Raw genomic sequence first — 288,358 nt, 5'->3', positions numbered from 1 at the left:
CTTCACCAACAGCAGCAGAAAAAGAAAAACACCCTTGTTTCAATTTCCTGGAATTGATTTTTTTTTTTTCTTTTATTTATTTATTTATTTATTTTTTTAATTTTTATATTTTTTTTATTAATTGGACATAAATTTTTTTACAAGGTGTTGTGCAAAGAGGGTGCAGTTACATAGTAGGGCAGTGTGTACATTTCTTATGATATCTTACAACCTGTTTTTCTATCCCTTGTCTAGGTCAGGTTGACATATATGCAATATACAATGTATCAAGAACATATACAGTATTCACAGACTTGGTCTCTACTGTCTCTCCGTCTCCCTTTGTTAACAGTCATATATCAGGGAGATCATGCCCCTTTGTTTTCTGTGTTCTAGGCTTGTCTCACTCAACATTATTTGTTCGAGTTCCGACCATTTCCCTGCAAATAACAATATTTCACCATTCCTAATCGCTATGTAGTATTCCATTGTGTATAAGTACCATATTTTTTGGATCCATTCGTCTGTGGAGGGGCATCTGGGTTGTTTCCATATTTTAGCTATTGTGAATTGTGCCGCGATAAACATGGTAGTACAAATGCCTTTTTGATATCTTGGATTTTGCTGTTTAGGATAGATGCCTAGGAGTGGTATGGCTGGGTCATAGGGTAGGTCTATATTGAGCTTTTTGAGAAACCTCCATACTGTTCTCCAAAGTGGTTGTACTAATTTGCACTCCCACCAACAATGGAGAAGGGTTCCTCTTTCCCCACAGCCCCTCCAGCATTTGTTGTTCCTGGAATTGATTTTGATAAATATTATTTTATGTGTTCAGAGGCACAGAGGCATTGCACCTTTGCATTGTTCCCCTAAGAGTATCCTCTTTTAGTCTCACTGTGTATGAATGCCCAGAGTCCTATATAATTTATCATTTTCTCTCTTCCACATACTAGACTTGGCTTAATCTCACTTAACATGATTTTTTCTAGGTCCATCTATTTCTCTGCAAATAAACATATTATTCTATCTAGTGGCTGTATAAAATTTCATTGTGTATAAATACCACAGTTTTAAAAAATCCACTCATCTATTGTAGGGCATCTGAGCTGTTTCCATAGCTTGGCTAGTATAAATAGTGCAGCAATGAACATGGGTGTATAATTGTTTTTTTTGTGTTTTTTTTTTAACAGTATCCTGGCTTATGATGTTGGGGATAGATACCCAAGAGTCATATGGCTGGGTTGAGTTGTAGGGAAGAGCTGTGTGTTTTTTTTAGGAACCTCCAGGCTACTGTCCAAAGTGCTGGTACTGGTTTACATTCTCACTGACAATGCAGTAGGACTCCCTTTTCCTCACATCCACACCAGCATTTATTGTTTTTCGAATTCACAATATGGGCTAATCCAACTGGGTGAGATGGAATCTCAAAGTTGTTTTGATTTGTATTTCCTTTATGGCCAAAATTTCCTCATATGTTCCTTTGCTATTCTTATTTCTTCTTCTGAGAAATCTCTTTTTAGCTCTTTTGCCCATTTAGTGATTACAAATAACCATATGTTTCCATTAACTTCACTAAGGGAATATGTACAAATGAACTTAGTCCTTTTAGAAATGTTAACAATAACTTGAAATGTCTTATTATTATCTCTGCACATTCCTATAGAGATTTGGGATTTGTAACTACTATATGGTTTCTAAGGAATATTACCCAAATGTTTTGAGAACTTGGACTTGTGGTTCTCTTAAGCCCATAGGATTCCAAGATGTAAGAACGAACTTTGGCCTTATGCTTTTGCTTTCATTAGCAGCATTAGCCTGGACCCATAATTCCTATATTAGTCTACATTCGGCCTTATACAAAAGTGCTGGACTCTTATTATTAATATTAGGAAACCCAATAGAAACTAACATAGGAAAAAGAGAAACTTATTGATTCATATGATTGGAAAGGCAAGGTTGGCTTTAGGCATTACTTGAGTCCAAGCATTATTCATAAAACCTCTTTCTGTGAACTTCTAAGGCAGTTTCTTACCTTGCTTCGTGGATGGATGCAGCATCTCTAATTGCATCTTTCAGTCCAGTAGAGAGAGAGGCTTTCCCACAAGAATTTTATCAAGTCTCAGTCTGACTGAGAAATGTAGTTATCTTGTACAAGTGATTATGTAGAGGGAAATGAAGCACTGATTATGTAGGCTTAGGCCAATAAACTTAGGTCTAAAGTTCCATCCAAACTATATGGACTAAGAACTAGGTAAGACATTGTATAGAGACTACTTATTATCAAAGGACTACTCATTACCAAAGGAAAGAGAAAAAGAACAAAAGAAGGTAGGAAAAAAAAAAACAAAAGAAGGAGCTCAGTAGCAACTATCTAATTCATTTAATATGGACTGATTTCTTACACTCCAGGCACAGGACTAAGTATTCTCACAAAATATTCTCATGATATTTCACTGAGACAATTATTTCTCTCTCTGTTTTATGGTCAAGGAGATAATCTCAGAGAAGTTAAGTCACTGTCCAATTACATATCAGTCAGTGGTAATTTCTTGAAGCAAGATTCTAGGTGAAGTATTTCTGAATCCAAATACAGTTTATTTCACATCATTTCCTCCTTGATGTTTAAAAATACCCTCATGAATAGATGCAGAAAACACTGGAAAATGATTGTCTAAGTAAAATGATTGTCTTGCCTTATTTTGAAGATTGAAACATTCATCTGGATGTGTTTGTGAAATGATGAATTATATTATTTTAAGTGTATTTTTTGAATAGGCTTGTATGAGATGCATTCAATAAATATTTGTTGAATGCCTATTATGAGCCAAGTACTGCTGTATGAAGTGAGAATAAAACAGAACAAGTCCTTATCTCAAGAAGCTTATGTTCTACTGTAGCCAAAAGACGAAGATGTATAATAACAGTTTATCATGAGGATTCTGTTCAAATCAGATTATTTAGGGGCTCAAACTGTCATGAGCAGAATCATGAAATGTCTTTCATGGTTTTCCTGGTATTGACTGGTTAACACTCACTATTCACTGAGGGCCAGATCAGGGCCAGAAGCAAGATAACTAAATGGGGGAGATATCTGGAAACAAACTGTAGGAAAGCAAAGGGAAATGAACATTTCCTCAATTTTCTGGATTGTTTTCAAAAAGAGTTTCTCTCCACTTGCCCCCAATCACTGTCTTCTATCCATAAGCAGAATAGTAGATGCTAGACCAATGGTTCTTTGACTGGACTAGATATCTGTAGTTCCCCCTTCAGAGATCTAGGAGGGTTATCTATAAGACAAAATGCTTTTTCATCATTTGGACATTTGCTCTGATAGTGGATAAATCTCCTGTTTTAGACAATGATAAACATTGGCAGGAATATGGGGGAAAAGGAATCCTATTGCACTGTTGGTTGTAATGTAAACTAGTACCACTTTGGACAGCAGTCTGGAGGGTCTTCAAAAAATTTAACATAGGGGGCTGGGGATATGGCCTAGTGGCAAGAGCGCTTGCCTCATATACATGAGAGCCCTTGGTTCGATTCCCCAGCACCACATATACAGAAAATGGCTAGAAGTGGCACTGTGGCTCAAGTGGCAGAATGCTAGCCTTGAGCAAAAAGAAGCTAGGGACAATGCTCAGGCCCTGAGTCCAAGGCCCAGGACTGGCAAAAAAAAAAAAAAAAAAAAAAAAAAAAAAACACAAAAAACACACAAAACTTAACATAGAACTTTCTCTATTTTCTCAGCCATACCACTCTTGGGCTTCTATTCAGAACACCATAAGCCAGGATGGTAAAAATAAATGTAAAAACAACAACAACAACAACAAAAGCAACACATATACATCCATGTTCATTGCTGCACAATTCACAATAGCCAAGTTAGGGCAACAGCTAGATGCCCTACAGTGGATAAGTGGATTTAAAAAACCTGTGGTACTCATACACAATGGGATTTTACACTGTCATCAGAAAGAATAATATGTCATTTGCAGGGAAATTGATGTACCTAGAACAAATCATGTTAAGTGAGGTTAAGCCAAGTTCAGAGAGACAAACTTTTTTCTCATATGCAGAAGCTAGATCTAAAATACACCAGAACTCTAGGCATTCACACACAGTGAGACCAAAAGATATTCTTAGGGGAGCAACACAAAGGCACAATATCCTCTGTACCTCTGAATACTAAAATAAAGTTTATCAAAATGAATTCCAGGAAATGGACACAAGAAATTGTCCCTTTGTTTTTGTCTTCTTTTCTCTTTGTCTTGTTTGTTCATTTATCTGTCTTTGGGAAGGCAAGGGGGAAGGCACAGAAATGGAGGGACAAGGGGTGAGCAAATGCAGCAGCAGTACTCAGTAGACACTGTGTTGAAAATAAACTCTACAACTTGTGGGTGGGGACAGGAGAGAAAAATTGGGAGATAGTGAAGGAAGGGTGACAGTGTCCCAAAAGAACTGTGCTCTTTACCTGACTTAGGTAACTGTAACCTCTTTGTACATCACCCTTACAATAACAATTATAAGAACTCCTGTTTTAGAGTAAAACAACACAGAGACACCAAATGATGTCAAAAAAAGAAAAAGAACCCATTCAAAGCCATTTTTGATAAGACAATGAAAATTATTTTAAAACTCTTGGAAAAACATCTTTTTCAAAACTGTGGGTGATGAACAGTGCAGACATTAAGCACTTTTGCTCGTGTGACTGTAAGATGTTTCCTGATGAAAGCCCGTGTGAAAATAAATGAGTTGTGAGAACTGATCGAGCTACTTTGTGGGGGGGGTGGGGTGGGAGGGGCAGTCCTGGGGCTTGAATTTGGGGCTTGGGCATTGTCCCTGAGCTTTTTTTTTTTGCTGAAGGCTAGAGGTCTACCACTTGAGCCGCAATGTACTTTTTGGTCGTTAATTGGAGATAAGAGTCTCATGGACTTCCCTGCCCAAGATGGCTACAAACTATTACCCTCCTATCTCAGTTTCCTGAGTAGCTAGAACTACAGGAATGAGCCACTGTTGTCCACCTGAGCTGTTCTTTTTTGGAATATTACTTTTACTACTTAAAACAATTGGCAAACAATGCTTATTCAGAGTTGATATTTGGGAGACATCTTGAAAACTGCCAAAGTGATCTTTGAAAGTGAATTCAAGTAAAACAGCTGACCCTGTTGATTGCTAATACTAAAATCAAGCTCTCAAGTCAAAATTAGAAATTTGGAAAGCTTATATGAGCTGTTATGTGTTTGATGGTGACCAAATGTTTGAAGACCTTCAGTTGAGACTGTAAGTTCTATTAATGAATGCGATTTTTAAAAATATAATGAGTATGTCAACATTTGATAGGCCCACATAAGTCAGAGTTGGCAGTTTCTAAATAACCATTATATGATGGTACAAAATGATGCATGGCTAGAGATAAGGGCTAGAGTGTAACTCAGTACTAGAGCATTTCTCTGGCATTTCTAATCCCTGGGTTTGATCCCCAGCACAGAAAAATTAAAACAAACAAACAAATAACAAGAACAACAAAAAGGTAAAAGAGAAACCAAGGTCAAAGAGAAACCAATATATTTAAAGTGTGAAGGCTGGATAATTTGAAATGGATTCAGATCCTGTACTGAAATTAATGCCTAAGAAACATTATTAGTAAAGTAGAACCTTCACAGTTATACAAAATGTTAAAATAACCTCTTTTTCAACTACTTACCTATATGGAGTTGGAGTTTCTTATCTATTTCAGTAAATAAGCATATTATTGAAGCCAAGGTTATTTTTTTAAATTAAATTTTATTGACAAGGTGTTGTGCAAAGGGGGTACAGTTACATAATGAGGCAGTGAATACATTTCTTGTGATATCTTCTACCCTTGTTCTTCTTTCGAAGCCAAGGTTATTTATGAGAACTTAAGAACTTGTCTCTGTAAGACAGTCTCTTCACTATTTTTTCAGAGGAGAAATAGTTATTTTTAATCAAATATACCATATGTTAACATATAGGTATATTTTCAACATTTTATAGGTATAATTATCAATACTCTTATATCTAATACAACCTATATGCAAAAGTTCCCTTGTGCCATAAGTAATTTTTAAGGGAACATGAAACTTTGAAACTCTTCAAACTGAGAATTCTTGCTTTTAAGAGTTTCTTCTTTTTACACCAAGGGATAAAAAACTTGTTTGCCAAAGGCTAAAAAAATGTGTCTCAAGGTGTGGGGGGCACATCCCTGAATTGAAGCAGGTTTATTATGAGTTTAGGTCAACCTAGGCTACTTAGTAATGTCTCAAAAAAAACATATATCTCTGTTCTCTCCTTTTCTTGTGTAATGAACTGAAACAAAAAGTTCCCTAAACCAAACAGTTCACTGCAGACGTAAAAACTTATTAGGAAACCCTTCAACCAGGTGATAGGATTTATAGGCCTGCTCTTAGTATTAGAGCCTGGTTCTTAACAATTGAAACCTTGGGGAGGATGTTGTTTGAGAAGTAGACTGAGGTTTCTGGTCACGAGAGTAAGCCAAGAAAAATCTTTGATGTGTACTCCAGCAAATGACTGCTGTCCCTCTAGCTCTCACTTCTGTACTGTGTGAAAAGACCTTTTGACTTCAGACTTCCCAGCTATTGGTGTTAGCAGTCAGAGCCTTAAAAGTAGGAGACTCCTCTGATGTCCCTGAGGCAGGAGAGTGGGTAACTGTGGCTGAAGACTGTTTCTGGTGTAAAATCTGAGACTCTTCCCCACTGAAAAGGGTTTAAGTGTGTTAGGCTACCTACTTTAAAAACCTAACAAAGTGGTGGCTTTTTTTCAGTGTGGAGAGAATAACATTTTGGTTGGTTCATAGGATTTCTTAGGCTTGCCTAGGAGCTTTATGTGTTCTAAGTTTAAAGAAAAGGTTTAATTTTTTTTTAAGTTAAAACTTGCTTCTGCTTAAAAATTTTTACATTTTAAGTCAGGTTTAAATATAAAACAGGTAAAAATTAAAGGACAGCGTTGTTGTGGAAAAGTGGGGTCATTTTCCTCTTTGTGAGACTGAATGATGAAATTTCATCTTTAGGCTGTGAAGTCAAGTGAGTGGTCAATAGTTTGAAATACAATCGAGATAATGCCCAAGGAGTGTCCAGATTCCCAAAATTTATAAAATGGCATCATATTTCTCAAGACTTCTGGCACTGAGAGATAAAGATAAGCATTCTTCAAAACTGTCTATTTTCAAGTTAAGCTGATATTCTATCACTGTTTCTGAAATGATAAGTTGTAATTTTGAGGACACCATGGATGAGAGAGAAAAAATGACTACCACTAGTAACAGATGTGAAATTACATTAGATAAATATAATCATTAGTTTCAGTCTCACCCTGGTTAATTTGTTTGTGGAAATGTGCAACCCATTATTCATTAGATAATTTTTCACACATTGATTAGAAAGCCATGTCGAATTGTGACCCTGCACATTTGGGTTTACCTATCTTGCAATGAAGTAGACCGCTTACAATAGTGGAAATGGGGGACAAAATGTTTATCTCAAGCTGATTTTGTGCCAATAAATAAAGTAAATCAATAGCCAGTGAAGTGTGAACAACATTTCTCTGCTGTATAATATGGTTTTGGGGGCAATTTGACATGCTACAAGGGGAAACAAGGGTCTTGAACAGAAAGGTAATAAAAGCAAATCATGCTGGTAACTGTTATTGAAGTTCTATATTTTTCTATACTTGGGCAGCTTTAAGATGTGAAAAATAATGCACATAAAATTATAAAAATGTTGAGGCAACTCTCCCCCATATTTATAAACATTCTTTCTTATAGCTGAACTTGATTTTATTTGTCATGCACTCTATGCCTGTGACAAATCTTTTCTATTTTCTATTTGATCTAATTTAGTACACAAATCCAAATAACTTTAAAGTATTTAGAGCAAACAAAGCACAGACACCTTAAGTTTCACGTAAATTTTATTAGTGCTCCGTAAGCCTCATTTTCAAATTCAGGTAGCCACTTAGAGTAATCAGACGTCTCTCAAATTAAAAATATATCTATTTTCTGCCCTGAGAAAAGCTTCAGAGACAAGCCTTTATTTCCTAATCTCTCACCTTTCAATTTCAAGCCCTGATGAATCATAGAAGTCTGCCTTCTCTAAGTCCAGGAATCTCTTCTTATACACACAGGCACACCCACCTACTCCCCAACACCACACCACACACACACACACACACACACACACACACACACACACACACACACACACACATTTCTTGTCCATGGGAACCTCAGATTTTTGTCTTTTAAAATGAAGATGAAAGCATCACGTTTCCCCATATAATACAGCTTGCATTCTACTAATTAATGGTTTAATTAAAAACAGGATTCCCCCCCCTCTCCCCTCCAGAATCAGTAAAGAGCTGTGTTGAATTACCATAGGAAGGAGTTTAGGCTGTTTCGTTTCTAACAGGAGCCCTCTTGGTCTAAAATCAAAGCCAGGGAAACCTGCAGATTAAAAGGAGAAATGACTGCGGGTATCACAGAAACAGTGTTCTGATGCACAAGAATGTTATTTCCTAGTTAAATTCTGTAGCATTCAGGCTGACAATGTAGTGTACTTTATATTCAATGACTTTACTAATGTGAAGAATTCTGCAAATTATCTACCATCTGTCTCTATCTTAAGTTATATTGGGCACTATTATTTAGACAGGGCTTTACTCTCCTGTAGATTAACTTAAAATATAGATTTTTAGTGAATTTGTAGCATATAAATAATATAAAAGATCACATTATCTCTAATTTTCTGTTTGAATATATTAGTAGAAGTATAAATACTTATGTGATCTAATATAAGCCATGGGTGAGCTGTAATGAATGTCATATTGATATTTGTATGTGAATTTTAGGCCTTTCTCTGTCTTTGTCATGTATTTTTTCTGGTCTTGGAATCTAGTAAAGCTCTAAGTCCTTTCCATTGTTAATATTCCATGTGTATGTTTATACAAAATAGTATCATACTCTGTACCCGGATGAACAAACTTTATGACTCAGATAATAATCTACTTTTATAACTTGCTTTGTTTGCATTTATTATAAACATCTTACTATGTCCTTACTGTTCTTTCACATCATTTATAATGGCTGTGCCATATTCCATTATGTGATTTCACTATGATTGTTTTAATTACTTCTCTGTTGTTAGACACAGTCAGTTATAATCATATCTTCTTTATAGTGCTGCTCCTATAGTTTATTAAATGGTCTCCCTTTTTCTACTCTTGTCTCTTACAGCCTTTTATGGTCTATGTATTGAGATTCCCCTTTCATTTTTCCTTCTGTTTGCTTCTCTTCTCTCTCTCTCTCTCTCTCTCTCTCTCATTTTCTTCTATCTTCTCTCTTTTTCCCACCCTTTCTCTATTTCTGTCTCTGTTTCTGTCTCATATGATCATATACACCTTTGCCTTGCAAAGGCATGACTCCTCACAGTTCTAAACTGGCCTAAGAATAAAACTCAAAGCCAGTATGTGAACACAACTCCTCCTATTGCCAAGTCTCTAAGCTTATCTCTATCTCAGGGCTTTTGCTCTTGGTGTTTCCTTTGCTTGGGGCACTCATCTTTCAGATATTTGCATGGTTTGTTCTATTGCTTCCTTTAGGTCTCTATTTAAATTGTCTACCCACACCTGCACATCCATGTTTATCGCTGCACAATTCACAATAGCCAAAATATGGAAACAACCCAGATGCCCCACTACAGATGAATGGATCCAAAAAATGTGGTACCTGTACACAATGGAATACTACATAGCCATTAGAAATGATAGAATAATGGCATTCGCAGGGAAATGGTCAGACCTTGAACAAATAATGTTGAGCGAGACAAGCCTAGAGCACCGAGAACAAAGGCTCATGCGCTCCCTGATATGTGGTGGTTAGGGGGGTGGGGGAGAACAAACAGTAGAGATCATGTCTGTAAAATGACAAACTTCTTTTCAAATGGTATTTCCACATGTTTTGGTCAGTGACTTTACAGTATGTCTCTAAAACCAAACAATTGGGGCTGGGAATATGGCCTAGTGGCAAGAGTGCTTGCCTTGTATACATGAGGCCCTGGGTTCAATTCCCCAGCACCACATATACAGAAAATGGCCAGAAGTGGCGCTGTGGCTCAAGTGGCAGAGTGCTAGCCTTGAGCAAAAGGAAGCCAGGGACAGTGCTCAGGCCCTGAGTCCAAGCCCCAGGACTGGCCAAAATAAATAAATAAATAAAATAAAACCAAACAATTGCTAAATAAACAAAAAGGTCTAGGATAGACCTATCAGAGGATCACAATAGCTCAACAGCTATGTACATATGATTATATAAGATGAGGCTAAGCAAAATGAACTCCAAGAGATGGAAACAGGAGGATTTTATTGTTGTCGTTATGTTTAATGTACTAGGTGAATTTCCTTTGGCCTGTGGTCACTGTATATGATTTTGATACACTGGATATCATATAAATGCTTATCTGAACTAGGGAAGGGAAAGAATAATAAGGGAAGGTGTAACAAATAAGACAAGAAATGTACTCACTACCTTATTATATAACTGTAATCACCCTCAGTACATCACCTTGTCAATAAAATTTAATTTAAAAATAAATAAATAAAAAGAAAAAAATAAATTGTTCACCCAGAGTTTTTTGTTTGTTTTTGAATATCCTACTTAAAGTAGCACTCTCTACCTCATATTTTATATACTATTTATTTTGATCTCTGTCGTTTATTTAAACTGTCTGAGGATAGAGTTGCATCTATTTTTGTTCACTGCCAAACCTCTAACACCAAGAACTATGTCTGGCTCAATGAAGACACTTGGAAAATATTTGCTGAATGACTCAAGGCTTTGTTTAATATTTGTCTCATGAAAATGTCAACTGTTTTTGTTTGAAAAATACCATAAGTGGCATCTTCAAGTTCCTTAAGGCCTCAAGGAAATGAATTGAAAGGAAATAACAAAGACATAGCAAAAGTACCTTGAGAAAGAAATGAATAGTAATTTTGGAGTTGGAGAGAGGGGAATGAAGGGGTAGGATAAGTGTGGTAACAGGGGGTGATGTTCATGTAGTGGAAGCATGAGTAGGCAGAAATGACTGAGAAAATTATTAAAGAACAGGTGTATCTCCTATTTAAACTATGCTACAGTATAAACTTTTTCTTATGTCCCCATGTTATTATTTGAAAATGCCTCTCAATATTTATTTTTAGAAATCTAATTTCCAAGAGAATAGTGTTAGAAAGATGGCCTGTAACTGGTGATTAGGCTGGGAGCACTCTGTCATCATGAATGGATTAATATAATTTTTAAAGGAGTAGATTAGTTATCCAGAGAATGGGTTTGTTACCAAAGCAAAGTCAGTCTCCTTAGCTCACTTGCTCTTATCCTTCTGCCTTTGGTATGGAAAGTTGTCACCTGAAGCCTCTCACCAGATGCCATTTCCCTGGCTCTAGACTTCCTAGCCTCTAGAACTTTAAGAAATAACCTCTTTTCCTTACAGACTACTCAGTCTCTGCTATTTTGTTACAGCAGGATAAACGAGACTAATCTATTTTCTTAATCTTCCTCAGCATATACCTGCCTAATGGTGGTATGATATTAGGGGAAATCAAGAAAAGCCAGTCTGGGGCTGGGGATATAGCCTAGTGGCAAGAGTGCCTGCCTCGGATACACGAGGCCCTAGGTTCGATTCCCCAGCACCACATATACAGAAAACGGCCAGAAGCGGCGCTGTGGCTCAAGTGGCGGAGTGCTAGCCTTGAGCGGGAAGAAGCCAGGGACAGTGCTCAGGCCCTGAGTCCAAGGCCCAGGACTGGCCAAAAAAAAAAAAAAAAAAAAAAAAAGAAAAGCCAGTCTGATGTTTGAGGGAAAGCCCTGTTAATGACAGTGAGACTGAGAGTTAGCTGGGTGCCAGAAGTGGAGCTATAGCTCCGGTGGTAGAGCACTAGTGTTAGGCAAAAAAGCTCAAGGATAGTGCCCCAGCCCTAAGTTCATGCCCCAGGACACACACACACACACACACACACACACACACACACGAGAGAGAGAGAGAGAGAGAGAGAGAGAGAGAGAGAGAGACAGAGGGAGTGTTCAGCTGAAATAAGAAATTAAACCAAAGGATGAACAAATGCAGTCATTATAATCAATGTACATTATGTATAAATTGAACTACATAACTTGAAAATATGGGGAAGAATGGGGAAGAATGATGGAAGGGGTGACATAGTTCAAGATGCATTGTGCTCATAACCTGACTTATGGAATTATAACCTCCTTATAAAACTACTTAATAATAAAATAAAAAAGAAATGAAACCAAAAGTGTCTGGGAAACCACTGGACTGCTCAACTGAAAGAGGGAGAATTAAGAAGATCTTGCCTACTTCTAAACCCTGATATACACAGATGTAAAAATCTTTGAAGGAAGTTCTTTGTACAGTATCTAAGATTTATTTAGGTACATTTCTAAAACTAGAACTACTAGATCAAATCAGATTGCTTTTGTAAGATAGGTAGAAAACAAGTATTACAGTAATTGAGATCCCATAGATTTGGAAGAGAATGTAATATGATGCAGTTACTTGGAAAATAGGCAGTTCTTCAAAAGATTAAACATAAAGTTACCATATGAACTCAGCAATTCAACTCCAAGAAACATGCCCAAGATAATTAAAAACATATGTCTAAAGAGAAGTTGCATGCCAGTGTTCCTAGCAGCGTAAAGCAGTTGTTATGGACATTGGAATCTTATTTGACAAGGTTTTAAAATCCCCCTTTGCTACTTTCAAAATCTGTTCATAACACAAATCCTGTCATGTCTTGACTTTAGCTTTTTTTTTTTTTTGGTATTATGTCTATATGTGGATCTATATTGGAGTTCATTGTGCTTCTTGGGTATGTAGATAAAATTTTCAGTGAATCTGGGAAATTTTCAGTCATTGTTTCTTCTAATAACTTTTCTTTTCCTTGTCTTTCTTCACTCCTGTTACTCCCATTGTGTGCATGTTAATGAGCTTAATTGTGTCTGGCATTTCTCTGAGGCTGTATTCATTTTTCATTCTTTTTTCCATGTTTACTTGAATAATTGCTACTGATTTTTTTTTTCCAGTCCTGAGGCTTGAACTCAGGGCCTGGGCACTGTCCTTGAGCTCTTTTTGCTCAAGGCTAGCACTCTACCACTAGAGCCACAGTGCCACTTCTGGCTTTTTCTGTCTGTGATAGCGAGGAATCAAACTTGGCTTCGTGCATGCTAGGCAATTGCTACTGATTTATCTTCTCATTCACTATTTCTTTCTTCTACAAATTCAAATCTACAATATTTAAGAAATATAATTGTACTTTTTAATTTCAGAGTGTCCATTTGGCCTTTTAAAATGATTTGACCTCTTGGTTGATATTATGATGTTGATGAGACCTTCTATTTTTTTTCTCTTTACTTCTTTAATCATTCCTTCTTTCTCAAAAGTGGGCTGGAGGTGTGGCTCAAGTGACCAGACACAGTAAGTGTGAGACTCTGAGTTCAAACCTTAGTACTGGCCAAAAAAAGAAAAGAAAGTTCAAAATCTTGTTTTGTTAAATCTATCAGCAATTTTTGTTGCTTGCTTCTAATATATGGGCCTATTCCCTTAATTTTTCATGAAATATATTTTCTTATTAGAAAATGAATGCTTTAGATAATTTTAGGTACCGAGCTCCTAATTGTTTTTTGGTAGATCCTATGTTTCTTAATGAGTTATTGCCTATTACTTTTCCCCTTGCACAACACACACATATGCCATCCTTACGTTGCTAAGGCTCTGATGTTGCTCTTCAGTGAGTTCCAGTGTTGTCTGTGCTCATCAACATCCTGCAATGGTATTGGTATTGATAGGGTTCTCTTCCTCTCTTTCCATGTCCATCTCCAACAGTTAAACTCTGATAATTGCTGGCTGATTTTTTTGTTTTGTTTCCAGTAATTCCAAGGGTACATAAGTTGCTTTACAAACTTATCTAATTTTTAGTTGTGGCTCTATGAACGAATTGTTTCTGGGGTCAGTATTTGATATTTGTTGTCATCCTGAGAAAGCTGCTCTCAGCTATCGTTTTCTTTGTTTCTCTTTTGTAAATTAGCCACTTTTAAGCTAGTTTGTCTTTCTTAAGTTCTTGAATCTTCTCCCAGTTGTATTTTTCCTACAACTTCTATAGTTCTGGAGAATGCCCTAAGGTTTGAATCATGATCTGTTATAAATGTAGTCAGTTTATTGGGTAAGAGATTACACTTGATTCTCCCCTCAAGCAAAATCTCTGAACCAGTGCTCTGGGGCTGAGGTTGGGAACAGTGGGAAACTTCTGTCTGAACATCAACACTGCTTTAAGAGCTGGGGGCTCAGTGGTGAGAAACCAGTATTCTGAGGCCTTCTTGCCTTGTCATTCCTAGCATGTAACTTCATGTTTGTTTTCTTTAATCTCCTCAGGCCCATATGCAAAATCTTTCTAGATGCAAAAATTCTAAGTAATTAGGTAAATTATGGACAATTATTTAGAATCATCAAAATACTTTCTAAAATATTTAGATTAATTTATACTTCCTTTACCCACAATAGTTGTTTTAATGGAGCTTTTTTTTTCAATTCTGTTCAGTGTGAAATGAATGAATCTCTTTGTTGTATTTCTTGGAATCTTTTGCTACTAAGATTTGTCAATTTCTCTTATTTTATTGGTGATATGTGTTTTCTACTTTTCTTTTTTTTCTTTATTGTCAAAGTGATGTACAGAGGTGGTTACAGTTTCATACGTAAGGCAGTGAATACATTTTTTATCCAACTTGTTACCTCCTCCCTCATTTTTCCCCCGCCTCCCCATTTCCCTCTCCCCACATCAGTTGTACAGTTGGTTTACACCATATAGTTTTGTAAGTATTGCTGTTGCATTGGTTTGTCTCTTTATCCTTTCTCTTGATTTTGGTATTCCCTTTCCCTTCCCTAGTTCCAATACATGTATATACAATATCTAGGGTACTAAAATCAGTTACAGTGATATCAGGGGTAAAACCACAGGAAAGAAATATGAAAAAAAAGGGCACAGTTTCACTTGGGATGTTGAGAATAACAACAATGATATACCACTTGTTTCCATAATAAAATGTCCATTTATCTTTGTTCATTATCTACTGTAGTTTTGGGAGGTTCAAGAAAAAGAAGTCACCTGGTGTGGTGGTTCATGCCTACAATCCCAGCACTCAGGAAACTGAGTTTGTGAAGTATCTCAGTATATTTCAATACTGACCTATTAAAAAATATTTTATGCTCCCTGGAGCCATTTTTTGATGCTTCTAACTTCTCTGCTCCAAAAAACCCCTTCAGTACAACTTTCATATTTCTCACTTAGGTAATCAGTATGTAGTGATGCTATTGACCAAAATAGGGATTATAAGAGAAAGAGCAGAGGGTAATGTTTGAGGAAATAAATAGAACAACTTTGGACATATAGAGTTACATTAATTGTAGAGTATCCAGGTAGGTCTGCTCAATTAGAGTATGAAATGAGAGAAGGAAAGAGGCCTAACAACAGCACCTTGGAACATACCAATCCTGAAAGGATAGGAAGAGGAAAGGAGGCGGTAGAGACCTGAGAAAGGCATCTGGAGTGCACAGAAGGGGTAGGGGAGATTCAAGGAGGCAATAATGAACATACTGAATTGAGAGACCCAAGTCTGAATAAGAGAGAAGTTAGTTACTAGGTCAAGTAAGATTTGGCAGTGGGAAGTCAAAAATCTGATAGCCTGGGTCAGCATTTGAGACTAGAAACCAAATGATCACAATCAAGGCATAAACGAGATGTTAGGAAATGGAAAATGAGCATAAAGTATTTATTTTGAAGTATTTACTGCTAAATAAAACAATAAGAAGATCTGAAGGAAGTATTGGATTTGAGAGGGATAAAAAATGTAAGAGACTGTTCAGGTTTATATACAAGGCAAAGTAGCTAGAAAGAAAAGCCAGAAATTGAGGCTAGCAAAGCCAGGATTCTCAGGAGAACTGGAAGGAATGGGGCAAAACAAAGATAACGGACTTCTTATAGAAGAAAGAGGAGGATGTGTCTTGTCACATGGCAAAAAATTATGCAATGAAAGTCTTGTCGTGGGGCTGGCAATATGGCCTAGTGCCAAGAGTGCTTGCCTCGTATACATGAAGCCATGGGTTCGATTCCTCAGCACCACATATATAGAAAACGGCCAGAAGTGGCGCTGTGGCTCATGTGGTAGAGTGCTAGCCTTGAGCAAAAAAGAAGCCAGGAACAGTGCTTATGCCCTGAGTTCAAGGCCCAGGACTGGCAAAAGAAAGAGAGAGAGAGAGGCAGAGAGAGAGAGAGAGAGGAGAAAGAGAGAGAGAGAGAGAGAGGAAGGGAAGGAAGGAAGGAAGGAAGGAAGGAAGGAAGGAAGGAAGGAAGGAAGGAAGGAAGGAAGGAAGGAAGGAAGGAAGCCTTGTGAGGTATATGCGAAATGGAATGTTATCCGGGAAAGAACAGCAGTGTCTGTGGTGTCAGGAAGACTGCACCTAGGAGGTCCATTTAGACTTGGTACAACTGCCTGCCAGCGTAGCCTGAATCCTCACAGAACCACAGACATGAGCTTTGCTACCTCATGGTCCGTGGGATCAGGGGTTTTACAGACTATGTACTTTTTAGGCCCTTTTTTTCTCAACTGTGTTAAAAAATGATAAGTAGTGCAAAAATATGCTAGCCCTTTACTCTCTCCATGTTACCATATGCAAATCCCATGAGGCGACTCCCAGTTCACCAGCAAGGACAACCCAGAAATACAGAAGCAGCTTTCCCAAGGAAGCATTTCCCAATAGAGAAGTGCTTCCCGAATGTTTCAACTTGGTGATCCACTGAAAAGCAATGATAGTACGCTACCCTGGGCTGAACAAGCTGCTCTCAATTGGTATCAAGGGTTCCTGCCTGGCTCACTCAAGGCTCCAATAGCTTGGGTACAGCTGAGCACAGCTGTAACACACTTGATATCCCATGGTATTCTGATTGAGATGTCTACCCTAAGAGCTGTTCCTTGCTCTTAGGTCTTTTTCTGCTATGTAATAAAGGTCTTCCTTGATACCACTTGAATCTTTACTGAAATATTTAGTGTATAATACAGTAGGATATTTAAATAGTAACAGCAGATAGTTTACCATATCCTTAATAACTCCTTCATAAATCTTAAATAATTATCTATTTTCTAGGTTACTAAATTCTCTCACTGTGAAGGTCCTCCTTATTTCTCACTACAGCAAGTGCTGTAGCTGCTTCTTTTATTTTTTTCCTTTCAGAAACTACGAAGATATTTATGTTACGAGTTAGAGTGATATAATACTGAAAGAAAACATTCATTACATCAGATGGTATACTGTAATATACTTAATATACCATGAATAAAGTACTATGTAATAAGTCATTTGTATGTCTCAGAGGAAAAAAGTTATGTATATGAATGTTTAATTTCTTAAATGCATTTTAGGCCATTTTCCCGTGGATGGATGCTCTAGTGAAGTGTGATTTTTGTATTTAAAAATTTTCTTACATTCTATTGGGTTATAATTTTATGCTTAGTCTCTAGAAGTTAAGAGCTATGAACTGTATGTTCTTAGTGTTTAGAAAAAGTAGGAAGAACGTAGCCTTTCCCATTAAAATTGCAATAATAGACAAATATGAGTATATTCTTCAAGGAAGTATTGAGGTGTATGGGGAGTCCTGCTTTAAGACCTACTGTAGATCTATGTCGCTGTCTGTGAAAGAGAGGATAATTAGTGCCTGCTCTCTCTGTCATATCAGACTAAAGGTAATGGGGTGTAAGAAATGGTTCATTAGGCTCTCTCAAGTACTTTTACTGTGTCCATACTATTTATACCAGCAGGAAAAAATTTAGTCTTTGAAATCAAGTCAAAGCATTAGCCTTAGAGTCTTTACTATGAGAAATACATTGAATAATGATCCCGTAAAGCCAAAAGAAAAAATGTACATAAAGAAGCCTACACAGTGTGTATTTGCTTATATGTTACCCCCACTGAATATCTAAAACATCTGACCTTCTCCCTCCAGGCTGCCGGCTCCATACCTGATGTATCACCAGGAATTTGGGGAAAAGGAAGAGGTGAGATCAGAAACCAAGCTTACTAAATGGAATTTACTGCCCACATAGAATTGAATTGAACTCATTTGAAAAGGAACTCTTTTAGAATGACTTCTTATCTAGAATGGGTTAGGGAATAGGTAGGAAGAAGCAAGCACCAAGGGGACCATAGCTCTGTCTCGCTCAGAAAATTGCCTATGGTGGCAGACGTGAACATGGAGCCAATTAGGGGTGTGTAATGTCTTTATATAAACCTATTCAAATGCTGCTCAGAGAGGTATGGAGACAGTAGTACTAGAAAGGAGAGGGATAATTTGTTCGATGCTGTGTAGATCTCAGTGAGTTCTAATGAAAGTACCTTAAGTAAGCATCCTTACTTAGTCCTTTCCCCCTGTCTACAAAACTTCTGAGCCTTGGTATCAATGCTGGGCAGAAGATAGAAATTCTGTGCCTGAAAGCAGAACTGTTTCTTAGACTGTGGAAAGGAGGAAGATTGTGGGATAAGGTCTATCAGTTAGCTCCTTGGGATAAGCTGCATATTTGATTCTGCTACGAGTCCCTTCTGCAGAGATACATTTAAATCACTTGAAAATTCTGTACTGAGTGGGGGCTATGAATGTTCTGGCAATGTGCTGAAAAACTCATCCTTTTAAAGAGAATCTTGGGGCCGGGGATCTGGCTCAGCAGAAGAGCGCCTGCCTGACAAGCACAAGGCCCCGAGTTCGGTCCTCAGCTCTGGAAAACACAAACAAACTATACACTATAAAGAGAATCTTGCAGTAGATTAGAGCATACCCAGTACTTTGTGCTTGGTTTAGTCTCAAGTTCTCATTATTTTGTGAACTCCACACCTTGCAGGTGGCTAGGTAAAAGAAGTGAAACCAGCTCTGTACTAGTCAGAAAGGGGCTTTTGATGATAACATCTTTAAGGACAGAGAAGCACTCACATAGTGGCTCCGTGGCACAATGTGCAATTGAGATTTATAAATGTGCAATTTGATTTATAAATCAGAAGCAAGGGACTAGAGGGCCTAGGAACTACAGATACCCTGTTATGCATTACTTTAGGGGCCATGTGGATCTAATGGGAGATTCACAATGAAAAAAAAAATCAGAAACTAATAGTTACTGAAAAACTTAATTGCTAACTGATATTTTGGTCAAATAAACATCAAGCAACTAAAAAGGAATTGTTTAATGAAATTGGCTACTTTAAGAAACTGCCTAGGGCTAGGAATGTACCTCAGTGGTCTAGCATTTGTCTAGCATGCAGGAGGCCCTGGATTTGATCCCCAACACTGTAAATAAGCAACTCCTTCGCCACACAACTTTGCCTTGATACAAGTGTTTCTGAAACGAGAGACAGTAGGTTATGATAGAGGAGGAGATATTTCTTAGTAGGCAATTTTTTTTAATACTTGAATGATTGGCTACTGACTAATGCACACTGTCATTAAGTTTGGTCTTATCTGAATGGAGAGTGGAAAGGTGGGTGAATACAGTCATAATATTCAATGTACATATGTGAAAATGGCACCAGGTAACTTGAGGGGGTGTGTGGGGTTGGAACAGATGGAGGAGAAAGATGGAAGGGGTGATATTGGTCAAAATACACTGTATGCATAATCTGACATGTTGAATTAAAGCCCTTTTGTACAACTATCTAAAAATAATTACAATAAAAAAGCCAGATGCCAGTGGCTCACATCTGTAATCCTAGTTACTCAAGAGGTTGAGATCTGAGAATCACAGTTCAAAGCCAGCCTGGGCAGGAAAGTTTGTGAGAGTCTTATCTTCAATTAATCACCAAAAAAAAAAAAAAAAAAAAAAAGAAGCTAGAAGCAGAACTGTAGTTCTAGTAGTAGAGCAGTACTAGCCTTGAGCTGGAAAAGCTCAGGGGCAGCATCTAGCCCCAGGGTCCAAGCCCAGCACCAGCAAAATAATAATAATAATAATAATAATAATAAATAGAGAAGGAAAAGAAAGCAAGATGGGAGGAAGGAAATAAAGGAAGGAAGGAGAGGGAGAAAGAGAAAGAAGGAAGAAAGGAATGAACAAAGGAATGAAGGAAGAATCTCTCCTTCCTTCCTTCCTTCCTCCCTCCCTCCCTCCCTCCCTCCCTCCCTCCCTCCTTTCCCCCCCTCTCTTTCTTTCTTTCTTTTTCTGCCAGTACTGGGGCTTGGCTCAAGGCCTTATATTTACTTGCCTTTTCTGGCACTCTATCACTTGAATCACACCCCTAGCCCTGATTTTTGCTGGTCATTTTGAAGATGGTGTCTTGTGGACTTTTCCTCCCTGGCTGGCTTTAAACCACAATCTTCCACATCTCAGCCTCCTGGGTAGGTAATATTACAGGTATAGGCACTAGTGCCGTCTTGTCTTCATTTACTCTTTTTTTTTGGCCAGTCCTGGGCCTTGGACTCAGGGCCTGAGCACTGTCCCTGGCTTCTTCCCGCTTTGGGCTAGCACTCTGCCACTTGAGCCACAGCACCGCTTCTGGCCGTTTTCTGTATATGTGATGCTGGGGAATCTAACCTAGGGCCTCGTGTACTCTTGCCACTAGGCTATATCCCCAGCCTTCATTTACTCTTTTTTTTTTTTTTGCCAATCCTGGGGCTTGGACTCAGGGCCTGAGCACTGTCCCTGGCTTCTTCCCGCTCAAGGCTAGCACTCTGCCACTTGAGCCACAGCGCCACTTCTGGCCATTTTCTGTATATGTGGTGCTGGGGAATCGAACCCAGGGCCTCATGTATATGAGGCAGGCACTCTTGCCACTAGGCCATATCCCCAGCCCTCATTTACTCTTAACAAGCTAGAATATTAGGAAATGGTTAGGTACAAACTGCAACTGGAAAATGTCCATAATTACCTAATACTATTTATCAGATATTAGGAGTTTTAACTGGTTAGACATTCACCATATGAAATAAAATAAAAATCAACTTCTGTTAGCTCAGATAACTAGAGCAAACATAGGTGAAAAAAATTCAACAGTAGATTTAGAGTTAAAAAAATCTCTGGGCTGGGAATATGGCCTAGTGGCAAGAGCGCTTGTCTCGTATACATGAAGCCCTGGGTTCGATTCCCCAGCACCACATATATAGAAAATGGCCAGAAGTGGCGCTGTGGCTCAAGTGGCAGAGTGCTAGCCTTGAGCAAAAAGAAGCCAGGGACAGTGCTCAGGCCCTGAGTCCAAGGTCCAGGACTGGCCAAAAAAAAAAAAAAAAATCTCAACCTCAGCATTGGTATTTCCTGTGTCCTTCACTCATCTGTGAAATGGGTGGAATCATGTTAAAAAGTAGTACATGCTGTAATGGGAATGATTGTTCTAAAGTGCTATACACATAGTAATAGGAACAGGTGTTCTTTGAAAGACAGGTCTATAAAATGAACCTTCTCATCTACTTTCTTTCTTTCTTTTCTTTTTTTTTTCTTTTTTGGCCAGTCCTGGGCCTTGGACTCAGGGCCTGAGTACTGTCCCTGGCTTCTTCTTGCTCAAGGCTAGCACTCTGCCACTTGAGCCACAGCGCCACTTCTGGCCATTTTCTGTATATGTGGTGCTGGGGAATCAAACCCAGGGCCTCATGTATACGAGGCAAGCACTCTTGCCACTAGGCCATATCCCCAGCTCATCTACTTTCCAGCCTATCTTCCTTAACAGTTTTTCAAATTCTTTGGAGTTTCAACATCTATTTCATCCCAAATAACCTAAGCAATAAAACCTAGAGAAACTTAGTTTTTAGGCCTTCCATGATTGCTTGCAGATTGTGTGGTTCAGAAGCTTAACTTTCTTTTTAATCCAGGCACTAAGAATGGAAATATTAATGCACTTTCCTCCATTGGAGAAACCCTTTCTCCTTTTCCCTGAGAATTGGGATTTAAACACATTAACAGCAATTAGTACTTGAGCCAAGAATTCAGATTTTGAATAAAACTACAGTTGACATTTGCTCCTGGACGAGAGAGTGAAAAATGGTCCATAAAGTTTCTATTAACTTCAAAAGCAGCAACATCTGCTCCAATCCACAAAGCATCAGGGTCTACCAGGGAGGAAGAGTGCTCTCTGCAAACTAACAATCTAACCAGAGGATAGTCTTTGTAGCGTGACATCAGAGCATTCAATGAGAGACTCATTTGCAGCAAAACTTTAAAGCAAGATGTGAACCCAGCATTATGTTTGGGACTGGCTGTGGAAACAAGAATGTGGTAACTTGAAAAGATTTCTGCCAAGTGCATTTATTTCTGCAAATGTCATTCCAGCTTTTCTCCCTCTTTCTTTTTTTTTTTCTTCTTTCTCCCCTACCTTTCTCTCTTCCTGCTGACAACTTGTTTTTCTTTCTCATTTTTTTCATCTTCCTCTTCCATATGTCTTTTCCCTTTTTTTTTTGCCAGTCCCAGGGCTTGGACTCAGGGCCTGAGCACTGTCCCTGGCTTCTTTTTGCTCAAGGCTAGCACTCTACCTTTTGAACCACAGTACCACTTCCAGCTTTTTTTTCTGTTTATGTGGTGCTGAGGAATCGAACCCAGGGCTTCATGCATGCTCAGCAAGCACTTTACTGCCAAGCCATATTCGCAGCCCCTCTTTTTCCTTTTTTTTTTTTTTTTTGCTCTTCACCATGACTATTACGTAACTCAATGTAGGGGTTTTTAATCCTTTGATTCTATTATTGAGTTACTTAAGGTATTAACTAACATTAAAAAGACCCAACAATTTCCAAACAACGCTGTAGCTTTCTCAGTTACATAAGTTTTCCCCATAAATTCAGGGGAATTCCAGACCATTTTGCAATTAGTTAAGGATTATATTTCCTTATTTTTATTAATTTTATGTAAAGTGGGATTTATCAGTGGAGCATTCATTGACACTGACTTCAATTTATTCTGATGAAACTGACTGACATCTGTGTGTGCTGTTCATCAGTCATCATTTAAACCATTCTTAATTGCATTAAATGTAAATTAAGACATTCAATTTCAGCCATTATTTTTCATAAAACACTGTGAACTGAATTTTAGTGGGTCATAAGATCTTACATTCAAGATAAATAGGGTAAATTCAAAACTTACCATTGATGTTCATATTTCACCCTTTGTCGACTATTTCTTTTGTTGCTTACTAGATTGGAACAATTAATTTGCTCTCTAAAGGGATGGATGGCTAAGGAAGATGTAACTGGAGTTTTTTTAATGGCTTTATCATCTTTAGCACTTGTCTTTAAATAAGATTCTTTAACCCTTAATGGACTATATAACTAATGATAATTTAATTGATAAAGCTAAACTAAATTCTTTGATATGGAGCTCATACTTTAAAGTCTTTGGATTTCAAGAATTTAGGATTCTTAATGGTTTGGTTTAGATATGCAAATATGTCACCATTAACTATACTAAAATGTCAATACTGTAGTTTAGAATGCTAATGTGAAAATTAGCAACATCTGTGCTATATTACATATTATATGAAATAATATAGTAAGGTATAATTTTCCCCCTTCTTTCTTTGGTAAGTGCTGCTGTATTCAAAGAATTTATTCTAGTTTCCTTTGAAAGCACCTGTCTCTGACTCCTTCAGTTGTTTGCATCCAATAAGATCAATCATCATTTAGTCATGTAATGATTTGAGTGATAATTATTAATATTAAATAATTTTCATGATACATTTTAATAAGAATACACACCCGCCCATTGTTAATATTCACCTCTAAAGAAACATTCAAATGATAGATACCCTGAGAGGAATCAGACTCAAGTAAAAAAAATCACATGATTGCCAAGTTATTTTCAATACAATGAATATCTAATAGCTATGGCTGGTTGGATGTGGCTGGTGCCTCATGCTTGCTTATTTATTTATTAATTTATTTCCAGTACTGAAACTTGAACTCAGGGCTTTGTGCTTACTTACATGTCTTACTTGCTTACAGCTAAGATTCTAACACTTGAGCCATGTCTCCAGCCCTAATACTTATTTTTATCCAGGAATGAATGAGAATTGTTTAGTGGATAGACTTTTTCTTTTGCTAATTAATTATTTTATTTTTTAAATTTTGCAGTGCTGTTAATCATACCTATGCATGTGAGACAAGCACTGTATGCTGACATCCTAAATGACTGAACACCAAATTATTCTTTTTTTTTTTTTTTGGCCAGTCCTGGGCCTTGGACTCAGGGCCTGAGCACTGTCCCTGGCTTCTTCCTGCTCAAGGCTAGCACTCTGCCACTTGAGCCACAGCGCCGCTTCTGGCCGTTTTCTGTATATGTGGTGCTGGGGAATCGAACCTAGGGCCTCGTGTATCCGAGGCAGGCACTCTCGCCACTAGGCTATATCCCCAGCCCCTCCAAATTATTCTTAGAAGAAAAATTTCTTAAGATGTCATGTGCCCATTTGCTAGTCTTGTATTGCATTGTGCACAGACCTTGTAGGTCTATTTCAGAGAACATCTCTCTGCTACTTACCCGTCAATGGTGAAAGGTTTCCTTCAATAACAAACTAGCTTGAAGTTTGCCGTGTCATTACACCCCTTTGCTTTCCAGTTGAAAGTTGGTCAACAAAGAGAACTAAACTGTCACACTTGCCTTTGTTACTTCTGTAGTAAAAATTTTGTATGACTGTTATATACGACATTTACATTCCCATGTCAGTTCAACTGATGGAAAACGAAGCGTTGCAATAAGTCTGGAGATGGGTAGTGATGCAATCATCCTACCAGTTTCTTGCTATTAATATATGTCTCTTACTCGTTTTTAAAGATAGCATAAATGAGAGTGCTGAATATAAATGGCTTTTGTAAGTCATCCAGGTCAGTGAAGCATGTCATTGTTTGCAACTCGAGTTCCATGAGAGCTCTGGCTGGTTGATAGGCATACCATATATTTTTCTCATAAATGAAAAACACAAACAATATTCACAGCATTTAATGAATATTATAAAATAATAGAATATGAATTTCGATGGGATAAAACCTAATCACATATACTTACTAGTATGACCTTAGAGTGTCATCTTTAAATTATGTAAAGCCCATGTAGAAAGGTATTACATAATACATTTTTCAAGATGTAATATTAACAAACATTTTATTATGATTTATTTTTTGCCTTCTTAAAATATGAAGTAAGCTCTTTAATATTAGCATTGCTAATGATTTTAATGAGGCATTAAAATGTTGCAATATTGTAGGAACATTTTTCTTTCTTTCTTTTAATACTTTATTTCATTAATATTTCACAGGACTTTTAATTTTAAATTGATGAAAGAACCTGAAAGCATAATCTACAAAGTGTCAAAGAGCTTGAACAGTGGGCCAGAACCAGGGAAAGGCAAGACTAATCAGATTGCTAGCTCTGTATAACAGAAATGAAGACAAAATAATCCTACGTTCAGGGCTTTTCTGCTACTATGTTATGTGTGCTAGATTCCTAGGTGGGACTTTAGCATACATAACACAAAATACACCTCCACATTTAAGGATGAGAGAGCCAAATGCACAGAAGTGCTTTGTAAAAAGGATAGTCCATTGATCACATCTCTATTAGAGGTGGCAGAAGGCCTTGGGCATAGCTCTGTGGTAGAACACTTGCCTAGCATGCTGGTTCAATTTCCAGTAGTGGGGAGAAGGGAAGACACACACACACACACACACACACACACACACACACACAGAGAGAGAAGAGATGGGGAGAAAGGGAGAGAAGAGTGGAAGAGAAGAGAGAAAAGTGAAGGAGGAAAGGAGAGAGAAGGACTATTCTGATTGGATTTCCATAGTTTGAGTTTGAGTACATACTATTTAATAATGCTAGCATATTCTGCAGAATGTTTTCATGAGCATTACACTGTTTAATCCTCACAAACTCTCTTGTGAACTTTGTGATCTTTAGGAGAAGTGATTTTCTGTACTATTTGGATTATTACTGCAAAGCATATGCACCAGAGGAAATAGGGATGAGGGCTTTCATTGTCAGCTAGTAGAGTTCATAGAGTCCATAATCTCAGGGAGAATAGTTAGCTTTATCCCAGGCATTTGAGAAAATTTAAACAACAGATGAACCAAGGACTAAACAACCTTTGCAGCTGTATTGTGGAAATCCTGGCACAAAGGGAAACTGTTCTTGAATAAATTCTCCAATGTCACGGGCAAAAATAGCCCTTGTCATGGTTTGGCCTCAGCAGCTGTTTGTTCTGCCTCGATCAGAGCATGGCAGAATCATATTCTGGCTGGACAGAATTGCTGTTTTGTACATTTAATTATCTATAGGCCTGATTCTGCCCGTAAGCAGCCCTCTGCACCTTAAAGCTACATACATACCCTAAGCAAACATTCCTCTCTGTCTTCTCTCACTTTAAAGGAAATGGGAATGGATTTTTAAGATGGTCGTTAAGTCAGTGGAGCTGATTTAGACTTTACCTATTTGGGAGTTATGGACCCAGAGTTTAAATGATGTCTTGCTTAGGAGACCAAATATTTTCTTCATGCCTTGGGCACTAAGTTTTCTTTCTTTTTTAAAAGTATGGTTCATATGTTCTCCACCTCTGAGTGTGAGGTTGGGACAGGAGTAGGAGGAGAGAGGAAGGAAATGTGTGAGTACAGATTTTGGGGCCCAAACCTATTAATCTTTATTTTAAATAATAATCACAGGTGATTCAGAATAGCAGCAACTCTTGTCTTGGTTTTTTTTCTTGTTGTAGGGCCATCTGCAATACATTTACTTCAGTGCCTATTAGCTTGTAAAGGTCACCTTTTAAAATAGCCCTGTTCATGAGGACTGGGAATAGGGACATTCACTAACCCTGTAGTGTTGCTATGTGCATGAAGCAAGTAGTCTTTGAGGATCAAAGTGATGCTCCTGTTTCAACTCCAGCATCCGCGTCCATCTTGCAAATATGCACTCAGTAGCTGGTCATATTGGTCAAGGTGAGAAAATGGGTATCTCTTGTTTTGCAGTGGCTCAATAACATCTACTCAAGAACTCTAAAGATATAAAGAAAACTCTAAGAGATGAAATGCAAGCAGCCAGTTATACTGTTTGTTAGCTAATGTGATAAAATCTCCATTGAGGAGGAAACAGCTTAATATCTTGACTAAAATTAAATTTTGATATTATCTGTGGATTTCAATTATTGTTGCTATTCCCAAACTCCAAAACATGAAAAATCTAGACCTGCTTATTACTTGAACTACGATAGCCACTAGTAAGTGTGTGCAAGCCAATATTAGTATAAATAGAGCAGTGGATTCTGTCACTCTACCTCATTTGTTTTTAACATTTTAGTAGGGCTCAAATTTCCAGTGTCTGATTCTAGATATGATATCTGCTTCATGTCCTACCTACATTAGTTCTTTACTTAATCTTGCATCTTATTTTTTCCCATTGATATGATCTGATAGAAGTGTCTTATTGCATCTTATGGCGTGCCATTTAACTCTAGTGATTTCTGGTCCCCCTCTGATCATGCATACACCCTGATTACAGCAGTTCTGTATGTCAGGAGTGAAACAGAATCAGGGTGAAAACAAGTCACTTATTTCTGTAGGATAAAAAAATTTTGATGTCTATTCTACTTTCAGAAGCATATTCCTTTAACTCCTATTTCCCCCAAACTGCTAACTAAACATGCCCACACACATAAGCATACTTTCCAATGTATGTAATCAATAAATTCTTTCTTTTAAAAAATTGTAGCAGAAGCCTAGAAATATTGAAAAGGAAGTCATCTCATGAAATATGTACACTGGATCACTTTAACATCCTTCAAAATGGACTGTTTTGTTCAGAGGGAATTTTTATTTGCATACTTTGGTCCTAACATTGTGTTATCATTATAACTAATATGCATATACTAAGGATTGTTAAAAAAGGAATGTAGTGTCAAAATAAATAGAAGGAACAAACAAAGAATCTCCTGACCACTGGCATGTTCCACTATGCCCAGCTTGAGCAGATGCCTTCACATCAATAAACACATAAAGATTAGTAATAGAAAAATATTTTCTGAGTGCTAGGCAGATGAGCAGAATAGATAGCCCCTGAAGCCCCTTCTGAGATACTAATGTTTTATCACTCCATAGTGTTTGGTAAGAGCAAAGCTTTGTAAAAAATACCCAAGTTTAAATTTCAACTCCTCCACTTATAAACTATGTATACTTGTTATTTCACCTTTATGTGTTTTTTCTTCATTTGGAAAGTGAATTTATACTAAAACTTTTATAAAATTGTTATGAGAAATAAATGAGTTAATTTACAAATGTCAGCTATACAATAAGAAGTCAATGGAACTGAGGTCCCACTGATTCATGTCTATAATCCTAGCTACATTTGTGGCTATTCTTTAGAGTAGCTAGGGTATGGAGACTGTTAGAAGTTGGCAGAAGAATGTAAGCTTAATGTTCTTGGCAGTAGGAAACCAGTAGGCAAGTCTTCTATTATTGAGATGTTACAATGCTATTGGAATTTAAATAAATTTTATACATAGGAGTAAATAAAGGCATAGGATCAACTGAAACAATGGTTCCAAGTCTTAACTATGGATAAGAGCCCCCTTTGAGGGTTTCCATATTCAGAGTCCATAAGCCTGGGATGACCTGAGAATCTGTAGTCTGTGAAGTTCCTCAAGCCACTGTGAATCTGCGTGCAGAATTGGAGAAGCACTGAGCCTTTCCCATCCTTCTGGGCTTGAGGTCATGTGGCCATGACTAGCGTTATGGCAATGGTAGTGGAAAGCACTACTCATATTTGAATGCCATCAGAGACAAAGAAATTGGTGAGAGAGTGACTGTAGGGGATTAAAAGAGTTAAAAGATACTTCTAAGTTTCTACTTGGATAGAAGAAAAAGTAATTTGAGATGAATTGTGGGCCTTTGGGTTTAAAGAGATGGAAGTTCATTTAGTAACACATATCTCAGAGGAACCCAAAGATTGGAGAACAAATCAAAGGTCAGGACTAAAGACAAGGATTTGGGAAACACTAACATACAATTGAAGACATTGGGAGTGGATATGCTTGATAAGAGGACTAAATGAAGATAGAGAAAACAGTAGTGTTAAAAAGTAGAACATAATATGATACTGCCCATTGGACAATGAAAAGATTTCATCTACAAAGGAGAGAAGTTAGGTCATTTAGAATGTGAGACAATTGAAATACAGACTTTTGAAAGTTTTAAAAGTAATGAGCTCTTAACAGGCTGTTCTACACGGAGAATAGGAATTTATTGTGAAAGAAAGCAATGTGACTATTATTGCTATTACAGTTATGCAGTGGTTTAGGTGAAGTGGTAGAGTCTTGAAGTGAAAGAGTTGCAAGTATTAGAAACTGATAGGTGTCTTTTGGAGGATGGTTAAGGTGTTGCCTTTACATTTTACACATAGTCACATAATGAATTCACATTCAAGGGGACAAAAAGCAGTCGACTAGAAGTAGGAATTCTTGAATTCTTAGATTAAAAAAATTCATATAGCTGGGCACCTGTGACTCACACTTGTTATCGTAGCTATTCAGGAGGCTGAGATCTAAGGATCACAGTTTGAAATCAGCCTGAGCAGGAAAGTCCAAAAGACTCTTATCTCCAAACAACCACCCAAAGCCAGAAGTAGAGATGTGGCTCAAGTGGTAGAGTGCTAGCTAACAGCTCAGTGATAGTGCTCAGGCCTGGAGTTCAAGCCCTAGGACTGGCACAAAATAAAATAACAAAATCTGTGTACATTGTTATCATCCTCTTATTTCAATATCAAATAGTGAGTTTTAAATTTTTTGTTTTTAATGTTTAAAAACTGACACATAAAAATTGACTCTACCATGTAAATGTCCAGCCCTAAGTAGTTTTTTAAATTACTCAATCTTACCATGGGATGATTTCAAACACTTCTGAGAAATGAATGCTATTTATATTTTCTTTCCTAAATTATCTTTCAGTAGGTGTACAAAGGAGTTGCCATTTAACAAGACAGTTTATGAATGTCACTGTCACCCCTTTCAACATTCTCACTCATCCCTCCCTACCCACATCTTCTTTCACTTAATTGTGTAGGATATATATTGGATTCTTGACTCCATTCTCCCACTCTTCTCATCTTCATTTGTCTATGCCTTTCTCCTTGACCCTACCCCACTTCTTTCGAGTACCTACTTTCTGGTGTTTTACTTGGCTGAACTTTGCCTTTCTAAGTAATCACACAATTTGAGTTTTTCCTTGAAGCTACCATATTTTAGTTAATACATTTGTGTATACTTGCATACCACCCAACATATTTACTTACAAGTTTATAAGCTAAATCTACCTTTCACATATAAGGGCAATATGCACCCTTTGTTTCCCTGGGCCTGACTTACTTTACTTAACATAATTTCTCCAAGCTTTCCGTTACTTTACAAATGGTACAATATTATTATTTCTACTGGATTAGTAAAATTTCATTACATATATATAATGAATTATAGTTATAAAATGAAATATACACGTATCACATTTCCTTGATCCATTTGCTCATTAAGGAGTGTCTGGGCTGATTCCATGTCTTGGCTATGGTGAATAGTGCTACAATAAACATTATTGTGCTGGTTACTTTACTGTTTTCTTATTTGTAATCTTTTGGGTAAATGCCCAGGAGTGGAATTGCTGGGTCATAGGGTAGTATTATGTTTAATTATTACTCTGTGCTTAGATAAAGCGCAGCAAGGGTATTATATGTTGAAGAGATCTGAACAGAATATGGGAGGGAGTGTTTGGTTAAGCTCAGTGGTAGAGTTGTTTTGTAAGGATGAACATGTGGTTGTCTTGCTGATAGGAAACATATCCAGAGAGAAACCAGAAACTCCAAAGTGAGACTTATGAGCCTGAGTTGTGGTGATTAAAAAAGTAGACAGTCAACCAGAGAGAAATGATAATGATAAAATGGTAAAATGACCACAAATACGAATAACTCTAAAGTATCACCAATCTGAGACTGCGATGAAGCTGTAGGCATGTATTATCATTCATTTATTCACCAAATATATGTTGAGCATATATAATGTGTCAGGCACAGTGCTATGTAAGGCAATAGTTATAAATAGGAAATAGAGTGCTGGGGAGATATAGCTCAGTAGTAGTGTGCATGTTTTGCATGACCATGGTCTTGGGTTTGATCACAGAATTGCAAAAAAAAAGAAAAAAAAACAACCTCAAAAAACAAACAAAAAATGCAGTGCTTACTCCTAAGAAGTTTATAGTCTTACAGGGAAATAAGTAAAGGATGTCTATCATACAAATGAGGAGGAATAAGAACAAAAAATACATATCAGATATCGAGGTTGAAGAAGATGATTATTAAGAGAAGCAAGAACAGCTTCTGGAGGAGACTGTATTTGGACTTAGATTTGAGAGATTAGGATTCTGTCTCATAGTTGTACTAATAACATGTGGACTAGCCTCTTGGCACATGTTACTCTCACCTAAGCCAGAGTGAGTTAGAGGCAAATTTTATGTGTTTTTGTTTCCTTATTTCATGTCTGGGATGCCCTTCAGTAGTCAAGATGCCTTTCCGAGATGATATATAAGCTGAGTTGTTATATTTTTTCTTTAGATCCATCTCTTTCTATAACAATTATATCATTTTGTGTTTTCTTAGAAGGAAAAAGTCTGGACATAGGCAATTTTCTGTTGAAGAAATCATTAAGTAGCAGAATTTATTAACAAGTACAGTTGAACCAAAGGACATATCAACTAATTGTTAGTTCCCTGCCACCAAATGAAGATATATTATCAGTATTTGTGTTAAATATTCCATTTTAACACTGCAGATACATATTCATTAGCAGGCAAAATAACCTTAGAGTTTGCACTTTGCAAATGCTTGTTCTTTTCACCAAGTCTATGCAGGTTTTTCAACTTTGCTTTCCTTCTGCATGTAATCTCAGAGTCTGTCATTCACATGTAGAAAACTCACCTCTCTATTTAGCCCTGGTTGGTGAGAGATAGACATTTACAGGGCCCCTCTGCCCTTGAGCTGTTCCATTAGTGCATGGAAAGCACCTTGCAGCCTGTGACAAGCGCAGCAGATCGGCACTAAATCAAAAATCAGTGCCAGCCAGGGATCTAAGCCACCATGAAGGTCACAGCCATCAACTGCATGCCATCTCAATCCAAACAAAACACATTGGATACAGGGGGATTTTCACAACTCACAATAGGTGACAAACATTTCATGTTAGAGTAATCCATAGCAGTGAAACTGGAAACTGACCTTTTAAATACTTCTGCGTATTCAGTCAACTTTGAAAAAAACCTGGAGGTAATTTTTGTTAATATTTTAAAGTAAAGTAAAATCTCCATAGCATGCTGTTATTCTAGTAAGATTTGGTGGAAAAAAAAACACTACTTAAAAATGTGTTTTGGAAAACAAAATCATCAGAAACTTTATAGAAAAATAGTTTCATTTGACTTATTGCTTTGAAAAATGTGCCATTGATCTCACATGAATGAACACTTAAGGCTTAAACTGCCCAGTTTTGTTTACTCTGAGAATTTATGCTTTGCATTTATATAAAAGAAGAAATATTATGACTTACTCTGACCAATATAAGTTTACCTTCAGTAACCCAGTCTAGATGAAGTTATTGAATCAGAGTTTACATTCTATTGGGATTTTAGTACTATCCAAAAAAAGTTTTGAATAGTGTAAACATTATTTAAATGTCATAGTTCCTATTACTTTTCACCTGTAGCTCAGAAAAAAATTAAGAGAGAAGGAGCATTTCAGAATTAAATAATAAATTTTATACATACTTCATGGATTTCTTTTTATATCTTCTCAGATTTAATTGCCTATGAATAGGAAGTGTTGGATAGCTGAGCACACAACGCCCGATTTTTGTTTTTTACTATTTTAACTTGGAAAATGTCAGTATTTTACAAAATGAAGCATGTATATACAAAATTGTTTTCACTATTGAACTATGTGATCTGACCTAGTGTGTTCACCCTATTCTTGAGTGGCCAAGGAAAAAGCGTATTTCTTTTAACTTTGGTAAGATAACTAATAAGGGATATTTTCACATTATTCTTACTAAAATTAGCTTTTGTAAATGACATTCAATAGATACAGAGAACAGAGTAAAAATGAATTGCTCTTTACAATCCAGTTCAGAGTAACCAAGACAATTTTGAAAACACACGATTTGAGAAATAACTGCTTGGACCCCACTATTTCTATCACTGAGTAAATTCCTTGTTAGTTTACACTAGCTGCTGAGATTTCCTGACACTGTGAACCCCAGCCCAGCTGAAGTGTATGTAATGGAAGAATGCCATCTGCTGGTGAGCCATGACTAGGAAAATGAGAACAAACTACTCAATGAGGACTCAAAGTTTGTGGAACTCCCCCACCCCCTACCAAGAAATCTGCTTTCATTAAGCTGATGCATACCTTTGATATACATTATTCATTTTAAATTAACTTGATTACTAATTTCATGGAATCACTAGTCAGGAAAGGCTTGAAAGGAAATGGGCTCAAAGGGAGGGCTTTTTTCTTCCTTTTTGCCAATTTACAAAGTTTTTGTATTCATCATTCATCAGTAGTCAGCCATGAGTGTGTTCTATTTAAAAGCTCTGGCTTTTCACTTAATGCATCCCATCTGTTTCTGAAATAAATTGCAATAATCCGTGTTTAATTTTAATCAATGTATTACTAAATATGCAAATTATATTAAAAGCCGTGGTTTGAAAAGGCTTTCATTTGTAAATATGGTAGCTTAAAACAGGAAGCATATCTAAAAGCCATTTAGCTACAGTAGCCTAACTCTAACACTGTAGCTGATTTATAAAGCAGATCACAAGTTGATCTTTCTCCCACAAGGGGATATGTAAAACTGTTGCATATCAGATTTTGTTAACATCTGATGGGCTAGTGCTAACAGTGTAAGAGACATACTTCAGCAACCATGTCTTTTACATTTAAATTAAGGTAATCTTATTCCATTCTACATCTTTCTAATTTTTTTTACACAACCTAACATATGAATTTGCGTGATTGGTTTATGAATCACAGTTGAAGCAATTTGAGCAAGGCTTTCAATCAATCTTAAATTTTTAGTGTCTAATTTACTTGTGATTTACATAATTAATTGTGGAAGGGATCCTTTGGGAGTCTCCCTTTCTCCCTTTTTTTCCTTCCTACCTTGTGTTTCACATTTGGCCTAGTCAGGTTGGGAATGATACTGAAGTTCTCTCAGGCCTGCTAGATGACTTTGTTAGGAATGCAGAAATTACTGTGTTGGCATTATTCCCTCTGATCTGGCTGGATTAATGGATAAATTCTGAACATTAGGTTTGTTATCTACAAAACAATCCATTTAGCATGGCTGTCTTTTAATTGTGTATATAGTTCACGATGCAACAAACATGAAGGAGGATTTTGGAGTTCTTTTCTGAGTATGTAGGAATACCACATAAACTTATTTTTATACAGGACTGTTGTCTACTCATGGTTGTACCAGTGTGGTTACATTACCTAGAGTATAGTCTACTTAATGGTATGCTAAAGCAAAGTCTCAAGAGTTCTACCAGTCCATACACCATGATTTTTTTTTTAGCAATCAAGTCATATAAACTTATAATTAAACAAATTGTAATTAAAAACAGAAGTGGTAAATTTTGAACATTTACTACTAAGTAGTCAATGTTTACTTAGTAGTAAACTTAGTTGTAAACTTAGTAGTAAAAATTTACTTAGTAGTAAATGTTCAAAATTTACCACTTTGTAATTATTGCACTACATTTTAATGTTATTTATACTCAAGGGTATTTGCATCCATGTATTGAATCTGTGGGGTAAAAATGCTAAATAATAATGTGTTGTTGTACATGTCTCCCAACTCCACATTTATTAATACGAATTGGTGATTGGAAATTGGCTATGGCAATTCGTTTATACCAAATGAAATTGGCAAGTGCTACAGATCAGATTTGTTTCTCCTTTTGTGTAGCTGGCTGTGAACCCCCTACTCTCACACTACTGTTTTTCTCCATCGGTCATGTGGAACTACTCAGTGCACGTTCTCGCTTATATCCCAGGGCAATCTTGGGAAGAAACAACACCTATTGCAGATCCTCTTACAAAAAGTAAATTATGGATTTGGCTCCTTAGGAAAACAGACCACGATTTCATGGTAAACTTTCAAAAATTATTTTTTCTTACGAATGGGACAATGTCATTTTTTCTGATAGAGGCATAGAATTCCATTGTGTATATATGTACCACATTTTCTTGATCCACTCATCTACTGAGGGGCATCTGGGTTGGTTCCATATTTTAGCAATGATAAATTGTGTTGCAGTGAACATAGTTGTTCTGGTGGCTTTAGTGTGGTCTTGCTTGTAATCTTTTTGGTAGATGCCCAAAAGTGGGGCTACTGGGTCATAGGGGAGCTCTATGTTTGGCCTTCTGAGGAACCTCCATACTGCTTTCCAGAGTGGTTGAACAAGTTTACACTCCTACCAACAGTGTAGTAGGGTTCCCTTTTGGCCACATCCCCTCCAGCATTTGTTATTATTAGTTTTCCTGATAATGGATGTTCTTACTGGGTGAGGTGGGATCTCAGTGTTGTTTTGATTTGCATTTCTTGTTTTGTTTTGTTTTTGCCAGTACTGGGGCTTGAACTCAGGGCCTGAGCACTATCCCTGGCTTCTTTTTGCTCACAGCTAACACTCTACCACTTGAGTCATAGTGCCACTTCTAGCTTTTTCTATATATGTGGTGCTGAAGAATCGAACCCAGGGCTTCATGTATACAAGGCAAGCACTTCACTAGTAGGCCATATTACCAGCCCCTGATTTGCATTTCTTTTGTGGCCAGTGATGTAGAGCACTTCTTCATGTGTCTCTAGACCATTCTCATTTCTTCTTTAGACGAGATCGGGTGCGTTCAGGGTGGTATGGCCGTAGACTCGTTTCTTCTTCAATGAAGTCTCTTTTTAGGACTTTAGTCCATTTGTTGAGGGGGCAGTTGGTTCTTTGAGGATTTGTTTTGGAGGAGTTCTACATATATTTTAGATATGAGGCCTTTATTGTATGGCTGATAAAGATCTTCTCCCATAAAGGACTTGGAAAAAAATCATACTAAGTGAAGTGAGCCAGACCCAAAGAAACATGGCCTCTATGGTTTCCCTCATTGGAAATAATTAGTACACTTCTAGGATAGTCCTAGCAGAAGATCACAATAGCTATGTCCATACAAACACATAAGATGATGCTAAGTGAAATGAACTCCAAGTTATGGAAACAAGTGGTATATCGTTGTTATTTTCAGCATACATGTGAAATTATGCTTTTTCTTTTGTATTTCTTTCCCATGGTTTTACCCTTGATATCACTGTAACTGATTTCAGTAGCCTGGATACTGTGTATACATGTATTGGAACTTGGGAAGGGAAAGGGTATACCAAAATCGAGAGACAAAGGATAAAAAGACAAACCAATGCAACAGCAATACATACAAAACTATATGGTGTAAACCAACTGTGCAACTCATGGGGAGAGAGGGATATTAGGAGGGGGGAGGGGGAGAAATGAGGGAGGAGGTAACAAGTTGGATAAGAAATGTACTTACTGCCCTACATATGAAACCACAACCCTACTTTGACAATAAAGAAATGAAAAAAAACCCCAAAAAAATAGAAACTTGAATAAAGTTTATATATGGAAATCCAAATTATAAATGCCCCTTTTTATGAGAGTTGACCTAAGGGAGGAAGAATTCTTGAAGGCAGGAACAGATACAATAATTCTACTATAAATTCTATGATTTCTTAGTAATAAATATAAAAATGTTATTATATTTGGCTTTTGTTAGCAATTTGGGTATTAATTACTTCAGACTTTTGATGTATGATATATTGTATTAAAGAAGATAGAAACCTTGAGAAAAAATATTTTTTCCTCACTATAATGAATAATTTGGGAAACATAGAAAGCATTTTAATGGTTTTATTATTTCAAAAGGTGAGTTATAGTCATCAGTTATTGTACAGTTTGTGTCTTGTATATTAGTTTATCAGGTAGCTTGTTGCCAAGTTTAAGGAAGTTCTTTTTTTTTTTGGCCAGTCCTGGGCCTTGGACTCAGGGCCTGAGCACTGTCCCTGGCTTCCTTTTTGCTCAAGGCTAGCACTCTGCCACTTGAGCCACAGCGCCGCTTCTGGCCGTTTTCTGTATATGTGGTGCTGGGGAATCGAACCCAGGGCCTCATGTATACGAGGCAAGCTCTCTCGCCACTAGGCCATATCCCCAGCCCCAGTTTAAGGAATTTCTAAGATTAAAATATGCTTGAAAATTTGTGAAATGAATTCACTGCAACAAAACAAACAATAGAATCATACCAAAGATTATCTTTGTTAAAAATAAACATTTTCTGTGTAGCACGTTTGTTAATTATGCCCTAGGATGCTTAATAGTGTAAACAAATTAAAACCTTCAGCTTGTGATGCAATGCCACTTTTAAATTGGAGGCGACCTAGCATCTTCTAAGAGGGCTGATGAGGTAAAAATAAGTAGGGCTCGGTGGTCTGAGAACTCTGGGCCAGTGAGGCTATTTTGGCGAATGCCCCCATCTGCTCTGCTTCCACAGGCCCGTGGCTGCCAGATTCACAGGGAAAGGTGGGTTGACTGCTGTGTGTAGGACGTACATAAAAATTTTGTATTTTCGGGCTGGGAATATGGCCTGGTGGCAAGAGTGCTTGACTCGTATACATGAAAACAAATTTTTTTTTTTTGTATTTTCACTTTCTGTTCTTCAACTTATACTTATGGACAAGAAATAGCTCATAATCCACTAAAATTGTTACCACGGTCTTCTGTTAAATATGAAAATTCAAGATCTATGGTTTGCCCACATGAAGTTATTGTCAAGTTAAATATTTATTTGAAATGTGCTTAGTTCAAGAGTCATATTTTACTCCTGTTTAAAGAACATTTGAACTCCCTTGTGTGTCCATCTCTTCACTTCCCACTTTGAGAGTTATTTTATTTTATTTTATTTTTTTATTTTTTGGCCAGTCCTGGGGCTTGGACTCAAGGGCCTGAGCACTGTCCCTGGCTTCTTTTTGCTCAAGGCTAGCACTCTGCCACTTGAGCCACAGCGCCACTTCTGGCCATTTTCTGTATATGTGGTGCTGGGGAATCAAACCCAGGGCCTCATGTATATGAGGCAGTCACTCTTGCCACTAGGCCATATCCCCAGCCCTTGAGAGTTATTTTTAAAAGACCAATTTATAGTTATTATAAAGGTGATGTACAGAAGTGTTACAGTTAAGTCAGGTAAAGAGTACATTTCTTGGGTATTGCCCAAGAAATTGCCTAGAGATTTGGTCACATGTACACATATAGCTGTATTTGTGTATATATGCATATGTCAATTGGCATTATAGTGTATTCATGCATATATTTATGTGATGTAGCATATATATATCAATCAAATTAATGTATTAACATCAGCTTTTCAATAAACTCTATAGCCATCGAGAAATAAAGAGTACATTTCTTTCTGAGCAATGTTACCCTTTCCCTCTCACTAAAGAGAGCTATTGTAGTAATGGGGCTTTTAATTCACTTACTTTTACTCACTGTTTTACCTTATTTTCTTCTGAGAATATATTAATAAAGTATATTCCAAAGTGATTACACTAGCCTCTATTGGCCAGCAGTATGTGTGTGTATGTATAGTGGTTCACACACTTCATTGTGTCAGAATTTTTTATTTTTCCAAACTTACTTGAAATGCTATCGTGTTATCATCCTTCATTTTGTTTTGCTTTCTCTTTATGAAGTGATGGCTCAAGTCTTCTGTCCATTTTCTGTTACGTTGTGGATATTTCCTAATGATTTATAGTAGTTTTTTTTATCTATTATGAGTACAGTTTGGAGGGTTATTTATAGGATATGCTAAGTAGCTTCTCCCAGTATTTACCCTGTTGGTAGTTTCTTTTGATCAACAGGCATTCTTTAAGACAATATTAATTTTAATTCTTTATTGTTAGTACTATCTGTACAGTCTAGTAAACTGTTCAGTACCTTGAGATCATGCATGTATTTGTCAATATTGTCTTATAAATATTGTGTCTTTGCTTTTAATATCTAACATTTTAATCTGCAAGTAGGGTTTTGTTTCTATGTGTAAAAGGATTTCTAATGAAAAGTCAGACTCTTTTTTTTCTTTCTGATCCTGGGGCTTGTACTTAGGGCCTGAGCACTGTCCCTGAGCTGCTTTGTACACAAGGCTAGCATTCTACCACTTGAGCCACAGCGCCACTTTCTTTCTGAGTAGTGTATTGGCGATAAGAGTCTCACAGACTTTTCTGCCCAGACTGGCTTTAAACTGTGATCCTCAGATCGCCACCTCCTGAGCAGCTAGGATTATAGGCGTGAGCCACAGGTACTTGGCCAGACTCACTTTGTGATATTTGACTAATAAACGCCTTCAGACCCCATCCCTCCCCTCCCCGTTCCCTTTTGCCTAGACCCTGACAAAGTCAGCAAGAGAGTTGTGGTGCTCTTTCCCTTGATTCCAACAGGAAGTTCAGTCGCATGAGCTCCAAAACCACTCCTAGCCACAAAAACCATCAGTCACTTTCCTCCCTTGGCTTAAGTTATTTAGAACTGGCTTGGGAGCTTGTCCTGCTCTGCCCCCAAAGCCTCACTTTATGTAACGACTTTTTTTGTAGCTTCTTGTGTGTGTGTGTGTGTGTGTGTGTGTGTGTGTGTGTGTGTGTGTGTTACCACTGATTTTGGTATCTTAACCAATTTTGGGTTGAGAATTTGATCTCACACTTCATTGGAGGAACCACAAAATAAAGATCCCCACATCCTGGCAATTTTCTTGAATATAATTTTTTTTCTTGGTCAGCTGTGGGGCTTGACCTCAGGACTTGTCCTGTCCTTGATCCTCTTTGTGTTCAAGGCTAGCACTCTACCACTTGAGCCACAGTACCACTTCCAGTTTTATTTTGAGTGGTTAATTGTAGGTAATAGTCTCGTGGGGACTGTTCTGTCCAGGCTGAATTCAAACCTCAATCCTCAGATTTCAGCCTCTTGAGTAGCTAGGATTACAGGCATGAGCCGCTGATGCCCAGTTTGAATATGACTTTCTAAAAGTTTTATAGATTTTAATTTCCCTTTAAGTCTGTGATTCATTTTTTATACAAAATATGGAGTTTAGGTCTAGGCACTTTTTCTCCTTACAGACACACTATTGTTCCAGCATGATTTATCGAGATTGCTATATTTTCTCCATTGAATTGGTTTTACACTTCTGTTAAAAGTCAGTTTACTGTATTTGTGTGAGTTGATTTCTGGGCCACTCTGTTCTACATATTTGTATGTCTAATGCTCTTCCAATACCATGCTTTCTTTACTATTACAACATAGAAAGGCTTGCTATGGGTCATTTTTTCCACTTCTTTGTCAAGATTATCTTAGCTGCTTTGGGACATGTGTGTTTCATATAAAGTTTAGCAAAAGCTTGCCAAATTTTATGGGGAACACTTTATGGAGAGCACTAGTACTTTACTGTACAGAATCTTTCATTCTATGAACATGACAAATATTTTTACTTACATCTTCTTTGACTTTTTAAAATCAGAATTTTATGATCTTGTACATACCAAGTATATACATAAATGTAAATCATATTGTAGTTCATATTGGTTTATGGCTTAGCGAGAATTCATGCCTATAATTCTAGCTACTCAGGAGGCCTGCATTGGGAGAATTGTGTTGCAAGGACTCGGCGGAAAATTTGAGAGACTCCAACTCAACCAGTTAAAAGCTAGGCAGGACAGTTTGTGTTTGTCATCCTAGATATGAGAAAAGTATAAATAGGAAGATCTTGATCCAGGCTGACCTGGGCATAAATATGAGCTACTATTTTTTTTTAAGTCTTAAAGCAAATAGAGCTATAGGTGTGGCTCTACCTAGCAGTGTAAGGCTCTGTGTTCAAACCCCATATTCATACACACTGCTCTGTTTTTAAGTGTTCATTGCTGATTTTGTGCCTCTATTATTTAAATCATCAATGTATTTTGTATTTGTTTGGACAATTTCATTGTGTGATTTCAATTTGTCTTATGCGTTTTGTGTTTCATTCTGGTTCTCTTCTGTATTGCACATTTTTTCTTACTCAATTTTCCCCATTTTGTGCTCTATTATTATTTTGACAGGCATTCTAGAATTAGTTTTTGACTATAACTTACCAAAAGCTAACATTAATTAGTGTCTTTACTTCCCTTATTAAACATACAAAAATAGAGCATTTTAAACTCTTACCTAAAAGACACCACTCCATACCATTGTTTTAATGTAATATAAGCTTACAATTTTTGTTGAGCTCTACAAAACATTATAATTTTTATTTTATAATAATCACTGATTCAGTTTAATCACATCTACATTTGGGGAGAGGCAGTATGTCTTTAGCAGAAGCTGGGTGATATGGGGAAAATGAATCAAGCATCAAAGTACATTCATGAATTCTATGCATCCTGAGCATTCATTCACGTTTTCCTCAGTAGTGGTCAAGAGAAGAGACATATCAAATCTCAAATCCAGCCAGACCTGATCTTCAATTTGACACTGGCAGAGCAAGAAAATACTTTAGGGTTACTGAGTTATAATTATATCTATATGAGTCACACATCACTATAAATATAGCAAATGTGATTTTTTATCTGTGACATAAAAAGGGTCTTTTAGGTGGAGTTTCACTATAATTTTAACAGACTGGAGAAAGTTATGAGAGAGGCCTACTTTGTGTGTATTAGGGTGAGAAACCAGGAAGGATATCTGAAACAATCGTTGAAGTGTTCAAGAATATATTTAATCCAGGATCAGGATTGGGGAGGTGTGCCTGAAGTTAATGAAATATATAAGGTCCTTATAACTTAAGTACCAATTCAGAATGGGAGTTTATAAAAATCAAGAAAAATATGGTTGTTGAATCCAAATGTGGAATGCTGCTTTAGAGTGAAATAGAAATATTAAAAGTGGCTAGAATATGGGATGGGGATATAACTCATTGGTAGAGTTTTTGTTAAGCATACACAAGGTTCTAGGTTCAATCCCTAGCACTACAAAACAAAACAAAAATACCCTAGAATAACTAAAAAATATTTTTAGGTAAGTAATGCAATTCAGGTATTGATTATTAGATGATATTAAAAATAATTTTAAACTTTGTAGGCACAATCATATTATGGCAATATAAAGGTGTCCATATTTTGTAGTAATACTCAGAAGTATTTGGGGTTGAAATAAAACATGTCAGGAATTTTTTAAAAAATATTTTAATAGCAAAGAAAGATAAAAAAGAATGAGAAAAACAAAGGAGTGCCAAAATATTGAAACTATCAAATACAGTCCACATGTATTATGATAGTACTTTATATTGCTTTACTTCAGTTTAATTTTTGTTTTGATAGGTAAAATAATATCGTGTCATCTGCACAAAAACTATGACAATGAGTTAGTGCTGGAAAAGAGCTTAAAGAGATCTTTAGGTAAAAGTACTGTTGTCGGGCTGGGAATATGGCCTAGTGGCAAGAGTGCTTGCCTCCTACACATGAAGCTCTCGGTTCCATTCCCCAGCACCACATATATGGAAAACGGCCAGAAGGGGCGCTGTGGCTCAGGTGACAGAGTGCTAGCCTTGAGCGGGAAGAAGCCAGGGACAGTGCTCAGGCCCTGAGTCCAAGGCCCAGGACTGGCCAAAAAAAAAAAGTGCTGTTGTCATCTCTTGGAGTCCAGTCATTCTGGAATCAAGAAGAAGCTTGTTTAAAATACTGTCTTATGTAGTTGTATATACAAGATTTTTACATAGAAAGTAAAACTATATATCATATACACTGAAGTATATACTACCAAGATCATCAAACTGTATTTGAGTGGCAGATACCATAATCATTTATACGGGTGACTTTATTTTTAATTCACCTAATTTACTAAATAATCAGGTTGTGATTTAATTCCAAATATTCAGTCTTTATTCTTTGCAAATTTAATCTACCCGCTACTCTTATCAAATTACAACCAGCATAATTTATTAAGAGATTCAAAGAGAATTATATTTTTTAAGAAGTAATTGTTTAAGATTCAACTTGAAAATAGCCTCTTGTGAGGACTTGTACCAGTTAAATTTTTTCCCCCTTAAAACATTGACAGAAACTCTGTGCTGCATTAAACTTGGCCAATTAAAAAGATTTAAAAAGGGGGCTGGAGATATAGCCTAGTGGCAAGAGTGCCTGCCTCGGATACACGAGGCCCTAGGTTCAATTCCCCAGCACCACATATACAGAAAACGGCCAGAAGCGGCGCTGTGGCTCAAGTGGCAGAGTGCTAGCCTTGAGCGGGAAGAAGCCAGGGACAGTGCTCAGGCCCTGAGTCCAAGCCCCAGGACTGGCCAAAAAAAAAAAGATTTAAAAAATATTTTCTTTCTCAACTGGGCACCAGTGGCTCATGCCTGTAATCCTCGCTATTCAGGAGGCTGATGTGTAAGTGTCAAGATTTGGGCAGGAAAGTCTGTGATACGCTTATGCCCAATTACCAGAAAGCCAGAGGTGGAGCTGTGGCTCAAGTAGTAGAGTGCTGAATTTGAGCAAAGAAGCTTGGGAGACAGCACTCAGGCCCAGAGTTCAAGGCCCATGACTAGCACACACACACACACACACACTCACTATGTTCATTACTAAATGAGCTTATATTTTTATACCAAATGTAATGTCCGTTCCAAAATTACTTCAATTATAGGCATGCATTTAAAGTTTTTCATGAGTTTTGACTGGAATTGGTTTTTTAAAAATCTTTTATTCCTACTAATTAAAGGCACTGCCTCACCTACCATTTAGATACACCCTTTGTCATACTAGTGACTTTTATAGTAGTCAATACAATGCTATCTTTCGTTTCCTAAAATATATATAAACACAAGAAAACTATTTCGCCATTTTGTGTGTGTGTGTGTGTATGTGTGTGTGTGTGCAGCTAGGCTTCCCACAGTCATGGTTAATGTTCCTAAAACCCACCAAAATTTCTGTAAGTGTGGCAAGTTTCTCTGGGTGCCCAGGGTAAGTGTCTTTACAACAGGAAGCAGAGTAGCTGTGGTGATCAGACTAAGCCAATTTTCCAGAAAAAAGCTAAGACAACAAAGAAGATTGTGCTGAGACTTGAATGTGTTGAGTCTAACTGCAGATGGAACAGAATACTGACTATCAAGAGATGTGAGCAGGTGAACAAATGCAGCAGTGGTACTCAGCAGACACTACATTGAAAATGTAAAGTATACAACTGTGGGCAGGGACGGAGGGAGAGGGGCTGGGAGAGAGCAAAAGAAGAGGTGATCTTGCCCAAAAAGAAATGTACTCATTACCTAATTTATGAAATCGTGACCCCTTAATAATAACAATATAGCCTAGTGCTGGTGGCTCATGCCTATAATCCTATCTACTCAGGGCTGAGATATAAGAATCGCCGTTTGAAGCCAGCCTGAGCAGAAAAGTCCATGAGATGCTGCTTATCTCCAATAAACTACTCAGAAAAGGCCAGAAGTGACACTGTGGCTCACATGGTAGAGTGGTAGTCTTGAACACAAAGAGGCTTAAGGACAGTGCCCAGGCTCTGTGTTCAAGTCCCAGGACCGGCAAAAACAAACAAATAAATAAAATAGTAATAATAACAAAAATTTAAAAAGAGATGCAAGCATTTTGAACTTGGCAGAGATAAGAAGCGATAGGGCAAGTAATCCAGTTCTAAGCTCTAGCTCTTGTATGAAGACAGTGTAATCAAGAGCTCTAAGCTTAAATGTCTGTTACAGTATAATCACGAGGTCTAAGTTAAAACTTTTGTTATGAAAACAATAAAATCAGGAGATGAAATGAATAAACAAGGAAAAGTATATTTCAGTCCAAGCTCCCAGAATGTTATTCAGTTTCAGCCCTGGAATACCCACTGGAAAAAAAAAAAAAGGAAATAATTCTCAATATATCATTTCAATATGTCTTTTCCAGTACATAAAAATGTTGTGTTTTTAAGTAGGTAAAAGAAAAACATCTTGAAAATTTTAGGCCTTGAAATCACTTTTCCTTTTAAGCCACTTGGAGTGGAATTTCAAGAGGGCCACAGCCTCGCTGAGGAAAAGTGTGTAATTAGAGAACTAACAGTCAGTTGAGAAAGCCAGTGCAATTATCTCTCTTGCCCTTTTGGTGTAAGATCATTCTCTGATGGGGTTGCAGGCCCATTTTAAATGGATTGATCAAATAAAATTAGATTAGCTAAATTAGAAATCACAGCTATAACTCGACAAAGTATTTACTCTAATAAATGTGCATGGACAGTACCTTAGTGATCTCTTTAGAACCATGATTCCAGAATGATTGGACTCCAAGAGCTGACAACAGTACTTTTACCTAAAGATCTCTTTAAGCTCTTTTCCAGCACTAACTCATTGTCATAGTTTTTGTGCAGATGACACGATATTACTTTACCTATCAAAACAAAAATTAAACTGAAGTAAAGCAATATAAAGTACTATCATAATACATGTGGACTATATTTGATAGTTTTCAATATTTTGGCACTCCTTTGTTTTTCTGATTTTTTTTATCTTTTTTTTGTTCTGGATCTTAAGTTCCTATGATTTGTATGGATATTGGGAAGTACCAGACATACCTTCCCTTCATCCTTGCCTTCCCTCCACTAACAGTACTTACACCTGCTGTTTGAATAAGGGGATCAAAAGTATCGTTCACTTCTGTAAACATAGTGCTCTTGTTTTGAAAGTGAGAGAATCTGACTTAATTTACTTTTTGTTTCAGATGTCACAGTAAAAGTAGTAACAATTGCAAAGAAACTTTCTCATTCAGATTAGTTATTTGAGATTAAATTTATATTTTACATATACAAATTTCACATTTTGTTGTTTTGAAAGTTTTGGCTCATGAACAATTTTATATTATTAGGAAGATTCTTTATCTTATTTGAATAAAAACATTTCAAATTCATAGCAATTTCAAACTTAAGGAACTTATTAAAATAAAGAAATAGGAAAATAACATTTTTCATGTGGACATTTGTTATTGGGAGTAAAGAATTTCTTGTTAAAGTAGGTTGTGATCTGTGTCATATGAAAACAAGCAATTTAGGAAAAACAAGGCAATAATGCCACCTGGGGGCTTTTAGGAACATCACAGTTCACCAAAACTAATAATCCCACAGAGTAATACAGAATTAATCTCATTTGTACTTTAGAACAATAATTTTTACTTATTTTTCTCTTCATATTGATTGTAGTGAATAGGCAGAGGAATATAATTTAATATATTATCGTGTGTGTGCGTGCGTGTGTGTGTGTGTGTGTGTGTGTGTGTGTATACCATTCCTGTGGCTGTTCTGGGTGCTGTTCCTGAGCTTTTTTTGTTCAAGGCTAGTGTTCTACTACTTGAACCACAGCTCTACTTCTGGCTTTTTTGATGGCTAGTTGGAGATAAGAATCTTAGGGCCTTTCCTGTCCCAGCTGGCTTCAAACGTTTTTTGTTTTTTTTTTTTCTTTTTTTTCAGATCTCAATCTTGTGAATAGCTAGGATTACAGGCTTGAGCCACCTCAGCTCAACTTACCCTATTTTTTTTTTTTTACAATCCAAATTATAGAAATTTTGTTTCCTATAACAAATCATTTTACCTTTTAAGAGACAGGGAAGATACCTAAAATTTCATGGTAATTATGAGATGCAATAGGACCACAGAGTCAAACCAAAAAAGAACAAGCTTAAAAAGATGCATATGAATATGGATCTGTAGCTTTGAAAATGGTCCCTGCTCCCCCTCCTGTTTTCCCTGCTAACTTAAAAAACACAGAGTAGAGCTGGGAATATGGCCTAGTGGCAAGAGTGCTTGCCTCGTACACATGAAGCCCTGAGTTAGATTCCCCAGCACCACATATATAGAAAATGGCCAGAAGGGGCGCTGTGACTCAAGTGGCAGAGTACTAGCCTTGAGCAGAAAGAACCCAGGGACAGTGCTCAGGCCCTGAGTCCAAGCCCAGGAATGCCCCTCCCCCCCCCCAAAAAAAACCCCAGGGTAATCATACTGCAGAGCCATCTTAGGGAGATAGCACTTGAGAGGTGGGCATAATGCAATGCTCTCTTTTAAGGAGTTCATTTGCATTCAGTATTTAATAGTCTTCCCTGAATACCTGTTATTTGCTGAATATTATTAGAAAAAAGACTTTTGTGCTAGAAGGAAGTTAGTATATATAATACTCAAGATATAAATATATAGGGTCTGGCAGTGTGCATCAGTATTTTGTGATCGTTTGTTTTGCTCCATAACAAAATGTTACTTATTCTGGGAGGCATTTTGGCTGTCTTATTTTGTATCTTTCCCATTCGGATGTATTACTCTAAGCAGTATCATATTTATTTCTGCTAATTACTTATTAGCCTGATAGAAATATTCAGTGAGTATAAATAAATAAATAAATAAATTTATAAATCAATTTTTGGAATTTCCTAGTGGTCAAAATAGAATAAAACCATATTCCATAAAAGAAAAAAAAAACCTGAAAATAGGCCGTGATTAGAGATGTGGAAATGAAGGATTTGGCCTGTGATTTGCAGCCTGACTCTGTCACTAATTTGTACATATGTTCAGATACTAAGTGTAGTCAACCTGCTACTGCAGTGTTAAAAAGCAAGAATATATTTGAACCTGAGTTTGGTCTATATTTTCAGGTAACTGGTCACTGTAGCATCTGCTAGTTCCTTTAAAAATTTATGTTTGTATTATTTAAAGATGAAGATCTGTCAATTATCTGTAGATCATTTGAACTGAATGACAATTCCGCTGGCAGAAACTCTTAGTGGCTCCTTAATGTGCATTTATGTAGTCAGCAGTAGAGATGTTTAGCAATTGATGGCTCAGAATAGAGGCTGCATTTCCCAGTTCCCCTTGAAATAAAAGCAAGTTCTAGTTCTAAATGGAATATACATGGGGTGACTTCTGAAAAGCATTTTTTTGGTGCCGGTCTTGGAGCTTGAACTCAGGGCCTGAGCACTGTCCTTGTGCCACTTCTGACCTTTTCTGTTTATATGGTGCTGAGGAATTGAACCCATGTCTTCATGCATTCTAGGCAAGCACTGTACTGCAAAGCCACATTCCCAGCCCCTGAAAAACATTCTTAAAGAGACAAATTGCACACACTATTTGTCTCTTTCACCCCTTGTCTATCCTGCTGTCTGAATTAAGATACTACTATCTTAGACTGTAATAGAGAAACCACATAAATAAAGCTAAATGGGAAGAACTAGGTCCCTTGATACTGTGGAGTGTTAAACGGCCTAGACCACTTAAGTTAGCTTCTAGTATGACACTTTTACTCTAGATTTCTATAACTTGCAGCAGAATCTAACATTAATCCATACAATTACCATGGAGAGTTTGTTTCTTGGCTCTATATAACTAGTAAATATATTTCTAAGGCCAAGCATGCTGGTATTTACCTGTAATCCTAACATGAGGAGACAAGAGCAAGGGGATCAAGAGTTTGAAGCCAGCCTAGTCTACATAGTGAGTTTGAGTTTAGCCTAAGCTATATTCTACTTTTGTCTCAAAAGAAGAATATTAAAGTTTAAAAGTTTTACAATTAATTTCTATATAGTTTGTGTGTTATCTAATTTTTTATTTGTTTCTTTGTCAGTTGTGGGGCTTACACTCAGGGCCTGGATGCTTTCCCTGAGCCTCCTTGTTCTCAAAGCTAGTGATCTATCACTTCACTTGAGTCACAGCACCACTTAGTTTTTGAGTGGTTAATTGAAGAGATACGAGTCTCATGGGGTCTTTTTTGCCCATGCTGACTTCGAACCATGGTTCTCAGATCTCAGCCTCTTGAGTAACTAGGATTATAGGTGTGAGCCACTGGTATCCATCTATATCATGTTATTTTTTTTATTTTTTTCTGTTTTGCCCATCTTGGGGCTTGAACCCTGGGCCTGGGAACTGTCCCTGAACTTGTGCTCAAGATTGGCCATCTACCACGTAAACCAAGCACTTCTGGCTTTTTGTAGTTAATTGGAGATAAGAGTCTTTTGGATTTTCCTGCCTGAGTTGGCTTTGAACAGCCATCCTTAGATCTCAGCCTCCTGAATAGCTAGGATTACAGATATGAGCCACCAGTACCTAGTTTATCATATTAATTTTGTTCATCCTCTCCGATTAGAAGCATTATAAGACTTTTAGTAATGTACAGTTGATAGAAACATAAATAATAAACATGAGAACATCCCAAATGAGAACATCCCAAATGAGAGAATACATAAACAGGGAAGTTAAAGTTAAGAAATATTAGAAGGGTCAGAATCAGAAACTTGAAGCAGAAACTGAAGGCAAAACAATCAATAGCAAGCTCCCTTCCCATTAGGTATTAGTTACAAGGATTGGAGACAAGGGCTGTATGCATTGGTCTTTCCCTTAAGATGTTAAGAAGCTGCAAAGTCTTCCACTAATGGATAAAGAGGCAAAATCGCACACACTGTCCCTGTGTTTTGGGTGAGCTTTAGATCATATTTTCATGTTTCAGAATAATAAAGAGCACCCATTATAGCCACCCAGAATCATTGTCTAAGGGCCTGTCAAGTGAAATCTCCCAGCTCAGAAAGTATAAAGACAGTAAGGTGCCAGTGGCTCACACATGTAATCCTAGCTACTCCAGAGGCCAAGATCTGAGGATACAAGTTTGAAGCCAGCCTGGACAGGATAGTCTGTGAGACTCATCTCCAGGAAACCACCAGAAAATGGGAAGTGGCACTGTGGCTCAAGCTGGTAGAGTGCTAGCCCTGAGTTTAAAAGTAAGCTCAGGTACAGCACCCAGGCCCTGAGTTCAAGCCCCATGAGTAACAACAGCAACAATGAAAGAGAGAGAGACAGAGAGAGAGAGAGAGAGAGAGAGAGAGAGAGAGAGAGAGAGAGAGAGAGAGAGAGAGAGAGAGAGAGAGAGAGAAACGAGAACGGATGGATAATGGCCACCTAGAAAAACTAACATTTTGAGTCTTTATTCACATTTCCTATGTGGGAGCAGGAAGTATTTCTTCATTTTTCCATTTCTTTCTGCTTTAACATACCAAAATAAATTCTTGCTGAAAGTTCCACCTTTTTTTTTTTTTTTTTTTTTTTTTTTTTTTTGCCAGTCCTGGGCCTTGGACTCAGGGCCTGAGCACTGTCCCTGGCTTCTTTTTGCTCAAGGCTAGCACTCTGCCACTTGAGCCACAGCGCCACTTCTGGCCGTTTTCTGTATATGTGGTGCTGGGGAATCGAACCTAGGGCCTCGTGTATCCGAGGCTGGCACTCTTGCCACTAGGCCATATCCCCAGCCCTGAAAGTTCCACCTTTTGAGGTTCTTCTTTCAGTGACACACCTTGAAGTATTTTTCACATGTGGATCTCAAGTTCTTGTGCTTGTGTGTGGAAACTAGGGAAACCCGATCTGTAACTAAAATGCAAATTAAAACAAGTTATCTTTGATCTGTTAGTAGACTATGTTTTGTTTTGAGACAAGGTCTCACTATGTACCACAAACTGGCCTTGAACTCACTATGTAGCCCAAGCTGGCCTCAAACTCTTGATCCTTCTGCCTATCTATCTCGAGGTCAGGGGTCACAGGTAACTACCACCACAGCCAGCTTCTTAGCAATTTTTTAAGTGTTCATAACAAAGGAAACTGGCATTCCCTTCCATTGCTGTGGCAATATAAATTAGAAAATAATTTAGAAATGTGTATCAGGAGCCATGAGAATATATTTGACTTTTCATCTAGCAATCCATTTCTGGGAAATAGTTCTAAAGAAATAATTGTAACTATTGAAATGTTACATGTAAACAGATATTGAGCCCTTATTAATAATAGTGATAGGTTGGAAGCTGTCTAAATGTCCAGCATAGGGATTAGCAAATATATTGTAGTGCTATATGGCCATTGAAAATGAGGGATATCATTCTGATACTATCTAGAAGATTGGATTGTTTTCCTCTATACAACAAATAATTAAAAGGCAGGAAAGTATTTAAGTAAGTCTACTTGACAATGAAAGGAAAGCCCTAGAAGAAAGTATCAAGAGGAGTCCAACAGAGTCCTCTTGGGGAGTAGTTTGTGTAGTGCAGTGTTCCTCCCATATCTCCTCCTTTAGGTTTTGAATTGATTGCTTGATAGTCTGTATAGAGCCTGCCAAGCACCTTTCATTGATTGAGCAGATACCCAGAAGTGCTTGAGCAGAAGTCAGAGGCACTATAGGAACAAGAAACATCAGAATGGGACACGTGTTATCAACCAGGTATATGTCAGCCACTTTTCATTCCTATTTACCTCACATTTTCCCCCTTCTCATTCAGTTCATGTATTCAAACAATTTTTTGTTGATACACAGTGGCATCTCAATAAATATTTGTGAAATATTAGTGCCTACTATGTTCTAGGGTTTGTGGATGGACACGGTCTTGGTTACAATGGATCTATAGCCTTGTGGGAAAGACAAAGGATAAAATAACTACATTATGGTTAGTGCCATATAGTAAGCTCACTTATTCATGGATTGATTATATATGGTTTTGATCAAGCATGGTCTAAATAAATAAATATCCAAAGAAATTTCAGAAAGCAGACATTTCAATTCCTGGTGTTCATTACGCAGCTTAGTGGATGAGGACAAGTTCTGCGTCTGGCCCACATTGTCATCGGTTATGTTTAAATTGTGGTGTGATCTTCTGAGTATTCCTCTGCCTTTAATTTTGGAAAGTATGGCTCCTCTGAAGTAAATGGTACCTGAAAAGCAAGGTAAAAATTATAATCCTTTCAAGCCCAAAAGGGAACATAATGTGCTTAAGTAACAAGGTAAAAAACTTAAATTGCTTGAAAGGTAGCATGTCTTTTATGGAAGTTGGGTGACACTATGTGAAAGATGAATCAATTCACAGTATTTGAGGTAAAGAACATGAAATAAGATTTCGTTTTGGTGGGCATTATTAGTGAGTGTGCAATGGTAACTTTTGTGACAGTAATGTTTTCAAGTCCTGGATGCTCAGACCTTGTGTAGAGTATTAGTACAGTATAGATTTAGCGTACTGAACTCTGTGTGTCCTGAGAGTTCACAGCTTTTTTTCAGAGGCATCTCTTTGGAGCTATATACCCTCAGATACTAAGTGTCTGCTTTAAGGAAAGAAATATGGTTCTACAAAAGCACATAGCAAGAGAGCTTGGCCTAGACTGGGATATGAAGATTGGCACTGCTAGTTAAAAATGTAGCTTTTAACTAAGAATGGAGAAAAGCTTCTGAGGACTAGATATAAATGCCGAATATTGACATGGAAAACGCTTAGGTTATTGTAACTAGAAAGAGCACAAAAATGAATCTACAAGGTGATTGCGTGTAGAAGTAAGTAAACAGCAAAAAATAAAAAAGATTAGAAAATGTTAATCAAAATGCTAAGAATGATGTATAAGGTAGGATAATTTTAGGTGACCTTTGTTTGTATTTCCCAATTTTCTATAATGTGCTACAGTTACTTTTGTGAAAAATAATTTTAATTTTAAAGAACTGCATTGTACTTATAAACTGATTTGTTGAATGGTAACGCCTTTAGATAACTGTTTAAAGATAATAAAAGCATAACAATAAAATAACTGCTTTTCTATTAGAGAAACATAAAACCAAAGCATAATCCATTGACTCTTTAAGTGTAAGGAATAAAAAACTTGAAGATCTTAGAAAACACAAGAAGCAAAATAAACTGTTTCAGCAGTCATTGAAAGAGAAAATTCTGGACAGGCACAGTGGCCCATACTTGTAATCTCAGATCCAGAGGATGGAGGTTTGAGGCCAGCCCGAGTATAAATGTGAGGCCTTATCTGGAAAACAATGTCGAAAGGACTAGATATGTGGCTCAGATGGTAGAGTGCCTGTCTAGCGAGCTTATGGATCTAAGTTCGAACTTCAGTATCACAAAGAAAAGGATAAGGAAAGTCTTCTGTGGATCTACAGTGTAAAATCAAGTGAAAAGAAAATTATTTTGATTTTAATATTTTTAGATCTTCTGTAATTAAGAAAGCTAGAAAAATAAATTGTGTTTGTGAACATTTAAAAAGCAGGTTTAAAATATAATAATACTATATACAGAAATGATTAGCAATTAAAATTATTAGATTAATTGTATAAGGAGGTTTCATTGTGGTATTTCATACATACATATAATATACTTTGATCAAATTCACCCATCTATATAACTCTTTCTTAACCTTCCTTTCTCCTCTTCCTTCCTTTTAAACAATTTTGCTGAGTTTTATTATTTTCATACATGTCTATAACGTAACTGGTTACGTGTATCACTTATCACCAACTTCCCCCTCACTTGCAACAGTTCTACCCCCAAACAATCCTTCTTTTGCAATCCTGTCATATTAGATTAGTAGTTTGGAGGTATTTTTATTAAAATAGATTTAATACTTTATAAAGAAAAATGATCTCATAGCTTTTTGAAGGGTTGATTTTGAAAAAAGCTTGGATGACTTCTTCATGTCATCTTGGATAGAAGATACAAAATCACTTTTGTAGCTTGACTGAAGGCAGGGAGGAAGAAGACAACTAGATGAATGAGGGATAGTGATTTAGTTCCCAAGGAAACCCTGTGCTAATTGGGTGGTGGAGAACCATTTGGATCTGTGGCTATAGGGATGTATCCAGACAGTTGTGAACTTTTCCTGCTGCTATTTGCTAATCTTGAAAGAAGGAATGACAATGTAGATATTTTAAAGCATAAGAGCCAATTTAGTTATCTAGTGAATGCTGGCCACTAGTAACAATGAGACAGCAACTCCATGGAAGAATTCAACTTAAAAAAATTGTTATTGTAGAGTTGATATACAGAGGGGTTACAGTTACATGAATACATTTCTTTGTGACCTTATGTCTCCCCTTCCATCAATGTCCCCCAGTTTTAACCACCCATCCCCACCCACAAGTTCATTTTCCACATAGTATCTAGTGAGTACCTCTGTTGTATTTGTTCACCCTTGTTCTACCTTTTCTATGCCCTCTCCTGCCCTCCCAAATACAGACAAACCAACAAAAGAAAAAAAATAAGACAGCAACAATGGCAACTAAAAATATCTCTTGTTTCCTTCTTGGAGTACATCTCATAAAATATCATTTTATATGATCATTTTCACATAGCTATTGAGCCTTTGTCAACCACTCCTATGCATATGCATATTCTCCTTTGGCCTCAGTGTGTGAATGTCTAGAGTCCTATATATTTTTGTGTGTGTGTGTATTAAATCATTCAGTGTGTTTACTTGTATATTTATAGGCACATTCTAGTTACCACAAATGAGAGAAACCACACACAGGTCAAAACTTCCTAAGTGAAGATCCAAAATCACAACAAATCAAAGAAAGACTAGGTAAATTGGATTGCATCAAACTGAAGAGTGTCTGCATGGCACAGGACATAGCTAGGAAGATAAACAGAAAGCCCACAGAATGGGAGAAGATCTTTATTAGCTATGCCTCAGACAAGGACCTCATATCTAAAATATACTTAGAGCTCAAAAAATTACCCCCCCTTAAAAAAAAACCCTCAAAAACTCAACCCAATCAATAAATTGGCCAAAGGAGAAACTTCTCAGAGGAAGAAGTAAGAATGGCTAAGAGACACATGAAGAAGTGTTTAACATCTCTGGACATCAAAGAAATGCAAATCAAAGCAACATTGAGATTTCACCTCATTCAAGTTAGAATGGCAGTTATCAAGAAAACTAACAGTGGGGCTGGGAATATGGCCTAGTGGTAGAGTGCTTGCCTCGTATACATGAAGCACTGGGTTCGATTCCTCAGCACCACATATATAGAAAAAGCCGGAAGTGGTGCTGTGGCTCAAGTGGCAGAGTGCTGGCTAGCCTTGAGTGAAAAAGAAGCCAGGGACAGTGCTCAGGCCCTGAGTTCAAGCCCCAGGACTGGCAAAAAAACAAAACAAGCAAAAAAAAAGAAAACTAACAGTAACAAATGCTCATGGCCAAACGGGAACTCTATTACACTGTTGGTGGGAATATAAACTTGTTCAACCACTTTGGAAAACAGTATGGAGGTTCTTTAAAAGACTTAACATAGAGCTACTCCTATGACCCAGCAACCCCACTCCTGGGCATTTATCCAATAGAAAATAAACCAAACCACACTAAAGCTACCAGCATAACCATGTTCCTTATAACATTGTTTACCATAGTCAAGATATAGAATCACCCAGGTGCCTCTCAGTGGACAAAAGGATCAAGAAAATGTGATATATATACACAACAAAATTCTAATCATCTGTCAGAAAGAATAGTATCGTACTATTTTAAGGAAATGGAAAGGCTTGGAAAAAATTATATTAAATGAAGTAAACCAGAGCCAAAAAAATCCCCATAGAATCCAACTTTTCACTGGCAAGTGCCCCTTCTTACAGAGGGCTGCTCAGTAGGAAGACACTGGACTGTATGGGTTAGGTCCAAAAATCTACAAAATTTCATTAAGCAGGGAATAACAGAAGTCGAAAAGTTCAAGAATTGAAAAGAAAGTATGTCATGTCTCTCACCCTAAGTATATGGAGTTGGAATAAATCAATTTTCAAAATATGCTTGGTGTTTTAGATAGCATCTCTGAGACAAAGCAATAATTATTTAAATTCTGACTTCAGCTTTCAGTCAGGTAGGAAAGAAATCATAAGACTTCTTATTGTACTAGAAATTTTTCATTGCTCTTTAAGCATCTCTGAATCCTTAGCACTTGAAACAGGGCTTAGCATATAGTAAGAATGTATTATTTGAGTAATGGATAAAAATACATCTATGTAATATCATTAACTGTTATTTTCAGAAATTTAAAGAATCAAGCTAGCCTACTGGGGGCTGGCTCACTCCTGTAATCCTAGCTACTCAGGAGGCAGAGAAGCCAGCTCAGGCAGGAAAGTCTATGAGACTCTTATTTCCAATTAACCACTGAAGAAGCCAGAAGTGGAGCTGTGACAAGAGGTAGAGTGCCAGGCTTGAACAAAAACAAAACAAAAACCCAAGGGACAGTACCCAGGCCTTGAGTTCAAGCCCCAATTTTGGCATCAACAAAACAAAACAAAACAAAACAACAACAACAAAATCCCAGAACTTTAAACATAATTTTTCTATGAGGGAAGTTGAGATTCCCATCCATTTTATGGGAAGTTGAGATTCCCATCCATTTTATGTCTTCTGGTTGTCCTGTTCTCTTCCTGATTCCCTGTAAAATACACATACACATATACAGTATGTATTTAGAGACCATAACTTTTTCTTAATTTAGGAACACATTACAGTGATCTGAGGAATTTAATAATAATAAAAAAAAACTTGTGATGTCCAGGTTGCTCCCTCTGCTGGAACCAGGTGTCAGTATTGTTTAAAGTTCTCTTGTAAGAACTGCTGTACAGCAAGGTTGAAAAAATCACTATTCTAGATGAACAAGCAAACTAAGAAAATTATTAATCCAATCTTTCCTCATTTTATTTAGCTACAAGTATAATATTATTGTTTGTTATCTTTAGTTGCTAGCTTGAATTGCTTGATTAACTGCTTAAGTCCCTAAAGATGGTACAAGTGGAATCGGTGGTAAAGTAATACAATATAATATAATATAATATATATTACCTATTACTGATTTATGAGGTGTCTTAAATGTGCTCATCTGTAGTATTAATAATTAGGGTAGCTTCTGGGTAAAATCTAAGCTTAATATTTCTTGGTACCTAAATAGAGATTTAGTATCTTGGAAGTTTTATGTGCCAGAATTCTAAATAGGCATAGTGATAGTAACAAGAAAGCAATTATGCTCATCTATTCTTGCAACTTTCTAGCTGCTGACAGTGAACTAACCTAAGCTGACCTTTACTAATAGAACTGCAGATGTAATAGAATTGTGAAGGGATGTTTGAACAGCTTCCTATTGTTAAAGATTGCTCCGTGGGTAACATTGGGAAAAAATAAAACTTATTTGCCCGTGTTCACAGATTTAATGTGATACACTATTGACTGGCTGTGGTTGATTAATAAGTTATTAAATAAGAGCCTGAAACTAATTCAGACAATGGAATGTGTTCTGGTAAATTTCTGTCATCACCAATGCACTTATTACAAATTCTATAATTATGAATGAAAGCCATTAGAGATAGAACTCAATTTAAAATTCTGATGCATCCTGCTTAATTCCAGTAAGTATACAATAGGCACCTTAGTTGGAGTGCAAAATCCTTAGCTGAGCAATTCTTTGAATGAGAGCTCCCATATACTGGTGCAGTGGAGTGTGTTGGAAAGAGGTCAGCTGGAGAGAATGAACTGGTTGTGTTTGTTAGAGGGGGAAAGTAGAACAGAGCTTTAAATAAGGATTGTGATTGGGATGATCTTTCAATTCAGACTTCCAAAATTATGATGAGTAACAGTGTTTACTACAAATAGCCTAGTGGATGCATTGTTTTTTAAGAATATTCTAATTTAAAAACAGTAATGTGGAATAAAAAAAGTCCTCAGATCAAGTCCTGACTCCATTGCTTTTGTTACACAGTATAATCATGCTTAAGTTACTTCATGTCATGCAGACCCAGTTTCATCATCTGTAAAATGTACCTATTTCTTCTCCAACCTCATAAAGTGGTTATGAGGAAAAAATTCAGATGGTGGGAAGGGCTTAGAATGTGAAAATGTTAAGTATGTAGCAGACACTATTTATAGCCTATCCTACAGCCACTCGCTTGCTGGACAGAACCTTAACTTAATCAATCCCTCTACGCAAAACCTTGAGTAATCTGATTTTATCCTGGTAACACTAGTTCCAGAGCAGTGATTGGTTTAGGAGCAAGAAGGGGGACTTAATCCTGACCAATGAGATGTAAAAGAAAGTAAAGGGAAGGATTACTTTCATACACTGCCAGAGAATAACAAGATTCAACAATGTTACATTACTGATGAATATCTGAATTTTAAAAGCAGCTTTACGGAGAGATAAATCACATACCGTGCAGTCTACTCATTGAAAATACACGATTCACTGATTTTAAACATGCCTAGATGTATGTGCCACTGTTATTAATTTTAGATCCCTCGTCTACTTTTTGTCTTCATAAGTTTCTCTATTCCAGACTTTCATATAAATGGGTTACAGCATAGTCTTTTGGTATTGGCTTTTTTTTTTTTTTTTACTATCCCAACTCTCCTAGGAATGGAGCTCCTTGCTCCCCCTCTCACTGGCCTCCAGTTGGCAGCCATTGTCACCACCAGCGTTCCTGAGGGACACCTTCCCATATAGGACAGGAGAAGATGGAGGAAATCTGTGAAAAAGACCCTCTCTGAGCCCAGGTGATAAGCATTGCCTGGAACAACCAGAGACGTCTTCCACATCATCTTTCTGTATCCCCAGGTGTTTACTTTCAGAATAACTGCAAGGGGTTCAGGCTGGAGGGGGTGGGAGGGGGGCTACTGGAGGGAAAGAAAATGCTGACGTGATGGCGATGATACCAGGACCTCTGGTGCTCGTCCCAGTCACCCTTTTCCGAAATCTTAGAGCCGCACCATCTATCATTCTGTCTGAGCATTCTAGTTGGGTTGAACCACAGAGAAAAGGTAATTTGGGTTTAGTATATTTTACCTAGAATTGGACCCTCACTAAATGTTCTTATTTATTGTGGATACAAGTCCCTTCTTGGATGTATGATTTAAAAATGTTTTCCTTAAATCTAAGGCTTATTTTTATTATAATGCTGTTTTAAAACAAAGGCTAACTTTAAAATGTTTATTATGAAGTTGTGCAACTCCACAAGTCAGGTCATGAGTATAATGCATCTTCATCAAGTCACCCTTCCATTGTTCTGCCACATACACCCTCTCTTGTCCCTCCCCTCAAATTACATAGTTCACTTGCTCACCCTTCCTCTCCCTATTCACAACCCCCCCCCCTTGCCCTCTCCCCAAACATGTTTCCACTTCTTGGTATTCATTTTGATAAACAGTTATTAGTTCTTCAGAAGAAGTACACATTTGGACTTCTCCCCTAAGTATATCATCCTTTAGTTACTCCGTGTGTGTGTGTGTGTGTGTGTGTGTGTGTGTGTGTATACACATAGAATAGATCCTTGTATATATTTCATCATGCATGTTTGTATCACATGTGAGAGAAAATATGCACAGTTTATTGCCCTGAGCCTGACTTATTTCACTTAACATAATTTTTTCTAGGTGTATCCAAGTGTGTTTATCATATTCTGACTTGTAATACTCTAGGTAAATGCCCAAGGGTGGTATCTGTGGTTGTGTTAGTTTATATTCCCACCAACAGCATAATAGGGTTTCATTTTCTCCACATCCTTGACAGCGTTTGTTATTGTTCGAATTCTTTGTGAAACATCGATTATCTATAGATGTCTGTTTCTACTTGAGTGCTCTGTTCTGCTGCATTAATTTATTCTCTTTTCATTGGAGTAAAAAAGTAAAAAAAAAGTATTTATCATTGTCTCCACTCGTAAGTATACAATTCAATGGCACTAAATACATACATAATGTTGTGTGTCCACTACCATGATCTACATAGACATTTTTTTCAGAAGTCTTGATATAAACCTTGTAGTCATAAATAAGAACTCTCCATTTCCCCCCTACCCCAGTCCCTAGTTCCTCTATTCTACTTTCTGTCCCTTTACTTATTCTAAGAATTTCATATAAGTGGATCATACAATGGTGTTCTTCTGAATATGGCTTATTTCAGCTAGCATAGTATTTTCAAAGTCATCCATGTTTTAGTATAGATGAAAGTTTCATGTTTTATTGTTAAATATATATTCAATTAAATTCATATGCCACATTTTTTTATCCATTCATCTGTTGACTTGGGCTGTTTTCACTTTTGGCTATGGTAAATAATACTGCTGTCAAAATTGGTGCACAAATATCTGTGAGCCTGTTTTCATGTCTTTTGGATATACATATACTTATATGTATGTATATATTTGTATGTATATGTGTATTTCCTGCATTATATTTTCTGTCCGTGTGCATGCGTGTTATGGGGACTTGAACTCAGGGCCTTGTGCCTGCTAAGTAGGTTCTCTACCACGTCATCTATGCCCCTAACCATTTTTCTTTAGGGTATTTTTGAATAATGTCTTATGCCAGACTCAGACCCATGATCTTATATCTGTGGCCTCCCACATAGCTGGGATTACAGGCACACACTGCAACACTCAGTTCACTTGTTGAAATGAGAGTCTTGCTAAATTTTTGCATGGTCCTCTTCATCTCTGCTACCTAAGTAGCAAACATAAGCTACTGTGATTGACCTATACTAAACTTCTTAAAGAACTGTAAACTGCAGTTTACAGGGGCTGTTCCATTTTTTTACATATCTGCTAGCAGTGCACAATGATTCCAATATTTCCCATCCCCACCATCACTTGTTACTTAATAATTTTCTAAAATTCTAGTCATTAGATCCACAGTACAGTGGGATATGATAAATTATACAGGATTCTAGATACACACAGTGAGATCAAAACAGGATACCCACAGGAGAGAAACAGAAAGAAGCAATGCCTATGTGCCCTTTATATCTTTATAAAATTATATCTATATAGATACCAAAAAGAATCCTAAGATATGCAAATGAGAGCTCTCTCTTTAAAAAAAATTTATTTTTTTGATGATTCTGTCTTCTTTTCTTTATGTATGTTGTATTCACATGTATATCTTCAGGACAGTGGGGGGGGGAGGTTACAGAACTTAAGGGAAAATGGGTAAAAGAAGGGCAGCACTGGAGCTCACTGGACAGTGATGAAAGTGAACTACACCACTTATGGGTGGAGAGGGTAGGGAGGGACTAGCAGAGAGTGAGAGAACAGAAGACACTGTGTGAAAGGAAAAGTGCTCATTACCTGACTCATGTAACTGTAATCTCTCTGTATATCCCCTTCATAATAATAATAAAGTAAATGTAAAACACAAAACTGTTAATAAATAGGCCAATAGTTTAACTGGAAAAAAATCATAGCCACTTTAGTGTGTATGAATAGCAATCCTATTGTGGGATTTGATTTTTGATTTGCATTTCTCTCCATGTGCTTATTGCCACTTTGGAGAAATGTCCAGTTAAGTCCCTCTGTTAGAGGTAACAGAGTTTGAACTCAGAGCCTTGTGCTATGCTTGCTTGCTAAGCTGGTGCTTTACAACTTAGTCCATGTCTCTCTCCTGAGTTTTTGCTATTTTGGAAATGGAGTTTCTCAGACTTTTCTGCCTTGGTTGGCTTTAAACTGAGATGCTCTGGATCTTAGCTTGCTAAATAGCTTGGCTTAGAGGCAAGAGCCTCTAGGGTCATGTAACTTGGATGATAGATGTCTACCACTGCACTCAACTTTTTATTGTTTTAGATGGTGGTGCTCATAAACGTTTTGCTGAGGCTGGCCTTGAGCTACAATCTTTTTTATCTCAAACTCTTGAATAGGCTTTCAAGTGTAAGCCCCTGAATCTGGTTCATAGTTGTTTTTACATATCCTAATCCTTATATATCTGGCTCCCCAATGGAAGCAAAAAGCAAGGCATTAAAAGCACTGTTGCATTGAATTCCTTGGGTACTAAGGATTCAGATAATGGTGGTTAGTCTCTCTGTCAACCAGATTTCTTCTAGAGGCAAAAACTTTGAAGTAGACCCCAGAGTTCCAAAATAGTTTCTTCAGACAGTTTCTGCAAGTATGACTGTTTTCTAAGTGAAGAGATGAATATCCAGTGCTTTCTCTTCTCCAGCCTCTAGTGTAGTCTTTTGCAAAGGTCCTCTTAGATGTGTTAAGAGGAAGCTTTCAGCCCTGAACCAGTTCTTTGGACAGATCAGTAGAGTGTTCCCTAGGTCTGAGTTTTGTGACAAATCTGAGAATGTGGACAATCAGGATAAAATTTAGGTTATCTGGAAAACTGTTACCTCATTGACAGTAGTCCTTCCAGAACTGAAGTCCTGGGGCTCCTGGGTTCCATTTCACCAAAGCCAAGTCTCCCTTTTCCAGGGAGTCTACGTTTTGTCTGTTTTCAACTGCACGTAGTCTGAACTTTGGGTTAGCACCTAGAAGGCAACCTTCATTTGATCTTTGGCGAGTGTTCCCTTGCCAAGTACACTCAGCTGGGAATGTGGCCTAGTGATGTGCTTGCCTAGCATGCATGAAGCCCTGGGTTCAATTCCTCAGTAGCACGTAAACAGAAAAAGCTGGAAGTGGCGCTGTGGCTCAAGTGGTAGAGTGCTAGCCTTGAGCAAAAGAAGTTCAGGGACAGTGCCCAGGCCCTGAGTTCAAGCCCCAGAACTAGCCAAAAAAAAAAAAAAAAAGAATGAACCCAAAGATGAATCACAGGAAGCTTGTGCTGCTGGCCACTACTAATGTACCCGACAGTACAATGCATAGCTAACTGTCTAGGGCCCTCTCTCTCTTGTCTCCAGAGAATAGCAACGTTATGGGATTCCTTCTTGCCTTTCTAGTATGCCTGTTTGCAACACATACTTATTGAATTGATGCATTTGATGGGATATGTATGTAGGTTCCTACAGGAATGTACTGCTATGTGCCTCATTGGAACTTAACGTGTATATAAATTTGTTAGGAACTGTTATAAATGTTAAATTAAGTAGACTAGTGATTTTTCAAATCTTTATATTCTACTGAATCACATAATAAACTTTCTCCAACCCCTGACTCCTGTTCTCCAGCCACAGATACTGTTTCTGTAAGTCAGAGGTGGAAGCCAGGGACCAGTATTTTTTCAAAAATCTACCCAGGTAATTTTCATATACAGCCACGTTGTAGAAAGTAAGCTTAGTAACTAAAGTATTTGGGCTGGGGCTGCTCAGTGGTATAGCAGTGGCCAAGCATACACAAGGCTCTGGGTTCTGCCTCCAGCACTGCAATCAATCTGCTTAATGCCTGTAATCTTAGCTACTCAAGAGGATGAGATCTGAGGATCTTGGTTTGAAGCCAGCGCAGGCAGGAAAAGCGTGTGAGACCCTTAGCTCCAATTAACCACAAAAAAAACCCGAAGTGGGGTTGTGGCTCCAGTGGCAGAGTGCCAGCCCTGAGCAAAAAAGCTCAAACCCCAGGACTGGCGGGTGTGCGCGCACGCGCACACACAGAGAAATAAATTAAGAAAGTGTGTGAGGTGGTTTCAGTTTTTAGACAATATAGCATATAGCATATAGTCAAGAACTAGTTTGGCTAGGAGATTGGGTTCCAATTCCACTGCAGTCCCCTCCCGGCTGTTATCTATAGACAAATCATTGACTATTTCAAAGCCTGGTTTCTTCTCAAAAGTTTTTATTATTAAGTAGTTGTGCAAATAGGTAACAATCCCCTTAGTCGTGTTATGAGTCACCCCTTCCATCATCCCCCCCCCAAAGCTTCCGTTTATTTCCCTGTAAAATAGCACCTGCAGGGTTACCTTGAGGAGTTTTGTAGAGCCTCGGCACCCTAGTGTAATCGAAAATAAATGCAGGCCGCGTTGCTTTGGGTGTACGCATGCGCAGCTAGACTGGGCCAGACGCACGGGTCTCCGTCCCGCCGGCGGCCGCGCCGCGCTCGTCCACCAGGGGCCGCTCGGCCGCCCGCGCTCCGCGCCGCCGGGGGACGGCGCCCGCGCCTGCTCACTGGGGACGCGCGCCGCCGGCCTCCTCGAGCCCCGCCCTCGGCGCCGGGTCCCCAAACTAAGTCTCCGTGGCCGGGTACCCGGTGCTTTGGGAGCAAAACCCCTCCCCTTCGCGCCCCTGGCGGGTCTGGGGCAGCAAACACCAACGTCTCCATTGCGCTTCAGCCCCGGACCCGGCGAGACCTCGGGGCTGCCCGGATGTTGCGATGGCTGATCGGGGGAGGCCGCGAACCTCAGGGCCTGGCGGAGGTAGGCCCGCGCGGGCTGGCTCCGCGTCCGCGGGGCCGCGCGCGCCCGAGCGGCAGGGTGCGCGCCCGGCGGTCCGGGTCCCGCCGGGGCCGGGGCGGAGGCGGGGCCTGCGGGCGAGCACGCGCGTCGCGGCCGCGCTCCTCCCGAGCAGCCCTGCAGTGCCCGCGCCTTCCCCGCCGGAGCCGGGCGGGGGCCCGGCGGGGGCGCGGCGGGAGCGCGGCGACACCCCGCCGGGCTCCAGTCCTGCTGTGGCTGTGCTGAACTTGTGTCTGTGCCTGCTGGAACCTGCTGTGCCAGTCCCGGGGCTCGAACTCAGGGCCTGGGCGCTGTCCCTGGGATTTTGTGCTGCCCAAAGGGTAGCGCTCTACCACTTGAGCCACCGCTCCACTTCCGGACGTGGTTCATTAGAGTCTTTCCTGCCTGGGCAGGTGTCAAACCACGATCCTCTCAGATCGCAGCCTCCCGAGCCAGTAGCCAGGGGTCACAGGCCCGAGCCTCCCCGCCTCCCGGCGCCCCCGGCCCCTCTGGCCTCCCGGCCCCCCCTCCTGCCCCCCATGGCCCCCCATGGCCCCCCAGGCCCTCCCCTCCCGCCCAGACAGTCCAGTTTCAATTTGAAAAAGTAGCTGACTTAACGTGGACAAGGGAACCACCCTTGGTTTATTAGAGCTGGTGTCTCTTCCCTACATCAGCTGGTGTTTGCACAGGCGTATAAACGTGATTTTGGTGCCTTTTCAAGAAAAAGAATATAAATTATTTTTTAAAAGTACTTGTGTCAAAGTCAAGAGGCTTTTCTGTTTAACTGCTACGTTTGATTCCGTAATTGCACCTTATTTTGAATAATTGAATGGACAATGTAGTGACATTTACATTTGAAATAGGACTTTATTTCATATGCCACACAAAAAATGTACATTTAATTCCACTTCTCATGGAAAGTACTTGTTTTGATCGTGTAACGTAAAAAATAAGATTGTAAGTAATCTGACTTCTCAGTTCTAACTTCCTCATGTCTTTGCAGTTGAGGTTTGCTGCCTACTTAAAAAAAAATTCATTGCAGATAAAGTTGTGAAAGGGACTGCAGGTCATTGAATATATGATATATATTGGCAGTTTGGTACTAATTTGATTATTTGGTTAATATGACTTGACTACCCAATTCTGCCATTTCTGGCAAGATTTTCCTCTGAGAGAAGCAGATAATAATGTTTTCAGATTTTTCACTTTTTCTCATTTGAGATTCTGCTAGACAGACAGGGCTAAACACAGAATTACTGTTGTGGGAGGAATGTTTTCAGGAAACATTGACATGTATTAACTTACACATTTCATCATGTAAAACTTTTCTGTGTGTAACTACCTTGAATTTGTACATTGTTAAAAATCCATGATTTTCTGTCATTGTGCAATAACTTTGTATTCAGCCTTCTGGTGTAAGTAGTAGTTTTGGTGATAGGGAACCAACCATGTTCTAGTGACAGGGTCAGGGCATTTATGTGAATGGCAGTGATTGTGTGTTTCTGATTGGCATCTAGTGTGTAGAGACCCAGGGATACTGCTAAGTATCTTAAGATATAGAGTAGCTTTCAATTAGAAGAAGTTATTGGGTCCAAAAGGTCAGTAGAGTCAAACTTGAGAAACCCTGGGTAGAGGTTAAGAACAGAGTTTTGTTATGAAATAGTACTGGGTTTGACTCCACACATGGGGTAATTAAAGTATGTGTCATGTGTTTAGTTCATGCGTGACTTACGGGCTGCCAGATCATGCTCTATAAATGCTAGCAACTTTTTCTTTTCTCTTTTTTTTTCTATTGGTCCCGGGGCTTGAACTCAGGGCCTGGGCACTGACCCTGAGCTTTTTTTGCTTAAGACAAGCACCACTTGAACCACAGCTTGATTTCCAGCTTTTTTGGTGGTTAATTGGAGATAAGAGTCTCAAAGCTTTTCCTGCCCTGGCTGGCTTTAAACTTGATCCTCAGATCTCTGCCTTCAGAGTAGCTAGGATCATAGGTGTGATGGTGCCCAGCAGCAACTTAAAAAAAAAGAAAAAAGAAGAGTATTGTTATCCAGAGTTGAGTTGCAAGTCTGAAGGATTTTCTTTGTTCATTTAGCAAACCTGTATTGGGTGCCTGTATTGAGCAGTGCTAATCTGTATTTTATCCTTGGGTCTGCGTTTTGGTTTTCAACAAGTTTCTATTGAGGAATGATCGTTCCTCAATCATTGAGTTGGATCATCCCATTAATTTTTGCCGCACTTACTGAGATATACATAAAATAAAACTGACCATTTATATAAATTATTATGACCTGGAAATAACTAAAATTTGTGACATAAATTTGTGGTAAGAAAAATATAGAATGGCAATTATTTAGTTGATATGAAAGGAACTAGTACTTTCTATTAGGTTGTAATACCTTGTAGGTTTTTAAACATTTATGTTCTTAAGTCAGTACCATGCAGTTACAAATCATGTTCTTTCTTTCTGTCCTTTTTTTCCATTTCAAGAAATCTGCTTTTCAGACCATAGGTGAGGAACAAACCCAGAACCCCTATACTGAACTGCTTGTACTGAAAGGACATCATGACATTGTGCGATTTCTGGTACAGTTAGATGACTACAGGTAAGAAACTCTGGTTATCTAGTTTACCACTGTGTAGAAAAGAATTGTAGGGAATTTTATACTAAAACTAACTCTAAAAATCTGTTTTCTAAAAATTTCAACTCTGAAATCATTAGTAACTGGATAAACACAGCCAATTAAAACTGTACAAATTGAAATTGACATGTATTTTCATGAAATTATGTACTTGAGGGGCTGGGGATATAGCCTAGTGGCAAGAGTGCCTGCCTCGGATACACGAGGCCCTAGGTTCGATTCCCCAGCACCACATATACAGAAAACGGCCAGAAGCGGCGCTGTGGCTCAAGTGGCAGAGTGCTAGCCTTGAGCGGGAAGAAGCCAGGGACAGTGCTCAGGCCCTGAGTCCAAGGCCCAGGACTGGCCAAAAAAAAAAAGAAATTATGTATTTGAAATCTTTTTTACCTAATTTCAGAGTTCACATTGGTAACTTTGAGGTTACACTTAGTTTGTTTAAATTTTTGAGTTACCAGAAATACTCTTGTTAGAAGAAGCAAACAATTTTAAAATTTGGATAGGAACTATAACTGTATATCAAGATGAGCCTGAATTTGACAAGTAAATATGGTAAGTGCTTAGCTATCAGGTACCTAGTAGGAATGCACTATTTTTAGTGGAAGATAAAACGATTAATTTTTTTTTGTTATTGATGAAACTCCTTTAAAATGTACATTATTCTGTACTTCCTCGGTAGCATGTATGATGTGTTTAATGTTTGAAAATAGATATAAAAGTGTACAGCCCTAGAGCTGTAGGTAAGCTATTAATGATCTATCTATAAATGCTTTTAATTCAGCTACAATTACTTGAGAAATGGTGGAACTTCTTAACTTATACTTTCTCATCTAGATTAAGCTTCATGAAAGGTTGTTTTTTACATTTATCGTATGGTCTTAGTGGCTGGAGCAGTGCCCTATATGTAAGTAGGTGTTAATACATGGTTGCTACGTAAGTGATGACTCCCTGCCTATTAAGTACTGGTTACATCCTGTTCTGAATTCCAGCCCCTTCTGGAGTTGAGACCAGTTCTGCCACTGTCATCTCTAATTTTCTCCTGTCTTCTTTGCTGTTTTTCTTTTTGACTCCATGAGCAACTGCCATGATTATTCCTCTTCCTTTTGTTGTCTACTGACTTTGCCTTCTGTCTGCCTTTTTGTGTCTTTGGTGTTTTGTTTTGTATGTGGACTGAAATTCTGACTACATGGCGTTAGGTCAGCTCCACAGGACACGTTCTCCACATCACTCTCTTCGCCGTGAACGCTAGCCATATCTGTGTTCCCAGGCCGCCATGCTTCTCATTAGCAGGCCACAGGTTCCCATTGCCCCCTCAGGCTTAAAAATTCACTGTCAGGACTCATCAAACTCAGAAAAGCACTATACTTTCGATTATACTTTATTATAAAGGGTACAAGTGTACGCTATCCAAACTACAGGGTGTTAAACATATATAATGATCTTTAGACTATTTCTGATAGTATTTGTTTTTGTTCTACCTGTAAAAGATACTCAGTGTCTTTATATAAATGATTAAAGGTATAATTTATATTAATTTTCATATAAATAAACATTAAATTATGTAAATAAAGGTAGGGTTTTGTATAGCTATAATTTTCTTATTCTTTACCCTAGTAAATTTCTTTTTTAGAATTAATGATTTAATTTATTGTCAAAGTTATGTAAGAGGGATTACAGTTTCATATGTAAGGTAGTGAGTACATTTCTTTCCAACGTATTACTTCCTCTCTCATTTTTCTCCCACTTTCCCTCCTCCCCAACTCCCTCTCCCCCATGAGTTGTGCAGTTGGTTTAAGCATATTGTAAGTATTGCTGTTGCATTGGTTAGCCTTTTACCTTTTGTCTCTCCATTTTGATGTTCCCCTTCCCTTCCCTAGTTCTGCAATTCCCAGGGTACCAAAATCAGTTACATTGACATTAGGGATAAAACCATGGGGAAGGAAGACAAAAGAAAAAGTCATAATTTTACATGGTACATTGAAAATAACAATAATGATAAACCACTTATTTCCAGAACTTGGAGTTCATTTCGTTTAGTATCATCTTATGTGTTCATATGTACATAGCTATTGAGCTATTGTAATCTTCTGTTCCAACTATTGTAGGATGTGTACTAATTATTCCCAATGAGGGAAACCATAGAGTCAATGTTTCTTTGGGTCTGGCTCACTTTACTTAGTATGATTTTTTTCCAAGTCTTTCCATTTCCTTAATATGATTTATTATCGCTAAAATATGGAACCAACCCAAATGCCCCTCAGTAGATGAATGGATCAAGAACATGTGGTACATATACAAAATGGAATTCTATGCTTCTACCCTAGTAAATTTCTAGATTAAAAAATCCAAACGATTTTTTAAAAATCACTAATATGTAGTAGATAGGCCTTATTAAAATCATCTTGTCTAGGGGAGTTAAGTGATAAATACATGGTATACTTTCAGGATCCTGTCTTTACATTTTATATAGATTCCATTTATCAGAACATGTTCAAGCTTGGTTAGAATTTCGTAGAAGAATCAAAAGGCCACCTTGTAGAGTTGTGGTCATTGAATAAATGCTGGCATTTGATTGCATTTTCCCAAAGTGGTGCTTATACTTCAGTGATAGAGTAAATATTTTGTAACAGCACCCTGAACTTAGTAGTTTAATACAAAACAACTACTTAGGTGGTTATTCTGCAGATGGCAGTTTGAATTAGGCTCATCTGGGAAGTCTCTTTACATCTGTGCCAGGATCTAGTGCCATTTGGCAAAACTCATTGAGTATCTGTGGTCACCTGGCAGATTGGCTAGAGCTGGTTCTTAGAGGTGCAGCTGGGGTGACGGCCTTCTTCTTCTATGTGGTTTCCCCTTCACATAGTGAATGTGGAGCTCTAATATTGGCAGAAGGGCAAGTTTCAAAATAAGACTTTTCATGTCCACCTGTCCTGTGTTTCTTGCTTTTTCACTGGCCACAGAAATTCAGGAGCTGAGACAAACTCTTTGAGTAGATAAATACATGCTGTACCTTTTGATGGAGAAGCAAGTACGTTGAGTATAGGTATGGGGAATAGCTTGTGGCTGTGTTGGCCATCTACCACAGTGAATTTAAGTGTCTAGATGAAAAAACCCGCCCTTTGTCTTTTGCAGTACAGTGATGAAATAGCTTCATGGATCACAATCCAACACTGAAGTCAAAATTTACACCTAATTAAGTGCAGAATTTCTCAGTTGTATAAGTTTAGAACTTTCACTCTGTGTTTTGCTTTAAAATTTAAATTCTGTAGCAAAACCAGTGAAGACTAAGAGTCACTTTTTTTTTTTTTTTTTTTTTTTTTTTTTTGTCCGTCATGGGTCTTAAACTCGGCCTGGGTGTTGTCCCTGAGCTCTTTTGCTAAGGCTAGCACTCTACTACTTTGAACCACAGTGGCACTTCTGGTTTTCTGGTGGCTAATTGGAGATAAAGAGTCTCATGAACTTTTCTTGCCTGGGCTGGCTTTGAACCACGATCCTCAGATCTCATCCTCCTGAGTAGCTAGGATATAGGCATGAACCACCAGTGCCCAGTCAAGAGTCACTATTGTAAATAAGATATAAACTGTAGGAAAATCTATCAACTATTAACAAATATCTATTCTCTTGAGAATTAAAAGCTCAATATTTTCACTCTTAAAAATTTTAATTAACATGATAATTGTGCATATTGGTGGGATATTTTCATTTTTAATAAGTTTAGAATTATTTTTACCATTGTATATATACATTATTAGTGCATTGTTAGATTCCAGAAATACTTTTTATTTTTTGTAGGCATTACATTCTGGTTTTGGGGTGATTTTTTTTTTTGTCAGCTGTTGTAATCCAGGTTTCACGCTTCAGGTCTTTAGATAATATCATCTTATTGAAAATTTTGCAGAAGGATTTTCTTGTTTTCTTGGTAGCTCAGCTAAAATCAGTGAGTGGAAAATTTTCTCAGATTGGTTTTTGAAGATACCAAATAAATCCTGTATAACCTAACAGACAGCTGCCTTTTCTTTTCTTCTTTAGTATTTTTTGAACATGAAGTGAGGGTCATATTGATTGGGAGATCACTAAAGAAGGCTAAGCCTCAGCAAGAGCCTTCCAAAAAATGGACTGTGCTAAAATTGCATGTAATACTCTAGCATTTGACACATTAAACTAAACTGAGTTGATAACACATTTTAAGAATAGTTTTCTCTGTTGATCATTTGACCATTCCTTGCTTCTCCAGGAAACAGACAAGGTTATGTAGGAAGGTGATCATGACTGGAAAAGAATCAGATGACCCATGAAGTGCCAGATTCGAGAATGAAACGTGCTCTAGGTAGCTGTTGAAGCTGTGCCTTATCAAGGCAGCAACAAAACAAAATAGTTTGATGATCCACTAAACACAAAAAGTATGCTCTATCTTTAAGAAGCTATTCTTAAGCTAAGAATATTCTTCCTCTCACAGTAACATTCAGAGAACAGAGATCAAAAACCAAAATGGCTCTTTTCCTAACTCCTAGCCTATAAGGATGGGGGGTGGGGAGTTGTACTGCAATGTGAATTTGCAGGATTTATGTTAATATGGTAGAATTCTGGGTTTAAAATCTGTTAAATTTGTTTTTGTAACAATAAATTGTACATTCATAATGCTACAAGTAAAGGTTGACGTTTCATTAATGACATTAATTTTATTTTACCGAGCCCTGTAACATTTAAATGTTTGTTGTTATTTATTTAATCATTTAACATTTATTTAGGTTTTTAAACCTACCAGAGATAATCAAAGATTTGTTAGACTATTATAAAGATGAATAAATATGGTAAGTACTATTTTTTTATTCTAAACAGCATACTTTTCTTCATGTTGACATCTCTAAAATTTGGAAGATTATACGTGATGGTGTCTTTTAGTTATAATTGGCTGTATTCTTTTCCTTCGTGGTACATAAAATGGGAGTGTTTTACAACTGATGATTCCTTACATTTGTTGAGATATAGTACATTTCTAAATGATCATTCAGTATTGAGGTTTCAAGGTAGGATACACATGCTATTCATCTTGGCCTTTTCCTAACCCTAGCATGCAGTCTCACTAATCGATGTTATACTAATCAGCAAAGAAATGTTTTTCTCACTGTCTTATACTGAGGCTTAATTCTTTGGGTTCTATTAATGGAGACTGTTTTATAAAAAAGTATATAAATGTTATGGAAATATTGTCACCATTCTTCCTTTCATAGTTTAAGTCTTACTGACATTTAGTTGTTTTTTTTAAATAGTACATTATTTCTTCTACTGTTATTAGAGATTCTTGAGTTATACGTATATGTGTATGTACATAGTTATATAGTATGTGTAATTTTTTTTTTTTGGCCAGTCCTGGGGCTTGAACTCAGGGCCTGGGCACTGTCTCTGAGCTTGTTTTGCTTAAGGCCAGCATTCTACACGTGAGCCACAGCACCACTTCTGGCTTTTTCTGTTAATGTGGTATTGAGGAATTGAACCCAGGGCTTCATACATGCTAGGCAAGCAGTCTACCACTAAGTTACATTCCCAGCCCTTGAGTTATAATTTGGACTTGAAGATGGGTAGAGTATATCCGTGACTGATTAGGAAATTTTAAATAAGCTGTGCTAATTTATTTAATAAGCTGATCCAACTAGTTTTTTGTTATCCTTTGTAGTAGGATAGATAATTATAATCCATGAATTACCTCCTAACTTTTGTTAGGTATTTATGAGAAATGCTCTTATGTAACACAGTCATACTGGTTTGAATTTTTTTTTTTTGTCTGAACTGGGTATTGAACTCAGGGTCTTATAGCTTGTTGAACCACTTGAACCATTCCTTAGTCTGTTAGTTTGTCTTTAAAACTTAATGTTCCTTCTTTAGAGAAGGTAACAATAAATACTGATATGCCAAAATATAAAAGAAGTTGTGTGTGTGTAAGATATTTATGTGTATGTATGAATTGAAAGGTTGAATAAGCTAGCACCTTAGGTAATTGACCTCTGAGCAATAAAAAATTGGCTGTGATTTCATGCATTACCATTGAGCATTGTTGAGATTTAACTTTTGTTCACTACTTATTGAATTAGTTTGAGGTGAAATGCTGTGTGTCTCATTTTTAAACTCTCAACAGTTCAGTCATCTCTCATTGTGAACTCATCTCTCATTGTGAAAAATCAAACATGATAAAACAGTAATGAGAAGTTAAAAATCAGGGTTAGAAAAAAGTACTTTAAACCTGCAGTCTTCTAAATGGGAGAAAAGCAATTATAAGAGTTTGAAGAATCAATAGAGATTGATGTTTTATACCAAAGTATACTTAAGACCTTGAGTTCTACCCTCCCTTCCATTACTATTCAAATAGAAAAAGAAATCAATAGGCCTAGAAACATGTTATTAAAGATTTGCTTCTAGCCACTTTTGATACTCAAGACAGTGTCTAGTATTCAGGCTCAGAAAAATGTATGTACTAAAGCATTGAAAAGTATAATTTAAAATACTCATCTTTTTAATGTGCGTGCGCGCGCGTGCACACACACACACACACACACGCCAGTCTTAGGGCATGAACTCTCAGGGCCTACATGCTGTCTCTGAGCTTTTTTGCTTGAGGCTAACATGCTACCACTTGAGTCACAGCTCTGCTTTCAGCTTTTTGGTGATTAATTTGAGATAAGAATCTCATAGAAGCTCAGTGCAGGTGGCTCAGGCCTGTAATCCTAGCTATTCAACAAGCTGAGATCTGAGGATTGTGGTTTAAAGCCAGCCTGGGCAGGAAGGTCCCTGAGATTCTTTTTTTTGCCAGTCTTGGGGCTTGAACTCAGGGCCACTGTCCCTGGCTCCTTTTTGCTCAAGGGTCACACTCTACCACTTGGGCCACAGCGCCACTTCTGGCTTTTTCTGTATGTGTGGTGCTTCATGTATGCAAGGCAAGCACTCTATCACTAAGCCATGTTCCAAGCCCTACTGCAGTTCTTATCTCCAATAATTTACTCAGAAAACACTGGAAGTGGTGCTGTGGCTCAAGTGGTAGATCACTAGCCTTGAGCAAAAAGAGCTAGGGATAGTGTCCAGGCCCAAATTTCAAGCCCCAGGACCAGAGAGGAAAAAAAGAATCTTACGGCTATTTCTGCTGGGGCTGCCTTTGATCCTCAGATCTCAACCTCTGACTAGCTATGATTATAGACATGAGACATTGGTGTCCAGAAATATCCAGATTTTGTTGTTGTTGGTTGTAGGGTTTGAACTCAGGGCCTAGGCACTGTTCTTTGTGTTTAAGGCTAACTTTCTACCACTTGAGCCATAGTTCCACTTCTGATTTTCGAGTGGTTAGTTGGAGATAAGAGTCTCACAGGGATGTTTCTGCCTGGGCTGATTTTGAACCACAGTCCTCAGATCTCAGCCTCCTGAGTAGGATTTTGTGTTGTTTCTAGCTACTTAACTAAGAATTTTTGTTTGTTTTTGTCAGTTGTGGGGTTTGAAATCAGGGGTGAGCACTGTCCCTGGTTTCTTTTTACTCAAGGCTAGTACTCTACCACTTGAGCCACAGTGCCACTTCCGGCTTTTTCTATATATGTGGTGCTGAGGAATCAAACCCAGGGCTTCATGTATGGGATACAAGCACTTTACCATGAGGCCATATTCCCAGCCCCTTTTTCCCTCTTTCAACTTGTAATCTCCATTCTATCCAGGCACTCCTCCCGTGACCCCTTTCCTTCCAAAAGGAGGCCTGTAGGAGTCTAGTGGTGTGTCCTGTTGTCTAAACAGAGTAGGGGAGGCATCCACTTGGGAGATTCTACCCATCAAATCAGACATCATAGAATTGATTTTTTTGGTCCTGGGACTTGAACTCAGGGCCTGAGCACTGTCCCTATCTTCTTTTTGCTCAAGGCTAGCACTCTACCACTTGAGCCACAGCGCCCCTTCTGGCTTCTCTCTCTCTCTCTCTCTCTCTCTCTCTCTCTCTCTCTCTCTCTCTCTCTCTCTCTCTCTCTCTCTCTCTCTCTCTCTCTCTCTCTGGTGCTGAGGAATCAAACCCAGGGCTTCATGTATATGAGGTGAGCACTTTACCACTAGGCCATATTCCCAGCCCCTCACTTCCCATTTTCTGGAGGTTAACTGGAGATAAAAATCTCGTGGCCTATCCTGCCATAGCTGGCTTCCAGCAGTAGTCCTCAGATTTCAGCTTCCTGTATAGGTAGAATTACAGGTGTGAGCCACTGGCATGCAGTTTAACTAAGAACTCTTAAAGGTTCTTCCCATTAGAAAGAGAAGTAGGGCTAGACTTAAAATTACCAGTCTTTATCTGACTATATTTGACCAATTTACCATTTCTTGGGTAATCTTGTAGCTCTAACAGTAGGAAATCTAATAGAGTTTTGAAATGAGAACTGAGCATGGGACCTAGCTGCACCTGCTGAAGACAACAGGGGACTTTGAAACTGAAGATTAGACATTTGAACCTTTGTTTGGAGGATTAAGGAAAGTGTTATATGACTGAAGCCACGAGAGTTTGTGTCTCCTTCATGTAGGACTAAAATCCATGAGAATAGACGCTCTTATGGGAACAAAGTGATTTCTGTGTCCAAGTGTTTTAGTTTTCTGCATTTCCCCAGTAACACATTTCAGTAAAAAATGTTAAGACACCTAAAGCTAACTCAGATTGTGTGAAACTCAGTCTTGGAGAAACACCATACATTTTCTAAATACCATAGCTTTGAGTGGAATGTCAGTTATTAATGGCTATTAATTGTTAGGGGCCAGTTATGTGCAATCCATAGCTGGCTGTCTATAAAGCCACTTCTTTTTCTTTTATTTAAAAATTCCCCTTTCATTTGAATGGATTTGAAAGTGATATTAGGATAACAAATTTAAACCAATTCTCAATCATTAAAATTCACTTACTAACTTGTGTACTATATTATTAATAACCAGTTATTTGACATTCTTACAATTTGATTATTGCATACCACTGTGTTGGATTACTGCTTGATTTTATTTTTATGTAGTCACATGATGAGTAATCCTACTTGACAAATTATTTTCTTTCTTTTTTTTTCCTCTTGTTAGTCATGGGGCTTGAACTCTGGGCCTGGGCACTGGTCCCTGAGTTTTTCAGCTCCACGCTAGCTCTGTACCACTTGAGCCACAGCGCCACTTCTGTTTTTTGAGTAGTTAATTGGAGATAAGAGTCTCACTGACTTTCCTGCCTTGGCTGGCTTTAAACTGTGATCCTCAGATCTCAGCCTCCTGAGTAGCTAGGATTATAGGCGTGAGCCACCGATGCCTGGCTAAATTCTTTTCTTGACAGTATTTCTGTGAAGGATATTTTTACTCTACAGGATGTAGAATTTGTTCATGTATGTACAGAGAAGAGGAGATATAAGCTAGAACAAATTTCATTACAGCTCTTTTTTTTATGCCATGATACAGACTTCCACTTACTTTTTTGCATTTCAAGCAAAACTACCACCAACAAAACTACAAACCTTTCAAACCATGAACTCAACACATACCTGGACAGACTAAGTAGCCAAGATGAGCAAAGGAGAAATCTTGATTTTAATTAGTGTTAAAACATCTTTTGCAAAAAAGTAATATAAAGTATTAAACTAAGGACATGATTCCATTCCAGTGATCCCTGGACTGTCATTTCTATCAGTGAAGCTGCTTCTCAACTTGATTTTATTTAACTTGTTAGGCATCTCTTAAAATCTTAAGATTTTAATACAAGGAAGAGCTTTGAAGGCCCTCTGTGTACGTACATCCCTCTTTTTTGAGGGGTGTGTGTATTTGTGTATGTTGGTCCTGGGGCCTGGGTACTATCCTTGACCTTTTTTGTTTGAGACTAGCACTCTACCACTTAAGCCACAACTCCACTTTTGGCTTTTGGTGGTTACTTGGAGATAAGAGTCTCATGGACTTTCCTGCATGGGCTGGTTTTGAAACTTGATCCTCAGATTTCAGCCTCCTGAGTAATTAGGATTACAGGCTTGTACCACCAGTTCCTGGCTTAGCCCTCACTTTTATATTTCTGGTAGGCTATTCTTTGAAAATCTGTAAATATATTCTTTATCTTTGGTCCTTAATACTTAGCACAAAATTTAGAAGGTGTCTTAAAAGTGTTTGTTGTTAAAGAAACTAATATTCATTGGTGTTAGTCAAGATTCCACTAGTAAGAGTAGGTAGTTCTTAGTTAATTTTAGCAATTAAATGTCAAATGTGACTTTTTCTTGACCTTTCTTCTTTCATTAGATTTGCATCTGCTGGGGATGACGGAATGATAGTTGTGTGGAATGCCCAGGTGTGTATTGATTATATAATTAATATATTTTTAGAAATATATGTTGTTATTTGGCAAATACATGAAATTATTCAAGTGTACAACTAATACTTGAAAGAGCTACTCAGATAAATTAATTTAAAATGGTCACCAGTATTTCATAATAAAGAGGAAAAATTTCTTAAGTTTTTTTCCCCCTATGAAACATGCCATTTTTATGGGGAAAATGTAATCATGAATAAAATTTAAGTGGTCAACAACTATGCATTGACTTTCAAAATGAATAAAGTATTTGTTTTGAGAGGTGTAACTTTTTCTTTGGACATTGTATGTTAGCATAATGAGGTACAACATTCTTCCCATGTTTGACTTTAACAGTAGTATAACAAGAGGTTTTTCAAAAATGTTTAAGACTCCAACTTCCTTCAAGGCTTCTCTTTCCGAGTCTTTGTTTTTCAAATGATTCTCTTTTAATGCATTTTTCTTTATTTCCTTATTTTGGGCCACTGTCTGGTCTGACAGATCTTCATTTTCCAATGGCTTCGCCTTTCACTAAAGCAGTTCTTAGTATACCCTCCCATCCCACAAGCTATGCAAGCTCAAATTTCTCATACAAAATGCCACAATAGTTGCATATAACCTAAATATCTTTCTGTATGGTTTAAGCAACTTCTAGATTACATGTAATACCTAGTACAATGTAAATAATATATAAATAGTTGTTAAGTGTCTTGGGGAATAATAATAATAAGGAAAAAAATCCTGTACATGTTCAGTCCAAACTCCATTTTAAATTCTTTTTAAGTTTTATTTTGAGACATGCTCTTGGTATGCCGTACAGGCTGCCATTGAACTTATCCTCCTGCCTCAGCCACTCAAGTGCTAAGATTATAGGTATGTGTTACACACATCTAGCTTCAGACACAGTTTTGTGTGTGTGTGTGTGTGTGTGTGTGTGTGTGTGTGTGTGTGTGAGAGAGAGAGAGAGAGAGAGATACTGGAGCTTAAACTCAGAATCCCGTGCTTGCTAGGCAGACACTCTACTTGCTTGAGCAGTGCTTCAGCTGGCTTTTGCTGTAGTTGTTTTTCAGGTAGGATCTCATGGTTTTGCCCAGGGCTGGCTTCGACTATGCCTCATGGTGGGGATTGCGATGTGTGCCCTGCCATGCTCAGTTGATGGAATTGGGGGTCTTAGTAACTTTTGCTTCAAACCTCAATCTTCCCAATCTCTGTGTCGCAAGTAGCTGGGATTATAAGTGTAAACTATCTCTGACCAGATACAAATTTTAAAAAAATATTTTCAGTATGTGATTGGTTGAATCTGTGGATTCACAGAGAATCAATGGATGCACAGGCCATGTGTGCTTTCACCATACTTGTGAATTTGGAAATAGTTTCAGTTTCTAGTCTATTTTATTTTTTTATGTTGGAAAATAAATGAGAGAATGATGTTAAATAGACTTGGAGTAGAGACTAAGTGATTGGTCAGTTGGTTTACACACACATTGTTATTTTGTCTTATATTTTGCTACATGACTTATAACTGTTGAGAACTAAATACCAACATGTGGATATGAAGGGCCCTCTGTTTACATAATAATATTCTTGAAAACAGGAAAGAATATTCCTTTAAATTTTCTATAGAAATGTGTTAAAGTTAGCATTTATAATGAGAAAATAAAACTACTCATAATTATTCTTTCAGAACTTGTTTAGAGTGTGGTGGTCCTTAATGTTGTCAGTTAAGATTTTTTAAGTTGTGAGAGATGAGTTTATTAAGATTCATGTTGTTCTTTCAGACAGGTGAAAAACTTTTGGAGCTCAGTGGACACACTCAAAAAATAACAGCTGTGACTACATTTCCTTCCGTGGAGTCTTGTGAAGAAAAAAATCAACTCCTCTTGACAGCATCTGCTGATCGAACAGTGATTATATCCTTAAGTCTGGAAGAGTACGAAACAGCCACAGGGACCCAAGGGCCACTACGCACATTTTTAGTCTTTAAGCCTCTAAAGAATATATATGTCCATATATTCTTGCTGCCACAAAAGTGATTTTGTTCTAGTCTTCAGAACACAGTTCTTAAAAGTCTTAAGCACCTGAGAAGGATTAGAGTGGAAATAGGTTAAGTCTTGTCTTCATAGAGACCCTATGATGAAAGGTGTTCTTTCCAGAGTTTCTGTTCTATCATGTTGTATAAAATGGAGAAAATGGAAGGATGTAGGCTTAAAAATACATATTTTATTATCTATTTGCTTCCCAATTTAGAGAAACAAAGGCAGATTGGACTGGAGAAAAAATTGTCCCTCAAATAACAAAAGAAACTTTATGCCTTCAACCTATGAGAACTTTTAGATCATCTTAGCCTACAGAAAAATGGATTACTCTCTGCTTAGTATTTATTTAATATTAATATTCTTAATTAAAAATCAATTTTCAAAAAGGAGTTGCTTTTCTTTTCATATATTTTTAATGAAAATGATAGAACAGCAATCGCAAAATTTTATAAAATGATTGTGAACTATTCATGGTTGTATTTTCCATAGATTGACCCATTTAATCTTTAAAATAGTTCTTTGGAATATATATTTTCAGTCATTTACTGAGAAAGGAGATGTTCGCCAGCCTGGGAAAAACATTTGCTCCCATCTCAATCTCTGATGGCGGAATTCCTTTCATCCTAGCTCAGAGGGAATTGTAAATAGGAGGATTCGGTCTAGGCTAGCTCAGGCATGCATGTGTGTGCATGCGCATATACACACTTTACATGAGTTAATCATGTGGTTTCCAAATAGATTGTCTATAGGTGAGAACATTTCAAAATATTTAAATGAGGGTAAACCCTATATCCTTATAAAATATGCATGTGTATGGTGTCCTGTTTTGTGTGACATAAATAAGGGCATAACATTTGCTCGGATGTTTAGGCTAGAGTAGCCTTAGTACTACTGCTCTATTGAGGCAAACATTATTGTTTTAAATCAATAAAAATTAGGTAGATAAATTTATTTTTTGGATATGTCACAAATAAAATTTTGGAAGGGATATTTGACATATGTCATCATTAACTGCCGACTTTAGATATGTTTAATGAAAGGCATTTACCTTGGCCCTTTTAATATGGGCAGAATATTCTAGTGCATGACTAATGTGAGAGATGCAATAACATATTTGAGGGGCATAATATTAAAGGAGTAAGATGTTTCTTTTCAACTGCAATTAGTTGGTAAATAAGCATATGATTATAACTAGTCTGATCACCAATGATTTGTAGAATAGACCCTACAGGTCTACCTACTTAGAAGGTTGACTCTAGTTAAAAAAAAAAAAAATTCAAAATAGTGTTTTCATCTGTGGCTTCACAATCACAGGGGATCCAGGGCCCCAGTTTTAGAAGAGAAGACAGACAGTGTGTGCTGAGTTACAGAATTGGGACAGAGGCTCATCTGAGTTCTTACCCAGATCAGGATGTTTTAGAAGATTCTAAATTGTGTCATATTAGGAAATATATTAAGGATGAATAATTTAACAGCCCCCAAACCACTTACTAATTGCCAACAGTGGATGTTAGGAATACCCAGAGCTGGGAGTAGGGTGAGGTAAAATGAGATAAAAGGCAAATGAAAAGTGGAAGAAACACGTTTGAATGTTGGGGATATGAACGGTCATTGGAGAAAATGCCTTAGTAACCATTCAGAAGTGCCCTTTCCACAGACACCAGGTTCAGAGCATAGTTCGAGAAGATACTACATGTCAGCTCTGATAAGACTATATTTAGATTAGGAGTACAAGTCTGATTGCATTAGGAGTATCAGTAAATATGAACTAAAGTTCCCTTCCCCCCCCCACATCATAACAAATGGACATGAAAATCCTTTCTCTTTTTTAGACCATTCCTAAAATACAACAGTAGTGTTTCATGGCAGTTATTAAGATCACTATTACAGTATTGGTAATTAGGCGGGAAAGTTTAACTGTAAATACTAGTATAGAGTCATTTCCTTTGCTGAATAATTTTTTTAATTTGCTGTTTAAAAAATCTAGGATTCTTAGAAGTTTCTTTTACCCAAATGAATTATTATTATTATTTTTGTTATTAGTTGCGGTGCTTGAACTCAGGGCCTGGGCTCTGTCACTGAGTTCTTTTGCTCAAGACTAATGCTCTACCACTTGAGCTATAGCACCACTTCCAGTTTTCTGGTGATTAATTGGAGATAAAAGTCTCATGGACTTTTCTGCTTGGGTTGGTTCTGAACTGCAGTCCTCAGATCTCAGCCCTCCTAAGTAGCTAGGATTACAGGTATGAGCCACTAGTGCCCAAGCTACCCAAATGAATTCTAAATCTACTCTGCTTGGGTGTATACTATTAATTAACTTCTTTAATTAAGTACAAACACTCATTTTTTTAAAAATTATCAAGCAACAGAGCCTTAAGAGCTGACAGTATTCAGTACTGAGTACTTACACTTTTAAGTAGAGAGCACTTTTATGTGCTAGCAGTTTATTGTTTAGTGTGATAACACACATACATGTATATATGGAGATATATAGCTATATCACTTCATAATAATTAGCTACATTTAAAGAATGAGAGAATATAATAAAGCATCAGACATGATAACGTTAACTAGTTTGTTAAATTCCTTTCAATTTTATATATATATATATATATATATATATATCAGACATGTCGTAAAACATTTCTTTCCATAGGAAACATAAAACTTTGAAAACTGCCATGCTCCTTAAGTCAAACTAGACCTGGATAGGCTATGAGAGACTCAGTTATTTCCGAAACAGATAAAGCACTGTTAGTGTAATGTTTGAATCAAGATAACAAATATTAAGTCATGCCAAGCCCGCTGCAGGAGCTTTCAGGAAATAACTAACAGATGCAGCGGCTCAGCGTATACGTGCTCTGTGTTCATGCCTGTTATATTATGGTAGACTCTTGTGGAGAGTACAGCTATGACAGCTGTAGTATTAATGCCCACAGTACTGAGACCGTTCTGTTGGGGCTTCCCTTATGACTGAACAAGAAAATGTATCTCAAGCATATTTGTACTGGAAACTTATCCCAACAACTTGATGATTCACTATATGAATTCATTTTTTGTAGTAGAAGCACTATTTCATGTTTTATGTAAAGATTTGCTTTAATTTCTAACTAGCAATGTTATCTCATAATTAAGAACTTAATTTAGAAACTATTTCTTAACATATATTTAGGTGTGGGATTGTGACACTGGCCGACAGGTTCAGAGAGTGTCTTGCTTCCAGTCTACTGTAAAGGTAAACTACTAAACAAGCATGTTTTTTTGTTGTTGTTTTTTGGGTTTTGGGTTTTGTTTTTTGTTTGTTTATTTTTTGCCAGTCCTGGGGCTTGAACTCAGGGCCTGAGCACTGTCCCTGGCTTCTTTTTGCTCAAGGCTAGCAGTCTACCACTTGAGCCACAGCGCCACTTCTGGCTTTTTCTATATATGTGGTGCTGAGGAGTCAAACCCAGGGCTTCATGTATACAAGGCGAGCACTTTACCACTAGGCCATGTTCCCAGCCAAGCATGAGTTTTAATGGTATTTTTTTTTAACTAGTTTACATTGAGTATATAGGGGTTGATTTCATTGTTGTATCTTCACATTTGCAGTGTATTCCCATCAGTCTCACCCCCTCTGTCACTGTCCTTGCCTCCCCTCCCACCTTCAGTACTCTGTCTCCACATCAGAGCTAACTCTTTTCTCCATCAGCTGGAAAAATAGTCCCACCTTCAGCCTAGGCGAGACAGCCAGAACTTCCCCCTTTTCCTGTCAGTTCTGTCCTGCTGTTACCAGTGTTCTCTGGGTCCTTAGGCAACAAGAGGTCTACAAGGGAAGGAACTTTCTTTTTAAATATAATTTTATTGTTATTATTAAGGTGTTACACAGAGGGGTTACCATTTCATAAGTAGGTAGTGAGTGCATTTCTTTTTTTGACAGTGTTACCCCTTCCTTCACTTTACCCCAGTTTCCCCTTCTCAGCCCTGCCCACAAGTTACATAGGCTGTTTTCCACGTAGCATTTTCTGAATAGTGTGATTGCACTGTTCACCTTTCCTCCTTCCCTTTCTGCACAGCTCCTCTCCTCTGCCCCAAAAGAAACAAGAAACCAAGCAAAAACAAACACTAACAACAACAAAAACTCCATGCTTCCATTTCCTGGAGTTCAAATTCGATAAATAGTATTTTAAATGTTCTAAGAAGTTTGGGCTCCTCCCCTAAGGGTAATCCTCCTTTAGTCTGTGAATGCCTGCAGTCCCATATTAGATATCATGTCCAGTTATATTTTAAATCTAGCTTCCACAAATGAGAGAAAACATGCACTGATTGTCTCTGAGCTTGGCTTACCTCATTTAGCATGATTTGTTCTAGGTCTGTCCATTTCCCTGCAAATGACATCATCTTAATTTTTCCAGAGAATGGGTACAATTTCGTTGTGTGCATATACCATTTTATTGATCCACTCATCTACTGTTGGGCATCTTGGGGCTATTGTGACTAGTGCAGCTCTGAACATGGATGTGCAAGTGTCTTTACTGTATCCTGGCTTGTGATGTTTTGGATAGATGCCCATAGGAAGTTCTATGATTAGTGGAAGACACTTTGATACTATTAAATGCTAGTAATAAGTATAAATATTACTATTGGTAGAAGACTTCAGTTCTTGGACCTCCTACTTTCATGAGTTTACCGAACAGAATTATTGAAAAGAGGAGGTTATTAATTTGAAACAGAAAAGGTGAGGCTATATTTTCCATTTTACTTAAAAGAAGAATTTTTACCTCAAATCTTGGTGGCTTAAAGCAGTCAACATTTTCTCATAGCATTTGTGGTCAGGAATAAAGAGCATCTCAGCTGAGTGAGTCTGCTGAGAGTCTCATGAGGTTTTGTTATCATAAAGCTTGCCCTAGGTATGAGCGTCCCAGCCTCTTGAAGAGGCTCACCATGATTTCGTAAGCTGGTGGTGGTAGTTTTTTGTGGTGTGGGCTTTGTCCATGTAACTGCTATCACCCTAGAGCAAATCTTCCATGACTTAGTTTTACAGGTCATGCCCTATTCCTTCTGTCTGGTTCTAGGCATGAAACAGTATTCACTTTAGTAGAGCCATGTTCAAGAGGAAAAAGGAGCAATATTTTTGGAGGGATTTCAAAGAACTTGTGAACGTAATTTAAGAACCACTGAACAATAATGCTTGAATTTCTGAACTGATGTACATTTCAAATTAATTTTGCAGTGCTTAACTGTTCTTCAGAAACTAGATGTTTGGCTTTCTGGTGGGAGTGACTTGTGTGTATGGAACAGAAAATTAGATCTCCTATGTAAGACCAGCCACCTTTCTGATACAGGTAAAAACAAAACAAACAAAAAAACCAACCCCCCCCCCCAAAAAAAAAACAAGGCAAGGTCATTTGTGAGCCTGGTCAATGTACTGAAAAAGAAAAAAAATTAAAACCTTAGAAAGTCTCCATAGAGACTTCATGAATACAGGAGTCCATGCAGGGGATTGTGTTTTTCAGTTCTGAAGATAACAGGTGCCAAATTTAATTTGTATTGTTATCTTAAAATCACTTAGTGAACATTTTTTAGACAGAATATTTTTTGCATTTAGAACTGTCCGTCCCACACTGGCTGTCTTGTTTCCTTTACTGTCTCTTGCATTCTTCTTTCTTCTTCTATTCTTCTTTCTCTTCCTCAACAAGACAAGATTAAAAAAAAACCTACTGGTTTATAAACCCATGTGGAGGAGAAATTTAGAAATAAGTGAGTGGAATATTTTCCAAATGTATTCATATAAGTTGTATGGAAAAATTAACCTTAGTAAACATAAACTCGGCATCTGTCTTGTTTGTTTTTCTTGCTCACAGCTGGCATTCCCCCACTCAAACCACACCTCCAGTCTATCGTTTTTCTGGCTAATTGGAAATGGAGTCTTAGGGACTGGCTTTGGAACCGAATCCTGCAGGTTTCAGCCTCCCGAGTAGTTAGGATTATAGCTGCGAGTCCTTGTAAAAGGCCAGTAAGCAGTTAATTGTTATTATTATGATTTTTTGTTAACATATATTCTAATGTATTAACTCTTTTGTTCTTGCTGACAAAAGTGATGATTATAGCATATCTTAATAGAAGTTATGGTTAGCCTCAAACCATTTCATGATTCAGTTATACTCAGAATCCTATATTCAAAGCTGGTTACAGTCTCTGGTATCTGAGAGGCTGAGGCAGGAAGATCACTTGGGCCCAGGTGTTTTGAGGCCAGTAAGAGGACAACATAGGGAAATCCTTAAAAAAATAAAATATGGTAGAGCATGAAGTCTAAATATTTCAATAAGGAAATTTGTAAATTTATGTTAATTGACCATAAACATCCTATTTGAATTCACTTCCTTAGCTATCTCTGTTCATATAAGAATAACAAACTCAGTTTCCCCTATACTCTCAACAATATGCTTCAGATACCAGCTGAGTGTCCTGTTAGTCCATTCTGATACTGTTTACTGGAGGTAGCTTTCCATCCCACAGTGTTGAGAGCTTAGGCCCCAAGCTTGCCCCAGACCCACTTGTGCCACTCACAAGGCCATACTGGAGTTTTGGCCCTACGGGCTATAAATTGATCTTTCTCTCTCTCTCTCTCTCTCTCTCTCTCTCTCTCTCTCTCTCTCTCTCTCTCTCTCTCTCTCTCTCTCTCTCTCTTTCCTTTTTTTTAACTGGTCCGGGGGACTGTCCTTGAGCTTTTGTGCTCAAGACTAGTATTCTACTGTTTGAACCACAGTTCTACTTTCAGCTTTTCATGGTTAATTGGAGATAAGAGTCTCAATGACTTCCTGGCCAGGCTGGCTTCCAACCACGATCCTCAGATCTCAGCCTCCTGAGTAGCTAGGATTATAGACGTGAGCCACCCGCACCCAACTTGTAAATCAGGTTTCTATAACCTCTTTCTTGGGTTTGTTAGAAGGGATCACGGATCTCAGGGAAACCCATTTATGCATTTATTATGAAGGGTATCACAAAAATATAATGAAATATTGAGAGCAAGGCATGTAGGAAAGGGCATGGAGCACCCATACTGCGAGCCATCTTCTGGGAGCCTCCGTGGATTTGGTTGTGTGGAATTTCTCTAAGGTTGTCCTTTGTTTTAGTTTTTGGGTTCTTTTTTTTTGTTTCTTTTCACTGTTGTTGGTGTGGGCTTGAACTCAGGGCCTGGGTGCTATCCCTGAGCCTCTTCGTACTCAAGGCTAGCGCTCTACCACTTGAGCCACAGCACCACTCCTGGGTTTTGAGTGTTTAATTGGAGATAATCTCACTGGGACTTTTCTGCCCAGGGGATTACAGGTGTGAGCCACCAGTGCCCAGCTTTGTTTCTTTTTTAATGGAGAGTTTGTTACCTAGGCACAGTTGGATTAAATCACTGGTCTTAATAAGCAGCTTTCATCTTCTTTCTACTCTGAAGGTTGAGGACTGAGGCTGAAAGTCTCAACCTTCTAATGCTGCCTTGATTTTTCCAGTGCGTAGATGACCAGTTTCCTAGGGTCAACTAGCTACCAGTCATCTTTATTGTGATACAAAAAGACATCATCTTTGATGATTCAAAGATTTTAAGAGTTATGTACCCTCGGACAGGATGAAAACCAGATACCACGTTAGCTCATTTGGTACCAAATTAGTATGGTCAGGCTTTTTCCTCTCCAAGAGAGACCCCCCAATTTTCCATCTTTGAGCTAATGATCTTGTGATGGTTGATGGGATTATTAGAAGACATCCCTAGTAAATATCCAGGATGGCCAAACATACCATGTTACCACTTTGTAGACACTCAAAAGGCATTTCCTACCTTAATAGATTAATAATGCCTTCAAAAGGCCTCAGAAACCTATTGTAACTCTTTTCCCATATTTAAGGAAGCATGAATGTAGCAGGCTTCATGTGCCTTATTGTTACTACCCTTGTGATGAGAAATGGCTGTCAAAACTGAGAATATCATGCGAAAAAATGTTTTTCTTTGTTTTATGTGTTTACAAAGGGATCAGTGATTTGGTTGAAATACCTAGGAACTGTGTTGCAGCAGCAGTTGGCAAAGAACTGAGTAAGTATGCTTATTTTTCTGCAACATATTTGTATATATACATACATAAAAATACGTGAGATACACAAATATATGTAAATGTGGAAGTCAAGTGGAGAGTAACTAGAGGCTTTAGTATTTGGTAGTGGGTTTGGAGAGTCAATAAAGGGAGTGAGTTCTAAGGGAATTCAGACTTAGGATTTCAGTTTATCATTTCACGTACGTTACATGTTTGAAAGAAGTAGCTTAAATTAATATGAATAAGGTTCTATTTGGAAGTAGCATTTCTAATATGGTAGGAGTTTTTCACTTAATAAAATGCTTACTTTCTTGAGAGTAAATCATTTTACTTTTGAGCATTTAATAAAATATTGTCTTTAGTAATTTTTAGGTTAGTAGCACCCACAGAAGCATCGCTGGAATGGGATGTTATTGAAGTTAAGCGCCTCCTTGATCACCAGGATAATATTCTCTCATTGGTTAATGTCAATGGTAAGCTCGTGGTATACTTTTATATTATGTACACTTCCATTCTTGTTAACACAGCTTACTCTGAACTTCAGTCTTCTTTGGTTCCAGGAGTCTAGAATAGACTGTCATTAAAATAAGAGTTTATATTAGTTTTATTGTCTTTGACTCTAAGATTTTAACCAGCAAAGGTGAGCAGATGTCATATACTGGCAGGGCTAAGACTAGGCACCAGCATTGGGGATGGTGTAACTCTCCAGGTATCACTTGATAGCTGTGGAGTGATCCTGGGAGGCCGAAAATTGGCCTTTTAGCATTCTGGCTTTATTAGAAATGATTCTGGCTAGTTCCTCTTGTGGAGAAGATTGGAAATAGTTAAGCACTTTTGTCTTGTTGAGCATATTGTATAATATCATGTAATAGCATTTAAGGTGGAATGAGCTAGTTGTAATCATGATCAAAGACTCAAAAGAAAACAAAGTTCTAATGAAAACGGGTTATATCTGCCCTTCTTTGTGTTATTCACTCTGACTTGCCAGACTTCTTATTTGGCTCCATAAATAATTTTGGCATGTTATCTGTGACATCAGAAAGAAGGGTAGAATCACAAACCACAGGTCTCAGCATTGGGCCCTTTCACTTTCAAATAAGTGACACGTTCCATCATCAGAGTTCTTCTGAGTGATCTGTAAGCAAGTCAGATGAGAGGACTGCTCTAGTGGGGAATGTAAACAGGTCCTGTAACAACACTTAGATAGTGTAGAACGGGATCTGGTCAGCACCCTCTTATGGACGTGAGGCTTGGGATGGCTATTCTTAAGCAGTATTTTGTATGAACATGAGACAAAGACAGGAGAAACAGAGAATACCAAGTATAGTCTCCCTTTGTGTCTTTTTACTATTTGGTCACATTTTCAGATAGATCTCTGAGGAGTCAGTTCCAAAATTCTTCCCCCAAAGCCATCTTCTTATAAACTCAGCCATATATCGTTTGCAGTACCAGATGTGATAAAAATGACCATGGTTGGTCATACCCCCTTTGTCTCTGGGAGCTCTTTCCCTCTAGCTTGATGGCTTGAGATGGCAGCTGAGAAGACAAGTTCTTATGTGGGAAGCCATTTGAACCTCCTTGGTAGCACTGAGTCATGAGCCCCAAGCTTTTACAGCTGCTGAGAAAAGCATGACTGTGGTTGCCCATTACACTTGTCCTGCCTGCCTAGTTGTTTTGCTCTTGATGGTGCCATTGAGCCAGCATAGTTACTTAAATGAAGAAGATAGGATGGTCTCAAGATAGCCTTTACTTCATTCATGGACTTCCTTTTCCTGGGTGCTGTGTAATTAATTTCATAATGTGTGTGTATGTGTGTCTGATGCTGAGGAACAAATCTAACATGTACTAGACATGTGCTTCACTACTGAGCTATACCCTCAGTCCAAGACTTTGTATAACATGTTCTAAGAATATTTCTTGGCCAGGTTCTTCTCTGTCTCCGTCTCCCTCCCTCCTTCCCCCCCCCTCCCCTCCCTGAGGCTGATCTAGATAGAAACCCTGATCTTTCTGCCTCTGCATTTCCAGTGCTGGATTAGAAGTTTGTGCCATACTTGGCTATTCTGTCAGATTCTCAAAGGAAGAAAAATGGAAATCTAAAGAAAAAAAACATGTTCATGAAAGATGCAGAGAGCCAGGCATGGTGGTGCATACTTATATTTCCAGCTGCTTTGGAGTAGGAGATTGAGCGAATCATGGTTCAAGGCTATCCTGGGCAAAGTTAGCAAAACTTTAACAAATTAGGTGTGGTAGTCACATATGTAACCGTCTGTGCAGGAGGCATAGGTAGGAGGATTGAAATCTGAATCTGGCTCTAGGCAAAAAGCATGAGACCATACCTAAACCAAAGCAAAAACAGGTTGGGGCATGGCTCAAATGGTAGAGTCACCTGCCTAACAAGAATTAAGCTCTATGTTCAAACCCCACTACTGCCCCCACACACACCAAGAAAGGAAATTACCAAAAAGCCCACGGAACTGTATGCAGTCCATGACCATAGTTTATATTACAGAGAATAAATAAGGCTAAAACATACCTAGGAGTCATTCATGGCCAGGTAGCCTGACAGAATTTGAAAAACATTTGCTAACAGTCTAATCTTGTCAGTAATGCTACAGACGTAGACAGTCCCATTTTCTGCACTCCTGTCCTCCCCCATTCCCAGTGAAGGATGTGGGCAGGTACTGGTTCCTACACCGCAGCACAAGTGGCCATATAGCAAGCGTCATTAGCTTGAATTCCCACAATGTGGGGAATATATTCCAACCTTACTGAAAAAAAAAAAAAACCCTAAGTGCCCAGACAGGTTTTCTAAGTAGATATGATAGAAATAATCTTGGAACCTCTTCTGGAGAAAGGCACTGGGCGCATCTTTATTTCTGTTCTTGTTTTGTGCTGACAGTATGGTACGGTAATCACAAAGCATTATGTTTAGGAAGCGTAGATAGATGTCAGGTGAGATTTTTTTCTAAGTGGCTTGATACTTACAAGCTGACAATCCATCCACTAGTAAAGCACCATTGAGGTGTTTGGTGTGAAACATTTTGAATTACCTATCTGGGAATGTAAATAATTTACACAGTGTTAAATTAGATGAATGTCAGTACTTTGCCTTTAGTGAAAAAAATCTAAGCAGTATTGTTAGTACTGTGCTTCTGTTGCATTAAGGAATGATAGGCACTTGAAGGGCTAAGGCAGAGTAAGAAATTGTATGGTCTCAGTACTTAACTCTGTGTATGACTACACACCCAGAGTTGGAGTCAAGAGGAATCACTACTCTAGCATCTCTAATTCCTTTTCTGTTTGAGTAAAATTGGGAAGAGGAGGGATAAAGGTGGAAGAGAGCATGGAAAGATTATTACTGCTTTAAATTTGACAATACTGTATTGAAACTAGAAAGTTGTTTCTCTTCTGAGATCAGAAGTGTGCTTTCTTCACAAACTATGCTCTGTTAATAAAGTATAGAAAGAAAATGAATAATCTACCTTTTATGGTCTTGGAACCAAGACAAAAAAGTGTTTACACGAATGACTGTTAGTAATTCTTTATTTCTAAGAGACTGTTCATCTGGTTATTAGAGATTTCTGTCCTGCTGGTTTATTTGATAAATGGAATAATTAAGTCATAATTATCCATCTGTATAGACCTAAATTACAAGTCACTGCACATTTTAATATCATTAAATCAGAATAATACCAGTTACTTAACAATAGTAGAGATTCAAAGATAACATTTAAAAAATTAATACATTTATTATTTAGTTTGGGGTCCATAATCTTCATTTTACATGTGAGGAATCCAACATAAAGGTTGAGTGGTTTTTTTTGCAATCATGTGGCTAATAACAGAAATAAGAAATTGACTTTCTGGATTCAGATATTGGTCTGTGTCTTGCCTAAAATATGTATAAGAATTCTTTTTAAGAATCATATAATTTTTGGATTTTACTTTTACTTTGGTCAGATGACTGTGATCTGATTTCTTAATTTCTATATTCAAAACCTTTTGAATTAGGTATATAATTAAAGCCTAACATTAAAAAATAGTGTAATTCAGCAATATAATTCAAGAATGAAGTTTTATTTTCTAGATAAAATATAGTTTATTGTATCAAATTTAAATGTTACTTTATAATGGTAAATTCCTTTAAAAGAATATTTAAACTATGTTGTATACTTCCTACCCCCTCCAAGACATCAAAACATTGTAATCATTTATTAACTATGTCAATTTTGCCTTATTAAACATTGTGCCTTACTTTATTAAGTTTTGTTGAAATCCAGATCTATATTTCAGGAAAATAACAGTATTTTATTCTTAATGAATAAGAATTTACTCTTAAAAAATCTAAAATCCTCATAGTGTTTGTATTTGCCTATTATATCATTGCTTATCTGTTTATTAAACTTATTCAATACATGAATCCATAAAAATCGTATAATTTTTAATTGAGCAGCTGTACATTTTCTATTAAACATATAATGTAGAAAGGATCTTGCTAACTGCTAACCTGTTTAAAGGTTTTAGAAAATACTTTGCATAAGCTATACCAAAAAAAAGTATGAAACACAAAGAATTAAAACTAGCTGGGTGCTAGTGCCTCACACCTGTAATTCTAGCTATCCAGGAGGCTGAGATCTGAGGATGGTGGTTCAAAGCCAGCCAAGCAAGAAAAGTCCAAGAGACTCTAAACAAAAAAGCTCAGAGACAGTGCCCAGGCCCCGAGTTCAAGCCCTAGTACCAACACACACACACACACACAGAGTTAAAAATCATACCATGATCTGGTATTAAAGACTAGTCCATAAGGGTAGGTTCAGTGACTCACACCTATAACCTCAATTACACAATAGGTAGTTGGGAGGATCACAGTTTGAGGTCAGTCCAAAGAGTTCTCATCACAATAAATAATATAGGTGAGTGGTTCACACCTCTAGTCTCAGTTTTAAAGGAAGCATAGTTGGAAGGATTGTGGCTTGAGGCCAGTCTGGGCAAAACGTGAGAACCTGTTTGAAAAAAGAGCTGGGGAATGGCTTAACTCAGGGCATAATCCTGGCCAGCACCACCAAGAAAAAAAAAAGACTAATCCGTATCCTTTCGTGTGTTTCTCTGATGCAGTGTGTGTGTGTGTGTGTGTGTGTGTGTGTGTGTGTGTGTGTGTGTGTGTACACATAATGGCTTATTATAACAGTATGATATATACATACCAATATAAGCATATTTTTACAATGTAATTTTCAATGGCAGAAGTTTTGGATGTCTTCTTTATTCAGTCCCCAGTTAGATGTGTCAGATCTGTCTAGCAACCCTGTATATATGTCTTTTATGCATTTCCCCTTGTGGATCAGTATGTTTACTTTTTGTGGCTTTGGTGCATATTACCAAAATAATATTTGAAAAGATTAGACCAGTTTATACTAATGTACATGAAGTTATAGCAATATGTACAATGCCAACACCCCATACTTTGCCAGTATTGGTTATTTTATGTTTTATATAGTGTATCTGTGCATATAAGATTAAAAACCTATAAATTTCCCAGCTTGAAGTCAATAAATGGATGTCATTGTTTTTAGATTTATTAGAATACTCAAATTTATTCAGATATTTACTTACCACCTGTATTAGTTTTTATTATTCCTGTTCAGATCCTTTGCCCATTTTCCCTACACAGCTGGTTCAATTATCTCCTTTTTAGTGGTTTTTTCATACTTTATGTATCATGTATATAATCCTGATTTCATATCCACATTGCAGTGTAGCTTCAGCTTTTTATCATTTAAGTGTATGATTTTATTTGTCGAGTCTATGTCTACCGGATCTTTCTTCATCCTTACCCTGCTTCCCTTAGGGCCATTACCACTTCATAGTCAGCAATGAGTGAATTTTTCTTCATTTTCCTTAGTCCTTTAAGTGCTTTTTATGCTTTTATCTATTTGAGGCTTATTTTGGTATATGATCCCAGTAAGGCTCTTTTGTTTTTCATTCCCCTAAAACCTGACTAAATGTTATTGAATTAAGTGCAGTCATTGTCATGTAACTCAGCAAATAAGAGTCTGTTTCTGATCTCTTCAGGGTTTCATTAGTAGTTTTGTTTGGCTTGTCTAGATATCTCATTGTTCTGATTACTATGATTTTATAGAGCATCAGTGCTAGGCAGTCTACCCATTTTTACCTACAGCCTAGGAAAATGATAGTAATGAAGTGTATGTGAACTCTGCCTAGATGTGAGTTTTGTCACCGGCTCCCACGTTGGAGAGCTGATCATCTGGGATGTCCTAGACTGGACCGTGCAGGCCTATGAGCGCAACTTCTGGGACCCCTTCCCACAGCCGGACTCTCAGCAAGAGATCAGACTCTCTCAGAAACCACATGACGTTTCTATTCACCGTTTCACGTGTGATGAAGAGGTACAGCTTTTTCAACACATCCAATTTCTGAATTTTAAAATTTAATCCCATGATGGACCCAAAACAAGTGATTATTTCGGATGGTTTTAAAATAGTTTTACGTTATGTGGCGATTGTACCACTTAGATTGAAAAGGACTTTCATCGTTGCTCCTAATCTAGAAGCATGGAGGTAATTACATGGCCACAGATTTAGAAACTATTGAAATTTTGGGTTGGATTAAGTGATTCCACGGGAATTGGTTGTTTTAAGAAATACCAGTGAGACAGAATTTTCTGGAAGATTCTAGTAGAGTCCCTAAAGAGAGAAAGAAAATGGTAGAGAATGTTCTCTCAGTCTTCTGGCATCCTGGCCAAGATAAATTGGGTGAGAACCTTGATCCACATGCGTCCATAGGCCTTTGAAGCATTTGTGCTGTGAAATAGATTAATTCCAATAAATTGCTTAAACTGGGCTTCAGTCGGAACAACTCTCTTCTTTTAGCCTCAGAGACTCAGAATACTTATTTAAGGGGGAGTTACTTTTAAAAGTAAAATCACAAACAAATGTTCAGAACCTTTTAGGAGAGCAGATGGGAGAAGTTTTTTCTTTCAATTTCTTTTGTGCCTTTGTATTCTTTTTAAAAATTCTGTGCGCATGCTGTTGTTTTAAATAAAATTTTCAATAATTTTGTTTTGGAGGTAGGGAACATTTTTTTTTAAATCTTCTCTGTACCACTTTTCCAAAGCAAAAAGTAGAATTAAAACAAAAGGATAAGTATTGGATTTTAAAATGTTATTTATATTCAAAAATTGTTTCTATGTATCCCAACTTTATATTAAAAAATTAAATACGATAAAATTAAGACCTCAGAAAAAATATAAACTGGATTAATTAGACCCTTCAAAATTACAAGTATATTTAATTTTATGTCCCTTTTTACACTGGTAAAAATAATACTTAACGATTTTTCATTTTGTATTCCTTTTAGCTTTTAAATTTTTTATTGATCTTTATTAATTGATAGGAATTCTTGATAAAGCATTGCTCAGTTTCCCCTAATTTTCCTCCTTTTTTTTAACCTACAGGTTCTTTTTACCTCCCATTAATTATTATTGATTGATACTGTGTGTCTGTTGAGCAAATACTGCCCTCCAAGCTTTTTTATTTTTTTGAGTGATCCACTGCAGTGTTTTCTTTTTTACCTTTTATACTTTTGTAGATTTGTTTGTTTTACATTATCCTGAAGTAGCTGCACAGAGCGATTTCAATTTCAGCATGTCAGTTTGTGAGTACATTGCATTTTGGCCAGTGTCACCCTTTTTTTGTCCACTTTCCTAGAGCTCTTGTGTTTATATTTTCTTCATGACCTGTGTAGATCACTGAAATGGCATGAGGTTTATTGGCCTGAAGAGTAAGTTTCGGGGGTTATGTGTTGAGTACAAACCTCAGCACTTTAGATTTCAGCTGCTTTTTTTTTTTTTTAAAGCATATACTTTAAAAAAGCTGTTTTCTTTAGTGTGCTGGGTGCTGGTTTCTCAGCTTGCATTACTGTAAGTAGAGTATTAGTCCTGAGGGTCAAGGGGTTCATTCCAGGTTTCAGCTCTGGTAACCCTAGAGGCAGCTTTGGTTCAGCTAGTGTAGGTCTGAGTTAGTTTGTAGCCTTGGGCCTCTGGTTGAAAACAGGGAGGTAGTCTATATGGAATTTTTGAAAAGTCTGCCTCTCTGGGTACCTACTGAGCAAGAATGATTCCATGACGAGCACTATCCAGTCTAATAACTTAGAAAATAGTTATTGAAACTGGGTGGTGTGGGGAGAGTAAAGAGCAAGGGATTGGAGTAAAATGTGGGACTTAAATATTTTTTAAATTTAAACTTGCTCATCTGGAAAATGGCAATAATGCCTGCCTTTCTTACCTTGACAAGATGATATGAGGCTGAAGTGAGATGAGCTCTCAATTTCAAAATATTCCAATAGTTTTAGTAAAGACTCCTGCCTTCCTTCCTCCCTTCCTTCCTTTCCTTTCTATCCCTCCTTTCTCCTTCCTTCCTTCCAACTTCCTTTCCTTTTCCTTCCTTCCTTCCTTCCTTCCTTCCTTCCTTCCTTCCTTCCTTCCTTCCTTCCTTCCTTCCTTCTTTCCTTCCTTCTTGTTGTTTGTAACAGGGCTTGAACTCTGGGTCTGGGCACTATCACTGAGCTCTTCAGCTCAAGTTAACATTCTACCATTTTGAGCTACAGTGCTACTTCCAGTTTTCTAGTGGTTAATTGATAAGAGTCTCCTAGACTTTCCTGCCTGGGTTGGCTTTGAACCACAATCCTCAGATCTCAGCCTCCTGAGTTGATTGAATTACAAGTGTGAGCCACCAGCACCCAGCTAAGATGAATTTCTAATATCACATATGGAAGAGAGTTTTTGTGATACCTTCAGAGGATCTTAGGGTGATCTTCCCACCACAGCATATGCTTTAAAAAAATCATTTGTAGATCTTTTGATTGCTAAAGGTATATGAGGTGCAAGCAATATTGCCCACCTTTTCTAGGTAAAAGAAGCTAAGTGATTTCCCCAAGTGCATAGTGGTCCAGGCTATACCTCAGCAGCTTTTGCTACAAGTCTGGGCTGACAGTCACAGCTCTCTCCTTGAGCTGTCATACCTCAGTGAGAACAATGAACAGGAAGTAACGTACAAAGCTCCTCTGTATTAGTGTTGTTCCCCTCTGCTTTCTAAATATTCCCAGCTACATGGGAAAGTTGACAGAGAATGATGGAAGGAGTGACATTGATCAAGATATAGTGTACTCACACACTGATTTGCTGAATTGAAACTTTTTTGTACAACTACTTAACAAATATTTTTTCTTAAGAAAACAAAGGGGGAAAGAGCAGCAGTGTAGTTGTGGCTGAAGGCCAGGAACAGGGAAGATGACCTGGCTTTCCGATGTCATATATGCTGGAAATCCCTGATAAGGTGGTCATAAATACTGGTTTTATGCCCATTTCTGACCTTTTCCCCACAGAATGTATTTGCTGCAGTTGGAAGGGGTTTATATGTGTATAACCTTCACATGAAGCGTGTGATCGCCTACCAGAAAACTGCACATGACTCCAATGTCCTGCACATTGCCAAGCTTCCAAACAGGTACAGGTTCCGTGCTCTGCAGTAGGCGGAGCCAGGCTGCAGTCCCTGGGCTGCCAGTGCATTGGCTCCAGCGGCCAGGTTACCGGCTCTGGTGCGAGCTGCGCTTCTCTGGGGAATGGAGCCTGCCCTGGCTACCTCTAGCAGAGGAATTTGTCAGAGTACCTGACAAAATTACAGGAGCAAGACTCAACTGAATTACATTGAATTTCATTGTGAGGTGATTGAAGCTTTGGTATTTAACAGAGTAACAGTGTAGTAATTTCTCTCTTTATATTTTCATGGTTGTTGTGCGTTCATGATCAAAATCAAAGGGCAGGCTCATTGTTATGAAGTGAGAGTTTTCCTCTCAGGATAGAAGCGCTGCTGAGTTTCTAGAGATTAAATTATAGGAAAGGATTAGCCTCATTTTCTAGATGACATACTTTTTATTTTTTGTTAAGTTTTATTGAGCATTAATTCCTATGTGATACAATTAAATTTGTAAAGTACAGTTAGTACATCGACCAAGCTGTCTGACAGCAGCATGGTCTAAGTCCACAACATTGTCATCCCGTCATGGATAAGTGGAGACACGGTGTGGGGCTGGTAGAAGAATTTATCGAGACAGAAGAATAGGAGATGCAGAGGTTTGCTAGGACGCCGTGGGGCGAGGGAGAGCCACGGGGCGCTGGCCAGCCAGCGGCCACTACTCTGCTGCTGCTCCTGCTGCGTCAGTAGGGAGACAAGGACAGGTTGTGTGTAGGTAGCTGGAACTTCTGGATTGTACTGACTCGCCGTTTCTTTTTAGACCATGGTTCAGATCTTGAGGGTGTGGAAAAGGCTTTGGAGCTGTTTCCTTATCTGCCCTCCATCGGCTTCCTCATTCCACCTGACCTGATGTGCGTCAGAGGCTCACCTATATCCCCCCCCCCCCCCGCCACCTTGGTGTTTCTCAATCTCTGCCATGTCCTCTTAAGTGGGAACCTCCTCCAAGTCTAACCACCGAGGAACTACTCCTTAGTAGTTATTTCCAGTTGGTCTCTGCCCCTATCACGTGACAGCCACTCATCTGATCCGTGTCTCTGTGCATTTGACTATTCTCCACAGGGCCGAGTTACAGTGAGAGCCACCCTGAAAAGAGATGCATTAGAGGAGGGAAGAGGACTGCTCAGGGCGTTGTGAAAATGTAGTTCCTACTGTTTGCCTGTTATAATAAATGTATGGTGTTTGAGCTGATGTCGCAATGTAATGTGCGCCTTTCCTGAAGGGTGCTGTTAGTTGGCATTGAGAAGCCATAATACAATTGTGATTGTTATCGGCTCCTACCTGGAGCTGAATGAAAGCCTTTGAGGGCTCCGTTGATTTATTTCACCACAGTTATTAGCATTTGACCTTCCATGGCACACTCTGTCTTTGTGTCACTGATTTTCTGTTCTGACAGGCAGTTAATCTCATGCTCAGAAGATGGCAGTGTACGCATTTGGGAGTTACGAGAAAAACAGCAGCTCACAGCGGAACCTGTACCAACAGGTGTGTGTCTTTTGCCAGAAAGCATATATATCTGCCCTCTCCTTTGTGGCTCTCCCTCCTTCCTTCTCTTTTTCCCCATCTCTTCTTTGTCTTCCTCTCCCTCTCTTCCTTTTTGTTCCTCATATGATAGGCAAAAGAAAAATGATGATGTGAAACACAGGAATAATACAAGATTGCCCCAAATGATTATCAGATGTTTACAGGAAGCTGTGGTAGCTGGGATGGAGGATTCATGTCTTAATAGTGCCCCAGTGGAGAAGTGCTTCCTTATTTCAGTTCAAGTCAGCTGGGATTGTTTTAAGGGAAAACTTTATTTACAGCCATCTGAATTAGCAAATGGCCTCCTGAAGCAATGATTCATTTAGATTGTCTGCAAGCGTGACTGATACCCTGCACTGTTCCATCAGATACAAAACTACAGTGTGAATTCACCTGAAGCATGATCACTAACAGCAAACTTATGGAAAAACTCACTTTTCTTTGTGTGTTTGCATTATAATCTCATGAACTCTTGACTTTTAGGTATTCAGTTTGAAAAACAAAACTTTGATTTTATATTGAATTGGGAGCTATTAAATACATTTAAACATTCAGACGCTGGTTTATTCTGTTTTTGCCTTTTACTTTCCTTCCAGTGTCTGGGTTTTTTGTTTTTTGTCATTTAATATACTTTCACCAATAGGTGAGAAGGGACAATAAAAAGAGATGAACAAATCTGCTTAGTTCAGAAAAATGAAACTAAGTCAACATGTTTTAAAGAGCCGAGGGTACTATCTGGTAGCATCTGCTTAGCCCTTGACTAACTTGGAACCTGTTTGCATTTAAGTTCTCCATTTTGGGGGATTATGTTGCTATTGTCAGTAAAGAATATGGTAGTTTGGGAAATGTGGGAAATGACTGGGATGACCGTGTCTTTCTAGGCTTTTTTAATATGTGGGGATTTGGAAGAGTGAACAAACAAGCCAGCCAGCCTGTTAAAAAACAACAAGAGAATGCCACTTCCTGCTTGCTGGAGCTCATCGGAGATCTGATCGGACACTCATCCTCAGTGGAGGTAGGCTTGTCACAGGTGCGCAGGGCCACGCAGCCCTGCTTCTACATGCCGCTGCTCTTTGCACTCAGTTGGTTTAAACAAAGACAAAGACCTGTTTTCACATGTAGGTTTTTGTTGGATCTGAACATGGGATAATCCGATCCCATAGATTAGGGGTCTGGCAGGTAGCAACTTCCCTTACAGAGATAGGATGTGAGGAAACCTTCAGAATGGGCTTGCTCACCCTACCCTAAGAACAGTGCGAGGGATGCTGTGTGTGTGTGTGTGTGTGTGTGTGTGTGTGTGTGACAACAGTTGCAACACAGGGAGCAGGAAGCCTTGTGGTTATATACGGAGAGCTCAGACCTTAATGGAGTTTAAGTTCACTTCCCTTTGATGGATAATAACTTATTTGTCATTGTGCATTTCTGATAGTTAGAAATTATAAAATTTTAACTGTGGAAACCCAAAGACTTTAATGTTTCGAAGTGGTACTCGTGGAGGACGATGGATTAAGCGGCCCTAGGCAGTGAATGTCTTAGAGTGTCCTCTGTGCGTGCCCATCCCTTGTCATATGAAAGGGCTGTCACGTGACTGTTGCGCATCTCTCTATGCCCAGAATATATCCAAGAATCACTAGATACAGAACGCAATCTTCGTCCTCCTAGCCCTCAGGAAGGAGGCGGACCCACTGAGCTTGAGATAGACCCAGAGGAGTGGCACCCAATGGTCGGGAATAAGGAGATGTGAGACGTGCGATGAACCTTGAAGGCCGGGTTAGATTCCGTAGATCATCCTGCAGCCTTGTCATCACAAGCCCCCTCGCGTGGGTACTGTCTTCTCACCTCTGCTTTCCTTTCCCGAGTACAACAGCTTTTCTTTTGAGCTGTTTCGGCTTGGTGACTGGTGTGGTTTGGGGTCAGGAGCGTGGAATGTGCTAGACAAAGGCTGGACATGCGCACTGGTTCCTCGAGGAGACACTAGTCATAAAGGCTAGGGGGTGCTTTGCCCTCAGATTATCGATGTCCTTTAAGGCTTGCAAAGTTTGCAGTTTTCTTTTTCACTTTTTATTCATCCCTTGGTAGGATAGGGCTCCCAGGCCCTCCACGAGAGCCCCACAGCTTGGGCTTCAGTTTTTAAGGTAGTGGTTGACCACACACATTAGTTTTTAAATGGTGGAGGAGGCCTTTAAAACGGTATTTTTGTCCTAAGTCAGATTCTTAGGGATTTTCTTGAAAGTGTTAACACTAGTTTTGTTTGTTTGGTTTTTCCTCTTTAAGCAGTACTGGGGATCAGTACAGAGCATTGCACATGGAAGGTTCCACCACTGAGCTATATCTCCAGCTGGCATTGAAAAATTGTGTGTGTGTCCTGCAGCTTGAACTCAGGGCCTGATGCTCTCCCTGGCTTTCCTGCTCAGCACCCTAACACGTGGGCCAGAGCTCTCCTTCTGGAATTTGGTGGGAGATAAGAGTCTCATAGCCTTACCTGCCTGGTTGGCTTTGAACCAGGGTCCTTCGCTCTCAGTTCCTTGAGTAGTTAGGATTAACAGGTGTGAGCCACTGGCACCTAGCTTTACAATTTTTTTTAAGTGTCTGTGGCTTCATTGATAAAATCTAGGTGCTCTTAAAATGTAGGTTCTCTTGGGAGCTGTCTGCTGAATTTCTTCATTGAGACCATATTTTCATTGCTACTGTATGGCCCAACCTCTCTACCTGTGTACTGAAGTCTTAGCTTTCCGGTCTTTTGAGGTATTTTGCTCTTATATCTCCCCTCTTCACTCTGTTACCATCAGCAGGTCCCTGCCATGTTCCTGTGTCTTCAGGAGAGAACTCTAATCCTGTGTCTTGCTATCATCTGTTTCCCTACTTCAAAGACCTCAATTGTTTCCCTTGCTGGTACCAGTGCTTGAACTTAGAAGCTTACGCTTTGGCCTAGCTTGGCTTTTTCTGGCTGCCTATCCTAAGGCTTGACCTCAGGGCATAGCTTTTTCGCTCAAGGCTAGTGACTACAGGCTTTTACATTGAGGATCCCCCAAAAGTTTTCTGTATCAATGATGATGCTGGACTCACAACATTGTGTGTGTACTTTCATGCCCTCGAGCTGTGTGCTTACACGTGCTCACCAAGCGCGGGCACACAAGCCAGCATTCAGGAAGCTGAGGGCAGGAAGATCGGGAGTTTGAACTCAACCTGGGCAATGCTTGCAGGAGACCTGATCTCAAAACTCAAACACAAACAAAAAGGTAAGAGATGTGGCTCAAGTGGCAGAGCACTTGTGTGGCCTTCATGAAGACCTGGATTAAATCCCAAGTAAATAAATAAAGGGAGGAGGTAAGGAGAGAGAGCAGGATAATAGTTTTATATGTAAATTCAAAGAAGTCATCGAATTATATTTTGTTAGCACACACATTAACCTAGTACTGGTCTCTTCTTGAAGTTCCTGTAATTAGTAGCCTCCATTTTCTTTACAGATGTTTCTGTACTTTGAAGATCATGGACTAGTGACTTGCTCTGCGGATCATCTCATTATTTTGTGGAAAAATGGAGAGCAAGAATCTGGATTGCGCAGTTTAAAATTATTTCAGAAGTTAGAGGAGAATGGTGACTTGTACCTTGCTGCGTAAGGAAGAAAGAACACAGGTGTATGAACTTCAAATAACAAACATAAATATGGAATAATACATCCTCATTTACATTTGTGAGCTTTTTACTACGATTCTGCATATTTAGGTTCTTGTGCATTCATACCTGACAGGAAATAGCTTGTCAGGTTTTAGCACATTCACCTGTGGCATCTATTGTTTTAAGTGATGAGTGCTTTGTTCGGAGCTTCTTTGCCTGAACTGAGCCCTTGCAAGTGGTAGAAACAGGGCTGGGAATATGGCCCAGTGGTAGAGTGCTTGCCTCACATACATGAAGCCCTGGGTTCGATTCCTCAGCACCATATATATAAAAAAGCCAGAAGTGGCGCTGTGGCTCCAGTGGTAGAATGTTAGCCTTGAGCCAAAAAAACAAAAAAATCCCCCAAAACAAAGCCAGGGACAGTGCTTCAGGCCCTGAGTTCAAGCCCTGGGACTGGCCAAAAAAGAAAATGGTAGGAACAGAGCGAACAGTAAAGTTGTGGTGTTTAATAGGATTTATTTTTTTAATATTATTTTTAATAGGATTTATTTCCTTAGAGCCTGTTTAATTTACCACATCATGGTAAATATATCCTTTCTCCTACAAATGTCCTTGATTTTGGGTAACTGTCGCCTGTTAGAATAAACTTCAATCTTGGCCACAAGATGAACTATATTCTTTAAGTACAGTGATTTTTGTGGAGGCTGACATCGACTGACTGGTTTAAATCATTGAAAGTATTTGGTGCTAGCTACTACAAATCCTCACACAGCACAACCCATGGCATCTTTGGAGGGTCTGTTTCTTTCTTGGTATGACCTGGCCTGAGCAACTAGTGCACAGACCGGTACCAGGCCGCCTGCCCGACGCGTGCCAGGGACCAGTGCTCCTCCCGCAGAGAGGCCCAGTGTCGTCAAGGCCAGAGACTGAAGCCAGGGACCTGCTCCAGCTGCTTGAGGAACGCTTCCCTTGCGTCACTTCCTGCGTATCCACTAAGATTGGCTCCCCTTCAACCCACTAGCCTATGACAGAGTACTCACTTTTGGTGTTAAAAAGTAAAAACAAATATTCTACACAGTGGATGAATTTAAATGGTAGAATTATTCTTACATGCTGAATCCTGTTAAAAGAAAAGGCAAGGTAATTGATCTAAAAAAACCCCAAACCTGTTCTGCACATTTATCTGTTCATTACATATACATCTATACTCATACTCCCTAAATAGAACCTTGACAAATTCTTACTGCACTCGTTCTAACTTTCACAGCTACCTACGAAGACTGGCAGAGTTAAGGTTCTCCTAGGGCGTGAGGGGCTGTGCATGAGGACACGCAGTAGCGCGGCTTTCTTGTGCCAATCCTGTAGTCAGTGTTAGGAGCAGCCGCAGAGGAAGGCTTTGATGACTGGCAGCTCCCACCGGGAACCGCCGCGTTCACATCATTAGCGCTGTTTTAATTTGCAGTGGGAAAATCCGGTGAAAACGTAAACTACCGCATCAGGGAAGAGAAGACTATAAACGCAAATCCAGCCCTCCCTTCCAGCCACGAGCCTTTCTATGGAGGTACAGGGGAGCGCTCACGCGGGCGGAGGTACAGGGGAGCGCTCACGCAGGCGGAGGTACAGGGGAGCGCTCACGCAGGCGGAGGTACAGGGGAGCGCTCACGCAGGCGGAGGTACAGGGGAGCGCTCACGCAGGCGGAGGTACAGGTGAGCGTTCACGCGGGCGGAGGCACAGGGGAGCGCTCACGCAGGCGGTCACCAGCGCGCATCAGCCGGGCCAACCTGAACTGTGACCTGGCCGGGTTATTCCAGACTCTCCGCAAGCTTCTCATTCCCTCTGCAAATGCACTTTCCCCTTTCCCCTTCCCTTGATTTTCTGATAGGCCATGAGTTATTAAAGATATCTTCTTAAATTGTGCAAGACATAAGTAACTCATGGGTGGTTGTTTTTTTTTTTTTTTAACAGTTTTGTTTAATAACCTGTTTTGCATTCTATTTTGTGATTGTAATCTACTCAAAGGGAAGGGCAGAAGTCACACCTAAGTCTTGGCAGCAAATAGTACCTTAGCAAGTCTCCTGCGCCATTATATTGTATTAGCTAGTGTTCCACCCGCAGCCTCCTTCCTAGTCAGTGGATTTGATGGCATGTTTTTCCTGAGTACCTAAGGTTAGAGACACGGAGTATGTTAGGAGATTCTGATAGTAACCAAAACCCAGTTGCTGCTCAGAATTTACGTGGAGACTACTGACAAAAGCTGAGCTTTCAATTTGGAGGAAGACAACGTTAATTGAGGTCAATATATATAACGTGCATTTGATCCTATTATTTTCCTGGGGTAGCTTTCAGCGCTTAAGATACTGGCAACACCAGAACCATCTCTACATATTAGGCCTTGCATGTGAAGGGGGGGAAATACCTCCACTTCAACTTCTGGCTACATTCCCAAAACATCATTGAAAGTTCACTCTTTCCATTTCTCCTGTGGATGGAGTGCTGACTGGGTCCTTCCTGGCCCAGAAGGAGACAGTCTTAACTGTAAACAATGATGAAAATGAGAAAATATGGATCAGTCAATAGCAGTGTTTTACACCCAACTTTCTTTTTTCAGCTTGTAGTAATACTCATCATGTACTTCTACTTTGATGGCTTTGTATTTTCCTAATAGGGCTCCCCTCAATACACGGTACTGTAGTAAATAATTTTAAGCGGCAATTAAAATAGTTTGTACCGTGTAGAAACTGAGCCATACATACTACCTGAACGTCTATATTTCTAGCTGTTATTTGGAAGAATATGCCATTTGGCAACTCAGAAAGTTGCTGTGCAGATTCCAACTGATAGGTAGTAGAGCTGTGCTAGTATTTTCACAACTACAGTCTTAAATCATTGACTATCTACAAATTTAAGCTTTGACGTTAACATGAGATTTCCTTGACATAACACTAAGCTGTAATATTTTTATATAGAAAACATCAGGAATCTGATAAATGTTACTTACCAAATGGAATTAAAAGCAAGATGTTCAGAAAAATATTGCCCTTGCCTCCAGCAAGTTTCTGAAGCTTCTTATCAGGATTTGCCATCCTGATTTTAATATGTTCTGAAAACAAAGTGTGTGATTCATGAAATAAAAGACACTAAGTCCAAAATTTGAAATTATGAAAAGTTTAGGCCAAAGAGGTAAAATAAAAACAGCTGTTGGGAATGAAAAATGGCTGTAGGAATTTAGTTACAAGTACTTCACAAAAACATTAAATCACATTTACTTACATAAGAGCATCAGAATACGAAGCTGCCTGCTGTCCTGACCAAACAAGTTCTCTTATCATCTAACAAAAATAATTTAGATACATTTCTTTGCATGGAATTGTCTTGTATGTTTCCATTTTTGGTACAAAACATGGGAAAAAAACATTGGCACATTATGTAGTGATAAGTCATTTTTTTCTTCCCATATCCCACTTCTGAGTTTTCTGAAAAATATTTTTCTTTTGGAAAAATCAACTACTGATTCAATTAACTTCATCTCTATATATACCTCTCAAAGATGTGGCATGGAGTACAGAAAAGGTAAAACTAAGATACTTGGTTTACTGAATTCCTAATATCCATCACACAGAGAAAGGCTGGCCGATGGAAGGAAAACATTTAAGTTTGACTTTAGATCACGGGGAATTGTGAAAAGAGCTGTATAAAAATATGCACTTGTGCTTTAGAAGCTTTTAGCATACAATAGCTTAAAATATTATTTGCTGCCTCTCCTTATGCCTATTTTCTAATATATTTACACATCTTGCAATAACTTTACATCATTAAAGCAAATGACATGATCTCAAATATAGATAAGTTAAAAATAGCTGAACCTTGAAGCATCCCATCCCGTCCCAAATATCGACGTAGAGGTGGTGCGTGGCACAACAGACTCCGTGGGCTTACACCCAGAAAATTTAGATTGTTTTTTAATAAAAATTTTAAACAGCAAATGTATATAAATTTTTTTTCCTTAAAAAAAGCTTTTCCAAGGGCATTCAGATTAAATGGCTTTTATATAATACTCAGGAGAGTGCTCGTGACCGCCTCTGTGAGCCCAGAACAAGGGAAGCTCATGGATTTCCTCCGAGCGAGCGAGAGGCCGCTCCTCCTCCCTCCCGGATGGCTTTCTCTTGGGTGAACTCCTTCGAGAGGAGGGAGCGCTGCGGGCTGCTGTCGCCCTTCTACAGGGAGCACTCACCAGGCCCAGGCTCATGCTAACCTGACTAGCACACCACCATCCGGGAGAACCACCTAGCCAGGGGAGTGCGGAGCTAATCACTTCCATAGTTTCGTCCCTGTTGTTCTGCTCATTTTAGGCAGCGTGTCTCCTCCTCCGTCGATCTGTTCAGCTCTGCTTCTTAGGAGTCCCGCAGACGGATGCTGTCGGGGAAAGTGGTCGAGTAGACGGTGTTGGTGATTTAATGGGAAAGGGTAAGCGGAACACTGGCTAAGCTCCCCAGCCCAGGGGCCAGGCTCACGGGTACCAGGTCTTCATCAGCTCCATGATTTTACGAGGGTGCGCAGATGACAGCCCAGCACAGGAAACCGCCATTATTCCTTCTGGCACTGAGTGATCACTCAAAAGAACATACATTTTTCTTCATGGAACATAACTTATAAAAATGAAATTTGGAGACTTGCATGACTTAAAGTCAAATATTAAACATTAGCTCCTTAACCTGCACCAGTCATTTTTGTATGAAGGACAGCCTCTTGTCCACTCCTGAGTCACAGTGTCCTTTGAAGAGGTCAGTCTCCTCCACTCAGCTTTAGGGGTCGGATGGAAGCCTCAGACTTTTGCACTTGAGATCATCTAACGTCTTCCAATGTTTGTAGTTATCCGCCAAGTGCTGCATCAGGGCTGGCAGGTGTGCAAAGGCTGGGAGGACATAAAAGAATCAAGAGAAACCCATTACCTGACGCTGGATCCCAAGGACATGTCTTAGGCTTGGCAACAAAATGGAAGAAAAAGATACCCAGCACTAGGTCTCACGCCACAAGTGAAAACAGGCACAATGGCCAGTCATCACCCGCAGCGACTGAAATACAGAGAAGGCCCCTGATGAGCTGAAAAGCAGCCAAGTCCATGGCGTGATCCCAGGAGGCTGGGATGGAGCAGGTGCACTGCCCTGGACTCCTCCTGGAGTTTCCTCTGCTGGCACACAGACACTGCGAGTGTGGCCTTTGGAGAGGCGAGGACTCGTTCATGCAGTTACTACAATGGAGTCTTTGATTTCAAGGCTCTGTGCCGGGGACTAGGGATGCACCGAGTACGGTACACGCATAGAGAGAGAGCTGACCATTAAACAAAACGCTTCACATTTTAGGCCCAGTCTGGGTCAGTAAATATCAAGTACACCAGATTTCTTGGCAGGTGATGAAGCAGTAGCTGACTTACCATCCCAGGCATCGAACATGTCCGTTATGAAGTAGTCGATGAAGGAGATCTGGGACTTGGGGATGCTGCAGGTATTGCGGTCGAACACCGGCATGACCACAGGTAGCCCTTGTCGCTTTTCTTCATCAGTCTGTAAGAAACAATAGCAGCGCCCGGGGCCGTGGGACACCAGGGAGCTTTCCCAGGCACGGCTCCCATGATGCATGGGGTTGCTGGCCAGTTTTATATATGAACAGAGACGCAGCAGGGCCCAGGAGCTTAGGTACACAATGCTGGATGGGCTGGACTATGTAAGTTCTGCTCTTGCGATTCTCAGGTTTCCTTCATCTTTTTGGTGCTGGGGATGGAACCCAAGGGCTGGCCAACGCAAGGCAAGCGTCTCTACCGCTGAGCAACAGCCCCAGCCCGTCCTGTCTATGCTATTCCGCAGCCCTTCCTGACGCACTGATCTTAGGGTGCTGTGATCTGCTTTTATTCTTGAGTGCTCAAAGCTACGTTCACAGCGTGATCAGGAGTACAGGTCCTGCTGTCAGTGCACCAAGGGTGCAGAGCAAGGCTGGTCACAGCCAGTACCCAGCATGCACCAGGTACTGGCACCAAGCGATATGAAGAGCAACAGGCACTCTTTTGGGCACTGCCACATGCTTGCAGTTGTTACAGTTTCACTTAACAATGACTTATCTGAAGCCATAAGAATGATCGCGCGCGCGCGTGTGTGTGCGTGTGCGAGTGCACGCACGTGCGCTTGCATGCACGCACATGCACATACATGTTGGTACTGGGGCTTGGACACAGGGCCTTGCACTCAAACTCTGCTTTTTTACTCGTGGCTAGCTAGCCCTGTACCGTTTGAGCCACACCTATAGTGACTCAAGAGCTCAACTTTGAGCAAATCTGACAGTCTGTGTGACAAAATGGGAAGTACCCAGAAAGCCCTTGTGCTGTGTACCACAGTCTCACTGTTGTCTCTAGAATTAGCAGTTGGTCAATTGAGTTGTGAGCTCAACTTGCTACTTTTCTATTTGAAAGAAGGACACACAATTGTTTGGAATTGAGTATTAGCCTTGCAGCTCTCAAGATACGCGGCAGTGTGCTAATAAGCACATGTATGTGTAGGTTTGTGTGTGCAAGGCCGTCATGTACTAAGCTGAGGGGTGAGATCCCCATTGGCAGGTGGTGTGTTGGCCTTCTGAATGTTAGGTTACGCCTCTTATGGATGTTAGGAATGTTAGGTTACGCCCAACTTGGAAGCTTACGTCAGAGCACTTAGGCCTGGCTCTCCCCCATTCCCCGCCGCACGCCAGGAGGAACCAGACGCAGGACTTCAGGTCCTGTCCACGGGGGGCCTGGGAAGCCCACTAGTGGCCTCCCACCAGCTTTTGGTTTGGCTTGCTCAGCTGATCAAGTAACCTTAAAATGCCCACTAGTGTTTAAGGAGTAATTTGGTTTTCTCTCCTCTGCTGTCAAACTCACAACTGCCTGTCCTATTTTTCCTCCATTCAGGGACTCCTCCCTAGCTCTGAAAGTCTCAGTCAACTCACTGCGTTCTCTGCTGGCTACTCTCCCTCCCAGGCCTACTGGCCCCACCAGCTGCTTTCTATCCTGTCTCAGTAGCATAGTCCAGTCCCAAACGCCCATCTCAATCACACACACACACACACACACACACACACACACACACACACACACACCAGTTGTTTGCAGCCTTTTTTCTGGAAGTAGGACTATATTTCAGATGGCATCTGACAGTCTCCTGCTGGCTAGATTTTCACTTCATGCCTCTTTTCACTGCCACTGTTAAAGTGAATTGTATATTGCTAAAATTTCTAGTCTCTGTCCTTACGAATTTTGCTTTGAAATGCCTTGTTTTCCCAGAAACTTGTTCTGTTTCCACATTGCTAAATTTTTCCAGTAAGTCCAGCTTTTATCTAGAAGAACAAATCTGTTAATTTCCGTAGTATTTAACATAGATACTTCTTTATACGTAATTTTCTCTTTTAAAACCAGCATAGACCTATCTGTCCACATCTTCCACCCCCAACTGGATTGTGAGTGACGTCTGGGCAGGGGTGTGGCTTATTCATGTCTGTGTTCCCATAATGCACCAGGGAAGCACTCACATGTGACCTAATGAATGGGGTATTTCCCGGTTCCTGTGGACCTTCAGCAGGCGACAATTTACTTCCAAAAGCCCAGTCCTCCCCTAGAGGACCTTGGTCAGTGGCCAGCATATTGGCGGGTCCCAGGGAAGCTGGAGTCTGCTCCGGGCAGGGCGAGCTGCTTCCTGGGTGGGGAGAAGCTACCCATCTGGAGCACCCACTGAGTTCAATGACCTGGGTGCCTTCCTAGAAAGAAAGTGAGGCCTCCTTAGAGGCAACGCACCTGTGCAAAATACTCCTCGGAGATCCGCCCAGCCCATTCGATGCACAGCTCCAAGGGTCGGCATGGGTTAGCCACGTCTGCACACTTGATCATCATGCGCTTGATCAAGATCTGGTTTTCAGGAAAGTTCTTGCTGGTAGGATTGCACTCACAGTCCCTGCCCTCGATCTGGAAAGCAGATGGTCAGATCAGGGCTGGTGCTGCAAGATGGCAGCAAAGCCCACAAAGGCTAGCTCACCAGGCCCACTGGGGGTGGCCAGGACTCAGGAAACAGGCAGTTTCCTTCCCTCGCTGTAGATAGCATGTGATACATTTCTTAAACCTCAATACAATATAGAGTTTGAAAGGTAAAGGTCTCTGTCACTACCCATCCACCCACTTATATACAGCCTTTGTCCTCAGGTGGAATAGCTGCAGGCAGTGTTTGCAGTTTGGAGGTTTGCACTTTTAGGAGGGCTTTCCTTTGCTTTGTATACAAGCAGAACTTCTAGATTCATGCAGAGATGTTTTGAAAGAGGATATTGCACATACATGTGACCTTTCTTCATTATGCTTTCATGTTCCTGCTCACCAGCTTCCTCTGTCCTGTGACTTTCTGGCCCACCCTACCCGCTGCTGCTTAAAGGCATGTGTTTCCTGGCTTAGCTGACGGGGTGCGACTGTGAGCCAGGTAAGCTTGGGAACAAAGCAAGAGAACATGTGTTCGGTGACATTAGGAATGTGGCCGTAGACTGAGGCATTCCTACAATGCGCACAGCCCTCTGTGGTCCTGAGAGCTGTGGGCAGGTCTGTAAGTAGACAACTTCCTCCATCACAACTACATGAGCCTAGGAAAGGATCCCCTATTTGCAAAAGCACCATCAATTGTATTTGTGTGAAAACAATGAGCTCTCTGATGCCCTGCTAAGCTGAAAGATGGCTTGACATTTAAGGAGTTTGGGGGAGTGGTCCTATTTATTGCATCACCTATAGGCAAAATACACTCTAAAAGTTGTTTGTCTTGATTGTTCAGCACTGAAAGATAAAGCTTGCTACAGATACTGTGGCAAACAAAGTATCAACAGAGTTGGGGGCTAGAACAGAATACCTCAGTTCTAAATTGTTTCATTCCCACCCTCTAAATCCCAGATAATTGCTACCTCTAGACCCTTGTTGGAGAATCGGGCCTTGAGTTGTATGGTAGACTTTGTGGATGGTATGGGGGGTGGGCTCAGCATAGGTGGGGGGCACTGTACCTTCACCTAGATAGGTCTTTAACCATCGAGAGATGAACTTCAGAACTAGCACTTTGGCTCAAAGTGGGAGAGCACTAGCCTTGAGTAAAAGCTTAGGGACAGCTCCCAGTGCGAGTTCAAGCCCCACGACCACCACCACCACCAAAACCAAAAGCCCAACAAACATCCAAGAGATACGAACTTCAGAATTGAAAAGGTTTTTGATTCTCTAAAGTGCCACCATTTATGCTCATTCCGTTGGATTTCCTGGGCCCAACTTCTTCTGTCTCTTCATTTTATCTCATGCCTTCTCTTCAAGGATCTCAAAGTTGCTGTGACCCCTGCCAATCTATTCTCCTACGAAAAACAAGTCACCAGGACTTGCAGCCCTTTGCCAGCTCCAAACCACTTTGCACTGAAGAGGCAGGTTTGCTTCTAAGCGCAGATGCTCGTAGAAACACACTTGATGTATCTGATTACACCAGGGTACTTACCTCGGCTGCCAATGGCTTGTTGATGCTGTTCACAAATTTGTTCACATGTTCAAAGTGTTTTGTCATCTCTGTTGCCAACACCATATCAATAATAGCCTGACGCAGGGTTCGATAATGATTCCTAAAATAACCAGAACACAAAGGACTTTGTTCACATCATGTCCAGAATTAGAACTGTTTAACTGCTGTTTCTCCTGCTTCACTCAACCCAGGATGAGCCGGGACAGAGTTAAATGAGTGCAAAGTCCACCTGCTCATTCTGTCAATAGTGCAGGATTGGAGGTGCTATTCCATCTTCCTAGTGACATCTGACACGGACTTAGGAGTGCTAAAGTACTGGTCGCATGGTGGACATTCACTTTACAAGGTAATTCCTTTGCCCCAACCCTAGGAACACCAAGATGGAGAAGGAAGGGGTGGCAGGTGGGGGTGGTGGCCCCATGAGCCCTCTACCGCATTCCACACCGACAGACTCCTCCTGTGGAAAGCTCACAATTTCATGCCGCAGCAGTGCAAGTTTTTCCTGCTGGTAATCCTCTAGCTCGCGCCCATGATTACTGGCCAATTCCTGTCATTTTCTAACGGCAAGAGCCAGAATGAGGCATTGAGTAAAATTGGCTATTGGAAAAAAATTGTTTCCGCACAAGTTTAAAAACCAATCCTGGATACTGATGAAACTTAAGCTGACTCTACCATGTCAGGTCTCCATGTGCTCCTAGCTGTCTAGAGACCAAACGATAGGTTCAAACAAGCAATCTGTCCTAAGAGCCAATTGAGATCCCGGGTCCCCTCCAGGGCTCTGCCTAGAAGCTGGCTGGTGCTGTTAACAAAATATCCACAATCTGACCACAGAGTTGCTGGCAGGCAAGAGAAACTCCACATCTGGCCACACCTGGCCAGCTCTCAGCAGAAGGGAGGCCCCGGCGAGTGAAGCCTGCCTCGCCTTCGGCTCTGTCACCTTTGCTGGGCCTCCTGGTGAGGGAATGTTTTAAGTAGCCAACAACTGAGCTGGAAAGACAGGAGTGAACGTTTTCTGTGAGCCACCCGGAGGACAGGCTGGTCTCTTGGGAGGGCCAAAAAAATATCTGCTAGGCTTATTAGTCATACAGTCAACATTTATGCAGTATTGAAAACATTTTCATGAACTTATCAAAGACGAAAGGAGACTTAAAACCACGAAGGCGGTCTGAACGATAAAATGAAGTTTGCCAGGGCAAGGTCAGTATTTTACCATCCAATGCAACGGTACAACTACCCCGAGACTCTGATTTCCCCCTGAGTATTCAGCGAAGCCAGGGGAAGTGGGATTTCCCCTTGAGCACAAGAGCCGCGCCCCGCACACCTGTCGATATTCTTGAAGATGTTGCACTTGGTGTCCTTGGCCGTGAGCTGGAAGGCCAGGGCCGTGTGGTGGCTCTCCAGGACCGCGGTGTCATTGTACAGCACGGCGAGCTCGCTGCCAGCGTTGCACAGGAAGGAGTTGGTCCTCCCGGGGTGATCTACGTCATGGACGGTGGCCGCAATCAGGGCCGCCACCTCATCCAGCTGATCGAGGCTGCCCTGGGAGAAAGGAGGCGAGGGTGAGCGGTGTGTCCCTCCCCCACTCTCCAGAGGGGAAGTGGGTGGGGGAGAAAGCTGCGATTTTCAGAGGTGAGAGGTGGCCTTGGGCACACAGCATCGATCACCTTCCTGTGCTGTGTATTTGCTGAGGAGAAACTCCATTTCTAAACCCTCGCTGTTCATTCACCTGCTCCATTCATGCAATGGAGTAAAAGGCTAAGAAGGCTGAGCTAGCAAGCTTCAATGGCAGAAAGAGAAACGGTGAAGCTTTCATTATGCAAATATAGAAGGCAAAGGAGAACATCTGGAGACACATATTTCCTTAGCCTGCAGCTTTAGGAGAAAGTGGGCTTGTTACATAGTGTACTTAGGAGTTCATTCAGTGTGTATTCAACGCCTGTGGGTACCAGTTCTTCACAGGGTTCCAGCAACAGGAGTGATTCATGCCGACAGACTCTGTATTAATGGAGCTTATAATCTTGAGGGAGAAACAAAACTTTTTAAATGTACAAACAGAAGTGATGGATGGACTTGCTCTTGGAGAGTATAAACACCGGACTGGTCTAGGTCAGGGTGTCACCATCCATACTTTCATTGTGGATGGAAGTGTTTCATGGAGCGTTACCTAGTGCACTTAATTCAGACTCATCTGGAGCGACTGGACTCTGAGAGTGTGACCAGTGCAATGGAGGAACCAAATGTTTAGTTTGTGGGTATCCGTTCTGGGGCTTGAACTCTGGGCCTGGGTGCTGTCCATGAGCTCTGCCTCTTGAGCCCCAACTCCACTTTCACTTTCCTGGCGGATAACTGGAGATAGGAGTCACGGCTGGCTTTGAACCTGGCTCCTTGGATCCCAGCTTCCTGAGTAGCGAGGATGACAGGCGTGAGCCACCTGGCTCAGTGACTTCTGTGCTGCAGTCTAAAGGACAAGCAGCAGGAAGCCCAGGGAGAAGGCAGAGCGAAAGAACTTTCTCCAGGAAGCCTGGAGGGTCTGGCGCTGACCCGGGGGAAGGGAAGGAGGCTCGGGTCGAGCTTCTGGCGTCCCGGGCTGCCCTCACCCGTGGGCTCGGAGGAGATGGGTGGGCAAGGCTGCTCCTGACGCCCAGCCGGCTGCTGAGCCGGAGCCGCTCGCGCTGGGCGAGGGGCGCAGTGGCTTTGCCTGTGAACTCCACAGCCGCTCGGGTGCAGCCCTTTCCATCTTGAACCCCAGCCTCAGGGAACTGCTGAGCAACCCCGGCTTGGCCTCTGTCAACATGACTAAGCCTCACACGAGAAACAGCAAAGTACTCTTCCTCTCCGCTCTGGTGGAGATGAGGAAGCGGGGCCAGAGCGCAAGCGGGGCCAGAGCGCATGCGGGGCCAGAGCGCATGCGGGGCCAGAGCGCAAGCGGGGCCAGAGCGCATGCGGGGCCAGAGCGCATGCGGGGCCAGAGCGCATGCGCAGCCCTGTCGCTGCGGCGCTCCCAGGAGCGAGGCGCCCGGGCTGGCTGGCGGCTCTGCGGCCGGCTCTGCCACAGGCCCCATCCTGCGGGAAGTCTCAGGCCGAATTCTCTTTAAATGACTCAAACTGTTTTTAAACTAGTCAACGGAAGAGTCAAGAGACTTCTAGAGCACAAGTGGCACGAAGTGAGACCTGGTTCACCCCCAAATCCTGGTGACAGCGGCACTTTCCCGAAGGCACCCATCCTGGGGGCCAGTGGCTGCAGTTCGGCGAGCACTAGCCTGCCAGGAGAGGAGAAATGCAAAGCCCTTTGTGCGCGTGCGCGTGCGCGTGTGTGTGCGCGTGTGTGCGCGTGCGCGCGTTCTGGGAGATGGTCTGCGGAAGAACCCCCCGCAGATCTGTAGCTTGGAGGTGTCTGTGTGTTTTAAATTGCTTTCACCTGACGCAGATCTGCATCGCGGTGAGGAAGGGCCGGGGAGGGCTCTGGGGTGCAGCCGCCTTGCCAGCGCTTCCCTATTCACCACAGTCGCTTAGGCCCAACGAACTGGCACGCAGCGCTGGCTGCACGAGGTCTGAGGAAGCCGAGGGTGCGGCATGTCCGCTCCGGCCAGCTGCCTCTCGGCCGGCTTGAGGCGTCAGCGGGGCTCCACACCCGAGCGCTGTGCTTGGACCCGTGAGGTCCTCGGGTCCCCCCCACATGCACGCATGCGCGAGCACATCTATCCTCGCCAAGGAATCAGAGGGGCGGGGGATGCAAGGGAGAGGTGAGCCCTCTTCATCTGAGGGAACAGGCCTCGGGAGAAAGCCAGAAGGACCCCATGAGTGTGCAAACGTGAACTGGGGCAGGCGGAGCGGTACACTTCCTCATTCTCCCACGAGGTGTCGGGCCGCCATGGCAAGCACGTCCCACCGGCCGTCATTTGAGAAACGCAATCAGACTCGGAAAGCACAAGCAGGTCTCAAGGTGAGGGGCCAGGCGGAGAGCAGAGGGCATGGCTAAGCACTCCCTATCGCACTGCAGGTGTCCTGTGGGTTTTCCTAGACAGGCTCTGGTTGAGGGAGGGGGGCAGCGGGGCAGGCAGCCCCCTGTGCTGGGTGCTAATGGCCGGGTGCTGTTGTGGGCTGGTGGTGAGACCTCTTCTGGGTAATAATCTCACCCAGCCAGAGCCCGCGGCAGGGGCGGGGACGCGCTGCATCTCACACAGGTGTGACAGACACAGGCTGAAGCTGTTACGTTTTTTGTTTTTTTTTTAGTTAGAAAACCAAAAAAAACAAGATCCCCCAAATCTCTTCAAAAGCATCACCCCTGCACCAAACGTTTTGCTTTCTTGCTGGAAAAACTGGATGACTCTGGCAATAATGGGAAGGAATTCCTCGACCTCACTTTTGGGGTACTTCTACTCCTTTGACCTGTCCCAGTGTCTCCTCACTTTCAGATCCCAAGATGGTATCCTTCATCAGACCTCTGCCAAGAAAATGAAGCCCTGTATTCACAGGCTGAGCGTAATTTCAGTCTCCAGACAGTGTCAAGAGTATCTTCATTTTATCTTTGTGGAGCTCGGGCTCAAACTCAGGGCCTTGCATGAACGAGGCGGGCACCCTACCACTAAGCCACATTGCAGCCCTAAATTTTAAGTGTAAGTCATAACTTTAGCAGAGGAATTACAAACATAACTACAAGCTGCAGTGGGACCTTGTGCCCGAGAGTATAACAGAGTATGTGGCCACCCTTCAAATCAACCCCGCTACCCATCACAGTGTGGAACTCAGATAAGACTAAGAGATAGAGCGTGCTTTCCCAAAGGTTAGACACACACATGTACACACACCAAAATACACACAGTAGTGGCTGGCTGGCATATTATGATTAGAATTGGCAATCTACCAATGGCCATATGTAACCGCGAGACCTAGTCTCTTTGTGCTATGCCAAGTCTGCTCTGCAGCCCAGTGTCACCAAGCTCCTGGTGAACTGTTGCACTGGGTTCTCGGCTCAGCCACACATATTCAGGGGTCCCTGCAGTTGCATAAATTAATATTTATACTTTTGAAGAGGGGAGTTATAAGAAAGGTAAGGTCTACGTCTTTATAATGCAAAACAACCGGTAAGGTTAAAAAAAAACCATAACAAAAAAAACCCTGAAGAAACAAAAATGTCTGCTAAAGTTGGTTGCGAAAGTAGCTCCCCATCAAATGCATTTATGACATGAATCTCTTGGGTCCTCAAGCCAGGGGCTTGTGAGGTGGCGGCATGGGAATCCTACCTTCACCCTCTCCTTCCCAAGGAAGAAGGCGGTGGCGTGTAGGACGTCTGCGGCGTGCGTGGAGTTGTGGTAGGCATTGGAGGAATGGTAGTTGGCCTCTATCACTTGTAGCCAGGCCCGAAGAGTAGTTTCGGTACAGTTTAAAAATTCACATACTCCAAACCGGGAGAAGACCTTTAAGCCCAAGTAGACTAATGGCCTGCAAAACAGGAAAACGAATCCTGGTTTACTGAGCTCACTTGCCCAGAGAACTTCCCCGATGGCGGTGGGGAGCAGAAGTGAAGTCACACCATCGAGAGCCACGTTTCCTATTTCCAGGCGACTCATTCCTCCCACAGACTAACACGACAGCAGAAACGGCTTCTACTGGAAAAGAGGTCCTTGACTGTTCACATCGGCCCCCTGCTGACAGGACAAATGCCAAGAAATCTTGCTGGTGCTTTCCAGGGCTGCCCACCTCCTCCCTCCTTTCTTTCTGGAGATGAGGTCTCACTAGGATGTCCACGATGGCTCAGACAATCGCCTTGCCTCAGTTTCCCAACTAGCTGGGGCTATGGATGTGTGCCTGTGTTGAATTAATTTTGTAGGTGAAGCATCCACAAATTTAGGGATAAGAGAACTTAGAACTCCTGGCTCTGTGGCACAAAGGACTGTCCAAACGGGAGCGGAGGACATACGAGCAGATCCCACATGGAACCCATCACCCCTCCCTCTCCGTGAAGGAGCACAAAACTCCCGGGACCAAAACTCCCTCCAAGTTTCCAGACGTGAAGGCCTCGGCGACCCGAGACGCCGCGTACCGTTTGTGTGTAACCGCCTCCAGTTCAAAGATGTTGAAGTCCCAGCTTTCCTCGTTATCGAGTAACTGGGCGATGGAAGGGGGGACGTCGTTGATCGTCACCGGCATGGCAAGGTGACTGTGACTCTGATGCACATCTGAGCAAACAGAAAGGGCGGGAGAGGGTGGGGGAGGTATTGAGTTCTGAGCCCAACACCCCTAGGCACGTCGTCTTTTTCCCAACTGCCACGAGAAAACCTGTTTGCACGTGTGTGTGTCATACTGTAAGCTGGACTCAGGGCCTAGAGCTCCACCACTTGAGTCATGGCCCCGTGTTCAGACAGGGTCTCCAGCTTGTGCCTGGGCTAGACTGTGACCGAGGCACTGTCTCTGCATGCAGAGTAGCTGGGATTACAGGCATGCCCTCCCCCTCCTGCCCTCTAGGAGGTCTTGAACTTCCACAGGTAGAAAGATGGCCATGCTGAGGTTCTACTCTTGCATTATAAGACCTTAAGACCGTATTCTTGCTCTCTTTCCCTTCCTCTTTTTGCAGCACTTAAGTTTGAGCTCAGGACCTCACGCTTGCTAAGCAAGTGCTCTTCCACTTTATGCTTTATTTTTCACGTTTTTAGCACAGCGCTGGCCTTCAACCTTGATCCTCCTACGATGCTTCCCAGGTAGCTGGGATTCCAGATTGTACCAACCATCACACTCAGCCCCGCAGAGAAGCAATTTCACCAGGAGATGTAGGTCCAGATGTAAATCACAGAAATGCATAATCTCAATGAAAGCACCGAGGCCTTTCCTGAGCCCTAGCCATAACTGGGGTGGTGGTGGTGGTGGTGGTGGTGGTGGTGGTGGTGGTGGTGGTGGTGGTGGTGTACTGGAGACAATCAGTAACAGGTGACAGATGGAAACTTACTCTTTGTGAACACATATTCATTTCCTGACAGTCTTCTCAAGCCATCCTGGAACAAAGACAGGCGCGTTAGAAGCACGCGTGACATGTAGCCATCCTTCTCTCGTTCCTTTCACTAGCCGGAGTTCACGTCCCAAACAACCCTATCAGCCTACAACTGCCAGGTAACTGAGAGCAACAGCTAGGAGACAGATGATGCTGGCCGTCGGTGGCTGCTAGTCCCAGGGGAACCCCGTGTGTAGGGGCCACCGACTCACACCCGGCTGTGTTCTCATGTGAAATGACAGCAGCGACCTTGCTTTGAATGCGCGTCATTCTGCTGTCATCCCTCAAGGGGGCGGGGCTGCTCTGAGGTCCTCGGGTTGACATTGGGAGTCATCAAAGCCATGCCACACATTGTAGGGATAACTTGGTAATACACACACACACACACACACACACACACACACACACACTCGTTTTAAATTGGGATAACTGGAAGCTAATAACTGGACTTCATTCTTTTGAACCACATTTTCTGTTTTACACAGGAGCATTGCTACTAGCTTTTTTTTTTAAACTGGATAATTATTTTTATTATCTTTAAGTAGTGTACAAAGTGCTACTAGCTTTTTAAAGAAAAAAAATCCTGGGTTTGAAGCTGAAGAGGCAGAGCAGACATGGCTAGCCCTCCGGTGTTCTGCTAACTACGGGTTCTTCAACATGAACCAGCCACAGATGCGCTTGAATCCGTTCCCTTGCCTTCTCCTTCTAGCCTTGAGTGCTTCGTTATTTAGATCTTTGCTTAAAAGTCACTTAAAACGGGTTGTTACCCTCAGAAGATGTTGGATAAGGTTTACAGGGTTATTAATTAATGATGCCCTGGAAAGAAGTCACATTCTGGATCTTTAAGCCAAGACCTAATCTTAAAAAAAAAAGTATACACGAGTAAGTAACCACAGCCAATTCTCCTGCCTCTGAGGCAGAAATAGCAATCCCTTGCTTTTATTTTGCCCTTCTCACTCCACTTCTATTGTCACGTAAACATGAAGCAGAGCCTCACACGGGGCCCTCCTGGCACTATTTGGGCAGGAGTCCAGTGGCTTTTCGAGCAAGTTCTCCTGAGCCACATCGTTGTGCTAGCCCCTTGCCGGTGCTCTCGAGAGCCGAACTCATGCAGCATTGGGAATAGGGCCTCCAAGGAACAGGAAGGAACAGCACAGATGGGAAAGCCAGCCAACACTCGGCCTTAGGAAACGGAGCTAGACAGAAACCTTCCAAGCAGAACTAACGCTTCAGGGATGCTTAGGCTTCTCCTTCTAAAAAATTCTACTTTTAGCCTTTGATGAGAAACACAAAGGAATGATTTGACTTTTATGTGCTATTTCACTTTTCTTCTTTGTTGTCACTTGGCTTGTGGATGATGCGTAAAACCAACTAGAACTTAGCAAAAGAGCAGAGCAGAGCGAGGCCTCAGACACTGGCTCTCCACACACGTGGGGGGGCTTTGTGGTTGGCAAGGGGTGACCCTCCTTCCTTTTTCCCCTCTGAGCCAGAATGGCTTCACTCTGCTTTTACCCAATTATAGGTAGAACTTCTATTTAAAATTTGATCTAGAGGAGGGATTCTGTATCTAAGCGTTGGAAGCTGCTGTAGACATGATCACCCCTGGATACTAAGATGCTCCATCCAGTCCCTTTTACATAAAGGCCATGGTGTTTGCACATAACCAGTGAAAAGCCTTCTGCATATTTCATATCATCCCTGGTTTTTATGTAATATCTAATACAATGCAAAAAAAAATCCTGCTGCGTTAATAGCTGCACTGTTTAGGGAATAGTGACAAAAATTCTGTATAGATGCAGAGATTTCTTTTTCTTGTTTGCTTTGCATTTTTGATCTGTGGTTGGTGAATCCACAGATGCAGAGCCGATAGATCCAGAGGGGTCAACTGTGCAGAGCCTGAGGGCTACATACATACAGCTGTCATCCTCAATCCAACAGTTCATAAGGGCGAGGGGAAGACGTCACAAAGGAGGGCCTAGACAACCCCGACTTGCATACACAGCCCCAATCACTTGCAGGTCTGTCTCCCGCTGCTGGGGTCAGTCAATTTCATGGAAAGATAAATGCAAGAATCATTCAAGTACCATTGCACATACACTCCAGAAATGGCTGGAGCCGCCTCTGGCTATGCTAATGCTGGTGTCTACAACAGGTGTTTCTAGACCATAGGTAACAGTTTGCTGTGAGATGGACTCGGCTGGACATTTCTGAGTTTTTCTCATCACTCACCGTCATCAGGCCTCCCACAAGATCGCTGGTGTGTGGATCTTCATCTTTGGTACCCAGCTGGGGGGAGTACAGTTCTGTGGTCCGTAAAATTTCTAGAACTCTGTCTAAGGCTTCTGCCACTGTGACTGGGCTGTTCTCTTGGGCAGCATTGATTATATTTATAACCTTTGGAAGTTAAAAAATAAAGAGTAAATTTGAGAGACTGGGCTGTTACTACCCTCAAGTCACACTTGGTCACACACTTGGTGGCTACAAGGGCAGCGCGGCCTTCTCCCGGCATGCACTCGGCAGCCCACGCTGGCCCACGTCCTCCCGCTTCACCACGTCTCCCGGGCTTCTCGGTGGACCTTCTCCTCTAGCTCTCGTCCACAGGTTGGCGCTTCTCAGAGGTAGCTCTGAGTCTGTCTCTTATTCTACGGTCCTTCCAGAAATAACAGCTGTGTTTCCATGGCTCTAGACACACCGAATCCATTCCAGATGCCCAAGCTCACCTCCGGGCCCACCTGACCTGCTCACCGGAGAGTCCAAAGCTAAACTCACGGTCTGGTTCTCCTTCCCACAAAGCAGGACACTGAACAGCAGCTGCAGCCACCACAGAACCGATGATGGAAGCTTCCCTAGAGCCTTCTCTCCACCTCCTGCCTGCCTGCCGTGCTGCTTTCCCTGGCTCCTCTGCCACTTGGACGGCTCCTCAGAGAGCCCAGTTGATTCTCTCCCTATCCATCCATCCAGGTCCATTCCATTTCCCTGGCACTACCACTGCGTTACACTGGCTCGCTCACCACCGCCGCATTAACACCAGCTCGCTCACCACCGAGGGGCCTGGAACCACAGAAAAGTTTTGACTGGCTTGTTTCCTTGTACTCACACCCCTCGCATCCGTGTGCACAACAGCCGGGCATTTCTTTTTCTGTGACACAGTTGCCAGGTCATGTCACCCCTACCTTAAAATGTTCAGTGGTTTCCGCTGCACGTACACTGAAGCGCAGACCCCTCACTACCAGCCAGCTGACCGCAAGGACCTGAGCCCCGCATGAGCCAGGCGGTATCTTCCCCTCTAGCCTCTCTGGCTTCCTTCCAGGTCACAGAGCAAAACACCCCAGTGCTGTTGCTGCTCCCCACCGTCCTCTTCTGACCCGTGTGCTTCTTGGCTTCCTCTCCAGAGAGCCCTCCCCTGACCATTCTCTCACGCAAGCGACATCCGGGCCTTTCTCCCACCGGTCTCGTGCAGCCCCGTGGTTTTCCTTTATAACACTTGCCCGACTTAGCCATTCTACACTTCTGTGTTTTGTGTTCATTGGTTTAGTATCTGTTCCTCCCACGAGACTGAAATCCACTAGACCAGCGGAAGGCAGCTCGGGACCGCAGCCCAGGAGGGCCGGGGTCCTCTCGGCTGCCACTCACCTTCGTGATGGGGGCTTCGATGGTCATGGAGTGGATCCTGGCCATGGAGGGGTAGCGGCGGGTCTGCAGGCTTGGCGCTGGAGTGAAGGGGAGAGAGTCGGGTTTGGTTCTGGTGGCTCAGCTCTTGGTTCAGCTCAGTCCTTTCACAGCTGGGGACCTGATTCTCCCCAGACCTCCCCCTCCTCCCAAAGCATATCGCTTGCTCCTTCCAGACAGACTTCCTGGCCATCCGAGGACCCCCTGGGCAGTGGGCCACCAGAGCCCCGTTAGACAGTTCCTTTGCTTCTATTCCTAGCCTGCTGCCACTGGAAGAAGACCCAGTGAACGGGGGCCAGTCGCACCTCCTTGCTGAGCCTGTGGGTCTGCACTACCCAGAACCTAGTGGTGCTAGCTCTAATCTGTAGAAACTTGCATTTTTTTTTTTAAAGGATTTTACTTTTGGGGAGGCCAATGCTTACAGATGATTAAAGATTCAAATGGAGCCAGGCACCTCTGGCTCACATCTGTAATCCTAGCTACTTAGGAGGCCGAGATCTGAGGATCATGGTTCGAAGCCAGCCCAAGCAGAAATGTCTCCAACTAACCACTAGAAAACTGGAAGTGGAGCTGTGGCTCAAAGTGGTAGAGCGGTAGCCTTGAGCAAAAGAGTTCAGAGACAGTGCCCAGGCCCTAAGCCCCATGACCCACAAAAAAGAAAAGAAAAGAAGAAGATTCAAATGGCACAAGTGTTCCTTTAAAAGCAGTGTTTCCACCAACCCCGTCCCACCCCAGTGGGGAAGGCCTGAGGGCTCATCTCAGGTTCAGAATGTGAGGGCAAGTCCCAGTGCCCCCGGGGCAGCTCGGGATCTCCTCCCTGTGCTCCCACCCCTCCATGCTGCCCATCGCAATCTCCTGCCACTAGGTCCGCCCAGTGCAAGTTCCCCTCCCGGCTCCGTGGACCGTTCCCGCACTGCACCCCGCGACTCGGCCATGTGTTTGGCCTTACACGCGTCGCCTCACTCGCTTGCATGCCCTGTCTGTCAGACTGCCTTGCTCTGGGACATAGGGAAGGGAAAGGGAACACCAGAATCGAGAGACAAAGGATTAAAGGACTTAGCATTGCAATAGCGATACTTACAAACCCAATTGGTATAAACCAACTGAACAACTCACGGGAGGGGAGGGTTCTGGGGAGGGGGAGATGGGGGGAAAATGAGGGAGGAGGTAACAAGTTGGATAAGAAATGTACTTCCCTTACATATGAAACTGTAACCCCTCTGTACTTCACTTTGACAATAAAGAAGAAAAACAACAACAAATGGGTGAGTGGAACCTACTGACTTGCCCTGAGCGCTCACGCTCCAATCTCTAGCATTTAACACTCTCGCTGTCTCTTTTCCCCAATACCCCCTTGTTCTTGCTTCACGCAATGGTACCTGCATGGCTCACCCGAGATCTTTCCTCCTCGCTGTCGTATTTTCTCTGTCTCCCTCCTGACAGACAGGTTTGGGCCAGGACTACTCAATTCTGCCATGCAGGACAGAAATGCTCTGCTACGTTCTGACTCAACAGCTTGCGCCATTGTATTAACAGAACATCAGTGCATGTAGCACAAAGACTGGACATGGGTATGTGCTGGAGTTGGGAAGCCACAACACTGCTCCCCCAATGTGTCCATCACCCCCAAGGTTTGCTACTCACACCCCAAAATGACCTTGATTGGCTATTGAAACCACAGTGCCTGGGTGGTTATGTGGCCTACGTGCTTTAGGTCATGAAGGCACAGGGAGTCGCTTTAAGAAGAGAAAGATGGTAGCATGCATTGAAGAACGCCTTCCAGAAAGCCTAAAACACGTCTAGATACTGGGGGGAAAGCCAGTTTAGCTGGACTTCCTATGCTGGTGAAGGGATTGGACATATTCCTCTTCTTGAGCCTATTTTCTTTATTGTTTTCTACTCCTTTAAAAATGCCAAGGAAATAGGGAAAGCTGCTTACCATCGCTGCTTCGAGATGATATGGACTTGACATCAATGGACTCTTTCCGCCGGCTCTTGAATCGGAACGGATGAGGCTCTGTGGGTTGCATGTTGGAAATGGAAGGGGATTAGGCATCCATGTAGTCACCCACGACTTGTTTGCCAAAGAAGACAACATTGCTTTTTAAACACCAGAAAAAACATTTTGAGAAATAAACCACTTTCTCTGCAAGTCAGCAAAGTCGATGAATGGATAGTTATGAGTCGTAAACTAATGTCTTTTCTGTCTGCTGCTTCATTATATCATGTAGATGGCGATTGTCAAAGATTATTTAATTCCAGAAGTGGAATGTCATTTTGAAAATAAGCTGAAACTTGGGGGACTTTTTTTTATAGGGCTTGCCTTGACTCAAAGAACTCCACTCATCTGGAAGGGAAAGACTCTTCCGGAGATATGTAAGGAAATAAAATCCTTGTGAAGTCCATCGATATTTTATATTATTTGGGAAATAAATTCAGACTAGTTTGGGGCCCTTTTGGAAAGTCAGACATCTAGACAGTCTTTCCAGATGTTTCAGATAAATTTCATCCAGTGATGTGTAAGAGTAGCTGATCACAGGGAAAGAAGAGAACTAGTTTTATATTTCTAACAGTTAACCTCTTATCATTGACTTTATTTTTTGAGGAGGAAAAAAAAAATCTGTGTAACTCTTTGCCGACTTGAACTTCACATCGAAAATGTTCTGTCTCAGAAATGTAAAACTCACATGTCACAGTGAGCACCAAGCAAAATGTCAAGGCGGCCATCTTAACACCCATTGTCCACCTGGACAACACCCATTGTCAGGGAATTGGCTTCTTGTGAGCTCGGGCGTTTGCCCGTGCAAGGAGGGAAGTGTAACTGTGAAGCAGTCACTGCTGTGCTAACAGGACAGACACGTGAGTGCCAGGAGGGATGCGTTTCCCAGACACCATCACTGGGCACATCCTAGGCAGGAAAATGAAAGGCCTAACCACAGTTCCTTAAGAACAAATAACTTGGGCTGGGAATATGGCCTAGTGGCAAGAGTGCTTGCCTCCTACACATGAAGCTCTCGGTTCGATTCCCCAGCACCACATATATGGAAAACGGCCAGAAGGGGCGCTGTGGCTCAGGTGGCAGAGTGCTAGCCTTGAGTGGGAAGAAGCCAGGGACAGTGCTCAGGCCCTGAGTCCAAGGCCCAGGACTGGCCAAGAAAAAAAAAAAAAAAAAAAGAACAAATAACTTACAGTCTAACGAAATGACTGCTAGGAAACTGGTACTTGAGGTATATGTGTGGGGAGGGGTTGATACCAAAGGGAGGAGGGTAGACAGGAAGGGTGGGCAGATGCAGTCATGTTACTCCAATGTGGAGATCTATGAAAAAGAAACTAGGAAAACTGAAGGAATGGGTGGGGTTGGGAGAGAGGAGGGAGGATAAGAGAAGGGGTGATTGACCAAGATGCATTGTACGCATCAATTAACATAACCCCTTTTGTACAATTACTATATTGTTTTTTTTGTTCTATGCAAATAAAAGAAAACCATGGTGTGGGAGGCGTTGGGTAAGGGAGGTTGCTATCAATGAAGAATCAAGGACTTTTTCTTTTTTTGACTGCTTCCTGCTTCACTCTACCTTTCTAGGCTCCCAATGTTAGCATTTAGCTGTCCCCAATCCTGGGTGGCAAATATCACCCTCAGTCACCTTTAGAGCAACTGGTAGACCTGAGCTCACAGAGCCTTCTACACAGAGAACTAACATGAAAGATTCTCACCTGTCTGGGAGTTATCTCCGGAATCACGATGAATCCTGTGGATCTAAAGTTGTTCCGAAGTTTGATTTAAAAAAAACAAACAAACAAACAACAAAAACAAGAGAAAGAGATTTTAAACATGGACTTGCTGTCTTCCTCAAAAAATGGAGCTAAAAAGCTCTGAAGACTTGCAGAAAGCAAGAGGCTGCACAGACAGTGTGGGCAATGAGACGCACGCCACGCGTGAGACACACAGCTTTCCACGATTGGAGTCTATGAGCAGGAGAGACCCTGAGGGCCCAGGGCCGAGGGCCACCCTTCCAAGCTGCCCATCTGTCTCCCACCAGGCTGTGGCAAGGAGGGAAGACAAAGGCTAAAACTCAGCTTGCTTTTAGTTTTTTTTTTTTTTTTTTGGCCAGTCCTGGGCCTTGGACTCAGGGCCTGAGCACTGTCCCTGGCTTCTTCTTTTTGCTCAAGGCTAGCACTCTGCCACTTGAGCCACAGCGCCGCTTCTGGCCGTTTTCTGTATATGTGGTGCTGGGGAATCGAACCTAGGGCCTCGTGTATCCGAGTCAGGCACTCTTGCCACTAGGCTATATCCCCAGCCCCTGCTTTTAGTTTTTTGAAAACAGAGTTCCTACATAACCCGTTGGGTTTCAGACCCGTTCCATGGATTTTTCTGTAGGGTAAAAGTAACTTGAATTAAAGTCTAATCGTCTTCCTAGTGTGCTAAGGTTTCTGAGTGCTGCTTCATGACAGTCAGTCAATTCTGAAATGTTTCTTCACGTTGCCATCTTGCACCTAGTTCTTTCTCATTAACAGATTTGCTTTGTGCTAATGGCTTTGTGCAAATGCCCAGTAACGATCAGTGACATGACAGAATGAAGTCATTATCACTAGAATTTATAAGTACACTTTGCTGGTGGCTCTGCATTTCCTGCGCCAAGGCAGTGGGCGACACTGTCCCTTCTCCCTTCTTCTGGAGGCTTCTCTGCTCAGGCCACCTGCTCCCCGCACAGGCCCTGATCACCCACCTCGGTAGCCACTCCGTGAACTGTTTCATTAGCTTGGACTACCAAGGTGGGGGGCGGGGACTGCAAGCGGGGAGATTCGTGTAGCTTAGCAACATGGCCATAGGCAAGATATACAAGGAAGATGGCCCTGCTTCCTTGGGCCATTGAAAAACCATCAGAGAAAAGTGAAGAGTTCAACCACATGGGGTGTGAGCACTTCTGCTCAAGGACATTCCTCAAGGACATTCCGTGTGACACAGAAGCAACCATGTGACCCACTTGTGAGCTACTGTGGACATCATGTCATTCACGGCGGTTGACCCAGTTATACCGTGATGACAGGGCCTTCATGCTTCTGTGAACAACTGCTTGCCATTTTCCTTCAGGCATAAAGACCACTTGCTACAAAGGCTACCAGGCTTGGTGTCAATGAGCAATACTATACAAATGACCAGAACTCGTGCCTTGTTTCCTTTTCTCATCAGCTCCAGCTCAAAAGCAATGGATCCTTAAATGTTTAGTTTTGCTCTCCGAATCAAAACTCATTGCTCCCTTATAACCCTGACTCCCTATATCACACAAAATGCAAACCCACCCCCTTCTTGTCTTTCACAGGCCCGTGGGCCACCTGTGGGCTTTGTACTCTGTGTGGAGAGGAGCCACATTAAACCAGGTGGAGTCCATAGCCCAGCCATCCTTGGGGAGTGGGAGTGGGCCCCAGCCGTGAAAGGAGACGAGGGAATGGGAAGAGGGAGACGAGAGGTACCACCCATCGGCTGGGGCGCTTGTGGGCAATCTTTCTCCACAGAGCAATGTTGTCTTTGGTACTTTCTGATGCCCGCTGTGCCCACTGTTGACTGCAGAAGGCAGAGATCCTTCTTGCAAAGCCTGTCTCCAGAGCTGACATTTCAGGGCTGCTCATCAGGGAGAGACATTTTTTCCTGCCCCATCCCCAAAGCACTAGGTTTGGTTGTTTTTTTTTGTTTGTTTGTTTTTTTAATCAAAGCTCTCTGATCATCTGTGAACCTTTCCTGGCTATTCCATTTTACAAAGATGGACTCACGTAACTAGAGTCTCTTAGAAGAAAAATTTGTTCCTGAGACCTAACCCTACCAGTGTCACTTATAATTCAGTATGAATTATTTCAAATTATTTTCCATATAACAGTCAAGTTCATAGAGAATGTAAACAGGGATTGAGTGATTCAGTGATCCCTGGGGTGGGGAGACTCCAGGGATTGAAGACTGTGATAAAGACCATCTCTTACAGGTCTCAAGAAGGGTCAACCCTCCATTTGCAGTCATTATGATGGCATTATTGTGCTCTGACAAGGGAGAAAGTAAGTGCTTCCATAGCTAGCACACAGAACCCAAGTCCCAGTCCTTCTACCTCTAAAACCAGTTGCTCCTTGTCACACTGCTTTCTACAGAGAGGCTCCAGAGGGGACATCCCGGGGCCTGGAATGTTAAACTGGGGTCAAAGGAGGTACTTCCGGGATCAGCGATCAGCACAGGCCATCAATTTACAATGCATTTTCCCTGCTATTCGGGGGAAGTAGTGACTTTCTCTTGTCAAAAGGTTTGTCCGCAGGCATGGTGTTACCCACCTTTAATCTTAGCTACTTATTACAGAGACAGGATTTCTGTTCAAAGGCAGCCCATGCGGAGACAGGAGGGGGGAACCAGTTGTAGTGATTCCCCTCCCTCCAGTAATTCCAGCCACTTGGGTGGTATAAGTAGAAGAATCACAGCTCAAGGTTAGCTTAGCCCACATTGAAAATCTGAAAAGCAATATAAAAGTAAAAGGACTAGAAACATCACTCAAGTGATGGAGCACTTGGCTAGAAAGCGAGGCCTTCAGTTTAATCCCCAGCACCACACACTCATGCGCATGCGCACACACACAGACACACACACACACACACACGTTTTGTGACATGTATACAAGCAGATCAGAATTCCCTGTCCTGAGGCTGCTCCCTGAGAGGGCTGCTTTTCCTCTTGTACAAACTCACAAGTAGAATCCTTGCAAGAGCAGGAATGGCTGGGAGCCAGGATTCTGCTCGCATTTCTGTACCGTGACTTCTGCTGTCCTTGGCCTGTGAAGCTGGGTCAAGCTTCTGACCAACTCAAGGCTGCAATTTCCTAACCAGCCCTTGGATGTGCACAGTTTGTTCTTCTTGTTGGGGGTGGGGTGAAGGAGAGTCATTTTAAAACTTTAATTAAAATGTTATAGATTGCTACAAATGTTGCTGTCCTCCGGCTAAACTCTACAAATGCCGGAGGTCAAACCCTTCTGTCATACACTCACTCTTGTTTTCAGTCTCTCTCTCTTCCTCCCTCTCTTCCACATTCTCTCTTTTTCCCCTCCCTCTCCTTTTCTCTTTGGCTCTCACAGGGGCTTGAACTCAGGGTCTCAAACTCACTTTGCTTTCTTGCTTAAGGATGGTGCTGTACTACTTGAGCCAAACCTCCAGCCCCGATTTTGCTGGTTAACTGGAGATGGAGTCTTGCAGACTTTCCTGCTCGGCTGGCTGTCCAGGATGTGACTCCTTTGATGAAGTGTTGGATGCTGAGATCTAATGGCAGAAAGGGACTCACTGGAATCCTTCCCTTCATTTACAGTGTGAGTGGGCATAATCCAGACACCTTTCATCAGCTTTCTTTACTGAAAAGACTTTGATGAGCATTTTCTTGAGAAGCAAAAGGATCTGAAGCATACATCAAAGATCTTTTGTCTCTGTTTTCAAAATCTACTTGAAAGATAAAATTTCTCAAAATTCAAACCCAAGCACCTCAGACATGGGCACAAAACAACTCATGCGATGTCCTCGGCTCCCGTCCTCAACAATACTCTGTACAGAGCCTAACACCACAGACAGACCAGGAGCCATTTGCCTCCCCACATTCTGAGCCTGGTTTTCAAACTTCTGCAGCACCAAGACCAAAGGGAGGTTGAATCAATGCAGACCCTGACGTCTGGGGGTGATCGCCCCACGTTGGTGACAGCGACTCTCTCCTTTTAGCTTAATGGTAATTAAATGTTATTTATATCAAAGTAAAGTGCATTGGTTTGATAGTGATACACAAAATTAAAACAACGAGACCCAAGCTGCCTTCCTAGCTCCGTGTCTGTGCATCACACGAACACCCACCATCCTCCGCTGCTAGATATTTGGTGGGGAAAATCTCCTGTCCTGTGCACGGGTGATCTCCAAGTCCAGATACCACTGTGTCCTCTGCCCAAGCGTCCCTGCCCTGCCCACATTCACCGGCAGAAGCCTGCAAGGGTGAGGCGGGGTGAGCGCTTCATGCAAGCGACCCTTCTGGCTTCCGTTCAGTATGGTATCCGTTCCCTTGTCCCGTTTCTCTTTCGATTACTTCGTAGCACCCGTCATGTAAGAATCACTTTGCTTCCTAGCCTGGCTTCGAATGAGTTTTCCAATATGGAAATGGATGTGTGGGTCTCGAATGTGAGCATGAATCCATCTCCTGGAGTCTTCTGAAAAGAGATTTCTCTGCTCGGTGCCAAGAGCTGCTGTGAGAATTGCTGGCATGCCGGGCGAGGCGGGGTCCCCGCATTGCAGGGCGCCTTCCTGCGAGCTGGGCTGCTGCACAGAGGCGCTGGTGACACCTGGGAGCTCATTAGAGCTGACTGGCAGCCTCGCCACATTTATGGACTCCGAAGCTACGCTTTAACACAATTGCCAAATGACTGGATTACATGTTAGGGCTTGAGAAACACTGGCAAGGTAGAAAAACAGCCAGCCTTGGTGCTTTTCGCTTTTGCACTGCTGAGGCTAGAATGCAAGCCACATCCCCACCAGAGGTTTGGGCCACAGGTCTTTCAGTCCCTCTATTTCTAGTCATAGAACCCTGCGGCTCGTAGGAGCTTCCTGAGTCTTCCTCTCCTCACGGGCAAACAGCCACCAGTACCTGCTGTATTAGCCAGGGTTGTTCAGAGAAATATAGCTAGCAACATGTACGTACCGGGAAGGATTCATAGGTAGAATTGCTCACGGGATTATGAAGTACCACCATATGTCCTATGCAGACCTGGGGGTCGGTGGGCGAAGTCCTGGAATGTGACACCCCGGAACCTGCAGAGCCACAGCGCAAGGGTGGCAAAGATGGACATCTCGCCTCACCTCATTTCCTCCATTCACCAATCCGGATCCCTTCCCTTCAGAAAACCCTCTGGACATAGGCAGTTACCGGGGTATTCTTTAAGTCCGGCAAAGCGCACCCGCAATTAACCACCACATCTACTTCTGAAGATCCAAGAGGATGAAATATTTAAGAGCATGTACAATATGTCTGGCCCAGGAGCTGCGAGCTCGTCTGCACATTGGGGTGAACTGAACGGCTTGCAACCCCCTCCCCCCAGCTGGGCCCCATCCTGTGGTCTCGAAACTATTCGGGCTGGAGGCTGAGGCTGCAGTGGGCAGTCCTGGGGTGCCATGGAGACCCCAGGTGCTCCCAGTGGCCCGCTGTGGGTTCCCAGTGGTACAGTGATGCCGGCCCCGCTCCCTTGGCTTTCCTCTTTCATGGATCCCTTCTATTCGTCAAGAGTTGGGGATCTCAGAGCTGGGGATATGGCCTAGTGGCAAGAGTGCTTGCCTCGTATACATGAGGCCCTGGGTTCGATTCCCCAGCACCACATATACAGAAAATGGCCAGAAGTGGCGCTGTGGCTCAAGTGGCAGAGTGCTAGCCTTGAGCAAGAAGAAGCCAGGGACAGTGCTCAGGCCCTGAGTCCAAGCCCCAGGACTGGCAAAAAAAAAAAAAAAAAAAAAAAAAGAGTTGGGGATCAGTGACGTCTACATTGCTTGCTGTTAGAGGATGGGCTGTAGTTTCATTTCCTTTGAAGCCCGCGGCTGAGAGCACTTGGAGGGCCAAGCCGTTCGTTCGCCCGGAAGCAAGCAGCAGCATCGCAGCATCGTCATTCTCCCCGCCTGGCCCTGCCCCGCTCACTGACAAAGGATCTCACACACACAGAGCTGGGAAGAACTCCATTTCCTCTTCTGAAAGCCTTGCCAGTGACGGGTGGCACTTTTGCTGTCAATGTGGAAACCCACATGCCTGCTGCATTTGTCGAGAGAATGAGGGAATTACAAGACCTACTGTTTTCCCACTCCCCTTACCCAGGCCTTCAACAGCCCTTCATCAAACTACTAATGTCACCTAGTTTCACTCACACTGTGATTGGACTAAGATAGAAATGACCCTCGGGACCAGTGTTTAATAAATCAGGTCTCCCGAGAACTACAGCAGAGGCACAAGTCGGGAATGGAAGACATGTTATCATTCTGGGTCCCGAGATTTGGCAAATGCTGTATATTAGGATCCTCCTCTGCATTTTGTGAATAATCACCCCAAGAAGAAAGGGATGTCTCTGATGAATAACTCAGCTTCTAATTTTTTTTTTTTTGGCATGCCTATCCTAGAGCTTGAACCCAGACCCTGAGAGCTGTCCCTGAGCTTTTTTTGCTCAAGGCTGACATTCTACCACTTGAGCCACAGATCTATTGGCTTTTTTGGGTGATTAACGGGAAATAAGAGTCTTGCAGACTTTCTTGGCTTGGCTGGTTTTGAACCATGATCCTCAAATCTGAGCCTGCTGAGTAACTAGGATTATAGGCACCTGGCTCCCAGCTTCTAATAAACCCAAGAAGTAGTCACTGGACCTTTGCAGCAAGCGTGGTTAGATCTAGTCACCACCTTTAAAGAACTTACTGCTTATTATACAGAAAATGGGTGTTCTATCATGAGGCCATTCATCCATTCCTTGTTTGTTGAGGATATACCATGGGCTAGGCCATGTTGGAGGCATGAGGATACGACAACTACAGAGATAAAGCTCCATGCTCAAGGAACTTAGATCAAAAGTGCCCAAAGATGGCATCTCCAAAGGGTGAGAAGCCACTGAATTCAAAGGTAGGGTGAGGGCATTCTCAGACTTGACAGTCCTAACCTTGAACCGTCATCCTAGTGATTCAGAAGATGGATATCAGGAGGATCACACTTTTAGGCCAGCCCAGGCAGAAAAATTCATAAGATCCCATCTCAACTGAAAAAGCTGGGCGTGGTGGGGTACACCTGTTATCCTAGCTACAGAAGAAAGCATAAATAGGGGAACCGTGGTCTAGGCTGGCCTAGGCAAAATACAAGGGCATGGCTCAAGTGGTAGAGCACCTGCCTAGCAATTGTGAAGCCCTAGGTTCAAACCTCAGATCAGGGGAAAAAAAATCGTGGGGGGAGGGTTAGAAATGAAGGCACATGATAGGTATTAGAACTCTTGTGCTCTGACAAAGGTAACAAATGGTTGAATAAAAGCAGCATTTATAGTTAAAGACATACTAATCTCATGTGCCTTGGGTAGAATCTCCCCCCCCCACCCCCCGCCCCGTGAAACACAATAAAAATGTCACCAAGAGATCTGAGGATCCCGGCTAGAAACAAGAAAAGTCCAAGAGACTCGTCTCTAACCACAAAAAAAAAAAAACAAAGCTGGAATAGAGTTGCGGCTCAAGTACAACCTGAGCACCAGCCTGCATATAGAAGTTCAGGGGCAGTGACTAGGCCTCAAGTTTAAGCCTCAGTACTGACACAAAAGAAACAAAAAAAATGCCACCAAACCGCCCTCGTTGCCCCTGGTGCCAGGCTGCAAGTGCGCAGTGACAGGGTCACGGCAGGAAGACCTTCCAGGGAGACTTCACTTTCTGGGCTGGCCTGGCTGACAGAAGAGAGAGACGGATACACACGGCAACCCGTTGGCAATGCAGTCAGGAGCCATTCTTTACACAGAGATGGAGCTTGCCTTCCTCCGTCCTAGCTTTTTAGTTTTGCACACTCTGGTACTGAAGATATTCCAGTAAAGTGCGTCTGGAATCCATGTTGAAAGCAGGACTTGGGACTTGGGGTACTTTTTATAGCTGTGCAGGTATAAGGTTTTCTTTCTTTCTTTGTCATCTGGATCATCTAGCTGCCTGTCTACACTGCCTCTCCTGAGGGTCCAGGCCTGTTGAGCCTTCATTATTAGCAAATACCCCCATAGGACATTCATGCTGTGGGCTTCACCGAGAAATTTCCCCTCAGGACACTGCAGGGGGCGCTATACAAGGGGAGAAGACTGAGGCACAAGCTCAGGGCTGTCCGTCATCCTACAGCAAAAGCTGCCAGACAGGGTCCTAGAAATACAGCTGGGAGCTTACCTGGTGGCCATATCACTATGCATGCATCTAATCATGCCACAACCACTTGGAAAGTTCCTAGGGGAAGACGGCTATGTTCTCTGGCAACTGTTTTAGTCTCTGAAGCTTGATATTAATAATACGACTTCTCAAGACTCAGAATCCCCAGAGCTGAGGGGACCATGGGGTCCGTATAAGGGGACGAGAGAGTCTGTGTCAGGCTATTCGGCTCGGTCTGCAGCTGCAGGTGGCTAAGGAAACAGCTGTGGATGCCCGTGGGTGGGGTGGGGGGGGAGAGGGGGACTGACTACTGAGGCCCAGTAGTCAGGGCATTGGCCCCAAAGACACAGAACCAGCCAAGGAGAGGGAAGGAAGGAGCAGATGTGCACCCTTCTCGCCAAGCACTAGTGCACAGGAATGGCAAATACTGGAGAACACTTTTCCCTTTCTATAAAATTTACATTTTTTTTTGTTTGTTTGTTTTGTCTGTCCTGGGCCTTGGACTCAGGGCCTGTGCACTGTCCCTGGCTTCTTCCCGCTCAAGGCTAGCACTCTGCCACCTGAGCCACAGCGCCCCTTCTGGCCGTTTTCCATATATGTGGCGCTGGGGAATCGAACCGAGAGCTTCATGTGTAGGAGGCAAGCACTCTTGCCACTAGGCCATATTCCCAGCCCCTAAAATTTACATATTTAAAGCAAAAATTCTAGCATTGTTTTGTAGGCTTTACCACGCATGCGGAAGTACTATATATGAAAACTAGACTAGGAGGAGGGCCGTAAATAGACCTTACAATGTAAAGGTGTTGGGGACTCACATGAACTGGTATAATGTTAGGTTTAGTGTATAGAGAGATATGAGTTAAAGATGTGCAAGCTATTCTGCAGGGCAACCATGAAACAATGCAGAGATTTAACTAAAAAGCCAAAGGATAGATAAAATGGCATTTTAAAAAATTGCCCAAATAGCTACACTGAAACAGAAAAAAAAAAATTAAAGAGAGTCAAGTAAAAGTACAACAAGAAGGGCCAGGAACAGTCAAAAAGCTGCTTTTTTTTTTTTCTGGTACATGCTTCTAACCCCAGTAGGAGGAATTATGGTCCTAGGAAAAATAATAATAATAACAACAACAATAAATTCAAGACACTGAGTAAAAACAAAAACACCTAGCTTGGGGCATGGCTTAAGTAGCAGAGTGCTTGCCTAGAAAGTGTGAGGTGCAGAGTTCAACTATTAGAATTAGCACGAATAAAAGTATTTAAAATAACCTAACGTAGAAGGAGCTGGGTTTGGGGATGGACGCGGTAGAGTGTCTAGCAAATGAAAGGCCATGTTTAAACTCCATTACCAAGGCGAAATAAAGAACTTTAGTTCAATCATATAACTACATTAAATATCAATGGACAAAAGACTCCAATTAAAGTGAACACTGTCAGAACGGATTAGAAAAAAAATCAAAACCGTTCTCCATAAGAAATGCACCTTCAATAGACGCAGATGGAGGGGACAAGGCTGGTGTGAGCGCGACATGTACTAGGAAAGGATGAGCGGCTTCAACATAGCGATTTCTGTTTGTCAACAGAAAATCATACTTTCTTCTCTACATGTCACTACCACTGACAGTTGGATATTGAAGGTCCAACTTTCCAAGGAATCCGGCCCCCCTCCTTCTGGAAGAAAGCCGGTCCCCAAGGCTGCCTGGCTCGCCTCATTGGCCCGAGCGAGGGAACAGGAGCCAACAATCACCCTAGGAGAGGTAAGCGGACATGACTGCAAAGGGCTTCCTCTCTGACTCAGCCCATCTCTGTGGCTTCACTTAGGGGCCATTTCCAGAATCAAGGTCAAGGTTATGGTCAAGGTAAGCTGGAAGGGCAGCTCTGGGCCCCGGGGGGGTTCAACCAGCAGAGGCACAATTGGCTCAGCCCCTATACAAGACACCACGGGCCTCTGGCTGCAGTAGCCACTTCCCTGCTTTCCACTTGAGAGAGGAACCCAGGCCCTGGTCAAAACAAAATAACGATTATGAACAAAATTAGACCCCCCCCCTTTCTTTTCATATAAAGACACTTGCTTTGTGCTTCCTTGGGAAAGCACTATTTTAGCGTTCACCCCTCTTTGGGAGTTTACAGATAGCATTCTCAGCATTGCTTGGGCCCTGGAGGCTGCACTACCACGTGGTGAACCCCAGACACAGGTGAACCCCAGACACAGGCCGTGCGTTCTCAGGGGAAGCAAAGCCACTGCCGCTGTGATGGGCGGTGATCTCCTCTGGCAGGAGTCTGCCTCAGTCAGCACAACTCACCCGCCAGGGCAGCCTCTCCCAAGGGCTCAGCCCCTGTCCCAGGACCCCTCATGAAGCCACACCACCCCTTCACCCCTGCACCCGCACAGTGCTACCCACGACCCAATTTGGACGACGGCCATGTGTCTCATAGCACTTCTTTCGATAAGCGACTGCATACATGATGGTGGTCCTAAAGGGTGTCTCACCCAGTGACCCTGTGGCTATCTTAGTTCAGCAAATACACTGTCACAATGACACAGTGACAAAAACCCAGCCAACAGTGCAGCTCCCCAGAACGTGCCACGCCATCAGGCGGTACTCTGTGGAATCCGAGGCTGACCAGGTAGCCAGTTTGTGTCACCTGGAGGCCCAGCAGTGACAGGCAGAGAAACGAGACTGGGAGTTTCGGCCCAGCAGAATCACAAAGCTGATGATTTATTGAAGATGATTTTCCAAAATAGTTCTCATAGCCTAAAGAATGCTAGGAGAAAATTTTCAGATTTAAATTAAACGGAAGACTAAACAAATCCCATCCACACGATTACTTCCCCTGCCAGATCTCACAGTCATGAAACATGAATGTGGAAGAGAAATACATAGAACAGAGCACTGGACAGCTGAGTCAGGTGACAGGCTTGGCAGGTAGATGGAGGAGTGAATGACAGCTGCCCCGTGTCCCAAATCCCACTGTGATCAGCAAGGAAAGCGTGGGTCAGGTCCCACAGAGAGAAATGCTCCAGTACCCAGAGCCACGCCCCGGGAGAAGCCACCCGCCTAGAACATCACCCATCTGCTCAGCCCTGGGCCCGGTTCTGCTAGGAGCCAGAGACTCAGCTGGGAAGGCAGCTGAGGTCCCATCCGCAGGTCCCCTGAAGGCCCCATCACCCCCCGGAGCACACAGAGCCCCCGGCTCCCAAGGAGCATGCCTGGCACCTCGGACTACGAAGCCTATGGCTCTGCCTGTCCCGGATGTGAAGAGTCACCCAGCAGATACTACCATGCCAGAGTGCAGGAGGGAGGGACGAGATGACAGAGGCGTGGTCCCTGTCCCCTGGCAGATCAGCAGCACCTGCCTGGTCCTCGCTGCAAGAATCAGAGCGTGGCATCCTTCCACCAGTCTGCCACCTCATCTCTTGCCTCCACCAAAGTACCCAGCAGGAACTTTTGACACACAAAATGTATCTAATAAAAAAAACAAGGCATGTAACACCCCCTCCCCTCCCAACCCCACCACACAGTCTAAACCCTGCAGAGGCTTTGCTGTCAGTCTGGCAGCGTCGCCTTGGCATACCTCAGAACATCTTGAGGGGGCCTCTCAGGAACCCGGGGGTCCATTCCCTCAGAGTTCTCCTGTGATGTGTTTCCTTCCTCTGTCACCCGCCAGGTAACTGCCATAGACAGCCATGATCGTGAGCCCCTCTGTTAGCCTTTCCACGTTCCTTGTCACTGAACACAGGGCCAGCAGTGCTGCTGGCCCCAACAGCCCCAGGCGGGTGTGGGCATTCTCCCTGACACGTTTCCAGAGTCCAGCAGATGCAGGGCTCCTTTCCACCACTGCTGCTTCCTAGGAGCCTGCCTTTGGCTTCTTCCACCCTGGACCTATGATCTGCAAATGAGCCCTTGGAGTCTTCTGAGCAACCTTACAGGCTGAGCGCTTCTCATCCTCTTTCACCAGACTCGTAGGGAAGCCTCAAAGCCTGAACAGATCCTGGCAACGGACATGGTTCTCACCATGGCTGGAACCCAGCGCCCTCTAGGCCGAGGAGCGGGAGCCGCCATGGCTGGGTTTTAGGTGTACATGGGCTGCTACGGCTGAGGTGTGATGGGGAACGGATTCTGAAACACTGCCCTTGGCAGACGATGCTTCACAGACATGACTGTGTGCCCAGGGGGGGCTGTTCGGGTGACGTCGCTGCAGTGGCGGTCCCATGCTCTGGCCCCCCGTGCCCAGTCAGCTCCCTCGCTCTCTCGCTGTCAACACCCACTGCCAAACCACCCAGCTGCCACCTCCTTTCCTGTATATCACACACGCCAGCCTCAACGCCCAGCAGCCCCGGCTCTGCATGCTAAAGCCCCCAGGGAAGGGGACATGGAGGTGCCGGGCAAAGGCAGCTGGGTAACCCAGGCTGCTCCCCGGGGCCAAGCTTCTCTAGCAGGCAAAGAACACCTCTGTATACCTACACGTGGGCAGTGTAGGTCCTCAGTCTACTCCCAGACATTTGGGCCTCATGACCTATTTTAGTAGCCACCACCACCCACGAAACCATCTCCCATGCCCTTCCCTGCACGCAGCCATAAGCTCTGTGTCCTGGGGCCTCCCGAGCTCCTGACCACGGCAGGTACTCCGTCCTTGTGTGCCCAGCCCAGGGCCTGGCCGTTCAAAATGTGGGTTCTCAGGAGAAAAACGTGGCTTTTCCAATGCCAGAGGGCTTCCTTTAAATAGCTTCTGGTAAACACGTACTAAAGCTAACTGGGAAAATTTGGATCGTTTTGTTTACTGAGTGGCTCTACCAAATATGTCAACAAACACTGCAGGACACTTGCGGCGAGGGAGGCCCATATGTATAAGTTCTGGCTCGTGGTGACCCACCAATGACGACTTCAAATATACCGCCAGCCCGGCTGGTCACTGATGACTCACACCTGGAACCCTAGCTACTCAGGAGGCATTTCAAAGCCAGCCCAGGAAAGTCCAGGGGACTCTAACCTCCAACAAATCACCAAAAAGCAAGCAATGGGACAAACAAACTCGCCCATCGATCAACAGACCAAGATCAATCCATAGACCAACCTACAGATAGAATGTATATACTTCAAACTATATGTATGCCTATTTCCCTATATATTTACATATTTCTAATGTGGATGGCCACTTTCAAAGGCAACCAAGGAAGGTCACAGGTTAGGTAATTTTTGCTTTCCCTCCAATTTTGCTTTAGAATATCACACTTGGTTGAGTGCCTTAAACAATATGAAACCTATATCGCTTCTATACAGTCTAAAACTCTGCGCAGAACCTTAATTCGGGAGGGGAACACCTGGAGGGTTGGAAGGACACACAAAATCATTTTTCTATTTTCAAACCCAAGCAGACGGTGCTCCTGGCACAATCATCAGAGTTCCCACCATCCGAGTCTTGAAGCCGTTCATCTTGGCCGGAAGCTCTCAAACGCCGGCATGTCTGGGTGTGTGTTAGGACGGGAAGCTCAGGTCCTTCCTCAGAGGTTCTGATCCTGGGTTTTTTCAAGGAGAACCAATTCCTGAGGACACTGCGGCTGCTCTCCAGGGAGTCACACTGTGGGAACCACTGAGTTAGCCGGTCCTCCAGGGACTTGCTCAGGTGTTCTTACTGCGTGTTGGGACTGCCGGGGGATTCCTGACCACGGTGGGGACCTCACTGCCCACTGAGGAAGAGCAGGTGGCAAGGAGGAGCCCCCAGGCCCAACAGGCTGCCTTTCCCCACACCAGGCTCTGGGCCAGGCTGGGAGGAGCTGGTGTCATGTTGGGGTCCTGGGTGCCTCGTCTTCCCTGGTGACTCCAACCATGGCTGCAGATCCTCACATCTCGGCGTGGTAGCCTGTCAGGGGCCGAGCCAGGATGCAGAGGGCCATGGGGAAGACTGTGTGTGGGGGGGGGGGGTGGGGTCTGGGCTATGACTGGCCTGGGGAAGGGAGAAATTCAAGAAAGAAAGTAATCATCTAGAAATAGGTTGGCAAACTTCTGCCAGGAGCCAGACAGTAAACATTCTCGGCGCTGCCGGCCGCAGCTTCTCTGTGAAGCCGTTCTAGTGAGCCAGTGGGTGACAGTAGCCTCCAAGAGCCTGACCATCCTCCAGGGGAGCTGTTCCCCAAGCAGCCAGCTCGGGCAGGGCACCGCAGCGGGCCACGCAGCCCAGCCCCCGCCCACCGTGGGGTTGACCTCCGCCAGTCTCCATTTGCCCTTCCCCACAGCTGGGCTCAGATTGGCCCATTTAACCTGCCTTTGGCTCTCCCGCTTTCCTGGGGCAGGCACTGTGTGTCTCTGGGGCCGGCACCAAGGAGGTGTTTGATACACACCTGGGGTGAGCGTGGGGGGTGGGGGGGGGGTGGAGGGGGGGCAATATTTAACAGCAGAAAAACCCGCGGAACATTTCCAGCCTCTGGGCCACAAAACAAAAAAAAAAACCCTACAGGACTCACAGAGGAAAGGAAATCTCTCCTGATGACAAACACACCCAGGAGGAGCTGCCTGGCTTAGAATGCTATTCCTTGTTAAAATGCAAACCCATGGGTCGATGTGGACGTCAGGGCCGAACCCCAGAAATCAGTGCTGGGGAATGGCTGCAGACAGGCTGCTCCCCGGGCCTGGGGCAGGGCCCAGAGCCACGCACTTCAGCCTCCTCGGATGAGGCGGAAAAGCGCTGCTGCCAGCCGGAAGGACAAAAATGCCTTCTTACTGGAAAAATCTAAGCGTCTCTCTAGGCCTGTGCTGCACCATTAGGTGACGTCAATGGTTCGGAGTAGGAGCGCGCTGCTCAGAACAGTGGCTGATTCATGCGGGAAAGGAGTTTCTATTTACAGCCAGAGCGAAGACGCGGCCCTCGCTTCTGCAGCCTCAAGCCCTCGCTCCCGGCTCCTCCGCCTCCCCTGTGGGCCCGTGGAAGAGGCTTTCTAACCGGCAAGAAGCCAAGACTGAGACACTTCATTCCATTCAAGCCGACCAACAGCTCCAGGGCCTACTATCTGCAGCCAGCTGGCACTCCGAGCCCATGACCCCACGAGAGAGGGAGGGCGGGTTAGCCCACGAATAGCTGTGCGAGCGGAGGTACAAAACTAACGAGGCGATCTGGGGGTTCGGCAGGGAGGACCCAGGAGGGCCGGTAGGAAGGGGGCTCGTGGAGCTGTAGGGACTGGGGGTTCTCTTCACCACTCAGGAGGAGGGGAGACCGAAGCTAATGCGACGGGAGAAGAGCGCGCCTGACTGCAGACGCGAGCTGTACTTAATCTCTGGCATGAGAATGCACGGCCCCAACACCTCGCCCGGGAATCCGCAGCCCAGAAATGGCGGCCTGCGCTCCGTGTGCGAAGTCATCCCCAGGGCTGCCTGTCCCTCGCCCTCTGCGGGTGTCGCCTCTCGCGCACATCTCATTCTTCCTCCCGGCATGCAGCAATGTAGCTCACTCGATGACTTTTTCTTTCCCTGTGGAAGTCCATTTTCTTCCTTTCCACATCTCCAAAGACTTGCCTCTTTGCGTGACTTTGTGGTATTAACAGAACATTTCCTGACTCCAGATTAGATTTTCAGTGGTGAAGGAAGCCTTAGGTTGAACTAAAGGTTAGGAACAAGCACGTGGCCATGGGGCCTTGGACGTCTACAGCCTCCTCAAGACACAGCCCATTGGTCCCTCAGGAACCTCTCGGGGGCGGGGCGGGGGGAGGGGGGAGCCCTGGCCCCTGCTGTCCTGCCAGCAAGCCAACACCTCACAGGCCAGGTCTCACCTGTCCTGAACCTCTCGCCATTGGACGACACCCCAGAAACCTCCGCAACTGCTTAGAAATGCTATCACTTCACCAAAAGCAAAGTGCATATTCTGTAAGTTTTCGAGAAACGCTCATTGGTAACTATGTTTTCTGCATCGTTTTTAACCAGATTACAGAGCACGAGATGAAAATCCAGGTGATCAAAGAGCAAAAGCAAAAATCACACAGAAGAGAATTCCTCTACAACTTTGCTGTTCTTTGCTATAAAACTACCTTAAATATTCTTAAATATAACAACTTGCTAAGATTCTGTTATTTCAGAAGACATCATTTAAATGCATTGCTTTACATGATATAGTATGAGAAAACACAGCCCTAATTTGGCATGATTCTGAGTTCGGATGCAGATTGTAGGGGTGAAATGCTCAAATGGATATATACTCTCACCTGCTTATGAAATGAAGATAGGAAATAGTTTGGGGGGGGGGTAGCTGGAAGAATTTTACACTTGCATAAAATACATTAGCTTAGTGAGTCAGCCAAGAGACAAAGTATAACCAGTGTGCTTTGCTAACAAAGTAAGACAGATTTGCCGGGGAATCTTTCACAAATTCACGTCCGAGGTATCTAATGTCCCCCGAAGCCTTCTTAGCTGGTAACTACAGTCAGATATGGAGAAAGACAGGCAGAGAAGGGTAGCAAGAATGTAGCACATGGTGAAGCTGACAAAGCAGATGGTGGGGGGCGGGAGGGCTGAATACTGTACCTGCTTATTATTGTCAGTGGTACAGCACAGCTTCTTGAGGGAGACAAAATGCCTAATTTTCCTAATAATATAAATAATTCATGATTAGTGAGTTTGATACCAGAGGGTTCCACAAGTCAGCACATGAAAACATCAGCAGTCTTCTGAAAGCAGCACTCCCCTAGCAGGGACTAGGGTAGATTTAGGACTCAAGCAAAAATCTAAGCTACAGAAAAGATGTTTTCCACATAGCTCCCAACCTCCTCTTCAAAAACCTGGCTTCCTGCGGGGTCCCTGCTGCTGCAGACACATTCTGAGAGGGCTCTCTTCATGTAACTGTCACTCTCCAGAAGTTTGGTTCCTAGATACCTTTAGGGAAAGCCTGAAAAACTAACATACTGACATAAATAATTTGATTGCTCATCTAAAAAGCCAAGAGATTTATTTGGGCAATGGCTAAGTTTTATAGTTGCTTTTTTTTCTGTTACATATTCCATGTTCTTTTGTACTATAGGTGATATCATAATGGTACTTTTTTTAAGGATAAAACTCTGACAGTTAGGTTATGGTCTTGCTGGTGACCATAAGGAAAACTAAAAGATGACAGGTCGTTAGGCCCCATGCAAATGTTAGCTCAAGGTGGACTTTCTGTTGAAAGTACAGCCATGAAATCCAAAGAATATATAAGATTTATACCTCAAAAGCCTCTGGGAGGGAAACTGCATCTTTCTCCCTAACCCCCCTGTGTCTGCTTGTCTCTGTGTATGTCTCTCCATCTCTGTATCTGTGTCTCTATCTCTAACTCTTTCTGGTTTGCTTTTCTCTGGAGAACTCTAAAGAGAGCATAGAAAGTACTGGCAATTGTTTAGTGAGCATCACTCAAATAGGAAGAGGTAAAATTCCCCGATTTTAAATCAGCATTGCCTCTGATAGTTCATTGCCTAAGTACAATTACATAAAAATAACATTGGAAATTGTGTCTAGATAAAAGAATTTCTTTCCCTCATCTGTCAAACCAGAAAAAAATTTATTCTGACAGAAATTGCCAAGCAATAGCACATCTCCTCTGCTTTGGTTATCTAGTGATTCTGGTCACATATACAAAAAAACAAAAAAAATCTTCTAAGAAGATGATCTAAGAATAAGGATGTTAAAACCCCAAGAGCTCTGGGCATTATCTTCTCCCCAGCACTGGTCGCTGGTAGAAGGGATGTGCTGAGGAAATGCTGGTCAGCTGGAGACTGGAGGGAGGACAGCCTGGGACCGCAGCTCCCAAGAAGCCTGCTTAGAAGCCTAGCAGTGCCTGCAACCTTCAGAGTTCAGCCAGAGAGGCATGCATGACAGAATGTATCAATTACTAGGTGGTTGTCTTCCATCTGACTGGAGAACAACTTCAAATGGCTAAATAAGTAAAATCGAAGAGGACACAATATACAAGTAGTTTGGTGATTTTGTGGGACATCTAGTTTTCTAGTAGTATCACCCCCCTACCCCAGCTGGTCATAGGTGCTCCCATTGGACTCCTCCGTGGGACTCTCCAATACCAATTATTGGTACTGGTGTGCTAGCTCTTACCTCATTATTTTCCCCACACAGTTCCATGTTCTGAGTCCCTCACAGACTCAAACTGCCAAGTGGAGTTGACCTTCAGGATGAGTCATGAGACTTATCAGTGAGGCGGTGTTAGGAGCCTTGTCTGGCCTCCTGAGCCCTCTCACAAATTTAACTGAGAGAAGGGAAAGGAATTGTACTGTTTTCTCATCTCCCCACAAAACGAACAGACTTGTCTGGTAACCTGAGGTTCCATGGGGTCAGATACCCTGAGCTGCTGGCCAGACAGCATCCCTCACATGTTAGTGGCCTCCAGAACTTTCTTAGCCCTTGTGGAAGAAACCCAGAGCCAACCTAGAGAAAACCAGGAAAGGCAGGGCCTCGAGAGAGAGAGAAGGTGGACTCTCTGTGAGCTCAGGGCAGAGGCTTAGCACCCCAGCTGGAGATTATTTATTAAGGGGGAAGAATAGCCTGGAAACAAAGCCCCCTCCAAGGGTGCTGGAAACCATGGGGACACCTAGGACCAGAAGACAGGAGGAACAAATGAAGGTTAGGGCATGCTACTGGCCTGGTAGAGATACCACAAATGGCAATACTTATTGCCTGTGAGGACCTAAGGCTCGCACTGGCCTTCCATGTCTAAACCCAATGCCCCCAAGGGCCTGAGTCCATGTCTGCAGCTGAAAGAGTCAAAGAGCTTGCTCTCACCCTCCTTGGCCAATCACTGGGGTGATCTTCACGTGCTGTTGGATGCTGTCCCCGGATTTCCGTCTGGCATAGTAAACCCCCTGCCACTCCTACACAGACAAAGAGAGCTCTTCAGATCCTTTGGTCATGGTCAGAGTTGCCCCCAGGGAGCAACTTGAGCTGAGTCAGAACATTTGCACCCACTGCCCTTACATTGCACCAAACCCTGCTGTATCATCGCTTCCACCGCGACACTAACACCGTCACAAAGCTTAGACAAATCCACGAAGCCCATCAATGAGTCCACCTGGCTGCCCGTCCTGAGTCCCACGACCCTTGACCTGGAGGTCAAGTTAACCTGCTACTGACCTCCTGCCACCGCACCGAATTTGAGAAGTCACTCTCAAAATCTTCATGACCTATGAGCTTAATCTTACTGTGGTTAGTGTAGAGATGGGTAAACTGAGGCTCGGAGGGTTTAACTAACTTAGCTTCATTAGGAAGTAGAGAATCTTATCATAAGTTTGGGTCTTTCTCATTTCCTGAAGTCCCCAAGGATTGGGGTCTCTCAGCCAAGGTGTTTAGAGCTACTCTGACTCTTCAGTTTCCAAGGAGCCATGCTGCCAGCCAAGAAGAAAGCAGCGAAGCACTAGACCCTGGGAATCAGCTGAGAGAGCCAGGTGACATGGGGGGGAGCATGGAGTACCCCAACAGTTCTTGGGATTAGCTCAGAGGTAGGTTCTCATGGCTGTTCCTTGCCCCTTCCCTTATATACGACGAGGTTGGATTCTTTCGACTAATCTTTTGGGAGTAGTATATAATAGCTTATATCTTCTTTAAGTCTCATTTGCTCCAATTAAAAAAAAATCAACATTGTCTATCTTTATAATCCAAACATTTTTATCCCTGTCGAATGGCCTCCTATTCAATGAAGACAATGTTTCTATCAAATTATTACGCAGAAGAGAAGGAAATGGAAGGCAGCAGGAGAAGAAGCTTAGAAGAAAGTACCCAGGCTATCCCAGACCGGAGGGCCAACGCTCCTTTGGAGGAGAGGGCTACAGAGGAAATTCCTCTTGTACTTCTACCATGCTTTCATCTCCCTGGACAACACAGAAGGGCTGGGGGAAGAGGCCAGGAGAGAAAGAGCTACCTATGGGTTCTGAGCAGTAACAAGCAAAGACAACAGAAAAAGGGCAACTGACAAAAAAAGAAAAAAAAACAGACTGGCATTCAGTCCTTCTAGTCTCTAACTGAGAGACTGAAAAATCCACAGTAGCTGTCTGGGTAGAGCGCTGCTCAGAGACAGGCACAGTGTTCCAGCAATGACAGGTGGCATTTACTCACAAAGCGTGACATACCCTTTCACAAAACACTCAGTTATGTCAGCACGCTAAACACAAGATTCACTTGAGATGCAAAATTAACCCGTCACCTCCTTTTGCAAACAGCAAATGGCTTCCACTGAATTCTGATATTATGAAGGAAGGAAACCTTATGGAAAAAGACACCAAAACTTCCAACAACAACAACGAAGGACTGGGGAAGGGGTTTCTGGACCAGCCTTGTCGGGTCCACTGACCTTTCCCTTCTTGATGCAGGTATTGATGGTGTCGAGGAGGTCAGCCCGGTTCTTGTCACTCTTGGGCAGGTCAGCAAGTTCTTTCCCCAGCAGCTCCCCTTTGTGGTAGCCCATCATCCGCTCAAAGGCTGGGTTGACATACTGTGAACAGGGCGGGGGACGCATCAGCACGCAATGCGGGGGCCTTTGCTGGGTGGGACTCAGGACAATGGAGCAAGCAGTTCCAGCAGCAACCATGCTCAACAGCTGGGGTGCAGGGGCCCTCCTTCCCTGACCTCCACGAACCAGTGACCCCCCCCCACCCCTGCTATCTAAGTCCTCTGTGGGCAACTGGGAGGAACTTTAGCAGGGAAGGAGCAGAAAGCTCCTGTCTGGCAGTCCTAGTCTGTGTTGAACGTCGCTCGCCATCAGGAAATCAGGAAAAATCCGGAAGAAAATGGAAATGTAAAGAAAGAATCTGGAGATTTAAAGAAAAAATAGGGTTGGGGGATGTGTAGCCCAGTGCTTTGCTTAGCCCACAATGAGGCCCTGAGTTCCATCCTAGCATCAGAAATTTAAAAACAAACAAGTAATTAGAACAAACAAGTAATTAGGAACTTAATTATTTCAACAGGTTGTGACATTTATTAGTCACAGCTGTAAGGCAGCAATTTGATCTCACAGCTGCTGGCTTTCTACTTGCGCCATCTATTTCTCGATGCTGCGGTTAAGGTCACTTTCTATCACATCTGAACACAAACTATAGTGAGCCAGCATGGACAGGACAGCCTTTCAGAGCTGGGTGCCAGAGGCAAGAAGAGGGGCACCCCATCATGCACTTGGAGGTCAGCAGACTCAAGAGGTTTCAGTGCAGAAATCTGCTGCGATCTGGGGTTTAGAACTATTTTCTTCACCTCCTCGTCTCAGGCTTCCGCTTCCATTTTCTTTTCAAGAAGCACAGAATCGGATGAGGATCCAAGAGGAAGGGACAGGTGGTGTTCAAGGTAGGGAAAGCATGGGAACTTTGGTCATGGGTTTCTTTGGGTACAAGTTCCACCCCACTGCTCCTTCAGTAAGGTTCTCCCCAAACTCTAATCACTCGTGGGGTGATAGGTCATGAACTGGTTGATGTAAGGACACCTAGGGAGCGATTCCATTGGGAACACAGCTTCTATGAGCGTGATTAACCCCAGGAGCTGAAAGGGCCAGGAGGACACTCTGGTCATCAGAGCTACGGGGATGGCTAAAGAAGAGAACCCTGACATCACACATAGGACAGGTACCTGGCCTGGTCCCTTGGCAGGGTGGGGCACCACTACTAGCCTGGGCCTTCCTTCTTGGATCAGCTTTTAGCCCCCTGGTGGCCCCTGCAGGCTGTCAAGCTACCTATAAGTCTCCCTTCCCTGGGCTTTAACCCTGGGAGTCTGTGTCTCACTGATTCCTCCCTCCCTCCTTCACCCCCTTCTCTCTTTCACACACACACACACACACACACACACACACACACACACACACACACACGCCCTGTCCCCCATATCCCTCTAGAAAAGCAGAGGAGATTCCTGTCACTCCTAAGAGCTCCACTGACTCCTGGGAACATTGAGTTCATGAACTTTAAGTTTTTGTTCTACCCCATTGGACATTAAAATCCTCAAAGCCAAAGACTTATCTTGGGATATTCCTGGTTATTTAGTAGATATATGATGAGTAAATAAATGATATTAGAGAATGTGATGTTTCCTTTTCTGTTGGCTACGTCTAATACTTATTCTTTTCCCTTGTCTTGGTGGTACTGGGGTTTGAACTTAGGTACTTCCTATGAAAGCTGCTCTTCCACTAGAGGCTCACCTCCAGCCCTTTTTTCTTTAGTTACTTTTCAGATAGGGCTTTGTATGTCTGCCCAGGGCTGGCCTCAGAACACAATCCTCCTAATCTCTGTCAGCTGAGAATGCAAGTCATGCCCAGCCCTCCTTCCCTTTGCTTTGAAATGTCACAATGATGGTACATCTTTGAAAGTAGCACAAAGAGATTCCCCAAGAAAACACCTGTAAAAATCTTATTCCAGAATCCAAGCATCCCTTTTAATTCAGTGACCCTCCCTCCCTCCACTTCACAGGCACCATCGATTCTCACATCCCTGTTTCTGCCTGTCTTTGGAAGAAGAGGCTAGAAGATGATCTATACCAGCATGTGAAACCATCTCCAGACTACTCCTACCAGGGATATGGGTTGCTAACTACTGGTTGCTAGCTGTGTGATAGACTCAGTTCCCTGTTCAAGTGATCCTCCGGTAGATTACAAGTAAAGAAGGTAGAAAGCAGGAGCCCCTTCTTCTTATTTTGGAAATCACAGCCTAGCTGCCCACCTCAAAGTAGGGAGGTACAACACAAACGTGTCTCACGGACAGAACTGATTGTTCAGGTCTAGATGTAAGTGGTGGAGACATGGGATTTGTGGGATTTGAGTCAAGGCTGTGGCAGGTGAGCCAGAAACAAGCCAGCAATATGAAGAAACCTTCAGTTCCCTTTTAAGGAGCAGCCAGAGAAACAAATTCTAAAAATGCAGCCAAACAGGGAGTAGGCAGGCTTTGGAGTAAAAAAAAAAACAACATAGCTGCATATTTGGGTTTCAATGCTTATGACTTCTTAGAGAAGTCCCTGGACCTCGGAGGGCCTCAGTTTACTCTCCTATACCAAGGGGCCAGTGTTGCCAAATGGAGGTGAAATAATCTAATGAAGGTGATGCTGACAGGGCCAGGAGGGGTGGGCACCAGTGGGTTTCCATGGAGACCAGTGATCTGAGGATATAGCATGGCATGGCTGCGTATGCACTGGAAGCTTCAGAAGAGACAGAAGGCTCCTACAGCAGCACCACAGTGTGCTGGTGTTCTAACAGCCACCAGGATTCCTCGCGTACAAGGATACTCCGCAAACTAGCTACAGGCAGGCCGCCGTCACAAAGGAGCCACCGAGGAACAGCCTCCTTTCAGAGGGACAGCAGATGAATGTTTATCTCCCGTACACATTGCCTGAAGAAGATGGCATTCGCATAGTGCTTTATAATCAGTATATCAATTGCAGGCAAGGAAATGAGATTTTTTTTTTTGAATGATTCGCTCCCATAGGTATTTGCAAGCATTTGCTCTACAATTCTGGTTTGCTTCTCTAAATTCTGTCTTGACAGATGATCTAGAGAATTTATGCCAACTCTGTCAAAGAAGCCACAGCTCCTGATCTGAACAAATACATCTTATTCCTTATTGAGTATCTAATTCCTAGCTTAAGTCTATCAGTATTCTTTACATAGTTTGATTTTTCAATTCTTCAAAGAAAGTGCGCTAATATGTGAAAGTAATTGGAAAGTACTTGCCAAAAGGTGGCTCGAACGTGAAAAAGGTTCTGTTTTGACATCTAATGGTAGAAGTGTTTCTTTCCTTACCTGGATCACGTGGTCATCACTTGTTATTTCTATGGCTTCGTGACAGTGGTCTAATGCTGTAAACACTGAATTGCAGGCCCTGAAAGATGCAAAAGATTGAATTAGTTGTCCTATAAAAATCATTTGCATTTTGTTTGTTAATCTAACAAAGTAAATACATGCTAGATTTTTTTGGGGGAACCATACATTTCTTATTATTGCTATGGTCTGAATATTGGTGTCCCATCGCAGTTCCGATGTTAGAATCTAATGCCCAATGCAACAGTATTAATATGTGGAGCCTTTGGGAAGTGATTTCAAGGGCTCTACCCTCATGAATGGGATTCATTTCCTTAGAGAAGGCCCTTGGTCCCTCTGCCTTTGAGGACATGGAATGCGTTATCTATGAGGAACAAGCTCTCACCAGACACTGAATCTACCAACATCATGATTTTGGATTTCTCAGTCTCCAGAAGTGAGCAATACATTTTGGTTATTTCTAAATTTCCCAGCTTAAGGTATGTTGTTATATAGTTCACACAGATTAAGACAGTTGTTGTGTTTTGAAAAAGCAAAGTAATCTTCCAAACTACCTGCATAAACAACAGCATATATACACATATGCATAATCCGAAAAGGAACTGTAAGTAAGTTCTGAATGGCTATGTATTTGCCAAAAGGAGCTTCAACATGGACACAGAGAACAAAGCACAGACGAAACTGGCTTGTAAGTCCCATATGTTCTATGTCAGTGACATTTTATTTTCTTCACAGAAGTCATGGAACAGGAGCAATTAGGAGGCTTTAAGTAGGCCTAAATTGTCTCTGAGGTATTCTGGCCTTTTGCAACAAACATAAGAACATTTTTTTCCTCCTTACTTATTTTTGTGATGTGACTTTGGTTCCCACCATCCTCTCTGGTATGAAGAAAGGCAAATATGGCAGGATTCCCGAGCTAGTTCATTTTACCTGTGCAGGCTGCCAGGTCTTGTCAACTTTCCTGTATACTTGGGACATTCAGAATCAGGCTCACAGAATACAGTTATAATTTTAACTAACTTCTAAATCTAGAACCAATTCCAACTACAGTAGGTTATTTACTACCCAATATGGCAAGAATGTAGCTAGGGCTCAGTTATTTGTACTGACGATCTAAAGGATCCCAGCAAAGGCTTTCTTACACATAACAAAGAGAAAAAAAGAAAAGCATTGATTTATTGCCCTGATATTTGTTCTTACAAAACAAACTCTTCCGATGTTATTTTTTCCACTCATCAAGGGAGTCTAACTTTGCTTCTTTGTTTTGCTCTGTTTATAAGGAAAAAGGCAGAAAACATTGAGTGAAATTTGAGTTCGTACTTTCCCAGTTCTGGAATCTTGGGCATCTTTTTATTTTTGCTGGTCCTTGGGTTCCTCATCTAGAAAATGAGAAGAATAATACATATTCCACAGGGTTTTATAATCATCAGAACAGATGATTTTTGCTAAGTATTTCTCAAAGCACTTGGGACTCTACTGGGTAGGAATTCAACATGTGGTAGCTGTTATTATTTCTTTGTTATCAAAGGTTTTTAAAAACCCTTGGTGAAAAGAAAATTAAATTATAACTTGTTTTTTTTTCATGTGAATATCTGAAATGTCAAACCAAAAATGTGTATAATACTAGTCACGTAGCCTACATGGAGAATGAATTCCAGAGTTGAGGATATCAATGAGCATGCTCTGTATGAGCAGGCCCGAGGCGGGGTGGGGGTGGGGTAGACAGCCTGACTCTACTGGCACTCCTGAGTGGACAGACCATTTCTACATTCCAACTGTACCCATCCACCCAGCTTCAACTGTAGACTGTCACATTACCACCTCAGCATTTGTAAACATGGTGATCTGCAATAAGAAGAAAGAGTACGAGAGGAAATCAGGGCCATTACAAACATGGTTATTGAACTGGCTCTTGAGACAAGCAAGAGCCACTGTGTATATGCGCGCGGTGTGTGTGTGTGTGTGTGTGTGTGTGTGTGTGTGTGTGTGTGTGTGCGCGCCAGTACTAGGTCTTGTGCTGACAGCCTCAAGTTTTCACTGAACTTTTTCACTCACAGTTTGTATTCTACTTGAGTTATACCTCCAATTCTGAGTTTTTGCTGTTTAATTGGAGATAAAAAAAATCTTGAGGATTTGTCTGAGTGAGCTGGTTTCAAACCTTGATCCTTAGATCTCAGCCTCCTGAGTAGCCAGGACTACAAGCATGAGATGCTGATGCCCAGGTAAGAGCCAATTTTATCAAAAATATTTTTTGGCTATCTGGTCCAGAATGGGCTCAGTATGTATTCCTAAGCTGGTGCCAGTGGCTCACGTCTGTAATTCTAACTACTCAGGAGGATGAGATATGAGGATCATGGTTCAAAGCCAGCCTGGGCAAACAAGTTCGAGAGACTCTTATCTCCAATTAACCACCAGAAAACCGGAAGTGGTGCTGTAGCTCAAGTGGTAGAGCACTAGCTGTGAGCTGAAGAGCTCAGGGACAGCGCCCAGGCCCAGAGTTCAAGCCCCATGACTGACCAAAAAAAAAAGAACTACTTCTGCCTTTCAGAACTACTTTTGCTGCGTGGCAAAACACACTCTATGTAGGCCAATTTGTCAACTTTGAGATCTGGATAATTAAGTTCTAATGAACACAAATTATCAAATGATACATTTCTCTCCTACATAAGTGGTTTCTCTAAGGTACCTACCTATATATTTCAACTAAGAGTGTAAACTGGTACTTTAGGCAATTACCATTTTATCAATTCAAGAAGTGGCCTTTATATAAATCTTCAGAGCCAGCTTCTAGGATTGGTCTATTAAACATTCACTTCACGATTAGCCATAAAGCATAAAATCCTCCAGAAGTATAATGCCCAACAGGAAAGAGCAAATGCTTATACTGACAGTTGGCAGCAGAAGGCACTTGACAGTACAGGATGTTACTCTTCTTGCTTCCCTCACAGTGACCAACAGGGAACACTGCAGTGTTTATTTGGCTTTTCAATCTCTCTTGGTTGTTGGCTGTACTTAAATAAACATGCAGCAAAATGGGGCAATCAATTTGTGTCATGTTGCTAGAGTTTGGGAACCTAATTGCTTGTATTAATTATTGATATTCTCCAGGCAGAAGAACTTAGCTTTATTAATTTTCTGTTCTTGTGAACCATATAACTATATCTCAAATGACTTTATTTGAGATATTGTTTTACTTCCTTTAGGCTAAGGAGTCAGAAATTGGAAACAGAAACACAAGAGAAAGGGAGGTAAGGTGGGTAGGTATGAAAATCCAGGAAAGATGAGCAATGAAACCATTTCCTGCGGCCTTTCTTAGGGGCCTTACGAGGATCCCACGGGAGAGGCCAGAGGGGAAAGGCAAGCATTATAGGGGTCCAGGTAGAATGTGTATTAGTGGCTACAGTGGTAAACAATGAGCACCACAATGACAAGCAGGACAATGAGCTCTATTCCAGCACTACAGCCAACATGTCAAGTCCCACAGCTAGGATCATGTCAGCAGAGGCTTCTATTGTCTTCTTTTGTCAGTGTAACTGAATTGGATATGTGATCTCTGGTGGTCCTTTGGAAGGCTCACAGACACACGCCCCACTGAGAACAAAGGTAGATCTAGGCAAGGTGGTGGCATGTCAATGCTTAAGAACACAAGTCCGCAGGGGCCTAGAATGAGCAGAGTAGGGACCAGATGAGCCAGGGATTCATGAGCTTGCTACTTGCTGGCCCTGCTCCCAGGGTAAGGATGCAGAAGGGTCGGTTATTTTAAGTATTCAAGGCTCTAAGATTGGGAATTAAACAAGCATGATTAGTTGAGTGATTCCTCAACTGACAAATGATTGAAAGAAGAGCTGGAACTGTTCTAGTACAAACTGATGAGCTGAAATTCCTGGTAAGTAGTTAAATCATTATGCTGACTTTAGATACAACAGGTCTTTTCATGAGAAAAAGGCATTATCCTAGAAACTCAGCATTTCATGAATTATTCTGCTTAGCAGAGCAATCCATCAAATGTACACAGAAATGTATACACACCTTTAAAACTTTTTCTACCTAAAGTCATCTTTAAAAAAATTAGACCACACCGTCTGTTTGGTTATTTCCTCTGGACCTTCTTAGGGACTCGATCACCCAGGGGGAAAAGGCAACCATTACAGGGGTCCAGGCCTGCACGATCCTTTCAATAAGTTCAGACACTCTTGTACAGAGATACTCGGAACCCAACACCATCATGTGGCAAAAGACTGTGTCCTTGTAGAATGACAGTCATGTTACATATTTAGCTGCAGCCGAGGGCGGAATTGTAGGGAAAATTCTTACATAATTAGACTATAATTATTTTGGCTTTGTATAATAAAGAGCTCATTTCCCAGTTTGTCACAAATGGTATAGCCACTTGGCTGCCTGAGGGTACAGGTAGATGTTCTAGATGCCCTTGAATGCCCTCAAGAGCTGGAGGGAGGTCATGGTCAAGGTCAATGACCTCTCATCCGTTTGGGTTTGGGATCTGGTAGATCTGGGGAGATTTAAATCATGTGTGTGCATGCACATACCCAGATAGGGAGAAAGCTCAGGTGATGTCAAGGAAGAACCAGCCAAAATGTAATAAAGTGAGCTGGTATTGAAAGAAAGAGGACATAGAGCTAGACAGGCTTTTCTTCCTGGGACTCTACCTCCCAAATTGCTGAGATTATAGCCATGAGCTACCGCAAGTGGGTCTTATTTTTTACCCTCATTTAATAGCAATAGAGACAACCTCCTCCCTCCCCGGAATAAAAACAATGTACAATACTAAAAAGCACAACTTATAAAAAGAAAAGGACTATACGATTTTCTGGAAAAATTTTATGAAGCTTTCTAAAACTGAAAAACAAAAACAAAAAACATACAGACAAAAAGAAACCATGGAATTTAGCTTACTTAAACATTAAAAAAGGGTGATTTTTGTTCATCAGTGGCTTTGAAATAATCAGAATTCTTCAAATATCTGAATTACCACTGACCGGACATTCTTTTGAAACATTTCCCCCCCAGGGTTAGAATAACCAACTTCTTATTCGAACACTATTCTCTAGCTTTCTCTAGTCACCAAAGAGGAACCCCAGACCAGCTGTACCCACGGGTTTGGCTGCTGTAGGTATAAACCAACCTAGCAGGTGGCCACAGTGAGAAGCCACGCGGGAACTGCCCTGCTAGCAGCCAGGAAGCGGCAGGGGACAGGCCTGTCAAGTGGGGGAGCAGGAGTAGGGGAGATGGGCCTCCTCTTATTACTCTCTCCCCCATCTCTGACTTGAACAGGGCAGTTGGAAAAAGTTAGGGTCCTCAGAGAAAATCGAGCAGAGCCTGAGCCAAACCAAGAAGAGGCTAAGACCCTGGTAGTCTAACTAAGCCTAGAGCAGAACAAGTCAGCAGCAACAATGGCTAGCAACTATCACTAGGAGACTCCCACCAGCAATCGAGAGCCTGCTCTCAATACCTATAAACAGATCCAAGATCCCTTTCTTGAAGATATCTCATACATATTGAGATCAGAAGCAGACTTAGGAAATTACTACATAGCTATTTTCATAGCCAGCAGAGTAAATATACCCAATGGTTTGCCCCTACTAAAACAATCCAAGTAGGAGTTTGTAAGTGTAGAAAGTAGGAGGTAGAGTGTTATTGCTAAAGGTTATTCTTAATCTAACCATGCAAAAATTAAACCAGAATTTTCCCAGGTTATGATTTTAAAACTGCTGGATATCACAGAAAATACTGCCAAAAGAAGAAATGATTTCAATTTAGGTTATTATATCAAGGCTTTCCCCAGTTTAAATACTGCTCCTGGCCACCTGCCATTATCCAATATAAGAACTTCAAAATCTATGGGATTCAACCACAAGATGGTAAATATCAGCATGCTGACAGATAAGATTTTTCTAAAGAGTTATTAAGTTGTGGTACCACTGTATTTTGCTACATACCGTAATTTGAACTGTGAGCGAACTTCACCGTGTTCTATTTGAATCAGTTCATTATAGCAAGCAATTATGCTGCTATTCTCCATAAATCTCTGAAAAGAAAGCAGAAATAATACATAAGACATTTCCAATTATTTCTTAGAGAGTCAAATAGAGAGACTTAACAGCTGTTCTTACCCTCAGGTAACTCTTATGTAAGATGTCTAGTAAGTAAGATGAGAGGAAACAGAAAAATTGTTGGGGAGTTTGAAATGCTGTTTAAATGTATGAGAAACAATAGAGCAGGAAATACATGCAAGCTTCCTTTATAACAAAGGTGGGATAAACTTCATTATAAATAGTCATAGGAAATAAACACACAAGAGCACAAACGGCCTCTCCAACCATGTACTCATTGCTAAAACAGTTTGACTTCATACTGTACCAATAAAAATCACTGAAACTCAATCTCAGCAAATTCAATGTGTGTTATATTGCCAATAAACTCATTGTAGGGAGAGGCTATTCTTTGCTTCATTCTCAATTTTGTTAGTGCTTAATCCACAGCTCATTAAAAAAAAATTCAGCAAATTTGGTCCCGTATGGCTGTTCACGTTTATAAACCCAGCTTTTGGAGAGGTATAGATGAGCAGGAAAATCACAGTTCCAGGTCAAGAAAAAAAAAAAAAAAAAGCGAGCAAGAACCCATCTCAACCAATAAGGCTGAGCGTAGTGGTACATTCCTGTCATCCTAGCTATATGAGAGGCATAAAGAGGGGCATCGTGATCCAAGCTGGCCCTGCGTCCCCCCCCCCAAAATGAGACTCTATTAAAAAATAAGTAAAGCAAAATGGGCTGGGGCATGGCTCTAGCGATAGAGCTTGAGTTCAAACCCCAGAACTGGCCAAAAACAAAACAAAACAAAAGAGCAACAAACAAACAAAACAAAAAATTCAACCACAAAAGATAAACAACCCAACAAAAAACCAGGTATTTGATATTTCCCTAAGAAAACATACAAATGGGCAGCAAGCAGATGGGAAATGCCTCTAAAGACACACAATGGAAAGCACAGCGTAGTCATTCCACAGCCATGGAGATGGCTATACTAACAAGGAGAAGACGGGCACAGGCAAGGATGTGGAGAAATGGAACGCTTGAACATTGCTGGAAGTTTAGCTGCTGTGGAAAAATACTTGGGGAAGGGGTATAAAAAAAAAAATTCAACACCGAATTTCTGTGCACAATCCAGCAGTTCTACTCCCAGGGAAGAAGATACCCAAAGAACAAAACGTGGAGCCTCAAACAATACTTGTAGAAGCAGGCCCCGAGCAGCATGGTTCACGACAGCCGGAAGGTAGAAGTAGCCCACATGTCCATCAACAGCAAATGTATAAACAATCTGTGATGTATACATGCGGTGAAGTATTACTCACATAGAAAACAGGAGTAAAACAGATACATGTTGTATCATGCAAAAACCTGAAAAATATTCAGCGAAGCCAGGTGCCAATGGCTCATGCCTTGTAATCCTAGTTGCTAAGAAGGTTGAGATCTGAGGATCAGGGTTCAAAGCCAACCCGGGCAGAAAAGTCTGAGACTCTTATCTCCAATTAACCGCCCCCCCCCCAACCTGACAGTGGAGCTGTTATTCAACTAGTAGAGAGCTAGCCTTGAACACAACCATCTCAGGGAAAGTACCCAGGCTCTGAGTTTAAGGCCAGGATCAGCACATATGTGTGTGCACACACACACAATTCAGTGAAGATAACTATCCTCTATAAGACAGACACAAAAAGTCATATATTGTGATTCTATTGACAGGAAATCTCTACAATGGATCAATCCACAGAGCACAGACTGGTGATGTCCGGAGCTGAAGGAAGATTACAAGTGACGGCTTCATGGGAAAAGGTTTATAGAATGTTTGACAACGACATAGAGGTGGTGGATGCACAACTGTGAATATACTAAATGTCACTGCATTGTTGGCTTTCAAGTAGTATATTCTTTCTTCTCCTTGTTTTTATCATCTTCAAGTCACTGTACAAAGAGGTTTCGGTTTCCCGTGCCCATCTGTGTGCACAGTGCATCTGGATCATTCCCACCTGCCTCTCTTTCAATCCCACCGAGCCCCTCAAGTTTCCTAGTTCCACCTTCATGAATGCACATTGGGAACTGTAATTAGACACCCCCCCCCTTCCTCTCCCGCTCATTCACTCCCTCCTCGTAACCCCAGCCACCCTCTGACGAGACATGTTCCGGCTCGCACTTTGTTAATGTGGCTGTTAATTGTTCAAAGATGCTACACCAAGAAAATCCACCCTCCACAGACCATATTTTAGGTCAGTTTGAGTGTGTGTGTGTGTGTGTGTGTGTGTGTGTGTGTGTGTGTGTGTGTGTGTGTGTGTCTCGGTCCTGGGTGCTGTCCCTAAGCTTTTATGCTCAAGGCTAACACTCGGCTTCTGGCTTGTTTCGGAGATACGATTCTCAGGAACTTTCCAGCGAGGGCTGGCTTCAAACCATGACCCTCAACGCTTAGCCTCCTGACGAGCCACTGATGCTACGAGGCCTAACCTGGGCTTTTTGATGGAAGGAACGATGTGTCAACCATTTAGAGAGTTCTGAGGGATACTAGCTAAGGCTTTATTTTTTAGAAATATTTTTTTAGAATTAAAACATTCTATAATACAGTAGATTATGATAAGGCTGGGCTGATGGACTTGACTACAGGAGTGATCGGATCATCCCATACGCTGATGGGCAGTGTGGCTAACGGGCTCTGTGGATTCTCAGGCTGTGTCTTCACTAATCCCCAAACTTCTGTGACCCTAGAAGACGATCGCTGGGGAACACCTACGAGCTTTTGGAATACTAGAGTCACATGAGGCAGTGTGGCCATACAGAGAACCTAGTGGAGAGTTTGTAGTTACGACCCAATGGCGTCGTTGACGTTGCTGCGAACGTGAGCTCTGGCTAGCTATTTTGTTGTTTTGCCCTTGTTTCCTTCTCTGCAAGAATGGAGAGAATATCAAATCCCTTACTATGTTGAGGAGGATTAAGTAAATCACCTGGAACTGGTCCTGACAAACAAGGAGTGGTAGCTCCCTAGTCCTAGCCTCCAGGCAGCCGCTCAGGGGAGAGGCAAGCCCCACCGCTGGGCCCCGGCATGCCGGGCGCATGCTTTGCACACAGACGGCTCCAGAAATACTTGTTGAGATGAATAAGCATTATTTCAAACAGAAAAAAAGAGGCCCATGAAGGTTAGTGTAAGGTTAATCTTGCAAAGACGCTCGTTTCTAGAAGGCTCAGTGTGGCGCATCAGCGTAGGTGGCCACACACTCCTGGGGGGAGGGGAAGGGTTGCAGGATATTTGATAGCACAACGTGTTCCTGGATCGTCACTCGGGGACCACAGACTGAAGGGCCGGCCTCGCAGCCAGCAACACCAGGCTGACTTTCGGCAAATGATTTAGTACAACCAAAACAACCCAGGGAAGGGCAACAAACCTCACAGAAGGCAAGAAGAGCTGGCATATTTGGAAGACGCTTGGTTAGAGCGTTGCCAAAGACAAGATCTTCTTCAGAAAAGGAAAACAGCCACTTGGAGATCTGCCTCAGCTGCTCCTGAGCCACTGTGAGGCAGGGAAGGCCACTGGGTTGGGGGGGGGGGCTCCAGGGACTGAGGTGTCCTGACCCCCACTGGTGCATGGTCTTGACCAGATTAGACCCAGCACAGAGGACTGCAGGCAGGCCTGACAGGGACTGACTCTCATGTTACCACCGAGGGTTCCTTCATTGCGGCTAACTGCAAAAGCCAGTGAGTCATCTGGACGGAGGGAAATGAAACCTTCCAGAAGAGCAGAGGCAAGTCAGGAAACATCTAAAAAGGAAACGCTGAACTTCTGTTAGTCTCCTAAGTGTCTGCCCTTGGGAGTGACAGCTGTTTCTCCCAAGCTCTAGTGGGAGCGATGCTCAATCTCTACCCTCTTTGAGATGCCATTACTCCTTTCAAAAGTCCTTGAGATACAAGGCAAGCCCAGTTGTTCAGTGTGACGTTAAATCTACTTGGAATATTGAAGCTCAATCTTTAAAAAATGAATGTTGTGAACTTGTCTAATTCCAACCTGGAATCTCTATCCTATTTTTATCCAAAAGTTAATCTTTTAAATTTAAAAGAGAACAAATATACTTATTATTAAAAAATCTAAACATATAAAGGTCCTCTATAACGTCTCGAAATGAGCTTTTTTAAATATAAAATAAACTTCTGTCTTTACCATTACTGCTTAGGTTATCTTTTTCTACTCCTTCTCTTTTCCTTTATTTTAATGAACCCCCACATTTACCTGGGTGCTGGTGGCTGAGATCTGAGGATCGAGGTCTGAAGATAGTCAAGGCAGAAAAGCCTATGTGACTTTTATGTCCAATTAACCACAAAGATCCAGAAGTGGAGCTGTGGCTCAAGTAGTAGAGCACCAGCTTTGAGAACAAAAGACAGCTAACGGCCAGCACCCAGACCCTGAGTTTATGCCCTAGTACCAGCACACACAAAAAATATTCACCCCAATATTTGCTTTCCATTGGCATGCTTGCAGCTACAACCCCAGTCAAATGTCTAGTTTTCACAAGCCTGTTAAGCCCAGTTATCTAGTTTGTGGGTAAGTCTTGAAATAACAGATCTTTCTCAAGATGAATATTAATGCTTTTCACATAGCTGTGATTCACAGACTTGTCCTTCGTGGTGTTCATGGTGTGAATCTATCCTATAAGCTCCGGTAGGTCCCGGGAGCACAGAGCCAACTGCAAGTTGGGTGGATATGTTTCCATATAATCACAGGCATCTTGACTCTGAATCACAGGGCTGATTTACATGAGACTACTTGAGGACTGTAGAATTCTCATCTGACATAGGAAGATGCATGTTCTATGTCTTACATATCGATTGCTAAGACATATGAAGTTATGAGTTAAAAAAAAGCCAAAAATCCTGATTAGCACTTGCTTGTTACATCTCACTCAGAGAAACACAATTCCTTCCTTCCTGTCACTCACAGTTCAGAGGCTCACTTCCATGACAGCTCTCATGGCTTGAGCTTTGCTATCCTAGAAGAATCAGGAATAGTGCCTGACCCAAGCAAGTACTGGGTCCCCTTGTACATACCCGGTTGAAGCCTGCATGGAGGAGAGGAAGGACTGAGGCCTCTTCACAGTCATCAGATCTGCAGCAAAGCAGAAAATGTAGTCACTCAGAAGGTACAAACCAGGGTTCCTCACACTGAAACATGGAGAGAGAGCAGTGAGACCTTGGATGTTAGCCATAAGCGGGGCTTCCTGACCAGCATGTGCCTTCAGGGCGCATCTTCAAGGGCAGAGCCCTCATCTAGGCCTTCCAGATGCAAACAAGAGCACTGACAGCCCAGGAAATCCCATCATGCATTGGGAAGTGCCACCAAGTACAGGAGTTGGCCCGCTCCAGCCCTGAGCTGCCCTCTGAACATCTGAAGCCGGACTCACCAAGGACATTGCTCATTGCAAGATAGCTGTCTCAAAACCTTCTGCAGGCATGACTTTTGCTCCAAGGCCTAACTGAATCTACCTTTCCACATGAAGTAGACACCTGCAGGACTTCACAGCCAACTGGGAGAGAAGAGCCAGCAAGAATGGAAACTTACTACAGAAGGAATCAAAAACTGATCATGGTCATCTATCTCATGAGACAGTTTCCTATGCTGAGCCTACAGCTGGGTGTTGAGTAGGGACTAGCCCGTCATGAAAACCTCCCATTGAGGGAGAAACAGGGTCCCTGAGATAGCCAGAAAGTGGCTTGGGATACACACCTTGAAAATCAGGGAAGAAAAAAATGGGATAAAAGAGATTGCATGGAAATGTCAATAGAAACAGGAAGATAAACTCTATGAGTAGGGAGGAGAAAAAGAGTTTCATTCTTGGACCCATAGAACAAGCATGACATGGAAATGCAGCATGACTTGGTACATTGTAGTATCATGTCCAAGACTCTAAGATCCGGTTTGGATTTCAGAGTGAGCTGAAGATAAATGGAGGAAAGAAAGCACTGGAGGCTGGCCTCTCATCTCAGTCTGTCTCTCATTCTCCTGGAAAGCCCGTCTCCCTCAGGATGGTAGGTGTAAGGAACAGCGGGGACAATTCTTCACCTTCTTTGAACCATAGCCTGTGGTCAGGAGTCAAGTAAAGAGACTCAGGGAATAGTGTATTAGTAGGAAATTTCACTGAGGGCGGGATTTTATAGCCCTGACACCCAGCTACTCCAGTATGACTTTGGGTCCCAGTATTTCAACTCTCCTTGCATCCACTTGCCTGGGAAAACCTTACCCCCTTTTGTCAAAGTTGCTGGTTTGTCAGCTCTTTTTGTGTACGACCTGTGCCAAATGCCAAAACAGAGCCAAGTTCAACGGGTCCTAGACACTAATGAAGGACTTATTCTCTCTGAAGCTAATGACAGCCATTAATTCACTACAACCAATTTTGTTACTTGCAAAGATCCCAACTACTGAGACTTGTGCAAACAATGTCTTTCTTTTGGCTCTTTCATTGTAAGTACAGCACATTCCAGACAAACCTGGCAAGCAATTTCTCATCCCACAGTCTCATACCTACAGTCTGGCCCATCCAACATGAACATAAATCCCACTGTCCTGCTTCTAGTTCCTTCACAGTCCTTACATAAACCTCACTGTCCTTTGCTACAGTGTTTCTTTGTAAGTGAAAAACCAAGTACTTTCCCCATCTCTCTTCTTCAAAGAAAGAGAACAAACAGAACAATCTTCTCTCCGGACTTCCTTCTCAGATTCTACTCATTTCTGGCATAGAAGGACGACAAGTAAACTTTTTTCCCCCTTGGGCTGTATGAGAATGTGCTAACAGCAATTACATGGGCTAGAGATAAAAATGAAAGATTTTCCAGTGACTTGTGAAACAAAACCCCCAAAGCAAATCCTAAGGCTGGCATCCCAGGGCCCCGGACATGCCCCTCACAATGCCAGTTCAAACTCCGCATTGCACGGGACAAACACCCCAGCCTGAGCAGCGCTGCTGCCTGCTGGGGCGGGAGGTTGAACTTACACGTGCGAAACCACCGCCAAGATCACTGTGTGCTCCGAGGGGTTTGTGGCCCGGATTGACCTGCAACCAGAAGGTGCCAAATCAAACAGTGAGCTGAGCTTTGTGACCTTAAACCAACATGGACCTTTTTCACATGGATAATGAAACATAATCAAAGCCTTCCCTCAAGAAAAGGCCTTCCAACACACGAGAGACAACAAAGAAAGATGTTCATGTGAATGAGGAAAATCTCTCCAGTTTGTCATTTTTTAATTGTTCTCACTACTTAGCAATAATGCAATAGGTCAGACTGGCCAACTTTCCACTCAAAGATTAGCAAATTCCACTTAAATTTCATGTTTTTGATAGAAATTCTACTCTGAAAAAAAAATTGCCAGTCCTAAAATACACTTAATTATCTATTTGTGCCTGGGGCAGCTGACTAGGTTGGATATTTTTCCTTTGAAAATAGTGGCTTGAAAATTCAGCACGTTCATGATAGAAATCGAAGCCCTGGCTGGCAAATGCAGGTTGAAGTTTATTAAAGATGATTCAAAGAGCCGCCCAACACTCTGTTGTTCTGTCATTTTGCTGAAATACGTCAAACAACTTGGGCATCAGTGGAGGCTGAGAAAACAGTTGTAATACTGAACTGTCATTGTATAATGATGTTTGTTGAACTAGTATCAACTCAACACACTTAGTTTTCTCCCTAGCAGTCTAACAGGATCAAAACACCTAAGAATATAAACATTTGAAGCTTCTGAGTCTCCTATTGCTTCCCTTCCACTCCAACCATTCCCGACCTTTCCCCAATAATATATGTTCTCTATGTCCTGCTCTTTGACACCTGTGTGGCCAGTATACTCAGGAAGGGCTCAGCTGTTATAGTTCTAGGAAGTAGAGCTTTCCTCCCAAGTAAATGGTTATTTTAAATGAGCAAACTCTGGAGAAGATGCCTTAAATCGCGGTGGACTGGGAGGGATGGGCCAGCCTCCCTCCGATGCTGGCATAGATTATGTTCCATTCAGCCATCCCATAGAGCAGGTCTAAATCTATTTTATACTTAAGAGCCAACTGGATGGATGCATAGCAGACATGTCCACTTGCACCAAATGAAAAACAAGCAACCGTGTTTCAGTGGCACGCTCTGATCTCTAGAGAAATACTGCATACTCCCCACGATCCTCTGGCCTCTTCTATCCCAGTGAGGCATTGTGGGTGCACTGCTTCGCCACATTCTAAAGGATGGGTCCTAGGCAAGAGGCCAACCTAGGAAAGAAACGTTAACTGGGCTGGAGCCCATATTCTCCTGGTTTCTTTTGGAATTAGCTTCTGTCTTTTGAGTTGCTTTCTGCTGATTGCCTCTTCCCTCTCATTCCTCCAAAAGAAATGTGGCCAGAGGAACCTAGACTACTTTTATTTGGGGTGGGGGGAACTAAGGGAGATCTGGAGATAGATTGTTCTGGATCAAGCATGTACAATAAGAGAAGATCCAGTGTAGCTCCAAGGCCAGGGGTTGTGGCCATAGATGACCATACAGGATTCCCCGACATCTGCTTAGGGAATGTTTGCTGGTGGTCAAGCATTCAGTAAACTGGCCACTTTTCCGCATGTAACAGCAAACACGTAGACACAAATGTTTTGAACTGCAGAGATTCTCCATTGCCTCTCTGTGCAGCTAAGATAGAGGTGAAATTGTTAGGAAACATAGCAATAACTTTTTTATATTCAAAGATGAATATAAGGCTCATCTGCTAAACTTGGCTTTTGCTTGAATTAAAATTTTCTTCCTATCTTTTTTTTTCTCTTTATAGTGCAGGCTTGTCCTAAATCATTCTATGTATGCACAAATACCATAGTAATTTGAGTACAAAGACACCTAATTTAAAAAAAATGAAGGCCAGGAAATACAGATTTACTTAGTTATAAAATATCTGTTTCTTCCCTAAAAATTATTAAGAAAATACATTTCTTAATGCTAAAAATAGCATTTAAATATATTGTGTATAAACATAACTAAATGGGAAACGTTTCTATGAAAAAGTTAATATCTGAGATCATTAAGCACTTAAAAATTGGTTACTTAGAAAAAAGTTTTCTTGGAGAAAATGCATATCATCAAAGAACAACCAGGCAATGTCTGTGATAAAAAAATTTTTTTTCTCTTAGTCTATTAACTTATTGTCAGTGTACCAACAGTTCTAAGAATCAACTTCCACACCTTTCGCTTTCATTTGCTAATATTCAAGAAAATCCTAGCTCCATATGTCATTGGTCTCTGTCTTGGCCTAGCATTTAATTAGTGACCTCTTCCCGTCTAACTTCAAAGCATTCCACTTCCGCTAAATGGCTCAACCCATCCCTTGCTAACTCCTCTGACTGTGTATTTATTTATGAACAGGCATGCGTTTGCTCCCCAAAGTGCAAGCATCGCTGTAATCAAGCATTACTGCAAAGTGGCTGCCTTCCCTCCCCCCGAGTCTGGGAAGCCTGCCGCAGGAGCTACCCATCTGTGACACGCACGGGAACATTTATCTTTCACACATTTCTGATGTTCACTTTGGGACAGAATAATGAAGTTTAAAATAATCTGCTTTAAATCCAACGCATATCTGTGTAATAAAAACTTCATTTTAATCATGTTTTTTAGAAGTAAAACTTGGGGGGGGGCAGTGCGGAGTATCCTAAAAATTTAGGGGAGTCCAGCACACACACACACACACACACACACACACACACACACACACACGAAGAAAAATCAGTGCAACTCAAATGTGGGAAAATGGGAAGACAAGAGGTATCCACAGGAAGGAGCTACAGCTTTCATCACAAAAACACACACGTGCTTCTCAGCAGAGTGAGCACACACTGAAGACAGATGTGGGAATGAAAGCAATCCATGAGGCTCGCTGTAAACGGCTGGGTGGGATTCACAGGAACTTACCTGCACACCGCTTCTGCATCGAAGTACCGAGTTTTCCTGTGATCGATCACGATAATTTCATGGTGCTTATCCAGAAAGCATTCAAGAGCTGACTCTGGAGTCCGGGCAATGTTGCACCTGTATCCCGCTCTGTCACAGGCCCACCAGAAGCCATCACTCTGACTATCTTCCTTGGCAAAGACGAGCAAAACCTGAAACACAGAGAACAAAGCATTTTCACAGAAATCCTCATGCTGTTTAAAAGGGGCTCTGAAAGGAAGCTGCCTACGTTCAAACCCAGGCCCTCTGATACTTCTGGGCGAAGTCATTATTCTCTGGCTAAGTCATTCCGTGTCCTGGACCTAGCTTCTCTGCCGTGAGATGTACTCAGAACAGTGCCTTAGAAGCTGGAGGTGGGAACCAAATGACTGGACACAGATAGGGCTTGATCTGGTGAGAGTAGCTGTAGGTTACAATCACCAAGTTTTCTTAATTTCCAATTAGCTTTGTTTTTTAAATTAGGTAAGCAGTACAATTATTAATAGGACACATACTGCGAGTTAGGTGATGATTTATGTATGAATGTATTTGGTTTCAGGACAAGTGGTATTTGCCTGAGTCCCTGGAGGCTGTCTCTGAACAGACACGAAAACACAGAAAAGTAAGGAACCCCAAACCACCTTAAAAACGCACTCACACTCAACCCCTGCCAAAATATCAAAAAGTCACCGTGGCAAGCGAGAACTGAATGGAGGACTATTTGATCACTCTCATTGCAAAGTGCAGCCCCACCCACGGGGGGGAAGAAAAAGGCAGCAATGCTCCACACGATTTACTCCTGACTCCTTGGGCCCAGGAACCCCTGTTTTTTCTGCTGGTTGGAAGGCCAGAGTCAGCTTAGCACCACCTGGGTTACCCATTTATTTACACGGATCTTCTCCACTAGTCTTGTTCCTGCCACATCTTGTGTTCAACACCAGGATGGGAAGTTGTGAGCCACAAAGTACAATTTTTATGACTGAAAAAAAAAATATATATATAACTACTTGTAGGATTTTGTGATTGTGAGAAATACAAGAGGAATTGTTTTTAAGAAAGGGTTATGTGAGAAAAATTGTCTTTTCTATCCAAGTATGTTGATTAAAAGTTCTTGCTTTGGCCTGGTGTCTTGGCTCTTGTTAAGAAAAAAAGGAACTGCTTTAGGGTAAGGAAAGAGTTTTGAAATGTAAGGTTTGGTCTTGTTGTTTTTTTTCCCTTCCAAGACAGAATGAAGACACATCGCAAAAGACAAACCTCATATTGTTCAAGAAATAGCAGAGGGTGTGGGTATATTCTGATATTACTTGTGAACTGTTAATCGTATTTCAAAGTCGCCTCACGTAAATACATCCTACCCTACTCCAACTAGCCAGTCATGAGCAGATTGTGAACCTGTGCTCAGCCAATCAGAGCAGAGGGGCAGGACCTGCCGGGTGAGGGATAAACAGTGGGTCAGCCTGCCTGCCTGCTCCCTGTGCTTGCTTGCCAGATTTTTGCCTGATGGAGCACCCTTCTGCAGAAGTAAATTTTGCCCTGCTGAAACAAGTCCTTATTTTCTATCTATCTGTCTATTGTGACTCCAGTGTTTCTTGGAAAGGATATGTATAACAGTCATGCTATGTAGCCCAAGCTGTTGTCAAACTCTCAATCTTCCTGCCTCAGCCTCCTGAGTAGCTGGAATTAGGGGCATGCACCCCTGTGAGAGCCTTGCTATTAGTAAAGGTAAGACAACAGACCCAATTAGTTAACACCAGATATACCTCCAGATATAGATAAAGCATTTACTATTCTTCAGCATACACTGTGACTTAAAATACTCCACTCTTGGGAAAAATAGAACCATTATTCCAAGTTTACTATGTGCCAGACACTATTTTTAATTGCTTATGGTATATACTAGAACAGCATTGAGACTCCTAATTTGTCATGGTTGAAGGGCAAACAAACACAGGTACATTAAGGAAGGAGATTATGTAGAGTGTAAGTAGTAAGTCTACATAAAAGAAGCAGGCAGTGAGGATAGGAGAAAGGCTTCTGGAAGCAGGAGCTAGGAAAGGAGTTGACATCTGGAAGAAAGGTATTTTTTTTTAACCAGACTAGCTTCAAACAGAAATTCTGAGATCTCAGCCACGCGTGCCTAGCTTAAAATCTACACTGTCAAACAGAAAATTTGTACTATGAGGCATTTATTATAATCCCAGAAACTTGAGAGGCAATAGGATTGCAGCAGAAGGACAGCCTGGGCAAAAATTAGCCAGAGCCTATCTCCAAAACAAGCTAGACACGGTGATGCGGCCTGCTATTCCCACTGCTTGGGAGGAGAAGGCGCGTGGTTCAAAGTAGACCCAGGCAGGAACACAAGATCCCTTCTGAAAATAAAACTACAAAGTCAAAGGGCTGGGGACATGGCTTAAAGGGTAGAGTGCTTTGCAAGACTCTAAGTTCTGTCCCCAATACTGCCCGAACATACATGCATACATTACATGCATGCAGGCATTTATTAGAGAATTACTCTGAGTAGTATTTAAAGTTCTTTCCATTTATATAAAACATCGATTAGAAAAAACGACTTTTCAATTATTCAAGAACTAAGCAAAGTGAAAATCTATAGGAATAAAAATATACATTTGAGAATAAAACGCTATAATAATCACTTTAATTATTTAGTCATCATTTTAAGATGCCCAGCTGTGGAGAATTTTACTTTCTCTAGGGAAGCAGGGAATCCACCTGGCCAGGATTGGACTCTTTCTATAGCTCCCAGATCACAGTCAAGCAAGGATACTCTGTTTCCAGGATTTGGATTTTGAGGGAGACTGAGGACTGGGGCTATCCCCCATTAGAGATGAGATGCCGAAGGAGGAACTTTAAACTCCGATTGTCAAAGTGCTCAGAGGTAGCCCACCATCTCCCTTCTTGCCAAGCTAGGGCTTTCCAACTCCTCCTTGGATTCTGGAAAAAAGAATGCACTAACTTTGTAATACAGTTCTTATTTATTTAGGGATTTTTTGCATAAGGGATCTGTTACTTGCAAAAACAACAATGAAACTAAGTCCCTCTTCAGCTCTATTGTTCTTTGTATGTATAGTTATTGATCTCTCTGGTAGGGATTTGTAGTTATAAACTTTATTAGGCTATTTGTTAGTATCTACTGACCATCTACTAAGGCAAATCTATTAATTCTGCAAAATAAATTTCCAAATAGAGTGATGAAAACTATTAGAAATTGTTTGAAAAGGAGGTAGAGGAAGGAAGCTAAGAAAGAAATAGAAGAGATGAACTTAATTCAGGTACATTATACATGTGTAAGGAAACATTACAGTTAAACCCCCTTTGCACAATGAATACATGCTAATGAAAATTGTGTGTGTGTGTGTGTGTGTGTACACTCTTCATTAAACACATATAACCAAACTCGATGTAGAAAGAGGGAAAACAAGCTGCTACTGTGCCTGTTTTTTCTAAATAATAGCTTGACATTTATTCCAAGACTTATTGGTGACCTATTATGCAACAGGTAGAATTAGTATTAAAAGATGACAGAGATGGCCCTAAGTCCACATCGAGTCCTGGCACCCAGGAAGAGAGACACAAGAAATGCACTGGTAAGTGGTAACCACAGGCAGAGCATGGACAAGGGTCCAGCCCAGGAGAACAAGCAGAAGAATATCATCAACCTCCCTACACACTCATCCCAGCAAAACAGGGAGAGACAAACGGTGGGCCTGAGGATGGGAGTGTGGCTATAGCAAGCACAAAGCCCCCCTGAGTTCAAACCCCAGTAATGCGAAGAAAAAAAAAAAAAAAGATCTGGGCTGAAGCCTGGAACAATGAGGAAATGTCTTCTTTTCTGGAGCTGTCTTGGGCCAACTTGGGCTCTGTCCAGCGTCAGAGCACAACTATTGGCAGTCATCCTCTGCGTGGTCAAACCAGATCACGAAAATAACCACACAAAGTGATCTGAATTAATAAAGGTAAAAACTATGACGGTCTCGTGACCATTAAAGGTTTCTGTCAAAATACTGTAAACCTTTTATTATTGGCTATACACATAGAGGAAAAAATTTTTAAGTAAAACAAATATTTATTCAGCCCACTGTAATTATAGACATTAGAAATTTAAAACATTTTATTTCTTTTTAAAAAACTTCTGGAATAGTGGCAGAGTGCTTGCCCATCCGCTAGCCATGTGAAGGACGGCATCTTCTCTATGCCTTGGTGAACTGTCATCCTCTCAACTTTGGATCTGCTTCCAACACATTGCCCTCTGTGTTTCCGCTGTCACACACTGTTCCTGGGGTTCCTGAAATGGAGGTGATTTGTTTTGCTGGCCTCGATTCCTCTGTGGCATTCTATCTCTCATGTCCCAACCACCGTCCACTGATATCCAAAAGCTGTCTTCATCCAGTCCCCTGGGTCCTGGTCCTGGGTCTCTGGAAGGCAGTGCCAGCCTTCCCATAGGCCGCTGGGTCTAAGTGCCTTCGATTTGGTTTTCACTTGCAGTGTCATCACTTTTCACTTCTTTGCTACACATCAGTGGCTCATTGCGCTCTCAGTGATCTCCTTTTGTATGAAGTTGTGTGGGCTGATGATCACTGAGAGACAGGAGGCGACACAACTACACACTTTGCCTAAGCTGAATACCAAGTAGGAAGGAGCCAATTATGGCGGCTTTGAAAGAAGTGACATGCATGGCCACCGGTTGTGCTACACAGTTGTTATTACAGAGTCATTGGTGTATGAGGAGCTAGCAGCGGAGCTTATACTCTCATGTAGGTGCAATTTGAAATGTGTCACTGTGGGCCTGGTATTACGTACCTAACTGTGAACCCTGGAACTGTGCAAGGCGAGGGCTCCCTCCCTGCTTTTCAAAGACCTCAAGCTGTGAGGCAGAGCCTCTCTATCTCCAAAAGAACTCCGCAGCCAGCTTCTTGGAGACACAAAGTTTGTCCTTCATTCTGAGCTAGAATGGTGGAATAAGGGCTGGCGCAGGGCTGGATGAGAGAACGCGGTAGAGCAGTTGCTGGGAGAGGCTTCAGAGGAGAAGCACAGGACTGTGGGTTGTGGCAGTCAGCAGCAGGGACCACAACCCGCAGGACTTCTGAGAGTAGCAAGGGGCTCTGGGAATCAGCCAGCCAGCCCCCGGCTCACAGACGAGGACAGTAACTTCCCTGAGCAAAGCGGCTTCGCAGCCCTCCTTCGGCGCGCTGTTCCTAGACCTGCTTCATGTCACTGTGCCTTGAGAGAAATCCTTCCAATCATTTCGTTCACAAGTTTTGTCAAGAAAAGGCTGAGAAAAAAAATTTTTGAGAATAGCAATATTTGTTTTGATAACTAACTTAGAGTCAAACTGTTTTCTCTTGGGAAGGCTATGAGAGGGATGAAAAACAAAACTTACTTTTTCTTAACTTGAAAAAGAGTACATATATGAGTTATTGTGTTCTGTCTGAATAAGGGTCTACCATGTCTCCAAATAGACTCTTCACATGGATTTACATTCAATCTTTAGAATAGTTGGCCTTAAGCCAACACCTAGCAACAAGCATCTTCTAGAGCAGACCACACGCACAAGACATGCCCATCTCATTCACACAACACTACACGATTGGCCAGTATGATCAGAGGAGGGGGCCAATTCTGGTGTGCACCAACTGGCCTAGGTGGGAATTCCTCTTTAATGTGTCTAGGAAAGCAATGTCACCGAGAGCTATAGTTTGATGAGACCTTTCTATTGGCCAGCCACTGTACCTAAAGTTCTTGCGATATACCCACTCAATAATCCCTCAGTAACTATGGAGGTGGTCCTCATATTACAAACAGGAACCAAGGCTTGAGGCTTGAGTGGTTAAGACACATGCATACACACACACACACACACACACACACACACACACACAACAGGATGTGAATCAAGGCCAGACTGGATGAAGTAAGCAGAAGACACAGCTTGGTAGGAGTAGGAAGTACAGACCGGAAGGCAGATGCTGACTGAAGTAAGTTTCTGACTTTGTACATCTCTATCGCTCCATTCTCCTCTCTAGTGCTCATTTCGCTTAATGTGAGACCATCAGATTCCCATGAGGTCATATGATCCCCAATACTAATGACTCCACAAAATTTCCTACAAAAGGAAAGAATCGTTTTGAAAAGCGGTGCCTTCCTTGCTTGGCTTAGGCTTGCTTAGTAGCTTAGGCCACCTCTGTGGGGTCCAGTTCCAAACTCATTGAAAAGCCTGGTGAGGCAGGAGGGAGGAGAGGACTCCAAGCAGAAACAAATGCACTCCGAGCTCTGACGGAGACGAAGCCACTTGACTTGCAGACGGCATTCTGTGAATAGGAATTGACTGCCTCATAATCGTTCCCTTACTTCTTTATTTTCCTGCCGAGATTGGAAAATCTTACTTTCTCTGAGTCATAGCCACTCACCCAGGAGAGATGTGCCGTATAGCACCACACTGCTCTTCCAGTTCCTTCCACGCCTCCCCGTGCTCAGCCAGCTTCGTGGGGGGGCGTGCATGGCCCCACGTCCCACATCCCAGTTTCCCCTGGTGAACTCAGAAATGTACTCTCCAAAGCAACCACATCCTGAAACAGTCTTATCAAGCCATTTCCTCCCAAGCCCTTAGGGCTCTTGGCTGATGTAACTAATTAATATTTTTGGCATTCCAGTGAAGTAACAAAATAGATATTTTTCTCCAAGGGGGAAAAAATAAAGACAAAAATGAAAGCATGAGGACATTGTTTGATTTTTCTAAGGCACTTGTATAGTCAGTAGCAGAAGCACAAAAATACTTGACGAGCCACCAATGTCCCTAAAGTTAAGAGCATTATGAACAATGAAATCCACTTTTCAGACCTCTGTGTGTGCCAAATCCCTATTTCCTGTGTGAGGCCTACCACATAGTAGGTTCTCAGTAGATTCTGTGTGTGTGAGCACGTGCCAGTCCCAGTGCTTGAACTCAGGGCCTGGGTGCTGTCCCTGGGCTTTTTCTTTTTTGCTCAAGACTAATGCTCTGCCACTTGAACCACAGTTCCACTTCCAGCTTTTTGATGGTTAACTGGAGATAAGAGTCTCACAGACTTTCCTGCCCTGGCTGAATTCCAACTATGATCCTCAGATCTCAGCTTCCGGAGTCGGATTACAGGCATGAGCCACGAGCACCCAGCTTCAATATATTCTTGTTGAATGGATCAATTAGTTCCGCTATGTTTTAATAACAGATACCAACGAATATAGGCATCCTGGGTCCTAAGTCGAATTTCTTATTTTTTAAGGAATCTTTTAATTAATCATTCCATCACTAATAGAAGGACTCTTCACCACTTTCATTAGCTGTCATTAGGGTCCAAATTCATGTGATGTGAACCAGGCCTAGTATGTAGTAACACTGGCATTCTAGATCTTCCTTTGGTTGGTAGATTTAATATTCATCTTATTATAATTATTTTGTATACAAAATAATATAAAAAGCCAAAAATACTTTGGTGTACTTGAATATATCAAATATAATAAATTCAAAACTACAGACAACTGTTTTCCATTAGAGGAAAGTAAAGCTGTTAACGAGATTTAAATCCTGCAAAAGATTATACCACGTTTGAAAAGACAGAAAATGCAGAATAACTTGCGATGGTTTTCTAAAATATGGATGCCTAGCATGTTTTATACAAGTAAATACAAAATGAAAAAGGTATTCTCATCAAAATCCAGAGTTAGGAAATGAATGAAAGCACCTCAGGTTGAGAGATAATGTTCTCAAAATCTGACTAAGGACTTTTTAACAGCTATATGTGAAGAATTTCTTTCAAAGACTTAAAAAAATTAACTCAATTAAAAAATGGAAACCAGGTATGACGACTCATTTCTATGTAATTTCAGCTATGTGGGACACAGAGCCGGGAAAAGTAGGGTCCAAGACCAGTCCAGGCAAAAAAGTTAGTGAGATGCTCTCAAAAGAATAAGACAGGTATGGTAATGAACACCTGTAATCTCAGCTGTGTAAGAGACACGGGTAAAAAGATCACAATCCACGGCTAGCCTTGACAAAAAGCATGAACCTTACTTTAAAAATAACAAAAGAAAAATGGGCCGGTCCAACAGAAGACACTTGCCTAGCAAGTACAAAGTCCTGAGTTCAAAACTCCTGTTCCATTTTAAAAAATGATGAATGGACTTACCCAAATACTTCACAAAAGTCTGTAAGAGCTTATAATAATCTATAAAAAGTCTATTTATAAATCAGTTCAGTGAAGCTGTAGTCATCAGATAGCCAAAATAATCTTGAAAGATGAGAATAAAAATGGGGAACTCACACTTGACAATTTTCAAACTGCAAATGCTATAGTGGTCAAAACGGTGTGGTTCTGACACAAAGGAAGATGTAAAAAAAAAAACAGTGGAAGAGAGCTGAGAATCTCTCTGAAACTCTGGCATTTCTGGGTGACTGATTTTTAACAAAGGTGTCAATGTAGAACAACTCAGTGCAGAAATGTGTGTGTGTGTGTGTGTGTGTGTGTGTGTGTGTGTGTTTAACAAATGTTACAGGGAAAATTTGTTATTTCATACAAAAAAAAAAAAAACTGAAGCCAGATCCCTACCTCATACCACACATAAAAGTTAACTCAGAGTAGCTCAGAAAATTAAGTGTAAAAGCTAAAATTATAGTGCACTCAGAAGAGAACAAAGAACTAAAACATCATGACTTTAGATTAAGCAATGGATTCTTTGACATAACATCAAATGACACTTAATAAAGAGAATGAATTTCAGAATGATACAACAGTGTGAAGTCTTTGGGAAAAGGGCACACGGATAAGCCAAGTGTTCAACAGTATCTATAATCTTTTTTCCTTTTGGTTTTCTTTTTCTTTTGCAGTGCCAGGGACTAAACTCGGGGCCTTGTACATGCTAAGTAAGTGTTCTATCACTGAACGATGTCCATAGTCCTTACATTTTTATGACAAGTTCTCAATTTGTAGTCTATGCTGGCTTCAAACTTAAGATATTCCGGCCCCCCTCCAGAGAGCTGGGATTACAGGAATGAGCCAGTAGGTATCCAGCTGCAATCTTTGTTTCTGAAAAGGAAAAAAATTTACCTCTCCCAAATGAATAAAGCTAATGTTAATATTTGATGGAAGTGGATATACTATATATACCTTTACAAATATTTGAAATAGTTTACAAATTGACAACTTACATTTTTCAAAGTAGGAGACATCCTTAGCATGAATATTCATTACCAGTACACAGGGACAATGAAGGTAAATGAGACTGTTTGAAAAGGACATTACCCCCTCTCCCCCGACCCAAAGTACTAAGAAAACAGCTTTGTGAACAAATGTCCGGTATTAGTGTCTTTACTTGTCATTGCCTTTATTCAAAACTGGAGTATGAAGTACATGCCCTCAGAATGTTTAGTGGAATTTTCCACTTGTTTGTATTCTATACAAATAGTTGTAGCTTATATTTATTCTCTCTCTCTGCTTCTAAGCTTATTTTCATCAAATTTTCCCAAGCTGAATCTCTTCCTTTTGTTGTTGTTGTTGTTGTTTTTTCCTTTCCGGGGCTTTGTATTTCCTTCCTTCTCAAACAACCCTGAAGCATGACTGTCTTTTTTTTCCATTTGCTCGTAACTCACACTGTGCATCTCCTTAGCTCGTTTCTACCGGCATGGCTACACTTGTCTATGGCTTCACTCCTGAGGCCAGGCTGAGCCGTCAGGGGCTGGCAAGCTACAGCAAAGAGGAGGGAGACTCATTATTTAGGATGAAGAAGCTGATTTATATGCTGAGGGAGATTTGTCAATTATTTAGATAGGCATAACTCCTTTTGTACATGTTTCCCTGAGAGGGTCCAAGGGAGCTGAATAGGGTATGAGAAAAATAAGAGCTGCTGTCATTGTTAGAGTCCGATGGATCCTACAGGTGGCTGGGCCTTCTGTCAGGGACCCCAGTTCCTCCTGTGTCATGGAGCCCGGTAAGTGGGCTGCTTGAGTTAAGTCGCACTGAGCTGAAAGGAGAACCTTTCATTTTCTTCTCTCCTCTCCTCCTCTTCTTTTCTCCTCTCCTTTCGTCTCCTCTCCTCTCCTCCCCTCCTCTCCTCTTCTCTCTTCCCCTCTCTTCTCCTTTTCTCTCATCTCCTCTTTCCCTCCCTCGCTTCCCCGCTTCACTCTTCTCTACTCCCAAGCAACTATAATAGCACATTATGCCTCTTGAGCACACTGCCTTGCCAGACTCAGTTCTGGGCACGCGATGCCTTCACCTCACTCACAAGTGAGAAAGGCATTATGTTCTCCATTTTTAGCAGGATACTAGGACCTAGGAGGGGGGCAATGCACACAAGCTCATACAGCTGGTGGGAGGTAGAGCCGAGACTCACACCCAGCCGTGTCTCGTGGCAAAGCCCCTGCCTTCACCACCTTCTGTTCCTGCATGTCAAAAGAAGCAGGACAGTCTAGTGTTGGGTGTAAGAGTTATTCTTCCTCACAATCCATCATGCAAACAACTCCTTATGTTTATACTCAAAACGGGGTGATGTCATCAAGAAGATAATTTGGGTCCTCAAGTAAACCACTGCAAACACACTCTGCGCATGAGCAGGTGTGGGGGCAAGGGTGGCTATCTGCTGTTGAGGCAGAGGGTCCCCTCAACACCGTGTGCCCTGACAATAAAGCCCCTACTGAGGAATGGAGGCATACCTGAATAGGGTCCTGTGTCAGTCGCATGGGTCCGATGCATACCTCTGCGGAAGATACCTGCTAAATAAAGAACAGCATGTGAGAAGGGGAAGCTCTTATAAGTCACACAGATTGACAAGTCCTTCCTTACACAGAGTATTAACAGTGTGCCACATAGTAGATACTAAACAGAAGGAACCATTGACATGGCGACGGGTATAAAATATCATGTATAGTACAATCTTGGTTTTACAAAAGAATATATAGCCAGGAGCTGGTGGTTCATGCCTACAATCCTAGCTACTCAGGAGGCTGAGATCTGAGGACTGCAGCTGGAAGCCAGATGGGTCAGGAAAGTCTGTGAGACTCATATCTCTGACTGACCAGCAAAAACCAGAAGGAGAGCCTGTGGCTCAAGTGGTAGAGCACTATACTTGAGCACAAAGGCTCAAGGACAGCACTCAGGCCCTGAGTTCAAGCCCCAGGATCAACACACACACACACACACACACACACACACACACACACACATATATATATATATATATATATATATATATATATATATATATATACACACACACATATCTGAAAGGATATATTCTCTAACTGCCAAGTGGTGACTTGCAGTTATTTCTACATTACTCTCGTGGTACATAGTTATTACTTTATAATATAGGAGAACACATTTTGTGGGAGAACACAATTCAACACCTTCTATGTCCTAGGAACTACTGTTATTATTGTAACTACTACCCTGAAATTTAAAATGGAGTGGGAATTTCCTCAACCTTAGAGGCTTCAGCATATCTGCGGCTTAATTGCTGCTCTATATTTAGATCTTATTTCGCTTATCTTCCTGGGTTAGTATAGTCATTTCCTCAAGTGAATGCAATAAAACACACCAGGACCACAAGAGGTTAGACTCTCCCTCAGGCTCCTGCCGTCAGCCTGTGGTTCTTAGGTGTTCACTGGCTCACACTACCTTTGCCGAAGGCAGAGCAAACATTTGGCCTTGCTTTTAAATTACTTTGCTGGGATTTCTAAAATGGAATTTTCTTTAGACTAACTTGGCTGAAGTTCCTGGACTCACCTCCGCAGGTTGAACTTTGATTTCCTCTAAGGGGCTGAGCCTGGCATGAGCTCCTTGTCAAGGAGGACTGTCAAGAGCATCGTAGAAGCGGCCATGCCAGGGCCCAAGGAGGCCTTAGCCAGGAAAAGGACAAACCAGTACAGCAGGACTTTCTATAAATTATATTTTGAAACACTAAAAGCTTCCCTTCCTCCTCTTTTTCCTCTTGCTTAACTCGGAAGTGGCCCCCTTCTTTCCTCTTGGTCTAGATTCTTCATCCACCGCCCCCCATGGCTGGGTAAAAGCACAAAGTTGGGGAGCTGGGGGCCCGGGCCTCCCCACCTCCACCCCGCCGCACCAGGCCTGGGCCTTTCCTTCTGGATAGCAAGTCTGAGACTGAAAACCCTGCAGAGGCGTGAGGAGGGGGAAGCCCTTTCTCCCTAGCTGCAGGTGGTCATCTCGGTGCCCACGAGGCCTTTGTGCATCAGGTGAAAATGACACGCAAAACACGACACACGCTGGAGTTGAGTGTTTCCCTCTCTCACATTCCTTTCCACTGAGAAAATTAACAAGTAAGTATCCCGCGGGCCCGTGCTGACACTAGCAGCCTGGTGCCCAGCCCAGGACTGACAGCAAGAACAGCCTGTCCTCGGTCTCTCGCTGTGTCACATCCCATCGCCCGGTGTCCTGCCAACCCCACTCGGCTCCACCCTCAAGGTGTGTATTGTTTGAAACAGATGTGCTCCTCAGAAACAGTCCAGTTGTTGGGAGGTCATGTGACCGAGGGGAAGGCCATTGCAGGTGGACAAAAAAAAACAAGGGCAACTCACCCCTCCCTGAAAATTCCCCTAACCATTATGCATGGGAAGTGGTGACACAGCCCACCTTGCTCAGTGGTAGAATGGAGTAGTCTACACCCCACTCAGGAGAATTATCTGAGGCCTGCCCATTCCCTGAGCAGCTCTGTCCCACATAGGGTGCTTAGCACTTTTCAGGCGAGTGATCTTAGCAGGAAGCGAGCAATACTACTGAAGGGCAGCTGGGATCTTTAAAAGAGACACTCAAGCTAGAAGATCCTGTTTTCCTGCCTAAAGGCTTTCTCTCACAGCCACAACCATCCCCTGCACACAACGGACCCAACTCAGCAGAGAACAGAGCTATGAGTCTCGCTGAGAAGGCAGAGCCAGAGCCTTCTCCCAGCCCTGCCTCTCCTGTCTCTACCTGTCCCTCACCTCCCAGCCACACCTCAGGGTGCCCCTCCCAACGCTGTCATTCCACCTGCATCTCCAGCTTAGGTGCCTCCGTTTATTGGCTCTCGTAATCATGACCGACACTTGCATCATGTCTCTGGACTGGTCGTTTCCCTCTTGATCCATGCTCCCAGTTACCCAACTTGGATTCTCTGCCAACAGAGCCCAGGAGGCTATCTTTGCTGCCTCTGTAGGCCAATCCTAGGCAACGACCAGCAGAGGAAGCCTACAAGCAAACAAAAAACCCCTCCAATGAGTAGAAGCTATACCAGGGTAAACATACTGCAAAGATCAAGAAACAAATTACAGGACTAATAGGCAAAGCCTGATTTTTGTTTTAATTGGTAGAACTTCAAAGCGCAGCTGAACTGGCTCAGGACACAGGCAACAGAGACAGAACTGTGAGAGAAGGCAAGACAGTTCATTGAGTCCTTCACTTGTCATGTGATCTCACTCTAGAGGTGATTTCCACAGTCCCGGGTAGTTTCTGCTTCCAGAATCTTGCTAAAGAACTTGGCATTCAGTGTTAGAGATATCATCAGATCGGAGAAAACTGAGATTCAAGAAGAGAAGTAGAGAGCCTTTCCCCATCTTCTGGGCTCAGTAGTCTGCTCACCTGCCAGGACCGGCTCTGGAAATGTGTGGATCCTCCTCATGCCTCACCCAAGGCAGAGCAGTGACCTTTCCTCCTTAGCTCCCCAAACGAAGAACCCCACCTTGCTGCGTGTGCCCTGCTCCAGCAACGGGCAACTGTGCTCTCACAACACTCTACTTCCTTCTCTCCCCCAGCCCCAGCCCACTGGTTGGCTCGGCCTTTATTTCAACTTCCAGCCCTCCCCTGGCTTTGCTCTAGCTACTCTTCAGCATTTCCCAGTATCTCTGTCAGTCTAGAGCTTTCAAGGTCTAAGAGGTCAGTGGGCATCTCTCATAAGCCCCTTCCCAGCTCAGCTTCTATCTTTGGTCTAGATGTCTGTGACTACTCGAAACAATCTGAGAAATTTCCAAAATACACCAGTGCCTGGCTCAACTCCATCAACAGAGTCAGAGTTTCCGATGGAGGGGTGTAGAGGTCAGCACTATTTAAATGTCTATGAGTGCAGAAGGTTAAGAGCCATTAGTCTACTCCTTGAGCAGACATCTGCTTCATGTTCAGTCGTGGCCCCCTCACACAGACTACTACAGGTATATAATTCAACAAATACCATGGGGGCAGGCACTGTGTAATGAGACAAGATGCTATATTGAAGATCTCTTAGATAATACATCATGTCTCTGAAATCTAGTAAAACAATATCCCAGAAAATTGAGCTGAGATTTCAGGGCCCTTGCTCAAGATGAATAACTGCTTGGTACCTCCATGTTCCCAGAAGGAGCTGATGGAACACACACACACACACACACACACACACACACACACACACACACACACACAGAGAGAAATTCCCTCATGGAATGGCTGTAGCAATCCCATAAGAGCATCCTGCGCCCCTTTGCATGGCTAAAGAAATTAAAGCTGTACAAAGGGTAAGAAGTTTGCCCAAGCAAATGGCACAGAACTTGAAGCTCAGGTCTCCCTTATTGGGAAAGAAATGCTCTTATTCGTGTAATGTGCTTATATCTCAGGTGTTTGTTTGTTTGTTCCAGGAAGGTCTTCAGGTGGTAAAGCAAGACAGATAAAGTGAAGTAAGAGTTTTAGAATTGCTCAGAAATAAGACTTTCAAGACGTGGCTGACAAATGATGAGCAAGGATGGAGGTGAGAGCCCGGGCTACACCGCGCACCAGACAAAGTGAACGACATCTCAACCCTGCATCTCACACAATGGCCCCCCGAGCCCTGCTCTCCACACCCCAGCACCACACTTGTGGATGAGGCTGCTCTTAAGGATGATGGCTGCCGTCAGTGAGCCTCACTGAACTAGGCCAGGAGAAGATATTGCCTCTCCGTCTGCCTGGAAAACACAGCAATGAAAAAAGATAAAGAGCCTGTCCTCTCATTTGCTCTGAAACAGGAATTTTTTTTTAGAAAACAACCATAAACCCAGCAGTTATACAGATGCCATCAGAACCGAGCACGGAAAACTTGGCTGGCATAGGCTAATGGAGGAGCCATTTCCCTCATAAATATCTGATGAAGGAGAGAAAGTATTTATATAGTAGTCATAACATCTACAGCTATGAGAAAAGAATGCAGCCTGATATTGATTATGTATTAAAATTGAAAGGAAAGAAAATGTCTAGACTGTAATTCATGAAATGACAAGTAGTCTAAGGAGGCCAGCACCAGGGAGCCTTAGAGAGTTAACTTCAAGGGAGAAGAGGACGGCTCGGCTGCCCTTTGATGTGTGCTTGCGTCAAAAGGCTTCCTCTGCAACACGCATGCAGTGCAGAACTCCAGGCAAGGAGCTTCCATCAATAACAATCCCATCAGAGCATCACTAGGCCGAGTGCGTAAACAAACGGAGTGCAATTCCAAGACTCTCAAGATCAAACCCAGGGTCTGACCCAGACGGCAGAGGAATTTAAAGGCAATGGGGAAACGTGACATCTCACAACTAACTCCCTTCTTTTCATTAAGTATCCTATTGCTAAAAGTCACTGCTGGATGACTCTAAGCTGGTAAAATTATGGTGTATAACAGAGAATAAGCCAAGGACGCCCTCTGATTATTCCCAGACCACGGAAAACTCAAAACATCCTGTTTTGCTCCTCACCCATCCTGCTCTTCACCTGCCAATGTCTCCCTGCTCCTGAAAAGCAAATGCAGACGGGAGGAAAATGGAAAGGGATGAAATTCAAAGCAGTCCATTCTACTCCGTGGTCAGCAGTCCTGGTAAACAGATTTGATGGGCAAGAAAATAAGCCATCTGCTAAATATGAGTTTTAGAGCTTTCCTGTGGATTTCCATTATCCATCGTGTCTCTGTGCTCAGTTTTACTACTGATAAGCGAGAGCTGCCTTGGAGAACCAAGGATGAAACCCCTTCCCTGCTTGGCTCTGAGAGTAACATCTACAGCAGCCATGACCCCCAAGCGACTGTGGGCTTTTAGCCCCATCTGGTATTCCACCAAGAACCCAGTGTCACTCAGGGCGGCTCCCGCTGCAGCATGGGCAATCTTCCCTCACAGAGGCCGGGTGGGTGATGAATATGTGTCAGGGACTGATTCCCACGGGGGAAAAAACTAATCTCATTGAAACAAATCCTGGTTGAAAGTAACGCATGAGGAGTCATCAGCAAAATGCAAATGTCGACTTTTTCGGAAAAGTAGTTTTTGCTTACTTGGCAAGCCAATTAGTATTCCCAAGCAATTATTGGTGCTTGAAGCACCATTTACAACCAACAACACCCAAGTGAAACTGTATGCCATTAAAACTTCTCCACTTTGGGGAAAGCTTCGCACTGGTGTCGGATGCTCCCAGGGGAAGCTGGGCTTTTTGTGGGACTCACACCCAGTCCACAACCCCAAGAGATGTCTCCCTTTCACCTTGACCTCTGGGGCCAGTGGGAATGTCCACGATCTTACTTCTTGGTGTTTTGAAGGTGTAGGGGGTGGGAAGGGGAGCACTGTCCGTGGAAACTGTTTACTTGCAGCGTTTTCACTGAGGAAGTGCCCCCACCTCCTCCAGGATCCTGAAAGGGTATACAGTGAACAAGCTCACCAGCAGAGGCAACAGCAAATCAACAACAACAAAGGGATCACAGCTCCCCTTGGTTTCTGCTCTAAAGCTCTGCTCACCTACAATTAAGATAAGCCTCAACTTCTCGCTGTTCTCAAAGCATTAAAACATCTTCCTCAAAGAGAACCTGAACTCTGAACCCAGCACCCAGTTCCCTCATGCTCCAGCAGCTGGCAAAATGGTGTCACGTCTCTCGGGTCAGGGACAGAGAGTACTCCTGGCCTGCTCCACTTTGTGTAGAACTCCTAACCTAAGGAGATTGCCTCACAAGCAACTCACACACAACTCTTGCACTCTCCTTACAACTCTGCAAGCATGTCACAGGTGGGAGATTAGGCTTTCCTAGGCATCGGTGGTTAGCGGGGTAACTAACTGGTGGAAGTATAAATAGATCAAGAACTCAGGATTGGAGAACCAGAGACCAAAAAGGAATGGTCACAGCCTTAACTCTGAGTACCTATTTATATAACTTACCATAATGGACAAGTCAATGTCTGATCATCTCCAGAGGACTCAACTGAGCATTCAATTAAAAACTCCGTCACTGATAGCTTTTCCCACAGCCATTCCTTCCTTTCCTCTTTCCAGAAGCCACTGGCTTCTGTTTGGGAATCTGGCAGTTCTAAAGACAACATAGTCTATTTGTGAACATAGCACAGGCATTTAATTTCCCTGATAGAGCAATTGGTTAGGACTAGTCATAGGACTTGAGTTGGACCAATATATATTTATCTCAGGAGTTTGTAAAAAAAAATACTGAGAAACTGTTCTTTTTATTTTTAAATAGAAGCTCAGTGCTTGTCAAAGATGCATGTGACATCTTGACAAAATGCAGGAATGGAGGCAATACTGTGGAAAGACACCAAGACCCTCAAGACTCAAGCTTTGCCACAGGGACTCTTAGATCCTATGAGCCAAGAAATTGCCCTTTTTCTTATTAAGCAAGGTTGAGTGGGCTTTTCCCTGTGTTTAAAACAGAAAGACCAATGAAAACAAATTACTTGCCCCTTTTGGTATTTGAAAGATGTGATTATTTGTATGCTGGGTGAAGAACAGGCCACACAAACTACGGCTTCATCACCGTGTGGCTTTCCTCACCAGGGAGACAAAACAATCACATCCCAAACAACAAAGAGCCGCTTCAACCTGAGCAGAAGACAAATGGTACTACCGCAGCGGAATACGAAAACCTCTTTCACAGCTGTCTTTGGACCAGAAACACATATGGGAGTCCAGAATGATTAGAGATCTAAACAGAAGCTAGGGGGTCTAATGAACCCCCATGTCTGATGTACCAGCAAGCAGTCCCTATGACAATCACAGTGGCTATCAAAGAGTCCCCAAGAAGGGTTCCTGAGAAATCCATTTCCTGAGGTCTGGTATATTCAAATGTGATTTTATATTTGAAGGACAATTTCATTAGAGATAGAACATTTGTTTCACTTTGTCTTTTCTAGATTGTCTTGAACATACATGTTTTGCTACTGTCTCCTAGATTAAAGCATGGCTATTAAAGTCTAGTGTCCACCGGATTTCTTTTCCTTATTGGATATTTTTCCTCCAGTATCTCAAAAAGATTTTCATTATGGTACACTTATTTTGCTAGAACATATTTTAATGGTGTTCATTCTGGATCAGTTTTGTGGTACTTGTAAAATTGTAAGTAATATGACTTATCACAATGCAAGTAGTATGATTACAAATATCTGTATAGATAGTCAAATATCACATATATGCATATATAGACCCATATACACAGATCCCTATCTATACCATATATAAGTATATATAAGTATTCACATACACATATATAAGTATATATGCCAAACGGTTCATACACACACACACACACACACACACACACACACACACTATAAGACTCTGCCTTGACTATCTTCCACATCCCACACTTCCTTTCAAATTTCTTTTTTATAAATTTTTTTTGTATTTGATAGTTTCTTATTCTTTTATTTTTATTTTTCTTATTTATTGTCAAAGTGATGTACAGAGAGGTTACCGTTTCATTCGTTAAGCATTGGATACAAATTTCTTATCATTCTCTTCCACTAAAGTTTCTGTTTGGGCTTCATACCATGATCTTCACATTTCAACCTCCTGTGTAGCAAGGATTACAGGCATGAGCCACCGGCGCCTGGCTTCATCTTCCTTTTCTTAGGATATTTTTACTTTAATTTCCACTCTCTGAGCTATCAACTCTTTCTTATATCTTTACATTATCCAATGTATGGGTTTTTTTTCTAACTTGGATATAGCTTTTTACTTCATGTGCTTAAATTGTTTTACTCTCATCTAGATTATCTTGAAATATTAGATTTCAGTTTCTCTTCTGTTTTGTGGGATCATTTTTTTCCCTCCTGGATCTTAACTCTCTGTTTGTTGCAGTCTATAACACCTTCCTTCTCAGATGTTGGTCTCAAATCAACACCAAGCCCTCTACTCCCAGAAAGACAGCCCCTACTTCTCAGTATCTCACAGGTCCTTCAGAAATCACCTATCTTCCATCTGCTTCTTCCTGCAGTTCCTCATCATTGCTAGTGGTTTGGTCCTACTTGCTCATGTTTTTGAGTTTGTGGCTATACTTTAATACCGTGCTTAATAAAACATGCTGCTTGTGCATTGTATCATTTACATAACTAGTCTATCTGTTGTTATGACAGGATATGAGACTTAAAGATCTGTATGATAAAAAAAAATAACCCATAAAAGAAAATCATTTTGCCAAGTTAGATTTTATTAAAATTAAAAACTTTGCCTTCAAAAGATATTATAAAAAGGAATATAAAGGAAATCACAGCTAGTGTGTTTTTCAAAGACAGATTTGATAAAAGATATATAAAAGCTGTATCTCTTATCTTTTATTTTTATTTGAAAAGATATATTTTTCATATCTAAAACATATTAAGACTCTTAAAACTCAATATGAAGAAAACAAATAACCCAAATAAAATATAAGCAAAAGACCTGAACAATCACCTCTCCAGAAAAGACCTAATTATGGGTACACATGGTGTGCGTATGTGTGTGTGTAAACATAAAACACCCATGGATTGATAGACATATATGACTTGAGTATATTAAAAAAAAAACAAAAACAAGTGCCGCCAGGCTCAAGTGGCTCGTGCCTCCAATCCTAGCCACTCGGGAGGCTGTGGTCTGAGGATCATGAGTCCAAGCCTGTCTGCCTAGGCAGGAAAGTCCATGAGACTCATCTCCAGTTAATCGCAGAAAAAGCCAGAAGCGGCACAGTGGCTCAAGTGATAGAGCACTAGCCTTGAGCACAAAGAGCTCAGAGGCAGTGCCCAAGTCCAGAGTTCAAACCCCAAGACTGGCCAAAACAACAACAACAACAAAATGTGCTATTTCCTGTTAGTGGGAAAGAAGTGGATATTCAATGATAATGATGAGCTGGTCAACTATGATGATGGTCAACTATATGGAAAAAAATTAAGCCAGCCTCATGTACCATGACATATGTCAAAAATACTTTCAGATACATTCTAAATGAAAATATTAAAAACAGTGTAAGCAAATACTTAAATCACTTAAGGGCTCAGAAAGCTTTTGCTAAAAATAGTATCAAAGATATGAACCCAAAAGAAAAATTATGTTTTGATTAATAAAACATTTTCAAAGGAATAGAGAATATTAAAATATGAAACAAAATTTTAAAAAGAGAGCCAAATAAGGAATTGGCATCCTATTTGAATTTTTAAAGTTCTAATAAGACAGTAATAAAAAAAAAAGGCAAGAACCCCAATTAAGGAAAAGTACATGTAATTTACAAAACAAACACACAAGAGGGCTGTAAAGATTATGCAACAATGCTCAGCCCCTCTGGCAATCCAAAAATGCAAATCAAAACAAATAGATTCCAAGGATTTTTACAATGATGATCACTGGAGCTGATTATCATTGAGGGTCTGGAGTGATCTGCATTTTCACATTCTGCCAGAGGGAGAAGAAAACTATCCTAGGGACTCTGGAATACACACACACACACACACACACACACACACACACACACACACACACACACACACACACACACACACAATGTGCCTTCCTGGGAATGCTAACTGAAATGCTAAATTCCAAAATGAATCTAAAACTTTTTTGATCACAGTCCCCCTTCCTCTGTTTATACATCTGATGAGATATTTATCATGAGATAATTTGGTCGCCATACCCACAAACTGTTGGGGGGGGCAAAAGGACCCTCAGGTACAGATGCCAACCCCATTCAACCAGTCAGGGAACCAATAAATGATCAGCTGTGACGGGATACATCCCAGCACCGAACGCCCAAACCCATCTGCTACAACCAACGCTCACAGATATTTGGTGAGTGGGTGTTTAATTTAATACATCATTAAAAAGCTGAAAAAGCTCTTGGAAAATGTAAGATTACTTTGCTCCTTGGCATAAAATGTAGGCTGCTGTAGAATGAATGCTGCCAGTGTTGCTATTTGGTAAAAGGTTTTTAAATATATGACCAATCCGTACTTCCTTTCCCTGTGTGTAGCAAAGGGATACTAACACTTGTTCCTTGAAGTGGGAATCCATATTACTCAGGAGTATATCTTGGCACACTGGGCAAGTTGATAAGTGATAGGTATTATGATGATGATATCTTCTTCATTCTTTAAGAAAATCTGGACTGATCCCCGCAGTGAGCCAGAAATTAAATAGGTGCCTGACATTTTTATCTCATTTAACAAGCTGGGTCATCACAGCATAAACTCTTTCGTTAGTCTACAGAAAAAATGTAATCCCAGTACATTTGACTTGCTCTCCTAAAGACACATTTGTGTCAACTTCTAAATTATCTAACTTTGAGTCTGTGCAAAGTTAGATACAGGGAGGGAGGATCACAGAAAAGAAAATGATTTTATATCCTCTCTTTTATCATTACAAAATATCCTTCTAGACACAGACCTCATGTTTAAGGATGTTTTCTAAGAATCTGAGAATTAGAAAATCCTCTTCACCTTTCATTTTAAAGACTGTTAAATAAAGCATAAAAGAGTACATGGTGTGCCCAAGCTCACATGTTAAGTGAGCTATCACAATAGGATAAACTGAGGTTTCTGGACTGCTAGGCCAGTGATTCTTCCATCCAGCTCCTCTCTCTCCTGCTGGCAACCCTCAAAATGCTTTCCATCAGAAAAGAAAAGCATAGAATAGCACATTTTCAGATTGGAGTTTGTAGCTCATCAGAGAAGAGAGACTTGAGCAGACACCATTGGGATTCCAATGGGGCTGGCCTATAGAAAGACCAGCCGGCACAAAGAACAAAATCTTTCTTATATCTCACACACCCATCCAATTACAAGATAAAGCATGCTGGAGAACTATACCAGCATCTTGTTCAAAGTTTTAATGAGTTTAATGTCCTCTGTGTGTGTGTGTGTGTGTGTGTGTGTGTGTGTGTGTGTGTGTGTATTTGTAAGAATTGTTCCAAAGCCAAAGGAAAAATAATAGATACACAGAAGATTCAGATCCTGGGTTACCATATACAGCATTCAAAATGACTGCAGTTGCCATATGTAAAAAACTCAAAGTAGACCCTAGCCTATCACCATGCACCAAAATCAACTCAAAATGGATCAAGGACCTCAACATCAGACCCGAATCCTTGAAACTACTGAAGGACAGAATAGGAAAGACGCTAGAATTTATAGGCACAGGAAGGAACTTCCTGAATAGAGTCCCAGAGGCACAACAAATAGGGGAGAGACTCGACAAATGGGACTACTGCAAAATAAAAAGTTTCTGCACAGCTAAAGACATAGCCACCAAACTAGAAAGACAGCCAACCATATGGGAAAGGATCTTCACCAGCACAGCAACAGACAAAGGCCTAATATCCGTCATCTACAGAGAACTTAAAAAACCCCTCCAAACCCAATAAACCAATTATTAAATGGGCAAAGGAGCTAAAGAGAGACTTCACAGGAGAAGAGATAAAAATAACAAAGAAACATATGAGGAAATGTTCAATATCCCTGGAAGTAAAGGAAATGCAAATAAAAACAACCCTGAGATACCACCTCACTCCAGTTAGAATGGCCTATACTCTGAACTCAGGCAACAACAAATGCTGGAGGGGGTGTGGGGAAAGAGGAACCCTTCTCCATTGTTGGTGGGAGTGCGAATTAGTACAACCACTTTGGAGAACAGTATGGGGGTTCCTCAAAAAGCTCAGCATAGACATACCCTATGACCCAGCCATACCACTCCTAGGCATCTATCCCAAACTACAGGTCTCAGGATATCAAAAAGACATCTGCACATCCATGTTTATCGCTGCACAATTCACAATAGCCAAAATATGGAAACAACCCAGATGCCCCTCCACAGATGAATGGATCCAAAAAATATGGTACTTATACACAATGGAATACTACATAGCGATTAGAAATGATAAAATATTGGTATTCGCAGGAAATGGCCAGAACTTGAGCAAAAAATGTTGAGCGAGACAAGCCTAGAACACAGAGAACTAAGGGGCATGGTCTCCTTGATATATGACTGTTGGGGTGGTGGGTGGGGGACAGAAGAGACCAGGTCTGCGAAACAAAAAACTTCTTGTCAAATATGGTATTTTCCACAGGTTTGGGTCAGCGACCTTACATTATGTATCTAAAACCAAACAACTACTAAACATAGAAAGGTCTAAAATAGACCTCTCAGTGGATCACAATAGCTCAACAGCTATGTATATATGATCATATAAGACAAGGATAAGCAAACTCTATTGTTGATGTTATATTTAAAGTGCTAGGTGAATTTCCTTTGGCGTACACCACATGGCTACTGTATATGATTTTGGTACACTGGGTATTGTATATATGCCTACCTCATCTAGGGAAGGGAAAGAAAAACGAGGGTGTAAGATATCATAAGATATGTACTCACTGCCCTATTATGTAACTGTACTCCTTTTGCACAACACCTTGTCAACAAAATTTAATTAATAAAAAAAAAGGACTGCAGTTAACATGTTCAAAGAATTCAAAGAGAAGATACAAAAATGTTTTAAAAAACTAGGAACTATTAAAAATCAAGTGAAAAAATCAGTACTAAAAATACAAAAGCTAAAATTAATCACTAAATGTTTTGGCTTATAAAGCTTTTAGGCACAGTGAGAGTAAAGAGTTGGGGAACTGGAACAGGTATTAGGAAAGTCATATGCACATAATACCACTTGGAAGAGGATAAAACAGAGACTATAGGTCAGAAACAGTATTTGAAGGCAAAATGACTAAGGGTATTTCAATACTGAAGAAATAAATCAGTCAGGAAGAGTACATAGAAAGAGTACATAGAAAGAGAAAGAGTACATAGAAAACAATACCAAGGTGCATTATAGAAAAACTCCTAAAAGCAAAATAAAAGTGGAATAGCTAGAGGGAGGAAAAGCAAGTTGCTTTCAAGGAGCAGTAATAGTAAGACTGACAGCCCTCTTCTTAGCAGAAATAATGGGAGTCAGAACACAATGAAATGGCATCTTCAAAGTGCTAAAATAAAACATATGCTCTATACTTTGTGAAAAATATATTTTGGAAATAATGAAATAAAAACTTGCAGATAAACTAAAACAGAGAATGTGTCACTAGGAAACTGACACTAAACAAATATGAAAGGGAGATCTTGAAGCTGCAAGAGAATGACCACAGCTAGAGGCTCATAGGTAGAGAAACTCATGAATATCCCTGGAAAAGGGTGAATATGCAAGTAAATATAAATAAATAGAATGTAGACAACAATAACACCTTCTGGAATTTAAAAATAAATAGAAGTAAAATGCATAACAACAAAACCATAAGATCAAGAGGAAAATAACTGGAACGTAATTAAGTATTCTAGGATCCTCCTGTTGTTTGGGAGAAAGGTAGAGGAATGAAGCTAACCAGTTAAAAATATTTTTTAATGTCCATTCATTGCAAAGGGAATAATAATGAATGCAACTAACAAACTAATGGGGTATAGAATAAAATACTTACATTAATTTTTTTAAAAGATAAGGAAAAATGTTGCTGCTAGAACAGGTAAGCAAAGTAGAAAGTAAGAACATTAAATAAGATAATAGCATTAAATACAAATATAATTACCATTTTTAATATATATGAACTACATTCCTCTTGAATAAGAAAAGAATAACGTTTTAAACCACCAGTCTCTTCACTTATAGCAATGATCTACTCCAGGAAAAATAAAATGAATGACTCCTAAGAACACTGCAGAGTGAACACATTTTGGAGGGGATTAGGGAGTGGAGAAAAATCCAATATCGAATCACCCAGGTTTTTTGTTGTTTTCTTTTGCAGTGCTGAAGATTGAGTTCAGGGCCTTGTGAATCGTAGGCAGATACTGCACTGAGCTTTACTCCCAGACTGGTACAGGTCCCCAGTTTTTCAGTTTTACCATGAGGACAGGCCACAGTCACAGTACAGCTTGGGGTGACCAAACTCTGAAAGAGAACGCACCACTGATCTTGCCTACAGAACCAGAAGATAGATCCTGGGCAGCCAGAGATAATCAGGGAAGAATCCCAGCAAGCAGGTAACGAGAGAAAGAGAGATCCAATTTGGTACACAGACCCCAAGAAGCCCAGGTAAAGATTTTCACACATCTTAATGAACTATGTCCCACCTCCATGACCAAGTGTTCATAGTTTGAGTCTAATAAAAAATTAACTGCCTGTGTAAACAAGGCAAAACAAAGCGAAGAGTCTCTGCAACATAGCATTCACAATTTCTATGATATAATCCCGAATCACTCCACTTAAGAAAAATAATGGGCTGGGTGTTGGTGGCTCACACCTGTAATCCTAGGTATTCAGGAGGTTGAGATCTGAGGATAGAGATTCAAAGACAGACTGGGCAGGAAAGTCCATGAATCTCTTATCTCCAATTAACTACCAAAAGGCTGGGAATGGTGCTATGGCTCAAAATGGTCACTAGCCTTGAACACAAAAGCTCAGAGAGAGTGTCCAGACTCTGGGAGTTTAAACCTCAGGACCAGATATTGGAATTACCAGACAAGAAAAGGTCAATACTTCTATTATAATTGTGCTCAATGAGATAAAGAAAAAAACGCATATAACAAATGAAAAGAGAAGATATAATCAGCTAAAAATAGAGAGCACAAGAAAGAACAAATAAGATCCCTAACAAAAATAAATGATAAATGTTTAAGGAAATGGAGCGGGGTACCAATGGCTTGTGCCTATAAGCCTAGGAGGCTCAGCCTATAAGCCTATAAGCTCAGGAGGCTGAGATCTGGGGATTGCGATTCAAAGCCAGTCCAGGCAGGAAAGTCTGTGAGACTCTTCAATTAATTGCAAAAAAAAAAAAAAAAAAGCCAGAAGTGGAGCTGTGGCTCAAGTGGTAGAGTGCTAGAGACCTGATCAAAAAAGCTTCAAGCCCTAGGACTAGCACCAAAAATAAAATAAAATAAAAAGTTTAAAGAAATAGACATTCAAACTATCCTGATTTCCTCCTTTCACACTTTATTCCTGCATCCAGTCAGCATGCTATTCTCATTATATATTAAGGAGTGTCACTGAGAACAGCCAAAAAAAAAAATCTATCACAAATATTGGTCTAGAAAACAAAAGGAACAAATGGAAATCCTCAGATTGAAAATAAGATGCTAGAAATACTTGCTGTATAGAATTAAGAGCAGCAAAGAGATGGAAGAGGAAAAAGATTATGAATATAAGTTAGATGAATAAACTTATCCAGTATGAAGATGAGTGAAATGATAGAAAAAATAGAGAAGGGTAAATAAGAACCATCAGAAAATCTATTTTATCTAAGTTATTACAGAAAAATAAATGTAAGATGTAAAGCAATACCATTTGTAAGAGATAATATAGACCACCGTGATAACCAAAGATTTCTTGGGCAATATTAATCCTGAATCAACCAAACTGGGGCCATTCTGAGGAAGACAAGGTACCAAATTATTAGTCCTCAAAAATAAGAAGAAACTGGGACAGGCCCAAATTGGAAATATGGTGACACTATCTAACCCTTAGGAAAGTACTCAACCCGGATGTACTCATATATACACTAAAAAATGTGTACAAGAATTTTCAAACAGCTTTTTTTTCATAATATCCTCAAATGGAGAAACACTAAATGGCCATTAACTTTGGAATGAAGTAACTGTAATATAATAATGCAATGAAATACTGTATGGCAAGGACGTGAAATACTGCAAAATACAATATGGATTTAATTCTCAACATGTGTAATATTAAGCCAAAGAAGCCAAATCTAAAATAAGACATGCTGTATTATTTCATTTATATAAGATTTACAAGCAGGCAATGCTACTCTATGGTTTTATAATTCAAAAAAATGGACAAAGTAATGATTGAGAGGGCCACCAGAGGTTTCTGAGGTACTCATTCTATTTTTTTTAACATGTGGAATAATTATGAATGTGTTCCCTTTGTGGTAACTCATGGTTTTCTAGTTGAGTATCACATTTCACTTAAAATATTTATCTAAAGGAAACCTAAACCTAAATATAACATCTCAAGCTACAACAATCTTGGAAGATATACAAGGAAAATATAGATGACCTTGGAAATAATTGTGACATTTCAGATATGGCAACAAAGGCATAACCCATACTGGAAATTATTAAGTAGTTGATCTAAAATTTAAAACTTTGGTTCTGCAGAAAATACTGTCAAGGGAATGATCAGACATAACATAGAGTGAGGAAAATACACATATGGATAAAGATCAGGACCATTTAAAATACATAAAAATTTCTTAAGACTTAACAGTAAGAAAAAGAACAACCTTATTTAAAAAAAAAAAACACTAAATGGATTTAAAAAGAGGTGGACACCAAAGAAGATATATCAATGGCAAATAGGCTTACAAAAATATGCTCAAACTCACGTCATCAGGGAAATGCAAATTAAAACAAGTGGAACAACACTACATGTCTATTAGAAAAGTCCCCAAACTTATATCACTAACTGCTGCCAAGAATATGGAGCAACAGACATACTCATTCACTCTTCATGGAATATAAAACAGTACAGCCATTTTGCAAGACAGCTTGGTAGTTTCTTACAAAACATACTCTTATTACATGATTTGCAATTGTATTCCTTGATATTTACCAAATGAGCTGAGCACTTAAAAGTCCACACATAAAACCTACACACAGATGTTTACAATAGTCACAAAGGCCAAAACTTGGAAGCAACCAAGAAAACCTTCAATAGATGAGTGGATAAATCTAGACAAAAGGACATTAGTCAGTCCCAGGACATAATGAGCTATCAGACCATGAAAAAAATAAAACTAAAAGTGAGAAGGCAGTGTGCAAAGGCGAGCTATATAAATTGTGGAGATAACATTCTGGAAAAGGCAAAACTATGAAGACCACTATCACCAATAGGTAACGCTACTCAGTGGTTACCAGTAATTCAGGAGAGGAAGAAAGGAATGCTCTAGATCAGCAAAACTATCTGCAGGGGACTAAATGTTGGATACAGGTAGTTCACATTTACCACCAAAGCTGAACCTTAATGTAAAGTGTAGATGGGGGAGGAGGGGGGGAGGGGAGGAGGGGGTAAGGATGTATGAGTGTGGGTATATCAGCTGTAACAAATGTACTACTTTGGTGAGGATGCTGACAACAGGAGAGGTTGTACATGTGTGGGACAAGGATATAAAGAAATTGTACTTTCTGCACAATTTTGCTGTGAATTCAAAACTACTCTAAAACGTGAAGACAATTAAAACCTGTTTAGTGCTTACTTAAAAAGATGCAAAAAAGTACCTGTATTCTTCTCATTAACAATATATCTATGGTTTTTCCTCTAAAAAGTTATTTAAATTGCATGGAATTTAGTAAGACTCCTACTCCCAGAGAATGTTCTTTGTGTCGCAGACCTGGGTTGGATGGTCTGAGCCAGAAATCTTGCAGCACAGGAAGCCCCAGGAAGCACTCCCTACGTCAGTGTAGGGTTTGAGGCCCAATCCTTGCAGCATTCTTTCCGCTGGCATTTTTAGAGTTTCACTGACAGAGATTCAAAATAGCCTTGTCCAGGCAGCCCGTGACCTGAGGCTGAGCTCTAGTAGCCATGCCTAGACTATACTTGGTGTCACCAGGCAGACAGTCCTAGGTCGCCAACGTGTCTGAGTCTGCTAGACGTGGCTCCACCAGAACTCAGATATACTGTCAGGGAAAGCGACTCATGACCCAGCAGCCTTTCCCTAGACTCCAACTGTTGGTGGCTCGTATACACAAATAAGTGCAGCCAGAAAGAAGGAAAGGCTTCCTTGCAGTACAAGGTGCAAATCCTCTCCAGAATGCTCTACGGTCTGACTTCCAGCCAAGAATATTTCATGATCCCTCGTGGCAAGTCCTGCTTGGGCTCCTGAGTGCTGTATCCCACTCAGAGAGTCGAGAAGCACCTCCTGGCTGACCCTGCTCAGGACAGTGCCTCCCACAGACGGGCAGGGGAAAGAAGCCACGTGGCCAAGCTGGAGCACAAGGCCTGCCATGCGGCTGCCACAGACAGATCTCAGGGTCACCTTCTGTCCACAGGGACATCTGATCTAGAGAGCGCTGGCTTTGTAGCCAGACTGCTCACCATGGCTTACAGCTGCCCAGCCTCCTTGACAAGGGACTTTAGCCCACTAGTTATCAGATCTCCTTCAAGTGCAGTATCCTCATCTCTGTGTTAGATAGAAGCCCCAATACCTAGAGTTGTGGTATTAAATAGGGAAATGTAAAAAGGCTTTAGCAAAGCACTTGGAACGCACATTACTCATTTCGTATCACCGGCCACCCCACAGCCCCCAGAGCTCAACGAACTCAGGTCACTCCGTCCATATTTCTCTCTCTCAGACAGTGTAGTGCTCTCACAAAAGGGAGGTACAGGGAGGTTTGACAACAGACAAGAGAAACCAATGTGACAAAGGAAAAGGAATGGGATTAGAGTCATGTGGCCCCAAGCCATGCATGTTGGCAGTCACCATTAGCTGGAAGAAGCAAGAAAGAATTCTGCCACAGAGCCCTCAGAACAAAGCTGGTTTTGCAAACGCCTAGATTCTACTCCAGAAATAAGACCTGTATTCATCTCAAATTTCTGGACTTGCAGATTTCCGGTTTTTGCCAAGGCCGCCTCTGAGCTGAGGCTGAGCTCTAGAAGTCACGCCTAGGTCACACTGTCACCAGGCAGACGGTTCTGCCATCTCCAGCTTTTCCGAGTCTGCTAGACATGGCTCCGCCATGGACTCAGATGCACTGTCATGGGCGACGACTCATCACCCGCCAGCCTTTCCCCAAACTCCAGGTGCTGGCACAGCCAATACACACAAACAGAAGGCTCTAGAGGGTACCAGAGAAGCCCAAAATAAGGGAAGGGCGCCTTGCAAAGGAGGTGAGAAGGATGTTCTGTTATTCTATACCAGTGTTATTCTATACCAGTGATGGATGGTAATTTGCTAGAGCAGTATTTAGTAACTAATATGAACAATTTGAATCCTGGCCAATATCTAGGTACCCAGACAACAGATACTCAACTTGAGCAAAAGATTCCAACAAGATCTGCTCAGTGCCACGTCCATACCAGACCCAGGAGAAACCGGAATGAAACGGGGGGGGGGGGGGGGGTGGTGGTGGCGTGTGTGGTAGAGGCCAGCGGGAACTGGAGCTTTGGCTAGCACTGAGGCCTGTAGCTTGGACAAACATCCTACACACCTCGTTTACAGCAGCAAGCACAACCCATACCCACCACAGGCGAACCTGAGATGACACAGGAATTGTCCGCTTCAGCCAGAGTGGGCCCAGGCTGGTCTTCTCAAAGTGTACTCTCTGCATGGGGCGGGTCTGAGACCCATCACCCAACAACAAGCAGATGAGGACAGAAACTGAGAATAAGCACTTAGAAACTTACAGTATTTTGGCATCACTATGACATTTGAGGAGATATAATTTTGTGGCTGCTTACTCGTCTAATAAACTATGATGGCACTTACACTGTATCCCTTTATAAAGAAGCCACTTATTCTAGTAACTTATTTTCATTGTCTATCAAGTATTAGGTTATAATAAGTTGAAAGTTCAACACAGATAATACACCAGTAAGACTCTCGGCAATGATGGAGAAGACACTGCAGAAGTTGGGCAGGGGAAGGAGGAGTAATGGCACAACTGTGATTTGCCAGGCCTCCCAGAAGAAGACTTGCATATGATGCCTGAAACATGCAAAGAGCAGGCACCCCAAGACAACACAGCATACTGGCTGTGGGGGGTCCTGAAGTGGCCTAGCAAGTACACAGTCCCCTCCTTCACTCTCAGAGCTATGATGCCATGCACAGATGAGAAGGAACACACAGAAAGCTCCCAAGAGTATGGCTTTCCTCACAACACCTGTCCTACGTCCTCAGGCATATTCTAGTCACTTGAACTTCCTTGGTGGACCCAGAGCTAGGATGAATGCTATGTGGCAGGGCAGAGTTAGCCCAAATTAGACATGGTCCTACCTGTAGTGTAGATAGAGGAAATGCACACCAAGGAGAGAAAATGACCATGATGCTACACTAGCCCTGTTGTTCAAGGACAGTACAGACATTCTGCATCTGCTTTCCCACCATGCCTCTAGGTAGCCCCACAAGGTCAAGACTGGCATTCCCATTTGTCAGAAATTCCAGCTGGCTTGAAGAGGCTTGCAAGGTGGATTAGTGTAGCATCCCCCAAAGACCAGGTTTTAGAAGTAAGGCCTGCATTCTACCTTTTCACCAACCAGCTGGGTATCCCTTGTGCTATTATTTAACTCTCTGGGTCTGTTTGTACATTTGTAAAGCGTGGGTGTTAACACCTGTACCGTAAAATTCTTGTAATAATTAAGTAAACAAAGTCTAGAAAATACTTGACACAGTCCCTGGCCCAAAGCACACAGCAGAGCAATGCACGTGTTCTAAGGACAGAGCCCTTTCCAATGCCCACTGCACAGATGGGAACTGGAAAGCTGGAAGCAGAGCCGCATTATAGACCAGTGGGATTTAAAGAACTATCATCTAGAATGCCATGAAGACAAGATACAGCATGAAAGGAAAGGAATTGCCTTGAGAATAGCAACTCTTGTTCCAGTCACACCCTATATTTACAATGTAATAGGAAATTATCCTGCTTACAACAGAAGTGATCAAAGAATTGTAATTTAGAATTAAGCAATTTTTATTTTCTAGGTGATATCACTACTGAATCTAAATTCCCTCTCCTTAGCTCTGTTACATACACATCCTCATCAAAACTCCACCTAACATCAGCATTTAGTGAAATGTGACATAAAAATAAAATTATAAATGGAACAGTTTAATAATGCAATTAAAATAGCTTCATAAGGCGGTATATATTCATTTTAGTTCAGAAGCTTCTAGTAATTAAAGTACTAAACCAAACCCAGTAACAATAAGGGGTAAATTAAATCACAAACCTTCCCTAATGTTTATTTCATATTCTGAATGAAGTTGAAGCACTTTTTGGGATAACTAAAATTAGCATTTATCAGAAAAAGAGAAATGAAAATGATAGATTGTTTTTATAATGTGCTTTCAGTATTGCACTAATATGTAAAACTATTCAAGATTTTGAAAAACTCATTCTCTTTAAAAAAATAATAATGTCAAAAGCTGAGTGTCAGTGGCTTATGCCTATAATTCTAGCTATATGAGTCCGAGATGAGATCTGAGGGTCCTGGTTCAAAGCCAGCCCATGAAGACAAATCCAAGACTCTTATCTCTAATTAACCAGAGAAAAGCTGGAAGTGAAGGCATGGTTCAAGTGGTAGAGTACCAGCCTTGAGTGAAACAGCTGAGCAAGAATGCTCCGCCCCAGAACTGGCCTATAAATAAATTAGTAATAAAATAGAGTCTTGCTATGATCTCAAGTAGAGTTCTTCAAAGACATTTGGCTCCATGTTCTCCATCTCATGAGACCCCACAAGCAAATCGTTAAGAACGAACCGTTTGTACCAACAATGCACTTCTTATCCAGAGGCCTGCTTCCTACCTGCCACAACCATACCACACGAAAGACAACGGCCCAGGGTTCTACCCTGAGCCCATGGGACACGCCTATGGAAGAACCAGCCGCAAACCTGACCCTAACTCAGCCAACTGTGTTTACAATGAGGAAAAACAATCCCAAACCACAGAAACCCAACTATGGCCTCAGAAGACAGCAGCCAAGAGCAGTAAGCAGGCAAAGGGAGAAAAACAAGAGCGCTGGTGCTCAGGCAACAGGCTCTGATGAACTCAGCAGCCTCCACAGCACCCCCCTAGCTCTGAACAACGGAGCAGGTTCACCAGGCTGGCCTTGACCCTCCCCCCATAGCTGAATGGTCTGGAAGGTCTATTGAAGAAACAGAGAACTGTGAGGTATATTTCCAAAGTGATTAAAATAATAATTCTCTTAAACCTGCAGTGTTTAATGGGGTTTCTCATTTATGAGGAAAAAGTGCTCCCTGGGAAGTCTCTAATGTCTACTAGGATGAATAGGAGAAGCAGGAAAGAACTGTGGGGTGGGGTAAACAATGCACTAAGGTACCACATCTCTGATCTTCCATTTCCTCTAAAATGGATGACAGACAGTAAGGAGAAATAGTGAGTGAAATATAAAATAAAAGCCACATAATATGCAGGTAATGGCTTTCAAAAACATGGCTCCTTAGGCACCAGTCTAAATTGTGGATATGAAGCAGACAGTGTTGTTTTTCTTGCAGTGAGGAACAAAATCCGGAAGTAAAACCCTCACAAAATAAGCTAAGCATCTCAGTTGATTTGGGCGAAGTTTGATATTGCCTCCATTCATTAGAAGATGCCTTGGGTGTGGTCCGCCTCCCAAGGTTCCATTAGAGGAAGCTTGGTCCCCAGTATGGTAATGGTGGGAAGGGATGAAAGGTAGGATCCTGAGGGAGATAATTAGGCATCATCTTCTTCTTGGTACTGGGTTTGAATTCATGGACTTGTGCTATCACTTGAACCACATATCCAGCAGAGGTGTCAGACTTGGAAGAGATTAATGTAGACCTCCTGGAGTGAGTTAGTTAAGCAAAAGTGGTTATAAGAAAAGAGGGGTTTTTAAGAGTGAGACTGGCCCCTTCCTGATCTCTGGCTTACTGGGTCAGCATGTGACCGGCCCTCTCATGTGGTGCTATCCGCCATCTAGAGATGTAGTAAGGGACCTCACTTGAAGCCGAGCAGATGCGACCACTGGATCTTTGTCAGCTGATAAAACTATGAGCTACATAAACCTCTTTCTTTTCGAAGTACCCTGCCTTAGGAACTTTGTTACAGCAACAGGAAACAGATTAACACCTCTCCTGAAAGCTGTTAAAATAAAAGCCTGGGCATAAGAGTCACAAACAGGGAATCCAGGGGAGGTTTATACAAACGATGCTTTCAATCTTTGCCTTCTGGACCTCAATCAAGGATGGCGGGCGCTTCCTAAAAATCATTTGCTAAATGAACATTCACATGTGAATACAAATGTCATCTTCTAAAGATGACTTCATAAAAAGGACTATGCAAAGGTGATTGATGACAAGGTAAAAATGTTTCTAATATATAACTCAATAAATACAATTTTTCCAAAAGATTCCAGGGAAGAACCATCAGAGAATCCTGTAATCTTCTGAGCACGCGTGTTCACTGAGGAGTCCCCTGTATGTTGAGGCAGAGGCCTGCCAGAAGACATAAATGAACATAACAATGACAGAGTGCAAGTGCTGAGAACCAGGTAAAATGGCCCGGTGATTTGAGGGAGAAGACACATTGCATGGATTGTCCAAGTAGGCTTTCTGAGGCTCCAGTCTGATACCTGAGACCTGCAGGAAGAGTTGGTTTCCCTTCAGGGGAAGTCAACAGCCCCAGAGAGGCACAAAAGGTATAAAAGCCTCTGAGGCCAGGAAAACTTGGCTTATTTTAAAAAAGAGAAAGGACACAAGTGTAATGTCACATTTTCCACGCTGAGTTAAGTAAAGCACACACACAAATGTCATACCTTAAAGATAATCTTTATACTTGATCTTAGCCAGAAGGCTGAGATGCAATCTACAGACAACTTTGAGGCAATTTTTCTAAGCTCTGCTCAACTTGGCAAAGGATATGGATGACAAATCCATATCCTTTTATGACAATCACTGGAGCAATTCAGGCAATTCTTTACACAGTAACTCCACTCACAGCTTAGTCCTTTACAAAATTAATTCAGCATAAAGGGTAACAAACACGTACTACCTGTTTCCACTCAAGAATAAAAGTACAGATACACTCTCTTGCTTTGTGTCATTTTTTAAGTACCCATAGTGTTACCTTTTGGTGTGTTCACAGAACAAATTAATAGTTAATTTGAAGCTTTTCAATCTCATTGGTTAAGTTTTTTTTCTTTCTTGGTGAAATATTTAAGTGAAATTCAGCATGTTAAAACTATATCAGAAGTACTTTTCACTTGGGAATACAAAGACTCATAATCCACTTCACAATTCTCACAAGTTGTCCAATCTGACTTTTACTCTGTGTGGGTCCCCACTAGAATGACTGGAGAGAACTGTGTAGCAGAAAAAGCAATTAAGAGCGAGTCCACAGCTGCTTCGTTGGAGACTTTGCTAGTGTTTCAAGCTGGGTCCTAAGACCCTTCTCTGATTTGTGCAGGCTGCAAGCAGCGGTGTGCTGTTGCCTCCAGTAGGAGACCACATCCTAATCTCCCCTGCAGCTGTTGGTGAGGGGAACCTTGTGAAAGCAATGCTCAAAGCTGCTCTCTCAAAAGTCAAAGACCATATAACCAAAGATATATGACGTTCAGAAAGAGGAAATGGTCTTCATATTAACAAAGATTATATGGGTAAATTAAGTAAAGGAATTTGTCAACAGAAGCAAAAAAATGCCAAAGAAAGGTGAACTCTACATTGTAAGTGGTGGGGAGTGGGGGAGGTGATCAGGGGGAGGGACATTCAAATATATACATACGCGTGCGTGCGTGCGTGTGTGTGTGTGTGTGTGTGTGTGTGTGTGTTCAAGTTCTGGGGCTTAAACTCAGGGACTGGCACTGTCTCTTAGCTTTTTCTCTTAGCTGGCACTCTACCACTTGACCAACAGCTCTATTTCAGGTTTTTTTAAATGGTTATTTATACATATTAGTCTCACAGACTGTCCTGCCTGGGCTGGCTTTGAACCATGATCCTCAGATCTCAGCCTCCTGGATAGCTAAGGATTATAGGCATCAGCCACCAGTACCTGGCACAAATATATTTTTAAGTGATTATATTATGGTCTTTACATTTCTTGTGTGCAAAAGGTAGGTCAACAGATAAAATTCCATCTGGTTATTCCTCCCCATCTTGCCCCCTTTTCCTGTTTCCTTACCCAAATATTTATATGGACTTTTATCTGTCTCATAATCTTCATGGCTTAGGTACAGTACCCTCTAAAACACTCAAGTTTGTATTTGCTAGAACTCTATTTTTAATATTCTCATTATCTATAAGTAGTTGTACAAAAGAGTTGCCATTCAACAAAGCAATTTATGAATACAACACTGTCTCTTGATGAATGTCACCCATTTCAACCTTTTTACCCTCCACCCCTCCCAATCCATCCCTTCCCTCACTTGTCTTAATTCTTAGGATATATATTGAATTTCCCCCCATTTAACACAACAGTTTACGTATCCAATGTATCTTGATCTGTGTCACCCCTTCGCCATCTTCACACTCCTCTTGACGTACCCCTTCCTTTGTTTTTCCCAATTCTATGGTATATACATTGTATTCTTGCCTGCATTTTCCCACTTTCTCCATCCTTCATTTTTCTACCCCTCTTCCCTTTCCTCTGACTTGCAAATACCCATGTACTGGTACTTATTTTGTTGGGCTGTGACTTAGTCTTTCTAAAGAATTATACTATTGGAGCTCTCCACAGAGTCTATTATACTTCAGTTAATTCACTTGCAACTGCTTGCATACCACCCAGTATGTTCACTTACAGATTTATAGGCACATTCTAACTACCACAAATGAGGGACACAATGCAACATATGTTTTTCTGGGTCTGGCTCACTTCACTTAATATAATTTTTCCAAGTCTTTCTATTTCCTTTTGAATGGAGCAATGTCATTCTTTTTGATGGATGAGCAGAATGCCATTGTGTAGATATACCACATTTTTTTTGATCCATTCATCCACTGAGGGCTGGCTGGGCTGATTCTCTATCATGCCTATGGTAAATAATGCTTCATTGAACATAATTGTGCTGGTGGCTTTAGTGTAACCTTGTTTTGTGTTCTAAACTACTGATGGTTTAATAAAATATTTAAGTTGAAACTTTCCTGACGATCTAAATATTGCCTATTTTCCCACTGAGCACTGTGCCTTTTCCAATCACTTGATAGGGATAATCAAATATGCCATTTGCAGAGATAACAAAGGCACACAATCCTCTAATTGAAAATCTTTATGCCTCAGAAGGATGGAGGTGTCATGCGAACCTCCACTTGCCTTGTATGTTTAGCAAGGAGCATGGCATCACCTGGTTCTGTTGCTGGGAAGACCACACTGCAGATTATCACTGCACCCAGAACCCAGCAAAGCTCCTGGGATGTCAGATACTCAGCCAACATTGGGGAATGAATGAATGAGTGGTTGTTAGTAACTCAAAGCCTGAGAAGCCCTGATTGTCAGTCTTATGAATGGGCCCACAGAGGAGGCAGGAAGTGGTGGGAAAAGCATGAACTACAGAATCAGACAGATCTGTGTCTAGATTCCAGGCCTGCTATGGACTCGCAATGTTCTGAAGTTCAGTTTCTTTACCTATATACTGAGTATAAGGAGGACAAACTGAGAGATAGAGATAGATAGATAGATAGATAGATAGATAGATAGATAGATAGATAGATAATCTATATAGTTGGTGTGTGTATATATATACAAACTGAGATTATATATGAGTATGTATATATACACACACACATTAACTGAGACTACACATACACAGGCATGCACACACAACCATCTCCTTAGCTAACAACATTCATTATAGTTTCTGTTTCTTGTGGATACTTATAAGTTCTCTCTTCATGATGACTTTGTGAAAATCAAAATGCATTTTTATAAACTATTTATACACTGGACTATCATTTGCCTTACTTCTTTTGGTGAAAACCAGACCCAATTTCAAGGTCAAGAGGGGCTATCAGCTATGGCTCAGGCATTATCCCCTCTGCCCATCCCATCAGACAGCAAATTACTTCCCCTCAGCAATCATATGACTACACCAGTCAAACATGTTTTGGACTAAGTTTATCATCATGTCTACCTGTGATACCTCCCCTTCTAGGATGTCGGTATCCTAAAGATAAACATGATTTCTGGGTCCTGACTGTATCTATCAAAAATATTTTCCCCAGTGCTTCCATGGAACAGATATTTAGTGTATTTTTTTCATGGATGAACCCAAGAATAATTTTATTTAATCTTAAGATGAGTCTTAGGAGCTTTTGCTTAAGAAGTATAAAAAGTCTATAATTTTACATAGGGGTATGTTAATAAAATCCATATTATGTATATATATATATATATATATATATCCACGCACAATCATCATTAATGACTTCAGAGTAAATGATTCAAAGGAGGATTTCATTTAGTATATTTTTAAATTCAAACCAGGCACTGGTAGGTCATACCTATATATCCAAGCTACCCAGGAGGCTGAGGATTGAGGTTCAAAGCCATCCTGGGAAGTCGGTGAGATTCTTATCTCCAATTAAGTTCCAAAAAAGCTGGAAATGTGGCTGTGGCTCAAGTTTTCCATAATCGGTTATTAAATGCCTGTTTAAGAAATTTATTTCAATGGCTGGAAATATGTCCTAGTGGCAAGAGTGCTTGCCTCATATACATGAAGCCCTGGGTTTGATTCCCAAGCACCACATATATAGAGAACGGCCAGAAGTGGTGGTGTGGCTCAAATGGCAGAGTGCTAGCCTTGAGCAAAAAGAAGCCAGGGACAGTGCTCAGGCCCTGAGTCCAAGAACCAGGACTGGCCAAAAAAAAAAAAAGAAATTTATATCAGCTAAAATTCAGATAGAGTTAACAAATAATAGCAGACTCAAAGCAAACTCTTCCGCCTTGGCCGGCTCTGAATCACAATCCTCCAAACCTCAGCCTCCTCTGAGTAGCCAGGAGCCATCAGCACCCAGATATCAGACTTGGTTTTGAATGACTAGGCCTTTTCATAGCTGATAGTCTTAGACCACTTGCTTAGCTCACCCACTCTGGGTCTCATTTTCCATCTGTAAGATGAGAATAGAAATATCCATCTTTGTATGTGTCCACCCACGGATTGGAGCAGGAAAATCCCATGGTTTCTTATGAATGGCCAATTCTCCTTTACGTTTTGATACTTGCAGCCTGTCACCAGAGTGACTTAGGAAGAGGCACAGCAAAGGCAGAGCCTGGCCATTCAAATGTGGTCGTTGTGATCTTCTCAGTGTAGACCCCCTTCTCTGCGCGTCTGCCCTCTGTTCCCCCAGAACTGTTATCTCTTGAGTTCCATGACTAGGGTTTCTCCCAGGGCCACTGAACTCCTGAGAAAAATGGTGATTCTGTGTCCTACCCTAGAAAGACTGTTTCAGGAGCTCCTTGACTCTTTTGACGGCTTCTCCAGCTGGTAAGGCAAATCTGGCCAGGACCCCAGCAGCTCTGTGCTGGCCCCCAAGAGAACGGTACCTCTCTGGATGGCTCCTTCTTCTACCAAAGCAGGCTTCCTTATTTGCAGTGTGGGACCAGGTCTAACACGTGCTATGAAAATTCACCACCCTCTGTGCACAATGACTAATAAAATACCTCCTTGAGTAGGATGGCCTACTCAACTGAGATTTACCAGGTGTCAGTGGCTCATTCCTATAATCCTAGCTACTTGGGAGACTGAGATGAGGATTGTAACTAGAGGCCAGCCCAGACAAGAAAGTCCATAAGACTTTTATCTCCAATTAACCACCACAAAGCTCAAAACTCAGGGACAGTGCCCAGGCCCTGAGTTTAAGCCCCAGAACCAGCCCCCCCCAAAAAAAAAGTAAGATTCATAAGCTCTAGGATCCCTCAATCAAACATTACCATGTCACTCACATGTCTTAAAAGGCAGGAGCTCTGGCTTTAAGAGCATAAAGAATAGGAGAGAGTGCAGGGTTAGGAGGTAACACAGGAGGGAATGAGAGCCTGAAAAAGGAAGTATGTAGTGGCCTCTTATGGTTGCTATCCCTTTGCCAAATCACCTCTCCCATCCCTAGTAACCACCTCCCCTTCCATTAGATCTTTTGTTTCTTAAACTGGGTAAACAGGGCTAATCACTAAGTTAACACACTGCTCTGTAAGGAAATCTCTCTTCAGGAGATCTGCTCATCAGTATGTGTTTCAGAAAACATTTCATTCTAATCTCTAAACCATTTCCCAGTCAAGCTATAGACAATACATTGGCCTGCTAAAGTGCCTCACTTGAGCTCTTCCTTTTGACCGCTCTTATAAGCGATCTCTTGGTCATCATTGCACATAATATAAAGAAAAGGCCTTAGTAAAGTTGGCTTAATTCCTCCCTATTGTCCGGGGATTGGGTCAGTGTGCTGACTGCTGAGGTCTGTGTGAAATGAGCCTCGATTAGGATCTGAGTTGGTAAGTGTGCGGCAGGAGGAAGCAGATGCCAAGCGGGTCAGTCACTAGGAGAAACACGTCCCCGCCGTGCCTGCTCACGACACCACCGTGGCCACACGCAGGAGCCCCCATTCAGCTCAGTGAGAGAGCAGTGAACCCAGAAGTGAGGCCATCTTTTCACTTGGCCTCACTATGCAAAATGTTTTCCTGTTATTTTTAATAACAGTGGTGTCAAGCCTCCAGGGAGTGGGAAGCCGTGAATGAATCACTCGTCTGATCAACAAGTCAATCTAAATGTGGAGAAATGCATCAGGTGGCCTTAAAGGATACAGAATGAACCAGCTGCTGTCTCCAACTTCCAAAAACTCATGATGGCTGTATCCATTTTGAGGTTTGGAACAAAAATTATAGAGATGGTTTTGACTATTTTCTCAAAAGCTCATTTCAGCACCACATAATACTCATAATCTGTCGAGTGAAATTCTCCAAAGAAAGCAGATCTAAGGAATAAGAAGACCCAGACTTTCTCCTGGAAGACATGTTTCCTCACCAACACCAAGAATGAGGGCAGAGAAAAGAGACCCGTCCATTCTCATTTGAGACAGCACTGGTCCAATGCACGGGTTCAGATGAGGCCAGTGTCTTTAGTGAGCCAATGCATTGTCTATAGATTGGGAAACTGTTTAGCTTGAGATTAAACTCTCTCGGAGGAAGAGATTTCCTTACAAAACAGTATGGATTTATATGTTGAATTAGCTTAGTGATTATCTTTTAGTCCTCTCAAATACTGAAATTAATAAACACTGAGTCACTGTTCCTAGGAAAAGTAGGCTTAGGTTCTTCCAACTGATCAATGCAAAACTATGCTTTACATTTCTTTCTGTTGAAAGAATTTACGCTGTTGATTTATTATCATTGAACTCATGGCCAGAGCAGCACTACAACTTATACCTGAACTTATACCTTTGCCTAGCATTTGCATTGTCCCTCCACAAACCACTACCACAGCCTTCCTGAACTTAGGAGCAATAGACAGCTTCGGCAGTGAACTCAAGGGGCAATTCCAGACAGTGAAGCCACCAAAGAGAAGAACAAAAGCATGAAAAAAAAAATGGCATCAAGTACACTGTGAGAGAGGGACACTTATTTATAGTAGGAGAGCTGAAATAGGATGCAGAACAGCCCCTCCCCATTTCAACCTCAGCTGGGAACATTCACATCAGATGACTCAATTTTTTCACCATACTGCACATGACCACAAATGACCACAAAGCCCTGTCAGTATTCATTTTGGGATTAAAAATAAATGTTGACAAATAGGCAAATTTTCAAGTACAGAGTGTGCAATATAATGAAGGTCAACTACGCTCCTCCTCACTCTGGGAGGATGGGGTACTCAGAGACACTAGGCCCCAGTGAAGCCCACCTATCATACTACAGTGAGTGACCCTCCCTGTTTCCTAAGCAGGACAGTCAGGCAGAGTTTAAGCTGAGCACTGTAAAGAAGTCTCAGCATCGTGGTAGTGTTTGGCTTCAGTTCCTGAGGATGTTTTCTCATCTGTTCCCCAGATAAGATGGAGAATAAAGGAAACAACCTGCCAAATCAAGGATGTGCCAAATGACCTCTGAAGCCAGTGTTTTCAGTGAACCAATGACAAGTGTGGAATCAACCAGTGTAGACTTGAGGCCATTTTCCTGCAGAATATATTATACTGAGATAAATGTTTCTTTAAGCATTTTGCTTTTCCTAATTAAATTCTGAAAGAACACCCAAACTACATTCTTTCTGATCTATTCCTAGTATGATAACAGTGGATGGTCCCAGATGTTGGGCAGCCTAGACAGGAGAGGGGCCCTTAGGAGGGTCAATTAACTAAGTCAAATCATGAGATTTTTCAAGCAGTCTGCAGTTCTGGAGAGAACAGACAGCAATTATCTATGGGTGGGAACTTTGAAAATAAAAATTAAATTCCAACTTTCATAATATAGTCAAAGGTGATTGACTTTTTCAAAAAATACCTTAAGATAAAGAATTAAAACACTAGAAGGAGCGTACAAGAAATTTTTGTTACAAACAGTAGTGAATTATTTACTCTGGTTGAACAACGACGAAAGTCACTTCTGCACCTCTGGCAAGAAATAAGTGAAAACAGGGTTTTCACCAAGACTCAAAGGCCAACACACCTGATTGCCTAATCTAGGGATACATTTGTGAGCAACCAAGTCCAGCAGGTATTTGTTGTGTCAGCACCACTGATCATGATGTCTTGGTCTCTGGGTCTGATGTTCAGGATATTCCTATGGCTTTATCTTAGTGCACAGAAGTACCATGGGCTCTTGCTGGCCAAAGAAGCCAATTGCCACTAAGAAGGGTGAGAGCTGGATATTCCCACACGAGATACCAAGAATATGATCAGCCCGTCAGTATGGATATAAAAAATAAAAGAATATGATAACAAATATTTGTAAAATTTGAGAAGTCCACTGGCCCACATCAGCAACTAGGAGAGACCCAGGAAAGAGATACTTTTCAGTGTAAAAAGATACCTGGGACATACGAATAGTTAAGTCTCTGACTGGATTACCTGTTACATCCTTATCCTTGGAGCCAAGTGGAACCATAATCAAATGGTTATGGGTTATAGGTCAAGTTATTTTCTTATGGACTTATATCTAATCTATGGATGCTTTTTATTAGGAGGAATAAATAACTAGCTCCTGTAGAACCGATTCTAAAAGGCTTCTTGTCAAAATAAACGTATGGTTGACAGAGGGCACTGAACACTGACTTGACTCCATTTTGTCTCCTGTAATTCCCCTTTTTTGCCTCTTCATCTTTTTCCTCTTTGAGTCTCTCCCTCCTGTAGCTACCTCATATTCTGAGGATAACAGCAGAGTATGATAAACATCTTTATGAAAGGAGTCAATTCTACCTCCCAGGCAGCAATGACTTTCTTACCCTGATAAAGCCCAGCCAGACCAATCTTAATGATCAACCAGACCTCAAGGTAATCAGGACTGATTAACTATGTGTGCTTCTTGTCCCTTCCCTGAAGAATCTGGAAGCTCATATCAGTACCCCATTGACAGGCTTTGAGAGGCTAAACTCCTATATCTGTTCTTTACAATATAACCAAGTTAAATAAATCTCTGTTGTCTACCCTTCATCACTACTAACCTGGTTAGTTGGCATATTACAATACTGGGGTGGGAGGTAGTCTGTTGGGAGTCCCAGGGGTGTGGGTTTTGTCCAGAAACTCCTGTAACATGAACATGGCAGATCAGGAGCCAGCAGTATCTTCCAGATTCTCAGCCATGTAGAACTGAAAGCACTTCTCACTGAGGTGGATGACTGATGGGATGAACTCAATTTTAATGCTGTACAGAGACTTGGAGAGACCTAGAGACTCTGGCTACAGAGGGCAAGAAGGAGCTGAGCCAGATCAGCACTGAGCCCACTGTGACAGCAGAGAGGAGGGAAAGGTGAAGAGAAGAAATGGAGGTGGCGACATCTCCCAAGGACAGAGCAGAAGATCCATGTGAAATTACCTGACCTGGCAGCCGCAGTGCATGCTGGCACTTGGGAATTGCCCATCATTTCTTGGTCTATAAAGCATGGTGCCATAACAGGGTAAGATCTTCAGAAGTTGCTATGAGAAATCCAGTTCCCTCCATCTTCCTATATGTATTGCCAATATCTTTGCCAGTGTCCACGGTGAGGCCCAGTGTGACCTTGGCAGAACAACACCAAACCTAAGTATATTGTGGTTAGAGATTCAAAATGCTTTCCCTTTAAGACTGGCCACATGGAAATCAATTCTACTCCTAAGTATAGACTCAAAGAAACAACGACATGCCCACACAAACTTCTATATAAATAATTAAATCAGCATGATTTATAAGCGTCCAAGTGTGGGAAAGAGTCAGGCCTGATGGCTCACTCCAGAAGTTGAGACTGGGAGAATCACAGTTCAAGACTAGCAGGGGGAAATGCTTGTGAGGCCCTGCCTTCTCAACCAAGAGCTGAACACCTGTCATTCCAGCTACTTGGGAGGCTGAGATCAGGAAGATCCTGGTGCCAGGCCAGCCCTGTAATGAAGTTCATAAGGGCTACTCTCAACTAAAGAAGCTGAGTGCGGTTGTGTGTACCTGTCATCCCAGTTATGGAGAATAGCATGAAGTTGGAAGACTGCTGTCTAGCTGTAGACGCAAGCACAAAGCAAGACCCTATCTCAAAAATAGCCAGTGTGACAAAGGGCTGGAGGCATGGATCAGTGGTAGAGTACCTGTCTAGTAAGCATGAGGCCCTGAGTTCAAACCTAAGTATCACCAAAAACAAACAAACATGGAAATATCTCAAATGTCCATCAAGTCATGAATGCACAAATGAAATGTGGTATATCCATGGCATGGTTTATAATTTAGCAATAAGAAAATAAGGAAGAACTGACACATGATACATCAGGAAGAAAACTTGAAAATATGCCAAGGGAAAGAAGCTAGATTCATACAGCTATGAGTCCATTTATATGAAATGTCTAGAACAGGAAAATTATAGGGACAGAAAGAAGATTTGTGTTTCTCTGTGGCTGGAAGGTTGGTAGTGAGGGAAATAGTAATTGCTTATTCATAAAAGGGTTTCTTCTGGAAGGAAGATTAAAATGTTTTAATAATTGATTGTGGTGATAGTTGACCAACTCTGGGAATACACTAAAAACCATCAATGTGTTCACTTTAAATGGGAAAACTGCAGTTAGGTAAATTATATTTCAGTAAAGCTACCATAAAATAACAAATAAATAATAATAATAACCTTCAGCAGGAATTTAGCTAAATGGTCATTCTACAGAGCACCAAATATTAGTGATTCAAAGCAATGATCTGATGAGGTCTCTTCCACTTGAATAAAATCAAATCACACAAACTAATAACCATATTTTCCAATCATCCTCTGTTGATGGAATGGGAGGGAAGAAGGATGATGAGTTCCTGTAATTTTGCCTTTCAGTAGAGAAAAATCAAATTTGTTCTCTATGAAAAATTACTTACCAGAAATCTGTAACAGTTATCAGAAATGAAGTTCTAACATAAATCTCATAGTATTAAAGACCACAACCCTTTTATATATTTAAACATGATTCAAGAACAAAAGGTTTTCTTTACTCAGCTATGTTCCAAGATGATACAGGGACCTCAGACTATCTTGTATGACTTACTCCAAGACCAGCCTTTGAATAGGACTGCACACTGATTTTAGTGCATTCAATACAAAATACTTCTTATTCTTTGACAAAAAGTATCAGCCTGAGTATGTCCCTGAGTCTTCAACCCACTAGCCCTTGGGACCCTCTGCAGGACCCAATGGTCACTCGGTCTTCTTTGCCTACTCCTAGGTGGGCAAAAATTTGTGGTACTGTCCACAAGGGACATATCACGGGGTCAACTTTAGGTTAGGAATATGGCCTAGTGGCAAGAGTGCTTGCCTCATATACATGAAGCCCTGGGTTCGATTCCTCAGCAGCACATATATAGAAAAGGCCAGAAGTGGCACTGTGGCTCAAGTTGGCAGAGTGCTAGCCTTGAGCAAAAAGAAGCCAGGGACAGTGCTCAGGCCCTGAGTTCAAGCCCCAGGACTGGCAAAAAAAAAAAAAGAAAGAAAGAAAAATAAGAAAGAAAGCCATTCCAAGATCTTAAACATCTGGCACTTGTACTTCTAGGTGTGGCTGGCAACAGGCGGACACCCAGAAGGGGTGTCCGGTAATGGATGGAGAGACTGCTCCATCCTTCTGATGGGCATGAGGACCCAAAAGTCTGCTTGACAGCTATCAAGTCCACTAGTGTATTGAAATGTTAGTGATTAATCTGAAATCAAATAGCATAACTGAGAGAGAGAAAAATGTACAGAAACAGGTGTGGTTCTCAGAGCCTTACCCGTCTTCAAGTACAGTCAATCAATGTTGACATCACATCTCTGTCTATGTTGAAGAGAAATACTTCGAAATCCTCAAAGGGGATGGGCTTTTCAGGGGTGCTAAGGAATGAGAGCTGCTCCTTCCCGGTGTCTTCTCACACTCCGGGGAGGGGACGTTGTACATGGTCACATGTACTGCACCGTTCACCCAGTCCCTTTAGGAAGAAAGGCAGGCTGCTTTTACTACTTCCATGGGAGAAATCTAATGGAATGGCTTCTGGAATTGTTTTTTTTTTTTTTGGCCAGTCCTGGGCCTTGGACTCAGGGCCTGAGCACTGTCCCTGGCTTCTTTTTGCTCAAGGCTAGCACTCTGCCACTTGAGCCACAGCGCCACTTCTGGCCATTTTCTGTATATGTGGTGCTGGGGAATTGAACCCAGGGCCTCATGTATACAAGGCAAGCAGTCTTGCCACTAGGCCATATCCCCAGCCCTCTGGAATTGTTTTTAAAGCCCACTGGACATTTTTTTTTAAATCTCTTTTATTTGGGGGAATTAAAAGCAAGAGAATCCAACTAGCTTACAAACTAGGGTTTGAACTAAGGGCATTATACTTTTTGAGGCCTGTTTGAGCAATACCGCCAGCTCTTTTTACTCTGGTTTTGAGATAGGGTCTGACATTTTGCCCTGCAGTGAGCTGGACTACAGGCTCCTATTTACGACTCCGCATGTAACTGGAATGAAAGGCAATTTGCCTTTGCCCTCAACTTTTTCTGTGGTGGTCTTGAGAACTTTTGCCTGGGATGGCCTACAACCTCCATTCTCTTGATCTCAGTCTCCCAACTATCTAGAGTTTTAGGTGTGAGCTACCAGCACCCAACTTATACACATTTTGTGCAACAATCTCTCTATAATTCCACAGAACTGAAAGGCAGTCTTGATCAATAGTTTCTAATTTGTTTCTCCATCTTCAGCCAGTATTACAGCAGTCATGATTTTATTTTTTAATCACTTTTCTAAAAACAGAGTACACTGAGAAAACAACCCAATGGTTGATTAACTGAGCCTCCGTAAAAACCTTCAGCAAAATGCCTGAGGATATATTTACTTTTTTATTAGCAAAGTAATTAACATTCAATTTCTCAAAAGCAAAAAGCCCAAAAATAGTGTCTATGGATGTTTTTACTACTTCCTAATTTGTCAAATCATTAAATTATATGTATAATATTACCAGAAGCATGTACACAAATGGTGGCTAATCTTTAAATGTCACTGTAAAATACTCCTTACAAGGGAAGATCCGACTTATGTTCCAAACCAGATGGTGAACTGGTGAGCCAACTTCTAAGAAGTAACTCCTAACTGAGCAAGGTCTTAAAATTCTACTGCCATACTAGAATTTTTTTAAAGAATCTTAACCAGCCAAATTACTTGGTACTTTCCACTTCAGTAGTACAATAAGGTGGGAATGATAGCTATGCTTTTATACGCTAACTTTTCTCCACACAAAACAGGATATTAAATGGGCTGAAGGGAGAAACAAGGACCTCACATTTAGACTTAAGCCACCCCACCTGCTGATCCAGGCTACCGAAAACTAGTCTAAGGATTGGTGGGCTGAGGGGCACTGTTTGAAGGACCCCTCCTTTGGTAGGAATTGCGACAAAACTCTCCTTTTAGAGTAGAGAAATGGCTAAGACTTGCCCCTTCCGAGTGACAACTCCCTCATGAGAGTGGCTATCTGCTGGAGAGCACTTTCTCTCCATGAGGAGTAAAGGGCATCTAGGCGCTGGAGAGGAACAGACACAACGAATCAGCCAAACACTCCCTGACCGAAGGTATTAAGTAACCCAAAAGGACTCCCCCTTTGGTCTTTTGCTCCCCTCCTCCTACCCTCCCCCTCAGATCTGAAGGACCAAATGCCTGAGGGAGGGAGGGCAGAGCAATGAGCCTAGCAGCTCTTTTCTGCCCGGTGTTGTTTCCTAGACAGAGGTTGGGGTTTCGACGTACATTAGACTAGACCTTTAAATAACTAAAAACAAGACTCAAAAGCTATGATTTATCTGGGACAGCTGACTAGTGTTCACTTGGTATAGATTCTTCTACCTTTTTCAAAAGAGAAGTGCCTGGCTGAGTGCATACAGTTGGGTCTTGTCTTTTGTCCTAAGGGAAAATCTCCACTCTTTGTTTTCTTTTTTGCAGTACTGGCCTTGTAATTCAGAGCTTCACACTTGCTAGGCAGGCATTCTACTACATGAGCCTCTAGCCACTTTTGCTCTGGTTCTTTTTGAGAAAGGGTCACCCTTTTTCCTTTTTTTTTTTTTTTTTTTTTTGGCCTGAGCTGGTGTGGACTGTGAGTCTCCTATTTACACTTTCTGTCCCACCTGGGATGACAGACACCCATCACAATGCACTTAGCAATTGGGTGAGAGGGGACTACTCTTTGCCTGGGTCTCTGTCTCCTGTGTAGCTAGGATTCCAGGTATGAGCTCTCTGGCCTTATCTCCATCCTTTAGACTATTTACGTTTAATATAATCATTGGTATAGTTAGGTTTACAGCTATTATCTTGCTCATTGCTCTTACTTTTCTCTTCTTGATTCCTCTTTTTCCTCCTTTGGGGTTTACTGAGTATTTTTTTATGATGTCTAAAGTATTTTATCTTCTGTGTTAGTCTACTAGGTACATTTATTTTAATAGCTGGTTTAACTTATCATTTTCTATTTATGTTCACTATGGTTCAACTCACTGATACTATTCTGGAATATGGAAAAATCTCTGGAATCTAGTGGCATTTTAATGAATTATTACTCAACAAATTGAATAACAGGCCAATCAAAACCCAAATTAAACAACATTTTCAAGAAATTGAGCATTCTATTAACTGAATTTCCTATCAAATGAAGATTACTTTGAAATTTCCATGTGACTTAACCTTTTGAGCTTGAGGGGTTTTTCCTAAAATATAATAGTGGCTCTTCATGCCTTATAAACTTAGTGTACTAGGAAAAAAAATTCAGAACCTTGTTATCATTCTGAACACCAATGATACTGATGTCTAAGCACTGATATGAATTAAAAGCATAGAATTAAACACAGACATACAGAAATCAGAACACTCTACAGAAGTTATTTACTTTCTCTCTGTTCTTAAAGAAACTCTCCCCCATGCAACAGTTATTGTGACTTAAACCCAAGGGCTCACATTTGATTAGTTTGCTTACTTAGTTGGTGTCTACCACTTCAGCATCACCTCTGGCCTGGATTTTTGCTGGTAATTTTGAAGATTGAGTCTCACAGACTTTTCTGCCCAGAATTGGCCTCAAACTACAACGCTGTAAATATCAGCCTCCCAAGTAGCTAAGATTATAGATGTGAGCCACCAGTGCCCAGCTAAGAAATCTTAACACAAAAAAGGAACATTCTTCTAGATATTGAAGACTGCTATGTTTGGTCCTAAACCACTGGAAAATATCTCCTGTATTATGAAATAGAATAAGAACAAAGAAACTATTTTGGTGTCAAGACTTATAGAATTATAGAATTTTAAAAATAAAACTGAATCAGAACTATTAAAAGAATAATAATGCACTAGTGAATTTAAATGCATTATGAACTTAGACATAATCAGAACATAAGTAGACCAAATAATACATTAGAACAGCTCCCAAAGGGATACATTTCTTTTGTGACACATAATACATGACCATCATTGCTTGCATGTGTTATTTCTAGTTTATAATCCTCTCAAGCAACAAATATTCTGGAAAAAAAATGAAGACAATTTCATCAATATAGCTAGTAATTATATGATGATGAATGGCAAATAATTACAAGTAACCATTTCTACAAGAGAGGATAACCACAAATTTCAGTGAGACTTTGTCTGAACCAAATCTGTTAAACAGTGGTTACAACAATAGCTATAGATCTCCTTCTACATTCAATACTCCTGATCCAAAGAGAATCTTTTATAAACTTTAGAAGTTTAAGATAAGCCAACTTGGCATTTTGGTTCAGCAATGATGAACATCCATTAGCCAGAAAGTATTTTCACGAATCCTCTAGAAGATGGGGTAGAAAGTTAAGAAACAGGCTCTTTGGCACTGGTCCCAAGGACCAAGGCTTACGTGTTCTTTGTGTTTGATGAAATTGGTATTACTGTATGTGTACTTGCACCATAGTACGTAGTGCAAGTTTGTAATCAACACTGAGCCTCCATATGTATATGACAATGTGTATGTGTGTGCTCATATGCACATAGAAAACAAACATGCACGTAGAAAACAAACATGAGCGTAGTCCTTCATTTACAGATGAAAACCCTTCCAGGAAGCTTCTGCCCTTCCTAGAACCCTTCCTTCTCAGCTCCTAATCAATAGGTATGCCAAGTCCAGAAAGGGCGAGTTTTATAAGTGCCTCTATCACCTATTCTTTCTCAGCACAGCCAGATGAGCAAAAGGAAATGGTACATAGCCAAGCTACAAACCAAAAAGGAGATTTTCTAATTCTCTATCTCTGAACTCACTAAATGCTTCTCAACACTGGAAAACAAGAGCATGCCTTCCACTGGGGCCTAGGAAGCATGAGGAAGCTGAGGCCTGAGGTTTTGAAGAGTCTAGAGTAGGGCCTAGCTTTATAATCTGTAAGGTGTGATATCTAGGGCCATGCCTGTTTCAAGGCAGAAGATGTGGAGCTACGTGTGTGTGTGTGTGTGTGTCTGTGTGTGTGTGTCTGTGTGTCTGTGTGTGCCTGTGTGTCTGTGATCTCGGAAGCTGCTAAAACTCACAGATACCTCAGAGACCAAAGCATCAGTACACTCATGGCTCTACAAAGGAGGTCTTACAATCCTGCTGATTCCAGAGAACTGAAATCCAGCTCTACAGACTGAAAATGGTCCTTTCCTCCACTGTTGTGTCAAGGCTGGAGAACAAAGCTTTCATCAGCTTCTCCTGGAGTAGGCACCGTGCTTTCTCTTTTTCTGACCAGGCAGCTCCTGCTGAGAGGACTGTCAAGCCCTCTAGTCTATCCAAGTCTACACTGCTGGCGTGCCTTGATGTACTGACACTAAGGATATCAACGTGGGATATGCAACGAAAACTTGAATCTATGAAAATACACTTGGCTCCTAAGAGAAACACACCAAACTGACATTACATAGATTTCAGTGATCGAAGACACTTAAGTAAACACTAAAGAACAAAGGCATTCAAATGTTCAAAGGAATGTGATCAGAATATGAAAGATGACTTTCTGAAGTAAAACAGACTAAAAACAATGTAAAGTTCAACACCAAACTGAAAGAAAATATTCATTCCTGAGGACAAAATAAGTAGTTTGCAAGAAGAACTGGTAAAGATTTTGGGAAAGGTGCAGTTAATAAATACATCTAACTTTGTAAGCCATGCGGCCTCTGTTGAACTTGCTCAAGTCTGCCGTTATATCAGAAAAGCAGCTGTAGACAACACATACACAAATGGGGTGGGCTCTGTTCCAGGAGAATTTATCTATAGAAATAAGCTGGCATGGAGCCTGAAATTTGGAGTCTGGATCTAGAAGATTAAATTGAGAAGTCTATTAGGAAAATGAATTTTATTATTATTTATTTATTTTATTGGGTTTAAGTTACTACATATATTTCACAGTACACGTTTTAACCTTCACAATGATGAAAATTATCATTCTACTCTACATAGCTTATGAAGGCTCTGAACTTCTACAATAAAATCCTTTCCTCCATTTTGGGTGATATGTACACTACTTTCCTTTTGCTTAGTAACATCTGTCCCCTCTTTCATTCCTTCCCTCCTTCCCATCCCTGCCCACGAGTTGATTAGCTCCCTTCGTCAGTGTCCAATGTAGCTGATGGTGCCTCTGGCATATTATTATTCTCACGCACTTTCCACTCATTCTGTGCCCTCCTCCCACCTTCCCTCGGATGTGTGCTCGTGTATATCACAAATACAAGGTAGGGAATATAGAGTCATCTGAAAGTAATAGGACATTTTCAGATGAAGGCCTTGATTTCCTTATCTTTGGGGTTCTAAGAGGTGCTTGGGTCTTGCTATTTGGTGCTTTGCTCCTATGGCTGTCTTCTTTGGTTTTTACTGTATTTTGGTATCTTGAGTCCTGTTTACTTCATTCTATCTCTTTGCATCTAAAATCTAACAGCCACATATCAGGGAGCCCAAACGCCTTTGTCTCTCTATTCTTGGCTTATCTCGCCCAACATGATTTGTTCTAGCCCATCCACTTTCTAGTGAATGCCATTATTTTATCCTTTCTAATGGCAGTGTAAAATTCCATTGCATATAGGTACCACATTTTTTAATTCATTCATCTGTAGTGGAGCATCTGGATTGTTTCCATATGTTGGCTATTGTGAATAGTGCAGCAATGAACGTGGAGGTGCAGGTGTCCTTGTCATATACTAGTTCCTATTGCTCAATGCTTAGCAATGGTATAGCTGGGTCATATGGTATGTCTACATTCCCACCAGCAGTGCAGTAGGGTTCCTCTTTCTCTGCATCCCCGCCAGCTTTTGTTGTTGTCTGAATTCAGAGTGTAGACCATTCTTTCTGGGGTAAGGTGGTATCTCAGGGTTGCTTTTATTTGCATTTCCTTGACATCCAGGGATGGTGAGCATTTCCTCATGTGTTTCTTTGCCATTTTTATTTCCTCTTCTGAGAAGTGTCTAGTTCCTTTGCCCATTTAGTGATTGGTTTATTAAGTGTGGAGGGAGTTAGTTTCTTGAGCTCCCTGTAGATGATGGATATTAGGCCTTTGTCTGTTGCATTGCTGATAAATATCTTTTCCCAACTGGTTGGCTGTCTTATGGAAATGAAATTTATCTCAGAGATTAAAAATGTAAAATCAATAACACTAAGGGAATATGTATGTATGTATGTATGTATGTATGTATGTATGTATGTATGTATATGGCTGTGTGATTATCTAGGTATATTCTGCTGAAATATATTAACTACTATAATAAAGAGTAAAATTTCATAAACTTGTATTAAGAAAGAAAAGGCTACTCAAGAAGGAAAATTAGCATTGTGTATATTACATCATTATGAGTAAAATGTTTAGGAGGATCCTAATATACACCTAATGTGAGCACTAGTCTCTGGGAGGGAGAAGAGAATGTTGACTTTTACTTTGTATCCATGTTCATTTTGTTACAAAAACATGAATTGGTTTTTGTGTGTAATAGTACCAGGACTTGAACTCAGGGTTTTAGGCTCTCACTTGGCACTCTGCCCTTTGACTCATGCCTCCAGCCCAGCTTTTTTGTGCCAGTTCTAGGGACTAAACACAGGGCATGGGCACTGTCTCTGAACCTTATTTGCTTAAGGCTACTGCTCTGCCACAACTCTGGCTGTGGCTTCCAGGTTTGGGTTTTGGTTTTATAATTAACATAGATAAGTGTCACACAGACTTTCCCATTCGAGCTGGCTGTGACTCACAATGCTCAGATCCCAACCTCCTGAGTCGCTAGGGATACAGGCATGAGCCATCAGCACCCAGTCAGCCTAGCTTGTTGTTGATGATGATTGTGGGACTTGTACTCAGGGCCTGGGTGTTGCCCCTAAACTTGTTTGCTCAAGGCTAACACTCAACCATTTTGATGGTTAATTGGAAATAAGAGTCTCATAGACTTCCTTGCCTGGACTAGCTTTGAACCATGATCCTCAGATCTCAGCCTTCTGAGTAGCTTGGCTTAAAGGTGGGAGCTACCAGTGCCCACTTCAGCCCAGGGTTTTGCTGCCTAACTAGGGATCAAGTCTTGTGGACTCTTCTGCCCAGGCTGGCTTCAAACCACATGTCTCCAGATTTCAGCCTCCTGGGTAACTAGGATTATAGGCAGGAGCCACTGATAGCCAGTCATTAATTTATTTTAGAGTTGAAAAATTCAATAAAAGAAATTGAAGAAAATTAGGAACTTCCAGTTTCCCATAAGATAATGAGAGATGCCTAAATCTGAACCTACTCCAACACCTTAGAAATTCAACTGGAGAACAGGTGAGTTATAAGTGGCTTCACTTGGGCCTCCTCCCACAGAATTCCCCCATGTAACTGGCCAGGCCCAGTCCAAAATGAAAATGAAGGACCCCAGCTGCAAGTGAAAAGCCATTCTCCCCTTCCCAGGGACTTACCACTCCAAAGTGCAGTGGGCCGACAACCTCCATTCCAGAACATACTCTTCACCCACAGCTGCAATGGACAAGAGCTCCCCAGTTGAATCACTACGGACTCAGGGAGAAAGTCCAGCCAAGCTTCTAGACCCTGGCAGATGTGGAGGATCGGGACCTAGCACAACCCTCCCGCTGAAGTACAACCCAGCCTGAGGACAGTGGTGACCAGGCCTGGCTGGGGTAAAGTGGCTGATAATTCATCCAGGGAAGTTGAACTGCGTGGCTTCAGGTCCTGGCTCATAGTCCATATTGTCTCATCAGATTGCAATTATGAACACAAATTCTAAAATCAGATTATTAGGATTTCAGGACAATGACCACGGGGCATTAAGCTTCAAATATTAAGCATTAAACTCTCTGAACATGGACAAACGTACTGGTGGCATGCCTATAAAGCCAGCTTTGCTTGCAGCACAATCAGGAGACAGAGAAACTCCAAGTGCTTGCTAATACACAGGGACAAACTGAACTGCTGAAGAAACTTGACCAGCGATGAATCAGGTAGCAGAGCCTGTAGTAGAATAGGTGAACGTCATGCCCAGAAAGAACCTTCCACCCTGAGTAAGGAAATAAAGAGAATGGTAGGATCACTGGCTACACAGGAAGTCAAACTGATAGAGAGTCACAACCTTGGATGGCGAAGAGAAAAAAAGAAGACATACCTCAAAGAAATTAAGGAACTTTTAGAACCAAAGGATTCACAAGTCAGAAGACATTTAATCCCACTCAGTCCCTTTAAAAGGTGTTATTTACTAAAGAAGCAAAGATTTCTGTACCTATAGAGCTACACACACGGAGGCACCTGCAGACTCACACCTCTGCCCCCACAGAATCATCTGTGAACTACTGGTTTGTCCAGGAAGACTTGAGAGAGAAGTTCAAGAAGAACAGAAAATAGCAGGCACAAAGAAATCACTTAACATTTGAAGAGATGATAAAACAATACAAAGAAATTAATTCTAATTATGATTCCTTTCATTACAAGTTACAATTAATGTTCAAGCCATTAATCAGCTGTGTTTCAGAAGTGGAAACTTGATCGGAAAAACAAACAAATGAAACAAAAGACCAGAAGAAGAAAGAGCAGAAGATCAGTCCTTGTGAGGAAGGCAGATGGAAATGAAGTGCGTCATTTTGCACCTGGTTGGGGGTTTAGTGGAACAATACAATGACTAGAGAAAAGCAGTGGTTAAAGAAACCCATTAGAAACAGGAATCTTAAAAGAGAGAGCCAAACTCTTGTTTCTTCAGCACAATTATTTCAATTTTAATGACTGAATTTTTCTAAATTAGAAAGCACTTATTCAAATGGTTCTGAGATCTTTTCTACTTTGGAGATCATTTTTCACCATAGTTCTGTGCTGAGCACAATTCAAATCTACTTTTAAAAGTAAGAGATTCATGATGTGCAAGATATTTTTCCATTTCTAATGAGTTTACATTCAAAGTTCTTTCCAGGAGTTTTTCTACATCATATATGGTCCAGTTGCTAAGCAACCAGATGCTTTCGTAGCTTTGGCCCACCAGGAATAGGAATGGATTTAAATGGGAAATATGGATTTTTATGGGAAATATTTTCAAGACATCATCAGGAAGATCATTCTGCTTACTGACTGCCCACAAATGCCTTGCTTCTTTTTAGTAACCTCTAGCCCATATTCACAAAGACAATATGAAAGCACATCATGAATGCATAGTTCATATCAGTTTCTTTATAAGCATATAAAGAATATTTACTCTTCATTCAAAAGCGGCCTACAATGATACTAATCTATCCACTTATAAAAGAGTATATGTGAACTTACATGAGAAAAAAAATCATTTTTCTTGTTCTACTTTTGTGATCAATGCTAGCATTGAATGTCTTTGGAGGTCCTATTTCAATTTCGCAACATGAGTCAGGGCTGTAAAACTAAAACCTTCAGGTGTACTAAGATTTTGCTCCAACTCTTTTGCTTCTGTGTCCTAGGCCATCTTTGGAGAAGGTCAAATGAAGAAGGCTGCAGAAAATATTCCCACTGTAAGCTGTCTTCATGCCAATGAAATTCCAAACGCATAAAATAAGTTCATTGGGGGCACTCTTCAATTTCCTTTTCTCTTATGTTTACAGGGTTTCTCATAAATGAGTATTGAGTGGCTTTTGCCAATCATTTTGAAACTTGATTTGTGACAGAGATTTGGAATCTAATGCTATGAAAGGGAAAACTGCTAAGAGTACACACACACACACACACACACACACACACACATATCTACATATGTATGTCTGGACGCACACGCACATACACACATAAACAGCACTTCTCACTCCCAGTCAGCTGCTTCCCTCTCTAGGCTCACCTGTTTGCAGGTAAAGGACACGTTTGCTACGTGATGGCTGCAATCACTTATCCCTTAAATTTACACTTCAAATAAGATTGCAACGCACTTGGAACAGTGTTTCTTCATCATTACTTTGAGCCAATACATTTGTGTGTGGCAAAACCAACTGTCAGAGAACACCTGACACCGCCATGAAACCAGATGTTCACGGGTGAACCAGGAGGTTGGCGCCAGTTCCTTGTATGCTAATTAATTTTCTTGCTGATTTTCCTCGCGCTGTGTTGATTTGGAATGAACACTCGATCCTTTCTCATGTTTGTGTGATAAAGTGGAGGTGTTTGCTTCCACAGTGATGGCGTGCCCTAGAATAGGATATGATTTGGAAGATTCTCTGCTCAAACTCCAATGCTTTGAAGATAACATTAAAACATGGAGACGTTGACACAAAATATCTTTCTTTTCTACTAGCGCTCTAGTGTTCTATCATTCAAAATCACTTCTTCCCTCAAAGACTACTTCTGCCAAGATGCAGGATGAGTTAGTGATACCTAGACTTTTACAAATAGATAAATATGAGCCAGTTCCTCTCTACTCTTCCTGAAAAAGGGGGAAATGGGAGGAAAACATGTCACAAAAGCGTTTTCTCCCAAACGCACACAATTAATAAAGCTACCGATGGTGTGTCGATGTCGGAATAGAAGACTTCTACTTCTAGTCCGACACATTAGGAAATTCAGACCAACTTGCAATATTTTAAAGCAGCCTTTCTAAAAGCTTCAAAGTATCCACACAGTGAGATACTAACAGGACAAATTCTAAAAAACTTAGAGCCAAGATGTGTAAACCCAGCAGCATTTGCTAATTTAGAAGAAAAGGTTGTCAACACAGAGCGTGAAGCCCAGTAGGCAGGCAATAGGTGACAACTTCTTCCCTCCTGCCGGATCAGATGAGAAGGAGACACCCGTGCGTTGCCTCCTTCTCTCGGGACACACCAGTCATCTTGTGCTGCTTTTTAAATTTCTTTGTAAGACGGAAGCCACAAAGAATAGCAGAAATGCAGTGTCATAGTCCAACGGGTGCTACTACAACAGAAGGCCCGAGGCTGGATAGCTTATAAAGAACAGAAGACTGTACTTCCTACGGTTCTTGAGGCTTTCACCCCAAAGTCATGGGACTGACATCTGGTTGGGCCTTTGTGTTACATCAACGTATGGCAGAAGATAGAAGGTAAGGGAGAATGTGAAGAGGCTGAACTTGACCTCTTATTCTGACACCATCCCCTGAGGTAGAGGCCGCATGTCTAACCACCTTTAAAGGTCCCTCACTGGATGGCAATTGAACTTGAACATGAGCTTGCTTGAGGGCCAGCATTTGGCTCATGGCTCACAGTAATATGTAACAGGGATTGGGGGGGGGGGGGGTGCTGCCCACAGAAGGCCTTGTACAAGGCTTCACATTGACTTGCAATCGCTTTTGTTTCCACAAACCTTCCTAATTTCCAAAGAATCAAATCTAAGTCTGCAGACACTTCAGCCAAATGCCTTCTTTTGTGTTGGAATGCTTGCCCAAGAAACTTAATTCCCCTAATTTTCATCAGTGGAAAATGAAGTGCTTCTAAAGTGGCATGCTTCAGACAAACAAGAGCAAACGGCCTTGACAGCTGATAAGTCTGGATGCCACCACCGCCTTCCCCGGTGCTGCTTCTGCCTAGTAATTGCTGCAAATGTACACGCGGCAGCCCACACATTTCTGAGACATCCATTACTTCAGAGAACACTGGCGGTAAATTAAGGACAAAGACAAACCTTTGTTCTCCGTTTTCCTGATTTCTCCTTGGGTTAGAAGTGCTTTATTTTGACCTCTCGATAGCCTGGCCATGGAAGGTCAGACAACCGGAACTATCTCTCTGAGATTACAGCCTTGTCCAGGAGGCCCACACTTAGGCTAGTGTTAAACTTGGCCACTGACAAGCCGTGTGAACTTGAACAACTCACTCATCCACTCTGAGTCTGAATTTCCTTACCTTTGACCATAATACAGTGTTTATGGCATACTTTTTGTGACAGAAAATAATTAAATGTAGCTTTCCTTGTTATAAAAAAAAATACAGATCATTGCTGAGAGCTGGTGGTTCATGCCTGTAACTCTAGCTACTAAGGAATCTGATATCTGAAGCTTGCAGTTCAAAGCCAGCTGGGGCAGGAATGTCCCTGAGACTCTTAATCTCCGATTAATAAGCAAAAGGCTGGAAGTGAAGCTGTGGACCAAGTAGTAGAGCACTAGCCTTGAGCATAAAAGCTTAGGAACAAGCATCAAGGCCCTGAGTTCAAGCTCCAGGACTGTCACACAAAAGACCATTATATCTGCTGCTCATTTTGGTTTATAGTTTATCAACTACTACTGGCATCATTTGAAGAATTTTGCTTTTGTTGTTGAAGATTTGCAGACCTCTACGGCCAGATACTAGTAGTGTTGATAGATGTATGCTAAAAAACCTTGTTCATCAGCCCACTCAATTTGCTTCCACACAAAAGCACAAACTAGGTGACTTAATCAACAAAAATTTGTTTTCACACTCTTCTGGAGCCTTTGAAATCCAAAATTAAGGTCCAACAGCCTGGCTCCTGGCAAAGGCTCTAGCTAGCTTGCAGGCAGCTGCCTTCTTGTGCTGTACTTACATGGCAAATGAAGAACAGGCTCTCTCCTGTCTCTTCTTTTTTTTTTTAAATTTCATTAAGTCTTTATTCAACTAGGCACAAAAAGAGAAGTTTAAAACCCATGAGGGGGCTGGGAATGTGGCTCAGTGGTAGAGTGCTTGCCTAGCATGCATGAAGCCCTGGGTTCGATTCCTCAGCACCACATACACAGAAAAAGCCAGAAGTGGCACTGTGACTCAAGTGGTAGAGAGCTAGCCTTGAGCAAAAAGAATTTCAGGGACAGTGCCCAGGCCCTGAGTTCAAGACCCTGGACTGGCAAAACACATACACACACACACACACACACACACACACACACACACACACACACACACACGAGGGTCCTGGGATAGGACTTGACTCAAGTGGTAGAATATCTACCTAGAAAGCACAAGGTCCTCACTTCAAACCACCATGCTGCCAACAAAAGAAAACAAAACAGGGGCTGGGAATATGGCTTAGCAGTAGAGTGCTTGCCTAGCATGCATGAAGCCTTGAGTTCGATTCCTCAGCACCACATAAACAGAAAAAGACGGAAGTGGTGCTGTGGATCAAGTGGTAGAGTGCTAGCCTTGAGCAAAAAGAAGCCAGGGACAGTGCTCAGGCCCTGAGTCCAAGCCCCAGGGCTGCCAAAAAAAAAAAAAAAAAGCAGAATTCTTTTGATTATGAGGACTGTGAGATATTTATAATTATCTGTGCAAAAACTAAAAATACATAAATATAGAAACAAACCACCTCTATTAAAGTTAATCATGGCAGAATACAGGTGGCCTCATGCCTGTAATCCTAGCTACTCAAGAGGCTGAGATCTGAGGATCAAGACTCTAAGACAGCCCATCTGGAAAAGTTTGTGGTTCCTATCTCTTCTTAAAAGGGCACTAATCCTGTTGGTTCAAATTCCAATCCCTATGACTTCACTTAACCCTAAACACTTACTTAAAGGAACAATCTCTTTAAAAAAAAAAAAGTTCCAATATGGAGTAGGGCTTCAATATGGAAATTGTTGGAGTACACAATTCAGTGCCAGCTTGTTTCTCCAAATCTGTTCCAAGAAACCAGGAATTAGTGATCTTTTTCTGTAAAGGGCCAAATAGTCAATATTTTTGGTTTGTAGGCCATTTGGTTTCTGTCACAGCTATTTGACTCTATCATTGTAGTTTGAAAGCTGTCATAAGCAATAAGCAAATTAGTGGACAAGGCTATGGTTTAAAACATTATTATTTATATGTCACTGGAATTGAAATTTCTGGTCATTTTCACCTGTCATTTAAAAAAAAATCTCCTGTTAAAGCTGTTCTTAAGTCATAAGCTAAAAAAAAAAAAATAGGTAGTGAATGATCTGATTCATGTCCTCAGGTAAAACTCTGCAGATCCCTACAATAGACGGTAACGAAGGGAGACACCACCTTCATTTCTTCTCTGATGCCAGGGAGTCCTCAGAAACAACCTAACTGATGCGAGACCTCACCTTAAGACCATAAGTCCCAAAGGCACACGTAGTCACTTGGTGGATCAACAAAATGGACACAGCTTGCAGTGACAAGCCCATCTAGTGACCTAAAATACTTGCTTTCACAATATTAAGACGCGGGGAAGGAAAAAAAAAAAGCTGATGGTAGACAGAAGGAGCGATACAAAATTCAATAGTGGTACGAGCATAGATTCTGATTAGAATGATCTTGGATAAGTTAAACTCTAAACCTCAGTTTTCTGTAACATGAAAATAATGTATCTATCTCAGGGGGCTGCTATGATAATGGAATAAATACCTACTGATAAGGAGATTAGCTTGCATGTAATATCATTGATGGTTTGCTTTCGATACAATTTTTCATTTTATTTAATATTTTCCCTGAACCAAAAAGGTTTTTTTTAATTGTCTTATTTTTATTTTATAGATATTGTTGCTGGGCACCGGTGGTTCATACTTCCCTACAATCTTAGCTACTCAAAAGACTGAGATCAAGAAGGCTGAGGTTTGAAGTCAGCCCACGCAGAATAGTCCGTGAAGCTCTATCTTCAGTTAACCAACAGAACGCCAGATTGGAAGTGTGGCTCAAGTGGTAGAATGCTAGTCATGATCAAGAAAGTAGAGAGAAAGGGTGAGGCCAGGAGTTCAAGCCATGATAACTGGTACTCTATATAATTATATTAATTATACAATGGCACTATATTATATGTAATTTATTTCATTTTGTAAACCTTGTATAATGTCTTTCTAATTTCATGAGTCGCAGGTATCTTACACAAACCAATGGAGAATGGCCACAGTCAGGAGGAGTCTGTGTGATAGCATTCTAGCTCATTGCTATTGGATCTACCTTAGGCCTAACTCAAGGAGAGATCTGGAGTGTTCATTTTAAGCAGTTTAGGGAGTTTTTGACATAGGGTTTTCCTTTATGTACGATATTCTCCTCCTCTCTTGGCTTACAATGTCCTCACATTGGAATCTGTAGCTTATATCTATGTAGGTTTTGGTATGAAACTTTCAAGGTAGTATCTCACCTGTCCTGTCTCAAGCTCGCAGGCCCCTTATCCTAGTTGAAAAGGTCCAGACTGGATCCAGGCAGAGATGGCAAGGATGACTGCGCATAAGGATTAGCTCAGTGATTAAAAGGATAGCTTACAGAGTCAGCCAGGCTAGGTTTGAATCCTCACTTAGTCACTAAACGGTATGACCTTGAACAAGTTTCTTTATCTTCTTATGCTTTAAGGTCTTGTTTAGCAAGATGGAGCAATATTATCTATCTCATGGGGCTGTAGTGTTAAATTAATTTATGTGTAAAGTACTTTAAATGGTTAGTATAAAATGAGTACCATTTAATGTGAGTTGCTGTCCAAGTCTCTTCTCTATTTATAGCATATTTAAGGCCTGCTGGGCCCTTCTTGTCAGTGAATTTCCACCTCTTTCGCACTGTCCTACAAGGAAAGCTCCCAAGTGATTTAGAGGGGCTCCACTCTTTCCAGAACCCTGAGGATCCCTGATTTCGGGATTTGGGAACCTGAGTCTGAAAGTTAAGAATGAGTTTCCCCACCCTCTGCTGTCCTGGGCCAGGGAGAAGCTCCTGCCAGAGAGGCCTGCTTGCTCTTCCGGAAGCAGAGAGCCAAGTCTGGGAATTGGGGACACGACCCTGACAGCAGGCTTTCCCGGAGTGAAGCAAGTCGGCCATTCGGATGTACCTGCACTGACTGTTTGAAGAATGACTGGGACCAAGATCCTTGGGATGATGTCAGATCAGGGTCTCATGATGGTACAGAGTCCTGTTAGGGGTCAATCTCTTGCTGATAATTGAGTACAGCCAGTGGACAAAACTCTTGAATGGTACAATACACTGATCTAGATGGCAGGAATTTTGAAGAGCCTAAGTATCACGTGACTCAGTGATCATCTTTCTCTCTTGTTTTAATTTGGTCCTGTGGATCTCTTCCTATCTCAATGCTAGTCATCTGCTTACTCAAGTCTGTGATATGAAATAGTTATTTGAAGGCATTTAACCAATGTTGGGTAGTTTAGGTATTGGGTAATAATTATGAGATGATTAACTATATTCTAGTTTTCAAGTATTTGGGTTGTAATAAAGGATTTTGATGCTCTAGCATAATTGTCAGTAGCAAATAAATGTGTATATAAGGAACTCGTTGGTTTTTTTTTTTTTTAAAAAAAAGCATCTACATGGCAAACTCGGCCACTGTACTTTCCTCAGCCCAGCTCTTTGGTCCTTCCTCCCTGACCTGGCCTATCTCTAGATCTGACCCTTCCTATGTCCAGAAACAGTAGTCCAGGGTAATCGTCAGCCATGAGCCCAGGGCAAAGTGCTGAGGGCTCTGTTGTTCTGTCCACGTTTAGTCTTTACATCTGGAGCTGAGCCCACAGCCAGGAGCCGGGGGCGTCCTGTGGCCCCGTTTCCCAGGTCAGCTGCCACTACTCACTCTGCATCCCTCAAGTCCTGTCTGAACAGCTGCCGGGGCCTGCTACGACCTTCAAGCCTGGGCACACTGCAGTCTCTGTCGTCGGCTCCAGCTCCCCAGCACCCTTCCTGCAGCCCGGGGCTCACCAGCCCTGCCCCCACCCCACTTGGGGCTCCTCAGCTCAGGCGAGCACTAACCATGCCATGGGGGGGAGGGGGGAGAAATGGGACCAACTCCCAGATAGGGAAAGAAGAGATCTCTTTAAAAAAAAATTATTTTGTGATGATTCTGTCTTCTTTTCTTTACGTATGGTGTACTCAAGTGTACGTCTTCTGGAGGGGGAGAGAGAAGGCACACAAGTTGAGGAAAAGGGGGTAAAAAAGTGCAGCAGTGGCACTCAATGGACATTGCTGAAAGCGAACTGTATTAACCTGTGGGAGGAGACGGGAGGGAGGGGCCGGGAGAAAGGGAGGTACCTGACTCAGGTCATTGTAATCCCCCTGTACATCACCTGTATAATAATAATAATAAAGTAAATAATTGAAAACATGAAATAAGAAGCTTTAAACACACAGAGAGAGAAAACAATGCAAAATGAAGAACAATAAAGGCTGTGAAGAGGTACTGTGAAAAGAAAAAAGTGATGGGGTGGCAGCTCTGCAAATACACATGTCACAAGCACTTCCAAAACAACCAGGCGATATCCAACGATGCCACTCAGCCACTCCCCGTTTCTACTCAAAGGAAATAAGGAGAGCATACAACCATACAAAAATTGATATGTAAATGTTCACACTAGCATTATTTGTAATAGCAAAAAAATTAGACATAATTCAAAATGTATATCAGCTGGTGAGTGGATAAATAAGAAGTGGTATATCCATTTAATAAAGTAATATGAGCCAATAAAAAGGAACAGACATCTCTGCCATGTTAGAGCACATATTAATTCTTGAAAACATTATGTTAAGGGAATTAACCCAGACAGAAAAGCCCACATATGTGTGACTCGACTTATATGAAGTTTGTAGAAACAATAAGACCAACCAAAAGAAGATGAATGGTGGCCTGGCTCTAGGGGTGGAAACAGGCTTAACTGCGGCAAGCTCTGCACTTCAGTCCTTTTAGGCATCATAGAAATGTTCTAAAACTGGTTAATGATGTTTGCATAACTGGACAAATGCTCAAAAATTCTTGAAACATTACCCTTATGGGAGAAATGGTATGTAAAGTTGTACCTCCTAAAGACCTACCGAGACAAGTGATAACTCCTAACAAGCTTACTGTGAATATAAAGTAGCTTTATTGGTAGTCTAGATGGCTCTACCCAGGGTTATTACAAAGTTCTTTTTAATCAATGGGAATACCATAGAAAGCATGTTCTGAGAAGCCCCCTCTTGTTTCACCCACAAAAACATTAGGCTCTATCTGTTGAATTGTAATTAAAGTTCACTTTTCCCACCAAGTTGGGTGCAACTTTTATTAACAGACTATTTTATTTTTTAAAAATAGAGAAAAATATATTGCGAAGTGTGTACACACACACACACACACACACACACACACACACACGCACACAACATTCCTGGGGCTTGAACTCAGGTCCTTGGCACTATCCCTGGGCTTTTTGGGTCACTTGAGACATAGTTCAACTTCTGCCTTTTTTTTTTTTTTCATAGTTCATTGGGATAAGAGTCTCATAGACTTTCTGCCTGGGCTGGCTTTATACTTTGATCCTCAGATTTCAGCCTCCTAAGTAGCTAGGATTATTACAATCATGAGCTATAGTGCCCAGCTACTGTTGATATTTTGAAAGTACACTTGGTTCCTTATTTGGCTTTTCTCAAAATGCTAAATCTAATGAGAAATGTGCCTAATATTTTAGTAGAAAACTTCTAACAGTAAGGGTTTCTATCTTACTGAAGTCTCATTAACAAAATCTAACCATGATAGAAATCCTTATTATTCTGCCACATTAAATACATATAGTTTCTTGTCTAGTGCCAGTGGCTCACACCTATACTCCTAGTTACTAAGGAGCCTGAGATCTGAGAATTGAGGGTTAAAGCCAGCCTGGAACCAGGAGAGAGCAAAGGAGTGTGTGACATTGCCCAAAAATAAATATACTCATTGTCTGACTTATGAAATGAGAATCCCTCTATATATCATCTACTAATAACGATTAAAAATATTTTTAAGCCAGCCTAGGCAGGAAAGTAAGACTCTTATCTCCAATTAACCAGCAAAAAGCCAAAGTAGAGTTGTGTCTCAAGTGGTAGAGCAATAGCCTTGAGCACAAAGGCTTAAGGAGAGAGCCTAGGCACTGAATTCAAGCCCTAGGACCAACCAGCACAAAAATAATCACATATGTGTGTGTATGTATACACACATACATATATTACATATATGTGTGTATGGCTTAATTCCAGACACCTCTGGATTTACCTATTTTGTGTCTAATATCCTCCATCACTGCAGTTCTTTGAAAAATACTTAAAAAACACACTGTTGTAGATGAAACAGGTTTTGCTAATAGTTAACTTCTTAAGCACTTCTGAAACCTATCTGTGGCCAGCTTTCTTTTCTCTAATTCTTTGTACAATAATACTAGCAATGTTTGCTCTCCTTTGCTGGATAATTTTAGTGTAGGGAAATCACATCTATGCCCTCAGAAAATTAAAATCTACACTTGGAGTGCAAATAGCTCAAGCCAAGTACTGGTAGCTCACCTCTATAATCCTAGTTATTCCGGAGGCTGAGATTTGGAGAATTGTGGATCAAAGCCAGCAAGGACAGAAAAGTCCTTGAAACTCCTGTAAGCAACCACCAAAATGCCAAAGTGGAGGCATGGCCAAAGCAGTAGAGCCCCAGCTTTGAGCAAGCAAGCCAAGAAAGGGTGAGGCCCTGTGATCAAGCCATAGTACCAGCACCCCACCCAGGGAAAAAAAAAGGGGGGGAGGAAAAATAACCCACTCTTCTATTCCTCTCTACAAAATGTAGACGCTAAGCTTCCTAACAGACATGCGCTCCTCCAACCTCCATTCTATTGTGAGGATCTGGGATGAGGTTAAACATGTTCCTTTTCAGAGCTTTCTCTCTTGTCATAACCCGGGCTACTCTCTCCAGAAGGCTCTTCCACTTGGGTGGTTTTTAAAGCCTGTTTGTTTATCACTGCTACTGGTCCATTATCCCCTGAGGACATAATGTTTTGTGGGGGGTCCTCCAGCCCCGGAACACAGGCGGCCCGTGGACGCCAGGCTCTCCGAGTGCATCCAAGTCTAAGTGTTCTGCTTCCTGCATCAGTACTTCTGTGATCCTTCCCTTTCAACAAGCTCTCCAGTGACAGGCTAGGATAGAAATTAAAATGAAACTACTTTTGGGGGGTATTTTGTCTTCATCATTCAACTGAGAGTTTTTCAGAAGGGCAATTTAAATTTTAATTAAAACCCAGGGCTCACAGGAGGTCTCAAACAGGGAGTGCAACCCTCAGCATAGCTAAGTGTACCCAGCCTAGTCACAGTCTTAGAATCCTATGTCAACATCTTCCCCATCCCTGGGGACTAGGCATTAATACATTTCCATCAAAATATCCAAAATCAAATGAGATACCCACACTAATTACCCAAAAGCATTCAAATTTAAATTTACTGAGTCCCGAGATTATTCAGCACCCATCTTGTGCTGAAAATAAATGTTGTACAAGAGAAAGAAAAGAAAGAAAAATACATAGTTCCTTCCTCTAAGAAACTTCTAGAATTGCATTTCCACCAAATAAAATTATTTTGCTGTTGAAAAACAGCTTTTCAAATATGGAAGGGATAAAATGTTTCACAAGCCTTTCTAATAATATGTTGTTCGAGCCAAGCAGAATTTTGGTAAGTAAAGGTTATTTACAAAACTTCTAAGGAAGTCAGTGGATTGTTACTCATTTTAGTAAACACATAGTGAAGGTTCTTTAGAATGTTAAAGTGAAGAACGAAGACAAGTGAGACAGTTGCAAACCAAAGTTGTAATGAACAGGGGAGGCAGCAGCCACATAAACAACATCTAGAACACTGGGTGGCGTCTTACAGGGACCTCAGCACACACGCGCGCGCGCGCACACACACACACACACATTTTCCTTTAGTAAGTACTGACAATAGCTCACACTTCCAAATTATCTGCTCATATATTTAGCTTGGTGTGATTTGCCTGTCTGTTGTCCCATCTCCTCAAGAGGCAGAGGTAGGAGAATCAGGGGCTTTGAGCCAGGGTAAGCCCAAGCAGTCCTGAGATCCTGGCTCCTAATAAAGCTGCTCAGGCAGTACTGTGGTTGGCCAGCACAGGAAGGACCTGGATGCAATCATCCAGGAGGAAAAAACTTGCATTACAGAAATATCATAGAGCAAAATCTCTTCCTTGAGTCTCAAGAAAGAATTTATTTAATGTTTTCTATGAACTAAACTACTGGGGGGGGGTGAGGGGAGGGAGAGGGGAGCGAGAGATTCCAGGCCATATATTTCATCAGATTAAAAGGCATGTCAGGGGCTGGGGATATAGCCTAGTGGCAAGAGTGCCTGCCTCGGATACACGAGGCCCTAGGTTCGATTCCCCAGCACCACATATACAGAAAACGGCCAGAAGCGGCGCTGTGGCTCAAGTGGCCACAAGTGGCAGAGTGCTAGCCTTGAGCAGGAAGAAGCCAGGGACAGTGCTCAGGCCCTGAGTCCAAGGCCCAGGACTGGCCAAAAAAAAAAAAAAAAAGGCATGTCAGGGGGGACTGGCACAAGATGGTTGTAGTAAGAATAGTCAGTAAATGTCTAAGCATTGGCTCTGCTAGCTACCTCAAAGCAATCCTGTCCTCAAGGCACTATCGGAATTGTCTGTCTCCCACTCAGGAAGGAACAGAGATTGGAGAGGCGCAGTAGCTGCATCAAGGTCACACAGTTACTAAGTGACCAGGCCAAGACAGAGTCCAAGTCTGTGTGAGGGCCAAGGCCAGTCCTCAGCCCCCCTCCTTGCCCTCCTCCTGAGATAATGTGCTCTTCAAGCAACATTCACACTAGCCTTTGGACGATTTCTCTGGGGAAATGGCAAAGCTACACTGATTTTGCTTTAAAAAAAAAAAAAAAAAACCCACACAAGTATCCGGCCAACTTGCATCTCAAATTGTGCCTTGAAGTTTCAAAGTTATCCTTTTTTAAAAGAGCTGCTGCTGCTAAAATGCCTCTGAAAAACAAAATGCCAGAAAAAGCCCATCACCTCGCGTGCCACCACCACAAACAGCAACAAGACCCTCTACGGTTCAAGTCCTTCCTCAGTCTGCCCCACACCGATGAGCCTCCTGTGCCACAGACAAAAGTTCTAGTTTGGTGCCAGCATAGTGCGCTGCACTGTTCTAATTGGCAGCAATTCTAAAGCCATGAGAGAAAGCAGGGGATGGTAACTGGAGAATTTTGAAAAAGAAGCAGTAGCAGGTGGATTGGTAAGAGAGCCAGAATTCAAAGTACGCACACTGGCATTGAATTTCCCCATGGTTTTCCCATTGATGTTCAGCTGCTATTTAATACAGCCCTCCAATCATCTGTGCTCTCTGTAATATGGACGTCAGATCTGGCCAGCGCCATCACTGGCTACACGGCGAGTTGTGCTACCTGGCATCTTGTCTTCATGGGCGTGCCTGGGTTCCTAGAGGAAGGGAAGTCCCATCTCCAGGTGATGGGTGTTCCTGAATCCCTGGAGACAGAGGTGGGCCCTTGGCCTATAGGTGACTGAACCTGTCAGTCAAGTACCTGGGACTGGAGCTTCCTGTGACCCTGCCCCCTGACCTGACCCTATTTAGGGTCAGGACAGCTCAGGCGCCATTATACCATGCCACATGTCTCTGTCTTCGTATCCTATGTCCTGTCTCCTGGCTCGTCTCGGGTCACCATGGCTTCCCAAGTCAGCTCTCCATTGTTGCTGAATTGGTTTGTTGGTATGGTTTTTGTTCTTTCTTCCCTCTCTGGCCTGGTTGCTGATAGTGTTAAGTGTATTTGTGGGCTGCAGGCCTTTGTAACAACTGGCTGCCTGCAGACTGCTAATGCTCTAAACTCCAAGATTCGATCCTTCAATCTGTGGCCTCTCAGATAATTTACACCTATATAACATCTCAAAGGGAATTTACCAAAAAAAAAAAAAAAGTCCTTAGTTCTGGCTCAACAAACAGGAAAGGTGTCTCCTGGCACTTGATGAGAGAAATGCCACATTTGTTTGCTTCTTTCTCCATTAGAAATATTCACTTATTACTTCTTTAAATATATTCTTTCCCATCTCCTTCCATAATTCCCAAGTCATGCTTCTGGGTCTTTGATTATTGTTTCACAAGTCCCCAAGACTCTGTTTCTTGTTCAATTTTTTCTCTCTATTGTTCAGATCACATAATTTTAATAGGTCCATTTTCAAGTTCAATGACACCCTTCATCTCCATTTTAACATTGAGCCTACCCAGTTAGCATTGTTGTTGTTGTTATATCCTGTAGGACTAAACTGATATTCTGATTATCCTTTACATTTTCTGTTCTCGGCTATGAATTCCTGGACTTCCATTAGTTTCAGGCATTAACCTTTACTTATTGGATATTTTTAAAAGAATTCCTTACATTTGTCAGGCAATTCCAGCATTTTTGCCATCTTTGTCCTAGCAGCACATCTACTATTCCATTTTCTTTGAAACACTTTTTTTTTCCAACTTAGCTTTTAGGTGAAAAAAAAAAAAAGAAAGACCTCTCAGTGTCTTCCCTTCTCATGGCTACTCATTTTCAGGAACTGACTCCTCCTTCTCAACCCAATTCTGTATGTTCTGGTGCCCAGGGCATATTCTAGTCCTTGGACTGCTCCTCTTTTCTGTCCACACTCACTTGATTTCACCCAGGCTGTAGCTTTTAAGTGTCATCTGTGTACTGACTCACACATTTATATCTGCAGGTAGGACATCTCCCCTTGCCTCGCTATCATAGTTTTCTCTCTTCCTCCCTCCTCCCACACACCACTCCCCTCCCTTCTTATTTATTCCACTCTAAAACAGGATTGGTGTGGTTCTCTCAAAATACTGGGCCTATTCCAGACTCAGGGTTATTCTCTTTTGGACATTCTTCCTCCAAGTATCTACTTACTCGGTTTCCTCCCTTATCCCCTGGCAAGTCTTATCTCAAAACTCATCTTTCAGGGACACTCCGCTCCTCCCCCAACATAGCATGATGGCTGAATTAGCCAGCCTAAGAGCTAGTCCTTATGCAAATTCAAGTACATCCCTTCAAGTAATGACTTAGGCTCCCTAGGCTTCCAGTTCTTCATCTTTAAAAGGAGAATAGAAACTGTTGCAGTCCATTTATGCAGCTATCATGAAATAACACAGATTGGACAATTTAAGTGACCAGAAATACATTTGGCCAATGGTTCTGGACAGTGAGACCCACGATGAAGGCTGCACCTGGCAAGGACCTCCTTGCTGTGTGGTGACACGGGAGACAGAATCACACATGGAAGGACGGCAAGTGAGCCGAGGGCCAAAAGGAGACCAAATGTGCTTTTATAGCAACCCACTCTTGTTATAACTAAGCCATTCCTGCTGTAATAGCATAATTCACTCATGAAGAAGAGCCGTTATGAAGGAATCCCCTCTCATTAGGCCCTACTTCTCCACACTGCTACACTGGGGATTAAGTTTCCAACACATGACCTCTGGGAACACATTCAAACCATAGCAAGAACCATAGCAAGTTGTTATGAAAACTTGGTGAATCCATTAATCACTGAGAGGTACCTGGCGCTTGGCAAGAACTGCCATATTTGTCATGTCAAAGATGACATGAGGGCTGGGGATATGGCCTAGTGGCAAGAGTGCCTGCCTCATATACATGAGGCCCTGGGTTCGATTCCCCAGCACCACATATACAGAAAATGGCCAGAAGTGGCACTGTGGCTCAAGTGGCAGAGTGCTAGCCTTGAGCAAAAAGAAGCCAGGGACAGTGCTCAGGCCCTGAGTCCAAGCCCCAGGACTGGCAAAAAAAAAAAAAGATGACATGAATTATAACACACAATTATTAAAGAAATTCTGCCAATTCAAGTAGGAGATACTGCTGTCCATTATAAGATGTGTCCTAATTGTAAGAGCTGTGAAACGTTTTTCAAAAAGTGCATCTTAAAAATCAATGAAATACAATAAAATTTCCTCTTCCCTGAATTAGTTTTCTGATTGCACTTACCACTAACTACCTCATTTAAATTTTAGCTACTGAATTTTTTTTTCCTGGTGGTCTCCTCCAACTGGAATATAAGCCCATAAGAAGACAGGATCTCTCTTATTTTTTCATTGTTGTAAGCCAGTGTCTCAAACATGGCCCAACACTTAGTGGACTCCAAACAATATTTGCTGAGCAAATAAATGAATGGAAGTATAAATGAAAAAAGAGGATATGCAGAAAATAATTCTCAGATTTCAGCCTCCTGGGTAGCTGGGATTACAGGTGTGAGCCACCGGTGCTCAGCTACCATGTGTTCATCTTATGATCAATTGGGAATATTTTCCTTATGCCTGTAATCTTAGCTATTCAATAGGCTGAGACCTGAGGATCACAGTTTGAAGCCAGTCTAGGCAAGAAAGTCCCTAAGATTTCTTGTCTCCAGTTAACCACCCAAAAGCCAGAAATGAAGATGTGGCTAGAACACTAGCCTTGAGCAAAAATAAAGCTCATGGACAACACCCGGTGTTCAGGCCCCAGTACTGGCAAAACACACACACACACACACACACACACACACACACACACGCACACACACACACACACGCATACAGAATTTCAGAATGTGTTGGAAGCATGAAGGAGTGAAAATGGTGAATGAATTACCGCATAAGCTCCATGACAGCAAGAACTAATGTTTGCTGTCTGACTGCTGGAATAAATGCCCTGTCAGGAGTCTGCTGCTCTTGAATTGCTTAGTGAGATCATAGCAGCAAAGGTACCAGAATAGCCAGAGAACCTTATCCTCATGTTTGAAAGCCAGGAGCTGAGGTACACACACAAAATGGGGGATATTTTACAATAAATGTTATTGTGAACTTCATCACTGAACCCTACATTAGTACATTAATAATTACAGCCAATTTTTAATCCTTTTCTTCTACTTGTGTGTTTCCCCAGTTGAAGTTCACATATGCACATGGACATGCACACACAAACCACAACCTACAGGGAAATGCTGGAAGGAAGGTAAGGGCATGAATTTATTATATGATCAAGGGACTTATAGACCATAGATCTATGACACACATCACAGATCATAACATGAGAGACAGCCTATAGGCCTCTATGTGGCTCCTGTATGGGTGGAAAGTCACAGTAGTTACGCTGAGGCAGGAGAGCTGAGGATGGATGGCTCTCATGGCTGGGAGACAGGAGACTGAAGAAGAGGAAACCTTTGCAGTTGGGTGGTGACAAGCACCAAGCGGCAGCAGAGCTTTGCCTGCCAGCTCTCATTTAATCCTAATTCCACATATGGCCTACCCTTACTCCCAATCAATGAGTCAGAAAACAAAAAACGAAGTATTATTCATCTAGCAAGAGGGAAAGGTGAAATTCTAGAAGAACAGAATCCTTCAACCACTTACTCTCAAAGATGACAAATATCCTGGGAGAACCTTAGATGCCCCTGGTCGGGTCTTCTGGAGTCTAGATACCTTGGGTGGACCTCTGCCAAAGGTCATCGATAACAAAGGCTAGACTTCTATGAAGAGGCATTGACAGGGAAGGCTAGTGCAGCCAGCACCTGAAGCAAACTGGAGGGTTACATCGCTGAGGGGGTCACTCCACTTGCCCCCTGACAGCGCTGCGTCTTCAGTGATGCCCCATGAACACCGCACTCTTACTTCATCTCTGTTCTAGGAAGTGCAGACCGAATCTTAGAAATCTGAGTTGCCCCAAGTAGCTGGAAAAGAAGGTCCCCACTTTCACCTGGAGGACTGAATGGAGAATAGAAGGCAAATAGAGATCCGAGCTGAAGGCAAAATTGCACGGGATGGAATCCCAAGCCACTCAGCTCCCCCAGGGCAGGGTTGAACGCCATTTTACCCACGAAGGTAACCTTGCTTGTGGAAGGTCACTCCTGCAAGGTCATGCGGAAATGCTGACCACATTGTCTTCATGAGCTATATAGCCAAGACTGGGACTGGGGACCTGGCCAGGGTTATAGACGTGAGCCACAGGAACACGGGGGCCTCAGCACAGAGATCCCAGTTCAGATGGCGCTTGTGGTATGGCTGCTCTGGACGGGCCTCAGATTTGGGCTGGCCTCTGCTTTCAGACCCTTAAAGGCACTTTCTGATCCATGACGACTCTTGTATATAATAAGCTCACCAGAAGTACCAAGCACAAAGTAAGTACCTAGAAATAAGTGCTGAATGGAAATATAAAAATAGCTTTGGGCCTTAAATCCCACTCTGTGAAATACTGGTTTCATGACTTGTTTCTATTCCCTGCCTTAGAATGTACACCTAGAGTACAACTTTTTAATGCAAAAACAACTTTTTAAATGCAAAAACATTGAATAGAGAGATATCAATAAAGGATTTTTGAAAAGATCCAAAACAAGCTGGCAGATTAAACCCAAAGCAACAACAAAATAGGGTTGGGAGAAGAGACAAAAGCCAGGAGCTAAACCCCACAAAAGCAATAGGAACAACTTAACACAGTAGTAAGTTTCCTTTCGGTCCAGCTGTCCTAGCCTGATAAATTACTTTTCATTTGAAAGCATATCCCAGTAGCTCACTAATCAAGATATAAGCAGCATCTATCAATACCTATGGTGACAGAAGGTTGTTTTTTTTCCTCAATGCACAAAAGAGATTTTCTCTCCCTTGAAGGTCCGGAACACCACCATCACAGAGAGCAGAGAGCTGAGCAGAGAAAACGAGCACGGAATACCATCTCCAAATGGCAGGCCTTTGGGGATAGTAGGTCTAGCAAGGTGACTGACAGGGGAGGCAGGTAGAGGGAGTAAGAACAACTAAAACCAACCAAGCACTAAAGAGCCAAAAAGCCCTGACAACCTCACTGAACCTCCACGGGACCGAGCAGTGCCCTGCTTCATTACACATTTAAGAACTTAGGTCATTACTAAACCCCACAGCAACAAGCTAGGGGGTGGATGGGGGGCTTTCCTTCTCCAAAGACAAGACAGAGCAAACTGCTCCGCCCCATCTCTTCCCACAGCCAGCCCTATCTATGTGAACTTCCCAACACTGTGCCGCTCATGCAGTGAAGTCTGCCAATGCAGGTTTCTACTGACAACACTATCCCCCCTTACAGTTACTGGGGATTTTTATTGCATCTTTACTAGTTTGTAACTGCTAACCCAGGATTACATTTTTTTTATCATTATAAGATAAATTAGTCAGACAAGGCAATGATGCATTTGGTTTCCACGACAACGCTTCATAAAAAAGTTCAACCTGCTACATTGCCACAGAGCACTTTGAAAATCATTTCCTAGCAACCTCATAGGGATCCAGAGACATGGGCCTTTATCTCAGACCTAGAAGAGGATGCACACGACACAGACAGAAACAGGTCACTCAGCAAAAACACTTCAAGTTGGAACATTCTATTCGAGTGGGGAACGAAGTCATTCCCAGTTTTGCCTGTTAGGAGATGTGCAGCTACATACAGTAGATGTTTCTGATACTGGGGCTTCTCCTTCGCTGCAAGCTGCAAGGCAAACTATATCCACGTCGACTCACTGGGAGACAACTGGGCATGGCTGAATAGTCCACAATTTAAATATTCATCCAGAAAAGAAGGATTTAAAAGGCATCTATCTCTGCCCATCTGAAAGACAAAAAGCTCTGGTTCAGATTTATCATAGTACAATATGGATGAAGATTAGGAGGAAAGATAAAAGAAGAAGAAGAAGAAGCCTGGAACTGTTGGCTCATGCCTGAAGTCCTAGTTGACTCAGGATGCTAAGATTTATGAGGATTGTGGTTTGAAGCCAGTCCAGACAAGAAAGTCCATGAGACTATGATCTCCAACTAACCAGCAAATTCCAGAAGTGGAGGTGTGGCTTAAGTGGTAGAACTCCAGACTCTAGGAGAAGAGCTTAGCAGAGTATAAGGCTCTGAGTTCAAGCCCCCATACTGAGACCAAAAACAAACAAAAGTACAGGGTTTAAAACACTTCATAACCAAGTTTACCATCTACAAGATGAGAAGTTTTGCATAAATAAATAATAAATACAATGCATTTTTTAAAACAAGGAACTTTAATCTTGCAATATTTTTTTTCAAGATAACACCTTCTAAAATTAACACACACACAAAGAGCATAATCCCCGATGAGTTGATTTTTGTGCAAGTTAGTCTCCAAAAGCAAGTCACTATATCCTAGCCGGTGCGTGGGGTGCTGAAACTGGCAGCCTGTTGGTGTGTTGGTACAGCCAGTGGGAGGCACTGGAGGGGCACTGCAGAAGATGGCGGCCAGGCCGTTTCTTCCCGCTCCGGTGCTCTGTGGTGGCAATACCTTGTGCTTTCATGAGGACAGCTTCTGCCAGAGGCCCTTCGGCCAGCAGGGTTAGTAAGGACATCATATACTTGCGAGACTAGCATTTGCTTGCTGTCCCTAGCCTTCCCTTTCACTCTGCTCACAACTCGGCGAGAAGAACATACACCTGAAGTCTCTTCATGAGAACCTACCCAGTAAATTGTTTCCCCTGGGATAGAGGGGGAATAAAAACGATGCAACTTTGACAGCTGCAATCAGTTCTGAATTCCCATGTAGCAAAACCCTTTGTCACATAGCTCCTTGTGACACTGTTACCATATTGTCATTCCTGCTTTCTCTGCTTATCGTACAAAAGGGGAAAAAAAAAAAGATGATTGGAAATTCCCTCCTTGTAAGCCTCAACCCTATCCTTTCTCCTGTAACCAGAGAACAGCCTGCAGAAAAGCAAAATATTTCCTTTGAAAAGTGTATCAGGCAAAATAAAGGAATATTGCTTAATCCAAGCAAGAAAAGCAGAAAGACATGAAATGTGGGAAGAAGATGCTCTTGCAGACTTCGCCTAATTCCCTTTAAACTGAGTCCTTGCAGCCTGGCTTGTTTCCTTTGCTATATTGCCAGCTTTCCATATAGTCAGTTGTATCTGCCTTCCTATCAGCCGGGAGAAAATGTACTCCAAAATAACTATACATGAATTTGCATGGGTTATTTATTTGCGAATAATCTCTGCATTACCAAGACAAATATCAAGAACCAACACTACGTGACTCAATGCACCCAAACCAGTGCGCTTCGGTGTAATGCCTTCAGTGATGACGCGTTAGTGCTACAGTTAAACTTTAGTTGTAGAAAGGTAATCGTACAAATGGCAACCACCGTCTCAGCTCTGTAGTGCAAAGGGCATGTGCTCAGTAGTGCTTCCTGTGGGTGGCAAGTAATGACATTCCTTGAAAAGAAGTCTCTTGCTTTCCGTCAAAGTCCTGCCAGCTGCTTCTCCTAGAAGGGAGTCAGTCTCCACTCCTGACTCTGTATCTACATCAACCATGCAGCTTCTGAAAAATGCTGAGATAGGAAAGGCCCCATGGGCTTGTGAGTCCAGAACTCTCTGACATAGCTCTACAAGGCAGATATCTCTAGGAAGCCTTTGGACCTGCTAAAAAAAAGCTGCACTGTAAGTAAGACTCACAAGGAACACCAATACAGTTATTCTGAAGGCCTCCTAAATCTAACAGCAAACTGGGGTCCAAATTCATGTTGACAGCTCACTATGGAATCTTGTTCAAATACCCTACATTGGCCATCAGGGAAATGCACATCAAATCACTTAATAGTCAAAAACTATGGAAATAATGTGCATGACCACTGATGGGTAAAGGAATAAACAAAACACAGGAGATTACTCATAGGAAAGAGGGGTGCAATACTAAGCCCAACATGGATGAGCCAAAGTTGAAAAGATGCTTAGTGGGGGGCAGGAGGGGAGGGGAAATACAGACACACAGCACTACATGTTGTGGGTACATCTGGATGGAATTCCAGAATATGCAAATCTACAAAGGCAGATAGTGAATGTGTAGTTGCCCATGGTCATTGGAGAAGGATACTCTCTAATAGCTAATAGGTACAAGGTTGCTCTAAGGATAAATAGAAACTCTATAGAATTAAGACCAGGAACATGTGGCTCATGTCTGCAACCCTAGCTGCTCAGGAGGCTGAGATCAGGAAGACTGCAGTTCAAGGCCACCTCAGAAAAAATATTTACTAGACCGTGTCTCAATCAGTCGCTGAGTACGGTGGTGGGTACCTGCCATTCACCTGTATGGGAAGCTGAGATCAGGAGGATTACAGTACTAAGTCAGTACAGGCACCAACATTTGTTAAGACTGCTTTCTCAAGAGAAAACCTGGGCCTAGTAATGTTTCACATTTGTCATCACAGCTACATGGGAAGTCTATGTAGAAGTCATGGCCCAGGGTGGCCCAAGGGAAAGGAAGCATCTAAAAAAATAACCAGAGCAGCAAGGCACTGGTGGCTCACACCTGTAATCCTAGCTACTCGGGAGGCTGAGATCTGAGAATCACAGTTCAAAGCCAGTCTAGGCAGGAAAGTCTGTGAGATTCTTATCTCCAATAAAATCTATTTGGAAAAAGCCAGAAGTAGAGCTGTGGCTCAAATGGTAGAGCGCTAGCCTTGAGCAAAAGAATCTCAGGGACAGGGATAGGCCCTGCATTCAAGCCCCAGGACTGGCACGTGCATGCACGCGTGCACACACACACATGCACACACAAATAACCAGAGCAAAAAGAAATAGAAGTGTGGCTCAAGTGATAGAGCGCCCATCCAACAAGCACCCACCTAATAAGTCCTGAGTTGAAACCTCACTACCATCAAAAGAAAAAAGAAAAGAAACATTCTAGAACTAGACACAGTGAATACAGATAGTCCCTAAGTTACAATGGTTTAACCTGCAAGTGTTTCACCTTACGGTGTGAAAACAATATGCATTCAATAGAAATGGAGTTTCAGATATTGTTTCCTGGGCTATAACACAGAGGATTCACTTGCCAGCAATCAGCAGCCATCCAGAAACACAACAGAAGCAAACCAAGAGTCTGTAACACACAGCGTTGCCAAAGGACTTCGGTATCACCTATTCTGTTTCTATATCCCATCATGCCTATAAAATGCTCGTCTCTGTGTGCGTACATGAGATCCCCAACTCTTTATTATAAAAAAGGCTTTGTATTCGATGGTTTGCCCAATTGTAAAGCTAATGTCAGTGTTCTGAGCATATGTAAATAGGCTAAGCTAAACGATAATGTATGGTAGGTTAGACATATTAGTGACCTAACATAATGATATTTTCAACTTATGATGTCATTGTGGGAGTATGGCCCCATTGTAAATTGAGGTACATCTATCTGTACCCCAAACCACAGAACCCTATGCTTTATGGCTCATGTTTGGGGAATTATATCTTCATTTTCAAGAAAAAGTCAGCTACATGACACTTTCTATCTAGCAAGTAACATTACTTGCAGGCAAATGACAGATGGTGATATTCTAAGTACTAAACAAAATGTAGATGAGGGCTCTCCACCTTTGACCAGGATTTACTAAAATCTGATATTAAATTTCTTTTATTAAAATGTTTGCAAGAAAAATGAATTCAATATTTGACTCTAACTCCTACCAAGGGAACATATGGTTTAACTAGAAAGTAAATTTACAAAGTTTTACTGATTAAATTGAGACCATAAGTACTGTTAAAAAAAAAAAAGAAGAAGAAGAAGGAGGAGGAGGAAGAAGAAGAGGTTGTTGAGGTATGCTCTCCTGTAGTCAGTCATTTGACTTACAAACTTTCCTTCCATCTCCTCTTTCTCCTGGCCCCCAACAAGACCATACTGCCAAAATTAAGCCAGAAGCCTGACATCAGTGGTTGATGCCTGTAATCCTACCTAGGAGGCTGAGATTCGAGGACTGCAATTCAAGGCCAGCAAGTATAGGAATGGCCTTGAGATTATTATCTTTAAATACTACCATCAAAAGCCAGAAGTGGAGGGGTGGCTCAAGTGGTAGAGTGCTAGCCTTAAGCTCAGTGCACAGACTCTCAGTTCAAGCCCCAGGACTAGCACACAGAAAAAAATAAATAAAACCTAAACCCAAACCAGACAGAATCTGGACCATGTTGTCTCCCACTTTGCCTTGTCCAAACATCAAATAACCTAAAAAAAATAAAAATGTACTCTCTCCTTTCTACAGCTACAACTTTAATACAGACCCTCTTCACCAAGAATCTGAACTGTTATAGAAGTTGCTAACATTAATCTTCTACCCCAATGAAATCAGAACTCTGTTAGTCTCTTGCTTAAAACTGCCCATGTGTCCCCTAGATAAACTCCTCATTCCTTAGGCTAGTGAATGAGAAACCCCAAAGTCTTGCCCTTACCTTTTTTTTTTTTTTTTTCCTGCCAGTCCTGGGCCTTGGACTCAGGGCCTGAGCACTGTCCCTGGTTTTTTGCTCAAGGCTAGCACTCTGCCACTTGAGCCACAGCGCCACTTTGGGCTGTTTTCTATATATGTGGTGCTGGAGAATCAAACCCAGGGCCTCATGTATATGAGGCAAGCTCTCTTGCCACTCGGCCATATTCCCAGCCCTTGCCCTTACCTTTCATTTTGCCATTGCTGACTTTTTCCACATGTCCTCCACTGAACATGGGTACATATGGTTCCAGAGACAGCACTGGTGCTCCAGCAAGCCACCAGATTTCACCTCTACACTGCTCGTGTTCCCTCTGCATGGAACCAATCCCTCCCTCCTCCCCCCAGTGCCATCTCCACACTAGCTGAACCCTTACTCACGGATATGCTCAGAAATGTAAACAACTGACGGAGAAGCCATTTCCATGCCAGGCTGGGTTCCATGTTCTTCCTTTCTCCTCTTCCTGCAACACTACATCTTGCAGACATTACAAGTCCACAGCAAACATCTATGGCTGGTAGACTCAACCACAGTCCCAGTAATGCCCATCTCCTGGAATTCTGATCCCTGTGGAAGCTGTTTTCTATATATGATTGAACTTACCAGTAGGCTTTCTCTTGTTGGCTTTAATGAGGCATTCTGTCATGATAAGGATATCAATGTGCCAAGAAACTGAGGGTAACTTCCAGACAACAAATCAAAGACCTGAAACATCCATCTAACAGCTATGGGAGAACCATATACTGCAACTATTGAGATGAACACAAAAGATCTTTACCAGCTAAGCCTTCAAATGATACCCAGCCATGGTCAACACATTGCAACCTTGTAAGACATCCTCAAGTAGGGGACTGAGATGGGCTATGTCAAGACTGTTGGTCTATAGAAATGAATAGTAAACATGTGTATGCTAAGCATCTAAGTATAGTAGTGTTATAAGCATCAATATTTATTTGCATGTCACCCTCCATTCGAATGAGAACATACACTTCCTTCCAGAAGGGATTATCTTATTCATCACTGAATTCCTAAGTCTAATGATGGTGCTTGTTATTCAACTTATCACAGCATCTCAATCAATCACATGAAACACTTGTGAGCCAAGAAACCACTGCTAGTTGATAAAATGGACACATACATACACACATACACACACACATACAAAACACATGCACACACACACACACACACACACACACACGGAAAAAGAATGCGAACTGCTTAAAGATATGTGATTCTATCACAAAGACAGAATCAGATTTTCCAATCTCAGTTTTCAAGAATATACATCTAGCTAGGCACTCCTGGATCATGCCTGTAATCCTAGTTACTTGGGAGTCAGAGATAAGGAGGATCATGATTTGAGGCCAACACAGGCAAAGAGAGAGAGAGAGAGAGAGAGAGAGAGAGAGAGAGAGAGAGAAGAGAAAACTTTGTATTATCCCATTTCAACCAATAGCTGGGTGCAATGGTATAAGTCTGTCATTCCAGCTATATAAACCTCGATACAGTCTAGGCCAAACATGAGAAAAAAGACCCTTTTTCAAAAATAACCAGTCAAAAAGGCTTGGAAGTGTGTCACAAGTGGTAGAGGGCCTGTCTAGAAAATGTGAAGTTCTGAGTTCAAACAAAAACAAACATAGGAAGTGGCACTGTGGCTCAAATGGTAGAGCACTAGCCTTGAGTTTGAGAACTCGGGGACAATGCCCAGGACCAGACAAGCCTGACACTGACAAAAATAAATAAATAAATAAATAAATAAATAAATAAATAAATAAATAAATAAATAAATAAATAGAATAGAATAGACACCCATGTGTCAGCATGTATTATATTCCTAACATGCAAGAAAAATACTGATTTTAGTTCTTGATGACCAACCCCACAATAAGGTACCAATTTTGCTCTCCATTCTCTTGAAGGCTCAGGAAGTTCTTTGAAACAGTCAGTGGTGCTGAGCCCCACGGTGCTCCATGCTGCGTAAAGGCATGGAACCCTTTGCTACCATGAAAAGGAAGGAGAAGCCTAACATGTTTGCAACTGAAAGGACAACTTGTTCTAGACAGTTCATCTCAGAGCTCTACCAGCTCCATGAAAACCAAACTGGAGCTGGGTAAAAAGCAGACAAGAGTAGATCTGACTCCTGGATTAGTAATTTACATTTCCTAAAGAGCCAAAGAATCCCATAAAAGTCTCTATGGGACAGGCAGAAGTTATTGCTCTGAGTAAGAAAATATATCCTTTGTGGAATACATTATTTTACCACTTTATGAAATAATCCTAAAAAAAATAGAGGCTGGTTGAATAAGCCATAGTATACCCATATGATCTATATGACACAGCTATAAAGGAATGTGGAACATTGTTATGAATGACAGTGATCGCCACAATAATATAATTGAGCATAAAGGGGAAATGCAGAAAAGAAAATGGGTGCACTTCTGTGCAGCTAACATACAAAGGGCATAAAAATGTTTGCATTAAAACAACAATATAAAACCTGTAAAAATTTTAAATATAACTAGGTACCAGTAGCTTACACCTATAATCCCAGCTATTCAGGAGATGAACTTCTGAGGACCGAGGTTCAAAGCCAACTTAAGAACAAAAGAAAAAAAAGGCTACGAAACTCCATCTTTAAAGGTTCTTGAGTTCAAGCCCCAGTACCAACAACAAACGTTTTAAATATAGTTACCTCTAAGATAGAGGGCATCGAACGTAAAATAAGGATAAAATCCTAGTTACTTGGGAGTCAATATAACATATGCATTTTAGGAAACGTGTAAATAATATTTGTAATATTGAAAGTAGTCAAAATGAGAACAAGATAAACAAATCTAATTGTCTTGTGTCAAGCAACAACTGTTCCACTAACAACAGAACAGCTACACAAAAGGAAATGAGTAAATTACTCTTTGTGGTGTAAAACACCACAATTTGTTCATACCCTATCACCCACAATCATTGGGAAACAATTAAACTGCTTTTCGTTATCACAGAGATCAAAACTGGATGACGTTCTGAGATGTGCATGTCTTACGGGGCAGAACACATGGTGAGTGATTGTGAGGCTGCCCTCTACCAGGCATTCTATCATGGGAAAGAGAAAAAAGGAAAGGAATACTGATGAAGTTAAAGACTTGCTGCCTTAAATCTGAATTGGAAGTCTCAAGTCATGATATACTTTTATCTTTAAAATTCTAAGTATTTATTTCTGGATACAGTGAATCTAGCATGTAATCCTGGTCACTTGGGAAACAAAAGCTGAGGTATTGTGGTTTGAATCCAGATTGGGGGAAAAAAGTAAAAGTTGAAAAGTCTCCGCCTCAACCAATGGCTGTGTGCAGGGGCACACGCCTGTCGTACCATTTGCCAAGGGAAGTCCACAGACAGGAGGGGCCATGGACCAGGTCTGCCTCGGCACAGCCCTACCTAAAATAACAAATTAATTACGATGATGACGACCACTGGTTATCAAAAATGAGCAATTCAGAAAGGGACTGGCAGAGTAGATCAAGAGGTAGAGTATCTGCAAAGCCCTGAGCTCATCACCAAAAACAAATAACAAAAACAAAGAAGTATTGATTCCCTGGCTATGTCTACTTTAAAAGCCTTTACAAGTATGGTCTGGTAAAGTTCTTCCTTCCTTTTGGGTTTGGGTGTTGCTTTTGTTTTTTGCTTTTTATTGTTTTCTGACATTGTCTTATGTAGCCCAGGCTGGCCTGGAACTTGCAATCTTCCCACCTCAGCCTTCCAAATGCTGGGATTACAAGTGTATACTAACCAAGCTCAGCAAGTTTTGTCTTAATATGTCGTTGACCTTTGTTTAGCCCCAAAAGATCATCATTGTATTTTAATCACTCTGGCTCCAAGAAATATTTTTAGGAAAAAATTATTAATAAGTGGTTACACAAGGAGGTTTCAGTTTTATAAATCAGATTGAGTACAACATATCTTGATCAGTGTCATTCCTTTAGAAAATTTTAACATGAAGGAAGAATCAATAGAATAACCAATTTCTTTATTTCTTGGCTTTCCTCATTGATCACTACTTTTATAGTCTGAGTCAAAATGTTTAACTTTATTTTGCATTTTTATTTCTATTTTTAATTCTAATTTTTCCTTTTTTTCTTAAGAAAACCAGTAAAGTCTTATATGAAATTTTAAAAAATAAAAGTTCAGAAATGAGCAATTCATTAATAGCAAGCACCACGCTGCCCAGATCAAGCCTCTAAATCCCATTTTACAGTAACAAGAATTAGGCTCCCAGGAGATGGGGCGGATTCTAGATCAAGGACAGAGAAAGAACATGCTGAACCTGGAACATCTTGTCAAACAAAAACGAACAAGAACTCTACTGAACGTTACTGCAGCAAGATGAAAAGGACCCACGAGCCAACACAGGCAGAGCAACTCCGCATCAATGAGGACCGAGACTGCGATGAACTCGGGCACATCTAGTGTTTATAAACTGACAAATTCATCACAATACAGACAATATTTCAAGGGCTGCCTTTGGAAAATACCATAGGCTAACTCATTTTGCAAACATAAACAGAGGGGGACAATAAAGTAAGCATTTTCCCTGCCTTTCCCAAATGACCTGTACCTGAGGATAACCAAATAGGAAGGGAGGTTTCTCTTTATAAAACTCACTCCAGGAGAATGTGAGAAGAAAGACGGGCTTTGCCACCCGGAAGGATTTCATGATTCAAGCAACACTCTGCAGTGGTGGCTAGCATCACAGAGAGACAGTATGTGTCTTGTGCCTCCTGATGGAGGGCTACAACACTGCCTATCAAGTAAAGAAGTAAGCCTGTGTCCCAGCAAGCCTCTAACGACCAATATACAGAGGAAACCAGGAGAATGTGGTCAATGACCCCGCAGGAATGTAATCAACAAAATCCAGACTGTGGGAAACTCTGCAGGACAGATGACCCACTTTCTTCAACAAATAAACTGTAAGGGAGAGACAGAAAGAGAGGAGGACTTGCCATTTAAAAGATGTCCAAGAATCATCTCAACTACTTGCAGTGGGTGGATCTCATTCTAAAGATGATTTCAAGCAAAAAAGAAAAGAAAATTCAAATGAAAAAACATGGATATGATAGGAAAATTTGAGCACTGTCTTGGTATTTGATAATATTAAAGAATTATTTTAATTTGGTGGTATGCTAATAGTATTAGAGCTATGCTTTCTAATATACCTGTCTTTCAGAGTTACATGCTGAAATAGTTACAGCTGAAAGAATAGGATGTTTTAGATTTGCTTTAAAATAATCCAAGAGTAGGGGGAGAGTGGGTGGTATCAATAAAAAGAGTAGGTGTCATTTGAAAACTGGTGAAGTGAGGTGGTACGAACCTGAAATGTCAGAATACCTTTCTTCTTTCTTCTTTATATATTTGGAACTTTTTAATAAAAAAATACTAAATGATGAGTGTTCAGAGCCAATTGATATATTGTTTTCCATAACAAACAACACAGCTAACAATAATACAGATATTGGTTATACGGTACTAACAGCAAGTCTGTGAACTCAATACTTCTACTATTGTTTGCTGATCAAGATGTATTGTATTAACAAACTACTTTGTTAACAGCAATACCCTTAAGAGTTGCCAGTAAAATAACAACTTTCTGTACAGCTACTCAAAGATAATTTTTAAAAGTGAAAATTATAGCTAAGTCACAGAATGATTATGTCGTCCACATGACATTATAAACTCGTTTTTGCTGACTTCAAGTCCCAAGTGATTTTATGAAAACCAGAAAACACCCCACTTACATTCAGCATGGGGCTATCAGCCCAAAGAACTGTTTGAGACAGCACTGGAAGGTACACAAGAGCAAAACCAAGATGGAGGCAGAGCTGGAGAAACTAAAAGGATGGAGGAGTTGCATCCAGGTCAAGAAACTGTAAATACCCTGAGCTGGAACCCCCAGCCCGTACCCATGCCAACCAGCTGCGGGCCAGCACCAGAACCCTGCAGGCCACTGCGCAGGGGCTGCTGCTGCCTCCTTCCTTTCTCCCCCAGAGTCCATTTCTTGCCAGTGACTCCTTGTAGACTCTACAAGGCGACCACTAGAGCAAGGAGCCAGGAAGATGCAGTGTGTAGAATTCTAATCCATAAAAATCCCATAAAAATCAAGATAGATTAGTAAGTAGGGGGAGGTAGGAGGGGTACCAAACTAAGAGAAAAGTAACTAATACAAGTTCCTGCCAAGCCCCAATATCAAATTACATTCACTGGATTTATAACCTTGATGTAAAGTTTCCCAGCTACTTGTGTGGCCATTATACACCTGAAATATATCTACCACTGCCTATTGAGATGTGCTGTAATTATGAAATATATTCCAGATTTCATTCCAAAACTGAATATAAACTATCTCATTAAATTTTTATATTCCATATAGGTTAAAATGATAATAGTCTTACTATATTGGCCAAGTAAGCACTTATTAAATTTTATTCTACCTATTTCTTTTTAATTCTTTTCAAATGGGACTAGGGTTGGGGGATTTAGTTCTGTGGAAGAGCACTTGCCTGGCAAATGCAAGGCCCTGAGTTCAGTCCTCAGCTCTGCAAAATAAATAAATAAATAAATAAATAAATAGATAAATAAATAAATAAATAAATAAATGGGACTAATAGAAGATTCTAGCTCTACAGGGGATTCCGTCTGTGGCTCACATTGCAATTGCACCGATCAGTGCCGGTCTGGAGCTGCAGCCTAGGGCAGCCATATCTGGCAGCCTATCAAGCACATGGCCCAGGGCATGCCCAGCTGTCAACTCCACCAGACTTCACGTCAGTGCTTAGTCCATTCTCTTGGATTCTATGTGTATCTGGCACCTGTGAGTTCCACACTGGACCTTCATTCTGCCTCTGGCCTGTAAAGGTGATGGTATCGGTGATGCTGCAGTTGACTGCTCTTTGGTGACTAAGCCCCAGGCTCACAGTTTTTCCTGCTGCCCAGGCCCTGAGTTCAAGCTCCACGACTAACAAAGAATACATACTGGGCTTAGGGCATGGCTCAAGTAGCAGAGCATTTTCCTCGAATGCACTGAGACTCTTGGGTTTCAATGGCTAGTACACCAAAATAAATAAATAAAACTACTGAAGCTTTTATAGCTGGGATAGAAAATATGCCACCAGGAAATGAGAAAGACTTCTATTTACCTGGAGGTTAAATAACACAATGAAAAGAGGTGACCATAACCTGGCCTCCTGTCTAGTACTGTGGGGGTTAATACCACCACCTGAACCTCTGGTCTCTGCAGATCAGTCAGGATCAGCCATGACTAATCCCTGGCAAACACTCCCTCCCTGAAGGAACTCCCCAACTTCTCCCTCACCTGCTTTGTAACCTCTAATTAAACCCATTCCTCCCAAAGGACATGCATATGAAAGAAACAAGCTCTGATTCAACATTATGTTGCTCTCACCGCTACATAATGGGTTACAGACCTTTTTCAACTAACCTAGAAACCTAAATGCTACATATAAATAACACACTGCTTCTATACAAGAATACTTTCCCAATACCAGCTAGGTGCCTAGAGTCTGGCTTTTTTGTTTTCTGGGGTTTATTTGGTGGAACGGGGGAGGGGGATAAGGGGGAGGGGGTGGGAAAGGGTGTCAAACAATCTGCTTATAAAAGTGAAGGTTGTCTATTTTATTAACCCAAATCATTTCCTGGCTTATTTGCTTATTTGAGGATTCAAAGTTCTCACTTGTGACACACAGAAGACATTCTGGTGTCTGGTCCTAACTGGAAAATCATCAGAAGGGGACGGGCGCGCCGTGTCTGGTGTGGATATACGGCAGACTCTGGGGAAAAGGCGCCATCAAACAAGTACCTGCACAGTCACTGACAGGGCGGATCTTTTGCTCCGTTCTCTCTTTATTTATCCATCTTTCTCACGAGTATCATGTTTTCTTGATTTTGGGGGGAGAAACTTCTGGTTGTAACTAAAGCTCATCCCAAAACACTGTCGGTGGATTTTGATTCCCTCACACCCAGTTTCTGGAACAACACTGCCTCTCACCTGAGTTAAAGACCGCAGTGGGTGAGGTCGTCACTGGCCTTCATAAACCTGCTCTTTAGTGAGTGAAATACTGTAATGCATAGGTCCATCCCTGTAATCCCAGCAGACCTTGGAGGCTGAAGCAGGAGTTCAAGGACAGCTGAGCTGGTGACATAGTGAGTTCCAGACCAACCTGAGCGACAGAGGGTGACCCTAGCTCAAACCAATCAACCAACCTGTTTTTCTCTCCAACCATTTCTCTGGCTTGAGACTCCCTCACCAAGAGCCTTGATACAGACAAAAGCCCTAACTAGCCTGCCTCTGAATGCCTGAGCTTTAATGGTATGTGTGGTTCTAATCCCAAAAATCACACTTCTAAAAAATATGTTACCCATTGGGGCTGGGGATATGGCCTAGTGGCAAGAGCGCTTGCCTTGTGTACATGAGGCCCTAGGTTCGATTCCCCAGCACCACATATACAGAAAACGGCCAGAAGCGGCGCTGTGGCTCAAGTGGCAGAGTGCTAGCCTTGAGCAAAAAGAAGCCAGGGACAGTGCTCAGGCCCTGAGTCCAAGCCCCAGGACTGGCCAAAATAAATAAATAAGTAAAAAATGTTACCCTGTGTGGTAGGTTGCTTCAAAGTCTCCCATGTGTCCTCCTATAAAACTTCCCAGAATTCAGAGTCTTCTTTCACCTTTGTGACTCGCCAATCATTGCACCTGAGCGAAGGTTAGGCTGTGTAGTTACCGGGTGTCATCTTCCCAACAGCACACTGTGGCTGCCCTGAGCCACACAGCAGGACAAAACCAGCAGTGCAAAGTGGCTCCAAGCACAAGTTCAGATCAAGGCTTCAGATGTATAACAAAGAATTTCATGGGGAATCATCTCACGATAACAAGAAGGCCTTGACTTTTAAATTCTGGAACCCCAACAGGGCCCTCGCAGGATTCTCCTGCATGGTCTCCTTTGGAAATCTAATTGAAGCACACCAAGTTCATGTCCTTGGTAGTGGTTTCCAAAGCTTCTGGGTAACATAACTTGATACAGTCACTCTATGCAGTCACTCTACGCAAGCCAACTCCATCAACTTCTAAGTCTGGCATACACTCTCTAGTAAAAACAAAAACTTGAACTCAGGGCCTAGGTACTGTCTCTGAGCTTCTTTTGCTCAAGGCTAGCGCTCCACCACTTGAGCCACAGCTCTAATTCTGGCTTTTCTGGCAATTTATTCGAGATAAGAGTCCCACAGACTTTCCTACCCCTGCTGGCTTCAAACGGTGATCTTAGATCTCAGCCTTCTGAGTAGCTAGGATGGCCAATGTGAGCCACAGGCAACTGGCTGGGAAACTGTACTTGTAAAGCCTTCTGCTTCCATACTTCACCTATTAACACTCTCCTCTATGAATTCCTGCATTCCAGCACCAACCACCCTGCGGGCCTTTGAGCCTGGGTGTCCATAGGCCTAATAGGCGGGTCAAGTGGTGCGGGTCAAGTGGTACGAGACAGTGATGCTCAATGGTTAAAACTTTGGGGCTAGGGCTGGACCATCTTTCATTTCAATTTCCACTCCTACCTTGGGCAATTTTTTTCACCTCTAGCAGCCTCAGTGTTCTTATTATCAAAACAAAAGTAACATATTTTACCTTATACTGGATTAGGTATAAAACTTAGATTAGGTTAAACACATACACAGTATGTATAAATAATATATACTGTATATATATATATATATGATCTATATGTATTCAGCAAACAGCAAAGATTTAATAGCCAATGTTATTGTCAACTCGTTATTTACCTTATGAAATCTACAAAGGTACATGAAAATGTGAATCACCTAGGAAACAAGACAAACTTACAATAGTCTTTCTTTCCTTGATGGGTTATCCACAGTAAAATCATTTCCTGGTTTTTATTACAACTATCACAAGCTTCTTAGAGCAAGTTGTCAGCAGCACAGGGTAATTCCACTTGAGGAACTATTTTTCTATGGATTACCCCTACAGAGCCAGAGTTGAGGATGCTAAACAACAATGTACAAAAGTCCTAAACAGAAGCTGGGTTTTTTTTTTTCTTTGTAGTGCTGAGATTTGAACCTAGAGCCTTGAGCATACAAGGCAAGTATACTACCACTGAGCTAAGCTCTCAGTCCAAAGCTGGCTTTGGTGTGCCAACTGAAGAAAAGTAATGGGGAAAGAGCCATCAGTAATCAACCCTAAACCAAGGTATACTACAACTTGAGTTTTTAAAAAGCAGCATTTTCCATTAAGACACCATAACTACCAAGACTTCTGTTGTAAGGCAAAAATAATCCCTAACTAAAAACAAACTCTGGCGGGTGGGATGGGAAGGAAAAACTGGGAGAGAGGGAAGGGGTGACATTGTTCAAAAAGAAATGTACTCTTTACCTGACTTATGTAACTGGAACCCCTCTGTACATCACCTTTATAATAACAATTTTTCTAAAAACTTAAATAAATAAAAAAACAAACTGCAGTGGTTGGGGGTATAGCTCAGTGGCAGAGCACTTGACTAGTAATATGGGAGGCCTTAGGCTAAATCCTCAGACCCTCAAAATAATAAAATAAAAAAAGAAAAATCAAATCCAGACTGCATTCTAATATATTTAAATATGTATATTTCTTACTTAAAATACCTACTTATAAACATATAGTAAAATTCATAGTAAACTCTGCTTCATTTCACTGTTTGAGCCCATGGAAAGAACTCTGTAAAGAGAAGGACAGTACAACTAGACAGTGGTGGCTCATACCTATAATCTTAACTACTCGGGAACTGAGAGTAGGTGGATCACAGTTTAAGCCCCGCCCCGGGAGAAAAGTTCATGATATCCTCCCAGTGGGTGAAGTGGGATGTGCCTGTCATCTGAGACACACGTGAGGCTGGAATCAGGAAGTTCCGAGTTCCAGACCAAGCCAGACAGAAAAGTCCTCCAGATTCAATGTAAAGAAGCTGGATGCAGTGGTTCAGACCTGTTATCCCAGCAACAAGAAACATGAAAGAGGCGAATCACAGGCCCAGGTAAGAAGGGAGAAACTATCACAAAAAATAACCAACATAAATTAGGGACAGAATTATGTAACCCCCTAGCATGCATGAAGATCGGAGTTCCAACTCCTGTACAAAGTACAAATTAGAAAAAAAAAAGGAAAACACAGATGAGTTTGGGTCCCCACTCATAAACAACACTGTTTCTCTCCCCACAGACTCTAGGCTTTGAGGAGAGGAGGGGCACAAGGGCAGCAGGCATGGGACAGAGGAAGGAGTCAAAACAGCTCTCAGAAAAGACATGACAAGGAGTATACTGAAGAAGAGGGCGCGTTTACAACGTCTCCAACCAAGATCACTGGACATTTTGTATGGCCGATCGTTAAAGAAGAAATATAAACCATGAGTTAAGTGGCCTTTTTCCCCTCATACCAGGGTTTGCACTCAGGGTTCTATGCTGACTCTGCTCAGCTGGTTCTTTACCACTTGAGCCATACTTCCACACTGGCTTTTAGTTCACTGGCGATGGACTCGCAAGGACTTTTCCCCCTGGGCCGGCTCTGAACCACAGTCCTCCAGGTCTCAGCTTCCTAAGCAACCAGGATGACAGGTATGAACCCCTAGTGCCCGGCCTGGATGACCATTTGCCAGTGCTGTTATTATAAGACAACCATTAACACTGCTCATCTCGTGTTTTCCCTGTGTATCTATAGTGTTGTGTGGACAGCATGTAACAGTTTTCACAGGCAGTCTTTGGAAATGTGTTCCTCCAAACTCACCCTCTCCCTGCCCATACTCTGGGAATCCTCCTCAATATGCTCCTTTTCCCTCTTGTTTTCTTATGTATTTGGCCAAAGAGGGAGGGAGGAGAGGAGATTACTAAGAGGAAGAGAAATGGAATAAAGGCTTTCCCCTCTTGGCTCCTTCCCTGCCCAGTCAACAGCTGGACTAACAGCCACCAACAGATTGTGCTTTCCCGTCTCCTATGCCCACTTACAGCCCATGACCCTTCTAAGGTGGTGACAGCACCCTAGCTTCTAGTCCTGGTGTGTTATAGCATCATGTGTTGGCCTTCCTTCATCCTGCCAACCTGCCAACATAGCCCATTTCTGAGATTATTTGCAAGCTGAACTCTTTTGGAGGTCTAACATGTCTCCTGCCCAGACCCTGTGTGACCGGGGAGGAAGGAAGTCATAGCTGGTGAGTCGCTGATCTCGGGATAGCGGTTACCTCTAGCCCTCTGATGGGCCCGTAGCACCTCCTGTGGCTCTGAGCGCTCCATTCCAAACAGAGGACTTCTCAAAGCACAGAGTCGTTTGTATTCATTAATAAAGCTCAGTCCCTCTCACTTTTGCAGACCTTCTAGATTTATCTGCCCACTTGGCCCCCAAGTCCCCACCTGCTTCTCCTGACTTTATCTTCCAATCTGGTTCTACGGGGCTCACTCTCCTTCCTGCTTGGCTTCCTGGCCCTAACCCACCGCCATTCTGGGGTTACAGACCTGTTCTACCTCACCTGTATGCCCTGCCCTGCTTGTGCCCCGGTCCTGCCAGATGGTCAGCAGGGTATTGGGGAAGAGGAGGGAGGATTTCAGTAGAAATTATCTTACCTCTGGAAAGCTACATGCTTGCACTATTGCTTTCTGGTTTAAGATCTAATTCAAGAGTCAGAAGGAAGAAATACCTGATTCTCCTTAAAAATTAAAAATCAAGTGATTAAAGAAAGCAGGGAAAATTAAACAAATGTACCCAATGACTTTAACTAGCATGTTGTGTGTACTGTGATAAAATGTGCAATGGCAGAAGGTAAACTTGGGGCTTACTAAAGCCACTTGTGGGACTCGCTTGAGCTTGCTAAACGTCGTGCTCTTTTAAAATTGGGAACGATAGTGAAGGGACTAGCAAGAATTCTCGAAGCTGAAAACCGAATTATCTGCCTGAATCTGATGACAACAGCTGTTTTCCGCTCCTCCTGTGCTTTGTCATTTCCCCTTGTATACAACCAGGTCTCTCAAGGCACAGACAGGTGAGGGGCTGTCATGGGAGAGCAACACACCAGAACCCTTGCAAACTCAAAAGGAACAATCAACAAGAACCTCAAGAAACCTGAAAAGACTGTTTGGTCCAGTGCTCGCCCTGCAGACCTTCCAGCCAACCTTGGAGGCCCTGGGTCTGACTTTGTGAATGGAGATGGTGATATAGTATTACAGTCTCCATCACAGACAGCCTACATCTAATTTATCTGCTCAACTAGACAATTCAATTCATTTCAAGGCCGTGGTTCTCCAACCGCAGTCCTCAGATTAGCAATACTAGCATCTCCTGGAAGCTCTTTAAGAACTTAAGAATCTTGAAAGGAGTGACATTGATCAAGACACACTATATTCATAAACTGCTTAGAGGAGTGGCAACTTCTTTGTACTACTATTTGAAGACAATAAAAATATTCAAGGGAAATAATTTGTTGAAACCCTCAGACTTTAGGCCAAGCCTGATGGTTCACACGTATAGCAACCCTAGCTCCTTGGGAGGCTGAGATCTGGAGGATCGTAGTGCAAGGCCAGTAGTCCTGGACAAAAGTTCAAGAGATCTGCATCTCACCAACACCTGAGATTTGTGGTACACCTGTCATCCCAGATATTCAGGAAGTTTCCAGGTCAACTAGGACAAAATAAACATTTATGAGACTGCACCTCAAGAGAAAACCAGCTGAACATGGTGACACACACCTGTCACCCCAGTCACAGCAGGAAGAATAAACCGAAGAATCACAGTGCAAAAGACCCTGGGCAAAGACCCTGTCACCAAAATAACTCTATCTAGTGTGTGGCTCACAGCGCCTATCTGATAAATGCAAAACCCCGAGGAAATGTGCTCAAACTCAGGTCCCTGGTAAGACCTAGAAACAGAGCCCAGCAGTCCACAGTTTAACAAGCCCTCCAGCTAGGTGATTTTAGTTTGAGAATACTGACTTAGAAAACAAAAATGACTATTTAAAAAATAGTCCACCCCTTCCTCAAATAAAATCTCACTGGCTTCTTAATGTAAGAACTGAAAAAAATATCTATTTTTCCCTTTGGGTTGACTCAACTCAGGACTGATTACCCTTACTGATTTTAGAACAATACCTAGGAACAAAATTTAAGGGTCACTAATAGCTGGTTTCGCCACGCCCTTCTGCAAGGGATGTAACCTCCTTCTCGCATATTCCAGAATCCTTTGTCTTTACCCTGGAGTCTGACAGCCACACTGGCTACATGAATCAGTGAGCACAGGGAAGGGCGGGGAGGCGGGCGGAGCTGAGATGCTGGATGCTGGCGACCAGCACGCAGAGCCATTTCAAAGGTAACAGTTTTCTGTGATGTACCCACAGAGTTCACCCACAGAGACCGCCACAAGTTCTACAACTGGCTGCTTGGTCCTGGTTGCTTCCAAGCAGCAACAGCTGGCAAAAGCAAAGATTTGTAAGAATCCCTGGTTCCTCCCAGAGAGAGGTTCAAGCATATCCTCTGAGGATTTCTGAACAAGAATTACAAAATTGGCCCAGTATCAGGAAAGCGCATCCGCAAGTCTCCTGTTGGAGTACTATTTTTAAAAAAGGCAAGCGAGGAGGACAAAATTTGCTAGGAAGTTACATTTTTACAGCAATTGGGAGACAAATCTAACTTCTTACCAGAAATGGAAACCCATGTGATATCATTTGTACTGCATATGAATTATTAATGTTTACAATCTTTTTGCCAATTAGGTATTCAGGAAGGTTCCTGTTGACATCATGTTTGACATCATAATGCTTCATCATTCTAAAAGCTTAATGAAATGAGTTATTGCTAGAAAAAGATCAAGCTCACTTTTTTTTTTTTTTTGCACTCTGGGGAATACTAGAGGCTGAGTAGATAAGAGGAAATTGTTTATAATTGATGTACAGAGAGGAAGAAAGGCAAGTGAAACCCACCACCATGCAAACAGGACAAATGGCAGACTGTTTTCCACCTAAGCATTTTAGAAAGGGGTGCAGGGTTACATGGCTAGGAACTACGTCAAACTCTGAAGACAAAAGAAAAACTCTTATTCAAGATGAATGAAAATGTTTACAAAATTATCTTATCCACATAAGGGAACAGAAGATAGAAACATTACGATTGAGAAATATAGGGTGGTGGCATGGTTCAAGTGGTACAGCGCCTTCCTGGGAAGCTTCAAGGCCCCGAGTTTAATCGCCAGTGCTAACCCCGCCCTCTCCCCAAAAAGGATAGCCAAAGGCAATACAGCACTGCGTCAGAAGGTCTAAAACGATACTCTTCTGTAGTTTAGGGCAACTCTGATAAAATTCTGTGCAAATTGCAAAAATAACTCTGGCCTCAAATTGAATTTCAAATACATAATATCTGAGATGACAGGATGCAAATTAGCATTGGATCCCTAAAGTGGCCATTTTATTTCCAACATTCCTGGTAATGGGTTGAAATGAACTAAGCTCTTATTTGGGAATCTTGTTGCTAAAGCAAAGTGAGTTAAATTCCTTCCCAGGTCAAGCCTTTTAACACTTAAGCCAAGTAGCAATGAGATTTATAGAAGTTTATACTAGCAACTAATAAGTGGGATTCATTTTTGTTTCAGTTTTTACTCCATTTGGTTTCTTAAGTAGCCTCCTGAGGGAAGTGTCAAAACCCAGAGAATGGGTTAGCTCTGATACTCTTTTTCACTAAACAAACACTGAGTAGCTGGAGTTGCCAGATACTAAAATGAGGTCCTTGCTATCTAAAAGGCAAAAACAGATTATATCTCTTGAGCAACCAAAGACAAATAGCACGGAGTAGTTACTGTTCTGAAATACAGACCTGATTTTCAAACTTTCTTTTCAACAACAAGACAAAAAAGGGTTGTCTTGTGGTACTGGAGACTGAACCCAGAACCTGACAAGGCAATTACTCTACCACTTAAGCCATATTCTTAATTCTCTTGTTTTGTATTTGAGTTAGGGTCTTGCTCACTTCAGCTGGCTGGCTGGCCTCAAACTCAATACCCTCCTACCTCTGCATCCTGAGCAGCTAGGACTGCAGGCATGCATCACCAATCCCAGCCAACAGAACAGTCTGTATGGGAAACACTCCAATTTAATTATGCCACCAAGTATAACATTTAGCTGCTTTTAGTACTAACTTAATGTGAACTATTAGCAGGAGATGAAGATTGAGGGGTGAAAAATGTGCAAACTTAGTATTAAATACATGTCTCTTAAAAACCTGTAAATGATAGCTCATACTATCATGAAGCCAGGTCTCTAGTCTTTGGGTATTAACACTACACTGTTAACATTGCATAACAAAAAGAGCAACGTATTGCTGACATAAAGTAGGTTTTTGATCAATACTATTTTATTCTAATGGTGCTTATGATTATTGCCAAAGAAACACTAAAACTACAAGTAAATATTGGTAAAATTTTATATTGCAAAAGCAGGTGCTGCTTTATGTAATTTCATTTTAAAAAATAAAAAAAAAGTGTTTGCTCTTTCAGAGTGAAACCAGTGCAAGCTATCTTTCTCCTCTCTCCTTTCTCTCTCTTTGGGCTGACTATTCAATGAAGACCAAGCTCTCCTCTCTTTAGATCAGCCAGTGAACAAGCTTTTAACTATTAAACCTACAACTGTGTCTTGCCAAAGAATCGTGGAATGGTTCCTGATAATCTACTATGTAAAAAGCTGCATCTATCCAGCATTGATATCAGGGAGAGATCCGCTGCAGGTGGTTCACATCTGTAATCTTACTCGGGATGCTGAGATCTCAATATCAAGGTTCAAAGCCAGACTGGGCAGGAAAATCCATGAGACACTTATCTCCAATTAACCAGCCAAAAAAAAAAAAAGTCAGAAGTAGAGCTGTGGTTCAAGTAACATAGCACCAGACTTGAGTGAGAAAGCTAAGGGACAAAGGCCAGGCCTTCAGTTTCCAGGATGCTCCAGGATGCACACGCGTGTATACACACACACACACACACACACACACACACACACACACACACCCCGAAGAGTCGGAAAACGGGAGACATAATCTTTCCTCTGTACAGGGAGATAGGCATTGTCCTTCTGCTTGCTCTAAAGAAAAAGGCCAGTGTCCACACTGACACAATGAAAAGCATCTTGGCTAGAACCCAGAGAAGGTCACTATTGAAATAATAACTCTTCATCATCATGAAGAAATCGCCGAGGGGCTGCTTTAACCACTGAGCAGGCGTTTCCCCTCCCTCTCCGGGGCACCCTCCTCGGGAGATAGGATGTCTGAGCAGATTCCCCATCTTCAGATGCTGCACCGCAACTGGAAACCAAGTCCCCTCCCTGTAGCTGGGCTGGGTTCTCTCCATTACATCCAGGACGCGGCCGACCCAGGGGGCCACACTACAGTGACAAACAACAGGTTCTCCTGGGCTCCTCTTCCTCCAAGTCCTTTCCTAGGGCTTCCCGGGAAGCCGTTCATTCACAAATGCGCCGCGTGGCTCCATCCAGCCTGGCTGGCTTCCCCAGGTGGGGCGTGCGAAGGCGAGCAGGTGCTTGCGATTCTGGGACTGGGTCTGCACCGGTTACCTACTGGGCATGCCAATCCAGACACCCCGACCCCAACACACCCCCATTTCTCTCAATGACACACACGCACTAGTGCAGCACAAATGTGGCCACAGCCTGCCTCCCCTCCCTGAGAATCAGGCCAGACAAACTGTTCCCCCTTGCGCCCCTTCCTGACACCTGCCTCCCCACCCCACCCCCCAAACACACCCACACCCACACCCCGACCAGCCACAGTCACTCCCTGAACCCCCCCGCCCCCCGCCTCAGGTCGCATTTCCCAGGTCTCCACCACCCCCACCAATAAAAAGTAAACTCCTCCTCGGTGAGTGGCACGGTCACCACCCCCCCCCCCCCCCGCACCCCGCCGCGTCCCTGCGACTCCACTCCTCCCGACCCCCCTCCCCCCCGCGCGCGCGGCCCGCCCGGACGGACGGACGGACGGGGCGCCCCGGGCCCCCCCCCACCCCACCCCGGCCCCCCGCGGGGGGAAACGGTACCTGCACGCTGGCGTAGCTGCTCTGGGGCTCGGCCGCCTCGGCGCTGCTGCAGCAGTGGCGCCGGCGGCCCCGGCAGGTGGTCGCGGCGGGGGCTGCGGAGCCCGAGCTGCTGCCGCTGCCCAGCTCGGCCCGGGCCTTGCGGACGCGGCCAGCGCCCCGGGGCCCCGAGGACGCGGCGCGGCTCGGGGCGCCGGCGTCGGCGGCGTCGGTCGGCGGCACGAGGAGGCCGTGCAGGGGGACGGCGGGGCCCGGCGACGCGCGGCTGCTCCGGCAGGGCGAGTTGGACTCGTCCGAGTCCCGGCAGTAAATCACACCGCTCTGCGAGACGTGGATGCTGGGGGCGCAGCCCATCCCTCCTCAGCCGGGGTCCCCCCCGCGCGCTCGCCCGCGCCCCCGAGCCTCCCGGACCCCGCGCCCCCGCTGCCACCTGCAGTGAGGGGGCGGGCGCGGCCGCGGCGGCGGCACCCGGGCTGCGCGCCCCCCGGCCTGCGCGGCCACCGCTCCGTCGGGCTCTCCGGGGGCCGCGCGCGTCACCCCAACTTTCCCTTCTGGGCCATCTTCCTCCTGGAACGGGAGAGCGCGCATACACAGCGCCCCGCGCGCACCGGCGGCCGCCACCCTCCCCGCCGCGGCGCCCCAAACACGCGCCCCGCGCCTCCGCCTTCCCCTCCTCCCCCACCCCGGCTCAGCCCGCGCCGCCGCCCAGCTCCACCTCGCCGGGCTCCCGCGCCCGCCCGCCGGCAGCCCCAGCCCCGGGCCGGGGCGCCCGCACGCACGCACGCACTGTCTTTCCCCACTTGCCGCCGTCTGCGCGCCCCCCTCCCTCCGCCCTCCCCCCCGGCGCCCCCCCCCCCCCCCCCCACCGCTCGGGTCCCGCGCCTCCCCGCGCTCTCCCCGACTGGGCAGAGCGCGCCCGCCCCTGGGCTCGGCCCGGGCCCCGGGACGCAGCGCGGGCACCACGCCTCGGCGCCCTTTCCTCCTCCGCCGCCCGCCCGAGGCCTCGCGCCTTCTGCACCCGGGGCCACACCGCCCCCTAATGCCCCAGCCCTGCTTCCCCGGCCTGCACACGCTCAGGCTCTGATTCTCATCCGCACACATTCCTGACACCCAGGTGCCCCTGCTGAAATGGTGGGGAACCCACAGCCAAGGCCCTCTCCACAGGCTGAAAGTCACTACTTCCACAGCGCACCCCCTCCCTCAGCCCTCACCTGCGCCCTCCCCCCTCCCATATCCTGAAGGTGGAATGGAATGGGGGCCCAGCCTTCAGACGCCCCATTCCTACTACTCACCATGTGGAAAGTTCCTGTCAAGGGCCAGGAAGCCCCACACAGGAACGTGTCCTTAATTCATACATCCTCCTGGAAGACAGAAGAGAAGGAAGTTGTCCAGATGGCTTAGGGGTTTCTCCCCAAGTAGTTCACCTCCTCCCTGACTATCACTAGATTTTCACCCTGACTTCTGCCCCATCCAGCCTCTCATTGCCCACGGGCCCTTCCTCACACCCTGGGCCGGCCAGTCAAGAATAAGCTCCTTCCCTCCCCGCAGTGAGGGCCCACACTGAGCGCCTGGTTCTAGCTGCTGGTGCCAACTTCCTCCATGCTCTCTGTCACCGCCGCAAAGGCACAGGGAGATCATGAGACGGGATGGAAAAGGTCTTCATGTCCACTTGCTCATAAAGGCAAAGCAAAACGACAAAAGCTGAATGCAAAACACAAATAAGCGCGCATATCAGTCATTCTTCTCTTCCTTTCTTTCTCCGCACCATCAACTTTTGGACGGACCTCAAATGACAGCTTGTAACCTTCACACAAGATAGCAGCCCACATCTCTAGTTCCGATACAGAGGAGATAGATTGCCTAATCATTGCCTACATTTGCTTCTTGTCTCCAGTTAACCCTTTGTTTTTCATTAAACATGAAAGAGTCCTTCTCCTATGAATCTGGGAAATATCTGTGCTATCGTTTCTAATGGGCAGACAAATGATTTCTTTCTTTTTTTTTTTTTTTTTTTTTGGCCAGTCCTGGGCCTTGGACTCAGAGCCTGAGCACTGTCCCTGGCCTCTTCCCGCTCAAGGCTAGCACTCTGCCACTTGAGCCACAGCGCCGCCTCTGGCCGTTTTCTGTATATGTGGTGCTGGGGAATCGAACCTAGGGCCTCGTGTATCCGAGGCAGGCACTCTTGCCACTAGGCATATCCCCAGCCCCCAGACAAATGATTTCTATATAGATTGGGTTCCCCGAGAAGCAAACTCAGGGATGATGTTTAGCAGGCCCAGGGGTTATGAGGTAGTGCTCTTACCGTTCACATTTGTGGAAGGACAAAGTCAGGTGCGTATGGAGTGCAAGGTGGCGAAACTGACCAAGCCTTTGGCATTCTTCAGGAGGATTCTGAAGCTGGGTTGATGCTTCAGAATTGCACTGAGTTGAGGCTGGGAGAGCGGGCCTCTCTACACCCATGTGAATCAATCGCTGGTGCTGACCACTTTAGTGCCCTTGGGCAAGGTGGCCCTCTTCAGCTGAGACATTCCCCTTACCAAACGCAGCAGAGAGAACGCTCTCTACTGGCAGAACTCCTGGCAGCTGAAAGGATAAGTCCAAGTCCCTTCTTTCTGGCATTACAGATTGCTCACAGTCTGCCCCCCCCACCCCACCCCCCCCCGGCTGCCTAGGGTCCAGTCCTATAAGAGCACTACATTAAATGGTTGGGAAAGATAGGAAGACAATCTTGCATTTAAAACTAAGCCTGACAGCCGGATGTGGCTTGTGCCTGTCAAGCCAGCTACAGTGGGAAGCATAAACAGGAGGATTGCAGTCCCTGGGTAAAAAGTGACATTCTATGTAATAAATAAATAAGAAAAGCACAAAAGGCTGGGGTGTGGTTCAAGTGGTAGAGTGTCTGCCTAGAAAGCCTAAGGGCCAGAGTTCAAACCCTAGTAACTGCCCCTGCTAGCCAAAAAAAAAAAAAAAAAAAAAAAAATCAATACTAACTGCCCTCTTTTCAAGGGAACTGAGCAGACATCAGAGTTGAATTACAGAAACACGAGTCTCCACCCCAACCCCAGGTGTAACCTCAAAGTCAGGAGTTTATCCTTCCGAACACTCAATCTATGACTACCCCCTACAACCCATTTCAGTCCTACTCCTTCGTGAAATTTATAGCCATGCTAAATGTCGTGTCACATGTCTATATCTTCAGAGTTTTCTCCCTTAATGTTCTGGAGCTGAATTGGAATGGTACACATCATCCAGAAGCAAATTTAGGTTGAGCTTTCTGCATTTATTCCCATTTGGAACAATCATAGTAGGTCATTTGCAGGTAAATGGATGGACCTGGGAACACAGTGTTGAGTGAAATAAGGCAGTTTCAGAGAGACAAAAGGCACATGTTTTCTCTCATATATGAAAGTTACACCTACAATATAAACATAGATGAAAATATAGCACCATAAGCACACATGCATGATCAAACCAACTAAAGCATGTATGCACAGGGGAGGATTTCCATGGTATAACCCCTTTGAAGAAGTAACCGTTTCACGAAATGAATAGCAGGAAGCTCAAACATGTCCGAGGGGGTTAGGGATAAAGGGGAGCGGTATGGGTGGATGAAGAGAGGAATGGTGGATGAATACAGTCATAATCTCCAGTGTACATAGGCGAAAGTGGGACTAGGAAACTTGAAGGAATGGATGGGGCTGGCAACCACGGAGGGAGAAGGAAAATGATAGCAGGCATGACACTGATCAAGAAGCATTGGACATACAAACAGACATGTAATGTTGAAAACTCTTTGTACAACTATTTGAAGGCAATAATAATAATGGGAATGAAAACTGGTTAGGCCTGAGAGACTGCATGACTCCAGGATAGCTTGTGAGTAGGACTGGATTGTCGTATTGGGTTCATTGACTATTTCCTCTTAGGATCTATGTCTTTCTCACACTGCAACTTCTCTGTAGAAAGAGTGAGGAGAGAAAAATAAATACATGAAAGATACATGTTTCTTTCCATTTCTAAAGCAGCCAATAGCTCAGACACAGCTTCCACTGCCGAGTCTGGCTTAGTGAAAGGAAAAAATAATGTATCCCTATAATCTCCACTGAGTGCTCCCCGTGAATGTACAACCTGCCCACGTTGCTGGAACAGATATGATCATTGAGACTTGCAGAAATGTGTCAGAGAAACTCTCACTGAAATCATTGTCAGCTTAGTTCTGAGGCCCAATTTCTCACCTGTACAAGTGATTTCTGACCCAATCCCGTATCACTTCCACAGTGCATCTCAGAGTGACAGTAACTTCCAAAAGCTCAGACACCACAGACAGAATTTAGGCCCAAAGCACAGCATATGTCCAGAAAACCCAATATTATTTTTAAATTTTTAATTAAATGGGGAAATTCTTAGTGGCAGTGTCCAAGAAACAAAAGAAAGCAAACCAAATCAAAACATGTATTTTTTAAACTAAGACTCTGATATATCCAAGGTCAGCTGGAGGGCTTGTATGTTTTATAATGATATTAAGTAAAAGCTTGCTTCAGAATTATGACCCAGGGATCAGAATTATGACCACAAGATCCTGAACAATTAATGTTCATTCCAACTCTGAAATAGTATGACTCTCCCAGAATTCCTCTAAGGAAGCAGAAAATGTGATGAGTACATTTTAAAGGTTCTTAACCATTAAGGTTAAAACAACAGTGGCTATTTGATTGATCTTTGGTTAACCAAACATTTAATCAACCCATCAACCATGCTCTTAATGGTGAAGCTTATTGGAAATCTAACCACCTAACACATGAAATGATATCACCTATTAGGTACAGCAAAGGGAGCACTGAACTCTGAGTTACAAGGGTCAATGTGAAATCTGGCTTTGCCTCTTGGAGCTATATAACCTTGGGTAAGTCTCCTAACCTCTAGGCTTCTATTTTCCCGGGTAATTTCCAAAGTCTTTGTAAAGAACTGACATTTGGGAAGCTGTGAAAGTTTTAATCCTTTCCTGGAATTATTTTGCATTTCGAATGATGGGCTTTTTGAACTAAAAGAGCAGCCCCAAGCCTTCAGGGCAGAACTACCCAGAGAAATGCATCAGAATTAAAAGACTTAGATTCAGGGCTTTAGGACTTTAGGTCCCACATCTGTTTTATCCAAGTAAAGTGAATCGAGTGTTGCATTTCTTTCCAGAAAGCCTCCTCTGAAGTCACAGCTGAGTGGGGGTGGGGGTCCTCCCAAGTGCCTGTAGCCCCAGTTGGAAGGCTCCCACCACCACTGGCTCTCCTCCACTGGCTCTGCTTCTCCCTTGCAAATCTCCAAATCTCCATTTCTGAGGAGTCCTCTCTTCCAGGTTTACAGCCACATCCACCTCAATGGCTGGCTTCCTTCTTCACCTCCTTTAGGTCTCTGTGCACATGTCCCTCAACTCAATTGCTGCCTGCTCCCAAGTCCTGTTAAAAACCTATATCCCTCCATGGTCCCGCTGACCTTCTTGATGACCTTTAATTTACTTCTGCACATTTTCTTGTTTCACACACAACACCTCTCACCTTCCAATTGATTATGCACTTAGCCCACTCACTTATTATTCAGTTTATTGTTCACCTTCTCCCAACGGAACATAGCTCTACATGGGCAGAAATCTTTCTTTTTTTAATTTCTCATTTACTGATAGGTCCCATAATTTTAGAGCAGTGCCTAGCCTACAGTTAGTGCTCAAATATTTGTAGATGGCAAGAATGATTCTTTTTTGTTGTTGGTGTTGTGCCTTTGTCATCTCTTAACTGGTAGAACTCAAAAATCAAAGGCTTTTTAAAAAATTGAGTATTGACAGGCTGTCGGTGGTTGGACCACCTATGTTTTAGTTTTTTGGGTTTTTGGTTTTTTTTTGGCCAGTCCTCAGGACTCAGGGCCTGAGCACTGTCCCTGGCTTCTTCCCACTCAAGGCTAGCACTCTGCCACCTGAGCCACAGCGCCCCTTCTGGCCGTTTTCCATATACGTGGTGCTGGGGAACCGAACCAAGAGCTTCATGTGTAAGAGGCAAGCACTCTTGCCACTAGGCCATATTCCCAGCCCCCTATGTTTTAGTTTTTAAAGTCAGGGAATGTCTTTGACCTAAAAATCTTTCTGTTGGTAATAAAATTAAAATAACAAAATAGAGATGTTGTAAATAGAGATGGGAGCTCATTCAAACCTCAGACATTAGAGGAATAACACTGCCACATCAGAATGTCACTATTTAAATGAGCTTAGATGGCATACTGTTAGGATAAAGAATCATATAGTGTGCATAGCTTGATTATGAAAATAGAAATAAATATATATTTGTTGAGGTTTATAAGTGATTAAAAACAACATAAATAAATACATTTACTGTTATCTTAATCACTCTTCTATAAAGTATATTCTTTTATGAATTTCCACTGGTATTTTTCCTTCAAACAAGGCAGAAGATCTTTAAAAATATGACATGAGTCAGAGAACAGAGATAGATGGAGACTGGGAAAATAGTATATGCCAATTTGCAAAGTAAATACAGAAACAGACACGCAGAAACACGAGCAACGTCTAAAGGTAAGAAACAAAGGAAGACGCAGCAGCCATTTTTATGGTGAAATATTCCTCACAAATGGGTTACAGATACAGCTTTTGGAAACAAAAAAAACAAAGAGTAAAAGTAAGCTGTATTTTTAATTATAGTTGCACCACTTCTTGGGTCTTTTGCCAAACACCAAATGAAATTAAGGAAAAGATTTGGCCTATAGCACAGTTTTTCCTTGCCAATTATAGAAAACACAAATCGAGAAGATGTCGGAAAAGTTTCAGCCAACATCTGACTTCCTTAGGTCAACATCATCAAACAGAGTGCTGGGCTGTCCCCTTGCTACAAAAGCAATCCATCCTCCCATTAGCAACAGCACCAGCAGACTAGACCAATGGCCCCATTCCAGAATAGCCTTGCTCCTCATATCAGATTTTTCCTGGACCCAAACTGCCAGGCTACGAGGCATGGAATATTCATTTTCCCCAAAACTCATGAGACATCTAGAGGACATTGAATGAAACATGAAGTACAATCCACCTCCAAAGGAGCTTACAGAGCAACCAGGACAATGGATGCAGGAGACATGGAGGATAATCTATGAGTATCAGAGGTGCAAGAGCAAAAGTGAGTGGAGCTCTATGTTCTCTTATGGCTGTTATGATTACTTGGGAAGACTTTCTGGAGAAAGCAGTTGGACTTATTAGTCAAAGGAATCACCCATGAGTAAAGGCACAGAAGCACAACCAACTTTGGTGGAACCACAGGCAGTTAAAATGACCATACAATTAGATAATGACTCCTGAGATAGAGATGATAAAACTAAAAAGAGATAGAAGATGGCAGACCCTGAAACTTCTCTATGTAGTAAAGTCACTGTTGGTCCTTCCAGCCTTACGGAAACTCCCCATACAGAAACCCAGCTTCAGAAAACAAATTCATTGCAAAAGAAATTGCTTGCCAAATGATTAAATGTTGGCTTTCTTTAACTAATAGGTTCCATGCTCCTTAAGTTACTCTTAAATGGCATGAAGTTCTTTTTTGGCCTTCTGAGTATAAATTATTAATTTGCACTCATTTTAACATATATAATATATAAAGCAAGCTATGAGGCATATTTATTTCTCAGTTAATGTGAGATTTCCTAAATCCTTCATGAAAGTGTCTAGAAGTCCAGGTCTCTAAATAGCCCCCACCCCTCGCCCATATGCATACCTTGCTAAGTTCAGTCTTTTTTTTTTTTTTTTTGTGCCAGTCCTGTGCCTTGGACTCAGGGCCTGAGCACTGTCCCTGGCTTCCTTTTGCTCAAGGCTAGCACTCTGCCAACTTGAGCCACAGCGCCCCTTCTGGCCGTTTTCTGTATATGTGGTGCTGGGGAATCGAACCCAGGGCCTCATGCATACGAGGCAAGCTCTCTTGCCACTAGGCCATATCCCCAGCCCGCTAAGTTCAGTCTTTCATCCATTTAGCCCGTATTTACTGAGTGCCTACCATGTATTGGGTACTAAGTACCAGCAAACAAGATAGACATGGTCTCAGTGTCCACAGAGTTTGGAATATATAGAGGAGAGATTAGAAAGACAAGAAAATTCTCTGGAAGTACTGGAGGTTATACAGGGATTTAAAGTATGTTGATATGATAGAAACTTGGGTAGAGTTATGGATGTTTTCTCAGAGGAGATGATGTTTGGTCTAAGACTCTCAGGAAACTTTACCAAATGGAATCTTCCCTTTTTCATCCATCCACCCATCCTTCCCCCCATTATCCATGTACTGAGTCCCACTACTGTGCTAGGCACCATGAGAACATATAAAAGTAAAATACTCCATGCTCACCCCTGAAGACAATCTATGAAGAAACACATGCATATGCACAGAAAGATGTTCACACTTGCTCTGAAATAAAAGTGTAAGCCCAGAAAGAAAGACTCACGTGGTGGAAATGATCTGGAAGATGCCACTGAGGAGACTCCTGGATGAAAGACAGTATTTGAATAAGTAGGCTAGCAAGGTAGACTCTTACAATGGAACCAAATGCCAGACTACGCAGTTGGCTGAATTCTAGTTATTGTAAATCATTCTAGTTTTTTTTTTAAAAAAAAAGACCATAACCTACAAGTTCTATATAACTGAGTGAATCTATATTCAATGTCTGTTGAATAGAGAGCTTGAACATTCCAGAAATAGGGTATTACGAATTGTTATGGATCCTTCCAGCGCTAAAATTCTAACCCCCAATGATATGATCCTTCCAGTATCCTTCCAGTGCTGAAATTCTAACCCCCAATGATATTTGGGTTAATTACCTTTGAGGAAGTAATTAAAGTTAAATCAAGTGGTAACGGTGGGATCCTAGTTTAATAGTAATGGTGTCCTATTAGGCAAAGAAAGAATACCAGAGCCGCATGCAAACACAGAGGCAGGGGCCATGACCTCAGAGAGAAGAGCATCACACACCTGTCCTGCTAGCATCTTGGTCTTATATTTCCAGCCTCCAGATTTGTCAAAAAGTAAACTTATGTTGTTTAAAACAGTCTGTGTAACTTTAGCAAATACAGAGAGGTTGAGTAGATGGAATTTGTAAGAAGGGGGTGGGGAGTGGATTCCACAAAGCTTCCTGAGAATAAAGCCCTGGGATCTTGTGCCTGATTAGAGAGGCTGGGAAGACAGTGGTATTAAGTGATTGCCAAAGTCCCAGCATGAGATGGTAGGACAAGATGTGTATGAGAAAGACATGCAATCCCAGGAGAAATGAACCTTTTCTGGACAGGCAGTTCCTCACCCGGATTTATACTTTGTGGAGCCCATTAACCTGAGTCCAGACACCAGAATGTATTCACCCAGCACCAGCACTGACATTTAACTATTCCCAGAACATAACAAGAATATGTCTTAGGCCTCGTGTCTTATAATAATAACGCATCACCGGTATTTTTCGAATGATTCATGAGGAAAGCAGCTAGCTATGTCAGCCTCAAGGTCATCCTTACCAACAGGAGTATGACCCACCCTTTCCCCAAGGAGTTAAGAAAACCATCTCTTTGCCAGGACTTCCCTGGGCTTCTGTATAGTCAGGCCACAGAGGGATGTTAGTTAGCTTCCTGGGTTCTGTCAAGATTGCAGAAGTTAGAACTCCTTCGGAGCCCTGAGATTTCACTTCTTAACTAGCGCTGGGTTCCTCCAGCCTGCAGCTAACAGAGCTATGGAATGTAAGTGACAAATTACAGCGTTTTCAACAGTTGATGGAATGGTTACCCAGTCATGCAAAAACAACACAAGCAGGGTTTGGACCCTGCATAGCTTGGTTGTTAGAGCTCTAGCCAATAGTGAAAGCATCAGATACCAGGTTGGAGTCCTGATTTCAGAACCTAAACACACACACACACACACACACACACACACACACACACACACACAGGGTGCGCGTTTGCGCGCGCACACACACAAACAAGCAAGCAAACAAAATCTTCACCTCTTACTTTATACCATATAAACTTGATATGGGTGATAGCATAGCAAAGAAGCCAAAGCTGACTTCTAGACGTTAACATAGAGTGAGCAACAATTTCTTAGAAAGAATGCAAAAGACATTAACTATAAAACACAAATTTGGCACATTGGAGTTCATCAAGACTTCCAAAGTCTGCTCTTTTAAAGACAGCTTTAAGAGAGTAAGGCAAGCTACAGATGGAGGAATATATACATCCAAAGTCCTTAGCCAGAATATACAAGGAAGCTCTATAGATCAATAATCAGAAGATAGACAATGCAATTAAAATTGGGCAAACTATTTGGACTAGACACTTCACAATACAAATACAAAGACAAGGAATCTCAAGAAAAAAATTCTCCACATTGACCACCAGTGAAATGAAACAGAAGCACAAAGAAGCATCATTCTATAGTCACTAGCCTGGCTGAAATGCAAATGACTGACCATAGCAAGAGCCAGCATGGACAGGGAGCCACAGGAATCTCATTTGTCACTATGGGAGTCAGTATAATCACTTTTAGAAAGATGGTCTGAATAAGTTCTTAATAAAATACCCATCGAAATTCCACCTCTACCCATTTGCCATGAACAAATAATCTGGATAGAGCTTAGGTCTATCAGCCTGTCTCTGGGCTGCTTCAGGTCAAATCCAGATTATGGAAATAACATACAGGCACAATACATGGTAACATACTTGATCGACACCAAATTGTACATTCTAGGAGGTACATGCTTTATTGTGTATATATTAGATTTAAATCGAATTATTGTTTAAATAAAAGTATTTACCTAATATGGTAGACTGAACTGTGCTTCACAAAACTCCTAGGTTGAAGCTATAGCCTTAGGTGACTAATACTTGGAGACATGGTTTTAAGGGAGGTAATTAAGGTTAAATAAAGATAAGGACGCTAATCCAATAGGATTGATGTCTTTATGGGAAAGAAGAGACGTCACAGAGCGTTCTCTTTTATCCCACATGTGCACAGAGAAAAGGCCACGTGAGGATGCGGAATGGGGGCCTCTGTGCACAAGCAGAAAGAAAGTCTCGTAACAAATAACCTTGACAGCACCTTGATCTTGGACTTGCAGGCTGAGATCTGTGAGGAAATGTCTAAGCCACTCAGGGTAGGTATTTCTGTTGTCACAGCCACACAGATCGCTACAGCTCCCAAGCATAAGAAAATAATGAACTCACCCCTCCTGGCTAAAGCATTGTAAGCTAGGGCCTTTTTGATCTTTAGATTAACTGAAGTTTTCTGAACTAGGCATTTGTGAGACCAAGCAGTTGTTTCACTTCTACAGGGAGCCCTGGGCTACAGATATGACAGCAATTCATAGGATAGATCCAACACAATGAGGAAACACAAGCAGATTGACCGCTGAGGCCTAGTGAAAGGAAGATCACATCTCTATCACATGCCCTAGGTGAGCCAGATAAGATTGTAGTGAAACAGAATTTTCTCTTGGGTTTTGACTGCACCTAACTAGTCACTGGCCTTCAAACTATAGACTGAATTTCTCTATTCTCTCTCTCTCTCTCTCTCTCTCTGTGTGTGTGTGTGTGTGTGTGTGTGTGTGTGTGTGTGTGTGTGTGTGTGTACCCAGGTGCCAGATTGCTGAAGTCTGAGCAAGTCTCTCTCTAAAGGCAGAAGACCAGGAAAGTCAGCTTTACCTGAGCAAGAGGACATCTGTGTGTTTGGGGACAGTTAACACTGCATCTCTGGCCTCTGACCCTCTCTCCTGCTCCTGAGGGCTTTGCTTTACCCCAAAGCTTCCTCACCAGACTGAACTGGTCCAGAATGAGTGACAAGCTAAGAAATTCCCTCGCCCTCATGTTGTTCTTGCAGGACCTGAGGCAGACACAGGTCTATGTAGTTGCCCAGGTCCCAGACAATACCACCTGGGTCCCTTGTGTGCTGAGATGAGAAAGGGATGGGACACTGTTCCATCCTTCCTCTGAGCCACTTTCCTTTCTTTTCTACTCTCTTTTCCTGCTCTCACCTTCCTGCCACTGAAAAGACAAGTGACACAGCATGGAGAATTCCAAGTGCATGCCATTTATGTGATCCAGAATGCCCTTCCTTACATGGAAAAGCCTGCTCAAAAAAAGACAGACGGTAGAAATGGTGCCGTGGCCACCGTCTTGATCAAAGTGCTTTTCTGGAATAAAGCAGAGTTTTTCTTTTTGATCAAAGTAAGTGCTGCAGACATGTTCTAAACAGAACTGCTGGCTGGGAGACTGCATGACAAAGAGGCTCCTCCTCATCCTTCAGCAATAGTATTTGCCTCATTCATTCTCTTCGTACCGCCTCCAGCCCGGGCAGGGCTAGACGGCCTTGCAACTTTCTCAAGTTCTCCTAGGTGACCTCATTAAGAAGGTGTTGTGTGCAGTATTCAAACGGAGAGCATTTGTTCAGTTCCTTGAACAACTTAGCTCTCTTCTTTCTAAACCATTCTATTACCACAAAGATATTCTTTAACCTGATTTTTAACATTTCTAAGTGAGAGGAGATAATGTGCCACAATTTTAAGAGAAGTTGTTTATTTTTCTCTGTAATCAGCATGACCTCCTATGGACAATGTAAAAGATAGTAGGAAGTGCTCATGGAGGCCAGGCACCCGGGGTCGGTTCACGTCTGTAATCCTAGTTGCTCAGGAGGCTGAGATCTGAGGATCATGGCTCCAAGTCAGCCTGGGCAGCAGAATCATTGAGACTCTAATCTCTAATAAACTACCAAAACAAAACAAAAAGGCTGGAACTGGAGCTTTGACTCCAGTGGTAGAACACTAACCTTGAGCAAAAACAAACTCAATGACAGCATCCAGGCCCTGAGTTCTAGCCTCAAAATTAGCACATTAAAAAAAAAAAAAACACCACATGGAGTATTATTATGTGTGTTAGGGCACTTACTTGGTCTTTTATGATGGGACATAGATCTTCCTCTGAGGGAGGAATACTTACAATGGAGGATGTTTGCTGGCCATCCTTACATGTCTGCTTTGCATGCCTTCATTATCCAAGTGCCCCTGCAGAATTAGCAATACGTGGACCCTGCTAAGGGTTGCTAGTGCTTCATGGTTCCAGAAGCTGAGAAATCCAAGAGCATAGTGCTGGTACTGCTTGGTTTCTGGTGAGGGCCTTCTTGCTACATCATAAGAAATGAGAGTCACAGTGTAGGACAGAGGAAGAATGACAGCTCAGGCCTCTCTTTCTGTCCTTATACAGCTGCTGATTCCATCACAGCTCCTAAAGCTCTAGAAGGACAAAAGGTTTTAGGGGACAGGCCACGGCCTGACAACCTCAGGCCTCTGCCCCTGATATTCTAGCACAACACTTCTTGGCTGTCTCAGCCATGGCTCAAACAGGCCCAGGTGTAGCAAGGGCCACAGTTCCAGAGACACAAGCTGTCATGGCAGGTGACATTCATGTGTTAATTCCACAGACAGAATGCAAGAGCTGTGAAGTGATGACTTCCTCTACTTCAAAACATCCCTGGGCCCGGGGACCCAGGCAAACACTAGTCACAGGGGCAGAGCCAGTGCAGATGTCCCCGGCTGTGGCAAAGCGAAGCAGAAATATAGGATCTGAGCTGCTCCAGAGAGTCCCATCAGGACAACTACTAATGGAGATGCAAAGGTAAGGACAGGCCAGGACTCCAGGACTGCAGGAAATACATTTCTTCTCCTTAGTCCCCATCTTGGGGATTTCCTTTATAGAATAGACTAGGTCACAATGGGAAATTCTATTCCACAACTTGTTTGATTTCACAGGCTTGTGGCTGGCAGGCAATTTGCTTTAGGATTAATCATGGTATGAGTCTCACCCATATCTGATCTAGATAAGACTCTGGACTTTAGACTTTTGAGTTGGCATTGGAACAAGACTTTGGAGACTATTAGGATGGAATGAATATATTTTATGTATGAGAACAGCATGAGTTGGCAGGGGCGGGGGCTAAGATCAGAATGCTATCATTTGAATGTGTCCTCAAAAAATAACATACATTAGGAGAAAGAGTTGAGGAAATAAGATTGAGACACTAAATCTTTAATGCCAGAATCTTATAGGAAGCAGAAAGGAAACCCGTCAATCAGAAAGCCATCTTTATGAACCCTAATTCTTCCAATTTACCACAAGGCAAAGCTCTGTAATAATGAAGATGGTACTAAAGATGGCTGAGATGGGTTGAACTGTCATCTTCATGTCTCACATGCTCTCTCTCGCTCTCTCTCTCTCTTTCTCAGCCATATTTCTCTTCTCATAAATTTCCTATCACCTTTACTATGCTTGACTCTTACCTGGATTCTTCTCTTGCAAAGACCAAGGTCAACTTAGCTGCCCTATATTTCTAGTAATATATTTGGTGCATTGGCCAGAGAGCTAGGGATTCATCTTTTTCTGAATTGAATTCATAGAAAGGTAACATTATAAGGAAAAGAAAAAAAAAAACCCAGGCTGCCATTAATAATGACACAGTGGACCCATGACAGCCAGAGGCCATTAGTGTATCCGAATTAGTCCTACTAATCTCTTTACTACTTTGAATTTTTTTCTTCTACATTAACAGATTAGAAACTCCTCTCTCCTTTGGTTTGGCTACTTGGCATTCATCTCAGTAACTAAACATATTTGGCTTTATTGAGGGCATCTTTTCTATCTTAAAAACCCTTGGCTGCTACTTTGGCTGCCAAACAAAGCAAAACTGAAATTGCATCATTTCTCCAATGACAAATATTTGCTTCATCAATATCAAATCTATATACCCCATGCTCTATTTCCTTGATTCCCCAAGTAAACAATAATTTCTTTGTCTCAATGCCAAATCCCAGTGTAACTTGAAATCATCTTAATTCAGCAGTCAAACACAACACATATTATCAGCAATCTACCCCCTTAGTTGAAATCTCAAAAACACAAAAAGCTAAACCTAAACACATATTCACAAGCAAGGACAAATCCATTACAACTTCTGCCTGGCTAATAGCAATGTGTAAGGTGCTACCTAGCTAGCTGCAGTGGTCCCAGATTCAAACTGGTAATCCATTCATAACACACAGAAGACTTTAATCCATGGTTGACCTGACTTAGCTCTATTGTAGGAACCAAGTTGGAAAATAAAGTATTCAAAGTATCTGTGAATTCACTGAAAGGCCTAACAACTCTCCACAAATGCACTTGGCTTCCCTTAACCTACATAGGTGATTAACATCATGGTCAGAGATAAAATGTAAAATTCATCATGACGGAAAGCTGCTGTTTTGGTTTCTTACAGGACTTGCCCCAAGCTTGCAAGTCCAAGCTACCTTCACGCCACCAGCAATTCATCACTCTTCCAGTCTGGAGGCAGCCCTCGAAATCAATAGTTTCCCCAAAACTAAGACAAATGATTGGAGTACAAAGCACTCCAATCCATTATGCTTCCAAGGAAAAGCTGTCCAAAGGCAAGTCTGTAATGGTCTACTCAGGCAAGTCACTGGGAGAAGTTCTAGGCCCAACTCTGCTATGTCATTTACAACAAGCCACAACCTGATTCTAATGTCATTAAAATGAGAGAGAGAGAGCTGGTGCCAGTGGCTCATGCCTTTAATCCGACCTTACTATTCAGGAAAAATGAGATCTGAGGATCATGATTCAAAGCCAAGACTGGGCAGGAAGGTCCAGGAGAATCTTATCTCCAAAAAATTACCCAAAAAAAGGCTGGAAGTGGAGCTGTGGCTCAAGTGGTAGAATGCCAGCCTTGAACAAAAGAAGCCCAGATACAGCACACAGGCCCTGAGTTCAAGCCCCAGGATCAACACACACACACACACACACACACACACACACACACAGAGTCAAGGTATCGGAGATAAATAAATGAGTTCTGGAGTTCATGTGATATTAGGTGAACTCATATTAATTTCTTGTTTTGTAGGTAAAAAGGATCAAATACAGGCAATTTCATTTGTTCAACCTCTAATTGCCCCATATTTGCAGTTTATTACAGTTGGAAAAGGACTTGGCAGGTTTATTTACAGGTAATACACCTAACATCCCTTTAGATTACATGACTTACCAAACTCCAAACACATACCAGTAAAAAACTGGACACCAAATCAGCCCAGGTTCTTTAATTTTGAAAGGCAAGTTGGTGGTATGTAGTAAAAAGTATGTAACAGTAATCATGCTTTCTTTTTTGGAGGGGGGGGGGTCATGGGGCTTGAACTCAGAGCCTAGGTGTTGTCCCTGAGCTCTTTTTTTTTTTTTTTTTTTTTTTTTTGGCCAGTCCTGGGCCTTGGACTCTGGGCCTGAGCACTGTCCCTGGCTTCTTCCCGCTCAAGGCTAGCACTCTGCCACTTGAGCCACAGCGCCGCTTCTGGCCGTTTTCTGTATATGTGGTGCTGGGGAATCGAACCTAGGGCCTCGTGTATCTGAGGCAGGCACTCTTGCCACTAGGCTATATCCCCAGCCCCCCTGAGCTCTTTTGCTCAAGGCTAGCACTCAACTACTTTGAGCCACAGTTCCACTTCCAGTTTTCTGGTGGCTAATTGGAGATAAGAGTTTCATGAAGCCAGGTGCTGGTGGCTCATGCCTGTAATCCTAGCTACTTAGGAGGCTAACATCTGAGGATTATGGTTCAAAGCCAGCCTGGGCAGGAAAGTCCATGAGACACTTATCTCCAATTAACTATTCAAAACCCAGAAGTGAAGCTGTGGCTCAAAGTGGTAGAGCACTAGCTTGTGCAAAAGAGCTCAGGGACAGCATCCAGGCCAAATTCAAGCCCCACAACCAACCAAAAATAAAAAAAAAGAGTTTCACAGACTTCCCTGCTTTGCCTGCTTGGGCTGTCTTCCGGCTTTGGCTCTCGACCTCCTGAGTAGCTAGGATTACAAGTGTGAGCCACTATGCCCAGATTTTAATGAGGGCATTTCTAACAGAAACACCATCCCTAGGAATTAGTCCACCAGGAATATCTGAAAAAGTATGCAATATATATAAATATACAAAATATGAACATATAAAAGTCCACAGTTACTGTGGACTGTGATTATGAAATTTTAACCCTAATGCCTCTAATATAGTTAATCCCTGTGACTCAAATCAATATGGTTAAAAAGTAGTCAGTTTCTTTGCTGACATAAAAACACACCCAAATTCATATTGATTAAAAATAAGAAAATCCACCAAGAAAGAAAATTACCATTTACAAAAGATGTTTTCATTTAAATGCACTGAAGTATGTAAAGTATCTGACAGTAGGTATTTGGTCCTTCTCCCCCCAAATCCCTCTTTCATTCTGCTCAGATGTTTGTAAATAAACCCAGCTTACAGGCCTAGCTCCACCACCAAGTAGCTGTGTGAGCTCAGGCAAGAAGCTTCAGGTCCCTCACGTGTAAAATTGAAACAACCATGGCACCTCCTTCCAAAGGTGCTGACGTTACAGGAGCTAGTACATAAAATGCTCAGTACACTTTACTCAGAGCAAGTATTTCAGAAACCGTCACCTGGACAGAGACACCCATCTCTGAAACCCGAAGAAACAAGATTTCTTGGGGCTTGTTGTTGTATTTACTTTTGCTCTCTTATCTCTTAAAAAAAAATCACCTAGTACAAACACATAAATCCTCATATGTATTTCCCATCTTGAAACTAAATTAAAAAGTAAAAGCCTTTTCTTTTTTCAAGAAGTGTTTATCCCACTACACTGTGGCAATATTAGACATTCCAATATTTAATGTAGCTTCTAAAGAGAATTCATTATTTCATTACCAAACTGATAAAGTACTTTTCTGAGAAGTTAATATTAACTGGGTCATTCCCAGGTAAGTAAATTGTTTATCAAGTACTGCTTACGGGGCCTCTCTGAGATACGCAGCACACTGGGCCCTTTTCTATTTAGGGGTCAAATGCAGGCTTCTCTGGCCTGTAGGAGTGTGTGTGGTTAGGCTAGGATCTTAGAAGCCACAGAAGAAATCTTTTCCTTCCAGGGTTATGTAAAACCAAACTTAAGCCTGACCAGGACTTTCTAAGTAAGGACCTTCTCAGTGAATTCTGAGTATTACTAACCCAGACAGGCTTAGTTCCATAGACCTTCAACCTGAAAGATCTGTGTGATTCTATAAACAGATTGGAATTAAAAGTCAATTCACCTCCAGTTCCGACCCAGTATCTCAGTCCATAAAGACTTGTTGGTTTTGAGTTCACTCTGTAGCAAGACTGCAGAGAACTAGTGGGGACAGGGCAGCTCTCTGTCTGAACTTGGCAAGCTTTTGCCAGGTAGACCTCCAAAAGGCAGGTGGCCTTGTTGAGGTCAGTACAGGGTGCGTGGCTTTCTGTTTCACAACTGAGCAGTGACACAGAGGAGGCTGGAGCCCAATCCCTGCTTCCCATTCCTGGGTCTTCCTACCGCTCATGAATGATCATCCTTCCAATTCTACTTCTTGGAAATGGAACCTCCACCAGGTTAAAATAGCTCATTCAAGGTCAGAAGAGCAGTCAAGCAAGAGCTGGCCATGTGAACCAGCAGATTCTAAAGTCCCAGAGGGCGGGCCCACGGGCCCTCCCTCCCCCTGTGCCCTAGGTAAATGTTTTTGTTGATTGTGTCCCAGAGCCCGCAGTGTAGAGGAAGCCGCTCTCCTAAGTGAGCACCGCACATTCAAACTGCAGATTGAGACGGGACGGCGGGGCAGGCACACCACACCCTCCTGGGTCCCCAGTGCTCTGACCTAGCAGCCCAGGAAGGTCTCTGGGGCGCACACACACAAGGGCTAGTCGTGGTAACCAAGTGCATTTTATGTCTCAACGACCCCTAGGAGAGTGCCCCCAGGTTCCAGGTGACATAAGCCCTCCGGGCTTCCCAGACCTTCAAGGCCACTCTCCTGTGACCCTTCCTTCTCTGCAAGAGACCCTTCTGCACACATAAGCTCCCCCACTCCAGAGCCCTGCTTCCCCCCCCCTTCCCCCCTACACCCCCACCTCCTTGCTGAGGGGGAGCCCAGAGATTGAATCCTCAACTCTCCATCTATCCTACCCACCCAGCCAGGGGGGAGGGGGGGACCTTCTCAGAGCTGAGAGTTGGGGCGTGGGGTGGGTCCCCCCAACACCAGAGTGAGGCGTCAGGGCACGAGTGCACCCACCAGCTCTGACACACATCCCCGAGCTGGGGACTCCACCAGGGTTCGGTTCCCAGGAAAGGACATTGCTGTGGGAGCTACTGCAAACAAGTGGGGGCAATCAGGGGTCCCCTCCGCCCGTGCGGGGTGGGGGGGAGGGGGAAGGAAAGGGGGGAAACGCAGCAGCGCGCAACAGGTGCGAGTGCCGAAGAGCCGGAGCGCGCGCGCGGCGAGGCGTGGTGTGGCGGTTTGCACACTTATTGTCACGGGGAATGCTAAGCCGGATGGCTGCACCTGACGCTGCAGGTGCCTCCCACCCGAGAAGAAAGAAGGGAGCCGCGCCTCGGACCCGGCAGGGACTAGAGGACACGCAAAGACCCCACCCCCCAGCCAGGGGGGCCGACCCTCGCGGAGCCCGCGCCCCCCGCGCCCCCCGCGCCCCAGGGGCTGCGGATCCCCGCGGAGCCGCGCGCGGGGCTCACCTGGCGCGGCTGCTCCATGCCCGCCCAGGGCGGCTGGCTGCCCCCGCGTCCCGGCCGGCCGTGGCGCGCGCCCCGCAGCCCCGCATGGAGCGCCCCGGGCCCCCGCGCACCTCCGCACCCCGCAGCGCGCTCCCAGGTGAAGAGTCGGATCGCTCCCCTGGACTCGGGCTGCGAGTCTGAGCCTCTACTCCCCCCCCCCCCAACCCCGCCACACCCCCCCCCCCACGTCCGGAGGAGGCCGGCTGCCGCCTGGGTCCTAGCGCCCCTACCGGGGTGTGGGGCCCCGATTTTAAGCCGATTAGCGTCTCCGCCCCGAGAGGAAGTCTGGTCTTCCTGGAGCTACTGAACGCGCTACACACAGTGCTTGGGATTCCGGGCCTAAGTATCTCTTTAAACGTCTCTGTCTCTGCTGATCACGCGCCCCTTGCTGGGTGGGGGTCCCCAACGGGGCCAGAAAGGGATAAGGATCAATTTCTTTCATCAACTTAAATTTGCATGCATATATATATATACATACATACATACATATCACTCACTTTAAAAGGTGTGAATATGTCTGTATAGACACATACATAGTATATGCTAAATTGTTTTTCAACCCAAAAGCTTGTATTTAATAACCGGTAAGCAACACACTAGGGGGGTGGGTATTATTTCTTAGTGTGGAGACAATCTGCAATCATGAGTCACACGTGGGTCAAGCCAAACAAAGGCTCAGCTACTTTTCCTGAGCCCTGCCCCTGCTCTATAGACTCCCACCCATCTGGGTAGGGAGCTGGGATCATTGAAAGTCCACCGGCAGACACTAGGAAGTTTTCACTTGCCAAAGGTAACCAAGTGTTCCTAATTAAATGTCTGGGCTGCAAAGAGACCTGGCATCTTGCTTGCTATAATCCCTGCACAGGTGCCCACATCTGGCTCCTCGCTTGTGGAGAGATTTCTAAGGAAGACCTCGAGAGAGCACTGGCAAGGGCCTTTCTTTTCTCAGCTACCCACAGGGCTGAGTCTGTCCAGCCAAAACCAAGACCAATCTGTTCCTGCTGACTTTCTCATCCTGATGAGATTTTTAACAGCAGCATGGGAAAACAAGTCATTTTTAAAAGTAAAACCCACTTCATAGGACATAGAGAGACAAAGAGAAAATAATTATATTGGTGTTAACCATATATATATTATAGTCTTACTATATGGCATGAGAGTTGTATTAATAATAAAAAAAAACCTTTCTGGACTTTTCCTAGGAGCTCAAAGTACTTCTTCTTTTGGTAGGGTTGTTTTTTTGGGGGGGTGGGTTTGAACTCAGGGCTCTGTGCTTGCTAGGTGGGCACTCCATCACGGAGCCATTCCTCTGCTCTTTAGTGTATTGGTTAATTTTAAGATGGGGTGTCCTTTCCTGTCCAGATACAGTCATGGGGGCTGGGGATATGGCCTACTGGCAAAGAGTGCTTACCTCGTATACATGAAGCCCTGGGTTCAATTCCCCAGCTAGAAGTGGCGCTGTGGCTCAAGTGGTAGAGTGCTAGCCTTGAGCAGAAAGAAGCCAGGGACAGTGCTCAGGCCCTGAGTCCAAGCTCCGGGACTGGCCAAACAAACAAACAAAAAAACCCCAAATACAGTCATGGCCCTCAGACCTCCATACACCTATTTAGGTGTTCAGTGGTAGCTAAAATGACAGGCCCATAGCCACCTGACCCCAAAGCTTGGTTGAGAGAAATGTCAAATGTGGTTGGCCTTGAACCACAGTCTTCTCAATCTTAGTCGTCTAAGTAGCTCACATTATAGAGAGCCACCAGCTCCTGCCTTTTAAATTACTTTGCCACAAAAACATTCTTTTTTTTTAAAAATTTGTTTATTGATTGAACACAAATTTTTTTACAAGGTGTTGTGCAAAAAGGGTGCAGTTACATAGTAGGGCAGTGTGCACATTTCTTGTGATATCTTATGTCCTGTTTTTCTAGCCCTTCTCTAGGTCAGGTAGACATATATACAATATACAATGTATCAAGAACATATATAGTATTCACAGACTTGGTCTTTACTGTCTCTCCGTCTCCATTTGTTAACAGTCATATATCAGGGAGACACAAAAACATTCTTATGTGAACAGAATCTAAGATAGCCTCTAGTTGTCCCCATGTCCTGCTTTTATATGCTGTGGCATCCCCTTCCCTTGGGTATGAATGGAACCTGTGACTTGATACCTTCGAATGGAAAATGAAAAGGGTGATGGAGATGTTATTTCAAAAACCATATACGCTCATAAATACATTTAGGTTAGATATTATTTAGGTCACACAGTCTTGAGAGGAATCTCTTCCTCATTTTGGCTTTGAGAAATCAAGAAGCCATGTTGGGAGGTCCATATAGCAAGGAACTGAAATGAAGAAGATGTTGGACAAGATTCTATAAAAGACAGGCCCTCGGTCCAACAGCGAAGAGGCCAAATCTTGTCAACAACTAGGGAGCTTGGAATATGAACATCTCCCAGCTGAGCCTTAAGACGAGGCTGCAGCCCCAGGGGACACACCGATTGCACTTCCACATACGATTCTAAAACAGAGGACCCAAAAGGCCATTCCCAGACCTCTGACCCACAGAAACTATGATAATAAATAGTATCATGTTTTCAAACTACTTTATTTGTGGTGACATATTATGTAGCAATAGCAAAATTAATATACTTCTTCCTTCCTCAGATGAAAAAAGGTAGTCAAGGGGAGTTAGATAGAAGGGCCAAGGCCACTTAACTTAGCGGCATAATCTGGCATTATTTCAGTCAGAGTTTCTAGTTCCATACAGAAAAGGGAAAAAAAAACCCACAGAATAGTTGAGACATAAGAGGATAAATAATCATGTTGAGGTCGAGATATGATGAAGGATAAAACAAAAGAAAATCGCAGTAGGTTAAAGAACAATTTGAATCAACAGTTTGGCCCAAGCCAAATGTGTGTGTGTGTGTCTGTGTGTTTTCAGAAAGAAGAGTACATTTTCAAGAAAAAAGAAAGAATGGTAAAGGTAAAGGCTTCATATCTTCTAATTTTTGATAAAAGAAAAACCCAGACCATATGATTTGCTCCCCTGAAAGTGGGGGTTTCCCAGGACAGCTCTCGAGAAGTGATAGGAAGATGTCTGTGCACAGCATGCGTGGCAAATGGTCTATTGTTCCTGCCATATTACACAAAAAGAGGCAGCTTCTCAACACTCTTAGCTGGAGTTCCCAGGTTTGCATGTATTCTTAGGCTTTAAATTGTCTTTGGGTGCTTAATGTTTTAAAGTTTTCCACTGCATCTCTGCTAAGCTACAGCAAAATAGAGCCCAACACTTATCCCACTAGAGATTTATCACCTACCATTCATCTTGAAGGCCACTATGGTTGTATGGCTTTAATAGAGGAATAGAAGGAGAGAAGGAGAAAGAGGGAGGGAAAGAAAGGAGGAAGGGAATGGCATAGGCAGAAAGAACGAAAGAAAGAAAAAAGAACCAGTGATATAAAAATTCCCTGTCTAGCTGGAGTTTGGCTTTGGGGGTCTAAAATTGTTTAATGCAGCCCATGTTTCCCAATGCTGACAAACTGGCATGTGTCTAAGTGAGTCTTACCAGGAGCTTACAGTAAAGCTTTCCAGACAGATCTGACTCCTAAAGCTACTTACCAATCCAAATTCAAAGAGCCAACTGGTATACCTCATTCTTGTTCTCTATACCAACCAGTCACCACTTCTCTACAGTAGCACTGTCCTGTGCCTCCTCCCCAACCCCACATACACCCTTTGCTTTGCACCTCTACTGGCAGGAATGAAGCAGTCTGGGTCCCAGGCATCTCTCTCTAGACCAATCCAGGTGCAAAAGCAATAATAGCCAACACGGTAAGTGGGAATTCACCTATCATTGTTCATACCCATAAGCATCTTCCCCTTTCCCACAGGATGGGGCTTGAAATTTCCTTAGTGTGTTGTCTTACTAATCAGTTCAGCATTGCTTTATCCTAAGTACTTGTAAATATTTCTATTCACAGTAGTTTTTTGTGCTTGAGGCTGTTATTCAGACATTCACTTCTTTACACACTGTGTATGTACATTGGGTAGACATTGCTGGGGGCAGGGATGCAAAGAAATGAACGGCAAAACTTGGCTTTGCCATGTTACAGCTTTGCGAATGGATCCATGTGTGTATTGTTTGAACAACAGCTGGAATAAGGTGGTTTCTGATTGGTTGATTGGCTTTCTCATGGTTCCAGATAGGCTGTGGCATCTACCTGCTTCAGGTCATTGGTTCAACTAGCAGAAATGTGAAGAAAGGCGGAAATGTTTTGTTTTGTTTTTTTTAATTAAAATGTTTTTTTTTTATTGGTGTCCATGAGTATCTGGTCCCAAGGAGACTACTATTGTGGATAAACCACAAATGCTAGAATGCATAGAGTTCAGTTCAAAATCATTCAAATTTACCTATAGGCTATATCCAATAGGTCAAAGTAGCCATACCTTGAAACTGCATGAAGTAGCTACATTACTACCATATATTACTATTGTATACATGAATACTATTCACCAAAAGCTAGAGATTGTTACATGCTATATACCTCAGATACCACAGATACTTGATTCATTCCTCACATAATGCTTTCTAGTTTCCACTAAAGACATACTACCCTTCAACTAACCTAAAATCCTCATTTTATCACTTAAAGCACATTGTATTTCCTCTGTGGCTTGGGAAGATTAGTGTAACTTTTTCTTTTTTGGGGGGAGAGGGAACCATTTGATCTTAGGAGGCAGATTTTCACAAAATTAAGGACAGGGAAACAGATCATACAATGGTTTTTATACAATAGATGATAACCGGGGACTTCCTGGAAGATTCTCTGTATTGGCTGAGCTGCATAAAGCACATACACACACACACACACACACACACAAAAAAAAACTTAATTGCTTTCCTTTTGAAATTTCTTTTGATCTACTATCATTGCTGACTGTGTAGCCAAACCATGTGTAATAAACCTGCAAAGTAGATGAGCTTACTACAAATGACTCAGGGCCATGTAAGGTTAGAAGAGCTGTGACTACTGATAACATAATTCTCATTCCACTGGGAAGGCTAGAATAAATGGAGTGCACTGTTTAG

General features: G+C 42.1%; 2 protein-coding genes, 2 long non-coding RNA genes and 1 pseudogene across 9 annotated transcripts in view; 4 read left to right on the top strand and 1 right to left on the bottom strand.

Annotated features, from left to right (window-relative positions):
* Nucleotides 1-44,117: 44,117 nt before the first annotated feature.
* Nucleotides 44,118-44,868, top strand: LOC125340018 (annotated as a pseudogene).
* Nucleotides 44,869-63,827: 18,959 nt separating this feature from the next.
* On the top strand, nt 63,828-102,086 carry Wdr41 (WD repeat domain 41). Of its 2 annotated transcripts, XM_048331399.1 has the most exons (13): nt 63,828-64,065; nt 66,568-66,683; nt 76,971-77,019; nt 78,798-78,929; nt 82,228-82,290; nt 84,265-84,376; nt 87,049-87,111; nt 87,472-87,582; nt 93,332-93,516; nt 96,512-96,633; nt 98,054-98,142; nt 99,063-99,196; nt 101,649-102,086. In XM_048331399.1, exons 1-13 carry the CDS (start codon nt 64,015-64,017, stop codon nt 101,799-101,801), a joined length of 1,380 nt encoding a protein of 459 aa, XP_048187356.1. In that variant the 5' UTR covers nt 63,828-64,014; the 3' UTR covers nt 101,802-102,086. The 2 variants fall into 2 exon arrangements, with proteins under 2 accessions (XP_048187356.1, XP_048187357.1); XM_048331400.1 differs by lacking the exon at nt 66,568-66,683.
* A 2,662-nt stretch (nt 102,087-104,748) lies between these two features.
* Nucleotides 104,749-264,246, bottom strand: Pde8b (phosphodiesterase 8B). Of its 5 annotated transcripts, none has more exons than XM_048331394.1 (22): nt 263,631-264,246; nt 176,312-176,371; nt 165,598-165,788; nt 162,672-162,731; nt 160,732-160,789; nt 155,593-155,681; nt 149,618-149,696; nt 146,201-146,341; nt 144,640-144,728; nt 142,402-142,462; nt 125,711-125,753; nt 123,936-124,013; nt 121,961-122,037; nt 120,557-120,721; nt 118,286-118,331; nt 117,386-117,521; nt 116,586-116,784; nt 112,664-112,881; nt 111,322-111,442; nt 109,614-109,781; nt 107,232-107,361; nt 104,749-106,712 (listed from the first exon to the last, which is right to left on the bottom strand). In XM_048331394.1, exons 1-22 carry the CDS (start codon nt 263,979-263,981, stop codon nt 106,603-106,605), a joined length of 2,670 nt encoding a protein of 889 aa, XP_048187351.1. In that variant the 5' UTR covers nt 263,982-264,246; the 3' UTR covers nt 104,749-106,602. The 5 variants fall into 5 exon arrangements, with proteins under 5 accessions (XP_048187351.1, XP_048187352.1, XP_048187355.1 ...); XM_048331395.1 differs by having other exon boundaries at nt 176,312-176,368; XM_048331398.1 differs by lacking the exon at nt 263,631-264,246 and adding an exon at nt 182,763-183,933.
* On the top strand, nt 122,675-135,642 carry LOC125340019. The gene is made up of 3 exons (XR_007208667.1): nt 122,675-122,685; nt 134,894-134,899; nt 135,390-135,642. It is a non-coding gene; the product is annotated as an uncharacterized LOC125340019 (long non-coding RNA).
* Nucleotides 264,247-279,467: 15,221 nt separating the features above from the next.
* LOC125340014 overlaps nt 279,468-288,358 on the top strand; it is a 19,703-nt gene continuing 10,812 nt past the window's right edge. Inside the window, exon 1 of the long non-coding RNA XR_007208666.1 lies at nt 279,468-279,879. This is a non-coding gene — a long non-coding RNA (uncharacterized LOC125340014). The remainder of the gene's footprint in view (nt 279,880-288,358) is intronic.

This window comes from Perognathus longimembris, chromosome 22 (genome assembly GCF_023159225.1).
Source record: "Perognathus longimembris pacificus isolate PPM17 chromosome 22, ASM2315922v1, whole genome shotgun sequence".
NCBI classification, from domain to species: domain Eukaryota; kingdom Metazoa; phylum Chordata; class Mammalia; order Rodentia; family Heteromyidae; genus Perognathus; species Perognathus longimembris.
The sequence above is the reverse complement of the archived record's forward strand: the minus strand, read 5'-3'. Positions and strand labels throughout refer to the sequence as shown.

What these genes read in the sequence shown, in the direction of transcription:
- Wdr41 (XM_048331399.1), top strand. Translation starts at nt 64,015, where the DNA reads ATGTTGCGATGGCTGATCGGGGGAGGCCGCGAACCTCAGGGCCTGGCG. An exon ending in AGCAGTTGGCAAAGAACTGA is followed by an intron (nt 87,112 to 87,471) that starts GTAAGTATGCTT and finishes TATTGTCTTTAG; the next exon opens with TAATTTTTAGGTTAGTAGCA. An exon ending in GTTTCACGTGTGATGAAGAG is followed by an intron (nt 93,517 to 96,511) that starts GTACAGCTTTTT and finishes TTTTCCCCACAG; the next exon opens with AATGTATTTGCTGCAGTTGG.
- Pde8b (XM_048331394.1), bottom strand. Translation starts at nt 263,981, where the DNA reads ATGGGCTGCGCCCCCAGCATCCACGTCTCGCAGAGCGGTGTGATTTAC. An exon ending in TGACACAGGACCCTATTCAG is followed by an intron (nt 165,789 to 176,311) that starts GTATGCCTCCAT and finishes TCTGTGTTTCAG; the next exon opens with GTTTTGCTCGTCTTTGCCAA. An exon ending in CGGAGATAACTCCCAGACAG is followed by an intron (nt 124,014 to 125,710) that starts GTGAGAATCTTT and finishes TGCAACCCACAG; the next exon opens with AGCCTCATCCGTTCCGATTC.